Here is a 216501-nt window from a genome sequence, read left to right on the forward strand (position 1 = left end):
TGCACATGTATATGGAGAGCACTCTAGATTTTTCTCTAAAAATACCCTAGCAGCTCCATTCTACTTAATAATGTAATACTTGATATAGCTGAGCTAAATGGACTCTCAACCTAGCTATGAGAAAAATAAAAAAGGTTTACTAAATAAGAGTATACCTAAGCTTTCAGGGTTACTGGTTAAACTATTAAGGACTCTTTCAAAGTAACCTCAAACGCTTAGAAGTTTTCCATTTACATGCAAAACCAAGACTAAGGTAATTGCAAATTCCTTAAGGATCATGCTAGGTAATATGTGATTTATGTTTTTTTATATATACATATGGGCTTCCCTGGTGGCTCAGATGGTAAAGCGTCTGCCTGCAATGCGGGAGACTGGGGTTCCATCCCTGGGTCGGGAAGATCCCCTGGAGAAGAAATGGCAACCTACTCCAGTACTCTTGCCTGGAAAATTCCACAGACAGAGGAGCCTGGTAGGTTACAGTCCATGGGGTCGCAAAGAGTAATATAACATTGTTTGAAAATCACTGTATTTAAGATTTTAAGCTAGTTAGTTTAGTCTAGACTTCACTCTACTTCCTCAAATATTGCAAGTTAGTATGGATTTACTACACATGATGAAATTTAAGATATAAAGTAATCAAAATTCTAAGAGTTAAACAATGATGAAAAGTGGGAAATCAGCATAATGGAGATAATTAGTTGTCACAGCTTAAATTCTAAGATCATATACCACAATTTAAATATAAAATGTAGAAGTAATCCAAAAGAAATAATAAAAACAAATATCTATTTTAATCAGTGTCTTACTTTCTTCCATTAATTATTTCTATCCCATTTTAGCTAGGATTTCACAAGGGAGACAAAGTGATAAAAAGGGACCATTTTTGAAAAATTAGAAATATCCTAGGACCACAGTGAAAAACATAAAAATTTGGTCTATAGGGGTTCAGAACAAGCATTCCCCAAATGGGCTACTCTTACACAAGACTTATTTTGAACTAAATGCAATAGAGACTCAGTGGGTTCAGGAGAAATTCACTGCTTCTGTCTTAACTACCTAGAAGAATTTGAATTGGAGATTTTTCCTAGAAAAAGTATTTACCAGAGATAAAATTTATCTTAGTGGCCCCATCTTTATGACAGAACAAATATCTAGTTATTAAATATCTGCTGTTCTTAATCTCCTGAGAATGAACCCTCCTGTCCTTGGAAGACCTAGACCCCCTACCTCATTCCTTAGCTCAGGATGGCATAAGTACCTCCTTTCACCTTTCTGTCTCATGTATGTGGAGTCTCTGACCTCTTATGTGTGTGCATTCCCATATATATGAAGTTAAATTTGATTTTCTCCTGGTAATCTGTCTCCTTTAATTCTTAGACCAGCCAGATGAACCTGAAAGGGCAGAGGATAGTTTATTCCCAACAAGGCTCAGTCTTGAAAAGAGAGAGATCTCTTATTCTCCAACAGTAATGCAAATTCTCCATTTGGTTGGAGGACATGATAAAAATATGAGAAGGTACATTTCAGTGATTTTTTAAGTTCCACATCCTCAACAACCATTCAAAGTACTGCCCATTAAGGAGGGGACTAAGACACCCCCTCACACCTCACAAATCAAAAAGGGGGAGGGGCTCAAAATTACAGTAAAGATTGCTTCCCTGCATTATAAAACTCAGTATGAAGGGTCGGTGAGAAGTGCTCAAGATTGGGAATTTGGCTTATTTGTGCCTCACCCCCTTTACTGACCTAGTGCCCTGTCCACCTGAAAGCCCAATGGACTTGTAATGTAAGGGGCTGTGATGACTGTTATTATAAATGACACTGTTCCTACCATCACTAATTACCTTCAAAGAACCAGGCTTCCTGGAGTTTAACAAATGAATGAAGAGGACATTAAAAAAACACAAAAAACAAAACTGAAGTATCTTTAGTGTTTCATCTTCTTAGTGTAGTTAGCCATGACTCACTTCAAATAAGAACTCACATAAAACAAATATTTTTTCTTCCTTGGCATAACAGACAAACCGCAATTAAATTTTTTTTTTTTTTGCTTAAGTATCCTCAGAAAAAAAATAGAAGAGCAAAGAAGACCACAGCTAAGTTTTTAGTTAAAACAAAAGTTATGCGCTGACGGGAGTAGTTTTCTTCAGGATCTGTTCAAGATGACCACAAAGATAATGGAAGTTTCTCCCCTGCTCATCCCAAACATGTTGCCAGGGCTTCAGTGATGGTGGTTTGCTCATCTACATAGAAGTGACTCAGGGGAGAGCACTTGAAAAGTACTCCTGTTTACCTAATAAAACTCAATGTTCAGAATTAAAATTGGGCCTGTCTCATATCATCCCCTTTGAAAGGACTCATTCATAGGTGGCTCCTGGAGCAACTGAGGGGAAGACAGTCACAAGTCATTAAAGCCTCCCTCCCTGGAGAACAATCTCATTGATCAAAGCACCATCATGGTTTCCATGCTGTACTCAAGAATCTTGTCTCTAACTGTAGACAGAATGGTTACTTTCTGTTTTATGGTTACTCATGAGGTTTTTGGGTTAAGCTTAAAACTGCCTGAAAGATGCAAATAATTTTATGATGGAAGATAATTTCAGTCTATTCAAGCAACCTTGGTGAAGTCAGCAAAGAATGAGCTGAAATCACCAGATGCTCTAAGTTGGTTGCAGAACGTAGATCCTCCCTACAATTGTATGTCACATTGCGTGTGTGCATATGCACATTCTTCTGGGAAAAGTACCACAATTTTGATAGAATTCTCAGAACATGTAAACAAAACTTTTTAAAGGACTGCAGACATAGAGGTGTCCTTTGTGAGTGAATGAAAGCACTTTCATAGAATGTGTGTCATTAACTTTTGTTTGTGCTTTTGAACATCCACAGGTTTCCATCCAAAAGTATTAACACCACTAACCACAGTGAGAATTTGGGGGCCAATCTGTACAACCCTTTCCAATTTTCCAAATCAAGGAATCTAGTACACACAGTGGGTTCCTAACAACATGCCTCCAGAATGATCTGTAGCGATAGTTCAGGCCTTCACACTGAGGCCTCACAGAGAAGCTCATGTACTCTCATCTCTGAATCCTCTGGTCTTAGTCCCTCTGGAACCTCAGTGTCCTCTAATTTAGGGAAAATGATAATAATGGCACCAAACATTGCACATAATTCTTGGAAGTTGAACCAGTATTGAACCAAAGAAGCTAATGTTCCCAACAGACTGGGCCATCTTGATGCCAGTTTCAGCATAGCAGTTAATAACTCTGTCAATACTTGTCTCTGCAAAACAAACAGAACTTCAATCACAAACCCACAAACAATCCTAGCATTTTCTTCAAGGAGGATTCTTATAACAACTCAGGACACCAGTACCTAGAAATGCCCTTCCTCTAGCACTACTCCATGAGGTCCTACCTCTCTGAGATAGAACCATGGATGTCTTCCCCCAGTTCTACCCCAACTAACCTGCCTCGTACTCTCTCTGTCAACCTTTGTTCTCCTAGAGGAAATCACTCATCTCACTCCTTTATCCACCTCCTCTCCTGGTTCACTCACTGTGAACAAGAGCTGAGATCATTTCCTTGGGCAGAAGGAGGGAGAGATGGAAGATACTACCAGATACTAGTAATCTTTTATTTTTGTTTTTCACCAAGGCACAAGTATTTAGTAATGATCTTTGCAAACTTCTAAAGCATTATAAAACTACATTAAGGTGAATAATCACCATCAATTAACTCAGCAATTCTAAAAATGAATGGGCTTCCTTGACACTCTTCTTGTCACTAATGTAAAAATTTTTGCACCAAATAATCAGAACCTGTCTCAAATCTAATTTTCATCACATAACTTACATGCTTTAAGGACTTAGAGTAAAGATCCTTGTCATTTATCTGATATATACATCTTGCAGGTGACTATTTTCAAGCCTCTGCACTTTCTCAGTCACACTCATGCCCCATGCCCATCATTTTTTAGTGTTGTATTCAGCTCTGTTTCAGTCACACTTTTGCCATACTCGCCTTGCTCAGTCCCATCTAAGCACCCGTGCTGAAGCCTCCATTATCCCAAGAGGACCCCGTTCTTGACTATGACTTAGCACATGTCATGCACTGAGATGTTAGGATCCCCTTCCTCAAGGGATGCCTCTTCCTTCTCCCTTACATCTGGTGTAGGCGGCCTCAATTCATGTTGTAGAATAGTGAATAAACATTGTCTCCCCACCTCTGAGACACTGATTCACACCCATTACTCTTTCCCCAGACTTACTGCAGTTTCTCTGTTGGAGTGGCTCTACACCGACCCTTCTTCTGTTACCATCACACCAAGCAGTCCTTCCTAAGACAGATACTCACTGAGCCTTTATCAAAGCCAGGCACTGCTGTCCAGCTGGGAATAAAATAATGAGCCAAACAGATAAAAATCCCTGCCCTCATGGAGTGTGCATTCCAATAGGGGAGAAGTGGATGCCCTAGACGCTCACATTCAACTTGAAGTTCAGTATAATTCAGTTGTTTTGATTTTACATTGAGTCAAGCGACTGCCCGGACTCCTGTGGTAGATATTCTGCAAAGACAGGTACCACCAACTCCTCCTAAATCTGCAGACACAGGACTACTCCTCCCATCGAGAGGCAGAGTCTGTTTCCTTTCTACCTGAACCTGAGCTGCCCTCTCACTCGATCAACAGAAGCCTCAGAAGTTACCACTGTGCCAGTTCTGGATCTAAGAAGCCCAACAGCTTCCTCTGATTGGGAAACCAGGTACCACATAAAGAAGCTCAGCCTATCCTGCTAGAGAGAAGGCTATGCAGAGAGAAAGACCCCAAGGAGGAGAACCGTGGCACCCCGAGTGACAGCCAGGACAAAGGCCACAGACACGTGAGTGAGGCCACTTCCTACCTTCCAGCCACCAGGTGAATGCAGCCCCTTGAGTGAGCCCAGAAAACATCACTGGAGCAGAGACCACCACCTATGATGAATTTCTGATCTATAGTATCACAGTCAGTAAAGTGGTGGTGGTTTTAAGCCACTAAATTTGGGGGTGATTTTTAGGCAGCAGTACATAACAAAGATCCTGCCTTCGTGAGACAGAGTTCTTAGCCAGAGTCAGGGGTGGTGGCTTCTACATGTTTCTAGGCCTTCATTATATCCATTACAGTTAGGGCTTCCCTTGTGGCTCATTTGGCAAAGAATCCACCTGCAGTGCGGAAGACCAGGGTTCAATCCCTGGGTTGGGAAGATCCCCTGGAGAAGGGAAAGGCTATCCACTCCAATATTCTGGCCTGGAGAATTGCATGGACTGAACAGTCTATGGGGTCGCAAAGAGTCGGACATGACTGAGCAACTTTCACTTTTCACTTTAGGCAAAAAGGAAATTACCTAGCCAAGATCTGATGAGTGACTATTTTTTTGTTTGTTTTTTAAACACTTTATTGAGTTAAAAATTACATACTGTAAAGTTCGCCCACATAAAGTGTAGAGATGGTTACTTGAAGTAACCATCACAGAATCCAATTTTAAAATCTTTCCATCACCACCCCCCAAAAGAAACCCCACACCCACTACAGTCACTTCCTATTTTCTACTAACCCCCAGCGCAGCCCTAGGCAAACACTGATCTACATTCTTTCTGTCTCCATGGTTTTGCCTAGTCTAGACATTTTGTATAAATGGGATCATACACTATATGGTCTTTTATGACTGCTTTCTTTCACTTTGCACTCTGATTTCCAGAGTTATCACATTATTAAGCTCAAAAGTCCAGTGTTCACTAAAAAAAATCACAAGGCATACTAAGGAACAGCAAAGTATGGTGCACTCAAAGGAATAAAACAAATCAATAGAAACTGTCCCTGAGAAAGACCTAATGTCTGATATACTAGACAAAGACTTCAAAGTAACTGCCTTAAGGATGCCCAAAGGACTAAAGGGAGATATGGAAAAAGTCAAGAAAACTATGTGTGAACAAAATGGAAATATCAATAATAAGACAGAAAACTTAGAAAGAACCAAAAAGAAATTCTGGAGCTAAAAAATATAATTAAAATTAAAAATCCATTAGAGAGATTCAAAGGAGATTGAAGTAGACAAAAGACTCAGTGAACTTGAACATAGGACAATGGACAGATTCTGATATCCTGGTTTGCAAAAAGGATCCACTGAGGTAAGCTGTCATTGACTGAACATATTTCAGACAAGTTCTGATGATTTTCTATTAGTTTTCTATTGCTGCATAACAATATTACCACAAACATAGTGGCTTAAAACAACACATGTTTATTACCTTATCATGTCTGTGGGTCAGGAATCCAAAGACAGCTTTTCTGGGCCATGCAGGTTCTTAGAAGGCTGCAGTCAAGGTTGTGGCCAGGTTTTCATCTAGAAGCTTGACAGGGGAAGGATCTGCTTCTCCACCTGCCTGGTTGTTAGTACTATTCAGTTCCTTTTGGTTGTTTGACTGAGAGCCTAATTTTTTGCTGACTGTCAACTGGAACTAGATGATACTTACAGTTCTTTGCCGCATGGAGTTCTCCAATGGCCGCTTGCTTCCTCACAGCTCAAGAGGGAGAGACTCCAGCAAGATGAGACTTACAGTCTTATGTAATGCAATCACATAATCTCATACATGTAATCACATATCTCCCATCACCTATGCATATACGATTGTTTGGAAGCAGGTCACATGTCCTGCCCACAAGTAAGACAGGGAGATTACACAGGGCATGAACACTGGGAGAGAGGGATCATAGAAGCCAGCTGTCAGTGGCCAGTTTACTTACCACAGGTGGCTACTTGTTACCATGGCTATGAACAACTGATCTTTTCCCAAGTTTATGGCTGTGAAGCAACTGGAGTCTCCTGTACTGCTGTTGGGAATGCAGTGGTAAATAACTTTGGAAAATGGTTTGGCAGTTTTTTGAGAAGCTAAAGATTTACCATATGACCTAGCCATTTCATTCTCAGATATTACCCAAGATAAATGAAAATAAACTCACATAAAGACTTGTATGTGAATGTTTATAGCAACTGTATTCATCATAACCCCCCAAAGGAGACAGCCAAAATGTCCATCAACAGGTGAGTGGATCAACAAAATAGATCTATCGATACAATGGTCTATATCTCAGCAGTAAAAAAAGGAACAGACTAGTGATACACACAACTAAGTGAATAACTCTCAAAATTGTTATGCTGAAAGAAAGAAGCCAAAAAAAATATTTCCTGTATGATTCCATTTATATAAAATTCTAGAAACCCAAACTAACCTATAGTACTAGAAAGCAGATTTGCTGTTGCCTGGAGTGAGGGATAGATGGACTACAAAGGGGCACTTGGATACTTGTGGGAGTGATGAAAATGTTCTGTATCATAACAGTTGTAGTAATTCACAGGTGTACACATCCATCACACTCATCAAATTTTACATTAAAAAATTTTTTGGGGGGGGCCATGCTGTGTGGCCTGTGGGACCTTTGTTCACTGACTAGGGATCAACCTGCACCACCTGCACTGGAAGTTCAGAGTCTCAACCACTGAATCACCAGAGAAATGCCCAAATTGCTCACTTCAAAAGAATGTAGTTATTTGAACATAAATTATACCTTAATAATGTTGACTAAGATCAAGAATTAAATGAAAGAATCAGAGACATCTGAATATAGACACTTGGAAGATAAAGTAATGTTGATATTTAGTATAGGTGATTTTAAACAAAATTTGCCAATGCACCATTCTCTCTCTCTGGTGCGTTGGCCTGAAAAGAAACAGCTACATGAAACACTTTAGATATTAATTCTTTTCAAGGTGATAATCAGTTTGCTTTAATAGAACAAAGGGGTCATTTATCACTGAAAATTACTAGAGAGGTTAAGCATTTTTCATATCTATTGGCGATCTTATTTACTTTAATTGTCTGTTTTGTGAACTTTGCCAGTTTTTTCTGTTGGCTTTTTCCTCCTGGATTTTCTGTTTACTTGTCTCTTCAGCCTGGGAGTTTACTGGAGACAAGGGCTACATCTCATTTTTCTATCCTCAGTCCAACAGGGTTTGGCGTTTGGTTCATGAAATGTTTGTTAAAACTGAATTGAATGATCTTAATTCTCAGAACGCTTGGGAGATTTAATTTTATTTCTATTTTACAGATGAGGAACACAAGATGCAAACGCTGAAGAATTTGCAGTCACACAACTAGCCGGCAGAATTGGGACTGTAATCCATCACACTTTTTGATTTTAAGCCATAGGTTTACTGAAATTGTCCTCCATCCTCTTTGTTGATGTTTCCCTGAGCCGCGTCTTCTTCAGGATATCAACTGAGTATTTTAAAGTGAGCAAATTAGGGTGATGGTGGCCTCATAGAATGAGTTTGGAAGCTTACCTTGAAGTAAGCCAGAAAGATAAAGAACATTACAGCATACTAACACATATATATGGAATTTAGAAAGATGGTAACGATAACCCTATATGCAAAACAGAAAAAGAAACACAGAAATACAGAACAGACTTTTGAACTCTGTGGGAGAATGTGAGGGTGGGATATTTCAAAAGAACAGCATGTATACTATCTATGGTGAAACAGATCACCAGCCCAGGTGGGATGCATGAGACAAGTGCTCCGGCCTTGTGCACTGGGAGGACCCGGGGGAATCGGGTGGAGAGGGAGGTGGGAGCGGGGATCGGGATGGGGAATACGTGTAAATCCATGGCTGATTCATATCAATGTATGACAAAACCCACTGAAATGTTGTGAAGTGATTGGCCTCCAACTAGTAAAAAAAAAAAAAAATGTAAAAAAAAAAAATAAAGTGAGCAAAGCGCAACCTCCGCTAGGCGCATGCGTCCCTTCCTTTTCCCACGGTGGGAAAAAAAAGACACCACCTCTTTTCCTTCCGCTTTGTATATCTTTTGGCCCGGGCGACTCGCCATCGCCCTTGGGGAGGCGTTCACTGGCCGAAGTGATGGCGACCGGGACCCCAGATTCGCAAGCGCGATTCGGTCAGTCCGTGAAGGGGCTTCTGACGGAGAAAGTGAACACCTGTGGTACTGATGTGATCGCTCTAACCAAGCAGGTTCTGAAGGGCTCCCGGAGCTCCGAGGTAAACTAGGAGTGATCTCTCCGGGCCTAGTACCCTGGGAATCTCTTTTCTTCCTTGTCTGTGTGGAAGGAGGTGGGGGGTGGCCGCATTGCATCCTGGGAATTGTAGTCCGTGAACTGCGGAGAAGAGAGGAGAGCTCGTTCGCGGAGGGCGCGCTTTGCACTCTCGGGTTCGTCTCTGGACAGGACTACTGGTTCTTCGAGCCGAGGAGGGAGCGGAGGGGAATGGGGTGGGAAAGAAACCAAAGGATAAGAATCGGTGCTTTAAAGCATACATTGCGCTAGGAGGCGGATGAGATAGTGATCCTATCGAGTTCCTCATTTGTTTCTCAGAGTTGTCTCTAGTGAAGATCTGTCCCATTTGGCCCCCAAATTCCGCGTGGTTTTGCCCTAAACATCCCAGATTCCTTTCAGACTTTATTTGTGCTGTCTTCCTTGCTGCACTGGGGGCTTTCTCTAGTTGGGACGAGTGAGGGGCCTCTCTCCTTTTGCGGTTCGCAGGCTTCTCATTGCGGTGGCCTCTCCTGTTGCGCAGCACAGGCTCTAGGGCGCGTGGGCTCAGTAGCTGTGGCGCAGGGGCCTAGTTGTCCTGCAGCATGTGGGGTCCTCCCCGACCAGGGATCCAACTGGCCTCCCCTGCATTTCAAGGGGGATTCTTAACCACTGGACCACCAGGGAAGTCCTCTTCAAGACTTCTATATCGTGTGTCCACACATTCATTCTTTTCTGACTTGTCTTTCTGGTCACATTTTTGGTTTTCTGTTAGCTTTCTCCTTTGCCGTGATTTTCCTCTCATCCTCTGGCTAGTTCCATTAATGGGATTGTTTGATGGCTTTTCACACCAGCAAGCTTTGTATGTGTACGCTCTCTCCTAAAAAAGACCTATCCATTGTACCCTGAGAATTCAACCAAGTGAAATGAAAATACATGTCCACACAAAGACTTGTACGTGTTCATAGACATTTATCCAAAATAGCACCGAATTGGAAGCAATCCAAATGCCCATATGGCAGGTGATTGGACAAACAAAATAGGTCTAATGACCCAGCTTTTCAACTTCTAGGTTTTTACCCAGGAGAAAGGAAAACATGTCCATCGTTTTGTTACAGAGACCAACCATGCACATGGTGTATCATGTAAGATGTCCAGGTTTGGATTCTTTAAAATGGAAGATATCTTAAATATGCTTGCAGAATAATCTGGGGACAGAGTCTTTAGGTTTCTATAATTTCTCCTGTGAAAAAGTTGGCTTAAAGCTCAACATTCAGAAAACTAAAATCATGGCATCCGGTCCTACCACTTCATGGCAGATAGATGGGGAACCAGTGGAAACAGTGGCTGACTTTATTTTTCTGGGCTCCAAAATCACTGCAGATGGTGATAGCAGCAATGAAAAGACGCTTGCTCCTTGGCGGGAAAGTTATGACCAACCTAGATAGCACATTAAAAAGCAGAGACATTACTTTGCCAGCAAAAGTTCATCTAGTCAAGGCTATGGTTTTTCCAGTGGTCACATATAGATGTGAGAGTTGAACTATAAAGAAAGCTGAGTGCCAAAGAATTGATGCTTTTGAACTGTAGTGTTGGAGAAGACTTTTGAGAGTCCCTTGGACTGCAGGGTGATCCAACCAGTCCATCCTAAAGAAGATCAGTCCTGGGTGTTCATTGGAAGGACTGATGTTGAAGCTGAAACTCCAGTACTTTGGCCATCTGATGTGAAGAGCTGACCCATTTGAAAAGACCCTGATGCTGGGAGGGATTGAGGGCAGGAGGAGAAGGGATGACAGAGGATGAGATGGCTGGATGGCATCACTGACTCAATGGACATGGGTTTGAGTGGACTCCAGGAGTTGGTGATGGACTGGGAGGCCTGGCGTGCTGTGGTTCATGGGGTCGCAAAGAGTTGGACACAACTGAGCGACTGAACTGAACTGAATTGAATTTCTCCTGTAGACCATTGTCTTGCTCATAATTAATCCAATAGCAGTGTATCTTAGCTACTCATTTTCAACAAGTGTATTTGATTTTTGACTTAGTTTTATCGTAATATCAACTCTCTCTCCCCCACTCTTTTTTTCCTCATATTTCATCATTTTCTTATTATTCCATTAAGTTATATAGTTCCTTTAGCAAGCATGATATGTCTGCAAGTCTTCACCTTCATATATGAATGTTCAAAGTATTAGTTTAGGGTCTGGTAGAATGATCTTTACAAAATTAGCTTTTACCTTATGTCCTTAGTTTCTATTGATAGTGGCTATAAGAAACAACTGTATAAAAAATGTGTTTACCATAATACTATTGTTGAAGTAATTGATCTGGTGATGCCAGATATGCTTTGTATGAAGTTCCACGTGGTATACTCATTTTAGGATCCAGAGGGCTTCCCAGGTGATTCAGTGGTAAAGAATCCGCCTGCTAGTGCAGGAGCTGTGAGTTCGATACTTGGGTTAGGAAGATCCCCTGGAGAAGAAGATGGCAGCCCACTTCAATATTCTTACCTGGAAGAGCCCATGGACCAAGAAGCCTGACAGGCTATAGTCCACAGGATTGCAAAGAGCCAGATACAACTGAGCACACCCTCATGCATCAGAGGAAAATTTACCTGTTTTGAAGAATTGTTGTGTCGCCTTTTACCAAATAAGAATTATGAAACTTACTGTGCTTCATCTTTTACCTTGGTTGCAGTCAGTTTTAGTGGTAGACGTATCTACTTCTCCTTTTCATGATTTTTTAGATGCTTTTTCTGTTATTTGTTTTTTTTTTAAATGTGTGTGTTTTATGTAGCTTAATTCGTAAATCTTCATAATCACTGATAAAGGAAGTGCTTTTCTTACAGAGAGGAGTTTCACTTGTCCAAGTTCATGCAGTAGTTGGGAAGGGTTAGTACTAGGATTCAAACCTAGGCAGACTGGTTCTAAACCCACACTCTTGGATGCCACTTCTCGTGGCCTCTAGCTGGATTAAGTGGTCAAAAAGCCACGGTACCACGTTGACTCTCCTGATGTGGCTTGCTGCTTCCCGTTCCAGCTCCTTGTGTATTTTTCACAGGAGTTTCTTCTGTAGTAGATTTAGATAGGGTGCTCAGTAAGTGGTATTGGATTGAGTTAAGCTGAAACCAGTCCAGTTTTCTGGGACAGAGTTGATACACTTCTCAAGCCGGAACTTTGTCTTTATTTTAAAAATTGGTTAATATTTTATTTATTTATTTAAAAATTGGAATATAGTTGCTTTACGGTGGTGTATTAGTTTCTACTGTACAGCAAAAATGAATCAGCCACATGTATACATATATCCCCTCTTCCTTGGATTTCCTTCCATTTAAGTCACCACAGATCATTCAGTAAATGTTTCTGTTCTATACAGTCAGTTCTCATTTGTTACCTGTTTTATACATAGTAGTGTATATATGCCAATCCCAGTCTCCCAATTCATCCTACCTCCACCTTCCTCCCTTGGTATCTTCGTCTGTGTCTCTGTTTGCTTTGCAAATAAGTTCATCTATATGGACTTTGGGCTTCCCAGGTGGTGCCAGTTGTAAAGAACCTGTCTGCCAATGCAGGAGACATAATGAGAGACATAATGAGGGTTCGATCCCTGGGTTGAGAAGATCCCCTGGAGGAGGGCATGGCACCCCACTCCAGGATTCTTGCCTGGAGAATCCCACGGACAGAGGAGCCTGGCAGGCTATAGTCCACAGGGTCTCAAAGAATTGGACATGACTGAAGCGACTTAGCACACACGCACGCATGCACGCATACCAGCCTTGTCTTTTTACTAGAGCTCTTACCTGACACTTACCATGTACCATATTGCATTTTTCTGTAGTTACTTAGGACTTTCCTTGTAGCTCAGTTGGTCAAGAATCCACCTGCAATAAAGAAGACCCGTATTCGATCCCTGGGTTGGGAAGATCCCCTGGAGAAAGAAATGGCAACCCACTCTACTATTCTTGCCTGGGAAATCCCATGGACAGAGGAGCCTGGCAGGCTACCGGCTACCATGTATAGACTTGCAAGAGTCAGATACAACTTAGTGACTAAACCACCAACATAGTTACTTATGTATATTTTTGCCATTTCCTTTGCTAGGCCCTGAGGTTATGGGAGTATTACTGATTTTCAGTCCTTCTTAGCCCACACAGCATTGCTTCCCTCTTCATCAGTCTCCAACAAAGCTGTTTTGTGTGAATATAAGACAAACTGGTGTTAAGATAAGTATGAGCAAGCCTGGGGGAAAATTCATAGAAATGTACAAAGCTTCTGTACTCAGATTGTTTTACAGGTGTGTTTCAGATGTTCTACTTTAAAGAAACTGAAACTGGAGATCTTAGGTAATATGTTATGTGCCTGGCTGGTTTATGTAAACAAATAATGCATCAATGTCAATGATTATGTCTGTCATCATAGAAAAGGCCCTGGTCCTACATGCCAACAGCCCCTGCATTCCAGGCCATCACGAGTCCCATCAGGTCTATCTTCTGAATAACTCTCAAGTCCCTCACCCTGCCTTCTTAAACTGTCACTTCTGTGGTTCAGGTCACTCTCATTACTTTCCTAGAATACTGCTATGTTCTCCTAACCAATCTGTCTGCCTTCAGGCCTGCTCCCCCGACCCCCACCCCTTCTAATCCATCTTGCTCACCACATGCTAAAACAGTCAATCTAATCATGCCACTTTTTTGTAACATTATACTTCTGAATTCTAAGCACCAGCCTTTAGGTCTCAGCTTAGAAGTCACTTCTTTGGGCTTCCCTGGTGGCTCAGTGATAAAGAATCCACCTGCCAATGCAGGAGACACGGGTTTGATCTCTCGTCCAGGAAGATCCCACATGCCATGGAGCAACTAAGCCTGTGGCTACAACTATTGGCCTGAGCTCTAGAGCCTGGGAGATGCAACTGCTGAAGACTGCATGCTTAGAGCCTGTGCTCCGCAACAAGAGAAGCCACCACAGTGAGAAGCCCACGCACTGCAACTAGAGTAGTCCCTGCTTGCTGCAACTAGAGAAAAACCACATGTAGCAATGAAGATCCAGCACAGCCAAGAATAATAAATAAATAATGAAATCAGGAATTAAAAAAAAAAAAAGTCGCTTCTTTTAGGCAGCCTTCCCTGAGCGCCTACCCTGTGTTAGTCACCACTGCCCTCAAGCTCCCCTGGCATCTAGTGTATCCCCTCAGCACCTGCCCCAGGGTATCGTAGGACCTTTGTCCTCTGTGATCCCAGCCTGTGAGCCCTGGAAGGATGGGGGCTATGTCTCTTACTGGCTTATAAGTACTTAATAAATGTTTGTTGAATGAATGAGGAAGATACTATTAGAATCTTCAATTTGTTGGTCACCATCCCTTGTCTGTAGGAGTTTGGAGTTTGCCCTTTAAAAGTGGCCACAGGGAGGAAACAGGAACTCTCCTACTTGGTGGGAATGCAAAATGGTATAATCTTAACAGGGAGGGTGATTTGGCAATATGTAGCAAAATTAAAACCCTCTGATCCAGCAATCACAATTCAAGATTCTGAGTCTATCCAAAGATATGCCGGCAAAAAGATACAAAAAGATATGTAAGGTATTTTTTTTAGCACTACTTATTAATATAATAGCAAAAGACTGGAAACAGCCCCAGAGTCTTTAGGAGAAGACTGGTTAAATAATCTTATGAGACATCTATACAGTGGAGTGCTTGGCTGCTCTAAAAGAACAGGTGGAGATTCAATATTTATTGCTGTAGGCCTATCTCAGTATATATTATCGAGTGAACATGGCATGATGTGGAAGAGTGCATATGGTAGGTTACATTTTATGTAAGATGGGCAAAATATATACACATGTCCATTGTTTTATAAAGGAACAATGGAAAGATAAACCAAAAACTAACTTAAAAAATATGTATGCATAGAGAAGAGATACCAGGAGAGGAAGAGGCTGGATAGAAGGTCTTATTTTATTGTTTTGCCTTTAGAAGCCTGTAAAATTTTACTAACTTTTGAAGTTAAAAAGAAAAATAAAAGTTGCTATAGGGAGAGAAGTCGGGAGGCTGGATCAGTGCTGGTTTCTTGTTAATTTGAAGTCATCTGACCCAAGGGAACAGGGAAGATTGGTAGACACACGTAACAGGAGCTCCCTTTCATGGCTGGACTTCATGTCTGCCAGTAACAGAGTGCCTCAGGAAGTGGAACACCTCTGTTGATTTATTCTTGCCATTCCGTGCAGGCCACCCAGCTGAAACAGAGCTCACTCAGCCTCTCTTTCTCTCTTTCTCTCTCTCCACCATAGGGCCCAGCTATCAATGAATTCATTAAAATCCACTGCCACCTTCCTCCTTTCTTTTCTCTTCCCCAGCTCCATCTGGCCATTCTTCACATAGTGCTTTCCCACTTTGAATCCCAAACTTCTTCCCAGGTCTTTCCCGAGCACCCTCCTCCCTCCCCACCCCCCACATCTGTGTTTTTCATTCCACTTCTAAACAGCTACATCCCATTGTCCTTTAAAGCCCTATCCTAACTCTTGCCCTCTCCCTCCCCCCAAACAACTCCAAATCTCAAATTTGCCTTAGAGAGTCAGAAGTTAGGTTCTCACTGGGCTTGTGGAGCCAAAGTTTGTGTTCGCAGACTTCTCCTCCCAGCACTTGATGAAGAAGCTCAGCATTCTGGAGGACCTGATTTCTCAGGCAGTGGCCTTTGGAACAGATGTCGAGCCCATGCCAGCACTGCCACAGTGACAATGAAATGGGTTTTCAACATGAACAAATGGGAAATTATCTTCCTTTACATTTGGAGGGTTTGTATTTGTATGGGGTGGCAGAGTAGGGGGAGGAGAGAGGGCCCTGAGAGAACAGCTGCAGAGAGAAGATTACAGGAAGTTTGGAAATTTTGATTATTACCATTTTATTTTTGTCTTCCAGCTGCTAGGTCAGGCAGCTCGAAACATGGTACTACAGGAAGATGCCATTTTACACTCAGAAGATGTAAGAAACAATTTCTGTTACGATTTGAGTTTTATGTGCACAGTTTGTGTGGCTTCAGGGAAGTGGAATGCTCTATTTCTCTCTCTCTCTTTTTTTTAATGCAGAGTTTAAGAAAAATGGCAATAATAACAACTCATCTTCAGTATCAGTGAGTATGCGCTCTCCAGTGCCTGCTGCGCTTGCTACACAGTCACTCTCTGCAGGCTGCTTCTTGTGGCCTTTGTGCTTTTGCTTATTTTCCTGAAGGCGGGAGCCAGGAGTAAAGTGTCAGGAGGTTGGGGGGGGGTGCGGGGGGGATTAGTCAAGGATATGTTCCCCCTGGAATAGATGCCTGAGACTGCAGAAGAAGTTGGTGTACAGGGTGCGATCAGAGTGGGAATCACCTTTGTGAACCTCCCTCATATTTTGAGGGCTTCTTAGAAGGAGAGATGCAAACCCCTTAAGGCCAGGGCCCATCCAGGACCACACACATGAGTAGCCCTTGGCACTTGGTGGGCACTTAAGTGGTATTTGTCAAATGTCTGTGCCTGAGGGCTTTCCCAGAGTGGCTGCACCTTCCCTGGGGAATGGAGTACATCAGTGATCTTTATCTTACCTTCCCATGTGCGTGCCAGGTCACTTCAGTTGTGTTACCTCAGTTGTGTCTAACTCTTTGGGACGCTATGGACTGGAGCCCTCCAGGCTCCTCTGTCCTTGGGATTCTCCAGGCAAGAATACTGGAATGGATTGCCATGAGCCCTAATTGCATACAAATCATCCAGCAGATTCTGAAATATAGAGACTCCCTTTTTTGTTATAGTTTTGGACAAAATTACAATTTAATTAACTCTTCATCTTACTTCATTTTGCTTTTTATTTTATGCAGTTGATATTACACTTATGTACCTATTGGAAATATCTGATTTGGAATTTAACTCTTGATATTTAAACAGCTAAAACATTCATTTTTAGGTTATGTACCTATCAGGTATGTGACCCTTCAGCTCATGTACCCAAACTGAATTTGAGCCATCTTTATAGTCGGTTGGACTACATACCTCACTCTGATGGAGTATTATTACATCTTTAGGTGTAAAATCCATCTTTTCAGCAACTCTGCACTCAGATAGTGAAGAGGGATTCAATATTACACTCTTAGGATAGGATGGACAGAAATAGAAAATGTGACAAGCTGGAAATTTGTCCTTCCTATGTATATATCTGACCATAGATAACTTCTTCTAGGTTGCTACATTTTCTTATGTTTATTTTCCTCTTTCCTTTTCTGATTTAGGCAAGAAGCTATTCAGAAGAAGTAAGTAACCCCAAAGGTAGAGGAGTAGGGGGCCACCTAACTGTAGCAAGCCGGGGGGAATTACACTGCTGGGCCTAGGATTAGTACAAAACTCTGGTTGACATAGACCCTTAAATTGATTTATATTCTAGGATAGCTCATTGAAAATATAAAGAATATTTCAAAGGCATGCAGTAAGTCAATTCACTTCTAGCACAGGCTTTCTAAAAGCTATGGGGTATAGAGAACCAACCTTAAGGAGTAGGCAACTTTTTACATTGGTAATATTTGTTAAGTAGAGTAAATGTGCTGCAGTCATTGAACAGACTTGTGTGTTTGTGTGTGTGTATTTTTTTTAAGTGGAATATTTCAGTCCCTAGCAATATTGTTTATATAATAATTGGCTTTACAGATCTTTTCTTCATGTTTTAAACATGTATGGTCGCCGCCAGTGGACCAAAATAAATTTTTGATTTAGCTTCAACAGAACTATGCATATGTTTTGTGCAAATACTCTGTGCAGATCATTTGCACAATGAAATGTCTTCACAGTAGTTTTTTTTTTTTTTTCCAGTATCTAGTTCTCCATTTTTCTAGGGAGAACATATGATATTGTACTTTCAGGGATAGTAAACCATTACAAACAAACAATGTAGAGAAATATACCCCTATCTCTTCACCCAGTCATGAATCTGACCCCACTTATAGCCCCCACATTTAAAGCCTAAAGAAAATATGATTGCATAGAGGGGTTGTTATGACGACAAGATGCCCAGTGTAGATAAACTTTTTTCTCTATCCTAATTTATAGTGTTGAGCAGTCTTCAAATCTACAGGACCAGTTGAATCATCTATTGAAATAGAACGAGTTAGAAGAGGGCGAAAGCACTTCTTTGCCTGACCCTGAGGAGGAAGTATCTTACATAACCATGTGCCATGGGTTTGATTTTCCATTTTCTTTTCCAAAAGTTAAGTTAGAAAAGATCTGTGATGATGAACAGTTTCTCCTGAAAGGAAATTAGGTGACTAAATTTTAGAAGCACTTATTAAATCAAACCAACGCATGCTCTTAATTAATTTTTAAGTTGTTCTGTTAGTTTGATATTAAAGCAAAATTAAAAGATGTCTTAGTTTTTCCCACAGAATTTTAATACGTTAAAAGCCATGTTGTCTAAATGTGTTTCTTAAGCAAATACTGATTAGTGTTTTAAATTCTGACTTAGAGATTCTACTGTGAATTTATAAGAATGATTAATATTTTTTAAAGACTTTTTTTCTTTTAATCATACTTTCAGGAAATATTTTAATTTCATGGTCACAGAATGATGATTAGGTAATACTGGTTGTTTTCTTTTCTAGTAACTAAGAAGAGATACTTATTTTATTTGTTGGAGCAAATTCCTTCATGAAAATTAGGCAAATGGTATCATATCTGGCCAGCTGCAACCTCCTGCCTTGACCTTCATTCCTAGGGTTTCTTTGTTGTTGTGACTCTTGATTAAGTGGCCTTGGGTTCATTTTGTAATTTTGCTAGTCGTCAGCAAATTCACTTGTATGATATTATTGCCAAGTGAGAACGCAGCTAAATTACCAAGATTGCAGTATAAGGTTGTGCCATGTAGAAAACCTTATGTTTGTAGACATATACCTATGTTCACTGAATTTATCTTATTAAATGTTATTGCCTTTGTTCTCAAGTCTGAATGTCTATGCTTTGTTTGAATTTAAAATGGGACTACAACCTGGCTTAACTCCGTTCTTAATTCACTAAAATATTGGGAGAAAGCTGACATAAGAAAATCGTGTTTTTACTGAAAGAAGAAAAGCAAATGTGAGTCCAATTTAATTCATATTCTCTATCATCAAGTTGACTAATCATGTTAGATTATATATATATTCCTCATTTTATATATATGCACATTAACTTAAAGTAAAAAATAAGTATGAAGGAATTCACTTATGTATTCATTCTATAAACATTTATTATAGTTATTAAATGTAAACAGGCTCAATTTACCTTAAAAAGAATGGTTGCAAACTTACATCAATTGTCATATTAGGAGTAAAACATCTGAAATGTTATCAGAGGATGTTACTATCAGTTTCTATTCAGCATTTCGCTGGAAGCCACACCTGGTTCAGAAATTAAAATTAAATGTAACTATTAGCAATGAAGAGACAAAATTGTTATCATATGGTAGAATTATCTTAGAAAATCCAAGGACTGATTTTTTTTTTAAAGTCACCAGTTTAGAAAACAAAACAAAGTTTAACCATCCAGATATACACAAGGCAAAGAAATATTTAAGATGAAAAAAATTAACATATGCTGGAACAGATATTAAAGAAGCAGTAATTGCTTAGGCTTCCCAGGTGGCTCAAGTGGTAAAGAATCTGCCTGCCAATCCAGGAGACGCAGGTTGGATCCCTGGATGGGGAAGATCGCCTGGTGGAGGAAATGGCACTTACTCCCATATTCTTGCCTGGGAAATCCCATGGACAGAGGAGGCAGGCAGGTTATAGTCCATGGGGTCTCAAAGAGCGGGATACAACTTAGCAACTGAACACATGCACAATATTGCTTATGTTGTATCTGATAAGATAAATTTTACAACTTAATTTTCACAATTAAAATTAAAGATGAAATTTACATTAAATAATGAAAACCTAGTTTGTTGTTGTTGTTCAGTCATACAGTCATGCTGGACTCTTTGTGACCCCATGGACTGCAGTACGCCAGGCTTCCCTGTCCTTCACCATCTCCCGGAGCTTGCTCAAACTCATGTCCATTGAGTCAGTGATGCTATCCAACCATCTCCTACTCTGTCATCCCCTTCTCCTCCTGCCTTCAATCTTTCCCAGCATCAGAGTCTTTTCTAATGAATCAGCTCTTTGCATCAGGTGGCCCAAGTATTGGAGCTTCAGCATCAATCCTTCTAGTGAATATTCAGGATTGATTTCCTTTAGGATTGACTGGTTTGATCTCTTTGCAGTCCAAGGCACTCTCAAGAGTCTTCTTCAACAAAGAACATAATGCCAAAATACATGAAAGAAAAGTAGACAAATATGAGAATAGGCAGAAATGTATACATAATTTAATTATTTCTTATAGAAATAGACAGGTTATGTAGAATTAAATGGTGATCAAACATATGGAGACAAAAGATATTTCTATAAAATAACATCTGGGTTATAGAGGATATGTTGGAGGATAATTTCAAAATAATGAAAATTAAAATTTTATGCAAGTGAATCTATGTGGTGACACCCAAGCAGTACTATAAAAGAAAAAAGTCATACTTTAAAGTCATACTGACTCAATGGACATGAGTTTGAGCAAACTCCAGGAGAAAGTGAAGGACAGGGAAGCCCTCTATATTAGGGATAAAGTAGAAATAGATGCCCCTGCCCCCACCCCCTGCCCCGCACCCAAGGGATTTGTGGTTAGAATTTAGAAAGAGAACAAAAGAAATCAAAGTAGAATAAGAAAACCAAGCATGTGTTACAAAAGTGAAAAATATATGAAACCATTAATTGGTTCTTATAGATTAAACTGGTAAAATGTTGGCTCAATCATAAAAGTATAAATTAGTACATTTGTAATTTAATAGGAGATATACAAATCAGATTTGAAAAGAATGATCAGTTTGATTCCGTATAGACAAAAGGTATGTGTTTTCCAGTAGCCATGTGTGGATGTGAGAGTTGACCATAAAGAAGGCTGAGCACCAAAGAATTGATGCTTTCTAATTGCGGTGCTGGAGAAGACTCTTGAGACTCCCTTGGACTGCAAGGAGATCTAACCAGTCAATTCTAAAGGAAATCAACCCTGAGCTGAAGCTCCAGTACTTTGGCCACCTGATGCAAAAAGCTGATTCATTGGAAAAGACCCTGATGCTGGGAATGATTGAGGGCAGGAGGAAAACGGAGCAACAGAGAATGAGATGGTTGGATAGCCTCACCAACTCAATGGACATGAGTTTGAGCAAACTCTGGGAGAAAGTGAAGGACAGGGAAGCCTGGTGCATTGCAGGCCATGGGGTTGCAAAGAGTCAGACACGACTTAGTGACTGAACAACAACAAATCAGTTTGATGCTAAAAAATTAATTATTAGTATCAAAATGTCTGGCTCCTTATAAAGGCATAGTATTATAAAACCAACATTTAAAAAAGAATATGTCCCACCTGGTTATGAGAAATAATCTGTAACTTGTCAAAAATAACCAGTTAAAATGTCATCTGTTTGTAATGGCTATCCTGAGACTTTTCCAGAGTGTCAAAGAACAAATCATTTCCATGCTCCCAGAGTATAGAAAATGATAGCAGGATACCCAGTTCCTTTGCTGAAGTAAATGTAATTTTCATAAAAAAAAAATAAATCGAGATAACATAAAGCTATTTAGGAGATACTTATTTATGAATGTAGATGCAAAAATCCTAATAAAATCTCTAAAAAATCAAATAGAGAAATATTTAGAAGAGTTGCCAAAATAATTCCGGAATTACAAAGTTGATGTAACAACTGCAGAATACATTAGTTTACTAGGAAACAATAAAAATTATACATCACTGTAATAAACACCAAAAGGGGATTAGAAAAAATTCAACTTCTATTTCTAATTAAAACTTAAAAAAACTCTCTAAAAGTATGTTTTAGAGGAAAGTATCATAGGACTCCAGCATATTATAGCTGTATGGGGCCTAACAAGTGATTAAGTTCTGGCCCCATGTTTAACAGATGAAAACACATAGTCAGGGAGATAAAAGGACTTATCCAAAGTCTCTGAGCTTGGTAGTCTTGACTGCTAGTCTAGCTTGCTATTATCTGTTACTTTTCTTTTAAATTGAAACAAGGATATGTGTGTGTGTTCAGTAGTGGCTCTTTGTGGCTGCACTGACTGTAGCCCCCAGGCTCCTTTGTCCATGGAATTTTCCAGCAAGAATACTGGAGTGGGTTGCCGTTTCCTCCTCCAGGGGATCTTCTCAATCTGGGGATTGAACTCATGTTTCTTGTATCTCCTGCACTGGCAGGTGGATTCTTTACCACTGCACCACCTGGGAAGCCCCAGAAACAAGGGTGCTTCCTGTCATTTCTACTATTTAGCATCATACAAAGGAGAGGTTTTTGGAACTGAATCTTAACCCATTTACCCTTGCTGCTTCATCTCTGGTAGGTAAACAACCAGTTGGTATTCCTATTAATAGCTTCTGTTTAAATGCTTCTAATGTTTGGAGAATCTTTTACTTGGGGATGCTGGCCATTTTGGAAGCTCTACTTGAAAGATGGCTCTGTGTATTGAACCAAAATCTGCCTTTCTGGACCATGCTGGAATTGTCAGACCAGTAACTTACAAGGTTAGATGTGTGGAGTTCTACACAAGGCCATAGTTGGAGGTAAGGAAAGAAAACGTGAAAATAATTGTGTTTGTTTATGCTTTACTTTTAAAAGAGAAAATTAGGGACTTTCCTGGTGGTCCAGTGGCTAGGGCTCTGTGCTCCCAGTGTTGGGGGCCTGGGTTCGATCCCTGGTCAGGGAACTGGATCCCACATGTAGCAACTAAAAGGGTCCTGCACACCACAAGAAGGACCCACGTGCTGCAACTGGGATCCAGCTCAGCCAAATAAATAAATAAATAAATAAATATTAAAAAAGAGAAAATTAGCTTTTGCTAATATTTTAAATATGGCTTGATTTGAGAGCTCTACCTCAGTCTACATAGCATGTGTACCATTCAGCAGGAGTGATGGTGGTAGTGGCGGTGGTGGTGTGGTCACTAAGTCATATCGGACTCTTGTGACCCCATGGACTATAGCCTGCCAGGCTCCTCTGTCCGTGGTATCCTCTAGCTAAGAATACTGGAGTGGGTTGCCATTTCCTTCTCCAAGGAGTGATACTAAAAACAAAAAAATTCTGTGACTGAGGCCCTGACCAATCAGAATGAGTGATGTTCACAAGCCATCTGGTCCAAAACCAGCCCTGCACACTAGATACTTCAGGGAAAACTGGGAATAACCCAGTATAAGTTGATGGTGGTTTGTTTAATTGTAGCATATCTGTGTGTGGTTAAGTGGATTTAAGGCTTATCAAATGGTTCTTGTGAATAACCGCAAATTGAAGATAATATAATAAAACAAGCTCAAGTGAACAAGTAGAAAATGATACAGTTCTTTCCTTTCAAGATAAAGTTACCATTTTAACAATGAGTGAGAAAGTGACTACTTTTCTAAAGGAACTAATTTTAAATGGAGAGAGTGTTTTTAAAACTTATTATTTAGGAGTTCAGTTCAGTTTAGTCTCTCAGTCCTATCTGACTCTTTGTGAACCCATGGACTGCAGCATGCCAGGCTTCCCTGTCCATCACCAACTCCCGGAGCTTGCTCAGACTTATGTCCATCAAGTCGGTGATGCCATCCAACCATCTCATCCTCTATCGTTCCCTTCTCCTCCTGCCTTCAATCTTTCCCAGTATCAGGGTCTTTTCAAATGAGTCAGCTCTTTGCATCAGGTGGCCAGGCCAAAGTATTGGAGTTTCAGCTTCAGCATCAGTCCTTCTAATGAATATACAGGACTGATTTCCCTTAGGATTGACTGGTTTGATCTCCTTGCAGTCCAAGGACTTGCAGTCCAATATTCAGGAGTGTTTTCACCATTAAATGATTGCCAAAAAACAGGTATCTATAAAAATTTACTTTTTAAAAAACTTATTTTTACATACTTAATCGTTAGATATATTCTGGTCTATAAGACTATTCCAACGAGGATCATTTCCATGGGTTTAGTTTGTTAAAAATACAAAAACACAACAACTTCCTCTTAATATTTAAAAACTAACTGACATCTGGGAAAATTGTTATTATCAGATGAGATTGAAAAGTAAGTAAGATTTGGTAAATTTTCCATTCAGATATCCTTTTAATTGAAACCCCATATCTCCTTACTATCCTAATGAATAGGAATTCTTGTTGTTACCACAAAGTAAAATGTATTAGTGGAGGAAAAACTAAATTAAAAAAAATTTCTGCAAGATGAGATGATAATACTTAGAAAACAAGTGAATTGACCAAAAGATACTAGAGGTTAAAAAGAACCTATCAAAGTTGCTTCCCTAAATACACTTCAATATAGACTGTGAACAACTACATAATGTATGAGTCTGTTGCTGTGACATTCTGGGAAAGTTGGGAGAACAGATCTCTGGTTGTTTAAAAGCTGGAGGTGGAGAGATTTACTATACAAAGAGGAATGAAGAAACTGTTTTGGGTGAGAGAGTGTCGATTATAGTGATGTGTACCTTGTTAGAAGTCACAAAACTGTACACTTTATAAAGAAAGGTGAATTTTACTGAATGTAAATTATATCTCAATATACTTGACTTTAAAAACTAGATTTGAGAAAAGGTGATTTCATTCCCTAAAGGGGCAAAAATCAATGTATGTATGGGTGTTAATATGAGCGTTATAAAATGAAAATTACAGTCGAGCAATAAAGAAAGATACTAATTAACAGTAATAGCCTCTTCCTGGTTGGAAAGACCGAAAGCCAGGCTGACATTAGGCCCAGTAGGGCCAGAGTAGCACATGGGGACACGTGGTCCCTCCTAACTGCACAGGTGGGTTCCTGCCCCGGGGGCGGGGGCGGGGAATCAGGCCTGCCTGCCTGGGGGCGGGGCCTCGAGAGCGCTGCGGGGCGGGGCCTTTGAGAGCAGTCTGCGGGTACTCAAGTCCTGGAGTCCGGAGACGGTGGAGACAGTGAGTGCGGTCCCTCTCCTCTCCGCCCGCCCCCAGAGCAGGCCCCGTGCCCGAAACAATGCTCCCCCCACCCCCCACTGTCGCCACCACCTGGGAGCTCCGGCCCCAGGCCACCCCTCTGCCCCGGGGCTCCCCCGCCTCCACGCTGGGCTCAGCGCCCTGGCTTTTCAGCTGCCTTTTCTCCCTCCCGGCAGTGGCCACCCCGCGCGACGCTGAGATCCGGAAGGACGTGCAGGTGCCAGCAGTAGGGCCTGTGGTTGCGGTGGAGCCTCGGCTGAGTGGGGACATTAGGCCTTTGGAAGCCCGGCCTGGCCTGCCAGGATTCCTGGGGTGGGGGCAGGGCCACCTCCGGGCTTGGAGCTTTACAGGGAGCAAAGGCCTGTCAGGCCTCAGTGCGTTGGAGTGGGGTTGGTGGGGTGCAGGGGCCTTGCCCCAGTGGACACCAACTCTTCTTTCCCCATCCCTCACCCCACCTTTGGCCCCTGGGTCAGACCTACTATGGGCAGGTGCTGAAGAAGTCAGCAGACCTCCAGACCAATGCCTGTGTCACTGCAGCCAGGCCGGTCCCCCAGCACATCCGGGAAGCCCTGCAGAATGTACATGAGGAAGTATCCTTGAGGTAAAGTGCTCTGTGCTGCTTCCATGAAGACCCCAGACAGCAGCTTTCTCAAAAAATAGTGATGCCAGGTCACTAGAATTAACCTGCTTTCTCCAGTCCATGGGGCTTGCCTTGTCTGTCATAAAACCGGTGAAGCACAGCACTGATTATCTTACTGCTCTGTTGAAGAACATCCAGTGACACCCCCTCACATACCCGCTCAAAACCTCCCCCCCCCCCCCCCCCCCAATGCACTGCCCTTTACTCACAGGATACATTCATACTCCTTTGACCTGACATTCCAACCTGTTCAGTTTGGCCCTGCCTTCCTAACCAATCTTGGCTCCCTCTGATGCCCTGGACTACTCTAGGCTGACCTTTCCTTTCCTCTTACCATCAACGCAGCCAAGATGATTTCTGCCTGCCCAGCATGCTGTTATCAATCTGGAATGCTTTCTGAATCCCGCCCTTCTAACACCTCACTGATGTCCTACCTACTTTGTGAAGCAGTCTTCGATCCTTGAGCACTGCTTCCCCAAACCACTATAGCACTTACTTCCTGTGCCACTGTTTTTCAATAAATAGTAGAAAATGTTTTCTGTGTTTGTGTTTTACCTCCCCCATTAAACACACTTGTCTTACCTTTCTTCTTCAGTAATGCGCTTGTCCTGGACCTGCATTAGATGCTCAGTTAGTGCCTAACAAATATTTTAGTTGATTTATTGTCTTACTACCTGGAACGGAGCCCATCAATTCAATGGTAACAAAGCAGTGATAGTCAGCCTTCATGGAGTTTCCAGTGTATTGGGGGAGACTAAACACTGAAAGAGAAATTGAATGAATGATGGAAGGAAAGGAGGAAGGATTTATAAGATTTAGTGGTTCCATGTCTTATAGTTTCTAGAGGGAAAATAATAGACACATGTATATATTTTCTATTTTCCAGGTATTATGGCTGTGGTCTGGTCATCCCTGAGTGTCTGGAAAACTGCTGGATTTTGGACCTGGGTAGTGGAAGTGGCAGAGATTGCTATGCTCTCAGTCAGTTGGTTGGTGAGAAGGGACATGTCACTGGAATAGACATGACAGAAGGTCAGGTGAGGCAATTTCAGGGATAAGGAGGAAAAAATTCTGAAAAGCAGTCTTTTAGAGATGAAGTTGTTTCCTTGTTACATGTCAAGGATAATTTAAGAAAGATAAATGCAATGCTCATTTCTGCCATTATTGCTTCCTGACCTGAAAGCTGAGAACTTTGATGTTTAGGGGCCTCTCTGGGAGAAGGGAGTCAGAGGTTTGATCTGATATATGAGTCTCATGATGTCTGAATGGAGTTTGATCTTTTCCTTCTTTCTACCATTTATCATGAAAGATTTTCTTGAATGACGAGTTTATTCAAATAAAATCCATGTATCAAACAGTGGGTTTATGCTCCATTGAATTGTCCTATGCTGTAGTAAATTCTCCTTGCCCAGATGAACCTTGTTTACTTACCTAAAATAGTCTGGGGGGAGTATATTCAATTAGTAATAGGAAATTTTAGGAAAATATTAGTGCATTCAAAAATGTTGATTATCAAATCTATTTTTTTCCTTCCTGTAGGTGGAAGTAGCTAACAAGTACATTGAATATCACATGGAAAAATATGGGTTCCAGGCACCCAATGTGAATTTTATTCATGGCTACATAGAAAAGTTGGAAGAGGCTGGAATCAAGAATGAGATTTATGATATTGTTATGTAGGTCTGCATCCTGACTGTTGTGAATATAGTCCATTTATGATTGAACACACAAACATCACCACTTTTTGTTGAATGGATTCTCATTTAGGGGCTTAAAGTAAACTTAGCCTGGCTTAACAAAAGGATGGAGCTAGCCTGAGGCACTTGTAGTCCACTAGCTACCTAACATACTAGCCTAAGAGAGAACAGATTTTAAGCTGAACTGTGGTTTATGAATGCACCCAAAAGACCAGCAAGACTCCTGAGTCTGCTTGTATAACATACATTGATCTGTTATTTTTAGTATTATTTTCATGGCAAATGATAAGATTCTGTGTTTCTGTTTTTCCTCCGAGTTGTCAAATCATGCCCAAGTGACAGCCTTAATAAAGCTGCCTTTGAGGAACTCAACCTATTTACATGTGGTGTAAGAAATGCCTTGTGCAATAGGTATCTGGTCCCAGGTCATTTTGTTGCATGGCCAACATCATCCTCCGAATTTTTTCTGTACACTCAAACTTGCTAACAGTTTATCGAGATTCTAAACACTCTATCTCCCTTATCTTGGGACAAAGTTGAGTGTGGGGAGGAGAGGAGGGAGGTGGGAAAAATGGTGTAGCTTTGAGAAAATGGTGGGAACCACCATTAGGGACTAAAAGGATTTGAGGGTGTCTTAGTAGTCTGAAGCTGTGCTTGACATTCTCTCTGTTCTTTTTTAGATCCAATTGTGTCATTAACCTTGTACCTGATAAACAGCAAGTGCTGCAGGAGGTATATCGAGTGTTAAAGGTGAGGAGAAGAGGGAGATAGGCTGTCTTTGAACATCAGTGAGAACACATGAAATCTGTCCTGTCCTTGTCCCCTTGAGCTGAGAGCTCCAACTCTTAATTTATCCATTAAATTAGAAAGAGTGGCAGAAAGGGGGTGACTGGAATAACTGAGATATGAATTTGTTTTCCTCTCAGGTTGCAAAAGGTGATAAATCTGAGAGTCACGACTGTGATTGGATATGTTAAAATTTGCTTTTTTGACTGTTTTTCCTCCTGCTTGCTGCTGTAGAGGAGCCTAGAATAGCATTTGCAGAGCTGCGGGGACCTTGGGACTGACTCCTAAGGTTATTTTGAATATAGTCTCCTAGCATGGACAGTGTTTCTCAGGGCTCCTTATTTTGTACCCATCAGTATTCCATTATCTTTGGGAAGTTACAGAAGGTGAATCTTTTACACTACTCTCTTAAAGGAAAACTTGCAGGCGCTCCACACCCTCTGTATGTATCATGAGATGTATTTCTTCATGATAGAAGATTCTGAGATTCTTGGTTTATAAGACTGTTGCAGAGATCAAGGGCTTTTGTCTGCTCTTCAGGAGACCCAGGTTTAAATGATCCCTGGATTGGGAAGATCCCCTGGAGTAGGGAATGGCTACCCAATTCAATATTCCTGCCTGGAGAATTCCATGGACGGAGGAGTCTGGCAGGCTATAGTCCATGGGGTTGAAAAGAGTTGGACACTATGCAGGGATGATTTAACGGTGTCTTAATTAGTATGCCATTATATAGACCAGCTCATTACTTTCACCAGGGTGTACTTGTAGAAGGTAGAGACATTACTGTAGAATCTAGACCTCTGTGCTCTTGAAATTAGCTAAATAAAATCTTAAAATTCCTGATAACTCATATGCCTGAGATTTTAAGGACATTTTAAAAAGATAATGTGTTATTATAAAAATAAATAACAATGTTACAAAAGTTATATAATTTTTAAGGAAGGAGACTTTATGAGTACTGTTTACTTCTGTTTTGTGAAAGCCTGGTCTGCTTTGCTTCAGATTGATTAAGTTTGTAAAGTTATTTTATTAGCTATTGGCTGAGGCACTGAAAAAAAATCTTGGCAGTTGGCTATTGATTGTAACTAGAGAGAGAGCAAGTAGTTATTTGTTCAAAAAGGGTCAACTCAGGAACTTCTGTTGTTTTTTTAAAACTTGATTTTATCCCCTCATCCCTTTCTTTGCTATCAGGGACTAATGTAATCTTTAACCTTGTTTGGATTAATTCTGCTGTTTCAGCATGGTGGGGAGCTATATTTCAGTGACGTCTATGCTAGCCTTGAATTGCCAGAAGAAATCAGGACACACAAAGTTTTATGGGGTAGGTGTTTGTGTTTTGTTTTGTTTTGAGGCAGATACTCGTTCAAGTACAGCATTCCATCCTGCTGATGTCCAGGGTGAGGCTTTGTGATATGGGAACACATGGCGTTAGGTAGCAGGCTTAGGTTCTTCTCCTCTGACACTCAACTCTGATATGACCTTGGACAATTTAATTAATCTCTTTGAGTCATGACTTCCGAACTATAAAATGTAGGTAATAATTCAGTCTGCCTCATAGGGCTGTCATGAAGATTGAATGGGATAATGTGTGTGAAAAATTCTCTTAAAAGCTCTAGTGTGGAAATGACGCCAGTTGCTCCAGAGTTGATGTGTCCTTAATTCCCTGTATTTTCATCACTATTCTGTTGTTGATCCCTTGACTGTCATTTTCATGGAGTTTCTGGACATTGAGGAGATAAATGGCATGTGTTTGGTCAGTCTGGCTATGAAATCAAAAGTTCTTTTAAAATAAATTATGTTAAATAAATTATGTTAATTTTTTTCTTATTATACAGTAAGAAATAGATATTGTTGGGACTTCCCTGGAAATCCAGTGGTTAAGACTCTGTGCTGTCAATGCAATGGGTGCAGTGTTGATCCCCCATCAGGGAACTGAGATCCCAAAAGCTGAGTGGCGTGGCCAAAAAAAAAAAGTTGGAAAATACAAAAAGAAAAAATTACTACTAAACATGTAACTCTTTTAATAGTTTAGTATATACACTTTTAGGTTTGCTTTTTTTCCTGTGGGTGAGTATAAAAATATTGGGAATATGCTGCATATAGACTTTAGTATTCCAATTTTGTTTAGCATATTTCCTAAGCCTAAAATTTTTAAAAATAATTAAAAGTGTATTATACAATTATATTGTACAGCTGTACCATATTTTATTTGGCCATTTCTTTATTGGTAATGATTTAGGTTGTTTCTAATTTGTTGATGTAATGAACTTAAATACTATAAATGCCTTATGAACATTAATAGTAATTACTGTTCTAGTAGCAGATTGTTATAAGGTTAATCTGGAACTAAGAGGCAGTTTTGTAATTTTTCTTGTATTTTTTTTTACTCACATAACATAGTGCTTTTCAAAATGTGACCTAATATATGCATGAATATTATGATTGATAGAACCATTAGCTAGCATATCCAACCTTAACCTTGACTTTCTAGACCTTGGGGGACACTCAGGTCCTTCTTCTATTTTTCTAGGACCGGTGTTCTAAGTAAGACCATAGCCTAATCAATTATACCAGAAGAATAACTCCCTAATATCTAGTTGTATTTGTTGATCTGTGATTTTTCTTTTTTTAGGTGAGTGCCTGGGTGGTGCTTTGTACTGGAAGGACCTTTTTATCCTTGCCAAAAAAATTGGGTTCTGCCCTCCACGTTTGGTCACTGCCAGTTTCATTACAGTTCAAAACAAAGACCTAGAAAACGTGATCGGTAAGAAACAGTAGCAGGGACTGTTATAACTCCACCCTGAATGGTTCAGATTTGGTGATTAGCAAGTATCTCCTCAGTGAGTCTCACTGAAGGAGACTGTGTCATCTGGAAATCTCCATCTTATCTCCCCTTTAATGGCAGCTTCCCAAAGTTTGGTGTTTAATAAAGCACTTTGAAGTTATTCAGTAAATAGAGTCATGTGCCCAGAAAGATGATTGATGGCATGCAAAGAAGAAACCATCTTTATAATATTTAAGTCTTCATCTTTTGAGCAGACCAATAACCCCTGCAGTGCTGGAGACGAACCATGAGTATATTCTGTTTTTAGGCGACTGCTGTTTTGTTTCTGCAACATTTCGCCTCTTCAAACTCCCTAAGACAGGACCAACCAAAAAATGCCAAGTTATTTACAATGGAGGAATCACAGGACATGAAAAAGAACTGATATTTGATGCAAATTTCACATTTAAGGTAAATAAAGATTTCCATGGCTTCCAGCATTCTTCCTCTTCTTACCTTTGCTCCACAAACCTTTTCTTAATCTTGCATTGCTTCTTACTTTTCTGGTCTTGGTATATGTGTACGTGTCTGTGTGTCTATCTATATACACACAAGCAAACACACACACAAACTTGTGGGCTTCCCTGGTGACTAAGTGGTAAGAATCTGCCTGCATTGTAGGAGGCCCAGGTTCGAGCCCTGGGTCAAGAAGATCCCCTGGAGAAGAAAATGCCAACTGACTCCAGTATTCTTGCCTGGGAAATCCCATGGACAGAGGAGCCTGGCGGGCTACAGCCCATGGGGTCGAAAAAGAGTCAGACACAACTTAGTGACTAAACAACAACAAATATATACATACATATGTATGTATATAAATATATATTTGCTAGACCATTAAAATGTAAGTTGCAGATATCATGACATTTTACCTTTAAATATTTCAGCATACATCTCCTAAGAATAGAATGTTCTACATAACCAAATATCATGATGACCCTTTAAAAACTTTTCTATGAGAAACGTCATTCATACATCAGGTTAATGGTATTATAAAGATGGAAAACTGTGAGAGTACTGAGCAACTGTATTTCAGTTGTTTAATTGTATTTTGGGATTAAGGAATTGTTAGTATTTAATGATTGGAGAAGGAAATGGCAACCCACTCCAGTGTTCTTGCCTGGAGAATCCCAGGGACAGAGGAGCCTGGTGGGCTGCTGTCTATGGGGTCGCACAGAGTCGGACACGACTGAAGCGACTCAGCAGCAGCAGCAGCAGTATTTAATGATAACACTGATATTTCTATTACTCTTTTTAGAGTAGGCTTTGTTTTCTCAAAACAGGTAAGTACAGGCTTTGGAACTAGATAGCTGGTTTCAAATTCTAGCTCTGTTATTTACTTATTACTTGAGTAAACTTGAATATGCCACCAAAATTGTTTTGAGACACAGTTTGCTCCACTGTAAAAGTAGGGATAATAATAATACTATGTGGCAGAATTTCTATAAAGATTAGCAATAATGTAGTAAAACATTGATACTGGGAACTCAGTAAATAGAAGATACAGTCATTATTTGTTCCAAAGGTGGAAGAACTTAACTGTTTCCCTACTCTGATATTTTGGTCTAGATAGCATTTTCAGATTTCTTAAATACTCCTGGTGCCAGAGAGCCATTAATGCTTTTTCACTGATATACTGCCACTTGCCTGCTGAGTAGATTCACAGAATCAGTAAAATCATCACTCTGGTCTAGTGGCTTTCAAAAAAAAATTTCTAATGGCAGAATTATTTTTTATTGAGACATAGTTGGCACATAACATTATATTAACTTTAGGTATAAAACATAGTGATTTAATATTTGTATATATTGCAAAATGATCATCCAGTAAGTCTATAGTTAATATCCATTACCATACGTAGTTACAAATTTTTTTTTCTTATGATGAGAAATTTCGGTATCTTTCTCAGCTACTCTCAGATATATAAAACAGTATCATTAACTACAGTCACTATGCTATACATTACAGCCTCATCAGTTATTTATTTTATAACTGAGAGTTTGTATCTTTTGACCCCCATCAGCCAATCTGCCCACCCTCTACCTGCCCCCAGAATTATTATTATTATTATTATTTTTTTTTTTTCAAAAAAAGGCAGATTATTTACCAACTGAGCTATCAGGGAAGCCCAAAATTTTATTTAAAAGACCAATACTTACTATGTGTAGGTCCTTGTCTTATGTAACCCCAGTATCTGAAGGGATACAAGCAGAATTTATCGGACAGGAGCAGAGATTGGACAGCTTAGAATCTCCTGTGTTAACTCTTGGTTCCCAAGGCGTGGACCCTTTACGCACCTCCCAGGCACACTGGGACTCAAGGAAACACACCATAAAAGCCATTAGTCCAAAGACCTCATTTTAGCAGCAAATAAGGTGAAACTCAGAGAGCAGTGGTTTTCTACATTTGCTTTTGAGCAGAAACTAGATGCTGGAGTGATGAGTGTCCTTTTTTTTTTTTGGTGTTGCCACCAAAGGAAAACTGATAATGATACTGGTCAATTGCATGGAGAAATAAGCAGGAAGCTACTAGCAGCAGGGTCTGAACGTGAGAAAAGACTATGTCAAAAGGTGTAGTCTTTTATCTTGATAGTAGTAGATAGAAAAACCCTTCAGGGTATTTTTCTTCTATTGAGACAAAAGTGGCATCTCTAAGAATGTCTTTCATGCTTCCCTTCAGAAAGATGAAGCTGTTGAAGTAGATGAAGAAACAGCGTCTATCTTGAAGAATTCACGATTTGCCCAAGATTTTCTAATCGGACCAGATGGAGAGAAGTTGCCAACATGTGGAGGCTATACTGCTTTAGAAGTAAAGGTTGGCTTGGCTTTTAATTCTCTAAAGTCAAACAGAGAACCATTTAAAAAATTGTTATGATCACCACAGACTGCTAAAGAAACAAATCATTACTCTTGTAGTTGGCCACCATAACTTATTTCTAGTATTTTTGTACCTATAAAATGATTTAACTTCATAACTTCATTTTTCCAATGCTGACTTGGTACATCCATCAATGGACTTTAAAGCATCCATGAACCCCTTAAAATTGTATGTGTATTTTCTTGGGAAAGAGTCTGTTACTTTCATCAGGTTTCCAAAGAGGTACAGATACAAAAAAGATCAAGAGCTACCTTGGGAAAAATTATGCAAAGTATACATATATACATACACCTTTGAATGTGGGCTTCTGTGGTGGCTCAGCGGTAAAGAATCCACTGCCAATGCAGGAGATACAAGAGACGTGGGTTCGATCCCTTGGTCAGGAAGATCCCCTGGAGAAGGAAATGGCAACCCACTCCAGTATTCTTGCCTGGGGAATCCCACTGACAGAGGAGCCTGGAGGGCTACAGTCGATGGGGTCGCAAGGAATTGGACACAACTTAGTGATAAGACAGCAACAACAGACCTTTTAACATGAATAGTCAGAAAGATGGTACCAGCCTACATACCTACCTGCAATGTATGAGAATACCTTTTCCCTGTATTCTTACTAGTACGAGTATTACTTTTTAAAAAAGATGATGGTTGGATGGCATCATCGACTCAATGGACATGAGTTTGAGCAAACTCCAGGAGATAGTGAAGGACAGGGAAGCCTGGCATGCTGCAGTTCATGGGATCACAAGGAGTCAGACATGAATGAGTGACTGGACAACAACTTTTAAAAAATCTTTGTTTATCTGATAAGCAGAATATAATTTGTTTCTTTACATACACTGAACTTTTTGGTTATGTTTACTGACCATTTACATTTCATCTATTGTGAACCTCCTATGTAATCCCTTAACTTTTTTCTATTAGAGTGATTTTTTAAATTGTTCTGTAAGACTTTGTTTATTATTATGTTGCAAATTTTTTCTCATTTATCTTTTCATTTCCTTTTTTTTTTAATTGTGCCACATGGCATGTTGGACCTTCATTCCCTGGGCAGGGATTGAACCAATGCCCCTTGCAGTGGAAGCATAGAGTCTTAACAAATGGACCACAGGGGAATTCCCCTTTTTATTTGCTTTTTCTCCTGAATAGATGTTTTTAGTTTTTATGCAGTCTTTTCCTTTATGGTTTCTGGCTCTGGTGTTACCGTTAGAAAGATCTGCTCTGTGTGAACATTATAAATTTACTTGTTTTCTTTTAGTGCTTTTTAAAACTTGAGGTAAAATTTGTGTAACATAAAATTCACTATTTTAACCATTTTTAAAAACCATTTTAATCTATATAATTTAGAAGCTTTTAGTCTGTTTATAAAGTTGTGCAACCATTACCACTGTCTAGTGCCAGAAAGCTTTCATCATCCCCAAAATAAATCCTATTCCCATTAGGCACTAATCCCCAATCCTCCTCTCCCCCATTCCTGGCAGTAACTAATCTGTTTTCTTGTCTCTGGATATGCTTTTTTTGGACATTTCGTATAAGTGGAATCATACAATACTTTGTGACCTTTGTCTGGCTTCTTTTACTTAATATAATGTTTTCAGGGTTTATTCATATAGCAGTATTTCATTCCTTTTCATAGCTGAATAATAGTCATTTATATGGCTATACCACATTTTTTTCTTTTTAATCCATTCATCAGTTGATAGACGTTTAGGTTGTTTCCACTTTTTGGCTGTTGTGAGTAAAGTTGCTGTGACTGTGCATGTATATGTGCCTCACGTACTTGTTTGAGTGGTTGCTTTGAATCCTTTTGGGTCTGTATCTAGGAGTGGAATTGTTGGGCGATATGGTAATTCTCCACTTAACTTTTTGAAGTCACCAAACTGTGTCCTACAGTGGCTACACCATTTTACAATCCTACCAGCAATGTGCAAGGGTTCCCGTTTCTCTGCATCCTTGCCAACAGTTGTTATTTTCTCTTTTGATTGTAGCCATCTTCATTAGTGTGAAGTGTTTGAGCCAGTATTCCAGCATATTCTGAAATGAATATTTTCTAAAATATCTTAGATTCTTATTTTAAAATTATTCTATTGGTGTAGCATTTTTAAAAGCATTTTATCACAACTTATCTCCAGTCATCTCTCACAGCCTCCCTATGAAGAAGGTGGATAGGGAGTGATAACAGATAGTGGCATCTTTCTGTTATTTATTTTTACCTTTCCCCCATTCATGCTCTCATAATTATTAATCCATTTGTTAGTTTATAATTTTCTATTATTTAGAACAGGCTTAGTGATGGGTTTCAAGTCTTTTTTGTCTGACAGAACTTCTAACCTTCACTAAAGTCCTGCCCAGCAAGATAAACTACTGCTCTTTCTGGGTCAGGATGGTGGGGTGTATGTACACAGACAGACTAAGTACATATCTCGGCTCTGCCGCTTATTTTTGTGTAATCTTGGATTCCTTACCTGAACTCCTCAAACCCTCGGTTTCCTCATGTTTAATGGCAAGATAATAATCCCTTTTCCCCTCAGATTGTGAAAGTCAAATGGAATGATACATGTAAATGTTAGGCAATGCCTGGCAAGTAATAACATACTCAAGAAACAGAGGTGATTATGGATTTGTATTTGCTAAGATTCTTGGTCCAACTAAAGACTAAGATCCAACCAGTCCATCCTAAAGGAGATCAGTCCTGGGTGTTCATTGGAAGGACTGATATTGAAGCTGAAACTCCAGTACTTTGACCATCTGATGCGAAGAGCTGACTCATTGGAAAAGACCCTGATGCTGGGAGGGATTGGGGGCAGGAGGAGAAGGAGACGACAGAGGATGAGATGGCTGGATGGCATCACTGACTCAATGGACATGGGTTTGAGTGGACGCCGGGAGTTGGTGATGGACTGGGAGGCCTGGCGTGCTGTGGTTCATGGGGTGGCAAAGAGCTGGACACAACTGAGCGACTGAACTGAAGATTCTTGGTATCTTGGAACTGTGTTCTGTGTGTTTGAATTCTGACCCTCTTTGCAGGATTCTTTCATCATTCTCTCATGTACCCTTTCTCTTGGCTCAGAATTTCTATAATCTTCAAGAATTTTACTTTTCTGCTCTTTATATTTTGTAGAAATATTAGAGGCATGGAGCAAACATTGATACACAAGTAACTCTTGTGCCTTTTCCTCCACCTTTTGTTACCTCACAGTCTTTTTTTTTTTCTTCCCACAGTGCTTGTGGGATCTTAGTTCCCTAACCAGAAATTGAATCCCGGGCTCCAGCAGTGAGCACTGAGTCCTTACCGCTGGACTGCCAGGGAATTCCCAGGCAGTCTTTGTTTATCTGGCCACGCTGGGTCTTTGTTGCTCCGCACAGGCTTTCTCTAGTTGCGGCGAGGGGGGCTACTCTCTGGTTTGGTGCATGGTCTTCTCTTGTGGAGCACAGGCTGTGGGGTCCATGGGCGTCAGTAGTTGCAGCTCCCAGGCTCTAGGGTGTGGGCTGAGTAGTTGTGGTGCGTGGGCATACTTGCTCCGAGGCATGTGGGATCTTCCTGGATCAGGGATCAAACCCATGGCCCTGCAGTGGCAGGTGGACTTTTATCCACCAGGGAAGTCCCCAAGCAGTCTTTTAAGAGTGAAGCTTATTAGGGAATTCCCTGGTGGCATAGTCTGAGCTAAGTGCAGAAGCCATCTCTAGAGGTAAAAAGTGATTTTATTTATTTATTTATTTTGCTTTATTTGATTCTTGAGCGCTCTGCTTTTGAGGGAAAAGTAGAGAAATTTGAATTCTGACTTTTCAGTCCATTGCATTTCATGAATGTATTACTGGTCTTTTGAAATTCTTGGTCATTCACTGATAATGAAATCTTACTGGTCAAAATCAGTGTTTATCTGGAAATACTTTCATCATTCTATTCTCCTTTACCTGGTTTCCTGAATCCTGGTTCTGAAGGCTGTCAGAGGATTCAGTTCAGTTCAGTTCAGTCGCTCAGTCGTGTCCGACTCCTTGCGACCCCGTGAAGCGCAGCACGCCAGGCCTCCCTGTCCATCACCAACTCCCGGAGCTTACTCAAACTCATGTCCATTGAGTCGGTGATGCCATCCAGCCATCTCATCCTCTGTTGTCCCCTTCTCCTGCCCCCAATCCCTCCCAGCATCAGGGTCTTTTCCAATGAGTCAGCTCTTCGCATGAGGTGGCCAAAGTATTGGAGTTTCAGCCTCAGCATCAGTCCTTCCAATGAACACCCAGGACTGATCTCCTTTAGGATGGACTGGTCCTTGCAGTCCAAGGGACTCTCAAGAGTCTTCTCCAACACCACAATTCAAAAGCATCAATTCTTCGGTGCTCAGCTTTCTTCATAGTCCAGCTCTCACAACCATACATGACCACTGGAAAAACCATAGCCTTGACTAGATGGGCCTTTGTTGGCAAAGTAATGTCTCTGCTTTTTCTATGCTGTCTAGGTTGGTCATAACTTTCCTTCCAAGGAGTAAGTGTCTTTTAATTTCATGGCTGCAATCACCATCTGCAGTGATTTTGGAGCCCCCCAAAATAAAGTCTGACACTATTCCCACTGTTTCCCCATCTATTTCCCATGAAGTGATGGGACCAGATGCCGTGATCTTAGTTTTCTGAATGTTAAGCTTTAAGCCAACTTTTTCACTCTCCTCTTTCACTTTCATCAAGAGACTTTTTAATTCTTCACTTTCTGCCATAAGGGTTAGTTACAAGTAAACAGAATCTTTGCCCCAGCCCACTCTGGCTGGGAAACTGTAGTTAGATGTGTTTGCTTTTGCAGGAGATAATTTTCTGCCAGCAGAGCTCTCCAGTACCTCATGTGCAGGAGGATGCCTGACCTCTGGTAGGAATGCAACTTTCTACGTGTTTGAACTGGTTTATCAGAACCATCTCCCATCCCTCTCGCCTTACTTCTTTCAGCCTAAGGTTGTGCCATCAGTTCCATGTTTCTGAAATAGGACTAATTGACACTGAAGGAAGATTTGAAGAATGAAACAGCTGTGTGTCCTAGAAATACAACCTTGGGCTCTCGGAGGAGGACATTCTTATCTTTTTTATGGAAGACCTTTGTGATAGATTCCTGAGAACCACAAGCAGGAGGCATGTAGGGAATTGCTCGTATTTCTGTCATCCTATCAGTTGGTGCAGTAGAGGAATGAAAGTACTGCTTCTTACTGGGATTTGACTCCATAATGACTGTTTTTGAGAGTCCTCATTTTTCTTTTTTCTTCTCCTTTTTTAATCCTGACAAGCAAAGTGTATTTTGCTATTTAAAAGAATTATTAAAACCCTGCAGCATCTACAGTGATGCAGATAGGGTGTGTGCTATGTTCTGTCTTGCTGTAGTTAATAGTCGTGGGAGTAATCACATGACAACAGTTGTTGTTGTTGTTCAGTCACTGAGTTGTGTCCGACTCTTTGCCACCCCATGGACTGCAACACGCCAGGCTTCCGTGTCTTTCACTATCTCCCGGAGTTTGCTCAAACTCTTGTCCACTGAGTCAGTGATGCCATCCAGCCATCTCACCCTCTCTTGCCCCCTTCTCCTCCTGTCCTCAGTCTTTCCCAGCATCAGGGTCTTTCCCCATGAATTGGCTCTTCAAATCAGGTGGCCAAAGAATTGGAGCTTCAGCTTCCGCATCCATCCTTCCAATGAATATTCAGGGTTGACTTCTTTTAGGATTGACTTGTTTGATCTCCTTGCTGTCCTGGGAACTCTCAAGAGTCTTCTCCAGCACCACAATTTGAAAGCATCAATACTTCAGCGCTCAGCTTTCTTTATGGTCCGACTCTCACATCCATACATGACTACTGGAAAAACTATAACTTGGACTGTACGGACCATTGTCGGCAAAGTGCTGTCTCTGCTTTTTAATACACTGTCTAGGTTTGTCATAGCTTTTCTCCTAAGGAGCAAGCGTCTTCTAATTTCATGGCCGCAATCACCATCTACAGTGATTTTGGTTGTAGTCTAGAGGACCTAATCTTTATTGAACAGTTAGTATGTTGAAGGTACCTCATTATTTCGTCCTCATAATACTCCTTTTCTTCATTTTACAAATGAAGAAACAGGCTCAGAGAGATTAATTTGCTGATTCAAGGTCACACAGCTAGAAAGGAGTAAATCTGAGCCCACATCTATTTCTGGAGCTGACATGCTTAACCAGTATGCTGCACTAGCTCTCCACATCTATACTGTTCATAGAAGCACAGTTAGTACCTGAAAGGGCTGCTTGTCAGGGTGTCCCACCTCCTATTTCCTTCAAGTTTTGCGAGCTTTTCGGGCTGGTTGCAGACATTTGGAAGTGGTACTGATATTACTTGTACATCTTTCTGTTTGCAGTTACAAATAACTTGTTTGTAACTTGTAGGTTGCAGTCCACCAACAAATAATAAGAGTGTAAGATCATGTTTAATGAATTCATTTTCATTAATAAGGTGGCTTGTGCATATTCTTGATGTTCAGTCTTTGTGCCTGGTTTTGCTCTGACTCTGTTGGCAGTGCTGGTAGAGGTATCTCACTAGAAGGTGAAAGGAGGGAAAATAAAGACTGCTGTCTTATCTTTTGAACGTTCCACATACTCTGCCCTGAAATCTTACTGGTTATGGTTGGCAATCTCAACATCTGAGTATCGGTGATTGCTAATGAGGGCCCTGGTATCTGGGACTTCCCTTCTTCTCTTGCACACATGTTTCTAGAGATTAGAGTTAAGGGAAGGGAAGAAGATCCAGCATGTCAGTAGCTCAGTTCCAAAAAGGTAAAAGGCACAAACAAACGGGAATCCCATGGAATAAAGCAAAATCAACTCTTTTGGCCCAAAAAGGACCTTTCAGAAACTTTAAATGAAGTTTACCTTGAAAATAGCGATAACTTGATTAGAAACTTCAGGAAAAGACAGCCACCTTGATAAGTGAGTCACTGATGCTGCTCCCGGACCCCACAGAACTGTACAATTTTGTCCTCCTTGTAGGAAATAAGCGTTAAGTCCAGCTGAAATGTTAGTGTCTGTCAAAATGTCTTTAACTTATCCTTTCATCTTGGTTTGTCTTTTGACAGGATGTGATCACAGATCCATTTGAGCTTGCAGGGAGGTCTGACAGTGCGGAGTCCCGAAGTTCCCCCGCTGTTGGTGGCTGCTGCAGTACAAAGAAGTGCTCCTAGAACAACAGCTGAGCAGAAGACAGTGGGCAGGAGGTGAAAGAATGAGTTACACATGTCTTAACCCACCCTTTCCCATAGCCCATACCACAAGGAAGAACAAGTGGCAGAAGTCCACTGATTTCTAGGTAAAAATAAATGAGTTATCTTTACAAAGTATTAAAGGTTTGTATCAAAATCACATAAAGACCTGTTAAGCCGGGTTCCTCTTACCTGATTCTAGTGCCACCTGGTGGCCAGAAATGGAACTGAGCAGCAGTCTGAAAGCTTGGCCCATGCGCAAGGAAGGCTTTAGAAAAGAGAGTTGGCCGAGTCTCAGGGAAAACATCTTCCTTCTGACCTGCATGGAACCTTTTGGACTTTTCACCATGTGCGCTCATTAAACAAAGCTCCTACTGAAATCATTCAAATCATGCCAAAAGATTGCCAAATCAAATTTGGTAGGAGTGCTCTTGAGATAATGGTCTTATCAGTTTTTTTCCTCCAGTGTATAATTGAATAAAGAAAAACCCAAGTGTTAATTTTTTTGACTTCAGTTTACCCTAACGTAAGACAACATGGTGACCATATGCAGTAAATCTTAACCAGAACAGGAAAACAGTTTGATACTTTTTAAAAGACAAACTAGATGTAAAGATGGTGGGTTTTCTTTTCCTTTATAAAATGCCCTAGTTAAACCTGTAGGAAAGTATTAGGTTTAGTCCTAGTTTCCATAGTTAAAGAAGAAGATTGAGGGATTCTTCTCTCCTCGATCTTCAAGGATGGTTGAAGATTTCAAGGATGGTTGCATCATTAGAAATTAAAAACCTTAAGAGAAGTTTCAAGAATGTTTAGATCAATTGAAGACCAGTTGTACCTGAAGACTTTGTTAGGGGCAGAACGTGTAAGTCACATATAAGCCAAGGCCCTGGTCATCAGGAGCTGATGGTTCAGTTTTTAAATAACAACCTTCAAGCAATGAAGAATTTTAACAAGCAAATATCAACTAGTTGCTCTGAGTTCAGTGCAAAAAGAATAAGGGGGGAACATGCATGACTGAAGAGTTTTTTTCTTAGAGGCAGGAAAATTTTTAGGTCTTCTAAAACACTGGAATGAATTTATAGGACATGAACCCTCTTTTAATAGAGCTGTACAAAATGGAAAAACTCTCAGATTTCTGAATGGGTTCAGGTATAGACACTAACTACTACAAACTGAGGAAAGGACTGGTGGTATATTTCAAGGCCAATGCATCTGTGTGACCTTGATTCTAAACAGTGCTTTCTTGGTTGTAGAGTTCAATATCTATTCAATTATAACCTACTTCAGTGAAAGTATTACTTAGAATGGTACAGCTGGGATTAAGCCTACTTACGGTGGTCCTGCAATAGTAAATGATGAAAAGATATGGTGTTCTGATTATTTGGTTTATTCAGTTTAGTTCAGTCACTCAGTCGTGTCTGACTCTTTGCGACCCCATGAACCGCAGCATGCCAGGCCTCCCTGGCCATCACCAACTCCCAGAGTTTGCCCAAACCCATGTCCATTGAGTGGGTGATGCCATCCAGCCATCTCATCCTCTGTCATCCCCTTCTCCTCCTGCCCTTAATCTTTCCCAGCATCAGGGTCTTTTCAAATGAGTCAGCTGTCTGCATCAGGTGGCCACGACTGAGTGACTGAACAACAAAATATGATCCCACTATTTCACTCTTAGGTATCTATTCAAGAGAAATGAAAACATATGTCCACACAGATAATTATGCAAATGTACATAGGAGTATTATTCATAATAGTCCCAAACTTAGAAGCAATACAACTGCAATCAACTAGCAAATAAATGTAGTTTATCCACACAATAGAATAAAATTTATCTTTAAAAGGAACAAGTTGCTGACACATGAACAACACGGCTGAACAAAATACTATGCTAAATGAAAGAAACCAGACGTAGGACTACATACTATGCAGTATTCAGTACCCAATTTCAGTGCATGGGTTTCCCCCACATACACACCAAGCTATTCTTTGACACCAGTTTTTCTGTTCAGTCGCTCAGTCGTGTCCGACTCTTTGCAACCCCATGAACTGCAGCATGCCAGGCCTCCCTTTCCAACACCAACTCCTGGAGCCTGCCCAAACTCATGTCCATTGAGTTGGTGATGCCATCCAACCATCTCATTCTCTGTCATCCCCTTCTCCTCCTGCGCTCAATCTTTTCCAACATCAGGGTCTTTTCAAATGAGTCAGCTCTTCGCCTCAGGTGGCCAAAGTATTGGAATTTCAGCTTCAACATCAGTCCTTCCAACGAACACCCTGGACTGATCTCCTTTAGAATGGACTGGTTGGATCTCCCTGCAGTCCAAGGGACTCTCAAGAGTCTTCTCCAATGCCACAGTTCAAAAGCATCAATTCTTCGGCGCTCAGCTTTCTTTATAGTACAACTCTCACTTCCATACATGACTACTGGAAAAACCATAGCGTCGACTAGACGGACCTTTGTTGACAAAGTAATGTCTCTGCTTTTTACTATGCTATCTAGGTTGGTCATAACTTTCCTTCCAAGGAGTAAGTGTCTTTTAATTTCATGGCTGCAATCATCACCTGCAGTGATTTTGGAGCCCCCCAAAATAAAGTCAGTCACTGTTCCCACTATTTCCCCATCTATTTGCCATGAAGTGATGGGACCGGATGCCATGATCTTAGTTTTCTGAATGTTGAGCTGTCAGCCAACTTTTTCACTCTCCTCTTTCACTTTCATCAAAAGGCTCTTTAGTTCTTCTTCACTTTCTGCCATAAGGGTGGTGTCATCAGCATATCTGAGGTTATTGATATTTCTCCTGGCAATCTTGATTCCAGCTTGTGCTTCTCCCAGCCCAGCGTTTTTCTCATGATGTACTCTGCATATAAGTTACATAAGCAGGGTGACAATATACAGCCTTGACGTACTCCTTTTCCTATTTGGAACCAGTCTGTTGTTCCATGTCCAGTTCTAACTGTTGCTTCCTGACCTGCATACAGGTTTCTCAGGAGGCAGTTCAGGTGGTCTAGTATTCCCATCTCTTTCAGAATTTTCCACAGTTTATTGTGATCCACACAGTCAATTTGGTTTATTAGGCATTTCTAAATTTAGGACAGGCTTCCCCGGTGGCTCAGCAGTAAAGAATCTACCTGCCAATGCAGGAGACACGGGTTTGATCCCTGGGTTGGGAAGATCCCCTGGAGCAGAAAATGGCAACCCACTCCAGTATTCTTGCCTGGGAAATCCCACGAACAGAGGAACCTGGTGGGCTACAGTCTGTGGGGTCGCAAAAGAGTTGGACATGACTCAGCAACTAAATAACATCAACACAAATTTAGGAGGATGAAGTATTAACCTTTTGGTTGTCATTCTGAACCTCTTAGTTCCTCCAAAAGAGGTTGAGTAATGAGATTAGGCTAGAAATTCACATTGTTCTTTTCCAAAGAATAACATACTTTATGCATGTTAAGAATTATATTTGATCTAGAACCTAGAAGATATACATATTAGACAATGTAAAATTAGATGCGTTTTACCCAGAAAAATGCCATAAACAGTTATGTAAATATTAAAAAATAGGTGAAATAGACAAATAGGAATATTTGACCCTTATGAGAGTGAGAGGTAGTATGGAATGACAACTGAGGGCAAAAGTTGATGCCAGACGCTTTAGTTTTTTTCCCTCTCAACTTTGTCATTTAGCATTTTGGCCTTGAGAAAATCATTTAACATCTCCATACCTTTGTTTATTGATTTGTATGAAGTTCTTTGAGAGAGCACATGTTTAGATCCACATGGTTGCTGCGAGCATGTGATGTCAGGACAAGTGCTCCTTTTGCTGCCAGAACATGGTTTGTGAAGCTGCCGGCAGGTCTTTTGACTGTGGGCAGCTTTACTTCCAATATTTTATTGTAACCATTTTCAAACATACAGAATGGTTTAAAGAATTGTAGCAATGACCCATTTACCCACCCCCATTAAAAAAAAAAAAAAGACTTGTTAGCCATCTGCAATCATTCAATACATTTTAACATATTTACTGACAGTAGAGCCACAGAAACATTCTTCCCTCACTGCAAACCCTTTTCAAAAGATACTGGACTTAAAAATTTAAGGAGCAGATTTTTCCTTAATTGATTATTGTATCAAATACAGTATTTTCAGTCCTTCATTATCACAGAGGAGGATTTATTTACAAGTTATGGAAGTTTGCAGAGGCTTCCGTTTACCTACTGGAGGAGGCCCAGCCACAGCCAGAACTGGCCCCCTACTCCCACCCCGCCTTGATCCACACACAGTTTTAAAGGTCATGACTTTGTGCCAGGACAGCAGCAGAACCCTCTCCTCCTATTGATTCTTGGCCTTTCTTCGATGGCTCCCAAGAAACAGCCAACGTAGTGACTAGTTCTGTCCTACTAGGTTGAGAGGCCTATTACATGAGTCCAGCAAGAAATGTGAACCTGTCTTTTTTTTTCTTTTTGTAAGTCAAAGAATGTTGCTCGCTATCAGGTTCTGCAAGGATCAAGTCTTCAGCTACTTCAGTTACTGATGAAAGTACACCCTGGAAAGAATTAAGGATGCAAAACAGGATGAAGCACTCTATATTTTGGCAAAACAGTTCCCTTAGACAGTTACGTAGATCTCAAGAAAAATTATTATGAACCCAGATTCTTGTATCTTCACATACATAGAAAAGCACTAAAATCATTAACAGAGATATCTGTTCCTCTGGATTAACAGTAACCTTTTACAGAGATGCATGCTTTACTGCACCAATTCCCTAGTCAAAGTCATCTTTATACTGACCTCTCCCCCGTCTCTTTGGAGCAGTCCCCCCAGAGCTATGGAGAGGATGACTCCCAAGCTAGAGTCTTTAGTAAGACCCTGACTAAAACTCAGCTGAACTCTGCATTTTTCTTTCAGTCTACACTTTCGTTTGGCCACTAATATTAATTAAGTACCTGCTGTTTACCAGGCACCGTCCCAGGCTCCGATTCCTCACACTGGAATATTATGCACCTTGGGGGCCAACAGGACAAAACCAACTAGGCATAATTTCTAAACTTTGTTGGCATCTGTCCTCACTTCTCTGATTTGCCAAGTTTCTTCAACTGTACACACACCACCATTTGGATCTAAACCAGGGTTCTTTTGTAGACCCTGCCCTAAGAGTCAGCAGAGGGAGATCTCCCTAGATAGTGAACTCTTTTGTAAATAGGAAGCTGGAATTAGACAGTCCTAATAATGACCTGTGACTTGAGCTTTCCTGCTTCATTCCAGTTTCTATTCAACTGCTGATCCTGCAGTTCCCGTAAGCACAGCTCCCACTGAGGTTAGTGGGAGTGTTATGTGAACATAAGTTTTGTTCTTCATTTTCTCCTGCTGAGTGAGCCTTGCTTGTCTTGGACTGTCGACCATCCCAGTCCCCTTCCCCAACAGGCACGGGCGTGCTAGCCCGTCCTTTCATGACACTGAGCCCTACCATAGTGACAGGCTCCAGGTGAGGGGAAAATCAACTGGGGACAGAAGCATTCTACTTCTTGCCTCATATAACAGCAGAGAATGCTTCCTATACATTGTCCAGAAGTGTATATATACACTTACCCCAGAGAGAGTAAGTAGAATGGCAAATGGATGATGTACTGGGTGCTCTGTAAGCCAGACTTGGGTTTGCTCACTTTGCCTAAAGTCATTAACCTCATTCATGGGAGGAAAAGGGATGCAGGAGACAGAAAACAGGTATTCTTTCTAATTCTGGTTCTGCTGCTGAATTTGTCACTTTCCCCTTGGAAAATCATTTGTCCACTTTGGGATTCACTTTGCTCAGCTGTTAAATGAGGTTTTGAACTCTGCATAAGTTCCCTTCCATCTCAGAAACAGACTTAATGGGTCTAGATTCTGGGGAAGTCACAGAGTTTTAAACAATTGAACTAGTTGCCCACATTTATAAATCAGAAGGTTTTCCATAAAATATGAATTTCTGGCTTCTCTTGAAAAATTGGCAACCTGACCCTGCATTTCTGCACAGCTGCCATGGCCCCAGTGAATACTGGCTTCCCTGTTACACAAGGCATGTCCCTTTAGGCATCGTCCCTACCCAGTCAACTTTGCTGACCCCTGTAGGCAAAGGGCCCCATTTTAGGACTGGAATTTAGCACAGTTTCATCATAATTAAAAGTGAGGGTATGTCCCCCCATTATAATTCAAATGATGGCTGGCCTCTGGTTTAATCTATGGCTCTGACTTATATATTTAATTCATTACAAGCAGAAGCTAAGAAGGGCACGTGGAGCTGGGCAGGGGTGCTCACAGGAGGGAACCAAAGCGCGCTGGAGCTGCTTATGGTAATTTGACATATAACTCGGAGCCTGATTGTGTCAGGTGAGGTGACCTGGATGGTTTATTCTCTGTTCCGAGTTAACAGGCTTCCATCACATCAGTGTCTCTGTGAATATGAAATGAGCATCCCCAGGAAAGCAAAGCCTCAAAATGTCAAGTTGCTCAGGAGGAGAGGTTTTGCACAGTGCACACAGAATGATTTGTGTGGCTTCTAGGCTTAATAATTAATCTTTTATTAACTGTCTTTCTTTTCTTTTTCTTATTAACCTTATTATTCCTTTCAGTTGGATCTAACTAGGGAAATGTTGTAAAGAAGGTGTTCTTATTTCTGCTTTTCAATAATGTAACAGGACCCCACCGAGGCAGCCCTTCACAAATGGTGATTTTTCCTGGGGAGGAGGAAAATTCACTGCTTTGTGTGCATATAAAGCATGCCAGATATCTCAAGTTGTTTCTCTTCTGAAAAGAACTCCCTTACACCTCCCTCATAATGCTGATTTTTCTAGTTTTACAGAGGAGAAAACTGAGGCTGCAGGTATTTGAATGACTTTCTCTGTGGGAGTGCAGTCTAAGAAATGTTAGAATCAAGGCTACACTCGGCTCCTCTGACTCTGGCACCACTGCTTCAGAAGGTCTGTCCTTGCTCTCGTTTAGGTGATCCCAAAACTTTAAAATACAGAATTAAGACGGTAAATGATTAGTACAAAAGCAAGCATCACTATAGTAGTGCAGACTATAAGCAGTCTGCCTGCGTAAATGCTAAAGAATCTGGCTGCAATGCAGGAGACCCAGGTTCAATCCCTGGGTTGGGAAGATTCCCTTGGAGAAGGAAATGGCAACCCACTCCGGTATTCTTGCCTAGAGAATTCCATGGACAGACCGTGAGGTTGCAAAGAGTTGGAGACGACTAAGCGACTAATACACACACACAAGGATCACTATGTAGGGTAAAGAACATGTGTGATCCAGAAGGGATAGATAGGAGTTTTCTCAATGAGGGGGTGGTTCCTGTTACCATTATAAAAGATTACAAAGTCAACATAATCTTTGCCTGGGACTGTCCCAGTTAGCCTCAAACTAGGTTAGTTATTAATAGTACCTTTATTTTTTACTCTAAAACAGGTTCTGTTTTAAACAATAAATTATGTGGTCAGCTACTATACATTTATGCACCTTTATGATGTTTATTATGAGGCTTTCCAGGTGGTGCTAGTGGTAAAGAACCCACCTGCCAGTGCAGGAGATGTAAGAGACATGGGTTCGATCCCTGGGTCAGGAAGATCCCCTCGAGTAGGGCATGGGAACCTACTCCAGTATTCTTGCCTGGAGAATTCCATGGATAGAGGAGCATGGCAGGTTCCATGGGGTTGCTAAGAGTCGGACATGGACTGAGCGACTGACACATGAACTTCCTTGACTGACCGTGAAGCTCCCCTCAGTTCCTCCGTTTTATTTGTATTTCTTTTTAAGACATTCGATATTCTACCCTGCATTATGTAGTTATTTAGTACATGTTTCCTGATGTCCTTACCAGTAAGCTTTTTGGGGTAACCTCTAGGTCCAATGCCTAGTGCTTATTTAGAAATGCAATCTCTCTGAGTTGAATGAGGGAAAAAATCAATGAAAGAGAAAAAAAGAAACAGGGTGAGAAATAAGACATACACTTAAAGTTTAAAGAAGCAGAGAATTGAGATGTGGTATTAATAAATGGGAAGAAGTAAGTTAAATCTTCAGTGTAGTGGTGTTTCAAATAAAACAAGTATCTCAGAGGAACTAAAAATAGGAGCAGAATTTTTCCCCACTGATGCCTGGCATATTATTTGTCTATACGTGGAGATTTGACTAATTACTGGAGTAGAGTTTTTGCTGCAACTTCAAATGATTTGGAAAAAAGACCACACGAATGAACTCAGTTGATATGGGAAAACTAGTATTTTATGTCTAGAGGCATAATCAAAGATTAGAGCTTGGGTATCAGATCCAGGGCTAAGAATTGGACTCTTAGGATCTGTTCTTTTTCCTGTGGTCCTGTGGTCTCATTTCTAGTTACCTTCCTCCTGTTAGAGTCTGCCTTACCTCCCACATCTTCCTCACTCCCCAAGTGTGGTTTTTATGTTTAGATTTTTGAATGGGCAGTATTCACAGGGAGCAACATTTTAAAACCTAAAATTGCAACCTGGGTTGAATGTTTTGGTCACAATGATAAGAATAGTGGAGCACAGAACATCTCTTACAACTTTGTCCAAGACTAAGCTGGAGATTGGAACTGAGGTGATACAGAAGTCAGAAAGAACATGCTAGAAGATTCTAGAAAGTCCCACAGTTGTAGAGCCTGGCAGTCTGGAGGACAGGGGGCAGGGCAAATAGTGGATTTAGAGCAGAAGGATACCACGGGAGGTTTAGGAGGCACAAGCTCCCTGGGAGAAGGGTAGTAGGTGGGGTGCCGTCCAGTGCACCATGGGGGCGGGGCCAGGAGGAGGGCAGTGAGGGAGGGAGGAGGCAGCAGAATTTTAAGTGGCAGGGGTCCACCCACCATTGGCAGGGATTCTCTCCTGAGGAGCTTGGGTCCTTCTCAAAGGAGCAAGATTTTCTCACAACTCTATCAAAAAGTCATGTTTTCCCTTCTCTTTTACCCCAGTGACTATCTCCAGAAAGTATCTAGAAAAGGAGGGAAATAGGAAAGCCTGAAACAAAAAGCCTGAAAAGCCCTCTAGAGAAGGTAAACTGCATTGCTTATTTTATTTTGTTTGTCCTCTGTTGTGAAGAGTTCTCATTTGAGCTAAAAGAGTTCTGTGTCTTTAAACAAGTGGACAGCGTTGCTTCAGGGGGAGCGGATTTGATTGGAGGGAAAGTTTGGACAACACCAGCATCACCCAGTTCCTAATTTTCCTCAAAAGACCCAGTGCTTCGGTGAGATTAAAATGTCATTTTGAATATTTTTCTACAACTAGGCATTTTTTTCTGGGGGAAAAAGTTTCTCTATAAAACTGGAGCTTTATGTTGAGAAATCAAATGCACAGAGAGCCATTTGGTGTTCTACTTGCTATCTTTAAAATCAAACTTGAAAAGACTTCTAGGTCTGGATACAATGCCTTCCTGTCTCTGAACCTGCAGACAGGGGAGCATATTCCTGGCAGATGAGAGAACTGAACAGGCACCTTACCCCTGGAGGACCAAGTGATGGATTCTGGCAAGAGACGGTTAGTTAGGGAGGGTATCTGCTAGGAGGTTCTGCTTTACCTAAGGAGGTGTGGAAGGTCAGAGTCAGAGCCTTCCTAGGATTAGACATCCGTAGCAACCAGTAAGCAGTCTTGAGCCTTTTGTAGCTCTTTGTGGAGATGAAACATGTTCAGAATTCAGGGTTTTGTTTTATTTTTTTCTGCCAGATTTTTAAAAAAAGATCCTGAGAAGTAAGTGCTGCCCCTGCCCTCGATTCATCCAGATAGACAGACTGGGAAGCTCCTGAAGGTCAAGTTTGTATTAGCAGGCCCCTCACTAAAGAGAGGGTAGGCCAGCTGAAAAGCCTCCAAACTTGAAGCAGGATCCCACTTGCTATGGACAAATTACTTGGCTTGGGTGTCTAGATTGCTCTGTGACTTGGGTGTACATGGAGAATGTATTTTTGTTTGTTTGCTTTTTGGCCATACAGCACCTCCTGTGGGATCCTAGTTCCCTGACCAAGGATTGAACCTGGGCCCTCAGCAGTGAAGCACAGCAGAATCCGAACCACTGGACTGCCAGGGAACTCCTTCATGGAGAATATGATCCCCGCCACGTCCCCCGCATTCACATCCAGGATGAACATTAAATTCACACAGGGAATTTTTGAACTTGTGTGTAAATTTGAGCTTGCTTTGTTTCATATTGTAAATTGTCTTACGGGGTGCTTTCTGACATTTTGCTATGAACTTCTAACTTGCTTCTAAATTGCTGAATGCCACAGTTTCCTGACTATTCTAGTTTTCTCTGAAATGCACAGGAGATGTCTGTAGGTTTGGCAAGCCTCTCCTCAGCCTCTTCTCTGCACTCTTATTGCAAAAGTATGCGTTTAGCATTTAAGAGCCTGTAATCATCTTCCCTCTTAGCTCCCTTAAGCAGACTTGTGCTCACACTTTTAATGATGGTAAAACAGTTGTGTTTTTAATCAGCTCATTTAGAAGACCATATCTATCCTTAACCTTTGTCATATATTCCTCCAAAGCTCAACATTTCTTCCAAACTTTGATAATGTTATTTTTGTAAATGCATGCCAAGTCTGTGAATCAGGACTTTTTAAAAAAATCTAAACTTGTTTTTCAGAGGTACCAGTATGAGAATTGTGGGTGCGGGAAGCAGCGTAAGAAACTGAAGGGTTGGAAGGACTTTCCTGGTGGTCCAGTGGTTAAAACTGTGCTACCACTGCAGGAGGCCTGAGTTCGATTCCTGGTCAGGGAACTAAGATCCCACATGCCACACAGTTAACCCCCCCAAAAACAAACACCAAAATGAACCAAAAATACCTGATGACCAAGGAACCTTCATCAGTTCAGTATCAGTTTAGTCACTCAGTCGTGTCCGACTCTTTGCAACCCCACGAACCACAGCATGCCAGGCTTCCCTGTTCATCACCAACTCCCGGAGTTCATCCAGACTCATGTCCATTGAGTCGGTGATGCCATCCAACCGTCTCGTCCTCTGTTGTCCCCTTCTCCTCCTGACCTCAATCTTTCCCAGCATCAGGGTCTTTTCAAATGAGTCAGCTCTTTGCCTCAGGTGGCCAAAGTACTGGTGTTTCAGCATCAGTCCTTCCAATGAACATCCAGGACTGATCTCCTTTAGGATGGACTGGTTGGATCTCCTTGCAGTCCAAGGGACTCTCAAGAGTCTTCTCCAATACCACAGTTCAAAAGCATCAATTCTTCGGTGCTCAGCTTTCTTCATAGTCCAACTCTCACATCCATACATGACCACTGGAAAAACCATAGCCATGACTAGATGGACCTTTGTTGGCAAAGTAATGTCTCTGCTTTCTACTATGCTGTCTAGGTTGGTCACAACTTTCCTTCCAAGGAGTAAGCATCTTTTAATCTCATGGCTGCAATCACCTTCATAGCAGCTCTGAATGCAGGCCTTCAGTCCTCTTCCATATAAGAGAGAAGTCAACTTTATTAAAAAAAAAAAAAAGAGAGAGAGACTGAAGGACCAGAAACTAGAGTTGGGGACATTATTTGGAGCACTCAGAATAAAAATCCTTTCATTTTTAAAAATACAAGTACTGTTTTGAGCATCTACTATTCTTCTAGGCCCTGATGATACAGCAGTGAATAAAACAGACAAAATCGTTGCCCTTAGGAAGCTTAAGTTCTAGTAGGAGACAGATACACACCAAATTAAGGAAAATACAGTAAGGATGGAGAATAGGGAGTGTTTGGTCACTGGTTTATAAAGACAGACTTGAAACAGCCTTGAAGGAGGTAGTCTAGGGTTCTGTGCTGACACCTGGGGGAAAGAGAGTCCCAGGCACAGGCAACAGCAGCAGGTGTACAGGCTCCCCGAGGGAGCATCCCTAGAGAGAATGAATAACCAGGAGAATCTGGCTGGAGCACCAGATGATAGGGTTATAGAAAAAAGTGGGGCGGGGTGGGGGGGACGACAGTAGGTCTTTTAGACCCTTATCAATACTATAGCTGCCAGTGGCTTTTACTGTGATGAGTTGGAAAGCCAGAGTAGGGCTTCAAACAAAGAAGGGACAGTGGCTTATTTAACAAAACTACTCTGGCTGGAGGGTTGAGATGGGAAGGGGACAGGTGTAGAAGAGGATAGAACAGTGAGGAGGCCCTTGCAGTTATACCTATTAGAAATTAATAAAAATTTTACAGAAAGGAAAATGTGCTTGCAGCATAGAAAAAACGGAAATAATTATTTTTTGGATGTTTAAGTTGCAAGAAAAAAAACCAATTTGGCAACTCTGTTTCCTCCAGATACAGAGGGGGCTTGGGAGTCCTTGGTCTTCAGAATTTTTTTCTCCTGAGCCACCAAGGAACCTAGCAAGGTTTGATCAGTGTGTTTAAGAATGAGCCTTTATGGGTCTGCTTAGGATGTCCGCCCCCTCCCATTTCCCAGATTTTCCCGAATGCCTACTAGGAATAGATTCCTGAGTCCTACCCGTCCAGTAAGTATGGAATGGGGCCAGGGAATATATTTTTTTCAGTAAGAAAGTGAAGGGATTCACTGCCCCACCTCCAGAACACCTTTTTGGGTTTGCAGCGTACCTGGAAAGCATTGCAGGGAGCCAATGCTACCGGCAGGTGGCGCTCCCTGACCGTGAGCTGCAGAGGCTCTTAGGGATAAGCAAGCGGCTCCAGCGGAGCGCGTAGATGTGGTGTTGGGGCCCACCGGCCACCGCTCATCCCGAGCGGAGAGGCGCGCAGGAGTAAAGAAAAGGGGCGCAGCCGGTGACTCGGCTTCATTTTAGGCTCACGTGCGTCAGGAAAGCGCAGCCCTCTCTGCACGGTCACTGAGCACGCGGGAGCCAGCAGCGTGGCGCGGCGAGAACCGGCCGCCTCGGGCCACAGGACATTAGTCCAGCGTGCCAACCTAGGGACAGGGGTACTACTGAGTCCACCCCGGGACGTCAGACTCGCAGAAGGCCCCTGTGCATTGGCAGCCGGGACGGGGGGCTCCGCCCCTTTTCGTTCGGCTCTCATCTGTGACTGGCTCTTGAGCCGGGGCTGGCCACACCTCCTCCCCTCGCACATACACAAGAGTCACGCGCCTTTCAGTTGGAAACTTGGAGTGCAGAGGAGGACGCTGTCCCTGGTCTCCCCACCCACTTATCTTGCCATTGGCTCGCGGCGCCGCTCACGGCCACGCCCCCATTCCAGCCCCCTGGCTGGGAGGGCGGGCACCTGCTGGTGATTGGCTGGTCGGCCTGACTCTTGCTGCAGCCGCTGGCTCTCCCCCCACCCTCTCCCCCCTCCCGCTAGCCTCGAGGTCTCGGTGCTGGCCCAGGCCGAGTCAGTGTCAGTCAGGGAGGCGGGTTGCTGAGAAGTGGGTTCGAACACAGCGTTGCAATCTCGCTCCGGGGGCCGGTGCCTGCGCTCGCGCCGCCGGCTGAGAAGGATGAAGCCGCAGCTGGAGCAGCCACCCTGTGATTGGCTGTGGCTCTTGTGAACCCGAAGTAAAGATGGCGGGCGGGCAGGCAGCCGCCGCACTGCCCTCTTGGAAGATGGCGGCGCACCGCAGCTTCAGCGCCCGCGGCCGGGGGGTCCTGCAGGCGGCGGCGGCGAGGCTGCTGCCATTGCTACTGCTGAGCTGCTGCTGCGGCGCGGGCGGCTGCACGGCGGTGGGCGAGAACGAAGAGACGGTGATCATCGGGTTGCGGCTGGAGGACACGAACGACGTGTCGTTCATGGAAGGGGGGGCGCTGCGGGTGAGCGAGCGGACCCGGGTCAAGCTGCGGGTGTACGGGCAGAACATCAACAACGAGACATGGTCCCGCATTGCTTTCACAGAGCACGAGCGGCAGCGCCACAGCCCCGGCGAGCGCGGGCTGGGGGGACCCGCGCCGCCGGAGCCGGACAGCGGCCCCCAGCGCTGCGGCATCCGCACATCAGATATCATCATCTTGCCCCATATCATTCTCAACCGCCGTACATCGGGCATCATTGAGATAGAGATCAAACCGCTGCGCAAGATGGAGAAGAGCAAGTCCTATTACCTGTGCACGTCGCTCTCCACGCCAGCACTGGGCGCCGGCGGCTCGGGGTCCGCGGGTGGCGCCGTCGGGGGCAAGGGCGGCTCCGGGGTGGCCGGGCTCCCGCCGCCCCCGTGGGCCGAGACCACCTGGATTTATCACGATGGCGAGGACACCAAGATGATCGTGGGGGAGGAAAAGAAGTTCCTGCTGCCCTTCTGGCTGCAGGTGATCTTCATTTCGCTGCTTCTGTGCCTGTCGGGCATGTTCAGCGGCCTCAACCTTGGACTCATGGCCCTAGACCCGATGGAGCTGCGCATCGTGCAGAACTGCGGCACGGAGAAGGAGAAGAATTACGCCAAGCGCATCGAGCCCGTGCGCAGGCAGGGCAACTACCTGCTGTGCTCGCTGCTGCTGGGCAACGTGCTGGTCAACACCACGCTCACCATCCTGCTCGACGACATCGCTGGCTCAGGCCTCGTGGCGGTGGTGGTCTCCACCATCGGCATCGTCATCTTCGGGGAGATCGTGCCCCAGGCCATCTGCTCCCGCCACGGCCTGGCGGTGGGAGCCAACACCATCTTCCTCACCAAGTTTTTCATGATGATGACCTTTCCCGCTTCTTACCCGGTCAGCAAGCTGCTGGACTGCGTTCTGGGCCAGGAGATAGGCACCGTCTATAACCGGGAAAAGCTGCTGGAGATGCTCCGGGTCACAGACCCCTACAACGATCTCGTAAAGGAGGAGCTGAATATCATCCAAGGGGCGTTGGAGCTCCGCACCAAGACGGTGGAGGACGTGATGACTCCCCTCCGGGACTGTTTCATGATCACCGGGGAAGCCATTCTGGACTTCAACACCATGTCGGAGATCATGGAGAGCGGCTACACTCGGATTCCAGTATTTGAGGGGGAACGCTCCAACATCGTGGACCTCCTCTTCGTCAAAGACTTGGCCTTCGTGGATCCAGATGACTGTACTCCCCTGAAAACCATCACGAAATTTTATAACCACCCCTTGCACTTTGTTTTCAATGACACCAAGTTGGACGCTATGCTGGAAGAATTTAAGAAAGGTGGGAAAATTTTGGTATCCTTTCATTGGCTTGCTCTTTCTCACTCCATCCTCCTCCCTACTTGAGTCCTCTACCCTCAGACCAACCCCCCAAGGCGAGTTGACCGGAATTTCTCCTCTCTTTTAATTGTAAAGTTGAAAGGGTGGCATGGATTTGGGGGTGGATTGAACTAGTAAGCGCTTCTAGGTTCTTTGAAACAAGACTGCCCTGGCTTGCTTCCCCCTCTATCAAAGCAGGCTTCCTATTTTCTGCGCGTGGTACTCTTACCCTCTGCACTCTGGCCTTGAGAGATCTGCTGCATTCATTGCGGGATTCTGAGTGGGTAGATGAAAAAAGGGACCCGCTGATGCCATGCTGTGCCATTTGGTTGCCGTGTACTAATCTCAGGCATTTGGAGAACGTTTAAATGGCTTTTCTAAACCCAGAGCAATCAGTTGATATTTCCGAGATTGGAAGTGCATTTTCAGTTGTTTCAGTTCCTGGTTGTCTGGTGACCTGTGGGAGGGATTAGGGCTGCTTTTGAGAATAGGGTATGGGATAAGCCAGGTATCACTAAAGAAAATCACTCATTTGGTTGACTTGCCTTAGCTGGAAAAGAGGTGTTTTGTTGTTGTTTTTGTTGTTTTTATTTAAAACTAACGCTGTTAATATATAACTTGGAAAAACTAGAGCTAAGTTAACCTTTTATGAGGCTGTATATTGCTTAGCTTTCTTCACTGTTTGTTTACACTTACCTGACAACAAATAAAATTTCCCAAACCGAGTGTGGTTTTGGCAGAAAGCTTGGATCTTTAACAATGGGATTAATTCCTCTATCTGGTTTATCTATTTCTTGAGACTTTCTGGTTTAAAAGTGTTCTTTTTAACCTTGATCACCTGGTATGTTAAATGGAAGTATGTCTGCGAGTCATTGTTCACTGTTCCGGGGAGTTTTACCAGGAAAGAGAAGTACAGAGGGTGCTGTACTCACCTTTCTTGCATAGTGGTATTTTCTGTTTGTTTTACCATGTAATGAACGGGTAACACATACTGCTATCACTGAAATTCTGACTTGAAAAACGTTTCCATAAGTCGCTAGCTTTATTAGTTGACAGCCAAGTTTTTGATACTGAGTTTTTAAATTGTTATGGTGCGGGTGCATGTTCATGTATTAGAATGTGTATGTAACCTTTTAATGAACCGATAGTCCTCAAAACTAACTTTTCCTTCTTCCAATAGAATTTTGATCACTGAGAGTGGTCTCTCCACTAAAAAAGGCCATGTGTAAGTGGTGACAGCTCGATGGCTGTGATGATATGAACATAGGGTGTGCAGTTGTCCTAATTCCATTTTCCTCCCTGAATGCTGTCCTCTCTGGAACAGGATCACACTGCAGTAATTTTCAGATAGAGCAGAATGCGCTTCAGAGATGGGGTAATTTGCATTTAAAAGCAGAAGGAGATTCTTCTGGATTCTTAAACAGTAAAAAGAAAATGTCCATTATCTCTAGGTGACAGAGCTTCTTTGGAGATGGCATTATTCTTTCACTACTAAATTGTTAATTAGAGCATCTAACCAGTCTCTTTTTCCATTTTGCAATAGAATGTGGAATACAGAAAAATGTCTTCAAATGCTTGAAAATGGCTTTGAAATACTTTATTTTCCTTTTGTTGCTAAATTTCCCAATATTGATAGAGATAATATATTCTATTTTTTTTTATTATTCAGAATTTTTGCATATCTGCTGATGGATTGTTAGCACTGGTGTGTACTCCCTGCTGAAATCTTCTCTTCACTTCTGAATCTTTTATTTTCTTTCTTTGAGAATTTAGTTCTGCCCCTTGCAACTCATTAATCCTACCCATCTCTCAAAATCTCAAGATTTGCATTATTTTGAAATTTGGTTTTGATTGTCCTTGAACAGTTTTCCTCTGAATGATTTATTTTTACTAGGAACTTTTCCCTTTCCCCAAGTTACCTCTCACAGTACTTTCTTTGAAATGTATCCTTTAAATGGATTGAATTGATAATATTTTCCTGTGAATTCTAAAAAAAAAAAGATAATGCCCAAGATTTTATTTTTGTCTGTAATCAGAATAATATATTCAGTTAAGAAGACAGTATGAATTAAAAGTGCATTCATGCTAGTAGCTGAATGGAAGAGTGGGCAATGACAGTTGGTTGCAAATAGGAAATATAAGCCATGATCTTAAAAGGCTAGAATGGGTGCTTGTTGCTTAAACTGTCGAAATAATTGATTTTTCACCTTCCTTTCCTTGATTTTTTTTTTTGAATGAGTGTGGCCGTTTTAACCTTACTAATAGCTGCATTATTTCTTTTTTCTGTGTTAGTTAAAATATTTCACCTGATTTTCTTTTTTCCTTCTTCATTTTCCGATTCAGTTATGAAGTAATGTGAATAGTCAACCTGCCACTGTTTTTCTCCTTTGAATAATGCTTTGTGGGATGGTTTGAAGACTTTTACTTCTCTTTTCCTCTTTCTCCTAACAACACCAACTATAACTCACCCACACAGGTTAGACCCTTAATGCATATCTCATTGAAAATTATCCTTCCTAATTAAAAATGTCTGCATTGAAGCCTTTCCTGGATTTAGGTCTGCATCATTAGTCTCAGCTATTCATTACTAAGGAAGGGGAAAGTTTCTGTAATGTGGAAAGAAATGAAAAGCTACCTTTATGTAGTGGCTTCCCAGGTGGCTCAGTGGAGAAGAATCCACCTGCCAATGCAAGAGATGTGGGTTCAGTTCCCACATTACTGGGAAGAGCCCATGGAGAAGGAAATGGCAACCCACTCCAGTATTCTTGTTTGGGAAATCCTATGGACAGAGAAGCCTGGTGGGCTACAGTCCATGGGGTCGCAAAAGAGTCAGACACGACTGAGCGACTAAAACAACCACCACTTTCTGTGTTATGTACTGTATGTAAATAATCTTTCTAATGATTAGAAGTTTTTGCCTGGCTTCGGTGCTAGTGGTAAAGAACCCTCCTGCCAATGCAGGAGACATAAGAGACACAGGTTCGATCCGTGGTTGGAGAAGATTCCCTGGAGGAGGGCATGGCAACCCACTCTAGTATTCTTGCCTGGAGAATCCTATGGACAGAGGAACCTGGCAGGCTACACTCCATAGGGTTGCAAAGAGTCGGACAGGACTGAAGCAACTTAGCATGCATGCAGGCCTGGCTGCCAGGAAACTCATAGCTTTCCTTGAGGTTAGAGAACAGTAATTATGCTAATTTTTCAGTTAGCTCATTATTATTACTTATTTGCTCTCTGCAAGGTGCAGGGCTTAGTGCTTTACATGAATCATCTTGTTTAAATCTTCTGATAGCTGATTGAGGCATCGTCTCCATTTTACAGATGAGGAAATTGAGGCATAGGTGAAATGATGTGTTCAAGGTCATTGAGTAATTTGTTGTTTTGGGGTTGGTGTGACAGCCAGACCCATACTCTTAACCATTCTATTATGCTGATCCCTTGATCCCGATTTTACATTTCTACTTTAATTGTGAGGTTTGGTCAAAACATTGCCTCAGGGCTTGTTTAAAGCAACAGACACAGAAACATACTTAAACATTAAACATGGCCATAAACCAGAGCTTTTGTGATGTGGTACCTAACAGTTTGATTTAGGTCATACCTGAATGGTCTAGTGGTTTTCCCTACTTTCTTCAATTTAAGTCCAAATTTGGCAATAAGGAGTTCATGATCTGAGCCATAGTCAGCTCCTGGTCTTGTTTTTGCTGACTGTGTAGAGCTTCTCCATCTTTGGCTGCAAAGAATATAATCAATCTGATTTCGGTCTTGACCATCTGGTGATGTCCATGTGTAGAGTCTTCTCTTGTGTTGTTGGAAGAGGGTGTTTGCTATGACCAGTGCGTTCTCTTGGCAAAACTATATTAGCCTGTGCCCTGCTTCTTTCCGTACTCCAAGGCCGAATTTGCCTGTTACTCCAGGTGTTTCTTGACTTCCTACTTTTGCATTCCAGTCCCCTATAATGAAAAGGACATCTTTTTTGGGTGTTAGTTCTAAAAGATCTTGTAGGTCTTCATAGAACCGTTCAACTGCAGCTTCAGCATTACTGGTTGGGGCATAGGCTTGGATTACCGTGATATTGAATGGTTTGCCTTGGAAACGAACAGAGATCATTCTGTCTTTTTTGAGATTGCATCCAAGTACTGCATTTTGGACTCTTTTGTTGACCATGATGGCTACTCCATTTCTTCTAAGGGATTCCTGCACACAGTAGTAGATATAATGGTCATCTGAGTTAAATTCACCCATTCCAGTCCATTTTAGTTCGCTGATTTCTAGAATGTTGACGTTCACTCTTGCCGTCTCCTGTTTGACCACTTCCAGTTTATAATCCCTTATGATTATACAGTGGAAGTGAGAAATGGATTTAAGGGACTAGATCTGATAGACAGAGTGCCTGATGAACTATGGACGGAGGTTCGTGACATTGTACAGGAGACAGGGATCAAGACCATCCCCATGGAAAAGAAATGCAAAAAAGCAAATGGCTGTCTGTGGAAGCCTTACAAATAGCTGTGAAAAGAAGAGAAGCAAAAAGCAAAGGAGAAAAGGAAAGATATTCCCATCTGAATGCAGAGTTCCAAAGAATAGCAAGGAGAGATAAGAAAGCCTTTCTCAGCGATCAATGCAAAGAAATAGAGGAAAACAATAGAATGGGAAAGACTAGAGGTCTCTTCAAGAAAATTAGAGATACCAAGGGAACATTTCATGCAAAAATGGGTTCAATAAAGGACAGAAATGGTATGGACCTAACAAAAGCAGAAGATATTAAGAAGAGGTGGCAAGAATACACAGAAGAACTGTACAAAAAAGATCTTCACGCCCCAGATAATCACGATGGTGTGATCACTCACCTAGAGCCAGACATCCTGGAATGTGAAGTCAAGTGGGCCTTAGAAAACATCACTACGAACAAAGCTAGTGGAGGTGATGAAATTCCAGTTGAGCTATTTCAAATCCTGAAAGATGATGCTGTGAAAGTTGTGCACTCAATATGCCAGCAAATTTGGAAAACTCAGCAGTGGCCACAGGACTGGAAAAGGTCAGTTTTCATTCCAATCCCAAAGAAAGGCAATCCCAAAGAATGCTCAAACTACTGCACAGTTGCACTCATCTCACATGCTAGTAAAGTAATGCTCAAAATTCTCCAAGCCAAGCTTCAGCAATACGTGAACCATGAACCTCCAGATGTTCAAGCTGCTTTTAGAAAAGGCAGGGGAACCAGAGATCCAATTGCCAACATATGCTGGATCATCAAAAAAGCAAGAGAGTTCCAGAAAAACACCTGTTTCTGCTTTACTGACTATGCCAAAGCCTTTGATTGTGTGGATCACAATAAACTGCGGAAAATTCTGAAAGAGATGGGAATACCAGACCACCTGACCTGCCTCTTGAGAAACCTATATGCAGGTCAGGAAGCAACAGTTAGAATTGGACATGGAACAACAGACTGGTTCCAAATAGGAAAAGGAATACATCAAGGATGTATATTGTCACCCTGTTTATTTAACTTATATGCAGAGTACATCACGAGAAACACTGGGCTGGGAGAAGCACAAGCTGGAATCAAGATTGCCAGGAGAAATATCAATAACCTCAGATACGCAGATGACACCACCCTTATGGCAGAAAGTGAAGAGGAACTAAAGAACCTCTTGATGAAAGTGAAAGAGGAGAGTGAAAAAGTTGGCTGACAGCTCAACATTCAGAAAACTAAGATCATGGCATCCGGTCCCATCACTTCATGGCAAATAGATGGGGAAACAGTGGAAACAGTGTCGGACTTTATTTTTGGGGGCTCCAAAATCACTGCAGATGGTGACTGCAGCCATGAAATTAAAAGACGCTTACTCCTTGGAAGGAAAATTATGACCAACCTAGATAGCATAATAAAAAGCAGAGGCATTACTTTGCCGAGAAAGGTCCGTCTAGTCAAGGCTATGGTTTTTCCAGTGGTCATGTATGGATGTGAGAGTTGGACTGTGAAGAAAGCTGAGTGCCGAAGAATTGATGCTTTTGAACTGTGGTGTTGGAGAAGACTCTTGAGAGTCCCTTGGACTGCAAGGAGATCCAACCAGTCCATCCTAAAGGAAATCAGTCCTGGGTGTTCACTGGAAGGACTGATGCTGCAGCTGAAACTCCAATACTTTGGCCACCTCATGAGAAGAGTTGACTCATTGGAAAAGACCCTGATGCTGGGAGGGATTGGGGGCAGGAGGAGAAGGGGACGACAGAGGATGAGATGGCTGGATGGCATCACTGACTCAATGGACATGAGCTTGAGTAAACTCCGGGAGTTGGTGATGGACAGGGAGGCCTGGCGTGCTGTGGTTCATGGGGTCACAAAGAGTCGGACACGACTGAGCGACAGAACTGAACTGAACCTAACAGTTGGTGTCCCCACTTTTGCCGTTAAAATAAGTCAATATTTGATATGTATGATCCTAAATCTCAACAATTCTGTTTCCAGTATTGTAGGTCAGGCATCAAGATTCACTTTGATATTGTTTTGTGGTAACACTGTGTTGTAGTCAGCTGCCGCTGTAGTGGGTTACTCTCACCACTGACTACTAGCTAACATATGTGGTCCTGTTTCACTCAGTCTCACATCTGTTTGTGTTGCAGGGCTAGCTCAAACCCGGTTTTGAGTTTTAATCTTGATTGGATTTACATTTTTTGTAGCCACTTTTGTGATAATTGATTGCCATCGAGCCTCCTGTATAGCTCTGCCCTCCGCACCCCCCCCACCACCGCGGTGTGCCGCACCATCAGCCTTTCTCTTTGTAAGCGTTATAGTTACTTATAAATCTAAAAAAGAGAATAAAAGTAACTCCCACTGGTGGATCATGAGAATTTTAGAAAAATCACCTAAAGCAAAGTAGTGTAGAGCAAGGAAAAGTTAAATTAAAGGTTGCTGCCTTTGTGTGCAGAAAGTGCCCTGGAGGCTCTTACTGTACCTGCAAAACCTAACAAAAGTCTGTGGGCTCTGAGCCAGCATGTTTCTTTTGCTTCCTTTTGTTTCTTTGAGCTTTGTAACAACTGTCCTCCAGGATTGTGGAGCTCGCTGTTATAGCTGCTACAGACTCTGCCCGGCTCTTTTTTTAGTTTTTTTTAGAACTCGAAACAGGTAAACTCATCAGATAATGTTCTTTAAGGGAAGAATGCAGTGTGTAATTTTCACTTAAACATTAGGTGTACAAGTTCTCCCTTCCTGTAACACAAGTCTTTCCGCATTAATGTGCTGAGAGCTTAATGTTGAAAACTTTTTTTCCTCATCAAATACAGTGTTTCTTTTGCCTAGAATCTAGGAGGATGTTTTTATTGATGTTTAAAGGTGTGAATGGTGTCCGGGGTGAAGGGGTGGGGGTGGATATATTTGTTTTTTTTGATCTTGTAGGTTTCTTAATTTTTTGCAAATGTGCAAACATGTGATACTAGTATAATTTTGCACATTTTTAGAATATAATTTTGAAATATCCAGATAGTATAGAATCAGAGCTGGAAGACAGGCAACAGCTCATGGATCATGTGGTCCAGTGTTTGTGAAGCTTATCAAATGATGAGACTTACTTGGATCACTTATTAAGAATTACTTCCTAAGCCTCACTAAGAGATGCCCTTAACTAGGGTCTCTAGGGAAGGGGGTTTGGACTCTACACTGTTAACAATAACTGTGAGGTAGTTCTTGTGATGAGGTGAGTTTAGGAAACGTTGGTCTAGTCAACCTCTTAACCATTGGTCTAGTCAGCCTCTCTCGAGCAGGAGAGAATGAGAAAGCTAAGTGGCTTGTGTAGGGCTACCCACCTAACTAGTAGCATCAATAGCATTAGAACCTGACTCTCGCATGGAGGTCTTTCCATTCCAACAAGCAGGCCTTCTGGTTCCAAGTTCAGGGTACATTTAAACTCTGGTCAGAGTTAAAGGCAGCTGCATCATTGAGAAAACAAATATTCAGCTTTGCCATTGGTTTTTATTTGCCTTGAGATTTTGATATCAATATTTTTGATATCTGGCATTCAAGTCATCTTTGACAGGCATTTTGTTACATAGAAAATGAGTCTGAATGTGAATTCTTTTAGTTTTTTTTTTTTTTGAGTTTTTCTCCTCTGCTAAGATTAGACTATGAGCATGTTTTATGAAATGGGTGTTAATATCTAGATTGAAGCCTTAGGTAGTTAGGTGTAAACTATTTCTTTTTCTTTCGAGTTAACTAACTTGTGTTAGATATCCCTGAGTGATTTTGTTGATGTTATTTTTTCTTCTGTGAGAGTAGTGAAGATTGGATTTGGGACTATGGGATGAAACTTCTTTGATTCTTTTAATTTTTTTCAAGGTGCAGGTCTGTGACATTTCCATTGAAATAGTCATTAAAGCATTTGAAGCATGTGTCCCATTCTTGCATCTGTGTGTTCCCCTTTTCAGGTTTTTTATCATGTAAACAAAATTCTTATAGAGGATCCAGTCTGAATTTTGAAGGTTATTTGTGTTAGTATCACTGAAGCCTTTTAGGTCAAGACATGCTGTAGATGAATACCAGGTCTGACTTAGTATTACCTGGATGAAATAGGAAAGGATCTTGTTCTGCTTTTTCTCTTGGTTTTTATCATTCCAGACCAGTACCATACTATGAGGTAGTGGTTAATTTTGATTATTAGCAGCCCTAAATACAAGTTAAAATCTTATCAACCAGGAAAATGCACAAAATAGACTGAGCCAACATAATATTTTATGATTTTATTTGCTCTTGAACTACTTCAACTTTTAAGAGCAAACCTCTGGACTTGAATTAGATGTTTACAGTACTTTAGTTACATATAAAGTAGTATATTTCTTTCGAAGGAGCCCTTTCCTCTATACACATTTTATTGGTAGTAAGCATCAATTCCAGTAAGGTTTGCTTGGCACGTAAAGGACATTTATTTATTTTTATGTTATACATCATTTTATTTATTTTTTTTCATTTATTTTTATTAGTTGGAGGCTAATTACAATATTGTAGTGGTTTTTGCCATACATTGACATGAATCAGCCATGGATTTACATGTGTTCCCCATCCCGATCCCCCCTCCTGCCTCCCTCCCCATCCCATCCCTCTGGGTCTTCCCAGTGCACCAGCCCTGAGCACTTGTCTCATGCATCCAACCTGGGCTGGTGATCTGTTTCGTAAAGGACATTTATTAAACTAAATACATAGAGATGGATGACTGGGATTGAGTACAATTTCAGTATTGTCTTTTCATCTTTTTTTTCTCAGAACACAAACAAGAAACCCCAAATCCTACCAACACTGCAAAGGAGAGACAATAGGAAGCGTTCTTTCAACATCACATCACTGGCACCTCTAGGAGTCTGCATAGAGAGATGTTCAGGGAGGCGGGCTGCGGAAAGGGGAGAAAGGGGACTAAGAACAAGCACCCTCCGAAGATGATGTGTTTATTAGACTGGCCAAGGGCTTGATGGACATAATGGGGGTGCTGACTCTGCCCCGCTTTGACATCAGTGCGACCATTGATCATAAATATTGATGTAATGATGATGAGATCCTCATTTCTTCATACTTAACCTTTCTCTTGCTGTCAGACCTAGATGGGAATGTTTCTTTGTTTGAATTCACATCCTGTGGGGAGGCTACTGCCTGCTAAAGGTTAAAAAATATGTGCTCTTCCTGAATCTACTTTGGACAAGTAGCTTAGCCTCTTTAAGCTTCAGTTTTTTCATAGTAAAATGGGATATTTTCTAACTCATACTGTATTTAGTAAGGATTAACGTGATAATGAATGTGAAAATGCTTCTATACCAGTAGCAGTCACTTTGCCGTTTGTTGTTCAGTTGCTGGGTTGTGTCTGACTCTGGGATCCTGTGGATTCAGGCTCCCCTGTTCTTCACTGTGTCCAGGAGTTTGCTCAGATTCACGTCCTTTGAGTCGGTGATGCAGTCTAACCATCCGTCCTCTGCCGCCTCCTTCTCCTTTTGCCTTCAATCTTTTCCAGCATCACTGTCTTTTCCAGTGAGTTGGCTCTTTGCATCAGAGTATTGGAGCTTCAGCTTCCAGCATCAGTCCTTCCAATGAATATTCAGGGTTGATTTCCTTTAGGATTGACTGGCCGGATCTCCTTGCAATCCAAGGGACTCTCAAGAGTCCTCTCTAGCACCACAGTTCAAAAGCATCAATTCTTCAGTGCTCAGCCTTCTTTCTGGTCCAACTCACATCTGTACATGACTACAGGAGAAACCATAGCTTTAACTATACCAACCTTTGTAGAAAAACTGATGTCTCTGCTTTTTAATATGCTATCTAGGTTTGTCATAGCTTTCCTTCGAAGGAACAAGTGTCTTTTAATTTCATGGCTGTAGTCACTGTCTGCAGTGATTTTGGAGCCCAGGAAAATAAAATCTGTCACTGCTTCTACTTTTACCCCTTATATTTGCCATGGAGTGATGGGACTGAATGCCATGATCTTAGTTTTTTGAATGTTGGGTTTTAAGCCAGCTTTTTCACTCTCCTCTTTCACCTTCATCAAGAGGCTCTTTATTTCCTCTTCACTTTGTGCTGTTTGAATGGTATTATTTGCATTTCTGAGGTTGTTGATATTTCTCCTGGCAGTCTTGGTTCCAGCTTGCGATTTATCCAGCCCAGGATTTCGAATGATATACTTTGCATATATGTTAAATAAGCGGGGGAACAATATACAGCCTTGTTGTACTCCTTTCCCAATTGTGAACTCCTTTCCTAGTTGTTCCATGTCCGGTTCTAATTGTTGCTTCTTGACCTGTATACAGGTTTCTCAGGAGACAGGTAAGGTGGTCTGGTATTCTCATCTCTTTAAGAATTTTCCACAGAGCTCAGTTAACCATTATTTTTTTGTAATGATTCTGTAGACTCTTTGGTGGTGGTCTTGGTCTTTCTCTAGACTAATGATTGCAAGTCAGGAGAGACACCTTGGGTCATGTGTGCACCTAGTTGTTAATGGAAGTTGAAATTTTTTTTTTGGTGGGCCATGAGGCTTGCAGGATCTTAGTTCCCTGACCAGAGATTGAACTGGGGCCCCTGCAGGGAAGTGCTGAGTCTGAATTTCCCCTGGATGTTGAAATTTTGAAAAGTGGCTAATTGTAGTAGGTTTTGTTTTGTTTTGTTTTTTTGTGATTGAATTCTAGGCTTTTCTAGTCAATGCTGTTATTTATGAGATGGCCACATATGTATATGTTTTTAAGGAAAATAATACAATTGATTACATGTTTTATCCTCTTTAGAGTAAGAATGCTAAATTTAAAAAAAAACTTCATTCTTTTTAACTGTAAGTGATTTAAAAAGACAGCAAAGTTTATAAGAAATAGAACAAATTCTCATGGATTTTGGAAAGCCTTGAATAATCAAAGTTAGAAGATTAAAGGAAGATCTCAAATTATTCAGATAAAAGTTTTTAACATTGCCATTTTTTATGCTTTTGGCATAATCAGTGTCTAATATAGCAAGTTTTTGTTGCTAATAGCAAGTAACTTTGTAATACTTTTGGAAGGCAACCAGGAGTCATAAAAATGTCCTTCAAAGGGTTTAGTAATTTTTTTCCCCTGGAAATCTTAATTCAGTGATATAATTCAAGAGAAGAAAAGAGCTATGTTGGCTTTTCATGTTGCATATATATTGCAAAAATACCTACAGATAGTGAAAAATTAGAGATGACTTAAATATATCTAACACTTTAAGATAGGACATGGAAGAAAAGGAGTTAAGAAAATGATAGGTGTCAATTAATCACAACCATTTAATGATTGTATGGTCATTAAAGGCCAGGTAGCAATGTGGAAAATTTATACTGACTATTTTGTATAGATTATAGATATGTGAAAATATACATGTGTATAGACTGGAAGGGAACATGGACAAGTTAATAGTTGATGTGTTAGGATAGGGTGATCATAACCTTGCAGAATAACATACCTGGCAAAAATTCAAATCTGCTGAGAACATTATGAGTCCTATTGCTGGGAAAACTGACCTGTACTAATGGAGAACTCATATTATTCCATTTCTCCTTAGGAACATTTTGCTGCTGAGACAAATGGTTCCTTTAAATTTTTTAAAAATTGAGATATAATTAACATACCACAAAATTCACACTTTTTATGTGTACAACTTGGTTTATAGTGTATTTACAAGGTTGTATAGTCATCACTATTGTCTATTTCTAGAGTATTTTCTGCTCCAGAAAGAATCACATTGGTAGTCACTCTCCATTCCCCTCTCCCCTGGAGACCATTAATCTACTTTCTGTCTCTGTGGATTTGCTTGTTCTGGACAGTTCATGTAAATTAAATCATCCACTATGTGGCCTTTTGTGTCTGGCTTCTTTTACTTAGTGTAATGTTTTCAAGGTTCATGCATGTACATCCATGTAACATGTATCAATATTTCATCCATTCATTTTTATGGTCAAATAGTATTCCATGTTATGGATATACCACATTTTGTTTTTTCACCCATCAGTAGAGGGACATTCAGGCTGTTTCTAGTTTTTGGTTATTATAAATATTAGTATATGTGTTTTTGTGTGGATATAAGTTTTCAATTCTCATGGGTAGATACCTAGGAGTAGAATTGTTGGGTCTGTGGGAATTCTATATTTAACCCTGAGAAACTGCCAAACTGTTTTCCAAAATGGCTGCACCATTTTACATTCTCACTGAAAATGTATGAACATTCCAATTTTTCCATATCCTTGCCAACTCTTGTTGTTGTTGTTTGTTTGTTTGTTTAATTATAGCCATCCTAGTAGGTGTGAAGTGGTGTCTCATTGTGGTTTTGATTCGTATTTTCCTAGTGGCTAATGATGTTGAGCATCATTTCATCTTGTTGGCCATTTGTTTATCTTCTTTGGAGAAAAGTCTATTCCAATCTCTTTTGTCCATTCTTAAAATTGCATTGTCTTTTTATTATTGAATTGTAAGAGTTCTTTATGTATTCCATATACTAGTTTCTTACCGGGTATATAATTTGCAAATATTTTTTCCTATTCTGTCGACTGTCTTTTCACTTTCTTGGTAGTAACCTTTGAAACAGAAAAGTTTTAATTTTGATGAAGTCCAATTCCTGTTTTTTTTTTTTTTTTTTTTGCTTTGTCTTTATTGTCATTTCTAGGAAACCATTGTCCAGTCCTAGGTCACAAACTTTTTTGCCTATGTTATCTTCTAAGACTTTCATAGGTTATCTTCTACATTTAACTATTTAATCCATTTTGAGTTCATTTTTGTATATGGTGTGTGATGGCGGTCTAATTCTGTCCTCTTGCATGTGAATATCTCATTGTTTCAGCACGTGTTTGTTGAAAAGACTAGTCTTTCTTCATTGACTTGTCTTGGCATTCTTATCACAAGTCAATTAACCATAAACGTGAGGGTTTATTTCTGGACTGTAAATTCTGTTCCACTGATACATGTCTTTGTATGTCAGCACCATGCTCTTTTGGTTCCTGTAGCTTTTTAGTAAGTTTTGAAATTGGGACAAATGAATTATCCAACTTTGTTCTTTTTCATGATGATTTTGATAAAATTGATCCCTTGTATTTCCATATGAATTTTTCATGAATATTCTTGTTCATTTCTGCAAAGGCAGTTGAGAAATTTTGATAGAGATTGCATTGAATCTGTCAATTTGGGGAGTATTACAGTGTTAACAGTATTAAATCTTTCATCCATGAATATGGGATATCTTCCCATTTATTTAGGTCTTTTAAAATTTCAACAGTGTTTTGTATTTTTCAGTGCATTTGCAATCTTTCTGTTAAATAAAATATTTGGAATAAAAGTTTTTTGATGTGGTTGTAAATGGAATCACTTTATTAATTTCATAGGTAGTATATAGAATATAATTTATTTTTGTATATTGATCTTGTAGCCTGCAGCCTTGCTGAACTCATTTAAATGATAACGCATGGTAAAATAGGAAAGTGCGTTTCAAAAATATGTGAATTTGGAGGGGGTTATCCTATGTGTCATTTGATTTTAGTGGACTTAATTTTTTCTTTAAAAAATTTAGGCATTTTTACTTACCATTTTCATATATATAGAGTGAAGCTCTATCTATGACTGACATTGTCATTCTTCAGCAAAGATAATAGGAAAGAATAAAATTTCTTTCTCAGATTAGATGTAGGAAAAAAAGAAATAGGCTGTGTGAAACGTTTTATTAGAGAGACCAAAAATACAGCTGGCTGGAGCTTGGGAGTTTAAAAGTTAATTTGTTTGTATTTAATGTTTAGAGTGGCTTTCTTTTTTTCATTTATTTTTATTAGTTGGAGGCTAATTGCTTTACAATATTGTAGTGGTTTTTGCCATACATTGACATGAATCAGCCATGGATTTACATGTGTTCTCCATCCCGATCCCCACTCCCACCTCCCTCTCCATCCCATCCCTCTGGGTCTTCCCAGTGCACCAGCCCCGAGCACTTGTCTCATGCATCCAACCTGGGCTGGTGATCTGTTTTACCCTTGATAGTATACTTGTAAGACTTGGAATTTGGGCTAGGAGATGAGCACAGAAAAGCCTGTGTTTGCTTGCTATCTAAATGTGCCTTTCTTCTCCAGGCCATTTTACCAGAGGTTTTCTTTGGGTCATTTTTACAGAGACTGGAAAAAACCCTGACTTTCAGTCACTCTGCATTTCATGCTGCCATTGTCAGTGTAATCCTTAAGGTTTAGGTACCAGGTAACCCGAAGAGACAAAATGAAACTCTCGGCTCTTTTCTTTTTTCTTTTTTTGTGTGGGGGGTGGGGGGCTGGTAATCTGAGAGGGAGGATGTTTTCCCATACTAGCAAAGACAGATTGAGGGTATCGTCTGATCTTTATGGGAGTGTGCAAAGCCTCAGTTTTTCCATTTGCCCATCTGCAATCATAAAAACAATGTGCTGACTCAACTTGGAGCCTCTGCAGAATGGCATTTTGGGCTTAGGCAGTCGTGAAAACCATGCAAGAGATGGAAATATTTGAGCAGGTTTTTAGAGGTAACACTAAAAACAGCTAAAATGAGACTGTGTTCTCTCTCCTTCAAGTTTTGTTTCTTGAGTAGTCACTAGTAGTAGTAATGTCACTGGTAGTAGTAATAGTCACTAGTCTACATCTTTGATTTAAGGCATGGCAGAAATAATTTGGTCTCTGTGGAGCTGATTACTGAGCAGAGATTTTTCCTGTTCCAGTGCTTATACTTTAGGGGTATGGGATTGTTTGGTGTAGGGAGTGAGATTCTGCTGCAAGCAAATCACTTGTGTAAAATTCTATTACGATCATACTGGGTGGGCCATCTGCTAAGTTTTTTCTTTAAAATTTTTATTTCCTTGTTCCTGTGTATCTACATTTACCCACAAAGGCTGGAAGAACATTTACCAAAATACAATATAATGTAACCTTCAAGTGGACAGCACAGTGATTCAGTTATACTCTTTTTCAGATTATTTTCCTTGTGGGTTATTATATAATATTGAGTATAGTTCCCTGAGCTACATATCAACAGCTATCCTTGTTGGTTATCTATTTTATACATAGTAATGCGTATATGTTAATCTTATCAAGTTGTTTTTCTAAGCGTGTATTTTGTAATGTTTGGAGGGAAATGAAGTGTTAAAATGTTATTAAAGGTGTACATTTTATAACTTGAACCACTGATTTAGGTACTGAAGTGAAATTCAGTATACTTAGGTGAAATTTATCCTTTTTCCTTCAGAATATGGACTATTTTGTCATAATGCAACCATGTTGTTATTTGTGCCATTTTATCCTCTTCTTGGAATCCTTAGCGTTTGGAATGAAAGATACATTTTAAAACCCATAAGATATATGTGTATATGCATACATGTGTGTGAGTGCACATGAGCGTGTAAAACAGCAAAATTAATTTTGTATTTGAAAAAAAGGAATTTAGGTTTTTGTGTTTCATTTTCAAAGCATGTTATCATTTGACAAAATCAGGTTTAGATTTGTACCTGGACTACCTGGAATGAAGCGATTTGATACTTACTTGATGGCTGTTATTAAATAAAAGGTCGGTGAAGTAGTTGAGTTTCACGTAAGGTTTGTCCTTTTAGCATAAAGCTATAATACTGAGATACCTCTCATTTAGGGACATTGAGATTCTGGAAACTGATACTTCCTTTTATCTATAGAAATCAGCACTGTAAAACCAGTAATAATTAAAAGGGGACAAAAGAAATAAAGGAATATTTCGGAACCACACATACATGAAGCTCAGTAGTTTCCAGACTATCTTTATACATTTGCTACATAAAAAGACTTTTTAACTTTGATGAGGTCAGATATTTACTTGATTGTAGTTCTATAAAATTATATACCTGTTATATACATCTTTTATCTCAGATGAAAAGATGTGATTTTCTTTGTTTTTCTGAATGTATACAGAAACTTTATATTTCTTTGTAGGATAAGTTAGCTGTCATTTAGGCATCTTTCCTAAAGTGTGTTTTCTTTTTTTAAAAAAAATTATTTTTATTTTTGGCTATACCGGGTCTTTGTGCTACAGGGGGGCTTTCTCTAGTTGCCCCAAGTAAGGGGCTGCTCTCTAGTTACGGTGCTCAGGCTTCTCATTGTGGTGGCATCTCTGGCTTTGGAGCCTGGGCTCTGAAGCATGGGCTCAGTAGTTGTGGCTCATGGGCTTAGTTGCCTTACAGCATGTGGAATCTTCCCAGACCAGGGGTAGAACCCACGTCCCCTGCGTTGGCAGGTGGATTCTTAACCACTGGACCACCAGGGAAGTCCCTAAAGTGTTTTCAAATGAGGTAAAATTAGAACAGTGGATTTTTGCCTCTACTCTTTTATCTAACTTCCCAAGAAAACTAATCATTTTAGGAACTGAAATTGATGTTTGCTTTCTGACAGCCGGTAAAGAATCTGCCTGCAATGTGGGAGACCTGGGTTCGATTCTTGGGTTGGGAAGATCCCCTGAAGGAGGGAAAGGCTACCCACTCCAGTATTTTGGCCTGGAGAATTCCATGGAATCGCAAAAAGTCGGACACAACTGAGTGACTTTCACTTTCACTTCTGGCAAACAGTGGTGGTGGTGGTTTAGCCACTACCTCATGTCCAACTCTTGTGACCCCATGGACTGTGACAAACAGTAGTGTTCTTAAATAGTCCCATGCATATTAGGCAGTCAAATCTATTATTACTCAGTTCCTTGATACCTGAAAATGTATGATTGGTTTGGCATGCTTCCTCTACACTGAAACTCATCAGTTGACACAGAACCTTCAGCCAGCGTTTACGCATAAGCTTCTTCAATATGAATGGACAGCTAAACATCTCTGGATATTTGAGGAGAGCCTCCAATAGTCTCATAGTGAGGCTAAACAAACAGAAAAAAGAATTTTAATTGACTTAAGCCGGTTTAGCACACATTAACTAAAGTCCAACAAACCAAGTCACTTACAGGTATTACTTTCTTTGACCTCTTAAGGGCACTTATGAAACCAGCTGTTAGTAGCAACTGTGAAGATTTGCTGTCTCTTCATACATAAAATAGAATCTTTCATGTATTCATTCAGCCTGCCTGGTTGGTTGAGGCTCCCAACTAGGATGAATGTTGTTAAGTAAGTCCTTAAAGCTTCCTTAGCCTCACTGCATGTGCAGAGGCCAATGTAGGCATTTCTGGCAGTTATGTATGTTAAGGAATTGTTATCTATCTATTTTCCCTTTATCCTTTCACTATAAGATTAAAAACAAAGAATTCTTTCTGTGCTGGATCTTCGTTGTGGTACACAGGCTTTCTCTAGTTGTGGTGCCTGAGCTTCTCTAGCTGTGGCAAGTGGGCTTAGTTGCCCTGCTGCATGTGGGATCTTAGTTCCCTGGCCAGGGATCAAACCCGTGTCTCCTACATTGAAAGGCAAATTCTTAACCACTGGACCAGCTGGGAAGTCTCAAGATTTCTTAAGGAATAGGTAGTTGCTTCCTTTTCCTTGACTCCCTTCATCTTTAATCCTCTACAGTCTGGCTTCAAACTGTGATCAGGACTCCCTTTATTGCCAGACCTATGTCTTAGTTATTATCCTTCCTCACTCTCTTGACTCCTTAGCTGCTTGTCACATCCATCTTAGCTCTTCAGCACAGTCTTGTTTCTCCTCCTGTTTCTCTGACTCTTTCCTCTTTCCTTTTAAATTCCTGATTTCTTCCTTCCGTCCATAATTGAGCGTTCCCCAAGATTTTGTCTTTATCTTCCATGGTCTTTTTCCATGTTTAGAAAGTTTCCTTTGACTCACTTTTAATCCATAAGCATTTATTCAGTATCATAATAAAAAAGAACTGTGTAGGATGCAAAGATGATTTAGATATATTTCCTGTTCTTGAGTAACCTGTAAGACATAGGAACTTTACAGTCTTTTTGCCCCCTGTGTCTTGTTACCAAATTTAATTGACTTTTTTTGAAAATGCCTCTTATATTATTGTTTTCTTTCCATTCTTGCTTCTACTACTGCAGCATATAGCCATCTTTATTATAATTTATAAATATGTTAGAAACTGACATGGATCTCTTTAATAAGACATCTAGGTTCTCACAGCATCTGCTCTTTCATTGTTGCATAGTTAGAAAATCCACTTGAAAAGGGTTAAAAAAAAAAAAAAGGTCAAGTAATATGTTAGTGTCATTATGAAGTTTTCACCCCGTAGGAAATCTGGCAGGATCTCTGAGCCTCCCAGGTCAAAAGACAGACCTGCCCACACTCCAGTGTCTTCTGGAATTCCTTATAAATTTCAGTGGGCACTTAAGCTATAGAGCATTCTATTTACTGTACTGGTTTTAAGGTGCAATTCCAGAATTAAACATTGTGCCCAAACTTAACATTTTCAAACTGTCTAGCCTTATCTTCCAAATATAGTATATTACTCCATCAACTCTCCCTGCCCAACAAAGGACCTGAAGCATCAAGTGGTAACTGCAAAGAAGTTAGATGGGGCTCCTCTTCTCTCCCCAAGTCATTTGGAATCTGAGTGAATGCAAGTAACACAAACGCATGACAATAATCTGTCCCCCAAAGCAAGCAGGCATTTCTTTATTATTTAGGGGAAAATACAAAAAACTTCCAGAGTTCCCTGTATCTCCTGTATAAAATCCAAACCCTTCTAGAGTTTTCAGAACTCTTTATACTCTGACTGTAACCCATATTTGTATCTTCTGTCCAAAAGGGCATCTCGTAACTGCATATATGTAATATATGCATATACACATATGTCTATATGTTTACATGTGTATGTGTTTCTGCATACACATGCTGTGGCTTGCACACTTCTACTCATGTTCTCATCCCAATAGACACTTAGTTCTGCCCATCTAAGACTCTGCTGTGCCTTTAGTACCTTGTTAAAATGCTGGGGTTTTTTTTCCTGAAATCTCTGCTGATGTCTAACTCTTACACTACTTATATTTATGTCCTATATAATTAACACTATTTCTTAATTCTCTTCAGTCTTTAAATTGCTACTTTTGTATCTCTCATACTGCCTCTCTCCAGATTGACCTTATTCTTCTCTGCCTAGTTTTCACTCATCCTCTCCTTATACAACTTTTTATTTTGAAAAAAATTCCAGCACAGAAAAGTTTAAATAATAGTACAATGAATTCCTGTATACCTCTCATCTAGATTTATTAATTGTTAATATTTTGATACTGCTTTTATCTCTTTTTCCATATATATATTGTGTGTGTACATATATATGTAGGTTTTATTTCTAAACCATTGATCATTGGAATGTAGGTTGCAGATATCATGATATTTCACTCCTAAATACTTCAGCATGAATCTCTTAAGTATAATGATGTTCTCCCAAATAATCACAGTAACATTATTACACTCAAGAAATTTGATGTCAATACAAACATATTGTCTAATATTCAGTCCATATTCATTTGATTGTCTGATCTATTTGGTGTCCTTTATTTTTTATATGTATTTTATTATTTTTATACAAGTTATTACAGAATATTAACTCTGTTCTCCATGTTGTACAATATATCCTAGAGCCTGTGTTTCAGCAAATAGTTTATATCTCTCACTCCCCCACCTTTATATTGTACCTTTCCCTGGCTTCCTTGGTGGCTCAGTTGGTAAAGAATCCGCCTGCAATGCAGGAGACCCGGCTTTGATTCTTGGGTTGGAAAGATCCCCTGGACAAGGAAATGGTGACCCACTCTAGTATTCTTGCCTGGGAAATCCCATGGACAGAAGAGCCTGGCAGGCTACAGTCCATGGGGTCACAAAAGTCGGACACGGCTTAGTGACTAAACTACAACCACCACCACCACCACCCTCTTCCTACTGGTAAACACTAGTTTGTTCTCTGTATCTATGAATCTGCTTCTTTTTTGTTATATTCACTAGATTGTTGTATTTTTTAGATTCCACATATAAGTGATCTTATACAGTATTTGTTTTTCTCTGTCCAGCTTATTTCACTTTAGCACAGTGCCCTCCAAGTCCATTCATGTTACCACAAATGGCAAAATTTCATTCTTTTTATGGCTGAGTAGTATTCCATTTGTATGGGTGATATGCACACATGTATATGTATGTATAGTTATCCACTCTTTTGTTGATGTACACTTAGGTTGCTTCTGTACCCTGGCAATTATAAATAATGCCTCTATGAACATTGGGATGAATGTATCTTTTCTATTCAGTGTTTTTGTTTTCTTTTAAATATATAACCAGTAGTGGAATTGCTGGGTCATATGGTAGTTCTATTTTTATTTTTTTGAGAAAGCTGCCTACTGTTTTCCATGGTGACTGCACCAGTTTATATTCCCATGAACAGTGCACAAGGGTTTCCTTGTCTCCACATTCTTGCCAATATTTTTTAGTTGTGTTCTTTTTGATGATAATCATTCTGAAAGATGAGAGGTTATATCTCATTGTGGTTTTGATTTGCATTTCTTTGATGATTAGTGTCGTTGAGCATTCTTTTCATTTTCTTTAATCTGAAATAGTTCTCTTTCCTTTTTCTCTTTCATGACATTGACATTTTTGGAGTCCAGGCTAGTAGTTTTGTAGAATGTTCCACAATCTGGATTTGTCTGATTTTAATCTTTTTTTGTTTTTCTGGCAAGAATACTACATTGTAGACAACCTTTCTCCCTTGTAGTGAGTAAACTGTGGGGTGATATTTTGAGATTGTATATACCCTGGACTGTCCGGACACGTTTCATCCAGTGGTTTTGATATCTTACTCCTTTTAAAAATATCATTCTGCAAAGTCTCTCTCATCCATCTTTTCTATATTAATCTGGTCTTTCTTCCATTTGAGCATGAAAACAGACATTTGAGATAGGAAGAGATAGTAGTAAATCTATTTCAAACATCTTATTTTCTAGATGAGCATTTAATGTTTTGCCCAAGAGCAGTCATGTGCATGCATGTGGACCCCATGGACTGTAGCCCACCAGGCTCCTCTTGCCATGGGATGTTCTCCAGGCAAGAATACTGGAGTGGGTTGCCATTTTCTCCTCCAGGGGACCATCCCAACCCCAGAGCAGTCCTGCAGCTAGTAACAAAGTTACTGACCAGAACCTGGATTTCCTGGTTCTTTATCCAGTGTTACTTCCAGCTGTGTTCTATTGACTCTTAACCAATAATGCAAAACCCAAAGCATATATGTATTACCTCAAATAGAGTATAATTTTTTTGTAAGTAGAAAGCATATATTCATTTTCCTTCTGCATGCATTCCTTTATTCACTAATTCAAAAGAGCTCTTCTACCTGCCCCTCCCATATCCTTCATGGTGCAGCCCAGCTAAACCTGAGCTCCATGCTTTCCACCTCTCTTGTCTTCCTAGGTGCTGTTCCTTTGGCTTGTTACATTTATCTTTCCTTTCTCTTTTTTTAAATTAATTTTTATTTTATTTTTTAAAATAAAAAACATTTAATCATAATTATTTTAAAAATATTTACTTATTTACTTATCTGGCTTCATCAGGTCTTAGCTGCAGCATGTGGGCTCCAGAGGACATGGGCTCAGTAGTTGTGGTACATGGGCTTAGTTGCTCATCAGCATGGGGATCTTAGTTCCCCAGCTAGGAGTCAGACCTGTGTTTGATCAGATTCTTAGCCACTGGCCCAAGAGGGAAGTCCTTTAATTATTTTTAATGAATAAAAAGTGTATATGTTTAGGGTATACGTTAGTGTGATGTTTTGATATATGTATATATACATTGTGAAATGATTACCGTAATCAGGTTGATCACCTTATCCATCACCTCCCATAGTTATCTTTCTTGTGTATATGTGTTGAGAACACTTGAGATTTACTCTTAGCAGATTTCAATATGCAGTACATTGTTATTAGCTGTAATCACCATGTATTAGTTCTCCAGAACTTACTTATAAACTGAAAATTTGTACTCTTGGATCAACATCTCCCTTTTTGTCTCATGATAACCCCCCAGCCTCTGGTAACCACCATTTGACTTTGTGTTACTGTGAGTTCCAGTGTTCAGTTTTCATAATGAGATCATGCAATATTTGTCCTTCTGTATAATGTCCTCTAGGTTCATCCATGTTGTTGCAAATGGTAGGATTTTCTTATTTATTGAGGCTCTGTGGGATGTGTGTGTGTGTGTGCATGTGTGACATTAAAAAAAATTTATGTATTTATTTGGCTGTGCTGGGTCTCAGTTTTGGCACATGGGATCTTTAGTTGCCGCACGTGAACTCTTACTTATGACATGAGGGATCCTGTTCGCTGGCCAAGAATTGAAACCGGGCTCCCTGCATTGGGACCTCGAAATCTTAGCCACTGGACCATCAGGGAAGTCCCATGGTGTAACATTTTTAAAATCTATTTATCTGTTGATGGATACTTAGGTTATTTCCATATCTTGGTGACTGTGAAAAACGCTGCAGTGAACATGCAGATGACACCACCCTTACGGCAGAAAGTGAAGAAGAAATAAAGAGCCTCTTGATGAAATTGAAAGAAGAGAGTGAAAAAGTTGGCTTAAAGCTCAACATTCAGAAAACTAAGATCATGGCATCCAGTCCCATCACTTCATGGCAAATAGATGGGGAAACAGTGGAAATAGAGTCAGACTTTATTTTTCTGGGCTCCAAAATCACTGCAGATGGTGACTACAGCCATGAAATTAAATGATGCTTACTCCTTGGAAGGAAAGTTATGACCAACCTAGACAGCACAGTAAAAAGCAGAGACATTACTTTGTCAACAAAGATCTGTCTAGTCAAGGCTATGGTTTTTCCAGTGGTCATGTGTGGATGTGAAAGTTGGACTGTAGAGAAAGCGGAGCACTGAAGAATTGATGCTTTTGAACTGTGATGTTGGAGAAGACTCTTGAGAGTCCCTTGGACTGCAAGGAGATCCAACCAGTCCTTTCTAAAGGAGATCAGTCCTGGGTGTTCATTGAAAGGACTGATGTTGAAGCTGAAACTCCAGTACTTTGGCCACCTGATGCGAAGAGCTGACTCATTTGAAAAGACCCTGATTCTGGGGAAGATTGAGGGCATGAGAAGGGGACGACAGAGGATGAGATGGTTGGATGGCATCTCCGACTCAATGGACATGAGTTTGGATGAACTCTGGGAGTTGGTGAAGGACAGGGAGGCCTGGCGTGCTGCGGTTCGTGGGGTCGCAAAGAGTCGGACACGACTGAGCAACTGAACTGAACTGAACTGAACATGGGAGTGCACATATCTTTTCCAAGATCATGATTTTATTTCCTTTGGCTATATACTCAAAAGTGAGATGGCTGGTTCATATGGTAGTTCTATTTTCTAATTTTTAGAGGAATTTCTATACTGTTTTTCATAGTGGTTCTATCAATTTACATTCCCGCAGATTGTATACAAGGCTTCCCCTTTATCCACATTATCACCGGTACTTGTTGTCTTTGGACTTTTTGATAATAGCCATTCTAACAGGTGTAAGGTGATATCTTATTGTGGTTTTGATTTTCATTTCTCTGATGATTAGTGATGTTGAGTGTCTTTACATCTACCTATTGGCCATTTGTATGTCTTCTTAGAAAAATGTCTATTTAGGTCCTTTGCCCATTTTTAAAGTTGAGTTATTTGTGTTTTTGGTTTTTTTTGCTATCGAGTTGTATTAGTTCCTTATATATTTTGGACATTAACCCCTTATTAGATGCATGGTTTGCAGATCCATTTCCTGTCCATCGATTGCCTTTTCCTTTTGTTGATTGTTTACTGTGCAGAAGCTTTTCAGGTTGCTGTAGTCCTGCTTGTTTATTTTTGCTTTTGTTGCCTGTGCTTTTGGTGTCAATTCCAAAAAATCATTGCCAAGGCCAGCGTCAAGGAGCCTTTCACCTACTTCCCTTCACTCTTTAACTATTATTGAGCTGAGTTCTGCTGAGAAGGCCTCTGACTACCCACCTTCTGGCTGATTTAGGTGCCCTCCTTTGTTATTATAGGACCTTATTCACATCTCATGTATCACTGTGTGGATTTTTTTTCCTTTTGCTAATAGTTGTTTGCAGTTATCTTCTCTTTTATTGGACTGTGAGCTCATTGAGGTCAGGAATTTCTGTTTAGTTCATCTCTGGGAGTGCCACTTAGAGTGCTCAATCAATATGTGCTCTAATAGTGAAGCCATTTCAGCTCTGTGGTCATTGATTGCTTTCTCATAAAGACATGGTTGAGATTCAGAACTCCATGTCCCTCCAGTTCTGATAGCTTCCATAAATATTTGATCTAGAATGTGCAAGGCAGTATGGAAAATGGAAAGCTATTCTGTGTGTTATGCAAGTCCTTAAGGAATGTGGAGGGGAAGGTCTTGACCATAGTTATAAAAAAGACAGAATGAGTTAATTGGTGCTATAGGAAGTATTCTGTGTTGCTCCAGCACTGAGAAGGTAGAGTGTCCTCAGGACAGTCCCAAAGGAGGCCAGAGGCTGAGGGGAGAGGCAGAGCATTTCAGTTACAATTTGGGGAAGGCTTAGAATCAGAAAAGTTGTGTTTGGAAAAATTTGATCAGTTGAATTGACTGGTTTTTAGGCTTCTTTGCCTTATTAAAAATAGCATACACGTAGATGGTTCTTTATAAGAATTGATTGCTATCCTGAGTCTTTTCCATTTTGCTCTTAGAGAAAAGTAGGGTATGTTTTGGAGAAGGCAATGGCACCCCACTCCAGTACTCTTGCCTGGAGAATCCCATGGACGGAGGAGCCTGGTAGGCTGCAATCCATGGGGTCGCGCAGAGTCGGACACGACTGAAGCGACTTAGCAGCAGCAGCAGCAGGGTATGTTTACTGGTTCTGTTCATTGAACACCTGTATTGCTAGAAAAATCTTTTGTTGGGGTAGTTTCTACCATGGAGGACTTTTAAAGCAAGCATTGGGTAGCTGTTGTTCCAACCCAAGTATTTTTTTAAAGATCTGTTCACTGCCTGTGTAACACCTGTGAGCCCAGGTTCTTCACTCTTAGGTTAGATAGGTAAAGTTCATTAATGATTGAAAACCTTTGAAGCATTACTGCTTCAATTCTGAACTTTCAGTGTTTTCTGTTGCCTGAAAACTTTACTTAACCTAATTTACATCCAGAATATTGGATGTAAGCACATTGAGAAGGCCTGGAGCCTTCACCATGATACTTATTTTCTAGCTGTTTTCTTTTCAAATGAGGAGAAAACCCTGAAACTTACTAATATAAGGTACCGACTTGAAGAACGCAATGTTGTTTTCCGAGAAAGAACTAGACACGTGCCTTTTTAATACATTAGTGTCTGGTTTATTTTTTCCCTCTAAAATATACTTCTGCTTATATTTTAAATAACTCTTCACCAAATGCCAGAACTTTTTGCTTATAGTAAGTGTTGGTAAGATGGGAAGTGTGAACCATTAAAGAATGGACTTTTTTTTTCCTTATAAATACTGAGCTTACTCTAAATAGGCTTTTAGTTACTAACCTTGTTGCCATAAATTCCCCAGTCATATGTTCTGTAATCTCTTCTCTGGCATACATTTTAATTGTTTTCTTACTGCTTCATAGGTGCTGTAATCCTTTTATAGCTTCCTGGGTTTTAAAATAAACCTATAAAAGGTTCAGTTTTATATTTTAATAGCCATGCTTCACAGAGTTCTAAAGCTGTGAATAAGTTCAGGCAGGCAAAAGCTTTTGATGTGGAATGCCTTTGTTTCTATGTTTTAAAAAAATGTATTAGTCCTCCAGGGTTTCACATCATGATTTTAGATACTGACTGGGTTTTTTAAAATATTCAGAAATAGTTATAAAGAAGAAATGTAGAAGAACACTGAAATTCCACAGGTTAAAAACACTGGTTTCATAATTTTCTGTTACCAAGTTTCGGAAAAATCATTTCTTTTTTAAACGTATTGTATTTCTGTTGACGAGTAAGTGTCACTGTCCTCTTGGAGCTTACAGTTAAGTGCGGGATATAGACGTGGACTGGATAATCACACAGATACACTCACCATCATGGGACGTGCTCTGGAGAAAAAGTGCTCGGTGCCCTGAGAGAATATCAGCTGAGGAAGGAAGTGACTTGAGTGACTTGAGATCTGACAGTTAAGTCGGAGTCAACTAGGGGAAATTTGGTTGTGGAGAGAGACTATTATAAGGAGACACATTGAGGAGGTGGGAGCTAACATTGTATGTTCAAGGAGCTGAAAGGTTAGTGTGGTGATTTATCCAGACTTTATAGATACTGATTTCAGTACTTTTTAAAAAAAGTGTTAAATAAGGACCATTTCAGATAAGCCTATTGGGATTTATTAGTGGAGTGGAGTACGGGGTAACGTGAAGCTTGTTTCCTGAGGAGCCTCAGTGTTAGGGCAGCACGATATTCCCCGCCTCCTGGTAGAAGCCCATGAGACATGTTCTGTACATCTGTGAAATATTAATGTATCAGTGAAGCTGTAACTGAAAAGTAGTTTTCCCTTGTTACTTGAACAAAAGGCTTTGATGGTTCTATGCTGGAAAGCTGTAACCGAAAAGTAGTTTTCCCTCATTACTTGAACAAAAGGCCTTGATGGTTCTGTGCTGAAAACATAGAATGTCCTAATAGGGTTAGTTGGTAATCTCATTGTAAGATAAGTGGGTATATTACAGGGAAACTTTGAATTATTTCCTACTGATGAGTGTACAGAAGAAGAAAATATGACTTTGGTATGTATTGATTTAACTACTGAGTCAGATTAATAAACTTAAATAAGTTAGTATCCTACCAGTTATAAAGTATGGAATTTTATGGACAGTGACTTATGATTTCTCAGGGGAGACTTCTGTGAAATAAAGTTCTAAAAAGTAAAAATTGCTGGTTTCAGGTTTTATTCAGCTTGCTACTTAAAACTTACCTAGCAAAAAGGAAGAGTTTTCATGTAATAGTGACTGTAGCTCCACTTACTGAGCATTTACTATAAGCCAGGTACCGTGCGTGCTATTTAATTTTACCTGACAACAGTCCAATGAAATTGGTATTATTATTCCTAATTTACAAGTCAGGAAGCTGAAGCTCAGAAAGGCCAAGTAACTGTTCAAGATTTCTCCATGAGAAAGTGGCTGAGTGGGAGTGAATCTCAAACTGCTCAAAACACTTAGTTCAGTTCAGTTGCTCAGTTGTGTCCGACTCTTTGCGACCCCATGGACTGCAGCACGCCAGGCTTCCTTGTCTATCACCAACTCCTGGAGCTTGCTCAAATTCATGTCCATCAAGTTGGTGATGCCATCCAACCATCTCATCCTCTGTTGTCCCCTTCTGCTCCTGCCTTCAATCTTTCCCAGGTTCAGGGTCTTTTCCAATGAGTCGGTTCTTCACATCAGGTGGCCAAAGTATTGGAGCTTCAGCTTCAACATCAGTCCTTCCAATGAATATTCAGGACTGATCTCCTTTAGGATTGATTGGTTTGATCTCCTTGCAGCCCAAGGGACTCTTAAGAGTCTTCTCCAACACCACGGTTTGAAAGCATCAATTGTTTGGTGCTCAGCTTTCTTTATGGTCCAGCTCTCACATCCATACATGACTACTGGAAAAACCATAGCTTTAACTAGATGGACCTTTGTTGGCAAAGTAATGTCTCTGCTTTTTAATATGCTGTCTAGGTTGGTCATAACTTTCCTTCCAAGGAGCAAGCATCTTTTAATTTCATGGCTGCAGTCACCATCTGCAGTGATTTTGGAGCCCAAGAAGATAAAGTCTGTCACTGTTTCCATTGTTTCCCCATCTATTTGCCATGAAGTGATGGGACTGGATGCCATGATCTTCATTTTTTGAATGTTGAGTTTTAAGCCAGCTTTTTCACTCTCTTCTTTCAATTTCATCAAGAGGCTCTTTAGTTCCTCTTCACTTTCTGCTATAAGGATAGTGTCATCTGCATATCTGAGGTTATTGATATTTCTCGCAACAGTCTTGATTCCACCTTGTGCTTCATCCAGCTTTGGATTTTGCATGATGTCCTCTGCATATAAGTTAAATAAGCAGGGTGACAATACACAGCCTTGATGTACTCCTTTCCTAATTTGGAACCTGTCTGTTGTTCCATGTCTGGTTCTGACTGTTGCTTCTTGTCCATGCTATTCTGTATGTAAATTTTTTTAAAACAATTTAGTTTTTGTATGTTCATAAATCAGTTAATAATTACTTATAAGACAGTGAAGGCCCTGATATTGATCAACCTTTATTTTTTTTTTTCCATTTATTTTTATTAGTTGGAGGCTAATTACTTTACAATGTTGTAGTGGTTTTTGCCATACATTGTCATGAATCAACCATGGATTTACATGTGTTCCCCATCCCGATCCCCCCTCCCTCGATCAACCTTTAATATCTCCTCTTATTCCTGTTTCCCTGGTGGCTCAGATGGTAAAGCGTCTGCCTACAATGCGGGAGACTGGGGTTCGATCCATGGGTCGGGAAGATCTCCTGGAGAAGGGAATGGCAACCCACTCCAGTATTCTTTTTTTTTTTTTCTTTTTTTTTTTATTAGTTGGAGGCTAATTACTTCACAACATTTCAGTGGGTTTTGTCATACTGCAGTATTCTTACCTGGAAAATCCCATGGACGGAGGAGCCTGTAGGCTACAGTCCATGGGGTTGCAAAAAGTTGGACACAACTGAGTGGCCACTTTTCTTTCTTACACCAATTAAAATATTTATTGAGCCGACTGTGTAAGAGTCACAAAGCCGCTAGGCTTAGGTGGACCACGCAAAGATGTAGAAGTCTTAGCCCCCTGTGTGGTCCATGGCTTTGCAGCAGTGTCTTGGCAGAGAAGAAAGACATTGCTGGTAGTTATTGGATAACCTGGTGCTTTGAGACAGATGAGGGAATGTTGTTAACAACCTGTTGTGGGAGGGGAAGACTTCAAGTAGAAGTGGGCTTTTGAAGAAGGCCTTGAGAGATAAGTAGGATTTCCACTGGTAGAGAGAGGGGTAGGTCAGGAGGGTGGAAGGCAGACAAGGAAGAGAGAGTAGTGGGTGTGTGGACTGGAAAGGAAAACTGATCTGGAAAGAAAAATGTGTGAGTGCAAGGTTGAGTGATTTGAATTTTATGTACTAGTTGATTATATGTTCATTAACATTTATCAAGCATTTCTTATGCTCAGTCACTGCTTTCAATTTAGGAAATCAACAAACTGTTGCTTTTAAGGTTATATGGCTTTTCTTCTCACAAAGAAGGCTCTTTTGATAGCCTTTATTTAGGTCAGGATTTCTTTCATTCTTAAGGTCTTGACTTTTGTCCCTGGAATTAAGGACTAATGGAAGAAAAACATCTTTTAAAGACAGGGACTGATTTCTCTGTTTAATTCTGATACAGTTTCAGGTGCCATATAGTAATTAATCTGGCATTTTGAGGTGTATTAGACTGGAGGAGAACTGCTCACTTTGACATTACTCTTTGCTTCTCTGTAATAAGCGCCTACACCTACCACAATCTAGAAGACTGCAATACTAAGTAGCAATTGCTGTGGGAGAGAAAGTTGAATTGTGTGGTATTTTAGAAGATTCAATTTTCATTTTTTTCTTCCCATGTTGAACAGTTTGAGACTCTTCAATATACTTAGTTTCAAAAAGTAATATTGTATGGACAGCAAAGGAATTAAAGTGAATATAATTTGAAGTTGGATAGTTTTTGGCATGGCCTCGTCTTGACGCTATTCCCTTTTCCTGTATAGACTGTTGAGTCTAAATTGACTTGTTCTAAATTCTAGGAACTTGTGTTTGTTTTTTACAATTTGGACTTTGTGCTTTGGCTTGTGATGGCTATTTAAGATTGGTGCTTTGAAAAACCCCTTTTAAACGATAGCCAGAATTCAGTGTGTGCTTTCAGAGGCAGAGATGGTTATCCTGGTTTTGGAAGGTTTGAGTGAATTTATTTTATTGTTCCATATTTGCCAATATAACTACACATGAAAAACGAATTAAACATGTTCTTTAGGAGGGATTCTCCAGGTTTCTGTGGAAGATCTGAGTTGTGATTATAATCCAGGAAGCTATAAATCTGGATCTGGGGTGTTGGATGTGTGCTTATTAATGAAGAAATGCCAGCATCTCATTCTCAATAAAAGCATGAGCTTTGCCATTAAACATTTGTCTTTGAATCCTGGCTTCTCCACTTGATAGTATGACGTGGGCTAGTTATTTCAGCTTACCTGTAAGCCTCAGCACCTCAGCTTTAAAATGAAAATAGTGATAGTATTGTTTAGATTTGTGAGAGGGTTAAATGAACTAATCCATGTGAAGACTCAGCAACACGCCTGACACATTAAGTGCTCAATAATTTTTAAAAAGCATTTTGATCTTTAAAAAAAAATCATATATTATTTTTATTTGGCTTCGCTGGGTCTTAGAGCATGTGGGATCTAGTTCCCCGACCAGGGATGGAGCTCAAGGGCCCCCTGCATTGGGAGTGTGGTCCAATTTCAGCCATTGGACCACCAAGGAGGTCCCCACTTTATTATTCACGTTTCATCTAAAACTTGGCCAATGCTTTGTATAGTGTTGAGAGTTTAAGTACTGCCTTCCTGTTGTAATGATCATAATAGTGTGTACAAGTGTGTACATACTCTGCAGATCATGACTAAAGAGTTATTGAAGGGGCAGTAACTAAATAATTATGGGATCTTTTGTTGTTGTTACATGAATTGTTGTTCAGTCACTCAGTCATTTCTGACTCTTTGCAACCCCATGGACTGCAGCATGCTACCCTTCTGTCTTTCACTGTTTCCCAGAGTTTGCTCAAACTCATGTCCATTGAGTTGATGATGCCATCCAACCATCTCATCCTCTGTCGTCCCCTTCTCCTCCTGCCCTCAGTCTTTCCCAGCATCAGGATCTTTTCCACTGAGTTAGCTCTTCACATCAAGTGGCCAAAATATTGGAGCTTCAGCTTCAGCATTAGTCCTTCCAGTGAATATTCAGGACTGATTTCCTGTAGGATTGACTGGCTTGGTCTTCTTACAGTCCAAGAGACTCTCAAGAGTCTTCTCTAGCACCACAGTTCAAAAGCATCAGTTCTTTGTGGTCAGCCTTCTTTATGGTCCAACTCTCACATACATACATGACTACTGGAAAAACCATAGCTTTGACTAGGCGGATCTTTGTCAACAAAGGGATGTCTCTGCTTTTTAATATGCTGTTTAGGTTTGTCATAGCTTTTCTTCCAAGGAGCAAGTGTCTTTTAATTTCATGGCTGTAGTCACCATTGTGATTTTGGAGCCCAAGAAAATAAAGTCTGTCACTGTTACATCAATGCATAATGTGATTGCAATAAAACAACCAATACTCAACTATTGAAAGCAGTGTCTTAAAAATATATATTTTTTGTTTTGATGCACTGGGTCTTAGTTGCAGCATATAGAATCTTCAGTTGCAGCATGCAGGATCTAGTTCCTTGACCAGGGATCCAGCCTGGGTCCCCTGCATTGGGATCCTGGATATTTAACCACTGGACCACCAGGGGAGTCCTTGTCATTTGTTTTTCTTCATCATTTTGACATATCTTTTTTCTTCCCAGTGCATATTTATCTTTTATTTATTTATCTTTAACATAATTATAGTGGGATCATGTGCTATGATTTTAACATAATTACAAGGATTATGGTGTTGTATCTGTTCCCCTCAAATTGATGTTATGTTTTAAACTCAACACCATTTTAAATGGCTACACAGTAATATCCCACCAGATGGAGCAGGCCATTCTTAACCTTCATGTTGTTCTTTCTCCATCAAATACTGGAGCAGGCAATACCAGGCTGCCGAAATAGATCACTGAGTAATTTTATTCTGCAGTTTTAACTGATATTTAAATGTTCTTGATAAGTCAAGAAATTTCTCTCATTTATAAGAAGCTGAAATTATAAAAAGAAAGAACATTTACTTATACTGAAGGATTAATGGGGTTTTTTTTGCAATGCTTAGGCTATTTCTCTAGTAACTCATTTTGAGCATGTCTTATAAAAGGAAATATTTACATTTTTAGCAAAGGAAACATTCATGAAATGCTTTTCTTCCTGTAAAATGAGGAATTTTACATTGTTTTTAACTCCTTGATTTAATGCAGTATAACTACTTTAGCATTTTAATTATAAAATTCAATGGTAAAATTTTACAATTAAATTAGCTAAAGATATGATAGGAAATTTTGTTTTGAAGATATTATTCCTTTTTTAAATTTTGCAGTAGTTAATCTGTCTTAAGAATAGCTAAATCTGTTGTGGTGTAGAATAAAGCCTTTTAGAGCCAATTTTACGGAGTTTTAAAGAAGACTGTGTAATCATGCTAATGAAAAACAGAAATAAGCCACTTAAATTTTAAAAAGTGAAGATAATTTCCATTTTGGTGATAAAAGAAAATTGAAACAGTCAGATACTGGTTTTTGTCTAATTAGCAAAAAACATTCAGGGTAATGAGGGTATGAGGACATGAGGACATGGGCATCCTCACTGCTGGTAGGATTTGACACACCCTTCCCAGTGAACATTTTGTTTGGAATTCATGTGGTTATTCTTTCAGTCATTTTTCCTGAGGACGTGGTCTAACTCAGACATAGAAATGTGCACAGAGATGTTTATCAAAGTAGTATTCAGCCAGAAAAATACTGGAAACAGTTCAAATGTCCAACAAGATATATCCAAATGATGAAATATTATATAGCTATTAAAATAATGTGCTTAAAAAGCATAATTAATAACATGAGGAAATTCTCACAATGTGGTTGGTATACTTTCTATATTACAGTATTATGTCAGTTTTGTAAGAGTCAATTTATTTGCACAGAAAAATTTTTTAAGACTACATAGAAACAAAATTAAATATTTTAAAAATTTTCCAAATTTTTTTCATGAGCTTTTTATTCTGTAACCAGAAATAAGTGAATAAACATTAGTATAAAGTAATGATTTGGACAGATGGCCTTGTGTGATTCACTTTAGATGGCCAGAGTTTTATTATATAGATCACAGTACATTATCTTTAATGGAAAAACTATTTGGTAGCATTTAATAATTAATGTTTACTTTTATCTTGGGGCCATTTATTTAAAAAAATGGAAGACTTCACATTTAGATAAGCTTTAATCAGAAATCAAATGACAACTTGGTGTAAGGGAACCCTAAACTTCTTTGATGAGAAGTTTGGCAAAATTTCATCAGTTTTCTGAAAATACTTCTACATTGCTAAGGAAATGACATGAGCAAGTAAAATGGGAAGGGGACTAAGTATGTTGTTCCAAAAGGAGAAACGTTTTTAAAATAGGGGGGAAAAATCCCCCCGTCCTTAATTTTTTCCCCATTACCACCACCCCCTTTCTTTGGCCTTGCTGGAGTACATAGTAACATTAAGTGGTCCTTTTCCCTTGGACCAGCTCTCTTGGTTAAAGTTCAGATAGCCATCTAGTGGAAAGAAGACTCTTGAAGAATGACTTTCCTCTAGACATCCAATATCATGTTTGTTCAGTTGGCTTGTCCAAACAATTTTTCTGTGTTTTCACCAGAGAAGGATCAACTTAGCATGAAGATTAAAGCTGTTCTCCATCTGCTTTATCTGCCGTTCTTAATTAGAACCTGATGACAGAAATCAACTTGGACTCAAGACTGATTGTTCCAGGAGAATCTCATTTATTATTGTATAAATCTTTTTCTTTTAATAAAAAACATTGATTCTGAGCATCTATATGACAGAAATCTAGGGGAAAAAAGAGAAATAATTTCCTTTATTTAAACATTTATTCAGCATCTGCTATTCCAGGTGCTGTGGGGTATGTTAAAGTTGCTTACAGTCTGGCTGAGAAGGTAAAGAATGCATGGAAATAATTTTAATCCACACAGAAGATGATCAGGGCTCAAAGAGACAAATATGAAGTGTGTGGGAATTCAAATAAGGCAATTATATCTGGTCATGGAATCATATATTTTGAGTTTTATTTTAGAAATTAAGCAAATAGACCATTGTTTGTTGCTTTTCTTTACTTTAGGATGAATTAAGGGAAGGTGAAAATGTTTGGATGCTATTCTTTTAGGTAAGGAGCCTACGAGTGGCTTAATGATTTTTAAAAATATTCTACAAATATTTATTGAGCCTCTCCTCAAGGAGTTTGTAGTCTACCACCTGTAATGAAATGTAATTTTATGCATAAAGTAATATTGAAAGTTACTTATAGAAAATGGTCACTTGAGACTTCCCTTGTGGTCCAGTGGTTAAGACTCTGCCTTGTAATATAGGGGATATGGGTTAGATCCTTGGTTGGGGAACTAAAAATCCCACATGCTGCAGGGTGTTGCCAGAAAGAGAAAAAATGTTCACTTAATTGGCTAATTAAATGTTCTTAATATAGAAACAACAGACTGGTTCCAAATAGGAAAAGGAGTATGTCAAGGCTGTATATTGTCACCCTGCTTATTTAACTTATATGCAGAGTACATCATGAGAAACACTGGGCTGGAAGAAGCACAAGCTGGAATCAAGATTGCCGGGAGAAATATCAATAACCTCACATATGCAGATGACACCACCCTTATGGCAGAAAGTGAAGAGGAACTAAAGAGCCTCTTGATGAAAGTGAAAGAGGAGGGTGAAAAAGTTGGCTGACAGCTCAACATTCAGAAAACTAAGATCATGGTATCCAGTCCCATCACTTCATTGCAAATAGATGAGGAAACAGTGGAAACAGTGTCAGACTTTATTTTTCTGGGCTCCAAAATCACTGCAGATGGTGATTGCAGCCATGAAATTAAAAGACGCTTACTCCTTGGAAGGAAAGTTATGACCAACCTAGATAGCATATTAAAAAGCAGAGACATTACTTTGCCAGCAAAGGTCCAGCTAGTCAAGGCTATGGTTTTTCTAGTGGTCATGTATGGATGTGAGAGTTGGACTGTGAAGAAAGCTGAGTGCCAAAGAATTGATGGTTTTGAACTGTGGTGTTGGAGAAGACTCTTGAGAGTCCCTTGGACTGCAAGGAGATCCAACCAGTCCATCCTAAAGGAGATCAGTCCTGGGTGTTCATTGGAAGGACTGATGTTGAAGCTGAAACTCCAATACTTTGCCCACCTCATGTGAAGAGTTGACTCATTGGAAAAAACCCTGATGCTGGGAGGGATTGGGGGCAGGAGGAGAAGGGGACAACAGAAGATGAGATGGTTGGATGGTATCACCGACTCAATGGACATGAGTTTGGGTAAACTGGGACTTGGTGATGGACAGGGAGGCATGGCATGCTGCGATTCATGGTGTCTCAGAGAGTCGGACACAACTGAGCGACTGAACTGAATGTAGAAATCAAGAGAGTAGGATTGGTGTCAGGTGTCCTGTAATTAATTAACTGACAGTGAGAGCTAGTTAATTAGACAAACTATTCATCTCAGGGAGGCGATGTGAGATGTTAAGACAGAAACTTTGGTTCTGCTGTTTCCCAGTGCTGTTAAGTTTCACTTCACCTTTCTGTTCCTCAGTCTTCTCTTTAAAACTCTTTGTAGGAGTCTGGTGAGGATTACATGAGGTATTATATGTCATGCACCTGACACATGGCTGTCAATAACTGTGGTTCTTCCTCTCCCTGCCTGATCTTATTTGAAGCATCAGCCAGTAAAAGATGAAAAGTTAAAAATACTTTAAATATTTCTCCTCCCTCTTAGTCACATATTGGGATGGCTTGTGTTTATTTAATAAAAGCAGATATTTAATAGTAGAAGGTTTACACTTACTACAGTCACAGATGTTTAAAATAGGTGTCTAATTATTAGCAGGTCCGAGTGAAAAGACACGTGGCAAATCTTTTTCACTAGCTACAGTTGTGTGCCTCTGCCCCAGTGGTGTCTTCAGACGTCTTCATAGTTAATACTTGCTGTTTGACTGGAGATAGAAGTTCTTAGACTCTCAGACTCTTTCCTTGAAAATGACCAGTAGATGGTTTTTAATCCCTCATAGTGTCAGTTTCACTGTTTTAAAGCTTGTTTTTCTTAAATGTTGAGTCAGCATTTTATCCTTATCAGTGTTTGGCCTTTATGTCCTCTATCTCAGTGCATCATTTTTGGGAGAGTTAAATTCCATCTGACGCAAATTGTGATTTAAAAAAAAAACAACAACTTGCTTTGCCTTACCTTCTTTGAAAGTAAGAGCAAATAGTTTCCAGAAGTCACTTATATATGAAGTTTAAAAACCTAAGGCCAGCATTTGAGAAGCCACACAGCTGCTAGAACATTTCTAAGCTTTAGGGTCTCTGTATTGTCCGTTTCAGGCAAGAATGACCAGTGAAATCAGGTCCCCCTAAAACTGAGTTGCTCTGCCAAGTTTATGATTAACCTTTCTGTTCAAAACTGTATACCTATGGTTGATTCATGTTGAGGTTTGACAAAAAACAGAAAAATTCTGTAAAGCAATTATCCTTCAATTAAAAAATAAATTAATTAAAAAAACACTTTATTCTCTTTTCCCTTCCCTTCTGGATTGAAGAATATCAAAGAAAAGGAGAGATTGAAACCAAGCAGACCCAGTAGGGCCCTCCTGGGTGCAGAAGCCCCTCTGTGTCTCCCATTTCTTATAGAAAAAGACTTTAGTCTCTTTAGCCTTCCCTGAGTTCCAAAGAGCAGACTTTAGCAGTTACTAATTAGGGAAGGGAGTCCAGAAACAAAAAGAAAGCAGTCAAGAAATAATAGTGCAGCTGAAAATCAGTCCTAGCTCCCCCTCAAGGGATGTGCATAGCAATCTGACACTTATCTTTGAATTGTTCTGCTGGAACTAAGACCCCTACCCAGGTGGTGATGGTAACTACGCGATGGACAACAGCACTTAGACCTCAGATTGAAACCAGTTTAGGCTGATTCCTAAGAACTCCACCTGTTACCTTACCTCCAACCAGTCAGAAGAAAGTCATCCTGCCACTCTCACCCCTATCATTGCCTTTAAAAACCCTTTGCTGAAGCCCATCGGGTCTTTTGAACAGTGAGCTGCCAGATCTCCTTGCTGGGCACAGACGTTCCTTCTTTCACTACAACCCAATGTCAGTAAGTTGGCTTTGCTGCGAGGCTGGCAAGTATACCCACGTTCAGTTGGTAACACCAGTGCTAACACTTCTTATAATAAAAGGTAGCCTTTATCACAGCAGAAGAGCTTCATTTCAACCAGGCTTTTACCAGAAAGGTTTCTAAAGATGATGTTTTTACTAGCTTGGGAATATCTTATGGGTTGAAATTTGGCTTTGGTTGAAGGGTATGAAGCCATATTTTCTAGTCTCACTAAGTTTCCACTGACTTGCAAATTTAATAACTGGCTGTCAGGTTTGCTTGTGCTCAGCATTGAAATAGGATTTGTGATTCCTGTATTTGTGTGATTAAAATGGAAATGTCTGGAATGAGCGTACTGGAAATATTGAACAATTGGAAGGGATTTAGATAATGGTTTTTTGAGGAGCATGTGGAATGTAGGGTAGGATTAGTGAGTCTTCAAGGTTTAGATTTTTGCCACTTTTCATGCTGCAAGAGGGTTTTTAGACAGCACCTAATCCTGTCGATTTTGTTAACTATTACAAACAGTCACCGAGTGCCTGCTCTATGTAGAATGTAGTAATGACACACAGTTCTTTGCTCAAGGAATTTATCACAGGTAAGAGGTTAGCACTAAAGGTGATGAAGATAAAAGGTTCCAGCACAAGTGTTGGGATGGTTCAAAGAAGAAGCCAACTCCTCGGGAGTGAAGTGGGGGTGGAGCAAAGTTTCCAGAGGAGGTTCTTGGTGAAGGAGGCTTTCCAGGACCTTCCAGTGCAAAGACATAGAATCAGGAAAGTGCCTGGGGCATGCTGACTGTGAGCCACCGATGGGTCCACAGGGCTGCCTGGGATCTCGCTCCCACGTTTAAAACAGTCTCTTGAGGTATAGTTTGCATATCATAAAATCCACCCATTGTGAGTATAAAAGTCATATTTGTAAAGTCAGTTTGTAGAGTTGTGCAGCCATCACCCAGTCTAGTTGTGTTCACTTGCTTTCCTCCTACGGAGTACCCTCCTGATTTACTAGATCTCTGCTTTCACCTCTGAGGCAACCACTGATCTGCTTTCTGTCTGGATAGATTTGCCATTTCTAGAAATTGCATATAAATAGGAATCATATAATGTGACACTATGATGTATCATAGGAAATAAATAGATGATCTTTGTCCCTTGTTTCTGGCTCAGAACTCCTAAAACTCTTGGAATTTCCCAAGTGACAAGAGTGCTAAAGATGCCTGGATATTCCTAACAAATCCCTTTCAAACACACCTGGGTTTGTTAATGATGTGACTTCTGGAAGGCACTTAAGGATGGGGGCTGGTTGCCAGGGAGACCAACCACATGATCAGAGGGCTGGAATTTTCAGTTCGCCCCTCCCTCACCTTCCTCTGAAAATTGAATTGGTTGGAGAGTGAATGCAGTCACCAGCTGTCATGATTTAATCAATCATGCCTATGTAGTGAAGCCCCCCCCACAATCCAAAAGGATGGGGTTTGGAAAGCTCTCAGGTTGGTGAACCAGAACTCAGGCAACCCTGTGCTTCGCCTTGAACCCACAGGTACGGAGGCTCCTTTTCTTTTTATCTCTTATGTATCTCTTCATTGGGCTGCTGTTGTTCGTTTGTAACCCGTAATGTTGTTTGTGATAAACTGGTAAATCTAGTGAGCAAACTGCTTCTCAGAGTTCTCTGAATTGAACCCATGGGTGATGGGAACCTCTGATTCCCGTCAGTTGGTCAGAAACACAGGTAACAACCTGGACTTGTGATTGGCATCTGAAGTGGTGTGCTATCTGGTGGGACTGAGTCCTAAACCTGTGGAATCTGATACTATCTCTGGATAGTGTCAGAATTGATGAATTGTAAAGCACCCAACTGGTGTCAAAGAATAGCTTGGTGTGTAGGTGGGGAAAACCCATGCACTGAAATTGGGTACTGAATACCGTATATTATGGAGTCCTACGTCTGGCTTCTTTCACTTAGCATAGTATTTTGTTCAGCTATGTTCATGTGTCAGCAGCTTGTTCCTTTTAAAGATAAATTTTATTCTGTTGTGTGGATAAACTACATTTATTTGCTAGTTGATTGCAGTTATATTGCTTCTAAGTTTGGGGCTATTATGAATAATACTCCTATGTACATTTGCATAATTGTCTATGTGTGGACATATGTTTTCATTTCCCTTGAATAGATACCTAAGAGTGAAATAGCTGGATCATATTTTGTTGTTCAGTCACTCAGTCGTGTCCGGATCATATAGTAAGTATATGTTTAACTTTATAAGAAACCACCAAGTTGTTCTCCAAAGTGGCTGTACTATTTTACAAACCAGCAATGTTTGAGGATTCTGGTTTTTCCAGATCTTCAACATTTCTTGTTACCAGTCTTTTGCATTAAAATTACTCTAGTGGAAATGTAGTGATACCTTATTGTGGCTTTAATTTGCATTTCTCTGGTGACTAAGAGGGCTTCTGTGGTGGCTCAGATGGTAAAGCGTCTGCCTGCAATGCGGGAGACATGGGTGTGACCCCTGGGTTGGGAAAATCCCCTGGAGAAGGAAATGGCAACCCACTCCAGTACTCTGGCCTGGAAAATCCCATGGACAGAGGAGCCTGGTAGGCTACAGTCCATGGGATTGCAAAGAGTCGGAGACGACTGAGAGACTTCACTTTCACTAGTGACTAGGAACCCCTTTTTTAAAAAATATATTTGTTTTTATTTATTTGTCTGCGATGGGTCTCAGTTGCGGCATGCAGGATTTTTAGTTGTTGCATGTGGGATCTAATTCCCTGACCAGGGATCAAACCCAGGCCCCCAGCGTTGGGAGCACAGTGTCTTAGCCATTGGACTATGAGGGAAATCCCAGGAACTCCCTTTTAATATCATAAATTCTGTCAGTCATTTGAGAGAAAGCTCATTTTATAATAGTGATATTGGTACTGTGGTTCATTATATAATTTTAGACCTCTTGAAAGATATTTTCTATGTAAAGAATCCGGACAGTATTTTACTAGAGACTTCTTGTTTATTTGCTTGTTTTTACTCTGAGATTTGTAAGATTATCTTCTAATGCCAACTACTGCATGTGGCCTACCACCTGCCTTCATATGCCTGCAGAGTAATAAATTTTTTTTCCACTTTTAAATGGTTGAAAATCAGAAGAATAGAAAATCAAAAGAATAATATTTCATGACATGTGAAAACTATGTGAAGCTAAGATTTCAGTGTCAAGTTTTGATGGGAACATAATGAAGCTTACCCTTACATGTGATCTTTGTGATAACAGAAACTATGGCTTGTAAAGCCTAAAATATTTACTCTGGTCCTTCACAGAAAATGCTTACCAGCTTTTCTAATTTCTCGCTCACCTGTTCCATCTCTTGCCTAGTTTCAGAAAAGATTTTAGTCTGGCCTTTTTATTCAGTTCTTGCATTGGTTCTCCAGTTTCTCACTGAAAAACCCAAATCCATTTGCCGACTGGCGCCCTGGAAGAGAAGAGACTGGAACATTAAAAGACTCGTTTGCTAATGAGCTCTTTTCTGGCCGGTGGCTCTAGTTAGAAGGGTTAAGTTAGAAAAAGGTCTCAGAAAACAAAGGGGGAAAGGACAGGAGCTTTTGTAGAGGGAAGGTATCATGTTAACTGTTTGTATTAAGTTTGGGAAGTAATAATATGCAACTTTTTCATTAATTGGGAAACTAAAAAAAATTGCTTACTATAAAAAAATCAAGACAATAGAGAAGTATGTAAAGTAAGAGTTACCTCTCTCCATCATCCACCCCCTTACTATACTCTTACTGGTCATTACTCTTAGGAATTAAGTCTGTTTACTTTTAGACCTCTTTCTGCATTTTGTGATTTTTATAACAATGAAATTATAATATACATACTGTTTTAACATCAAAGTTTTTTTTTAACTTGGCACAGTCTGTAATGGCCATTTTTTCCACTTGCATACATTTAGAGTTGCCTGATTTTAGCAGCTGCATGCCATTTGTATGATTCTACTATAATGTACTGAACTGTTGATGAATTTTTGGTTCTTATATAGATAATGCTCGTATGTTTCAGGTAGCCTTATCAAAGACTGCCTGTTATTAATCTTTTAACATTTTTGCCTATTTGATAAGTGAAAAATAGCTCATTGTTATAATTTGTACTTCTTTAGTGAAACTGAACATATTTTTTTCTTGTAATTATTAGCCACTTGTACTTTGAATTGCCGATTGCTTTGCTTATTTTTCTTTTGGGTTTATCTTCTAATTAATAGGAAGAAGTCTTTATATATTTTGGCATCTGCAAGTATTTTCTCACAACTTATTTTTCTTTATGGTGCAGTTTTTCCTTACAGAAGTTTTATATTTTTTGTGTCAAATTTGCCAAGCAGTCATTGCTTTTAAGTTTGGAGTTAAGCTTAGAAAGAGTTTCTGTGCTTGAATATTTTAAGTGTAGTTATCTTTTAATTTAATGTTTCCTAATTAGAGAAGCATCAGAATAACTTAGGCGAGTTTTTCCAGTACATATGCTGTGATTTCCTGCTAAGATGTTCTTACTTGGTGGATCAGCTTTAGGGTCCAGTTCTGTGTTTTGTTTTATTTTGAAGGGAGAGGAAGAAGCTCTCCTTGTGATGTCAAACCCTGGTTATGAATCACAATATGTGTAAAGTAGATGTCTTTTCTTAAAATGGAGTGGTGCTGGTTGAAGTTGATGCAGGTTATTTTCACCTGCATCCACTGAATTCCTGTGACATGTCTGGAGAATTAGTAAGGAGAGACTTCATGTACTTGATAAAAAGAAAGACTGTTGTATACTGTATCCTGAAAATAATTAAATTTCTTGATCTTGAGCCAATTGTGTGCTAAAACAAACTCAAAACTGTAGGCTATATCTCATTGATTGTAAAGGTACTTTTTTTTTTTTCACATTTTAACATCTATGAAATTGGGATGATAGCATGTTGTAGTTTATTTATTTGGCAAAGCTTATTTCTTGCATGCTAAGTTGCTTTAGTCGTGCCCAACTCTGTGACCCCATGGACTGTAGCCTGCCAGGTTTCTCTGAATTCCAGGTGAAACTGTGTTTGAAATGATTTTTTGGCTTGAAATGGTGGGATTGGAAGGGATGTTCAGGTTAGTATGTGTAAGCCTGAAGCTAGGTCAGGCCCTTACTTTGAATGGAGAGGGAGAGAAAAACAAATGGATGTAAGATCTGAGGATGTGTACATGTCCAAACTGGAATTGTTGTATTTTTGTCAAACTAAGATGATGGAGGGTTGAATATAGATGGAGTTTAACTATTTTTGGTCCATGAAACCAACTGCATAAGTAAGCACTGGAGGATGTAGAGGAAAATGTGGATGACAGAGGCACTTTGGGACATTGGTCAGCAGCTGAGTGTGGGTCTGGGAGATGTGGCAACAAAAAAGCTAGTCTCGGATGCTTTATTTAAAAAGGAATTAAAAATCTAGAAATCTAGATTTGGGGGAGATGATGGTTGTATCCACTCTAGAACAGAATAAAATACAACCATTGAATCCAGGTCTATTCTTGAGTATGTTCAAAAGTGGTAGACAAGGTGATGAAGGGACTGGAAAGCCACATACGGAAGAATGATTGAAAGAATATTTGGTTTGGAGGGGAGAGAACTTGGGGCATGGGGAAGGAGGCTACAGTCAAATATTGTAAAGGAAGAAGGTTTGTACCTGTACTTCCAGGGAACAGAGCTAAGGCCAGTGGGTGAAAGCTATGACGAAAGACATAGTTCAATTTAAGGAATAATCTACAGTGAAAACTGGCTAATGACTGAGTAGAAGATAAATTTTCTATTGCTAGAGGCATGAGGGCATTGGTTGACCAAACATTAGGCAGCCATGTTTTAGGGGAATTTTAAGTTGAATTGTTAGCAGCTGCTCCCTTTTCCTCATGTAAATTGAAAAGGCAGTAAACATCCAAAGTTGATCATGCTCAAATTTTAATAGACTTCTTGATATAATGCTATCAAGTTTGATTATTTTGCAAGTGATAGTGATGCCTTTAGAGAGCATGAACCAGCAGAGGGACTTCGGCCTTCTCTGCTATTCTGCTCAGTTCAGCGTCAGTAATGGATGGACCTACCTAAGCAGGTTTACCTAGGTGAATTATGTGAGCTGGAATCTTTTTAAAACAGGTATAGCCTTTTCTCATTACTGACACAGTTATAAGAACCTTAAAATATATGTGAACTGAAGAGTCAAGCAGGGAGCTATATGCCAAGCTTCATAAAACTGAAGGAGTGAATTCTTCATGTTAAAATTTGAGTGTCTGTGTTGGCAGGGCCTGTGAAGTACTTCTCTGGAGCAGTCTGCAAAGCTTGGCACTAACTGATCTCTAAGGACTCCTTCCAGTTGTAAGATTCTTGGGTATATGATCTTGTAATAAATGTTAAGCAGCAGTTTAGGGTTGCAGAGTAATAGAACCATAGCCAGTTAAAATTGAAAATTTCAGGGGATTATAATTAGCCCCTCTGAAATTGGCCACAGCTTTGGGAATCACAGTTACAATGAAGTCAGCAGTTTGAAATATGTTCTTAACATAGGGGGAGAAGAAGGTGTCCTCGGGGTATAGAGCCACTTCCAATCTGAAGTGAAATTCTGCCCCCTTCTCGTGAAAGAACCTTACTGGGTCCTTTCTGTTGAGGAAACTTTGACATTCTTAGGAGAAGGGGAGAGAGATTTGGATGATTAACGAAAATAGCATTTGGTGAGTCTGAGCTCATTGAACTGACTGAAGGGTTTAGAAGCTAAGAAAGAGATCTTATAGCAGTCTGAGCCTCAAATAGTCTAAAACACACCTCTTTATGCTAATTTTCTTTCAAGTTCACAAAGTTTTTGGAAAGGTGATGGATTTAAAAAGGAAAGAAAAGACACAGTGCATGGAATCTTATGACAAGTTAAAGAAGAATGTAGTCGAGTGATACCGAATTGCTGCCCTCAGCAAATTTCTACTCATCCTTCACGCTATAGCCTCCCCCAGCCTTCAATTCTGGGGTAGGCACCCGCCTGGTACTTTACTTAGCCTGTTATAACATGTTTTACACTGCCTTGTTATTGGCTAGTGGTTTTCAGGCCCCCAAGACTGTACACATCAAGAAGACAAGGACCAGGTTTGTGTCTTTGGACTTTCAGGGTTGGTTGGATAAATGGTAAGGGTTTTATAAATGTTTGTTGACTGAATAAATAGGAGACCCTTTACCTTCTTGGGCTTCCCTTGTGGCTCAGCTGGTAAAGAATCTGCCTGCAGTGCAGGAGACCTGGGTTTGATCCCTGGGCTGGGAAGATCCCCTGGAGAAAGGGAAAGGCTACCAATTCCAGTATTCTGGCCTGGAGAATTCCATGGACTGTATAGTCGATGGGGTTGCAAAGAGTCGGACACAACTAAGTGACTTTCACTTCACTTCACTTACCTTCTCTTTCATTATACTACTTATTTGTCTTGGCACTTCTCTGAGATGTTGCTGATGTCCTCATCATGCACTTGTCTTGCTATTAAAACAACCTTTGCAGGCTGGTTATTGGTCACGCTGGGTATTGGGTACAGGGAGGCTCATTGTATTAATCTCTTCCTAATAAAAATATTAAGGAGAGATTAATCCTAAAGGAAATCCACCCTGAATATTCATTGGAAGGACTGATGCTGAAGCTCCAATAATTTGGCCATCTGATGTAAAGAACTGACTCATTGGAAAAAGATGCTGATACTGGGAAAGATTGAAGGCAGGAGGAGAAGGGGAGGACAGAGGATGAGATGATTGGATGGCATGACTGACTCAATGGACCTGAGTTTGAGTAAACTCTGAGAGATAGTAAAGGACAGGGAAACCTGGTGTGCTGCAGTCATTTGGGGTCTCAAAGAGTTGGACATAACTTAGTGATTGAACAACAACAGATAAAAATGTTAAAAAAAAAAAAAAAAGAACTTTGACCTCTGTGGAATTAATTTTCTGAAGAGCTGTTCTCATCTGACTGCAGAGATGAAAGCATCTGATAGCTAAACTATAACAAGCTCTTATTAGTTACTCTCTCATGGCTGTTGGCATTTTCAGTTGGGTATAGTTTCTTTCTCAAGCTAGAGTTCTTTGAGAATTTACTCTCAGAATCCTTGTTCTCCATAAAATTTTTAAAAATTGCCTTTATTTCAATAATCTTTCAAAACTAGCATAAATAAAGTCTGGATCTTCTGGATGATCAGATTATCGCTGAGCCCTGGCACTTCATTTTAGATCTATACCAGATTATGTTGCCGTGTAGTCGCTAAATCGTGTCCTCTTTGTGACCCCATGGAACTGTAGCCCACCAGGTTCCTCTGTCCATGGGATTTCCTAGTCAAGAATACTGGAGTGGGTTGCTGTTTCCTTCTCCAGTGGATCTTCGTGACCCAGGGATCAAACCTGCTTCTCCTGCATTGGCAGACATATTCTTTACTGCTGAGCCACCAGGGAAGCCCCCATACCAGATTATGCTGCCATAGTTATTGTATGTTCATGAGAGAAGGTCTTAATAGAATTGTCTTCCTGCCTAATAGCTGTAAAGACCCACTGTACAAATGAGGATTTTACAATTGTTTGACTAGAGGAAAGTGGCAAGAGTATGTGCTGTGTAAGCGGGTACCATACTCACATTGTGAATAGTGGTTTAGTTTTAGGAGGAGGATATTCCTTAACTCACTGAGTTGATATCATTAATCTGATATTATTTTTGTTTTATATTTGTAAAAGAGTGTTTTCTTTATTTTTGGTTTTATTTATTTTTAAAAATTTTATCCAAGTTTTACTTTTTTGTACCATAAACGTTTTGTATTGGGGTATAGCCAATTAACAATGTTGTGATAGTTTCAAGTGAACAGTGAAGGGACTCATCCATACATACATGTGTATCCATTCTCCCCAGACTCTCCTCCCATCCAGGCTGGCACATGACACTGAGGAGAGTTCCATGTGCTATACAATAGGTTTTTGTTGGTTATCCATTTTAAATATAGCAGTGTGTACATGACCTCCCCAAAGTCCTTAACTGTCCCTTCCCTCCGGCAACCATGAGTTTGTTTTCTAAGTCTGTGAGTCTCTAAAAGAGTTTTTTTCTTACATCTAGTTTATCATCAACACTTGGAGTCTTTTTTTTTCTTTGTTTTTTAAAAGAATTCACAGTTGAGAAATCTTTCCTTGAATTCATAGGCATCAATCTCTCAGTGATCTTTGAGGCCTAAGTTAACAGGCAGATTAGGGAGGGAGCTTGTTTGGCCCAGGAGGCTTCTGTCATTTTCCAGTCGTACTGTGTCGGTATAGAAAGATAGGAGCAAAGGCCAGTGAAATCTGGCTTCAGATGTTCTTTAAGGATTGTCTATGGCCAGGATAATCAAGTATGGAGAAGTATCAGGGTTTATAAAAGGTCAAGAAGAGAAAGGATCAAATAAGATATCGTGAACTCAGAGCTGTGCTGTCCAAATAGTAACTGGTAACCATGCGTGCCTATTTAGATTTAAATTAAAATTACATAAAACTAAACACTCAGTGCCTCAGTCACTATAGACACATTGCAAGTGCTCAGTAGCTAAATGTGCCTCGGGGCTACTGTATTAGTCAGCCAAGGTAGAGAACGTTTCTTTTCATGATCACATAAACTTCTGCTGGACAGTGCTGCCCTGGAGGGAGCAACAGAGTGGAAGCGAGGGCAGTGTGAAGGTGAGAAGCAGGAAGCGAGAGAACAGGTCATGGGAGGAACGATGCCCATAGAATCCCCAGTTCTCAGTGTCTCACGCTTCCCTTGTTTTTGAGGGTCTTGACAGTTTTAAGGAGTACTAGTCAGGTATTTTGTAGAAGGATTTGTTAGGAGTTAAGGGTTTGAGAAGGGAGCCACAAAGTGTCTCATCGTCTCGAGTCAGGGGTACATGACTTCATGAGTGTTGATATTAACCTTGATCACTTGGCAGAGATAGGCAGTCCCTTGATTTTAAAGCTGTGCTTTTGCACTCAACTCCCAGATTTATTTTGCAATCTAGATTTTCTTGCACTCCGGATTTATGCATCCAGCTATAGGTTTTAACAGTTCTATTTGGACCCCTCAGAAACATGAGGTTCTCAAAATTAGAAATTTCACCGCCCCCCCCCCCCCCCGCGCCATGCTCTCCAAATCTACATTGTCTATAGTCTTTTCCAGTTCAGCTAAGGCACTTTTCTATTTTCCAGTGTCAAGGCAAAAAAAAAACAAAACAAAAAACAAACCACTTCTTGTTATCCTTGTTGCTTTTACTATTTGGTGTGGTCTGTTGGGAAATCACGCTGACTTTAGCTTCAAAATATTCCAGGATGTGGCCATTCATCACAGTCTCTGCCTCTCCTGCTGGAGCCACTGTCGTCTTATTCTGAAGAATTACACTAGCTTCCTAACTGCTCTCTGTGTTGTTTTGCCTCCTTAGAATCCATTTTCCACACAGCAGATTCATCTTTTAAAAAGAACCTTACATTTATATACAGAAAATTGCACATATTATGGGTTTGTGGTGAATTTTCACAAGTTGATCACATCTATGTATGCCACACCCAGAGCAAAAATTGGCATGTGACTAGCTATTCCTCACGTTCACCTGTAGATACTGATCCCCCAAGGATGACCACTGTCTAAGAGCACAGGTTAGTCTAGTCTATTGTTAAACTTTATTTAAATGGAATCATACAATGTGTAAACTGAGTCTGTCTTCTTTTATGCAACAGTATGTGTGTGAGATCCATCCACAATAGTGCATGAAATTTGGTTTCTTCTCATTGCTGTGAACTATTCAGTTGTGTTCAGTCGCTCAGTTGTGTCTGACTCTTTGCAACCCCAGGGACTGCAGCATGCCAGGCTTCCCTGTCCATCACCAACTCCCGGAGCTTGCTCAAACGCATGTCCATCAAGTAGGTGATGCCATCCAACCATCTCATCTTCTGTCGTCCCCTTTGTGTTAATATACCACAATTTATTAGGGCTTCCCTGGTGGTGCAGACTGTAAAGAATCTGCCTGCAGTGCAGGAGACCCAGGTTTGAGCCCTGGGTTGGGAAGATCCCCTGGAGAAGGAAATGGCTACCCACTCTAGTATTCTTGCCTGGAGAATCCCATTGACAAAGAGGAGCCTGGTGGGTTACAGTCCACGGGCTTGCAGAGTCAGACACGACTAAGTGACTAACACACACACACCACAATTTATTGATCTGTTCTACTGTTGATGAACTTTCAGATAGTTCCCAGTGTTTGGCTATTATAAATCATGCTGCTATGACTGTTCTAGTACCTGGCTTTTGAGAAATACATGTATACATTTATGTATAAATTTATGTTGGGTATATACCTAGGAGTGAGATTTTTGGTTCATTATGTACTAGCCTCATGACATGTGCTCAGTCGTGTCCGGCTCTTCACGACCCCACGGACTGTAGCCCACCAGGCTCCTCTGTCCATGGGATTTCCCAGGCAAGAAGACTGGAGTGGGTTGCCATTTCCTTCTCCAGGGGATCTTCCCGACCCAGGGATTGAACCCGGGTCTCCTGCATTGCAGGCAGATTCTTTACCACTGTGCCACCTGAGAAGTCCAGCGTTAGCGTATATTGCCTCAGTCTTAACATATAGTGTGTATATATATATAAGCCTTAGCATATATTGCCAGTTTTTTTTTTTTTTTTTGCAAGTGATTGTACACCAGCAAGTGATCTTTTAAAGGGTAAAAGTTAACTCCTATTGCTGTAACTCATTTGAAGACTCATGGTTCATTAGCTCATGCAGAGTAATAGCAAAAGTACTTACAATGCACATAAGGCCCTAAATAGCTGGTTTTCCAACTTGCCTTTGAGCATGTTAAGTGCATGTACATCTTATGGCCTTTGCATTAGCTGCTTTCCCACCTCCTCTGTTCTTTTGCCACATATCTGCATGGATTGCTCCATTATTAACTCCAGATGTCTGCTTAAATGCCACCAACATATATAAATGCTGGAAAAGTTTCATGGACAGGAGCCTGGGGAGCTACAGTACATAGGGTTGCAAAGAGTCGGACACAACTGAGCATGCACATATGCATCTGTTTATTTTGCATTACTTTTCTTACCACTTACTTCTTGGCCTATCTGTATGTTTAATATATCTAAAATATTTAGTGTGTCCCCACTAGACTTAGTTTTTTGTTAATTGCTTATCAAAAACAGTGGACATTAGTGACTTCCCATTAGAAGTGAAGAGGAACTAAAGAGCCTCTTGATGAAAGAGGAGAGTGAAGAAGTTGGCTTAAGGCTCAACATTCAGAAAACTGAGATCATGGCATCCAGTCCCATCACTTCATGGCGAATAGATGGGGAAACAGTGAAAACAGTGGCTGACTTTATTTGTCTGGGCTCCAAAATCACTGCAGATGGTGATTGCAGCCATGAAATTAAAAGACGCTTACTCCTTGGAAGGAAAGTTATGACCAACCTAGACAGCATGTTAAAAAGCAGAGACATTACTTTGCCAACAAAGGGCCGTCTAGTCAAGGTTATGGTTTTTCCAGTGGTCATGTATGGATGGGAGAGCTGGACTATAAAGAAAGCTGAGCACCAAAGAATTGATGGTTTTGAATTGTGGTGTTGGAGAAGACTCTTGCAAGGAGATCCACCCAGTCCATCCTAAAGGAGATCAGTCTTGGGTGTTCATTGGAAGGACTGATGTTGAAGCTGAAACTCCAATACTTTGGCCACCTCATGTGAAGAGCTGACTCATTTGAAAAGACCCTGATGCGGGGAAAGATTGAGGGCAGGAGGAGAAGGGGACGACAGAGGATGAGATGGTTGGATGGAATCACCAACTCAATGGATATGGGTTTGGGTGGACTCTGGGAGTTGGTGATGGACAGGGAGGCCTGGCATGCTGTGGTTCATGGGGTTGCAAAGAGTTGGACACGACTGAGCAACTGAACTGAAGTAAATAGTTGAATGAATAAATGAATTCAGGAAATAGTTCTAGTTGTAATAGATGTAAGGTGTCTAGAAATAGAAATTTGGGGAGAATGGAAGTAAGGCAAATGAGGTTAAGAATCGGTGAAAATTTTAATGTTTATTAAAAATTTTAATTTTTATTAAAATAATAGCTTCAAAAGACACTGGGCTTATGGTTCAAAAATAGCAGCCTTCTGTCTCCTCCCAGCTCCCCAGATCTGACTACTTTCAGTGCTTAGCTGTTTCTTACGCTATTAAATTTGATATTTAAAAAACCTGTAGTTAAATTGCTGTCTTTTATATTTCAGTTTTAGGTCTTGTTTGAGGGCTTTCTACACTGGAAGATACGGATCTACTTTTCTTAAACTTCTTTCTCCCTTCAGCACACACACCCTTTTCCCCTATCCTCCCAGTATAATTGTCCAAAATTTAAAAACATGTTTTTAAGTTGTTAAAACATGCTTTCAGTTGTCTTCCAAATGTCACTTTCTCAGAGAATTGTTCTCTAGCTTCTCATGTCAAATGTTTAATGTATACTTTATTGTAAACATATGAAAGTTGTTCCATGTGAGCCAGGTTATATGTTATGATCACATCTTATAGTTTTTTTTTTCCCCTGGAATTTTCCATAATTCTCATTTTTTTGTTTGCTGCTGCTTCTTCACATAACTGACTTACTATCCTCATACTCCTTGCCAGGATTCTAACACACAAGGGGTTATATATTAGTTCTTCAGGTTGTTTTGGAGGCATTTGTCCTAGAATTGCCAACAGGAACTATAGAACTGTAGCAGCCTGTTGCTCTGAATCTTCCCTTCACAAATTAACCTAAAAATTATCTTTTTTCCTGTGTTTAAATCCTTCACTTCTGGATCCCAAATCAGAGTCTTTCTTGGTTTACTCATTTCTCTTGGGAGGACATATCCTTCAGTTGTTTCCAGAGAAAAGATACAGGAATAGTAATTTTTAAAGATCTTGTGTATCAGTTATCTGTTGCAATAGTAATGCTGCATGGCAGATGACTGAGAAATGTCAGTTGCTCACAATAAGTATTTGTTCAAAACATTTCTGGGGTGGTTGGTTTGGGGACTCTGCTGACTTTGGGAGTTTGACTATCTGCTGGTTTTGGCTGGGACAATTGATGTGATCTAGCTCTGTTTCAGGAGTCTCATCCTCCCTGGGGACTGGCAGTCTAGCCAAGGTGTGATATTTATCTGGTGATGGCAGAAGGCAATAGGTATGCTTACGTGCCTTTCTTGTATTTAAAATATACCAGCTGACTATAATTCCAAAATAGGATGTTTTTAAATATGTAACTTATTTGAACAAAAACAAATATCTGTGCAAATATGCAGAGAAAAAATTTAAGATAAGCAGCGTCCTTCAGATACCTGATTAAATGTTACTTTCTCAGAGGGTGGTGTTCTTTCCCTTCTTTTTTTTTTTTTTTTGTTCTTTCCCTTCTTATATTAGGTAAAATTCTCCTCTAAGTCTTTTAACATTGTTACTGTTCTTTCACAGTATTTATCACACTGGTTGTTTATTCATACTGGTCTATCTCTCTAGAACTTAACTTTCCTGGAAGACAGGGGCCATGTCTTTCAGAGGGTTAGCATACAGCCTGCCATAGTGAAGTATACAATGCATGTCAGCTAAATGAGTTTGGTCACATCTCAGGAATAGGAAATATTAGGATTCTTTTTATTGAATCTTTGCATGTGCAGTATGTTCCTTCTTCAAGGATTTGGCAGAAAAGAGAGGAAAAATATTGCCAATTTGTGGGAAAGATAAACTTGCTTCTCTTTGGGCTTTTTGGTGGGCGGCTACACTCCCCTGTGTAATCAAGACTGTAAAACTTTGATTAGTAGTGTATTGTTTGTGGCTTAAGGGCCTTTAGATTACAAGGAATTGTTTTCAACAGTGTGTTAGTTATGACTCTGGGACTTGTAAACAGCTGGAAACAAGAGTGTTTCTACTGGTATATATGAATGTTTATTATTCTGAATTAGATGACAGTACTTTGGTTGTTATTTCAGATGAGTGTTTGAAGAACATGTGTTTAAACTCAGCGACTGAGTTGCAGTACACTTCTGTGATTGGTATTGTATTCCGTAAACTTCTACTGTAGTATGAACTTTTGAATGTATAAAAAATTAACCTTAAACTAACCTAAGTTATAGAAGATCTTCTCTAAGTGAACTCAGAAACTAACTGTAAAAAACTGTTCCTCAAACATGAGCTTATGTAGGTTTAAATAACTATCCAATTTACAGTGTACTATTTAATCATTTCTCAGCTTTTTCATAATTTTCAAAGATATTCATATATCTGTGACCCATTGTTTGATCAACATGGACATTGACTTTGTTTGGACAGGAACTTGTGATAGAGCTAGAAATTTGCACCCAGGATTGAAACAGACCTTGCTTGGGTGTGGTCTAAATATTTCTATTTCTTATTAATGCCAAGTTTTTGTCTTCTGCTTTTTTGATCAATTAAAATGGTAAATGTAGATGATCTTTTATATAATGAAATTTTAGATCTTAAAGGGACAATAACATCTCAGTCTGACCTTCCCATTTTATATAGCACTTGGGTTGTAAGTTTTATGAGAGTGCTGTTGACTGGCAGTAGTTGTTCAGTATTTGTTGAATGAGTAAATAAACAAATGTACATTATAGGTAATGAAGACGAGATTTTAGAGATTCAGTTAAGTTGCTCAGTGGTGTCCGACTCTTGGCGACCCCATGGACTGCAGCACGCCAGGCCTCCCTGTCCATCAACGGTTCCCAGAGTCCACCCAAACTCATGTCCATTGAGTTGGTGATGCCATCCAACCATCTCATCCTCTGTCGTCCCCTTCTCCTCCTGCCTTCAATCTTTCCCAGTATCAGGGTCTCTTCAAATGAGTCAGCTCTTCACATGAGGTGGCCAAAGTATTGGAGTTTCAGCTTCAACATCAGTCTTTCCAGTGAACACCTAGGACTGATCTCCTTTAGGATGGACTGGTTGGATCTCCTTGTAGTCCAAGGGACTCTCAAGAGTCTTATCCAATGCCACAGTTCAAAAGCATCAGTTCTTCGGCACTCAGATTTCTTCACAGTCCAACTCTCACTTCCATACGTGACTACTGGAAAAACCATAGCTTTGACTAGACTGACCTTTGTTGGCAAAGTAATGTCTCTGCTTTTTAATATGCTGTCTAGGTTGGTCATAACTTTCCTTTCAAGGAGTAAGCGTCTTTTAATTTCATGGCTGCAGTCACCATCTGCAGTGATTTTGGAGCCCCAAAAAATAAAGTCAGGATTCGAAAAGCTTATATAATTAGTGGGATAGCCAAGGCTAAATGGGCCAATTTAGAAAGCTGAAGAGTAGCATGACTATAGATAGTGTTATAAATGAATAGAATTCAGAGAAACACTAATAAAAATAATTTCTATTATCATAGTTCCCAGTAACCATTAAGGGAATTCCAGTATTTTAAGCTATAGCAGTGGCTTCAAATATGTGTTCAAAATTTTTGCAGGGAAAAAAAAAATAATGTTATTAGTGATTTTAAAGAAGTATGTGTAAAAAGTTTAGGAAATATTCTTGATATTTCTTTGACAGTTCAAGTCCACAATATAACTTAAATGTAATTGTGTGATTACATTTTGGTCATTGTTAAAGACTGAAAGATTGAATTTTGCTAACATTTTCTAACATATAAGAGAAATGTAAAAGAGAAAGATCTTTCTTTTCTACAGCGAGTGGACAAAATTCTTGCTTTGTGTAGGAAACCTTGGCAGACCTTGAGAATTCTGAATTGCTCTAATTGTTTTGTCTTTTTTTCCCCCTCAGAAGAATTTTAATAGTTTTTTTTTTTTTTTCTTTCTACATGTTTTTCCTCTTCTCACCCTCATGTTTAACTTAGTTAGGACTCCTCTTCTGTATTTACATAGTTTGTCTGATACAGTCAATTCTTTTTAAAACATTATGGAGAGCACACAAGTTATTTTTCCTCCCAGTTCCTCATCATCAGAGCTAGATATCAGAAGTCTTTCTGGTCCCTTGCTTCTGTGTGAATGACCCAAGACAGGCCGGAAGACCAGTCTCATGTGTGTTTTCTTTGGTAGTCTCTGGCTGTATTCTTGGCAAATGTGCCACTCTGTACTACTTCAGATTCTTCCTTGGGTTCTCACTGACTACTGTTAGTCATATTCCTTCTAGTCATCAACTCCTCCAATGTTATGACCAAGTCATCAGTACCCAGAAGTGCCTAGTGTTTAAGTAAGCACTTGATGGCTTATTCCACAACAGAGTGTTTTTGTTTTGCTTTTAAATTACTAGATCAGGTTGATGAAAAAGCTTTTTAAACTACAGTGTAATCAGTTCACAACATGTCATCAAGGGACAGTCATAAAAGCAGAATTGGGAGCTTGGAGGACTTGCCTGGTTCTCTAAGCAGAGAATAAGCATGCCCCACCAACTGATGAGAGGCCTCAGACTTTGTATCATCCGTCACCTTGGAGACCCATAGTTTCTTATACCCGCTAAACTGGGTCTGAGTCCTGGACATTATTCTGCACTTGTCCTGATTCACTCACCTGAAGCATTCAGTGCCTGTTTTGGTTTATAGGACACAGATTAGCTGTGAGGTTCCAGTTGCCCTATTTTGCTTGAAAAAGGTCCTCATGTCTTGCCACTGAAACCTAAAGATGACAAAAATGGTGCATTTGGTTTAGATTTGAGTGTAGGTAGTCCCCGGTGGCTCAGTGGGTAAAGAATCTGCCTGCAGTGTCAGAGACACAGAAGACGCAGATTCGATCTCTGAGTCGGAACGATCCCCTGGAGGAGGAAATGACACCCATTCCAGTATTCTTGTCTGAAAAATCCCATGGACAGAGGAGCCTGGTGGGCTTTGGCCCATAGGGTTGCAAAGACACAACTGAGTGACTAAGCATGCATGCATGCAGTGATGGGGTATGTTGTGAGACCTCAGAAGCCCAAACTGGGCCCAATATGAAAGTTACAAGGAAGTCAGTTTTAGCCTAATTCCAGCAGAATTTCTAATAAGTAGAGCGTTAGAAAGTGTTTTGAATTGGCTCCAGATGTATAGTTACATTGGGTGATTCAGCAGAAGGTAGATAAGCAAATTGGGGGGTTTTGTTGGGCACTGGGAGAAGGCAATGGCACCCCACTCCAGTACTCTTGCCTGGAAAATCCCATGAATGGAGGAGCCTGGTGGGCTGCAGTCCGTCCGGGCGCTACAAGTCAGACATGACTGAGCTACTTCACTTTCACTTTTCACTTTCACACATTGGAGAAGGAAATAGCAACCCACTCCAGTGTTCTTGCCTGGAGAATCCCAGGGACGGGGGAGCCTGGTGGGCTGCTGTCTATGGGGTCGCACAGAGTCAGACAGGACTGAAGCGACTCAGCAGCAGCAGGGCATTGACAGTGTGGGTGAAGTGGGCTAGATGATACACTAGTGGTGAGATTTTTGACTCAGGTGTGAAAAGTTCAGTGGTTGCAGACTAATTCAGAGAGTAGACAAGTTGACAAAACTTCTGGTGATTTGTTAGTAAGATGAATTTGCCAAGGGAGGATGTACTTGAAAGAGCAGAAGGCCAGATACCAAAGCCCATATTTAAAAGGTGAAAGCAGGAAGTGGAACTGCTGAAGGAAAACATTGAGAGGAAGAAAACTGAAATAGTTCAGAGTACAAAGGCCAAGGGGGAGAGAGTTGGAAGAAGAAATTAGAGAATAACATAGAAGCTGGTTTACCCTTAAGCAGTTGTCCCCAAGGTGAGTTGTATGCATAGCTAACCAACAGATTGCAGTAGGACTCGCATGTTTATTCAAACATAAATATATAAACACTTATGCTTATTATTATTGAAGGTATTTCTTAATGTACATAATGCATTAATTTAGTAATATTTGTATATAATTAATAAAAATATAGAGGAGACATGGTCAACATTTAACTAACGGAATACACAGTCAAAAATGATTTTGAGTCCTCTGTCCAAAAAATAAAATGCTGTAGGTCTCTTCCATGCTTATAGACATCCAATTTAAGTTTAAAATTTTTTTTTGTTTTAAAACAATAAAAGTTACCATCTTGGCCATCTTTAAACACACAGTTCAGTGGTATTAAATATATTCACATTGTTGTGTAACCATGACCTCTTTCTAAGTCCATAATTCTTTTCATCTTATACTATTGCAACTCTATACCCATTAAACAGTGACTCTCATTTTCCCCCTACCTACATCCCCTGGTAACCACCATTCTACCTTCTTTCCTCATGATTTTTTTGACTACCTGAAGTACCTCATGTAAGTGGAATCAGACACTATTAGCCTTTTGGTATTTTGGCAAATACAAAAAGGCTTAATTAGCAGAATATCCTTAAGATTATTGCAGCATATTGTAGAATTTCCTTCCTTTTTAGGATATTCCATTATGTATATATACCACATTTTCTTTATCTAGTTTTCACTCCATGGACACTGGCTTGCTTCTATGTTTTGGTTATTGTGAATAACACTGCTATGAATATGGGAATGCAGCCAGCTCCCCCACACCCTCCTTTTGGTTTTTCTTTTTAGTACAGACCTGGAAGTGGAATTGCTGGATCATATTGCAATTCTACTGTTAATTTTTGGAGGGACTACCAGGCAGTTTTCTATAGCACTTGGACAGTTTTACATTCCCACCAATTTTACATTCTCCATATCCTTGTCTATATTTATTTTCTTGTTTTTCAATAGTAGCCATCCCAGTGGGTGTGAGGTAGCATATCATGGTAGTTTCGATTTGCTTTTCCCGAATGACTAGTGATGTTGAACATCTTTTTGTGTACTTCATGGCCATTTATAAATCTTTAAGAAATATTTGTTCAAGTCCTTTGCCCATTTTTAAATGGGCTGTTTTGTTGTTTGAGTTTTAGGAGTTACATATGCTTGATATAATTTGTAAATATTTTCTCGCATACTGTGCGTTGCTTTTTTGCTCTTACAGTATCTTTTGATGTACAACATTTAAAAATTTCCCAGCGACCTATTTGTCTATTTTTTTCCTTTTGTTTACTATGCCATTGGTGCATATCTAAGAAATCATTGCCCAATCCACTGTTGGGAGGCTTTTATCCTATATTTTCTTCTAAGAGTTTTATACTTTTAGGGCTTATATTTAGATCCTTGATCCATTTTTTGAGTTAATTTTTATATATGGTGTTAGTTAAAGATCCAACTTCATTCTCATGCATGTGGATACCCATTTTTTCCCAGAAATCTTTGTTGAAAAGAATATCCTTTCCCCACTGAAGGTTTGGCACCCTTGTCAAAAATTATTTGTCCCTATATGCAAGGATTTTATTTCTGGGCCCTCTAGTAGATTGCATTGTGTATATGTTTGTCTGTTTACTTAATACCACACTTGTTTGATTATTGTAACTTTGTGGTAAATTTTGAATTCAGGAAGTATGTCTTCCAGTTTTGTTCTTTTTCAAGATTGTTTTGGCTACTTGGAGTCATTTTGAGATTCCATATGAATTTTAGGATGGGTTTTTTTGTTTTGTTTTTCCTATTTCTGCAAAAATCATGATTGGGATTTTGGTAGGGATTGCATTGAATCCACAGAAGCTTTGGGTAGTATGGACATCTTAGTAAAAGATTTCCAATTAATTATCCTGGGATGTTTCTATTTATGGCCTTAATTTCTTTTTATCAATATTTGTAATTATCATTGTACAAATCTTTCTCTTGGTTGACTCCTAAGTATTTTATTCTTTTTGATACTATTGTGAGTAGAACTGTTTCTGTGAACAGAATTGTTTTTGTAATTTCCTTTTTAAATTGTTGGTTGTTATATACAGAGAAATGAAACTGAATTTTTTCTGTGTTGGCTTTTGTGTTTTGCCGCTTTAATGAATTTGTTAGTTTTAATAGTTTTTTTTTTATGTGTGGAATCTTTAAGATTTTTACATATAAGATCATATCATCTGCAAAGAGAATTTTACTTCTTCTTTTCCACTTTGGATACCTTTCTTTTTCTAGCCTAGTTGCTCTGAGTGAACTTCAAATACTGTGTTGAGCAGAAATGCCGAAAGTGGGTAACTTGGCTTGGTCCTGATATTAGAGGAAATGCTTTCAGCCTTGAACCATTGAAGATGATGATCTCTGTGGGTTTTCACATATAACTTATTATGTTGAAGTAGTTTCCTTCTGTTTCTAGTTTGAATGTTATCATGAAAGAGTGTTGAATTTCTGTCAAATTCTTTTTCTGCTCAATTGAGGTGATCATGCAGATATTCTTCCTTCATTCTGTTGATATGGTGTACTACTTTTTTGGTCTGTTGAACCATCCTTACATATCAGGAATAAATCCTACTTGTTCGTGGTATATAATCCTTTTAATATGCTGCTGAATCCTGTTTGCTGCATTTTGTTGAAGCTTTTGGCGTCAGTGTTCATAAGGAATATTGGTCTGTAGTTTTCTTGCCATGTCCTTATCCAGCTTTGGTATCAAAGTAATGCTGGCCTCTCAGATTGAGTCTGAAAATAACCCCTTCTCTTCAGTCTTCTGGTAAAGTTTGGGAACTTTTGGAGTTAGTTCTTTAAATGTTTAGTAGAATTCATCAGTCAAGCCATCAGGTCCAAGGCTTTTCTTTCTTTGGAGTTTTTCGATTATTGATGCAGTCTTCTTATTGGCTATAGGGATGACCAGATTTTCTAGTTCTTCATAATTTAATGTTTATAGCTTTTGTGGTTCTAGGAATTTGTCCGTTTCATCTAGATATGATTTGTTGGCATCCAGTTTTTTATCTGGATGTCTATCCAGGTAGGGACGTCTATCCCTTTTTTATCTGTAGAATCAGTTCTAATGTCCCTATTTTCATTTCTGATTTTAGTAATGTGAATCTTTAAAGCTTTGTCCCCACCTCTTTTGGTTGTTGATGTCACAAAACTAACATCTTTATACATACATAATACACTCTAAAATGAACTTATAATTCCTTAAAAATGCACTGATCTAAAATTATATAGAAAATAAGATTTGGAGTGAGAAACCCAAGTTACAGTAATACTAGCTTTTGTACTGTTATTTTTTTTCTTTAAATGTTTTAGTCTCTTAAATCATGTAGAAAAATGTAGTTGCAAACCACTGTTACAGTACTACTAGGTTTCTGTAATTGCTGATACACTCACCTTTATTGAGATTTGTATTTCTCTGTAGGCTTCAAAATACTGTCCAGTGTCCTTTCATTTCACCCTGTAGGACTGCTTGAGCATTTCTTGCAGTGTAGGTCTGGTGGTCACATACTTTCTCAACTTTTGTTTGGGAAAGTCTTGCTTTCTCCCTCATTCTTAAAGGACAGTTTTGCCAGAAACAGGGTTCTCATTTGATAATTTGTGTTCTTCACTTTGCAGTATCAGCCCATTGTCCACCATTATTTCTGAACTTTCTGACAAGAAGTCTGGTGATCTTACTGAGGATCCCTTTATGCGATGAGTCACTTCAAGATTCTCTTGTCTTTCGAAAGTTTGATTATAATGTGTCTTGGTGTGGGTTTCTTTGTGTTCTTCTTGGGAGTTTACAGAGCTCCTTGGATGTTTGTAGTCTGTATTTCATTAAATCTGGAACGTTTTCAGCCATTATTTCTTCAAGTATTCGCTCTCCCCTTTTCTCTCTTCTCCCTCTGTGACTTCCTCTGTACTCACGTTGATCTTAATGGTGGGTGTCCCACAGTTCCCTTAGGCCCTGTTGGCTTTTCTTCCATCTTTTTTCTTTAGACTCAGTAATTTCCATTGTCTTATCTTCAAGTTCACTGAGTCTTCTGTCTACTGAAATCTCCTTTTGAATCCGTCTAAGGAGTTTTTCATTTCTGCTATATACTTTTGAGCTCCAGAACTTCCTTTTGGTTCTGTCACTTTATTGATATTTATTTGTTTTCTTGGCTTTTTCCATATCTTCCTTTAGTCTGTTGGGTATCTTTAAGGCATTTCCTTTGAAGTCTTTGTCTAGTGTATTAGCCATTATGTCTTTTTCTGGGATAGCATTTTTTTTCTTCTCTGAATGAGCCATACTTTGCTGTTCCTTTGCATGCCTTATGATTTATTTTAGTGGACTCTTGAATATAATCATGTGGTAACTCTGGAAATCAGATTTCCCCCTTCCCTAGGGCTTGCTTGTTTTTCTTATTGTTTTTGATTTTAATTGTTGTACACAGTCCCTTTGCTGAGGATCAGCCTGAGATGGAAACCAAAGGTCTTCCCAGGTCTTTTCTGAGCCTTTCTCAGGGCACACACAGTCACCTTCTAATTTTTTTCCTATATGCAGTTGTTTTTAAATGGCCTAGTCTTTAATGTCTGGCTCCAAAGGGGGGAAAAAGTGAAAAATGAAGGGGGAGAAGGGACCTGGCCTTTTAAATCTTCTGGAAGTCATCTCAGCTAGAAGGGAAGGGGACTGCAACAGGGTGGATGAGGGAGGCACAGTGGTTGCTCTCCTCTGTGATCAGGAGCAGTTATTAGCAATCACAGCGGGGATCCTGGTGTTTGGAGCACGGGGTCCTTTATGCCCATCCTAGCTCCCACTGGCTGTGGGCAGTGGTTCCAGGAACACATGCGCAGTTGTCTGCCAAGGGTCTGGGGATGATGAATGGGTGGCTCCTACTGTGCTAAGAGTCAAAACTGACTGCAGTTCAGCACAGTTTATCATCTTACCTTCCCCTGGAAGGTGTAAGCATTCAAGGTTCCAAAATAGTTAAATAGATTCCACCAGTGCAGCTGTTGGTTAGGTGGGAAGACAGATTCTGGTGCTTTATACTTTGGCAACTTCTCCAGAATCCTCTCCCCCATTTAGTTTTATAAATATTGACTCATCCTTAGAGCAGCTATACCCCAATTTAAAAAAAAAATCATGCTAGGCAAAATAAGACAGTTATAAAAGACCATATAGTGTATGATCCCATTTATATAGAATGTCTGGAATAGGCAAATCCATGGAGACAGAGAATGTAGATCAGTGGTTGCCTAGGACTGAGCTGGGGGTTGGTGGAAAATAGGGAGTGACTGTTAGCGGTTGTGGGGTTTCTTTTTGGGGGGTGATGAAAAGATTTTAAAGTTAGATTCTGTGATGGTTTCTTGAAGCTCTTAAACTGTATGCTTTGCGTGGATGAACTTTAAGGTGTGTAATTTCTAACCCAATAAAGCTGTTTTAAAAAACAAACAAAAAGTCACTCATCAGATCTTGGCTGGGTATTTCCTTTTTGCCTAACTGTAATGGTTTATATGATGAAGGCCTAGAAAAATGTAGAAGATACCACCCGGACTCTGGCTAAGAGCTCTGTCTCATGAAGGCAGGATCTCCCTTATCTATTGCTGCTTAGCAACCATTCCCAAATTTAGTGGCTTAAAACCACCACCACGTTACTGATTGCGATGCTGTAGTTCAGAAATCATCATAGGTGGTGGTCTCTGCTCCAGTGATGTTTGCTGGGCTCACTCAAGGGGCTGCATTCACCTGGTGGCTGGAAGGTAGGAGGTGGCCTCACTCACATGTCTGTGGCCTTCGTCCTGGCTGTCACCCGGGGTGCCACGGGTCTCCTCCTTGGGGCCCTTCTCTCCAGCAGGATAGGCTGAGCTTCTGCACGTGGTGCCCGGTTTCCCGGACGGTGGAAACTGTCAGGTTTCTCAGGCCCAGAACTAACACAGTGGTCACTTCTGAGAATTCTGTTGATCGAGGCGCAGGGCAGCTCAGGTTCAGGTAGAGAGGAAACAGACTCTGCCTCTCGATGGGAGGAGTAGTCCCGTGTCTGCAGGTTTAGGAGGAGTTGGTGGTACCTGTCTTTGCAGAATATCTACCACAGGAGTCTGGGCAGTCACTTGACTCAATATAGAGTCAAAACAACTGAATTATACTGAAGTTCAGATTGAATGTGAGCTGTCCAGCGCATCCCTTCTCCCCTGTTAGAATGCATGCTCCATGCGGGCAGGGTTTTTTATGTTTGGTTCATTGCTTTATTCCCAGCTGGACAGCAGCGCCTGGCTTTGATAGAGGCTCAGTGAGTATCTGTTGCAGGAAGGACTGCTCGGTGTGACGGTAACAGAAGAAGGGTTGGTGTGGAGCCACTTCAATAGGGAAGCTGCAGCGAGTCTGGGGAAAGAGTAATGGGTGTGAATCGGTGTCTCAGAGGTGGGGAGACGTTTGTTCACTATTCTACAACATGAATTGAGGCCGCCTACGCCAGATGTGAAGGGGAAGGAAGAGCCCCTCCCTTAAGGAAGGGGATCCCACTATCTCAGTGTGTGACATGCGCTAAGTCATAGACAAGAGCGGCGTCCTCCGGAGGTGGTGGAGGCTTCAGCTTGGGTGCTTGGGTGGGACCGAGCAAGGTGAGTGTGATGGAAGTGTGACTGAAACAGAGCTGAAGACAACACTAAAAAATGATGGGCATGGGGTATGAGTTGACTGAGAAAGTCCAGAGGCTTGAAAATAGTCACCTGCAAGATGTATTTTTCAGATAAATGGTAAGAATCTCCTCCCCCTCTAAGTCCTTAAACATGTGTGTTATGTGATGGAAACTAGATTTGAGTTTCTGAATTTTGGTGCAAAAATTTTTTTGTATCGGTGATAAGGAGAGCGTCAAGGAAGGCAGGCCATTCATTATTAGGATTGGTGAATTAATTGATGGTGGTTATTCACCTTATGTAGTTTTATAATGCTTTAGGTGTTTGCAAAGAGCATTGCCAAATACATGTGCCTGGGTGAAAAGGAAAAATATAAAACTACTGGTATGTGGTAGTGTCTTGCTCCCCTTCTTCCTTCTGCCTGAGCAAGTGATCTCAGCTCCTGTTTGTGGTGAGCGAACCAGGAAAGAAGATGGATAAAGGAGAGAGATGAGCATTCCGAACATTGAGTTCCATTAGGTAAACAGAAGTATTTTTAAAGCCCTCTCCCTGAAACTCCTGTTGCTGAAGCCCTGGCAACATGTTCGGATGAACCGGGGAACTGTTCGTTATCTTTTTAGTCATCTTGAAAAACTCCTGAAGAAAAGTACTCTTCCTTCAGTGAGTAAGTTCTGTCTTATCTAAAAACTTAGCTGTGGTCTTTTTTCCTTGCCTTTTTCCCTGAGGCTGCTTCAGCAAATAATTTTTTTAAATTGAGGCTAGCCTGTTGTGCTAGGGAAGGAAAAACACTTGTTTTGTGCGAGTTCCTAGTTGAAGTGAGTGATGTCTAACTAAACTAAGAAGATGAAACACTTAAATGTACTTTGGGCTTTTTAAAATGTCCTCTTCACTCATTTGTTAAACTCTAGGGCTCCTGGTTGTTTGAAGGTAATTAGTATGGTAGGAAGAGTGTCTTTTTTTTTAAAAAAATTTTTATTTTTGGTCATGCTGCACAGCATGCTGGATCCTAGGATTCCCCAAACCAGGGATCGAACCTCTGTCTCCTGCAGTGAAAGCACAGTCTTAACCCCTGGATCACCAGGGAAGTCCCCCGTGTCATTGCAGTCCCTTACATTTCCAGTCCCTTGGGCTTTCAGGTGGACAGGGCATAAGGCCGGTGATAGGAGTGAGGAGAGAACAAGCCCAATTCCTAATCTAGAACACTCTTCACCAACCCTTCATACTGGGTTTCTTTTGTGTAATCTCTCTCTTTTTTTAGCCTGTTAGTTCATGTATTTTGTTAACCAGTGTAGAATTACTTGTTTTCTGGTTTCTTGAAACAGTAGATCAGACCACATAGGCCACAATAGCATCTGTCAAAGTGACTGGCCATAAAAACCAGCACCCATATTCATCTGAAGGGCACTCCCTCGGAAGGTGGCTGATTTTTACCCTTCTTATCTACCTTATGGTATTTTTGGGACAGTCAGTTTAACCTTCTTTCCCTCATTCTTTTTTGGAGTGGTGGAAGAGTCTCTTCTAGCACCACCGTGAAGTCTCCACACAAGATGAAGAGTGGTCTCCTTTGAATGTTGAAGTCAAAGTCCATCTTCCAGTTGCTCGCTAGCAAAGAGAAGTCTTTGATCAGAAGGAAATTCCTTATCCTGGATCCTGGTCTTCACATTTTCTGTTGTATCCGGGGGTTCAACCTCCAGAGTGATGGTCATCATGGTAAACTGCATCTTGGCTGCTGTTCCTCGGTGGATTTAGTGTAATCTCCATCCTCTTTCTGACCTGTCCACTTTTTGAATTGTGAGGTGTGAGAGGAGTGTCTTCATCCCTTCCTTAATGTGCAGTGCTTTGATTGGTTGGTTGAGGGGGGTGAACTTTTAAAGATCTTTGCAGTAATGTACTGTATTGTTTTTTTTGCCCCATCCTCCAGCCAAATGGAGAATTTGTATTATTGTTGGAGAGTGAGATGAGATCTTTAAGACTGAGACCTGTCAGGAATGAAGAAAACTCTCCTCTACCCTTCTAGGTTCTTCTGGCTAGCCTAAGAATTAAATTGACATGCGTCAGATCAACAGGAGAAACTAAAACTTTTTAAAATTTATTTTTAAAATTGAAGGATAATTGTTTTACAGAATTGTGTTGGTTTCTGCCAAACATCAACATGAATCAGCCATAAATATACATGTATGTATACCTACATATGTATGTATATGTATCCCCTCCTTCTTGAACCTCCCTCCCGCCTTCCTTCCCACCCCTCTAGGTTGTTACGGAGCCCCAGTTTGAGTTCCCTGAATTGTATAGCAAATTCCCACTAGCTATCTACTTTACACATGCTAATGTAAGTTTCCATGTTTGGAAAAACTAAAATTTAATTTTGGATTGCCAGATGGGTTGGGGATATGGAGGGGAGAGAAATAGGTAAGCGATATTAACAAGTACAAATTTCCAGTTGCAAAATAAATGAGTCACGGTCATGAAATGTACAATATGGGATATAATAAGTAATTATGTAGTATCTTTGTATGGTGATAGGTCATAATGACTTATTGTAGTAATCCTTTTGAAGTGTCTAGAATTACCAAATCACTGTTGTGTAATAGGAACTAACATATTTAATAATAGGTTAACTATATTTCAAAAATAAACCGTAGAAAAAGAGATCAGATTTGTGGTTACTGGAGGTGGAGGGGAGAGGGAAGAGGAATTGGATGAAGGCAATGAAAAAGTAGAAACTTCCACTTATCAGAAAAAAAAAGAGTCCTAGGGAACCTGATTAAACTTAAAAGCTTTTTGCACAGCATAGGAAGCTATAAGCAAGGTGAAAAGACAACCCTCAGAATGGGAGAAAATAATAGCAAATGAAACAACAGACAAAGGATTAATTTCCAAAATATACAGGCAGCTCATACAACTCAATACCAGAAAAACAAACAACTCAATCAAAAAGTGGGGAAGAGACCTAAAGAAGACATTTCTCCAAAGAAGACATACAGATGGCTAATGAGCACATGAAAAGATGCTCAACATCACTCATTATTAGAGAAATGCAAATCAAAACTACAATGAGATATCACCTTACACTGGTCAGAATGGCCATCATCTAAAGGTCTACAAATAATAAATGCTGGAGAGGGTGTGGAGAAAAGGGAATGCTCTTTCACTGTTGGTGGGAATGTAAATTGATACAGCCACTATGGAAGACGATATGGAGATTCCTTAAAAAAACGAGGAATAAAACCATCATATGACCCAGCAATCCCATTCCTAGGCATATACCCTGAGGAAACCAAAATCGAAAGAGACACATGTATCCCATTGTTCATTGCAGGACTATTTATAATAGCTAGAACATGGAAGCAACCTAGATGTCCACTGACAGATGAACGGATAAAGAAGTTGTGGTACATATTTCACAATGGAACCTTACTCAGCCATAAAAAGGAATGCGTTTGAGGCAGTTCTAATGAGGTGGATGAACCTAGAACCTATTACACAGAGTGAAGTAAGTCAAAGAGAAAGATAAATACATATTCTAATGCATATATATGGAATCTAGAAAAATGGTACTGAAGAATTTATTTACAGGGCAGCAGCAGTGGAGAAACAGACATAGAGAATAGACTTCTGGACGTGGAGGGGGGAGGAGAGGGTGAGACGTATGGAAAGAGTAACATGGAAACTACATGACCTTATGTAAAGTAGATAGCTAAGGGGAATGTGCTGTGTGGCTCAGGAAACTCAGACAGGGGCTCTGTATCAACCTAGAGGGGTGGGATGGGGAGGGAGAGGGAGGGAGGTTCAAAAGGGAGGGGATATATGCATACCTATGGCTGGTTCATGTTGAGGTTTGACAGAAAACAGCAAAATTCTGTAAAGCAATTATCCTTCAATTAAAAAAAGTCCTAGGGATGTGACAGTTAATACTGTGTTACATATGAAAGTTGTTAGGATTTACTACCAAGAATTTTCATCATAAGGAAAAACTTTTTGTATCTCTATGAGATGATAAATGTTTACTAATTATCACAAGATTAGTAAACATCCGTCATCTCATGGATATTTTGTGGTAATCATTTCATGATTTCAAATCATAATTCTATATATCTTAAACTTACACAATGCTGATGTATGTAAAGTATATATCAATAAAATTGGAAGAAAAGTATATGTTACATATGAAAATTGCATATACGTGAGGGGGTCAGAGCCCCCATATATGTGAGAGGTTGAGAGACAGAAATGTAAAATGAAATACACATGCCTTCCTGGACTAAGAAATGGAGTAAGGTGCTGGGATGGAGCCTCAATAATTGTGGTCCTAGGAAATTTGTAATTTTCAATGAGTGTGTTCTCTCTATTCTCTCTCATGAAATCCTTTCTAGCTAAAATGGGATAGAAATAATTGGAGGAAATAAGACATTGATTAAAATATATTTTTATTAATTATTTTGGATTGCCTTCTTTTTAAGTTGTGGTATATGATCTCAGGATTTGAACTGTGACGTCTAATTTTCTCCATTACGGTGATCTCCCACTTTTTATCATTGGTTTGCTTAGCTCTTAGAATTTTGATTACTTTGTTTCTTAGATTCCATCATGTGTTAAAAAGTCATACTAACTTTAAAAATATTGGAGGGAGTAGAGGGAAGGCCAGTCTAAACTAACTAGCTTAAAATTATAAACACAGTATTTTTATTTTTTTAACTGCTTTTTAAATGTTTACATACCCAGTATATTTTATTCTTTTAAGGTTCTCATTAGTTCTCTATTTTATACAGTGTCAATAGTGTATATATGTTAATCTCAGTCTCCCAATTTGCCTCTCCCCACCCTCCCCTTACCCTTTGGTATCCATATGTTCATTTTTTGTCTCTATTTCTGCTTTGTAAATTGTCTATACCTATTTTTTTCAGATTCCACATATATGCATGGGATAATGTATGATATTTGTTTTTCTCTTTCTGACTTCACTCTGTCATTTTCAACCATGTCGCTACAGATGACCCAATTTTGCTCCTTCTTCTGACTAATATTCCAATGTATATATGTACCACATCTTCTTTATCCATTCCTCTGTTGATGGACATTTAGATTGTTTCCATGTCCTGGCTATTGTAAATAGTGCTGCAATGAATGTTGGAGTGCATGTGTCTTTTTGAATTAGGCTTTTCTCTGGATTATATGCCCAGTAGTGGGATTGCTGGGTCACATGGTAGTTCCATTTTTAGTTTTTTGGGTTTTTTTTTTTTCCATTTTTAGTTTTATAAGGAACTTCTGCAGTGTTCTCCATAGTGGCTTTATCAGTTTACATTCCCACCAACAGTGTAGGAGGATTCCCTTTCCTCCACACCCTCTCCAACATTTACTGTGTGTGGATTTTGTGATGATGGCCATTCTGACCAGTGTGAGCTGATATTTCATTGTAGTTTTGATTTACATTTCTCTAATAATTAATGATGTTGAGTGTCTTTCCCTGTGTTTGGCTATCTGTATGTCTTCTTTGGAGAAATGTCTGTTTAGGTCTTCCACCCATTTTTTGATTAGGCTGTTTTTTTGATATGGAGATGCATGAGCTGTTTGTTTATTTGGAGATTAATCCTTTGTCAGTTGCTTTGCTAAAGAGTATTTTTCAAGGAATGTATATTATCATCTGTGTGTATATGTATATATCAGTTCGGTTTAGTTGCTCAGTTGTGTCCGACCCTTTGCAACCCCGTGGACTGTAGCACTCCAGTCTTCCCTGTCTATCACCAACTCCCAGAGTTTACTAAAACTCATGTCCATCGAATAGGTGATGCCATCCAACCATCTCATCCTCTGTTGTCCCCTTCTCCTCCTGCCTTCAATCCTTCCCAGCATCAGGGTCTTTTCAAATGAGTCAGCTCTTCGCATCAGGTGGCCATAATACTGGAGTTTCAGCTTTAGCATCAGTCCTTCCAATGAATATTCAGGACTGATCTCCTTTAGGATGGACTGGTTGGATCTCCTGCTGTCCAAGGGACTCTCAAGAGCCTTTTCCAACACCACAGTTCAAAAGCATCAATTCTTTGGTGGTCAGCTTTCTTTATAGTCCAACTCTCACATCCATACATGACTACTGGAAAAACCATAACTTTGACTAGATGGACCTTTGTTGGTATAGTAATGTCTCTGCTTTTTAATATTCTGTCTAGGTTGGTCATAGCTTTTCTTCCAAAGAGCAAGCGTCTTTCAATTTCATAATTTCATATAAATAATTACATATATATTTATATATGCATGTATAAAATGTAAACTACATGTTACCTTGCATGATCTTTAAGGAATTTGCAGTTGCCTGAGTCTTGATTTTGCATGTATATTGATATGTTTAAGTGCTTGAGGCTACTTTGAAAGAGTTCTTAGTAGTTTAACCCTTAGTAGTAGTAACCCTTAAAGTCTTGGATTTGCTCTTAGTAAACTTTTTTTTTTTTAATTCTCATAGCCAGGGTGAGAGTCCATTTAGCTCAGTTATATGAAGTATTACAATATTAATAAGTAGAGTGGCACTACTCGGACTTCAAGAGAATCTCTAGTGCTCTCCATATACATGCGCATTTACATGACTATTACATCTACTACACGCAATGATGTGTATGTGCACACGTATTACAGTCCCTGAGCACACCATGTATTTGTGGGCAATTTGAGGACATGATCTTTGGGTGTAAACTAGACCAAGCTTTCTGAGGGCAGGCAGCGTGGCCCTTGGCATTCTTCTTCTGTGTAAACGTATCTGCCAGAGACTTTGCTTGGTGCCCACCTTAGTTGGGGGCAGCCTTTATGAGAGGCAGCTCCAGTTCCTTTCTGCCTTTCCCTCTGGGTGCTAATGAATGGGAGGCGAGGCTGTGTTGGGGGAAGGCTGGGAGGCTGAGCTGTGCACCGTGTGCCTTCTTATGAGTGGGCGTGTGACTCCACGCCTGTTCCTGATTCTCTTGCTGCTGCACCATGAGCTCAGTAGTTAAGAGCACAGGCTTTGGTGTCAGCCCTGGGTTTGAACCTTGACACTCTCATTTTCCAGCTGTGGAATCTGTCTTGAACAGATCTAGTTAATCTCTCCAAGCTTCATTTTCCTGATCTAGAAAACGGGGATCATAATTACACCCCCACCAGGTATATTTACTCAAGGATGGATTTTCAGTAGTGGAAGCTGGTTAATCTGCATGTCCCCCATTCTTGTGTGCAGCCAACTGGTAGATACAAAGTATTCAAACAATTTCTGGAAAGTTCTGAAAACCAAAACTTGAATTTGCTGTATATGCCAGCAACTGTTTACATAGTATTTATATTGTATTTACATCTGTTTACATAGCATTTATATGTTGTATGTGTGTGTTTGTGTGAAAGCTGCTCAGTTGTGTCCAACTCTTTGCAACCCCATGGACTGTAACCTGTCAGGCTCCTCTGTCCATGGAATTCTTCAGGTAAGGATACTGGAGAGGGTAACCGTTGCCTTCTCCAGGGGATCTTCCCAACCCAGGAACTGAACTCAGGTCTCTGGCATTGCTGGCAGATTCTTTACCATCTGAGCCACCAATGTTATATAAGTAGTTATAAATAGAATGCAAATACTGTGTAAATAGTTGCCTATGAGGGAAATTGAAGTTTTGTTATTTTATTTTGCCATTTTTTCCCGTGAAATCTTTGATCACAGTTAGTTTAATTCAGATGTGGAACCCACAGATGGAGAGGGCAGGCTGTATTATATTGAGGAATTTTGAGTATATAGGTTTATTAGGAAGGGATATTGGTCTGTAGTTTTCCTTCAGTGTCTGTCTTTAGAATCAGATTAGTGCTGGTCTCATAGGATGGGAAATGTACCTTCCTCTTATATTTTCTGTAGTGAAAAGAGAAAGTGAAAGTCATTTAGTTGTGTCTGACTCTTTGTGACCCCATGGACTATACAGGAATTCTCCAGGCCAGAATACTGGAGTGGGTAGCCTTTCCCTTCTCCAGGGGATCTTCCCAACCCAGGGATCAAACCCAGGTCTCCCACATTGCAGGCGGATTCTTTACCAGTTGAGTCACAAGGGAAGCCCATTTTCTGTAGAGATTATATATATTTAGCATTACTTCTGTTTTAGATGTTTGGTAGAAGGAAATGGCAACCCACTCCAGTATTCTTGCCTAGAGAATCCCATAGACAGAGGAGCCTGGCAGGCTATAGTCCATGGGATTGCAAGAGTCGACACAACTTCATGACTAGAGAGAGAGAGAATTTACCAGTGAAATCATAGGGGCCTGGAGACTTTTTTCCCAGAAGATTTTTTTTTTTAAACTGAAGTATAGTTGCTCTACAATGTTTTATGAGTTACAGATGTATAACATAGTGATTCGCAGTTTTTAAAGGTTATACTCCATTTATAGTTACTGTAAAATACTGGCTCTAATCCTGTGTTGTACAGTATATCCTTGTAACTCAGTTAATAGTTCGTGCTCTTAATTCCCTACTCCATTATTGCCGCTTCTCTCCTATCCTCTCCCCACTGTTAACCACTGGTTTGTTCTCTTGTATCTGTGAGATGTAGACTAGTTAAATTTTGTTAAATGTTTGAGTTACCTATTTCATCTTGGATAAGTCTTGATAGCTTGGAGTTTTTAAGGAATTGGCCCATTTTACCTAAATTGTTGAATTTGTGTTGTAGCATTGTTTGCAGTATTCTCTTCTTTTAATGCCTGTATTGAAATTCCCTCCTTTCATTCCTGATAAAAATTTGTGTTGTCTGTTTTTTCCTTTGTTATTCTTGCTAGAGATTTATCAATTGTGTAGACTTAAAAAAAATAGAAGTTTGGTTTTACCTGTTTTAGTGGTTAGAACAGTAGTGCCTTTACCTTCTTTTCATCTTCCCTCTTATAATTCCAACTTGTGGTATCTTTTTACTTTTTGTTTTTAAAAGTAAAGGACTTCATCAAAGCTGGTGAGATTTTTATTTCATTCTGTAATGTAACTTCAATTAAGATGTCTTTGCTTTGTATATAGGTTGAATCTATAAATCACTTATGTTATTATGACTCTATAAATACTGTTCACTTCTCATCCTAGTACTGTATCCTGATTACATTTCCTTTCTTATGGGGTCTTTTTTCTAAAATGTCATTCTTTCTTGACATACTCCCTGATTATGGTGGAACATATCCTTAAGAACCACCTTATTGAAAAATGTGAAGGAAGTACACTTTCTGAGTCCTTTTATTCCCTCTGGACATATAATGGCTGTTTGGGTTGGGTGTTTTCCCTGAGAATTCAGATGGATTGCTATACTATCTGTCAGCATCCAGTCTCAATGATGAGGAGGCCAGTCCTATTGCAATTCTTGTTCCATTGTAGAGGTCTGATTTTATACGTGATCTTTGAGAGATTGCAATGATACATCTTGACATAAACCTTTTAAAATTTGTTGTATTGGCCATTGGTAGGCCATTTTAGTTTGAAGATGCATGTTCTTTGCAAATACTACTTCGCTAGTTTTTCCTGTTTTCTTTATTTTCTTTCTGAAATTCATAACTGCGGAGACTCTTACTGATTGTCATGTAGCAAACTACCCCAAATGTTAGTGGTTTAACATTTAAAAAGTCATTTTATCATATCCATTGATAGATTCTGTGGATTTCAGACAGGGCATAACAGGGATGGCTTGCTCTGTTTTCTGAAATCTAGGGTTTCAGCTGAGAAGCAGCAGCTGACGGGCAGAATCAACTGGAGACTTCTTCACTCCCGTGTCTAGTGCTCACACTTGAAGGCTCTGCCCAGCTGAAACTCCTGGCCAGAGCATTTCTGCATGGCCTCTCTATTGACTTGAATGTGTATGCATGATGGCTGTATTCTGAGAGGGAGAGTTTGCCCAGGGAACTTTTTGGAGATGACCTGTCCGGAGATGAAATATCCCAAGAGAACATGAGGACACTGCTGGGTTCCTTCTGACCTGGTTCCAGAAATTGCATCACTTCTGCTCATTTTTTGGTTTCTGATGAGTCAGAGCCAACCCAGACCCAAGGGGAAGGGAATTAGACCCCATATTACTCCACTACAAAAGAGATAAATAGCAAGTGCTGGATTTCTAGTCTAAATATATGGGAAAATAACACCTTTGTCTGAATATTGAAGCATTTAAATTTCAATAATACCTCCTGGTGAGTCCTTGTTCCTGAGGAGTATTTTCTAGTTGTCGAGCTCACTCGTTAAAAAAACAGATAGTTAAGTATAAAGAAACAGAATGACCAAATGATCTATTTAGAATAAGCATCGAAGTAAGGTAGTAGAGGACCTGGGTTTATTCCCTGGGTTGGAAGGATCCCCTGGAGAAGGGCATGGCAACTCACTCCAGTATTCTTGCCTGGAAAACCCCATGGACAGAGGAACCTGGCGGACTAGAGTCCACGGTGTTGCAAAATGTCGGACATGACTGAGCGACTAACATAATAATTGCTTAAAGAAAAGAGAAGTCTTTGTCACCTGCGTAAAAACCTCACTGAACATTGGGAAATGTAGATGCAATAAATCTTTTTCAAAGTAAGGAGAATGAGTGTATTCATGATAGTAAATAGTTTATCCAATCATATACAATTAATCCATTGATATTTTCTATATCCCCAAGTAGAAGGTAAAGATTTTTCTGTTTGAATTTGAAATACCATTGAAGAAATATGTGCAGACACTCTGAAATACATCAAGTGCATGACTTGAGTGCCGTGCGTGAACATTCCCGCCCTGTGCTGATGGCCCTTCCTCAGTTTTGTTATTTTCTTGCCGCATGGTCACAGTCATACCAGAAGGGTTAAAGAAGAAAAGTTGCATTCCTGAAGTTTCAACTTCCTTTCCTTTTTCCTGTGAAGGAAATATTATTTCTGTCTTTTCTCCAATTAACTGCTATTGTATTTCTTCTTTCTATATTTTTCTTTGCATTGACATTATAGACATTGAGAACCTTAAAGAATTAATTTAAATGACTGTGAAGGGGAACAAAAGTCACAGTATTTTTAAAAGACCTTGAAAAATGCCTTTGCTAAGTATTAAAAATGTTCTGTGTTATCGCAGTTAGGTAACTAAAATATCATAGTTTAGTTCACTTCAGTCGCTCGATGTGTCCAACTCTTTGTGACCCTGTGGACCACAGCATGCCAGGCCTCCTTGTCCATCACCAATTCCCGGAGTTTACCCAAACTCATGTCCATTGAGTCGGTGATGTCATCCAACCATCTCATTCTCTGTCGTCCCCTTCTCCTCCTGCCCCCAATCCCTCCCAGCATCAGGGTCTTTTCCAATGAATCAACTCTTCTCATGAGGTGGCCAAAGTATTGGAATTTCAGCTTCAGCATCAGTCCTTCCAGTGAACACCTAGGACTGATCTCCTTTAGGATGGACTGGTTGGATCTCCTTGCAGTCCAAGGGACTCTCATGAGCCTTCTCCAATACCACAGCTCAAAAGCATCAATCCTTTGGCACTCAGCTTTCTTTTTTTTTTTAATTTTTATTATTATTATTATTTTTTTCCAGTGGGTTTTGTCATACATTGATATGAATCAGCCATGGATTTACATGTATTCCCAATCCCGATCCCCCCTCCCACCTCCCTCTCCACCCGATTCCTCTGGGTCTTCCCAGTGCACCAGGTCGGAGCACTTGTCTCGTGCATCCCACCTGGGCTGGTGATCTGTTTCACCATAGATAGTATACATGCTGTTCTTTTGAAATATCCCACCCTCACATTCTCCCACAAAGTTCAAAAGTCTGTTCTGTATTTCTGTGTCTCTTTTTCTGTTCTGCATATAGGGTTATCATTATCTCCTTCCTAAATTCCATATACATGTGGCACTCAGCTTTTTTTACAGTCCAAGTCTCACATCCATACGTGACTACTGGAAAAACCATAGCTTTGATGAGATGGACCTTTGTTGGCAAAGTACTGTCTCTGCTTTTTAATATGCTATCTAGGTTGGTCATAACTTCCCTTCCAAGGAGTAAGCATCTTTTAATTTCATGGCTGCAGTCACCATCTGCAGTGATTTTGGAGCCCCAAAAAATAAAGTCAGCCACTGTTTCCCCATCTATTTGCCATGAAGTGATGGGACTGGATGCCATGATCTTAGTTTTCTGAATGTTGAGCTTTAAGCCAACTTTTTCACTCTCCTCTTTCACTTTCAAGAGGCTCTTTAGTTCATTTTTGCTTTCTGCCATAAGTATGGTGTCATCTGTATATCTGAGGTTATTGATATTTCTCCCGGCAATCTTGATTCCGGCTTGTGCTTCTTCCAGCCCAGTGTTTCTCATGCTGTACCCTGCATATAAGTTAAATAAGCAGGGTGACAATTCCTATTTGGAACCAGACTGTTGTTCCATGTCCAGTTCTAACTGTTGCTTCCTGACCTGCATACAGATTTCTCAAGAGGCAGGTCAGGTGGTCTGGTATTCCCATCTCTTGAAGAGTTTTCCACACAGTCAAAGGTTTTGGCATAGTCAGTAAAGCAGATATAGATGTTTTTCTGGAACTCTTCCTTTTTTGATGATCCAGTGGATATTGGCAGTTTGATCTCTGGTTCCTCTGCCTTTTCTAAAAGCAGCTTGAACATCTGGAAGTTCATGGTTCATGTATTGCTGAAGCCTGGCTTGGAGAATTTTGAGCATCACTTTACTAGCCTGTGAGATGAGTGCAATTGTGCAGTAGTTTGAACATTCTTTGGGATTGCCTTTCTTTGGGATTGGAATGAAAACTGACCTTTTCCAGTCCTGTGGCCACTGCTGAGTTTTCCAAATTTGCTGGCATATTGAGTGCAACACTTTAACAGCATCATCTTTCAGGATTTGAAATAGCTCAACAGGAATTCTATCACCTCCACTAGCTTTGTTCATAGTTATGCTTCCTAAGGCCCACTTGACTTCACATTCCATGATGTCTGGCCCTAGGTGAGTGATCACACCATCGTGGTTATTTGGGTCAGGAAAATCTTTTTTGTATAGTTCTTCTGTGTATTCTTGCCACCTCTTCTTAATATCTTCTGCTTCTGTCAGGTCCATACCAATTCTGTCCTTTATTGAGCCCATCATAGTTAGGTAACTAGAATAGTCCACAAAAGTTTGTTTATTGTATTATTGCTGAGTCCAATACTGTATTTAAATAGTAGATTTTAGCACCTCTAATAAACAGGTTTTTTTTTTATAAGGTTTTTGTCTTTTTTATTTTTAGTTTTTACAATTTATTTATTTATTTATTTTTGCCACATGACATGCGGATCTTAGCTCCCTGACCCAGGGATCTAACCTGTGCCCCCTACAGTAGGAGCACCGAGTTCTAACCACTGAACTACCAGGGAAGCCTCCCCCATAAACAGCATTTTATGAAAAAAATCTTATCACAACTTATGACCTTATTTCTATGGGAAATTTTATTTCTGATTTAGAAACTTAATACAACCTGCTATAATTTAGATACTGAGTTTTTGTATGTAAAAGTTTGTTTCAAATTCTGACGAATAAATATACTGGAAACACAGATGTAAAGTCTAGTGTTTTGGTTTTAATATTTATGTATGCAGCAGCATTCTAAAGTGTTAAGTTTCACAGGCTATAGACCAGCTATATTTAAGTTGTCTGTTTAAATATTTATAAAGTGTAATTTCTATGGAAAAGCAGTTCAGGAAAAAGACCCATAGAGTATAGGTTAAAAGTACTGTTATGTGATAGAGTGAATATGTGATAGAGTAATGTATTTTATTCAGAGATAAAGAAAACTGCAATATTAAGCCAGGATATGTCTACTTTTATGTTCTTGGCAGTCCCATTAGATTTCTAACGTGATTTCATTTCCTCCCTCTTAAAAAATGACCGAGTATGTAGTAATATATAGCAACTAAAGGAATGAAAACACTGAAAGGATAAAAGGATAAATTGATCTTATCCCTGGACTTCATGAAGGTTTAGAACAGATATCTCCTTGAGCATAAAAAGTCATATGTTTAGCATGACTTGCACTACACAGGACATATCCCATGTTTATAGCCTTATGTCAGCATTCAGGTTTTATTTCTTCCCCCTGTTTCTGGATATCTTTAAGTTAGAGTTTGTAAAATCTATTTTGATGCCGCATGAAATGGTACTTAACCTAGATGGCTTTTACAGAAACATTTTCATGAGTAATTATCTCCTGCTTCGTAAAAGCAGGATCAGTTCCTTATTTATACTGGCTTTCTTACAATGCAAATGTGACTTCAGGTGGGGTGGGAACTCATGAGATGCATATTTCTTGTATTTGCAGAGTAGATTTACCAGCATCTAGAGCTAGGAAGTCCCTCAGGACTCTATTTAGTGTAATAGCCAAGGAAGTTAGAATGGCCTGGCTAACCACATCAATATGCATAATTGACAAGCTACTCAATACTCCTGAAGATAAGTACTTTCCACTCTTTTTTTTTCGCTATCAAATGTAACCGTATGTTTTATTCCTAGGCTACTGTTTTGTTCTAGAAATTAACATGTATCCTTAATGTGTATATGCTAATTAAGAGTGAATAGCTTCATGGAACTTGAAAAATACTGTGGTGCCTCTAGGCAGGATGGTCTTTAAAATATTAGTGTGTTGGTGATAGGTGATGCATAATCTCCAGCCCCTACAAGGATAACGTAGTTGCCCAGGTTGGAAAGGAAGAAGTAAAACCATGCTTGCAGATGACTTGATCTTGTATATATTTATAGAAAATCCCAAGGTATCCAGTACAGAACTATAAGAATTAGTGAGTGAGTTCACCTGGATATCAGGGAGGGTACAAGAGCAATACTACAGGAAAGTCATTTGTATTTTTATGCATTCACAATGAACAATTCAACAATGAGATTAAGACATTTCTATGTACAGTCAGAATACTTAGGAATCTATTTACAAAACAATTGCAAAAAAAATTGCAAAACTTGTACTGTGCAAATTACACTACAAAAAGTTTTTGAATGTCCAGAATAGGCAAATCTGTAGAGATAGAAAGTGAATTAGTGCTTGCCTAATGGTGAGGGTAAGGGATTGGGAGACATGAGAGTGCTGATTGGAATGGGTTTCTTCTGGGAGTGATGAAAAAGTTCTGCAATTTTAGATATTGGTGCGCGTGTGCTGTCTCTTCAGTTGTGTCTGACTCTTTGTGATGCTATGGAATGTAGCTCACCAGGCTTCTCCGTCCATGGGATTCTCCAGGCAGGAACCCTGGAGCGGGCTGCCACGCTCTCTTCCAGGGGGCCTTCCTGAACCAGGAATCAAACCTGCGTCTCCTATGTCTGCTGCACTGGCAGGCAGGCTCTTTACCACGAGCACCACCTGAGATAGTGGTGATAGGCATACAACTCTTGAGTATACTGAAAACCATTGAATTGTATACTTTGGGTGAAAGATATGGCCTGTGAATTATATCTCATAGAAGTTTGTAAACAAAGGGGAGGGAGATAAAGTAAACTTTAAAATATTGACACGAAAAGGTATCTATAGCTTAACAATGTAAAAGTAACATATACTCCTAGTTAAAAATTTTTCCAACACTACAGAGCTTAACTTGAGGCATTGAAATTGTTCCTGTATTTATTTTCTCTGCTTAAACTAGCTGGATTCCTGTTTTCTTGAGGAACTTTTTGAAAACTGGAAAACATGGTAATTCACAGGATACATTTTTAGTTTGCCTTGTATGTAAGTGCCATAAATTAGCTTTTAGAACTACAATATTTTTATTCACTTATAGTAAGAATTATTTAATTTTTGAATGGTTTCTCAGAGTCACTGAAACCCTTGGGAAGTCATTGCTAGGAATAATCTCCCCATCTTCCTCCACAAAAATTTGTAAAATAATTTACTAAATTAGTGTCCTTAGTGGTAGAAAATAAGAAATGAGAAGCTCAGAAGAGCAAACAAAAGAATTCAACCATTGTAAACCTTCTCTCCCAGAGGAAAAAATTTTTTAGGTTTTGGTGTATTTCCTTTCAGAACTTAAAAAAAAAAAAAAGGCAGATTTATTGAGAGAGAATTCATTTTCTATATAGGTGACCCATTTAATCCTCTGGCACTTTTTAAAGAACTTTTTAAAAAGTACAATATATATACAGAAAGTATACAAAATGCAAGTATATGTACAGCTTGGTGGATTTTCCCATCCATGTAAGACTGCATCTCATGAAATAGTAACTAAGAGGGAGTAATGTTCCCAGGTCACCTAAAGGTAATAACCTCTGCCTTAACTTCAGAATGCATAGTTTTTCCTGTTTTTGTACATCATGTAAATGAAAACATATAGGCTGTATTCTTTTGGTCTGCTTTTTTTTATACAGCACTGTATTTGTGAATTATAGTTAGAGTGTTCCTTCTCATTTTTTGGTGATTATCCCACAACTGATTCTTTCCATTGTCCAGCATCGGGGTAGTTTTTGGTTTTGACTATTAATATTATTAATACTTTTGTAATGTCCCTTGGTGGACATCTGTCTGCATTTCTGATTAGTTCAGTTCAGTCGCTCAGTCATGTCTAACTCTTTGCGACCTCATGGACTGCAACACACCAGGCTTCCCTGTCCTTCACCATCTCCCAGAGCTTGCTCAAACTCATGTCCATCGAATAGATGATGCCATCCAACCATCTCATCCTCTGTTGTCCCCTTCTCCTCCCGCCTTCAATCTTTCCCAGCATCAGGGTCTTTTCAGTGAGTCAGCTCTTCACATTAGGTGGCCAAAGTATTGGAGTTTCAGCTTCAGCATCAGTCCTTCCAATGAATATTCGGGGTTGATTTCCTTTAGGATGCACTGATTTGATCTCCTTGCAGTCCGAGGGACTCTCAAGAGTCTCCTCCAACATCACAGTTCAAAGGCATCAATTCTTTGGCGCTCAGCTTTCTTTGTGGTCCAACTCTCACATCCATACATGACTACTGGAAAAACCATAGCTTTGACTAGTCAGACCTTTGTTGGCAAAGTAATGTCTCTGCTTTTTAATATTCTGTCTAGATTGGTCATAACTTTTCCTCCAAGGAGCAAGCATCTTTTAATTTCTGCTGCAGTCACCATCTTCAGTGATTTTGGAGCCCCCCAAAATAAAGTCTGTCACTGTTACCACTGTTTCCTCTTCTATTTGCCATGAAGTGATGGTACTGGATGCCGTGATCTTAGTTTTCTGAATGTTGAGTTTTAAGCCAACTTTTTCACTCTCCTCCTCCACTTTCAAGAGGCTCTTTAATTACTTCTTTGCTTTCTGTCATAAAGGTGGTGTCATCTGCATATCTGAAGTTATTGATAATTCTCCTGGCAATTTTGATTCCAGTTTGTGCTTCATGCAACCCAGCATTTCGCGCGATGTACTCTGCATATAAATTAAATAAGCAGGGTGACACTATACAGCCTTGACGTACTCCTTTCCCGATTTGGAACCAGTCTATTATTCCATGTCCAGTTCTAACTGTTGCTTCTTGACCTGCATACAGACTTCTCAGGAGGCAGGTAAGGTGGTCTGGTATTACCATCTCTTGAAGAGTTTTCCACAGTTTATTGTGATTCACACAGTCAAAGGCTTTGGTGTAGTCAATAAAGCAGAAGTAGATGTTTTTCTGGAATTCTCTTGCTTTTTTGATGATCCAGCAGATGTTGGCAATTTGATCTCTGGTTCCTCTGCCTTTTCTAAAATCAGCTTGAACATCTGGAAGTTCACAGTTCATATACTGTTGAAGTCTGGCTTGGAGAATTTTGAGCATTATTTTGCTAGCATGTGAGATGAGAGCAATTGTGTGGTAGTTTGACCATTCTTTGGCATTGCCTTTCTTTGGGATTGGAATGAAATCTGACCTTTTCCAGTCCTGTGGCCACTGCTGAGTTTTCCAAATTTGCTGGCATATTGAGTGTACAACTTTAATAGCATCACCTTTTAGGGTTTGAAATAGCTCAGCTGGAATTCCATCACTTCCACTAGCTTTGTTTGTAGTGATGCTTCCTAAGGCCCACTTGACTTTACACTCCAGGATGTCAGGCCCTAGCTGAGTGATCACACCATCGTGGTTACCTGGGTCATGAAGATCTTTTTTGTGTAGTTCTTCTGTGTATTCTTGCCACCTCTTCTTAATATCTTCTGCTTTTGTTAGGTCCATACCATTTTTATCCTTTATTGTGCCCATCTTTGTATGAAATGTTCCCTTGGTATCTCTAATTTTCTTGAAGAGACCTCTAGTCTTTCCCATTCTATTGTTTTCCTCTATTTCTTTGCACTGATCGCTGAGGAAGGCTTTCTTATCTCTCCTTGCTATTCTTTTGGAACTCTGCATTCAAATGGGTATATCTTTCCTTTTCTCCTTTGCCTTTCGCTTCTCTTCTTTTTCACAGCTATTTGTAAGGCCTCCTCAGAAAGCCATTTTGCCTTTTTGCATTTCTTGGGGATGGTCTTGATCACTGCCTCCTGTTTAAGGTCATGATCCTCCATCCATAGTTCTTTAGGCTACTTCTATCTACCTACTATCTATCTGTCTACTAATAAACTACTATCTGTCTCTTAAACTACTTCTATCAGATGTAGTCCCTTGAATCTATTTGTCACTTCCACTGTATTTGATTTAGGTCATACCTGAATGATCTAGTGGTTTTCCCTACTCTCTTCAATTTAAGTTGAATTTGGCAATAAGGAGTTCATGATCTGAGCCACAGTCAGCTCCTGGTCTTATTTTTGCTGACTGTATAGAGCTTCTCCATCTTTGGCTGCAAAGAATATAATCAGTCTGATTTTGGTATCAACCATCTGGATTTGTCCATGTGTAGAGTCTTCTCTTGTATTGTTGGTGAAGAGTTCTGACAGAATGTGGTCCACTGGAGAAGGGAATTGGAAACTACTTCAGTATTCTTGCCTTGAGAAGCCCATGAACAGTATGAAAGGCAAAAAGATAGGACACTGAAAGATGAACTCCCCAGGTCGGTAGGTGCCTGATATGCTACTGGAGAAGAGTAGAGAAATTACTCCAGAATGAGTGAAGAGACAGCCAAAGCAAAAACAACACCCAGTTGTGGATGTGACTGGTAATGGAAGTAAAGTCCGATTATGTAAAGAACAATATTGCATAGGAACCTGGAATATTAGGTCCATGCATCAAGTTAAATTGAAAGTGGTCAAACAGGAGATGGCAAGAGTGAACATCAACATTCTAGGAATCAGTGAACTAAAATGAACTGGAATGGGCGAATTTACCTCAGATGACCATTATATGTACAACTGTGGGCATGAATCTCTTAGAAGAAATGGGGTAGCCCTCATAGCAACAGAGTCCTAAATGCAGTTCTAGGATGCATTCTCAAAAACAACAGAATCATCTCTGTTGGTTTCCAAGGCAAACCATTCAGTATCACAGTAATCCAAGCCTATGCCCCAACCAGTAAAGCTGAAGAAGCTAAAGTTGAGTGGTTCTGTGAAGACCTGTAGAAGACCTTCTAGAACTAACACCGAACAAAGATGTCCTTTTTATTATAGGGGACTGGAATGTAAAAGTAGGAAGTTAAGAGATACCTTGAGTAACTGGCAGATTTGGCCTTGGAGTACAAAATGAAGCAGGGCGAAGGCTAGCAAGGGTTTCGCCAAAAGAACTCACTTCTGATGGGCGTATGTATACCAGGGAGTGAAATTACTGGATCCTAGGGCAGTGCCTCTCAAACTATCTTGTGCGTATCAGTCTCCTGGGGGTCTTATCAAAATGCACAGTCTACTTCAGCAGATCTGGGATAGGGCCTGAGAGTCTTCATTCCTAACAAGCTTAAAGGAATTCCAGATGTACTGGTTCTGGACTACACTTTGAGTTAGCACGGTTATAGTATCCTATGATACTTACGTATTTATTCATAACTGATATACTTATTTTCAGTTTTAGTACATAACACCAAGCAGTTTTCAGAGCAGTTGAGTCAGTTTACATTCTTATTGGCATTTTATAAGATTCCTTTGTTTACATTTATTTGTTCTGTTGCATTGATTAGTTTTTCTATTTGTGCCAGTACCACACTCCTGATTACTTCAGTTTTATGTGAGACTTGATATTTGCTAATGTAAGTCCTCGAACTCTGCATTTCTTTAAGATTGTCTCAGCTTTTCTTGAACCTTTGCATTTTTATCTACATATTATGATGAGGATCAGTTTCCATGTACATAAACCTGCTGGAATTTTGATTGGGATTGTATTGATTCTAGAGATCAGTTTGAGAAAGAATTGATGTCTTTCTCAACATTCAGATCTCTGAATATGGTATATCACCCTCCATTATTGATGTAGCCTTTCATTTGTTTCAACAACACTTAGAGCTTTCTGTGTCGAGGTTTTATTTTGTTAGTTTATTCTTAAGTATTTCATTTGTTAATGCTGTTGTAAATAGTTCTATTCTTAAATTATTTCATAATTGTCAAGGCTGATACATAGAACAGTTGACTTTCATTTGTTACTTTTAAGTATATTGGTAAATTCTCTTAATTTTAAGTGTTTATATATAGATTCTTATGGGGTTTTTTTGTGTGAACTCAATCATGTCATGCAAATAACAAGTGATATTTCTTTCCTTTTCAAACTGTATACCGTTGGTTTTTTCAACTAAATGCTCTGCTTAGGATCTCCAATTTAGTGTTGAATACTAAAAGAAATAGTGGGTATTCTTGTCATTTCCCATTTCAGGGGGAAACCTTTCAGTATTTCACCATTAAGGATGATGTTTGCTTTAGATTTTGTGTAGATACCCTTCATCAGATCAAAAAAGGTTCTGTATAATCCTAAGTTTGCCAAGAGTTTTGGGGGGTTTTTCATTTGTTTTTGAAGTCATGCTAGATACTGAATTTGGTCATACGCTATTTCTTCTTTTATTGAGTTGATTATATGTGATCTTTCTCCTCTCCTCTGATAATGTGATGAATTACATTGAGTTTTTTTAAATGTCAAAGCAACCTCTTTTCTTAGAGTTTGAAATGTATTGCTCCTTTTTTATATATGTTTGGATTGGCTGATACTTTGTTAAGAATTATTACATCTGTGTTAAAGAGGGAGATTAGCATATAATCTTTCTTGTTATGTTTGTCATATTTTCTGCTGGCCTCATAAAATGAATTGGGAAGTATTCCACTTTTTCTGTCTCTGGAAGAGTTCATTTAGTTGTTTCCTCTCTGAATGTTTTGAAGAATTTACTGGCAAAGCAACTGGGCCTCAAGTTGTCTTTCTAGGGAAGGTTTTTAGTTCTGGATTTAATACATTTTGTAGATTTAGAACTGTACACTATCTCTTAATTAATTTTGGTGTTTTACTAGTAATTTTTCTGTTTTTAGGATTTTACAAATATATTTTAAAAAATATTCTGATATGTGTACTTGAATTGTTCAAAACAAGAGCTTAAGTGTCTTTTTAATATCTTCGGGACCTTAGTTATGGCCCTTTTACTTTCCTGTCATTGATAATTTGCATTTTCTTTTTTTCCCCTTGACTTGCCAAATTCTTATCAATTACATTCTTTTCAGAGAACCAACTTTGTTGTTTTTTTTTTAAACTTTCTATTGCATATTGTCTATCTCATTTTTTGCTTTATTGTTTCCTTTCTTATTTCTTTGGGCTTAAACTTTTCTGATTTATTGAGATACATACTTGAATTACTGAATTTTTCAGCTTTCTTTTTTAGGATCCCTTTAAAGCACAGCTTTAGCTGCATTCTGCAACTTTTTATGCCTTATTTTTAATATTAGCTGAAAATACTTTCTAATTTCCTTATTTCTTATAGTTAATTCAGAATTATCTTTCTAGTTACCTTTTTGTTACTAGTTTGTAGGTTCACACTATTGTGATCAGAGAAAATTAAGTTTTAATCTTTTGAAAGTTATTGAAACCTATGGCATATCTTTATTAATTAATAGGTATTTCTATGATTTTGATTCTCAAGGCCTTAAACTCTGATAGCACAGTGACTCATCAGTGATAGGGATATATGAGGTGTGGATATTTTTACTCAGGAACAATTCATGGCTAGATATTATAACTTAACCTCTTTGTTTTTTCTCTCTCATCTTTAATGGGTTGCCTTTCCAGCTATGTTCATGAAGCTGGATATAATAGAGTTAAATTTCTTTTCACTAAAATAATACGTGCATTATTTCTCTCTTTTTCTAAGATTGTTCCTAGACCCTGCCAAGTGGAGATTTGTGTGTTACAGATCTTTTTCCAGATACATTTGCGCTTTCTTGTGTTAGAGAATTGCTAGTGTGTTTTTGGTATTTGTACCAGTTTTTGTGTTTAATTCAAGGGAGAAACCTTATTCATCTTGGCTTCAAATTATTGGGGGGGTTACCTCATTGTTTCTCAGGATCTGCTATATAATTTGTGAGGTGCAGGATGAGTGAAAATGTGAGGTATCTTGCTCAAAAATTAAGAATCTCAAGACAGCAGTAGCAGAACAATAAACCAAGTATGGGGTCCTCCTGACCAATGCTCACATGCTCATGACTAGCTCTGCTGTCACCACTGTGTATCGATTAGATTTAAACAGTTCTATTAAAACAGAAATAAGGAAAAAATAAGTAAATAAATAAAACAGAAATAAGAAATTTTCTTAAAATTTTTCAGATGTTCACACTGTATTTTCATAAATTTGAACTCTGAAATGCATATTCCCAAGCATTTGAAAAATCAGATTTTTCAAATATCCACTGTAATTATAAAATTATATAATATTAGCTAAAGGCCTGTCAGTTTAGACAACCTGATACAACTATGAGAACATTTTGTGTGTGCTTAAAATATGACGAGTTTATAAAAATAAGAGAAATTCTGTGTTAATTTATGACATTTTAGTAGACTTTAAAAAAACCAATTGAATCAGGAAAGTGTTGTTCAGTATTAGATTTTGGAGACAAAATTTAAAGGAAAAATATGCTTGAGGAAAGTCTAGGTATTGTTAGCCTCAAAAAAGGTGCACGACCTCATTAGGGGTGGGTGGGTGTATAAAATGTGTCTTTACACTAGTTGAGCAATTTTGAAATTTAGAGAAGTATGAAATTTGCTTCTAAGTTTTCTATGGAACTTGATTTTAGTGTTAATAATCATAACCTTTTATAAGAAATTATGATTTATGTTTAAAAGTTTTGGGACTCCCTCAAGGTCCCGTGGATAAGACCCCATGCTTCCATCACAGTGGATGGGGAACTAAGCTACCTCATGCTACACAGTGCAGTCAAAAAAAAAGTTGCCAAATAAACTGTCAAAAAACATCAGCTTATGAATATATACCCAACCATTTTATTTTGTTTTCAGAATATAATAGAAATATGCAAATGCATACTTATATATATGAATAATTTGTTGTATGACACTTAATGAGAACCAGACCTTCCAATAAAATCCAGTTTTGGGAAAAAGAATGAAAGAAAGTATGAACATTCAGAGATGATCATTTTTCTAATCAATTTTCAAAGCCTGTAAATCTTTTTGCAAGGTAGTTTGGCCTTAACAAGGTTCTTTTCACTCAGGAAGCTCCACTTCTAAGAATTTACCTTAAAGAAAAAACTGAACAAGTGTACAAGGTGCATATAAGATGTTTGTTGCAGCATTGTTTTTAAGAGTGAAAAATGGGAAACACATTATTCAGTAGAGGTTTCATCATGTAAATTATGGTGTATTCATACAATGAAAGGTAGTACAACCATTAGACTTGATAGTGGTTGCTCGATTGTACAAAAGAATAGACTTAGAATGGTACAAGTTGAGAGGGAAATGGAGGTGAAGAGAACTAAATAGAAAGAGTGCCAGCATCATTACCTTAAAAGTGGTAAGGCAGTGGCTACTTTCTTAAAATAGATAGAAAAGAAAATGAAGGTAATGACTATATCATCCAAGGTTATGAAGGTAGCGATAAAGAATGTATAACTAATAAAATTATATTGGGAGCACAGAAGACTTGATATGGGCAGTGATAAAAATGATGCACAGTGAGCTGATCTCCATAGACCATGACTAAAAGGGCTAAGTCAGGAAATAGAGAATAGAGCAGTTTGCCACTTTGGAAGCTTTACAGATATTCATCTTGAGATGTTTGTTGTGTCATTAATGCAGCACCCCCATATCAATCTGGATTTCATAGCTTTTGCATGCAGATAAAGGAGATGTAAGCCCCTCCCTCTTAAAGAACAGTTAGTTAAGACTTACAGGCACATTTTTTCATTCCTTAGCTGAAAGTGGAAGGAAGTTCTATGAAATGCCTTATTCAGTTGTATAGATTGCATAGCAAAATAATTAACTATGGATTTTGGAATCAACTAGAATTCACATTTATCTATCTTTTGTTCAATCATTCAATTGTGTCCAACTCTTTGCAACCCCATGGACTGCAGCATGCCAGGTTTCCCTGTCTTTCCCTGTCTCCTGGAATTTGCTTAAGCTCATTTACCATTGAGTCAATGACGCCATCCAACCCCTCAGTCATCCCCTTCTCCTCCTGCCTTCAATCTTTCCCAGCATCAGGGTCTTTTCCAATGAGTCAGTTCTTTGCATTAGGTGGCCAAAGTCTTGGAGCTTCAGCATCAGTCCTTCCAGTGAATATCAAGGGTTGATTTCCTTACTGTCCCAGGGACTCTCAAGAGTCTTCTCCAACACCACAGTTCAAAAGCATCAATTCAGCACTCAGCCTTCTTTATGGTCTGTCCAGCTCTCACATCTGTTTGTTTTGACTTTACAGACCTTTGTAAACAAAGTGATGTCTCTGCTTTTTAATACGCTGTCCAGGTTTGTCATTGCTTTTCTCCAAAGGAGTAAGCGTCTTTTAATTTCGTGGCTGCAGTCCCTGTCCACAGTGATTTTGGAGCCCAAGAAAATAAAGTCTGTCACTATTTCCATTGTTTCCCCACCTATTTGTCATGAAGTGATGGGACTGGATGCCTTGATCTTAGTTTTTTGAATATACTTTTTATATACTTCTTAGTTATAAGAGCTTTGATCTTCAGTTTCTTATAAAATGAGGACAGTAGTTCAGTGGGCCTGTCTGAGGAAACTGTTTTGAGTAATCTACTTGGAGTCCTTTGAAACAAGGACAGAAACCCAGGGAATGTTAGCCTTTTTAAGTCTCAGTTTTGTGATTTAAAAAATGGAGTTAATATCTTCTTTTTGGGGTTCCTGGATAATTAAATGAGATACACAGACCTAGTGCCTGGTGTACACAGGCCCTCAGTGATTGTGAGTCATCGTTACTAGTATTGCGGTCATGTGATGTCTGTTGATGGAGTTACAGCCTCTCTGGCCTTCATCAGTACTCTAAGGAAAGGTAAATCTGCAACTTGGTGGGTTAGATAAAGCATTTTGCTTTGAGAGGTCATTAGTAGAAGGCAAGCACAGGGTGTACTCAATGAAGTGTGACTGCTGGACGCCAAGAAAAATTGGGGTTTGCAGTAACAGCCCCCTTTATTCAAGCAGAAAACAGTCTGACGCAAGCAGTGCTTTCTAAATGGCTATGAATGGAACAATCCACTAGGAGAATTTTCCATCTAGAGTACTGGTAATTAACCCAAATGAGACTAAACTGCTGGAAAATCCGAGAGCAATGGAAAATCAAAAGGGTGCCCTGAATTGAATGGGTTAAGGCTATATTGTACTTTAATTCAGAAACAAGTTTTTATGGTTGGAAAAAGCTAAAGTAATTAATTCGACCGTGAACTCTTAGATTAAATTTATTGGGAGAGGAATCTCATTTTCTAGTGAATCTGTGTAATTCTAGACTGACGGTCTAGACTTTGATCAACTATTACTATCCGATCCCAATTGAACTCCCTTACTAATGAGTTGAACCTTGAGAAACCTGGAATAAATTTTTAAAAAACCCTGCTAAGAAACAGTATTTTTTGACCATATAAGATTTGGGGGTCTTGTTTTTATTGGCCCTTTAATCTTTGCTATTGCCATTTATCATGGTAGTTCCCTTATGTATTACTGATTGCAACCACAACCTAATAGATAGAATTTCAGATTAGTTGGTTAAATTCAGGCAGTATTTACTGTGTACCTGTTGGGTACCAGGTGGTGTGCTAAATGCTAGAAATATAGAGACAAATAAGACATTGTTCTTGTCCTCAAGGCATTTGTAGCCTTGTCAGGTTCTATCAATAATGATGACTATAGTAAGAATAGCTAACATTTGTAGAGGACTTAACAATTTTCTATGCAAGTGCTTTGTATGTGTTGACTCAATCCTCACAAGGACTTTGGTGCAGGTGCTTTTATTTTGTTTTACAAATGAAGACCTTGAGGCACAAAAATTCAAGTAGCTTGCCTAAAGTGGAGTAGAGAGCAGGAATTTGAATGTAGGCTGTCTGGTTCTACTATGGCAGGCAGCCACTGAGTACCTACTGCATGCTTTGGTCAGAGTTTAGCTTATTAAAATTTTAACCTTTTTTAATTTAAAAAAAATTTGGGTTTTTTTTCTTTTTTAATGTGGACCATTTTAAAAGTCTTTATTGAATTTGTTATAATACCGCTTCTGTTTCTGTTTTGGTTTTTTGGCCATGAGGCATGTGGGTTCTTAGTTTCCCAACCAGGGTTGGAACCTGCGCCCCTGCAATGGAAGGTGAAGTCTTAACCACTGGACCCCCAGGGAAGTCCTTAAATTTATGATTTTTTAAAACCTGTTTTCTTTAAACCTTTAAAACCCAACAAAAAATAGTAAATCCAGTAAAATAAAACTCTAATAAATCCATGAAACTTGTTAATAAAAACATATCTGGGGCTTCCCCGGTGGCTCAGTGGTAAAGAATCCACCTGCCAATTCAGGAGACATGGGTTCAGTCCCTGGGCCGGGAATATCCCACATGCTGAGGAGCAACTCAGCCACAGCTACTGAACCTGTGCTCTAGAGCCTGGGAGCTGCAACTCCTGAGCCCTAGAGCCTGTACTCCAAAAACAAGAGAAACCACCACAGTGAGATGTCTGCGCGCTGCAACCAAAGAGTAGCCCCTGCTTGCTCCAACTAGAGAAAAGCTTGTGCAGCAACGAAGACCCAGCACAGCCACAAATAATAAACAAGTAAAAACACATTTGCTAGTTTTTTGATGCTCAAATGCTTTTAACCATGAGATGAAATTCTCATATTAATACTATTTACAAACTTGGTTAGAGTTCCTTAAACATTTCAAACCATACTTACAAATTCAGTGTTTGATTTCCTCAAGTACTTCATACTTCCAGTAGAGACAGATAAGTCATCATCTCTTTTTTTTTTTTTTTTTTTAAGTCATCATCTCTTAAGAATTTTAAACATTTTAACCTTACAACCACTGATGGTTGTAATGGTAATAAAAGTTACTACTACACTGTATAAATACAACTTAAAATTTATCACTATTACTGTCTCTTCATTCAGAGACTACAAATGTACCCAACCAAAGTGGACAGAATTACCATTCTGAAGCTACTATAGCGTTCCAGGTTGGAGATGCATGTCTGGGTCAATATTCTAGGCTTGTTCTTCTTGGCCTAAACTGCCTTATAGTAATGGGACTGCCCAAGCCTTTGCCTCTTTCTGTATCTTGTACTTATCTAATTAAAAATAATTATTGGAGTATAGTTGATTTACAGTGTCATGTTAGTTTCTACTGTACTGTGAAGTGAATTGAATTCACTCTACTGTAAAGTGAATCAGTTATGTATATACATGTTAATCGCTTAGTCATGACTCTTTGCAACCTCATGGACTGTATCCTGCTAGGTTTTTCTGTCCGTGGATTTCTCTAGACAAGAATACTGAAGTTGGTAGCTATTCTCTTCTCCAAAGGATTTTCCTGACCCAGGGATCAAACCTGGGTCTCCTGCATTATAAGCAGATTATTTACCACCTGAACCACTAGGGAAGCCCATGCATATACATATATCCACTCTTTTTTAGATTCTTTCTCATACAGGTCATTATAGAGTATTGAGTAGAGTTTCCTGTGCTATACAGTAAGTTCTTATTAGTTGCCTATTTTTTATATAGTAGTGTGTATGTATCAATCCCAATTTCTCAATTTGTTCCCCCCCACCCCATATGTTTGTTTTCTATATCTGACTCTTTCTGTTATGTAACTAAGTTCATTTTGTACTTAGCTAATTTTTTAAAAACTATTTATTTGGCTGTGCATGGTCTTGGTTGCAGCATGTGGGATCTGATTCCCTGACCAGGGATTGAACCCAGGCCCCCTCTATTGGGAGCAAGGAGTGTTAGCCCACTGGACCACCAGGGGAGTCCCTGTATTTATCTAATTTTTGACCATAGTCTCTTAATCTGTGTTAGAGGTAACAGGATTCTGTAGACCCTGCCTAGATGGCATCTTTCCTGTTGAGTTTGCATCGACAGGACCTTGTCCAGTAGTCAGAGGTAGTCATTTCGGCAGATTGGCACATAACACTTTAAAATAAGTACTATTGGAAATTCACATACACCGTAATCCCATACCCAGGACGATCTCTAGCACAAACAGTACTTTCTGTGTGAATTAAAAGGTGCCAGTCTAGGTAGATAAAATAATTACAAAAGGCCTCAGGTCACGACTCAAGGTTCAGCTAGCTAAGCCTGGCTAGATTTTTACTCCGGCTTGCCCTGTTTGCCACAGGTACCCTATAGCTCAAAAACTCCCTTTTTAATTCATGAATTTTCACAGAATTAATGGTCAGTTTGTTATTTGATCTTTTAAACTGGCTCCTTTCTAGACTTTCTGGCAAAAACAAGATATTCTAGCCCCATCCTGATGTATCCCTTCCCCCACCCTTGCCCAAGACTAGAGTCAGATATTACTGCAGAGCCAGTAGCTTTTGTGGCAGAATCGTGTTAGATGCTGTTAGATATGTTTGAAATTTGATTTTGTATGAAATTGTTCTGTTGAATTACTGATACTGCTCTTTAGTGACAAAGATCTGAAAGATCTCTTTTTAATGGATCACGGAGATTCCGATTTAACTCTGTTAAATCCTTAACATATTCTTCTAATTAAAAAAGAAATTTCGATATCTCTTCACTTACTCTTTGAGCCACCAGCTTGTTTGCCCTCTCTATATACAGCGACATTCACTTACCAACTTCAGTACATGGTGTTGTGCCGAACTGTGATGCCCTTCGTGTTGTCTAAGCCTTCTGTGATATGTGCCTCCTTAGATCCTGGTGCTTAGCCGGGCTTCGTCTGTAATCATTCTGTAACCACATGTTCAGTAGCGAAGACACATGACCAGCACCTGGTTCCTGATGTTACCTTTCTGGCCTTGCTCCTCCTCGTGTTGCCATGAATACCCCACCAGCCCTCTGCTTCCTTCTGCTCACTTAACCTAGTATTTCTTCTCCTGTTTCTTTTGTTTTCTGCGTTCAAAACCCCCAGTCTCCCTGTGACATGGAGTTTTTTTCGTTTTTTTTTGGAGGTGGAGAAGGGGTACTTATAGTACTTTGTCAAATTTTGTGTTTTTTATCCCCCCATCTCCCAAACTCCTTTTATTGGAAAACTACTGGAGAATGTGTTAAATAGTTTTAAAATAGACGATTCAAAAAACACACTTCTCTCCTTTATTTTTCTTCAAATCTGATATTAAGCTGCCCTGGAGTGAGTTGGTATTCATGGGATTATATTTATGTTTTTTTCCTTAAACTGGGTAGTAGGTACATGGGTATTTGTTTCTTTATACTGTTTTTACATCTGAAATATTTTATAACAACACATGTTTTCTTTATTTAAAAATTTTGCCTGAATCTCTTGATTTTTGTAGGGATAGGAAAAGGTGCATCTTTAGCCCTGAATAGACAAATGCATGAAGATGTGTGGCTGAGGATATGTAGTCAGTATTGCTCAGATTTGGTGCCTGTAATGTGCCAGACAGTGTTCCAGGTACAGAGGCTATAGTGTCACTAGGAGAGTGTTCTGCCTTTCTGCATTCTATATCTAGGTGGGGAGCACACTAAGCAAATAAATATGGAATATAATATCAGCTACTAATAAGTGCTACACATAGCTTAGAAAGGAGGACCTTTGACTGGGTCGAGGGAAGCTAGTTTAGATGGATGGTCAGGGAAGACCACGTAAGGGGGGTGACATTTGAGCAGAGACATGAATGAAGTGGGGGAGTAAGAAACACGGGAGAATGGAGAGAAGAGTGGGCCACAACTGGGAATGGGCAGAGCAAAGATCCTTGGGCCAGAGAATGTTTGGCATATTTAAGGAAGAGCAGGTAGTGTCTAAAGAAAAGTAAGCCAGAAGTGATTGGGGGGGGGGGGGGGGGTGAAGCCACAAAGATCAGCGGGGATCAGTAAGGCCTTGCAGGTCATAGTGAGGGGTTTGTGTTTACTCTAAGTGTGGTGGAGGGTTGGTTGGTTGGTTGGTTTTAGCTGCACCATTCAGCATATGGGATCTTAGTTCCCCAACCAGTGATCGAACCCGTGCCCCTTGCCTTGGGAGCTTGGAGTCTTTACCACTGGGCCACCAGGGTAGTCCCACAATGGGGAGTTTTTGAACAAGAGAGTGACAGAATCTGAGTGAACTTTAAAAAATTACTTTGGTTATTGTGCAAAGAGTTTATTATAGAGAGCAAGAGTAAGGCAGAGAGGCCACAGTTAGTTAGCTGTTGGTGCAGTTCAGGTGAGAGGTGGTAGTGGCTTGGACTGGTGGGGGTGGTGAGAGAAGATCAAGTTCTAGATATTTTTCAGAGGATTAGAAGTGAGGAGAAAGTTAAGGGTGAGGCCTGGGGTTTTCGCCTGAGCCACTAATTTTGGTGAATGTTGATAACATCTTTCCCCTCACTAAAGGAAGAACAGATTTAGAGAAAGAAAGTTTCATATTCTTGGTACACAGTCTGATGGAGGTGTCAAGTGGGCAATTGGATATATGAATCTGGGATGGGGGAATGATGTGGATGGAAATATATGGAGGGATGATCAACTTATAGATGATATTTACAACTTTGAGATTAAATGAGATAATTACTCAAGTGAATAAGTGTCCGTGGAGAAGAGATTCAAGAATGAAGAGCAAGAGTACTCTGTCTTCTAGAGGTCAGGGGAATGAGAGGAACCAACAAGGGAGATTGAGATGGAGTGGCTGTCAAGGAAGGGAAAACGCAGAGAAGTGTGGTGTAAGCCAGGTGAAGAGATGGTTTCAGGAAAGGAGTGATTAAAAAATGGACTTAGATGAGGGCTAAGAATTGATCTTTGAATGTATCCAAATAAGAGTTTATTGGAGATCTCTACAAGAGTAGTTTCACTGGACAAGAGTGGTTTGCAGCATATTGAATAGAACGTGAAAGATGAGGAAATAGAGATAGTGAATAGAGACAGTTCTGTGAAGGGCTTTGCTATAAAGAGCAGTAGAGAATGGGAATGATAAGCAGGAAAGTGATAAAGAAGCTGGAGAGGTGTTTTGGTTTTAAAGATGGGAAATATTCTGGCCTTCGAATGTGCTGATGAAAATTATCCAGTAGAGAAGGAGAGCGAAGTGATAGAGGGGACAGTCTTCCCACATAAAACCCATGGGCCTTCTCTAAACCCGTGGAGGTGGCAGTCAGGGAAGGGCAGTTTTCCTGGGAGGAAGTATCAAATGTTATATGAAAGATGACAGATCAGAAACAATTGAAATGTCTAACCTAGAGGAAATGAAATACGTTGGCTATCTAACAATTACAGTGATACAATGCAGAACTACAGTTTACCCAGTAAAAATCATTATGAAGTTTTGTGTTGATTGATATAGAAAGATTTTCAGATTTAAGTGCAAAAAAGTATTTTTAATGAAAAATGATAAATACACATTTTAGTAGAGAAAATGTCAGTGATTTTATTGGTGATTTTTAATTTCTTCATTTGACTCTTTTCCAGACTATTTCCTCATGTTTTTTGTACACTGAGCGTATATTACCTGTATCTTTTAAAAAGTTATTCTGAGAATGTCAGTGAGCTGAACTGATTTATATCAATCATAAACTATTTTTTTTTATTTTTTTAAAGCTATGTTACTGCATGTTTTCTGTTTGCTTATTTTTGTTATCCTCTTTTCCTACTATCTATTGGCTAAATATAGTAGTCCTCGTGTTTGAAAGTTATTCATTCTGTTTATATTCTTTTGGCAGTTGTCCCTAACTCTTTTTTTTCTTTTTAATTAACTTATTTTTTATTGAAGGATAATTGCTTTACAGACTTTTGCTGTTTTCTGTCAAACCTCAACATGAATCAGCCATAGGTATGCATATATCCCCTCCCTTTTGAACCTCCCCCCATCTCCCTCCCCATCCCACCCCTCTAGGTTGATACAGAGCCCCCGTTTGAGTTTCCTGAGCCATACAGCAAATTCCCATTGGCTGTCTACTTTACATGTGGTAATGCAAATTTCCATGTTACTCCTTCCACCTTCTCACCCTCTCCTCCCCTCTCCCCATGTCCATAAGTCTATTCTCTATGTCTGTTTCTCCATTGCTGCCCTGTAAATAAATTCTTTAGTACCATTTTTCTAGATTCTGTATATATGTGTTAGAATATGATGTTTATCTTTCTCTTTCTGACTTACTTCACTCTATATAATAGGTTCTAGGTTCATCCACCTCATTAGAACTGACTTGAATGTGTTCCTTTTTATGACTGAGTAATATTCCATTGTGTATATGTACCACAGCTTCTTTATCCATTCATCTGTCGATGGACATCTAGATTGCTTCCATGTTCTAGCTATTGTAAATAGTCCTGCAATGAAAAATGGGATACTTGTGTCTTTTTCAATTTTGGTTTCCTCAAGGTATATGCCTAGGAGTGGGATTGCTGGGTCATATGGTAGTTTTATTCCTAGTTTTTTGAGGAATCTCCATATCGTCTTCCATGGTGGCTGTATCAATTTACATTTCCACCAACAGTGCTAAAGCATTCCCTTTTCTCCACACCCTCTCCAGAATTTGTCTGTAGACTTTTTGATGATGGCCATTCTGACTGGTATAAGGTGATATCTCATTGTAGTTTTTATTTGCATTTCTGTAGTAATGAGCGATATTGAACATGTTTTCATGTGTGTGTTAGCCATTCTGTATGTCTTTGGAGAAATGTCTGTTTAGGTCTTTTTCCTACTTTTTGACTGGGTGGTTTGTTTTTCTGGTACTGAGTTGTCCTTGCTGCTTGTATATTTTGGAAATTAATCCTTTGTAAGTTGTTTAATTTGCTATTTTCTCCCATTCTGAAGGTTGTCTTTTCACCTTGCTTATAGTTTCCTTTGCTGTGCTAAAGATTTTAAGTTTAATCAGGTCCCACTTGTTTAGTTTTGCTTTTATTTCCATTACTCTAGGAGGTGGGTCATAAAGGATCTTGCTCTGATTTATGTCATTGAGTGTTCTGCCTATGTTTTCCTCTAAGAGTTTTATAGTTTCTGGTTTTACATTTAGGTCTTCAATCCATTTTGAGTTTATCTTTGTGTATGATGTTAGGAAGTGTTCTAATTTCATTCTTTTACATGTAGCTGTCCAGTTTTCCCAGCACCATTTATTGAAGAGGTTGTCTTTGTCCCATTGTATATTCTTGCTCCCTTTGTCAAAAATAAAGTAGCCATAGGTGCATGGGTTTATTTCTGGGCTTTCTATCTTGTTCCATTGGTCTATATTTCTGTTTTTGTGCCAGTACCGTATTGTCCTGATGACTGTAGCTTTGTAGTATAAGCTGAAGTCAGGAAGGTTGATTCCTCCAGCTCCATTCTTCTTTCTCAAGACTGCTTTGGCTATTCAGGGTCTTTTGTGTTTCCATATGAATTATGAAATTTTTTGTTCTAGGTCTGTGAAAAATGCCATTGGTAATTTGATAGGGATCACATTGAATCTGTAGATTGCGTTTGGTAGTCATTTGGTAGATTATTTGGCAGAGAAAATAATCATTTTCACAATATTGATTCTTCCTACCCAGGAACATGGAATATCTCTCCATCTGTTTATGTCATCTTTGATTTCTTTCATTAGTGTCTTACAATTTTCTGCATACAAATCTTTTGTCTCCTTAGGTAAGTTTATTCCTAGATATTTAATTATTTTTGTTGCAGTGGTGAATGGAACTGATTCCTTAATTTCTCTTTCTGATTTTTCATTGTTAGTATATAGAAATGCAAGTGATTTCTGTGTATTGATTTTGTATCCTGCAACTTTGCTAAATTCACTGATTAGCTCTGGTAATTTTCTGATACCATCTTTAGGGTTTTCTATGTACAGTATCATGTCATCTGCAAATAGTGAGAGCTTTACTTCTTCTTTTCCAGTCTGGATTCCTTTTATTTCTTTTTCTTCTCTGATTGCTGTAGCTAGGACTTCCAGAATTATGTTGAATAATAGTGATGAAAGTGGACACCCTTGTCTTGTTCCTGATCTTAGGGCGAATGCTTTCTGTTTCTCACCATTAAGAATAATGTTTGCTGTCAGTTTATCATATATGGCCTTTACTATGTTGAGGTAGGTTCCTTTTGTGCCCATTTTTTGAAGAGTTTTAATCAGAAGTGCTTGCTGAATTTTGTCAAAGGCTTTTTCTACATCTATTGAGATGATCTTATGGTTTTTATCTTTCAGTTTGTTAATATGGTGTATCACTTTGATTGATTTGCATATAATGAAGAATCCTTGCATCCCTGGAATAAACCCAGCTTGATCATGGTGTATGAGCTTTTTGATGTGTTGCTGAATTCTGTTTGCTAAAATTTTGTTGAGGACTTTTGCATCTATGTTCATCAGTGATATTGGCCTGTAGTTTTCTTTTTTTGTGTTGTCTTTGTCTGGTTTTGGTATCAGGGTGATGGTGGCCTTGTAGAATGAGTTTGGAAGTGTTCCTTCCTCTGCAATTTTTTGAAAGAGTTTTAGAAGGATAGGCATTAGCTCTTCTCTGAATGTTTGATAGAATTCTCCTGTGAAGCTGTCTGGTCCTGGGCTTTTGGGTTTCTTTTGCTGTTGTTGTTTTATTTTTGTTTTTTTTTTTTTTTTGAGATTTTTGATCACAGCTTCAATTTCAAAAGTGATTGTAACTCTTACTCTTAATTTGATAATATATGTACTTATGTTTGTTCCTATTGAAAAAATTTATCTTATTTTAAACCTTTAAATGTATGTATTCCCCACACATACTTAAAAAAAGACTAGCATGTTAGAAGATTTCATCTTCCTCTCTACCCTCCAGCCATGCCCCACCTTTAAAAAAAAAATGTGCTTTGATTTTTAAAGAACACTAGTTCTGGAATTGCTATGGGTTTACTTTTTTGTTTTGTTTTGTACCTTGTTTAGACAATAGTTAACTTAATAAGTTATTTACTTATTACCCTTCCCATTTTTATAGTGTATTCCAGAATATGTCTTTATTTTTAAGTTTTGAGTTTTTTCTTTCACGCCTTTGCACCTGTCACTTCATTGACTTCTTAGAGCCGGTGTTGCCTTTGAGAATTATGGAGTCAATCTGATTCTTGTTTTTCCTTTATAAGCGATTTGCTTTTCCTCTAAACTTTAGGCATCTTTTTCTTTTTTCTTTCATTTCATTATACTGTGAAGTGAAAGTCGCTTGGTCATTTTTGACGCTTTGCAACCCCATGGACTATACAGTCCATGGAATTCTGCAGACCAGAATACTGGAGTGGGTAGCTTTTCCCTTCTCCAGGGGATCTTGCCAACGCAGGGATCGAACCCAGGTTTCCCGCATTGAAGGCGGATTCTTTACCAGCTGAGTCACAAGGAAAGCATTATAATGAGTTCCCACAAGGGAAGTCATTATACTGTGACTGGTGATAAATCCACCCCCTCCCCCCAAAATTTATCCTTTTTATGGTTTTTTTTTTTCCAGTCTGAGGTCTCACATCTTTTACCAGATCTGGGAACCCTGAGTTATTTCTTGTTCAAAATTTTCTCCTTGTGTTTTTCTAGGAGAAACAGCTTTCCTTTCCTCTGGGCCTCATTACATAGATATATTGACACTTCCACTTCCATCCTCTACCTCTTGCTATTTATTTTCCTCTTTTTTCCCCTTCCTAATATCTTCTAAGAGAGTTTTTTAACCTGATCTTTGGCTCTTTACCCCAGCTATTGGGTTCTTTATTATCCTGGCTCTTAAATTTTCACACCATTAACTTTAGTTGGTGTTTATTTTAAAACTTCTTGTTCTTACTTATGAGCTTCCCTGGTGGCTTAAACAGTAGAGAATCTGCCTGCAATGCGGGAGACCTGGCTTCAATCCCTGGGTTGGGTAGATTCCCTGGAGTAGGAAATGGTAACCCACTCCAGTATGCTTGTCTGGAGAATTCTGTGGACAGGGGAGCCTGGCGGGCTACAGTCCTTGGGGTTGCAGAGAGTCAGACAGAACTGAGCAACTAACACTTTCACTTTGTTTCTAGTTATGTCTTCCTGCTTGGAAGATATTGCCCCTTGAGATGAGCTCATCTGTCTTCTCTGTGAGTCCGTTTTTTCTGGCTCTCATTTCTTGATAGATCCCTGGACTGTGGAACAACACAAAGGCACTGGCTTATGCCTCTGAGAGTTTCCTTCGATGACAGTCCTTACCTCACTCTGGCTGGGAAGGAGGGTAAAAGAGGAAGATGCACATAAGGCTTTACAGCTGTTTGTACCTCTATTTAACCCAGCCTACTTGAGCGTACCACCCTGGTACTGCTGTCAGAGCCAGCTGGGTAAGAGTGTTGTGAGCAGTGGGGGCCAAGAAAGCATGAACAACATAGAGAAACACACATGGAGAAGCCTGTCCCCTTCCAGTGTTCTCTATGCCACCTTCTTAGGACCTAGCACGGACATCTCTTTCCAGCTGAAACCTAGCTGTTTTCTGTTGCCTGAGGTTTTTGTCACAGCTTTTGTGTTAGTGTGACAGTTTCATTAACCTGTCTGTGAGATCTCCAAATTTCTGTTGGGAGCCTACTGTAGTTTGCCATCTTATCAGAACCATGTATATAACATTACAAAAAAATCATTAAAGAGGTTATAAAAAAATAAGACTGGAAGTATATACACATTACCTGCTTTTTTTTAGTGATCTCTTTACAGCAGGAAGCAGTTAGATATTCTAGATATAGTATTGCTTTTCACTTTTGGTGTTTTCACTTGAATACTTACTTTGAACATTGGATTTTATTATTTAAACCAGTCAAGAAATAATTGAGTATCATCCATTTACTGGGGACTATTTTCAGCTCTGGGAATACAATAGTAGTAAAAAAAGCAAATGAGAGTCCCTGCCTTCATGGAGCTGTCCTTCTAGTGGAATAGAAGACAATAAATAAGATAAAAACAGAAAATGTGTACTATTCCTTAGATAATGAGTTGGATTTAAATCGGGTTGTTATAAGCATTGAAACAAGTATACTATCAAGGGTGAAACAGATCAGCCCAGGTTGGGTGCATGAGACAAGTGCTCAGGGCTGGTGCACTGGGAAGACCCAGAGGGATGGGGTGGGGAGGGAGGGGGGATCGGGATGGGGAACACATGTAAATCCATGGCTGATTCATGTCAATTAATGGCAAAAACCACTACAATATTGTAAAGTAATTAGCCTCCAACTAATAAAAATAAATGGAAAAAAAAATCGGGTTATTTAGCCAAGCAAATAAGATGAAGTGAGAGGGGCCAGGGAATTGAGGGTCTAGTTAAAATGATTGACAATGAAATGATGTAGAGCTCGATTAGGAGAAAGAGGATAAGTGAAAGTGGTAGAAACAGTGGATTGAAAGTGAGGCAAAGGATTGTTGGAACTGTCCTAGCAGGAGTGTCCTAAAAAAAAAGAGGTGGTGGTGGTTGGAGAGTAGATGTTTGGAATTGAGATAATGAGGGGTTGCAGTAATTGTAAATGACAAGGTCAAGGGAGTGACCGTGGAAGAAAGTGACTAAGTTAGGATGGAAAATATACAGAGAAGAGGCTTCCATTTGTGCCCCTGTGGTGACAGGGACCAGATTTACCCTCCTCCCTTAAATAAGGAGACGGTTATGCAACCTAGACAGCTAGACAGCAGAAAGCAGAGACATTACTTTGCCAACAAAGGTCCGTCTAGTCAAGGCTATGGTTTTTCCAGTGGTCATGTATGGATGTGAGAGTGGACCATAAAGAAAGCTGAGTGCCGAAGAATTGATGCTTTTGAACTGTGGTGTTGGAGAAGACTCTTGAGAGTCCCTTGGACTGCAAGGAGATCCAACCAGTCCATCCTAAAGGAGATCAGTCCTGGATGTTCATTGGAAGGACTGATGTTGAAGTTGAAACTCCAATACTTTGGCCACCTATTGCTAAGAGCTGACTCATTTGAAAAGACCCTGATACTGGGAAATATTGAAGGCAGGAGGAGAAGGGGGCAACAGAGGTTGAGACGATTGGATGGCATCACCGACTCAATGGACATGAGTTTGAGTGAACTCTGGGAGTTGGTGATGGACAGGGAGGCTTGGCATGCTGCCGTCTGTGGGGTCACAAAGAGTCAGACACGACTGAGCGACTGAACTGAACTGATACATATAGTGGTTTTCAAATGTTGGACAATAGGCAGTACCGGAAGACGATCTTGACAGAAGATGAGCCCTTATGATTGCACCATCTTTGTACCTAGATGGAGGTCACGATTCAAGAAGGGCCAACCTAAACAGAGCCTGTGGTCACCCTGGGTTGAGGAGACAATGTTGAGAATTAGAGGAGGTCAGAGAGCCTCAAATTCAGAGAATATGGAGAAGAGAGAGTTGCACAGATCTGTAAGAGGTTCTCCTGAGTCTTTAGCAGAGTACTATTGAATATATGCCTGTGAGGAAACCACTTGAGGCTGGCAAAAAATAAGGAATGGTGTTGCAGTCCTGGGCTTCTTGTGAATGATGTCAAAGGCATGATGAAATTAGTCCTGATTATCCCAAGGTAGACGTTGGCGGAGAGGCTATGGGTATTGAAGGGGAGACCTGGAGTGGTCTTGTCAGAATTACAGAGTTCTGGGGCTCCCACTTAATTTTGGCCTGCTGGGGGGTTATTTTACTTCAAGGACAGCAGTTCCCTTTTGACTTCTACTCCTTCACTTGGCTCCTGCCAGTGGAGGCATGGAGTCGTACAAGAGAGTTAGATTAAGTGGTTAAGTCCAGGAATCACATTAATGTACTCCTTTTCCTGTGCCCTTTTCCCCTGAGAAGAATACACCTCTAATTTATGGTTTAAAAACCAGGATTCATTTAACAAAATGTGATTTCTAGCAAATTTATGAGAAAATATTTGTTCCTCTAAGTAAGAATTGCTTCTGCTGTTCATAATTATAAATAGTAATTTCGGCCTAAAGATAGTTGCCTAAGATTAGATAAATTCCTCGCAGAGGAAATTTTCCAAAGCCAAATTAGAACTACTTAGAGTTGGAGAGAATTCTGTTCATGTATGTTCCCAGACCCAAAGACATAGAAAGTGCTCAGCGAATATTTGTTGAATGACTGTATTTTGGAGTGAAATGTGGCATTCTGAGTGACTGAAGGCTTTGTGTGAATCTTATCATGGATACTGAGGCAGCCAAGATCCTAACTTTTCCACATACGAATAAACTTGTTAAACTGCAACCTCTACCCTGTCAGCTGGGCATGATGATTTGGAACTTTTTTTTTTGGTACTAGTTTATTGTCACTGATTTCTTTATTTTTATTTTCTGGCCACGTTGTGCAGCATGTGGGATCTTACCTCCCTGACCAGGGATGAAACCCATGCCCTTTGCACTGGGTGCACCAAGGAGGTCCCTGTTGGCTGTTGATTTTTAAATTCTTGTATTAGGAATGATGGGAATAAATGCATGACTGCATAGATGTCAGATTAGGAGCTTATGGTGAGAGAAGAGCTCTTTCAAGAGACCCATGTCCTAAGATTTATACATTTCAATTTCATTTATATTTTGAATATTTATAATACATTCACATTTTTCAAAATTCAAAAGGCTCAGAGCAGTAAAGTGGCTTCTTCCCACTCCTGATGACAAGTTGCCCAGCCATTCAGTTCCCTTCCTTAGAAGCAATCGTCAATGCCGTCTTAAAAAGATAAGATGACCTTTTAGATTATGAATTGGGCTAGAAAATAATAATAGTTCAGTTGCTCAGTCGTGTCTGACTATTTGTGACTCCATGGAATGCAGCATGCCAGGCCTCCCTGTCTATCACCAACTCTTGGAGTTTACTCAAACTCATGTCCATTGAATCAGTGATGCCATTCAGCTACCTCATCCTCTGTTGTCCCCTTCTCCTCCTGCCTTCAATCTTTCCCAGCATCAGGGTCATTTCAAATGAGTCAGTTCTTCACATCAGGTGGCCAAAGTATTGGAGTTTCAGTTTCAACATCAGTCCTTCCAATGAATGTTCAGGACCGATTTCCTTTAGGATGGACTGGTTGGATCTCCTTGCAGTCCAAGGGACTCTCAAGAGTCTTCTCCAACACCACAGATCAAAAGCATCAATTCCTCAGCGCTCAGCTTTCTTTATGGTCCAATAGTAGGAGGTGCTTAGTAAGTTAGTGATTACCGTATACCAAGCACTGTGCTGAATATTTATAGATAATTTTTTTTCATTTATTTATTAGTTGGAGGCTAATTACTTTATAATATTGTAGTGGTTTTTGCCATTAATTGACATGAATCAGCCATGGATTTACATGTGTTCCCCATCCTGAACCCCCTCCCGACTCCCTCCCCATCCCATCCCTCTGGGTCTTCCCAGTGCACCAGCCCTGAGCACTTGTCTCATGCATCCAACCTGGGCTGGTGATCTGTTTCACCCTTGATAGTATACTTGTTTCAATGCTATTCTCTCAGAACATCCCACCCTCGCCTTCTCCCACAGAGTCCCAAAGTCTGTTCTGTACATCTGTGTCTCTTTTTCTGTTTTGCATATGGGGTTATCATTACCATCTTTTTAAATTCCATATATATGTGTTAGTATACTGTATTGGTCTTTATCTTTCTGGCTTACTTCACTCTGTGTAATGGGTTCCAGTTTCATCCATGAATATTTATAGATAATTTAATACTTTGTCTTCTGTGTTCAAACGCTTGTCCCCTGCCTCACACCTTGTCAGCTGATGACCTTGCTTATTTGTTTTCTGCAAACCATCTTTTCCCTCTCTTCTATTACAGCTGGTATCCTGTTATGATCTGGCTTCAGTGATGTGTTGGAACTGTGGCTTGAAAGACCAGTTGTACTCATCTCTTCCCAACTCTGTGTTCAGTGACATGTTAGTATTTTGAAATCAGACATGGTAGGGATATTCATACAATAAAAAGTGGTGAATGCTACAAACCAGGGCTGCTTTCCCCAGAGAACTTGTTAAATATATATCAGTGCCCCACAGTCTGGATCCTCTCCCCTCTTACCTTTCAGTTCACTAAAGAACAAAATTAACTGAAGTATGGAATTTAAAAAATTATGTATGTATCTTAAATATATTATTTTGAAAAAAACATTTGCAAGTGTTTGACAAACTGCTAAAACCTTATTATGAAAATGTTCAAAAATACAGAGAAGTTGAACAACTAGTATAATTAGTGTTCATATAGCTGTCTTCTTTCTAGATTTGATAGTTCTTAATGATTTTTCCTGAACCCTTTCAAAGTAAATTGCAGCTGTCATGAGCCTGACCCAGCATTACTTCTCGTACATCATCCTCATTCCATTATAACTAAGAAAATTTATTGTTCCCCAAATCATTTACTACCTGTCCGTATTCAGATTTTCTATCTTCCCAAAATGTCGTATATAGTTGTTTTTTTCTAACATGGGATTCAGTCAAGGTTTGTGCATTGCGTTTGGTTGTTATGTATCTTTTAAACCAGAATAATCCCCTCCTCAGTTTTTTCATGACATTGAATATTTTCTGTTTTTTTGTGTTTTGAACATACATACAAAAGTTGTGAAAATAGGCAATAAACCCCAATAGATCCATTGATTCAGTAATTGTCAACAGTTTGCCATATTTACCTTTCCTTATCTTTTTTCTTTGCTGGAATATTTTAAAAATAAATTCAAGGCATGGCATTCTATCCCTTTGAACTCTAAAAAATAACATTTTCTTAGGTTACCAAACAAAATTAATAATGGTATTGACTTTTTAAAGAAACCAAGCTAGTCCTTTCATGAAGTAGTCTATATTTTGGGTTTCTATGATTTTCTCATTATCATTTAACTAATTTCTCTGATTTCCTATGTTGCCTATATACTGCAAGTTAAATCCAAATTCTTAAACAACCTTTCACAAGAATATTTTAATGAGCTATATGTACTTCACAACACGTCACATCAGGGGGCACCCAGTCTGATTGTTCACTGTTACTGATGTTGAGTCACTTGATTAAGGTGGCAACTACCAGTTGTCTCCATTGTAAAGATACGCTCTCCCCCTTCCACGAATTACCACAGTAATTCATGGAGTGATACTTCAGCACCATGTGAAAATTATTTTCTCCGCCAACCTTTCCTCTAATGTTTAGCAGTCATTTATGTTCTTTGCTTGAATCGGTATGATTTCAATAGGCAATGGAAAATATTATTGCCATTCTTCGGGTTCAGAACCAAGGCCTTTTCTTTGAATGTAGGCTGATTTGTGTTCCCTGTAATAATTGAATGAACTCATCCAACATCTATATCCTCTCTCAGTTCTTTAAATTGGAGTTTTCTTTTTAAGTGGAACAAACAATACAAAGGATTTTTTTTTTTTTTTTTTTGCTGAATTATGGGTTTAAAGGGCTTCCCTCAGCTCAGTTACTAAAGAATCTGCCTGCAGTGCAGGAGACCTGGGTTCGATCCCTGGGTTGGGAAGATCCCCTGGAGAAGGGAAAGGCTACCCACTCCAGTATTCTGGCCTGGAGAATTCCATGGACTGTCCATGGGGTTGCAGAGAGTCAAACATGACTGAGTGACTTTTATTATATTATGTTATGGCTTAAAAAAAAAATTATTATTGACTGCTCTGGGTCTTCTTTGCTGTGTGTGGGCTTTTCTCTAGTTGCAGAGAGTGGGGGCTCCTCTCTAGTGGCGGTGGCTTCTCTTGTTGTGGAGCATGGGCCCTGGGGTATACGGGCTCAGCAGTTGTGGTGCATGGGCATGTGGGATCTTCCCAGATCACGCATCAAACGGGTGTCCTTTGCATTGCAAGGTGGCTTCTTAACCACTGGACCACCATAGAAGTCCCTACAAAGGATTTTTAAACAAACAGTACAAATTAAAGAGTTGTTAAGGATTTTTCCCCCTCACTTTTGTGATTCTCTTGCCCACGTGTGTGTGTTTAAGCAACTTGCTTTTGCTGATTCTTTCCAGAGGATTCATCATAATTTCCATAGAAACAGCAATTTCTCTTTACTATCGTCAGTTTCTATAACATTTAATTTGTAGCATCAAGCACAGATGGTGTAACTAGGTTTGGGAACAAAAGTAACCAATTCTTGGTAAACATTCTACTTAATATATGGGAGTAGATTATGCAGAGTACTGTTTGTAGTTTTACTAGCCAAAAGCTTTCAGTGTCCTATAGACCTCAGTCATGTGTTCCACAGGGAGAATGAACATATCAGTTAATCTGCACATTGTCACATGGAGGTCCCTTGAGAGAGTCTACCATTTTATAATCTTTACTTGTCTTTTACACTAGACTTCTAGTTCCTTAACAGTGAAGACTAGTCTTACTTGCATGTGTTTATTTTAACCCTAAAGCTTAGTACAGCAGGTAATGAGTGCTCAATAAAAATATTTGTTGAATGAATCCTTAACTAGCACCAGAGGAGACCATATTGACCTCAAGTCAATGCTGATCTTAAATATAGTAACCTTCACAGTGTTTTGCAAACTTCAGGGTTGGCATGGTCATTGTGTATAATTTATTCTTTCACTGGCTTTTCCTCTTCGCATTCCCTCAGTCTTTGAGTCTTTCTCTGCTCTGTGCCAGCTTCCATTTATGGTGTATGGCAGGCTACCTGTGTTCATTTTCATTCCAGTTTCCTGATCAAGATGCAAAAATGCGTAACAATTCTGCTTCTATGGCACTATACACAGAGATGAGAGTCATAGGAGAATACAAAGTAGTTCCTTAGTTCTCTGTTCTAGGGCTTAACCAATCCCAGGAACTGAAGTCTTCTGTTTCTTCACAGAGGAAATATGACAAAGGCAATGGCTGTACAACCTTCCTTCATGGGCCTCCCTCCCCACTGCCCCATCCAGTAAGCGGGAGCGACCACTTCTAGAGGTGAGAGGGGACGGCGGACAATCTCCACAACCCATGTGAAGCCACTCAGAGGCGAAGTTTGGGTTTTGTGAAACAGAATGAACAGTATGTGGAGTTGCTGTGCTGAAGAACTTCAAAACAAGGCTGCCTAGGACTGAATGCTCACGGGATGTTAATTATGCTTTTTCATAGAAGCCCATAGCCTCTATTTTAAAAGCAGCAGCTTGTAGCTGAATTTTCCCAATGATTCCAAGATCTTGCCTCTGTAGATATTAAACATGTTATACATATTCCTTTGAGATGATTATTAGGTTTCAGAACCAGGAGAAAGTTCATCAAGAATATACTCCTTGTCGTTTATTGCATTACTTGCTATGTGCCAAGCCCTGTGTTAAATTCTAAACTTCTTCAGTTTTCATAGGAAGCCTAAGATTTATCTCTGTTTCACAGATGATTAAAGTGAGAGGCCATGAGAGGGTAAATGACTTGTCTTTGGTCATACAACTAAGTGTGTAGCAGAACCAGAGTGTTCAAACCCAGACTTGTCTAATTTTAGTTTAAGCCCTTAGTCACCACTGACAGTATTCTCTGGGGTCCCAGCACACATATTTGAGCTCTAAAACTGACTTTTTTGGCAAGAGGTTAGTGGCGAAGGATGACCTAGATTTTCTGAATGTTGTCAGGAACCAAGGTGATGTTCTTTTTAGGCAGTTGTAGAACCTACTCCCGGAGAACTTAAGACAGGTTGTTGTCTTGACCGAGGGGCAGATACCTCAAAAGGTGTTTGAAGGATCTTTACGTAAATGAATGATCGTTGACCTCTTTTGAACATTCATTCATTCATTTGGTAAGCTAAGTGCCTTTCTCTCTCTCTCTTATTTGACAAACCATCATGTTTCAAAATTTGGAGTCTCAGTTTCCAGGCTGAATTCATGTTGTGTATTTAAGAAGACAATGAAAATTCTTTGAAGATATTCTCAAACTCAACAGGAAGGAGCACAGGGTTTGATTTTTACTTGTTTTTCAAGCTGGCTTCAACTGGGGGACAAACTCTATTGTAACTTTTCTCGAAGTTGGTGCCAATAGGAGCTGAAATAATAAAATCAGTACAATTAAATTAAATAGGAAAAAAAATTAAATAGGAAATGAGAGTCTTTTATGTCCCAGGCCTTAGATTAGGTAACAACAATTGGTCACTCTTCTGGGAAATCGTTGCTAAAATTACAATCAACTGGCAGTCACTGATTGGCTCCATTTACTGTATTGTATCCCAGGAAGAAAAACAATCTCTTACGACACAAGCTTGCAAAGATAGTACTGTTTTTCCCCCCAATCTTCATCTTCCTTCTTATTTTCTTATGATTAATTTGAGCCATGTCTTCAGCATTTATTGACAATGCTATGTACCTGGTACCGTGCTAGCCTCTGAGACTTTAGATATAAAAGAGAGCTGTTGCCTTCAAGAATCTCATAGTCTAGTAGAGAAGAGAGCAAATCATAATACAGGATAAGAAATCTCTGATGGAGCTAACGAAGGCTCTGTGGAAGCACAGAGACAGGACATCAAACCCAACTGGCATAGGTGACGTGACAAAGACTTCCAGGATGAGAGGATACTTGAATTGCATCCTTGAGGAGAATAAGAGTAAAGGGGAGGAGGGTGTTCTTGGCAGTTGTTGTTCAGTCACTAAGTTGTGTCCAACTCTTTGTGACCCCATGGACTGCAGCATATCATGCTCCCCTGTCCTTCACTATCTCCCAGAGTTTGCTCAAACTCATGTTTATTGAGTTGGTGATGCTGTCCAGCGATCTCATCCTCTGTTGTCTTCTTTTCTTCCTACCCTCAATCTTTCCCAGCATCAGGGTCTTTTCTAACGAGTCAGCTCTTCCCATCAGGTGGCCAAAGTATTGGAGCTTCAGCATCTGTCCTTCCAGTGAGTATTCAGGGTTGATTTCCTTTAGGATTGACTGGTTTGATCTCCTTGCTGTCCACGGGACTCTCAGGAGTCTTGTCCAACACCACAATTTGAAAGCGTCAATTTTTCAGCTCTCAGCCTTCTTTATGGGCCAGCTCTCTCATCCGTACATGACTACTGGAACAATTGTAACTTTGACCCTATGGACCTTTGTTGGCAAAGTGATGTCTCTGCTTTTTAATATGCTGTCTAGGTTCTTGGCAGAATGAACTATAAAATAGCATATCTAGTTTGGAGAGTGGCAGAATGTGTTCTAACATTGAATGACCAAAGAAGTAGGAGATGAAACTGAAGAAAGAGCTAGGGATCATGTCATTTTAGCTTTGTAGGTCATACTGAAGCATTTAGACTATCCCAAGTGTAATGGGAAGCTATTAGAGAGTTTTAAGCAGTAGTATAACATGTTCAGATTTGCTTTTTAGAAAGGTTACTATGGCATCAGGGAGATGGGGAGATTACAGTAAAGTTCAAAAGAGAAGTTAGACGGTTGTTACAGTTCAGAACAGAAATATTGAGGGCCTGTAACTAAAAGTGAGCTAGGGATGGAGAATATGGGAGAGATCCAATGGCTATTAGATCCAGTAGATATTTAGGAGGTGGTCTTCAGTTTACAACTTGACATAGTGTTTGGTGACCAGTTTGTCACAGCAGGGTGAAACTAGAGAAAAAGGAGGAATCTAAGATGACTCCCACAATTCCACACATGATACATACTGGTGCCATTAGTCAGCAAGAGGAGTAGAAAGTGGAGGAACAGGTTTGGTAGAGAAAAATGATAGTGTGGGGCGTGTTGAGCTTTGAGATGCTCATGGGACAAGTGAAGAGGACCAAGTCAGCAGTTAGGATATTTTTATACCTGAAGTTTAGGAGAGAAGATGAGACTGGGGATGGTGGTAGTACATAGATTTGATCCTCTTCAGTCTTTGTGTTCTGTCTGCTTTTCTTACACTTACTTGATTAGTACATAGTGAAAGGTAGATTTACCATAAAGCTAATTAACTTTAAATGTATATGCTTCTCATATGCACAGGCTTCAGGAAGGGCTCTAGCAAGTGTGTTTATGTCGTCATGTGTTTTTGTGAAATTTGAAAAATCCAGACATTACTGCAGTTGATCTAAAATCCTCTCTTGGCATTTTTAATTACCTTCTTTCACTCTTTCTGTCTCTGGTAATGTTGGAATGTCGCAGGTGTTTTTTGGACTCTAGCTGTGGAGAAGCTGAGCTGGGAGTGCATTTAATTTGGGTTTGCAATCACTTCAATGTGTAGTTATTGCTGGCCATCCCGATGTAGGAATGACTTTGAAAAGTACTCTTGCACTCTACCAGCTCGCCTGGTATTGTGATACAAAGCTGCATAACCAGCTTTGTAACTGTATTGAGATATGAATGTATCTTTACACCTTTGGCACTGGAATCATGGAAATAGAAGAGGATGAAATGTACAAACCCAGAAACTGATTAGTAGAAAAACTTCTGATGGAGTTATAGCCTGAACATCTGCCTGATACAAAGGCTTGCATGCTGGGAGGTGTATTTGGAATGGGATCCCAGGTTGCAGGAGTTCAGAACAAGGGAAGTGAAATGGGAAGAAAGGAAAGAAAATCAAGGATGTGATAGTATGTTGGCTTTTGACTACAGGTAACAGGTGTTGTGTCCTACCTGGGACTTATAAAGAAGCATTGTGAGATGCTCTCAGAACTGTGCTTCAGTACAGAGGGGGACATATTCTCCCATGGGCATTAATTCCTTCTCTGTTCAGGAGAAGTCCCAAAGCAGAAGTGAGAGACGCAATGAGCTATGCTGTGAGCTGTATATGAGGTGATGTCTGCTTGTACTGGGCTTCCCCGGTGGCTTAGTGGTAAAGAATCCCCCTGCCAATGCAGAGGCCACAGGTTCTATCCCTGGGTCAGAAAGATCCCCTGGAGAAGGAAATGGCAATCCACTCCAGTATTCTTGCCTGGGAAATCCCATGCACAGAGGACCCTTGGCAGGCTACAGTCCACGGGGTCACAGAAGAGTCCAACATGACCTCGCAACTGAAAACTGCTTGCACTGGTTACATGGGTGTGAAACCAGTCTGAGCCTGTGTGGAACTGGTCACTGTGGCAGTGGAAGGGATGGAAGGGGTAAGCAGTGGGCCAAGAGGATTTTGAAGTGATGCTTAAGAGCCATCTAATGTTGACAGAGGATTCTGTTCTCATTCATTCATGGTCAAACATTCTCTGTTGTTAGAATTACATATGCTAATACAGGGCATGTCGTTATAAATCTCCATTCTGTTTTACTTTTTGATGACAATCACACAAAATAGATTTTATCAGAATTTCTACTTGTAGAACACAACCTTGTCATGGCTATTAAAAATTTCAGTCAACATGCTACTGTGAACTAGTTCCCTTGCAGGACATTTGGTCCTGTCCAAAATGTCCTGAGCATTTTTCGTCCATGACACATGATTTGGGACAAGACTGAATTTCAAGGGAATCTCATAGACATTTTAGATAAGACCAAGTATCTGCTAACCAACCATTCTTTGCCAGGATTTTCCTATCCATATACAATTTATACAAATAAGATCATACTGCATAAAATATTCCTGTTTTTTTCCTGTTTTTATTTTCCTTTGTTTTGGGTAATTTTTCATTAACAGTTAAGTAGACCTAATTTAATCTTGTTTAACAGCTGCATAGTAGTCCATTATATGGATTTATGAGAGTTTATTTAATCAGAGTTCTCTGTTGGATATTTTTCCTTATAGAAATACAAAAACTTCTTTTATCTCTGACATATTTTTAAGAGATACTGGGGGCGGGGGGTGAAGATAATAGAAATGGTGAGAGGAATTGTGAAAGAATTTTAGAGAGAGAAGGTTTGGTTTTTAAAGTCGTCTGGTTTTCCCTCTTTTCTCTTCTGTGATGATGATGAAGTGCTTGAGGTTTCTGGGGAAAGGAAGCAGAAAAGTAAAATGCTAAGACTTCTATTTTCTCAGATCAGCAAGAAAAATACTCAGTATTTTTGCCCCCTTTTGTATTTTTTTAAGTTTATTGTTTGCACAAAATTTGCAGATGAGCTTAATGGCACTGGATGAGAATTTGAACTCGACTTTTCATTTTTCAATGTTGCAGACATCGGGACTCAGTGATACTTTGGCAGTTTTGCTAGCCCTTTTCCTTCATGTGATTACTAATGATATGATAAAACATAATTAGCAAATTTATAATAGCAATTCCATTTCCTCATTACAATTCGAGGTCATCAGAAAGCACTTCTGAAGAGAGGAGACTTGAATAAGAAAAGGGGATAAGGTTTTTCTGAACAAAACCAGCCTTTAGTTTTCTAAACCAGTTCCTTTAGAAAGGAACAAAACCTTTCCCTTTAGGCAGGTTTTAAAAGAAGTGATGACCTCACCTCTCTCCTTAAAATGCCTGCTTCTAAAGCAAATGTATGAGGTAGTTTGGTCTGTAGTATTTTTTAGCACATCATCTGGACTTAGGTAATTTTTATTCACTGTATCACAAAAGAGCCATGTGTTTATGTCTGTTTTGTATAACTACTGATCTTGCCTCCTTATGTTGTAAAAATCATCCAAGAAATTAGTTCAGTCAATATTGAGAGTTTTGCACTACAACACAAAGTTCTGAATGTTACTGATCCAAAGACTAAGACACAAGGAAGGAACAGAAGAATTAAAGCTTAGATAGTTGGTCTTACCTTAGCAACGGAAATATATTTCTGGTTTTTTAATCTCCTATTATTGGATATGCTGGGCAATTACTCATCTTTTGGGCTGTTAACTCACTAACACAGTCATTCCTCATTTATCATCCTTAGGAAAGCTACAAGTCTGAAGGAAAAGACAGAAATAGACTCATTGGTTCTAAAATAAGCCCCTTGGTTCTATAGAAGAACTGCTTATCTCTTGGGAAAGATGGGAAGGTTCCCATCATCTCATCCCAAAAGCCATCCTTTGTCTTAGCCACGTTTTCCATTGCTAATCACTTACTAGGAAAACATTCCAGCGAGTGTGCAGTGAGTGGTACAGACCACCAAAAAAGATGAAGTGGAAGATGCCCAGCATGCCTCACTATTTATAAGAAAATATTTCCCCTAAAGATGGGAAAGTCCAAGTCTTTAAATACTCTGGGAGAGGAGAATAATGGAAAAAACTCTTCAGTTTCTGTTCTGTTGGTTCATAAGATTTTTCTCACAAATCATTTGGACAGGCCTTTAAGCAAGTCACATAGTAACTGAAATCTTATATTAATTGCCCCACTTTGGGTTTCTAGCTAATGTATCTGGCAGCAAGACTGAAGAGCAGCAAAAGAGAGTGAACGGCTGGTGGTGGTGTGGGAACGCAAGGCGATCCATTATTTGTGGCCTGGAACCCTAAGTTAAGTGGGAGAACCACAGGGCTCTCCTTAATAGGGCAGTCCACGCGGATGGTTTGAAGCAAATGATTTGGCTTTTTTTTTTTTTTTTTTTTTAATGTATGTGTTTTTAATTGAAGGATAATTGTGTTACACTATTGGTTTCATAATGATTTGGTTTCTTGTCTTTTGACTACAACTTCAGCTTAGGTTAATATTTTGTTCCTAATGGTTACTTCGCTTGCTGTGTTCTACCAGAAAGTTCACTCAGCATTTAGTACATATAGAAGTACATATTATCTTCCTAGATAATCAGTCATCCATTGTCTTGGGTTTGGGAAATACAATTTAGCCCATAAGCCTAGTTTTCTTTTGGTATCTGCTTTCTAAATCTCTTTGTGGTGTGGGTCCTGAGTAGGTCGATCATGGTTCAACAGGTAGAACCCAGTAGAAGACAGACACACACATTCATTAAGGAATTTCTCATAAGGAGCAGGCTTATGGAATTGTGGAGGCTGTCTAAGAAAGTCTAGAGTTGGTAGGGCAGGCTGTCAGGAAGGGAAGATCCCAGCACGTGGAAACCCCACGGGCATGGTCTGCCCTGCTTTCAGCAGGTGGTAGGTCATCTCTCCCTCAGAAAGCCTTCGCCTTGCTTTTAAGGCTGTCAGCACACCGAGGATAGCAACCCTTAAAGTCGACCCATTAGAGACTTTGACTGCATCTGCAAAATGCCTTCACATCAGCACCTGAATTCATGTTTAAGTGGATTGTTGAGGGCAGTTACCTAGCCAAATGGACACATGAAAAATCCATCCCATTCAGAGAAGCTGCCTGAGAAATAACTGCCACAGAGTGCTTCTGCAGCATTCATGAAATCAGGGCTGGTGTCCGCTGCTCTCTGTGAGCAGTCCTCTCTGAGCACCCACGGTTGAAGCACTGCCTGCCAAGTACCTCCACCAGGGGAGCCTGGTTAGTTAATCTTGTCGGCACCAAACCCCACTCTTGAGTTTTCAAAAGTTGCACATAAAACCGGGTTTCGTTGACTGAGAAATGTTTCCCTACTGATTGCCATTTTGTGAGTTTTTAAATATTTGTTTAAACTTAAAAGCTAAAGCTCAAGAGCCAACTGCCAGTGGAAAACCAAGTACTTTATCAGAGAAGCTATTGAAATGATCTGTTCTGGGGAGTGGAAGAGTAGTGAATGAGGCTGTGAAAGGACAACAGGAGGGGTCCTGGTGCTGATGGAAATGTTCTGTATGTGTTTCAGGGTCAGTGTCCTGATTGTAATGTGGTGCTGCCATGCAGTTTGGTTTCACAAGATACTCTTGGTGGCAGAAACTTGACGGGCAAGAGTGTATGTGGTGTCCTGGGTGAAAACATATGAGATCTTTCACAGCTGTATAAGAATGCACAGTTATTTCAAACTAAAATTCTAATTAAAAAAATCATCCATTCTAGGGACTTCGCATGTGGTCTAGTGGCTAAGACCCCACATTCCTAATGCAGGGAACCCGGGTTTGATCCCTAGTCAGGAGAACTGGATCCTACATGCCACAACCAAGACTTAGCACAGCCAAAAATAAATTTTCAAAAAAAAAATTCATTTTATAAAGCATTCCTTTTATAATATGATTAACTATTTTCTAATCCATTTTCAAAAAATAGTCATGTTTTCTTCGGGAGGTAGACATCTATATATCTTATCCTATGCTTGAATAAACTGCATATGGCTCAGTGGTAAAGAATCTGCTTGGCAGTGCAGAAGTGGGTTTGATCCCTGGGTTGGGAAGATCTCCTGGAGAAGGAAATGGCAATCCACTCCAGTATTCTTTGCCTGAAAAACCCCATGGACAGAGGAGCCTGGTGGGCTACAGCCCATGGGGTTAAGAAGGAGTTGGACATGGCTTGGCTATTGAACAATAACAAACTTGAAGTGTATATCAAGAGGAAACCACTGGAAATGTGCAGGAGGCAGTTAGTTGTGGGACAAATACCATTTTAGCACAGAAAGTTGTATAGCTTGAAAATAAAACTATGTTTGAAGGATTTAGGTAAATGTGCAGATTCACTCATTTAGTGAATATTTGTGTGCCTCTCTGTCAGGCTATAGTTTTCATGTATTTCAGAAACTTTTCTAGATGTAGATATTGATGTCCTTGATGGCTGCCATGCCTTCCCCAAATCTCAGCTGATACAGCCATCAATATCTGAGAATCATGTGAATTGGATTTTCTCAGTGTATTTTTCTGATCTAGCTATATCAGATTTTTGTGGAGAAGTGAAATTCCATCAGTCAAAAGTAAGTAAATAGTAACATTATAAATGTAATTCATGGATTGTCTTAAAAGATATCTTCTACTTGCAGTGTCTTTCAGGTATTTCTATTTTAGGGATATAGAATAGGAAACTACAGTTAAGAATGGGAAGGTGGGGCCAATCTCAGTTTAAATGTAAAGAAACAGGTATTTATAGCAAATAGAAAGAAAGCTCGGACAATCAGGTAACCTCCAGGGACCAGCATTGGGGCGGTGGTTGTTCTTCAGTCACTAAGTCGTGTCCAACTCATGACTTTCGTGAGATTCACGACTCACGACTTATGTAGGACATGACTTACGTGTCCGACTCATGTAGCCCAGCAGACTCTTTTGTCCATGGGGATTTCTTAGGCAGGAATACTGGAGTGGGCTGCCATTTCCTTCTCCAGGGGATCTTCCCAACCCAAGGATGGAACTCACATCTCCTGCCTTGGCAGGCCGATTCTTTACCACTGAACCACCAAGAAAGCCCTTAGCACTGGGCCTGGGCCCTGGTAACAGGCCTAAGTGCTCTGCCCAGGACTCTGTGGTCACCTTTAGTGAAGATGCAGGCTTTGCTTTTTTTTTTTTTTTAATAAGTCCCTTAGAGGCTGAGCACCTCAGCAGGTGATTGCCATCTTTCTTTCAGAGTTTGGCCTATGAACAGCAGGATCTGTTCCCTGAAAGCTGTTATAATCTAAGTTAGTAGATAAATTTAGGGTTCTACCTAGGAAACAGCCCGATTAAGAAATACTGTCTGCATCAAATCAACTCCTGCCCTCACCCCCATAAATTAAAGTGTTTAGGAAGCCATGATTCCATATTTCACCCCAGTCACCTCCTGGCAGACATGACCTAACTGGGAGTGAGGTTGTCGGGGGTGGAGGGACCCCAACACACCTGCGGTGGAGAAGCTGTCCTGCTAGGGAGAGCTCAGCCAGACACTTAACTGGGTGGATATTGGAATTTTTAAAAGTAGTTGAACTTTTGGTGAAAGGGGGCTTTTGTCTCCTGGAATAGCAACAGTTATCATCACTTAAAACCAGTCATTTCTATATACAGCAAGTGCTTCTATATATATACTCCTGTATTGTTTATATAGGACTATTTTAAGATCTGTGTCACATTTTTTCTGGTGTATTTTATGGTGGGAAAATTCAGTTGGAAAAAATGTACTTAGCTCTGGTGGGGATGGTAAGGTAAAGTAAGACTTTAAAAAGAAATGAAGTTTTTGGGTTTTTTTCTTCATTTTGTCTTTAAACAGGACAGAAATAGCAAAGTAGTAACTCGTGAAATGAAATTGTGTTGCTTCTTTCTCCTTAAGCAAATCTTACCATTTTACTCATGTTATAATAACAGACCTGTCAGCGTATAAGTCAGTAGAAGACCTGCAAGGAATGTTTAAGAATTCATCCATGTATTCATTATGAAAATCTATAAGAAATTAGCTGTTTTGTACAAGATAGCTTGTAATTCAGGGTTTCTTTTGATTTTGCGCTTGTTGAGAGGGAAAGGGGTAGGATAAGGACGTATCTACTATTAAGAGTAATATGGAAAAAAAAAAAAAAAGAGTAATATGAGTATGTACAGCCACTATGGAGAACAGTGTGGAGATTCCTTAAAAAACTGGAAATGGAACTGCCATTTGACCCAGCAATCCCACTCTTGGGCATACACACCAAGGAAACCAGAACCGAAAAGAGACACGTGTACCCCAATGTTCATCGCAACACTGTTTATAATAGCCAGGACATGGAAGCAACCTAGATGCCCATCAGCAGACGAATGGATAAGAAAGCTATGGTATATATACACAATGGAATATTGCTCAGCCATTAAAGAATACATTTGAATCAGTTCTAATGAGATGGATAAAACTGGAGCCCGCTATACAGAGTGAAGTAAGCCATAAAGATAAACACCAATACAGTATACTAATGCATATATATGGAATTTAGAAAGATGGTAACGATTACCCTATATACAAGACAGAAAAAGAGACACAGATGTATAGAACATACTTTTGGACTCTATGGGAGAAGGCGAGGGTGGGATGATCTGAGAGAACAGCATTGAAACATGTATATGATCAAGTGTGAAACAGATCACCAATCCAGGTTGGATGCATGAGACAAGTGCTCAGGGCTGGTGCACTGGGAAGACCCAGAGGGATGGGACGGGGAGGGAGGTGGGAGGGGGGATCGGGATGGGGAACACATGTAAATCCATGGCTGATTCATGTCAATGTATGGCAAAACCACTACAATATTGTAAAGTAAGTAGCCTCCAACTAATAAAAATAAATGGAAAAAAAAAGAGTAATATGAGTGTGGCAGCCTGGATGGGAGGGGAATTTGGGGGAAAATGGATACATGTATATGTTTGGCTGAGTCACTTTGCTGTGTGCCTGAAACTACCATAGTATTGTTAATTGGCTATACTCCAATATAAAATAAAAAGTTAAACAAGTACTCTGGGTGTAGAGACACAGGCATTCCCAGAGCCCAGGTGTGGCTTTGGCAGGAGTTAGGTGTGGCTGTGATATGACACAGTATGGCTGAGGTGGGGGCAGTCCGCCTGAGGAGAGGTTCCTTCCTACTTGTTCTGTGGGGATGAATAAAACCATGGAGGTTACGGTTGGAGAAAATCAAGTCATTTGATTGGCTGGACAAGAAGAACGTAAGGGAAGTATGTGTGCTTAGTCACTCAGTCGTGTCCGACTCTGCAACCCCATGGACTGTAGCCTGCCAGGCTCTTCTGTCCACAGGATTCTCCAGGCAAGAATACTAGAATGGGTTGCTGTGCCTTCCTCAAGGGATCTTCCCAGGGATCGAATCCAGGTCTCCCACACTGCAGGTGGATTCTTTCCCATCTGAGCCACCAGGGAAACCCTAAGAGGAGTATGTTGGAGACCAAAAGATGGAAAGACAGGGCAGTTAAGGACCAGGTTCTTAATGGCCTTTGAACCCGACTCGAAGACATTTTCTTTTAAATTCAGTCATTGAAGGGAAATGAGCACTTTTGAGTTGTAGAATGATAGGGTTATGTTGTGGTTTAGTAAGTATTACCTTTGTGTCTGTGGGGGTGTTAGGTATTGTGCTAGACTTGGTAGGGCCTGCGGATGAAGAGTGATACAAAGATGAGTAACACAGAGGTCCCTGTTGTCCAGGCATTGTTGATGATCTCATAAGGGTCGATAACTTTGTGGTGAGTGAGCTATGAGTTGGTTGAGGAGATGGGCAGACGAGGAGGCACAGAACCAAAGGCTTGCTTTCCATTTCAGAGATTTGAAGGCCTCTGTCCCGCTAACCCCGGCCCAGGGTTCTCTTCTGGCTCGATGTCTCTAGCCTCCATTTCCTCCTCATGTGCCATAGTTTATACACCTTACAAGATCTTGGTAGTTGTCTTCTCAGTTTGCCTCATAAAATAAGAGACCCAGACCTGAACACAGTATTCCGCATAGACTAACTGTAGTAGGAACATTGCTTCCCTTGTTCTGAGATTGCATTGGCACTCAGTCACCAGGAAATAATATGTTCCTGGACCACCAGGTCATCTGTTCTGGGGAGACCTGCCATTAACAAAGAGAAGGGGTTCTGGGAAGGAGGTCCTAGTGAAGAGGCCACAAGTAGGCCTGTGTTCCCTCTTGGAACCTGCCTAAGTCTGCTCACCTTCCTTAGCGACTTCTCCTATCACCTCCTGTTCCCCATTCCTGCTTCCGCCTCCTGCCTCATACACCCCTGAGGTCCACTGTTCAGCCCTGGCCCCTTTAGTCCCTCGTGGGTGGTAGTTCTGTAACTACTTATTGAACTGTGTATCTTATACATGTTATTGTAGAGTTCAATTCAATCGCTCAGTCGTGTCTGACTCTTTGTGACCCCATGGACTGTGTGACCCCCATACCAGGCCTCCCTGTCCATCACCAACTCCTGAAGTGTACTCAAATTCATGTCCATTGAGTCGTTGATGCCATCCAACCATCTCATTCCCTGTTGTCCCCTCCTCCCACCTTCAGTCTTTCCCAGCATCAGGGTTTTTTCAAATAATTCAGTCCTTCTCATCAGGTGGCCAAAGTATTGGAGTTTCAGCTTCAGCATCAGCCCTTCCAGTGAATATTCAGGACTGATTTCCTTTAGGATTGACTGACTGGATCTCTGAAGAGTCTTCTCCAATACCACAGTTCAAAAGCATCAATTCTTCAGTGCTCAGCTTTCTTTATAGTCAAACTCTCACACCCTTACATGACTACTGTATTTATGTAGCTTTGACTAGACAAAACTTCATTGGCAAAGTAATGTCTCTGCTTTTTAATATGCTGTCTAGGTTGGTCATAACTTTTCTTCCAAGGAGCAAGCGTCTTTTAATTTCATGGCTGCAGTCTCCATCTTCAGTGATTTTGGAGCCCCCAAAAATAAAATCTGTCACTGTTTCCCCATCTGTTTGCCATGAAGTGATGGGACCAGATGCCATGATCTTAGTTTTCTGAATGTTGAGTTTTAAGCCAACTTTTTCGCTCTCCTTTCACTTTCGTCAAAGGTTCTTTAGTTCTTCATTTTCTACTATAAGGATGGTGTCAGCTTCATATCTGAGGTTATGGATATTTCTCCCGGCAGTCTTAATTCCAGCTTGTGCTTCATCCAGTCCACCATTTCTCATGATGTACTCTCCATAGAAGTTAAATAAACAGGGTGACAATATACAGCCTTGACTTACTCCTTTCCCTATTTGGAACCAGTCTGTTGTTCCATGTCCAGTTCTAACTGTTGCTTCTTGACCTGCATACAGTTTTCTCAGGAGGCAGGTAAGGTGGTCTGGTATTCCTGTCTCTTTCAGAATTTTCCACAGTTTGTTGTGATCCATACAGTCAAAGGCTTTGGAGTAGTCAATAAAGCAGAAGTAGATGTTTTTCTGGAACTCTTTTGCTTTTTCAGTGATCCAACGGATGTTGGCAATTTGATCTCTGATTCTTCCACCTTTTCTAAAACCAGCTAGACCTTCTGGAAGTTCTTGGTTCATGTACTGTTGATACCTGGCTTGGAGAATTTTGAGTGTTACTTTGCTAGCATGTGAGATGAGTGCAATTGTGCAGTAGTTTGAGCATTCTTTGGCATTGCCTTTCTTTGGGATTGGAATGAAAACTGACCTTTTGCAGTCCTGTGGCCACTGCTGAGTTTTCCAAATTTGCTGGCATATGACTGCAGCACTTTCACAGCATCATCTTTTAGGATTTGAAATAGCTCCACTGGAATTCCATCACCTCCACTAGCTTTGTTTGTAGCGATGCTTCCTAAGGCCCACTTGATTTCACATTCCAGAATGTCTGACTCTAGGTGAGTGATCACACCATCGTGATTATCTGGGTCATGAAGGTCTTTTTTGCATAGTTCTTCTGTGTAGTCTTGCCATCTTTTCTTAATATCTTCTGCTTCTTTTAGGTCCATACCATTTCTGTCCTTTATTGTGCCCATCTTTGCATGAAATATTCCCTTGGTATCTCTAATTTTCCTGAAGAGAGCTCTAGTCTTTCCCATTCTGTTGTTTTCCTCTATTTCTTTGCATTGATCGCTGAGGAAGGCTTTGTTATCTCTCCTTACTATTCTTCGGAACTCTGCATTCAAATGAGAGGGCTTCCCTGGTGGCTCAGAGGTTAAAGCGTCTGCCTGCAATGCAGGAGACCTGGGTTTGATCCCTGGGTCGGGAAGATCCCCTGGAGAAGGAAATGGCAACCCGCTCCAGTGTTCTTGCCTGGAGAATCTCATGGACAGAGGAGCCTGTTCGGCTATAGTCCATGGGGTCACGAAGAGTTGGACACGACTGAGCCACTTCACTTCACTTCACTTCCTTTTCTCTTTTGCCTTTCGCTTCTTTTCAGAGCTATTTGTAAGGCCTCCTCAGACAACCATTTTGCCTTTTTGCATTTCTTTTTCTTGTGGATGGTCATAATCACTGCCTTCTGTAAAATGTCACGAACCTCTGTCCATAGTTCTTCAGGCACTCTGTCTATCAGATCTAATTCTTTGAATCTGTTCCATCACTTCCACTGTATAATTGTAAGGGATTTAATTTAGGTCATACCTGAATGGTCTAGTGGTTTTCCCTACTTTCTTCAATTTAAGTCTGAATTTGGCAATAAGGAGTTCATGATCTGAGCCACAGTCAGTTCCCGGTCTTGTTTTTGCTGACTGTATAGAGCTTTTCCATCTTTGGCTGTGAAGAATATAATCGATCTAATTTCGGTATTGAACATCTGATGATGTCCATGTGTAGTCTTCTCTTGTGTTGTTGGAAGAGGGTGTTTACTTTGACCAGTGCGTTCTCTTGGCAAAACTCTATTAGCCTTTGCCCCTGCTTCATTTTGTACTCCAAGGCCAAATTTGCCTCTTACTCCAGGTATCTCTTGACTTCCTACTTTTGCATTCCAGTCCCCTGTAATGAAAAGGACATCTTTTTTGGGTGTTAGTTCTAGAAGGTCTTGTAGGTCTTCATAGAACCGTTCAACTTCAGCTTCTTCAGCATTACTGGTTGGGGCATAGACTTGGATTACTGTGATATTGAATGGTTTGCCTTAGAAACAAACAGATCATTCTGTCGTTTTTGAGATTGCACCCAAGTACTGCATTGTGGACTCTTATTGACTATGAGGGCTACTCCATTTCTTCTAAGGGATTCTTGCCCGCAGTAGTAGATATAATGGTCATCCGAGTTAAATTCACCCATTCCAGTCCATTTTAGTTCGCTGATTCCTAAAATGTCGATGTTCATTCTTGCCATCTCTTGTTTGACCACTTCCAATTTGCCTTGATTCATGGACCTAACATTCCAGGCTCCTATGCAATATTGCTCAATATAGCATCGGACTTTACTTCCATCACCAGTCATATCCACAACTGGGTGTTGTTTTTGCTTTGACTCCGTCTCTTCCTTTTTCCAGAGTTATTTCTCCACTGATCTCCAGTAGTGTATTGGGGAGTTCATCTTTCAGTGTCCTATCTTTTTGCCTTTTCATACTGTTCATGGGCTTCTCAAGGCAAGAATACTGAAGTGGTTTACCATTCCCTCCTCCAGTGGACCACGTTTTGTCAGAACTGTCCACCATGACCCATCCGTCTTGGGTAGCCCTACACGGCACGGCTCATAGTTTCTTTGAGTTAGACAAAGCTGTGGTCCATGTGATCAGATTGGTTAGTTTTCTGTGATTGTGGTTTTCAGTCTGTCTGCCCTCTGATGGAGAAGGATAAGAGGCTTATAGCAGCTTTCTGGATGCGAGAGACTGAGAGGGAAACTGGGTCTTGTTCTGATGGGCAGAGCCATGCTTAGTAAATCTTTAATCCAATTTTCTATTCTGTTATTTGACCTGAGGCCAAACAATGGTGGAGATAATGAAGATAATGGTGACCTCCTTCAAAGGTCCCATGCACACACTGCTGCACCCAGTGCCCCTACATGTTATTATAGATAGGTATATATTCATTCATTCACTCTTCATTCAAAAGGAAAGAGAAAAAGATCTGGTGAAAAGAGGCAAAGGTGATTCCAAGTTTTAAGGCTGGGTGATTATAGCTCCAATGGCACTATTTCCAGAGGTGCCAGAAGAGGGAGGTGTTACTGAGGAAGGACAAAGGCTCTGTCTAAAGACACAGGTCTTTGCTCTCAGGTGAAGGCGCCCTGGCAGAACCAGGCCAGTGTGTGTGTGTCCTTGTTAGAAGAAGGAAGGATGTTGTGGGAATCGCATGGATCGAACACTAAGATGGTGATCCTTGGATTCTTCATCCATGACCTTTCTTATCTGTGCCTCTTTTGTTCCCAAAGTTACCTTTCATGATCTTTTGGCCGCATTTGATCTGTTGGTAGTTTCTTGAAGTAGGTTTTTTTTTTTTTTAATTTGAAGTAGTTTTTAAAAAAAATTTGACTTCCAAACACCAATCTCTCTTTTCTCTGCTCACGCCACCAGCCCCTCCTTCTCAGTCTCCTTTTTGATTGTATCTCCACTTCCTGCTCTAGAGACGCTGGCCTGCCCTGGCTCAGGCTGCACACACCACCTTTCTTGGTGATCTCCTCTGGTGTCTGGCTTCACTAGCCTTTCTTCTCTCGGAGTGCTCACTCTTCATCTGTAACCCACATGGCTCACGCTCTGTTGAATTCTGCACTTAGATATGTAACTGCCTGTTTGATATTTCCACTGGGAAGTCTAGTAGGCATCTTGAACTTAACCTGTCTAACACTGAACTGATTTCTTCTTCTTTCCAGGTGGGTACCTTCCACAGTCCTCTTTGATAAATGGCAGCTCTATCCTTCCCACAGCTCAGGCCCCAAAATCCTAGAGTCAGCCCTGGCTTGTCTCCTCCTCTCCCGCCTACATTCAGTCGATCAGCAAAACCTGTTGGCTCTAATCTAAAATATACATCCAGATTCTAAGTACTTCCCACCCCCTCCATTGTTGCCATCTGGTCCAGGCCACCATCCTTGTCACTGAGATCACTGAAATAACTTCTGTTTTTTTAAAATTTTGATTGGAGTATAGTTGCTTTGCAATGTTGTGTTAGTTTCTGCTGTAAGCAAAGTGAATCAGCTATACATACACCAGTTCAGTTCAGTTCAGTTGCTCCGTCCTGTCTAACTCTTTGCAACCCCATGGACTGCAGCATGCCAGGCTTCCCTGTCCATCACCAACTCCCAGAACTTGCTCAAACTCATGTCCGTCGAGTCGGCGATGTCATCCAACCATCTTGTCTTCTGTCTCCTCCTCCTCCCTTCAGTCTTCCCCAGCATCAGAGTCTTTTCCAATGAGTCAGTTCTTTGTATCAAGTAGCCAGAGTATGAGAGCTTCAGCTTTAGCATCAGTCCTTCCAGTGAATATTCAGGACTGATTTCCTTTAGGATTGACTGGTTGGATCTCCTTGCAGTCCAATGGACTCTCAAGAATCTTCTCCAACACCACAGTTCAGAAGTGTCAATTCTTATGCGCTCAGCTTTCTTTATGATCCAACTCTCACATCCATACATGACTACTGGAAAAACCATAACTTTGACTATATGGAGCTTTGTTGACAAAGTAATGTCTCTGCTTTTTAATATGCTGTCAAGGTTAGTCATAGCTTCTCTTCCAAGGAGCAAGTGTCTTTTAATTTCATGACTGCAGTGATTTTGGAACCCAAGAAAATAAAGTCTGTCTGAAAATAATACTGTTTCCATTGTTACCCCACTATTTGCCATGAAGTGATGAGACCAGATGCTGTGATCTTAGTTTTTTGGATGTTGAGTTTTAGGCCAGCTTTTTCACTCTCCTCTTTCGTTTTCATCAAGAGGCTCTTTAATTCTTCTTCGCTTTCTGCCGTAAGGGTGGTGTCATCTGCATATCTGAGGTTATTATTGGTATTTCTCTCAGCAATCTTGATTAAAACTGCTTTTTGGATTTCCTTTCCATTTGGGTCACCATAGAGCACTGAGTAAAGTTCCCTGTGTTATACAGCAGGTTCTCATTAGTTTATTTTATACACACGATCCCTGGGTCAGAAAGATGCCCTGGAGTAGGAAATGGCAACCCACTCCAGTATTCTTGCCTGGAAAATCCATTGGCAGAAGAGCCTAGTGGGCTGCAGTCCATGGGGTCGCAGAGTCACATAGGACTGAGCAACTGCGCGTGTATGCGCGTGCACACACACACACTCTTCAATAAAAGCTGAAGTCTTGGTGATGGAGATGTGATCTGCACTACCCACCATCCCCAACTATCCCGGCCTCCCCCCCAGCCCCCATGTCATCTTTGCTTCTTTCTGTCCTGCTTACTCTGCTCCAGCCACACTGCTTGCTTTCCCTCAAGCACACCAGGCCTCTCCGCTCCAGGGCTCCATCGTTCCCTCCACCTGAAACATCTTCCCCAACCCCTTCCTTACTCCCAGCTCCTGAACACCTTCCAGCATTGTTCAGCTGTCTCCTTACTAGGGAGGCCCTTCCCTGGCCAGCCTAAGCTAAATAATTTGGCCTCTGATTTTTTGTTCTGCACAGCACATTTTATACAGTCTGATATGTGTTATACTGTTTCCCTGAGTGTCTGTCTCCCCTGCTAGAGTATTCCTTGAAAGCCAGAGCTTTGTTTTGTGTCTGAGGTATAAGCCTGGCATATATAGTAGACATCAGTCATATTTACTGAGTGAATGAATGAGTTTGTGACCATAGTTCATTGACACTTACGTAGCATTGTACCTTATGGATTATACATTATGTTCAAAAACATTAGATCATTGGTCAGTGTGTTCAATTTTTGTACATCAGACTAAATCTAACTCTAATGCTGTTTAAAGTGTATTGACTTCCTTGACGGCCTGTATGCAAACTGGTTTCCTTGGGACATCTTAAGTATGGCCTTCATATCTATCCTCCATCTCGTTTCTGTTTTAGTGATGGGGGACCTGAATTCTAACTTACAGAGCATTTCTTTATTTTATTACGAGTTCCGTTCTTAGGAACTTCATTGATTCCTACTTGTTGAATTATTATAATTCTTATGTTAGATAAACTGGGAAATGTTTAAAAACAGAGGCATATCAAATGCCTCCCTTGCCCTAATACCCTTGTTTAGTGAGGGGCTACAACACTGCATGGGCTTCCCTGGTGGCTTGTGGTAAAGAATTCCCCTGTGGTGTAAGAGGACACGGGAGATGGGGGTTCGATCCCTGGGTCAGGAAGACCCTATGGAGAAGGGCGTGGCAACCCACTCCAGTATTCCTGTGGGGAGCATCCCGTGGACAGAGGAGCTTGGTGGGCTACAGTCAGTGGGGTCGCAGAGTTGGACATGACTGGAGCAACTTAGCACGCACGCATGACACTGCACAACCTCCCGGGAACCGTCAGGTCTTGCACCCCTACAGTTGTGGGACACAGCAGCCACGGGAGACGTGAAGTGTTTGACTTTAGTTTCTCATTGTTGAATCTTCTGTTTGTTTTCTTCCTGCTGATCAAGTGCCTCTTTAGGACTCTGTCTGCTTTGCACTCACATTGTTCGGTCGTTTGGACTACTGCTTGTCGCCTGTTATTAGCTCAGCCGCGTCAAGTTTCTCCTGATTCCATTCTACTTCATCTGCTCACTTGGCTTTCTTCCTTAGGTGTTTCAGTTACTCTGCCTGCTGTTCCATGTCACTTGATTGACATCAAACTTGTATGAGAGCAAATGAGTCCATATTTTCATCAGGCAGTTAAGGTACCCTTTGTCAGCCTAATCATTGCCTAGTTAATTATCCCTATCAAAATACAAATGGTATCTGTCATTCAGAATCTGAGCCTAGCATTGTGGTAAGGTTAAAAGATTCGAGCGTGGCAACCTGCAACAATTCTGAGCTGATTCTCCAGAGAGATGATGCAGTACTTTGATTTGGGGAGCAGTGGAAGCAGGCGGAGGCAGAAATTTGATCCTAGTTTTATTGCATATAGATGATTTTACTTAGCCTACCTCACAGTGAAGACATGTTGTTATAATTTCATCTGTGCACGTACCCTGTTTTGAACACATAGCAGTTAAAATCTAGGTGATTATTTCATAGTAAACTTACAATTCTGAATTTGAATGGAAATGTGTTTATGGAGCCCTTTACTCTGAAGAGAGGCCTGCATAGATCCTCTTAGGTCTTAAGTATTCTGTTAGTCATTTAGGACCAGACTAGATGGAGAGAGGCTGTATGTAAGTATAAGTTTCAGGACAGTTTGAAATGACATGAATACTGCAAGGCCCCTTATAGCTAGCCACAAAGGGTGTCTCCAAGCCCTAATTGTGCCAGCAATGCTTGCTTTATTCTATATATAATTAATCCAGTTTGTATAATCTAGCTATATTAAAAAGCTTTAGTGCTATTTCATGCCTGTAATCGCAGATTGTGCTGATTGCTATGTTTTTATTCTTCTCTTTGGAAGTTAAGAATCCATCAGTTCATAATCTTTTCCAGTTTTTGGTTTATAAATATCTTTTATTAGTTTCCCCAAAATTGCTTTGCTGCTTTCAATCCTGGCTTAATCCCTCCAACGCTCAGGTTAAGAACGATGCTATTTGAGCTCAGTTTTTTAAATTTCTGTTTTGATAAGTTTATATTTTCCCTTTGATGGTTCCATTGATGAGGCCAAAGGCTGAACTCCTTGCAGTGAATGGTTAAGTAGGGGAAGAGGTACCTTATATTGCTGTCTTCCAAAAGCATGGTTAGAGAAGAGGGATATCTTTTTTTTTTTTTTTTTTTTGGTACAGCTTACTGGGAAGAAGGTTAGAAAACAAGACTTCTCACCAGGAATTCCAAAGCTAAAAATATGTGACTCTGGGGCAGATGAAGAAGTTTCAACATTGGAGGTGGGGGTGTGAAAGGGAACACTGAGCTAGCTAGGAAGAAAACTTAATTTTCCATCTAAGAAGCCTAGCTTACATGAATAATTTCTAGAGTAAGGCCTTTTCCAGTCAGATCTGTTGGTGCTATCGAGCTGGTATTTCAAGTATGTCCATCTGCATTTAAACGAATTGCTCCAAGACAATCTGATTATGCGGTAGTTACTTTGGTGAGAATAGCGCCTCAGTGGAATGGAAACTTCATTTTGAGTCTAATATTAGACCTTGCTTTGGAAAATTCCTTTTAAATGATCACAAGCTGGGAATAGCAAAAGAATTTAACTTTCGACAGACAGCATTCACCAAGAATTTTTAACTGCTTATGTTTGGGTCCTTGGGAAAGCAGATGGGAGAAACTGACCTAACCAAACTGACTAGACTAGAATTGACTTGACCTGATGCGGTGTTTATCTATCTGTTGCTGTTAAGTTTCCCTTGTAGTCTCATTTGCTCAAAATATTTTCATTCTTTGAGTGCGAGCACGCTAAGGATGCAGATTGTTAGGATGCCTAATTGTCTAACAATCTTAACTTCTCAGTCTCCAGACAACGTTGCCTGCAAAGGGGTCTGAGGCAGAGCAGAAAGGGCAGATGAACCCACCAACCCAAAGCCAGCCTCTGAGTAGGTGCTGGGAACTTCATCAGACCTGGCCTTCAGGATATTTTTAGTTTGGCTGGTTGTGTCTGAGCAAACTCACCCAGTTTGAGGTAAAGTTTATTTAAATGACGTGCCCTCACTCCCACCCCCTCCAAAAAACCTCACCCTGTCATTTAAAAAAATAACATGTTGGGTAGGGGGAGGCTCAAGAAGGGAAAGATATATGAATATGTATAGCTGATTATTCATGTTGTCCTGCAGCAGAAATTAACATTGTAAAACAATTACGCTCCAATTAAAGAAAATAATATAATGTTAAAATGATCATGAAGTTTCCAGATATAATGTCTCCTTGGCTTAGCTTGAGGATACGTTTCAGCTGCCCTCATGCCTTGGGTTAGGAAAACCAATTATTGGTGTATGAGATAAATTTAATATTTTTAAAAGATCTTTCTGAAATTGAAATGCATCCTGTTTAAACTTTTAAATTTTTAATTGGAGGATAATTGCTTTACAATATTGCGTTGGTTTCTGCCATACATCACCATGAATCAGCCATAGATATATCTATGTCTCCTCTCTCTCAACCTCCCTCCCACCTCCCACCCCTCTAGGTTGTCACAGAGCACCTGATTTGAGTTCTCTGCATCATAAAGCAAATTTTCGCTGGCTGTCTATTTTACATATGGCAATTTATGTTGCTATCACAGTGTACATTTAATGTAGTAGACTTTTTCCTTCTGACTGAGCTGGTCATAGTTGATAGTGCCTTAGAATTGAGGAAGAATATTGATAAATTAATATAAGCTACCATTTATTGATAGCCCAGTTGATCCCAGTCACTGCCTTTGCTAGGTACATTATCTCTGATACTGACGATAATCCTGCATGGCAGCAATTATCATGAGCCTGGGTTTAGAGAAGAGGAGACTGCGGCTCAGAAAAGTTACATAGGCCTTGGTCCTGATCACATAGCTGGTGGTGGCTCAAGTGGTGATACTAGAGTTCATATCCAGAAGTGGTCAGTTTCATAGCATGTGTTCTTGTAGGATATCTTTTTGATGTTTACTATATTTGAAATTAAACCTGAGGAATTTTAAACATTTACTTATTTTTAAGAGACAACCATGAATCCATTACATGTTAATGTAGCATTTTTATTAAAAATAACTTTTTCCAAAACTTGAATAGTAGAGAATAGTGTTTGCCTTTCTGTGTATTGTTTATTATCAAGCTAAATGGAGGGCAGCTAGATTCTCTTCTGCATTCAGTCTGTGCAATACACTGTTTTGATTGAGATATGTGAAGAAAATCTGTCCTCACACAGATATGTATTTGAAAAGGGAGAGGTATTTTAATAACCTTTATGAATATTTGGATGTTCTTTGACAATAACCCAAAACTCCCCAAGTGATAGTTTCTTTAAAGTTAGTTGCAGTGTAGCATCTGAAACTATGCCAGTGGATTTGTGGTGCCTGTTCCATTAAAATCTTTTGGTCTGGAATCTTCCTTACAAAAGAATTCTGAGTAATGTGTGTAGCTGCTCCCTGACTCTAAGACATAGGGCTTAATTCCTACCATTCACCCTCCCTGGGGGTGGGCTAGACCAAATGACTTGCTTCCCAAGAGTAAAATGAGTACAAGGGGAAAATTGGTAACTTTTGCAGTGGAGAAACCTGGGAAAGACTACCTTGGCCACATAGTGACCGTGAACGTCACCTGTGATGATGTGAGCCCTGATGTCATGTAACGAAAAAGCTCATAACCCCAGTCTAATTGTGAGAAAAACATCAGAAAAATATTGTCCAAATCAGAAGATATTCTGCAGAGTACCTGACCAGAACTACATGATTGTCAAGCTCATGAAAAACAAGGGCAGACTGGGAAACTGTCACAGACCAGAGGAATCTGGGAAGACACGACAGCTAAGTGTAGCGTGGTCCTCAAGATTGGATACGTGAACAGAAAGAGGACATTAATGGAAAAACTGGTGAAATCCAGATAAAATCTGGAATGTACTTACTGTTACCGTATCAGTGTCAACTTCTAGTTTTGATGAATATATCATGGTAAAGTAAGGTGTTAATAGTGGGAGGGGGAAATTGAGTAAAGGATATACAGGAACTCTGTCTTTGCCACTTTTCTGTAAATCTAAAATTACTGCAAAATAAAAAATTTTAAAAATCCACTGTTATGCATTGCATTCTGAATAAATCATTTATCCATGCATGATTTGGTAACATCATGACCATGGTCATTTGGAGAATACTGGTTCATAGAGATAAACAGATCTTTGAACTGTTGACACATTTTATTGTTCAGTACTTTACAAATCACATTTGTTAATAGCGCCACCTGTCTCATCAGGTAAGTCTTCACTGAGAAGCTCTCAAGTTTCACCGTGGTGGCTACAAGTTTCCCGAAATCCTAATTTTCCTTTGAAAGCTCAGATGTTACCTTTAGGAGTGAACACTGCTGTTGTTTTCCTGAATGTAATAGGGTCATCATGTTCATTTTCAAGAAAATGTCTGCCAAATATCCAAGTCTAAATAACCATAGCTTGGTAGTTATTCTTTTAAATAAAATGTTTGGTGAAAAAATTGATCCATCTTGCAACTCAGTTTGCATGAGTCCTTTTCCTCAAAACAACTATCATACTTCGGAATGCAACAGAAATGTTTTATGGTACTTCTCAATTTGTCATGTACAATATTGAAATACAGGTCCCAGGAATCAAGATTTAATGAAGCTGATTACTTCTACTGCATCATTAAGGATATTTTTCCCCCTCTGGAAAAGAATTATTTTACAATTTTTAATTGAAATACAGTTGATTTACAGTGTTCTGTTAGTTCCAAGTGTACAGCAAAGTGATTCAGTTTTATATACATTTTAAAATTCTCTTCCATTGTAGTTTCTCACAAGGTATTGAGTATAGTTCCCTGTGCTATACAGTAGGTCCTTGATGGCTATAGATTTTATGTATAGTAATGTGTATGTTTTAATCCCAAACTCCTAATTTAAAGGTTATTTGAACAGATCTTCCCCCTTTTACTCTGTGTGTGTGTGTGTGTGTGTGTGTGTGTGTGTGTGAGTGTGTGAGAAGACAGTGACCACTAGTATGACCTATTACTACCTCTGCCTTGACTTGTGCTGAGACACTTTTATACCATTGGTGCAAATACCAACACAGTAGAAAACTCCAGGAACATTTTAGTAATCTAAATGAAAAGGATTTGGCCTTTCTGACTTTCCTAAAGGGGTCCTGGGTACCCCTAGGGGTCCACAGACCACACTTTGAGAACTGCTGTCCTCAAGTAAAGCAGCAGTTGCTAAATGGTCACAAAGGAACAGCTGACATAACCAGACACCAACTCCATTTGGAAGCAGATGGCGCCATGGTGGTACCTGGTGTGTAGACGATGATGCCGTTTTGGCTTAACTGGTCTTACTTTTGATGGCCCATGAAGCTTTTCCATTTGCTTGTGGACAAACATTTCCAAACCATTTTTAAATGCTGAAAGGTAGACTTTGATAATCTGGTATCTGTGTTTGCTGCTGTTTTTAACATAATCGTTTATAAAACTTCATTCAGGAAATTCATAAAATCACCTCTGAAAATTACCTCTTTTCTTTCTTTTCTTTAAAGGTAAATCTCACCTGGCTATTGTGCAGCGAGTAAACAATGAGGGAGAGGGGGATCCATTTTATGAAGTTCTGGGAATTGTCACATTAGAGGATGTGATTGAAGAAATCATCAAATCTGAGATTCTAGATGAAACAGATTTATACAGTGAGTACCATTGCCTGAGTGTAATTTTCCAAAACCTTTGCTTTTATTTGCCATGTTTTTTGTGAGTCATCGGACATCTCTCCAGCTGTTGTCTATTTCTAATTATACACAGTGTGTGTAGGCTGGGTACCACCTACAAGTATATACCAGTCCTTCCACCACAGAGGAAGAAGAGGCAGGTCCTGTAATATCAACTGGCCATGTTTTTTTTTTTTTTTTTTTTTGAAAAGCCAACTTCTTCTGAGCTGGGCATTACTTGCCCTGAACAGAAAACTCCATTCTTGGCTTTCATTTTACACAGTTAGGCAAATTGTTTCAGTTAAGTTTCTGTCTCTACTTAAAGTCATAATTCAAATGCTTAAAAACCGAGCAGGGTTTCTGGATAGCAACTGTTGAAATTTCCTTGTTCTAGTACCCATGCGATAGAGGTGATAGAGGATAGAGGTGAAGTTTGCAGGCATAGTTTTGCTGGGGTAGTGTTCTCACTGCAGAGTATATAGCAAAAGCAGGACAGGTTAGAATACACAGTAAAAGTGTGTCTTTGTTGTTCTCTGTCTCTCTGCCTTTTGGGAGGTGGGCTTGGCTTGGGGAAGGTGGGTATCCACACCTGTTTGCTCAGGAGTAGGCTTGATCCTGGGGCTTCCCAGGTGGCGCTAGTGGTAAAGAACCTGCCTGCCAGTGTAGGAGACGTTTAAGAGATACGGGTTCGATCCCTGGATTGGGACGATCCTCTGGAGGAGGGCATGGCAATCCACTCCAGGATTCTCTTGCCTAGAGAATTCCATGGACTGGTGCATTGCAGTCCTTAGGGTCACACAGAGTCAAACACAACTGAAGTGACTTAGCACACACACACACACAGGCTCAATCCTGGGCTGGGCATTGAACCTGCATTCTGTCCTATTAAATCCACAACTGTTGGATTTCCTCAGCCTCACTCTTAGCAAAGTAATACTCTTTCAAGAGTTTCTTAATGCCAAAGATGGCCCAAGGCCTGAGATGTTAGGGGCTGTCAAAGGTGGTATGGAGAAAGAGAATTTGGGCTCTTTGTGCCCTGTTGGGCTTTTCAAGCTTGAATTGGAGGGGGAAAAGGGACCGTTCAGATGGCCTGGAGCACCAAGGACAAAGCCAGTCTTGCTCAAAGCAGAGTCATTTTACTCGGTCCTTCCATCCACCCTTAAAAAATTTTTTTTTTAATATTTAGCTCTTGACCTGCTTCCCAAATGGATCTCATTTTTTCCCTCACATCTGTATAGTGTTCTTTAAACAACACCAGTCCCTATGTGTTTTATCCTTTTGACTCTTGGAGAATAATCAGAGCTTTCATAATAGAGAATATTGTTAATTGTGTGTTTACATTCTTTTCATCCTTCCTCACAGAGACTGTTTAATACCAAGTGTGTCTCTGCATATTTATGTGTTTCCCCAGGGGTAATCCTCAATGTAAGAAAGATAATCTAGACATTTATGTGCTTTTATGTTTACCCTTCAGCTCACTTCTTTTAAACCTTGATGAGACTGATTTCATACATGGCTTCCTGAGATGAGATACTGAACTTGTGTTTCAAGGATAGTCTTGATTCAGTTCAGGAATGATGACGACCTTTGACATTAGACAATGATTCAGAATGCTTGCCTTGGTTTTTGCTGCCTGACTCTAAAGAGAATTTGGGACAGAGGAAAATTCCAGGTTGTGATTGCCTTCTCCCCAGGACAAGCCTGATTAGCCGTCACTGTTTTGCCTTAGGCATGAAATGGTAATGTAAAGACTCATGATTCTTGAGGGGGGAAAGCAAGCAATTAGGATCTCGTCTCTAACCTAGTTTTTTCTTGATCATTACTTTGTCCAGAAATACTCAGAAGTTTTGCGTTTGACACCTTCAAGATCAAGGATTGGCAAACTGCAGCTTACAAACTAAAAAAAATTTTTTTAACATTTTTTTCATTTGTTTAAAAGTCAAAAAATATTATTTTGTGACATGTAAAAATGATACAGAATTAAAATTTTCTATCTGTAGTAAAGTTTTACTGCAGCACAACCCTGCTAATTCATTTTCACATGGCTTCTTTTTGCTCAACAGCAGAGTTGTAGTTGCAACAGAACATACATGGCCCGCGAGCCTGAAATATTTACTGTCCAGCCCTTTGCAGAGGAAATGTGCTGACCTCTGTTCTGAATCACTTCCTTCGTATTTGCTTGACCTTGAGGGTCTCATGGTCTGGGGTATTATTACTAAAATCAACAGATGTTATTAAAAAGCAACAGATAATATTATTAAAATCAATCACAAATAATCACCGTTCTGTGAAAGTGTTCTTGTTTATTTCTCGAGGTTGTGTGTGTATATGTGTGTGTGTGCGCTCTTTCAGCAGAGGCAGGCACACGCCTTTCTGTCTTCCGTAGCACGATTGTTCTTCCTGCTGTGTGGCAGCCTGAGTAGTAGGAGCCTGTGTGTGCTCTGGGCTCATGTCCTATTGCCGTGTGGTTATGTAAAGGCTCTGCGAGGGGAGGATTTTTGTCCATAGCTGCCCAATAATAGTACTTAGAAGGGCCCTGCAGATCTTCCCAGCGTGTGTCCACAGTCATTCCTAATCACGTTACCTGTGATTGCGTACTGTGGATTGTGTCACAGCCACTGTGCCGCACTGATCCGATGAGGGTTCTCTGTCCACCCCCTCTCCACGTGCTGTTTGTATGTAGCGTGCCCACCATCTGGAGAGCGAGCTTAGCCTTTCCAATATATCATGTCATTTTTCATTCAAAAAGAGCCCTGATCTAATGGAATGTGTTTCCTTACTTTTTCCTTTTCTCATTCCTCCCTCAGCTGATAACAGAACGAAAAAGAAAGTGGCCCATCGAGAAAGAAAGCAAGATTTTTCTGCCTTTAAGCAGACAGACAGCGAGATGAAGGTTAAAATATCACCACAGCTTCTCCTGGCCATGCACCGTTTCCTAGCAACAGGCAAGTGCCGCTTATCACAGTTTGAAATCTCTGCCAACCCTGGAGCAAGTTTCTCACCCACCACTGACTGGGGTGGGCTGGGGGTGGAGCCTGGGAACTGGGGTGATAAGTAATGCCACTTTTGTGTTTTGTTTTTTGTTTTTTTGTTTTGTTTGTTTTGTTTTGTTTTCTTTTCTTTTTAAATTCTCTCCTCTCCTATGTTCAGTGTCGGCATGAACCCTCTGAGACATTTACCAGGGGTGGACCAGTAACTTAAAATTGGTCTGAAAGGTAAGGATGAATGTTAGTGCCACACTGCATGTGAACGGTAGGCCAGGCCATCCGCTTCAGCTCAGTCCAGGGGAGAGCCAGCTGGCGGAGCAGGCGGACAGTGCATACCAGACCCCATCTCGGTGTGTGTCAGACATTGAGTAGCTCTCTCTTCAGCTTGCCTCGGAAGAACAGTTGGACATCAGTGGTGACACAGGTGCTATGATTTGCAATGAAGAACAATAAATTCTCAAAATTAAATTTTTACCCTTTCTGGTTGTAATGAAATCAGAAATCCTCAGAACTCTGACATAGATTTCCTGATGGCCTCTTCAAATCAGATTGTTAACTCAGGCCCATTCCAGGAGGCCAGTGTTCACATTACTAAAACCACCCACCCAGCCAGCAGTGACTGCTCCAGGGAGGTCAAGGTCGAACGGACTTGGGAGACTGACTGACCCTGCTTACATCCCCAGATGGCTCTCTAGGCGAAGGGTGAGCTCTGTTGGCCAGGGGGAAGTGTGAGAAAATCTGAGAGTGCCCAGTGGCCTGTAGAAGACGTCTGTGTCCAAGATGGGCAGCCAGTGCCTTTCAACTGAATGCAGTGTACTTGAGATATTTTGAAAAGAAGGCTAACAGCAACCACGTGATGGAATGTTACACACTCTTTAAGATCATTTTTTCAGATACCTCGAAAGCCTCATCATATATTTATCACATGTGAAAATACTTAGTGTAAAGTAAGAAGAAACAGTATAAAACCATGTGTACACAAGATCATCCTTGTATTTTTTAGTGTATACACACATATGTACATGGCACTCATGCCTAGGTGTGGTATGGGAAAGAAATGCTCACCAATTGCTCAGAATGGTTATGAGTGGTTGGTTTATAGGTTTATTTTCTTCTTTCTCTTTTTCTATATTTTCCAAAACTTCTGCGATGTACTATCTTATTTTGTTATTACAAAAAAAGTCACTGAACTAATGCAGAATCTACAGGTCTCACATATAACATAATTAAAAACATTTTAAGACATGTGAACAATATCTTTATTTCTGATAATATTGTTCTTCATCATTTAAGAACCACAATTTAGATGTTATTCTACTCTGCCTCAGAGATACCATAATGTCCACTTTCAGTATAGCACCCTTAAGTCAGTAACTTGGGGTTTTATTATTTTAAATGAAATCACTATCTTTATCAATTCAGATCAACATTACTTTTTTTAATAGCAAGCTGGAGTGCATGTTGATGTGTGCACGTGCCTTGCTTTTATTCTGAATCTCTACCTTCCTCTGTTTCCAGACTTTCTCAGGGTAGTCGATGGGAGAGTGAGATGTGAGCACTGCGTCTGAGCACCTGGTACTAACCCACGCCTAGACGCTTCCTGACCTCTGCTTCTTCCTTTGGCTATTGTTGGACAGTCAGTCTTTTGTGGCCTGTTGCAGGGTGTCCTGGCAGTCATGGAGCCTGCTTCTGGTTGATTTTCCTTTGTGTCAGTCAGAAATTGAGGGTATTTTTTTTTTTTTTATAATACCTGAAACCAGTGACAGGTTGAAAAAGAAAAATTCTAAAGCAACAAACATGGGAATTCAGCATTTTCTAATTTCTCCCAGGTTATCTGCCCCCAGTGGATCACGAAACGGAAGTCTCATTAATCCATGCTGTATTGCTTCGATTCCAAGTATTCTTTAAACACTTTAATCACTAGCATCATTTTTTCCATCCATTTGAAGTGTAATATCAAGTTGTGTTTATATCTATAGAAGTAGAAGCATTTAGCCCATCCCAGATGTCAGAGAAGATCCTTCTAAGGCTGCTAAAGCACCCCAATGTCATCCAGGAACTGAAGTATGATGAGAAGAACAAGAAAGCTCCAGAATACTACCTCTACCAGCGAAACAAACCTGTAGACTACTTCGTTCTCATTTTGCAGGTCAGAAGTATTAATCAATAGTTGTTTGATCTCATTGAGTACCCACCCTTCCAGCTCTGAGGAAACTTGGTGTAGGTGAATGGGTGTCAAGGATTGCACACTTAACTTCTGGGGTGGCCTTACATGTGGGAGAATTTCATCTCCCTGTTTTCATATCTACAAAAGCAGTGTTGTTAGTTACTTTAATTTCCAATACTGATAGGTACTTGGTGATTGCTGAGGCATTGAGGCATTCCTTTGAAGAAGGGTGAATTCAGGTGTTTGCTTGTTTTTTTTTGGAAGAGTTTGGGGAATTAACTATGTATGTCTAAATCCTGGCTGGACATTTGAAATGTCAGTGTTGTGAGTTCCTTGGGTCTTCTTTTCATTGTCTTTTCTTTCTTCCACCCCTCGTTAAGACTTGACCTTACACAGCTTCTTAGAGATTCCTTATTATCTCTTCTCTTAATGTTGTCAAAATAATCCATTTATTGGGTTGGCCCAAAAGTTCATTTGGGTTTTTCCATAAGGTGTTATGGAAACACCGAATGTATTGTTTTTATTTCTGGTTACTAACCAGATTCTGTTTTAATGAGCAACTGATGGGTAATCACAGCCTCTCATGGCAATGGTTACTTACCTCCTTCTCTACTGTAACATAATCCATGATATAAGGTGAGAAGGTCCCTCCATTCTGAGCCCTCTTAGAGGGGCTTCTGTGCTTCAGTTGACAGGAGGCCCTTGTTATCTCACAGTTTCACTTGGTAGAGCACAGTTCTTGGCATGGAGATCAAGATGCATAGTACAAAGAACAGTGTGCTAGTTTTATTGATTTCTTATACCTCTTTAGTGAACAATTACTTTTATGGGAATTCTGAGTGTATTTCAGCACGAGAATACTAGCCCTTTTAGCATTCTCCTGTTTCTTGGTTACTTCCTAGTAAGAATTGAAAGGATCTTTCTAAGAGTATAATTAGCACTTGGTAGGCCCATCTACAGTTTGCATCTAAGCAAGTAAATGAACTAAAGTGCTTTTATTTGAAAGTAACTTTTATCAAATGTCTAGATGTTAGAAACTCTGGGAAGTGTTGTGTTCATGCCCCATGTTTGGCCTGTATAGTGAATTCTGGATGCAGAAGTGAGGAGCTGTAGAAAAGGCTGGATTAACTGGGTATATGCTGCTTTCATAGGGTGCTTCTTGGAAATTTCTGTTTGCAGGATTTCTACGTCAGTACCCTGATGCTTCTACTAAACTTAGTCTCATTCAATCCTGAGCTGTGATTTTTGTTTCTCAGGGGATAGACAAGCTTGAAACTCTGAGGGGGCTATTGGGAATTAATTTTATTTATTACAGTGAAGGAGTAAAGCATTCATGTTTCTCATAAAAGGTTGATATGAATATTCCTTAAACCTAGAGAAGCTAAATGACATTAAAGACAGTTTATTTCAGAGAACTCTGAGGATTGACATTGTGAATTTCAGTAATAGTAGAAACTCTATGGCTTTCAATTGTCGATTTTCATATAGTTAGCATTTATGAATTCTGATTCATTAATGCTCTATTGGTATGTAATAAAGCCATTTCCTGGCTGATGGATCTAAAAGTAGATTTTATGGAAGAGGGACTTCATAACCTTTGTCCCTTTATAAGTAAATCTTTAAAGATATTTTTCAGAAGGCTTTTATGTCTATGTAACTATATTTGAATACCTGTGTCATGTTAAATAATTTTGCAAATGTGACAAGTTCTTGGAACTGATGATGTCATGAGGGTTTTATAAAGATTTACAGGATTTATGGAGGTGTTCAAATTAGAGAGTTTGGTGAAAGTCATGTTCTTGTGAGCCAGCCAGTTACTTGAGGTACCCAGAGTATGACAAAATGAAATATAATACCCTGTCAGTCTAACATGTGCCCAGTCGCTCAGTCATGTCTGACTGTTTGTGACCCCATGGACTGTAGCCCTCCAGGCTCCTCTGTCCATGGGATTTCCCAGGCAAGAATCCTGGAGTGGGCTGCCATTTCCTCCTCCAGGGATTCTTTTGGACCCAGGTATCAAACCTGTGTCTCCTGCCTTGGCAGGCGGATTCTTTACCACTGAGCCACATGGGAAGCCCCATACAGAGTATAGTCCAAGCTAAAATATCACTAATCCATCATTGGAAATTCATGCCAGGTTATTGAATATGTTCCACTGTATTTTAAGAGCATTAAACTAGTAGAAAGCAGCAGTAGCTGCCTTCCCTTCCTGCCCTCTTCTGAAGACACTTGAAAACTATTATCAAATGATTGATGTCTGGAATATAATTATAAATAGAAACATCATTTTGAGTTTAAACCCTAGATGAAATAGTTTAATTTATTCAAAGGGCAAACCACTTAAGTAAGCTTAATTAAAGGAATACCCTTTAGGTTATGGGGCACATACCTCCCACTACAGATGAATAAAAAGGCACTTTCTAGTTTTATCTGAGAAAAGTTTTTTAACTAAAATATATTTTGATAAAAACACAGTAAATAGTGAAAGAAAACTTTATTGACTCTACATACCTTAAATAACTTAATAAAATAATGGAAATGGATAGGAACATAATTTTGATGGAAAAAATTTTTTCTACCATCATAAAAAAGGAGGAAAAAATATTACTTTTAAATTGTGTACATAATAAAACAAAATTAACGAAGTTGAAGAAGATTAAATATAAAGCCAGGGAAATACACTTTAAAAACATTTTATGTGACTTCATAAAAATTGGTCATTTGCTGTCACATGTAAATTCTAGTAAATTCAGAAAGAAATTTCATAAAAACAATCTGCACGGATCATAATGAAATAAAATTAAATAAAAATGCATAATTGAAAAGTACAGAGCTATTTTTAAATTGTGGTCAATTCTCTTACAAAGATGGGTGTATAAGGCATAGAACAGACAGCATAATATGTTTTCATTTGTGTTAAAGAAACCTACATTCTTTCTTTACACACACATAATAATCATTGCCTCTGAGGAGGAGGTTTGGAAGACTAGGAATAGGGTGGAAGGGAAACTTACTTCTCTTTTTGAATTTCCTTGTGTATGTACTACCTATTTAAATATGTTAAAAATTGTGAATTAATGGCAAACAAAAAACCCTAAGTAGCAACTGAATTAGGGAGAAAATATATAGATTATCATAAAATACATAAAATATCATAAGATTATTAAATAATATAAATACTGTATACATAATAAGTCAAAATTTAAAATTTTACTTCTCTAAGTATTTGCATAAGAAAAAAGATACCTATGATTTTCTGTAATAGAAAAAGAGCAAAGCAACAAACTCAAAAGAACAAATTAAATAATAGATTATCATTAAAATAACTTTTAAAATGAAAAAACTTTATATATCATAAACAAAATCAAGATTGGTTCTTCTAAAAGATGAACAAACTCAGTATTCTCATGCCATAATTAATGTGATACGAGAAAAAGCAAAACTAGAAGTTCTCCCTTGCCCCCCCAGAAAGCAGCTAGAATCAAAAGAATCGCTTGGGGGAAAAGTTGAGACTTTAAAGAACTCAATTTCTATATTACACAAATAGAAAAAAATGATTTGACAGTCAGATGCATTCTTTAGGACATGGCCTTATCTAATTAAGTCTGATACTACTTGGGCCAGTCTCACTTATCCACATTGATGGAGAATTCCTAAATAAAAAGATAGCAGTTAGAAACCAACAGTAGACCCAAAGAGTTATTCACTGTGCCCAAATTAGGATTATTTTAGAAATTCAGGGCCAGTTTAATAGAAGGACAACAAAACTAAAATATGCCATGTTAGTTAAGAAAGTAGTAAAAGAAAAAATCCTTATATTATCGATAGTTATCAAAAAGGCAACTGACAGAGGTAAACATCCATTCTTGATTTTAGAAAACAAACCCCTCTCCTCCCCCCAAAAAAATCTCTGTAAAAATCCATGATGAACAGTGAACAAAAAAGACAATACTTAATATCATTTCGCCTGTTATTTGGGAAAGGAATTTTAAGCCTTCAATATCAAACCTTCTCATGGAGTTTTGAGTTGCAGGATCTTATGTGTCTCAGTGGATAATGTTTCCTCACTCTTGACTCATGTACTGATAACACAGTCACGTTCAAGAAAAAAATTAGCTACCTAGCATCAACCCTACTTTAAAAAAAAAAAGTATGTATAAATACTGGGTTGGCTAAAGAGTTCATTTGAGTTTTTCTATAACACCTTATAGGAAAACCTCAACAAACTCTTTGGCCAACCCAATATAAAACCAATATAAGCTCCTTTTGAACCCTTTGAGCTGAGAACTCTTGTATAGAACAATAAAGAGAACAAGTTTGTAATTAGCACTTTAAATGTGTAAGTGGTGTTGTTTGGCTGACAGGAAAGTGCCAGTGGTCCCAGACTGTTGCTCTTGCATCCAGCGCACTCAGCTCCCCTCTGCCTGGCGAGGACGGCACCCTCCCGCCCTGTGCTCAGCTTGAGCTACTTAGTATGTTTGTACAGTATGTTGTGCTGTTAGTTGGCCTCTGCTGGGTGTGACCGGATTAGTTCTATGTTTAGTCCTCCTCTGCTGCTTTCTCTTTGGCTCAGTGTTTCTCACACTTCAGTGTGCTTGGGAATCTCTTGGGGGATTCATTACATCTAGGGTGGAGTCTTAACAAGCTCCCATTTGGATGAGAAGAAGGCTTAGCCGCAGTGATTCATGTAGTAAGAACAGCTTCCTAACAGAGAAGTTGAGCAGTAAAGGCAAGTGCTGGCACTGACATCTGGTGGTAGCATTTGGTTAGATGATGGTCAACCAGATAGCCTGAAATATGTGTACATTAATTTTTGACCATCAAAAAAAGTTTTTTTCAATTTAAGCATTCATGAACTTGCTGAGTCCCAGGACTACATCTGTGGACTCCAGATTGAAAAATATGGCTTTACAATGGATGGGTGGTGTTCCTCTTCCTATTGGGTAGGGCTGGTGAACACAGCCTGGCATTTGTGCTCCTGGCATTTAATGGTATCTCCCTGTAGGTGGCAAAGCCTACTTTGTGATGATGATTTGAAAAACAGAAAATAAAAAGAGAACTCAATTCCAGAGTGAGCAGGAGACCAAGTAACTGCTCGGCATATGGGATCTGAGGGTCTTCAGCCACAAGCCCATGGCCTCTACCGATCGCTTGACCTCGTTCGTGCCAGCGAGGACAGCTGAGGCTTCTCCCTTGAGGTCAGGTCCACATGACTGCTGAGCACTTTGTGGATGCTTGGAAACTTTGAAAGGAGTTACACCTTTTTCCAAGGAAAGGTGGGATCCTATGGGAGCCGCTTTACTCGAGGAACCAGCTTTGCTTGGGACAGTGAAGCCTTCTTCCTGTTTGTCAGTTTACCCATGTGATGCCCCTTCTTCCTTTGGGAGTCTGTCCTGCCCTGTCCCGATTTTTTTTTCTTTTTTTTGGTAACAGTCTAGAGCAAAGCCATGAATGTTTCAAAAGTAAAATTGATACGTAGCCCCTTCCCTATAAAGAAAGTCATTACCTGAGAAGTTCCCTGATTGAGTTTTGAGCCCAGCAAGATATTTATTTCCTCAAAGGGCAGCCCTGTTTTGTGTACTGGTTGGTTTACTTGAAAATGTTCACTTTTCTGAGTCATCGACACACACAGATGAATAAAAATGTGTTCACTGGATGTTTTTAAAACTTGCCAGTCAGGAAAGCCTCACTCTAGAGAAGGAGGGCTGGGTGGTTTTGGGGGGTTGTGGAATCACAGAATGTTAGAACTGAAAGAACCATAGGGTTTGTCTTCTCTGCTGCAGTTTTATAAATGAAGCAAGGTTAGCCTAGGGCAGCAGTTCCTAAATGCTGATACTTGACAAAGTTTTCTCCAGTTTGAGGCAAAATGAGGGGAAAACAGGACAGTGGCAATGAGTTCTTCATGAAGCTGTGTATATTCAGTTTGTTTCCCTGGTGGCTCAGTTGGTAAAAGTATCTGCCTGCAATTCGGGAGACCTGGGTTCGATCCCTGGGTTGGGAAGATCCCTTGGAGGAGGACATGGCAACCCACTCCAGTATTCTTGCCTGGCGAATCCCCATGAACAGAGGAGCCTAGTGGGCTACCGTCCGTGGGGTCACAGAGTTGGACACGACTGAGCAACTAAGCACACATTCTGAAATTATGTATTTTCTATATTGGGGATTAAAATATCTGGGCTTCTGTGAAATCATGGTCTTACACAGATAGCTGTGTGTTTAAAAAAAAAAATCTCTTATGAAGTAAAAATGTGGCAACCCTCTCTTTGTTCCTGAGGAGGAAGATGGATTTTCCTAGTTTTGGGGATCCAAGCTGGGAACCACTGAGCTAGTATACCTGCCTTTAATCTGATGGATCTAGACTCGGCAGACTCCACAAAGAAGATAGCTGATCCTCCTCTGCCTGTCAGCCTATCTTGGGGAGAAGGGAAAGATCAGCCGAGGGGACTGAGAATCTTTGAGCAGCTATCCTGGTCTAACTGACAGCTTTTGGGGACTCTCTCTAGAGGCCAGAATGCCCAGAGGTTCCAGAGCTGATACCCATTTGCAGGGACACAGAACACAGAAGGCCCTGTCACTTGTTCTTTAAAAAAAAAAAAAAAGATTAAAAGATCCAGATCAACAGGCGGTTCATAAAGATGGACATCATTATGAGTCTTTACGGCATTTGATCCTGCCTCCTGATTTTCTGCGTAGAAATGCAGGTTACGAGATGGTCTTGCAGCCCCTTTTGAGTTTACAATCACCAAGGCAGACATTTTCAAATAGTATTTATGTGCATCCTAGCTCCCTGATAGAAAATCAAGGATTAGTCCATGACGAAATGGATAAATAACTAAAGGTATCCACCAATGGACACTTACCATCTGTTGCTTACCATCTCTGAACATTGTCCTTCCCTACCTCTCTTAGGGACCCTGCCTCCCATTCTTTCCCACCAGCATCTTGGCTTTTGCTCCCTGAGTTCCCACCTCTTTTCCCTCCACTAACTGTCCTCCCTTTCTGCCTGGAAAAGGCAACAACCCACTCTAGTATTCTTGCCCGGGAAATCCCATGGACAGAGGAGCCTAGCGGGCTATGGTCCATCGTGTTACAGAGTCAGACAACTTAGCAACTAAACAACGCCGACAGAACAGCCCTCGTGAGCCCCACGGCGCCCTCCTCAGCCTGCTGCCGTCTCCCCGCTGTGGCTCTGCCTCCCGTGCTTTGTCCTGCCTTTCCATCCATTGTCTGGTTGCTTCCAGAAAAGACCCCCTCAGGCCGCAGTGCCGTCCTGGTGACTGTGACAGTCCTTCACTGAGGTTCTCCCCTCCTGCTCTCTGCGGTGATGCGGCCGTCTGGTCCTACCTGTGTCTGTGGTTTCTCTTTTTCCTCCTGCTCTCAGTCACCGTCTGCAGTTGCTCCTTTTCTCTTTCCACCCACTTTTCTCTCTCACATCACCATCTCCAGTTCTGACCTTTTCCCTGACCTTTGTTCTTCCATTTCAGCCTTTTTGATGGGCTCTTCGAGAGGTCTTGTTTTCTTGAAGGGCATTCGTCCTCTCTTCCCAGCTCCCATCACTGCCTTTCCTAGCGTTTCCACCTCCACGCATGGAGTCCCCGTTCTTCAAGTCACTCAGAGCAAACTTTGCTTGCGATTTTCGACACCCCGCTTTCTCTCCTTATGCTTTTCTCCCTTACGGTTTCACTACATTATGTTGATTCTTTATCCATGGCTCCTCTCATGATGATCTTTTTCCAGTCCTGTGGTTACTGCCTTTGTGTACATCTAGACTTGATCTTCCTGAAACCTGCTCAAGAACCTGACTGTGCTAGCCCATCCTTCAAGGAGCTCCACAGTCCGACCTGCTCACCAAACTCTCTTTTCAAACCCGTCTCCCCTTCCTCCCTGGTGAACCCACTGAGCCTGCTGTTGCCAACCTCTGACCTTGTCACCATTCCCCTCTCTTGGCTCAAATCCTCCTCCTTAGATTTTCCTTCCTGTGTAAAATTTGTCTTTATACAAGAACAGGAAGTGATTTTTTTTCTCTCTCATTGAACTCCTTATATTCTTCTTGTCTTTTTCCTCATGTGGAGTTTTTGCTCACTGCCTTGTATCATGGCATTTCCGGTGCTCTCCCTGAACTGTGTGTTCTTGGAGCACAAAGGCTGTCTTCTCACAAGGCTGCACAGCCTCGCCTATAGGACCCTGTGTGGTCAGGGTTTTAGCACCTTTTGGTTTGCAGGTTGATTTTGTATTATAGCAAGAGAATTGGTTAGAGATTGATAAAACTAGTATTTTCCATCGAGTGAAGGAAAACCTAAAAGAGAGACAACAGATGGTTTTCTGAGGAAGGGATTCGAGAAAAGACTTCCATAAATGGGAATTTAGTGTAGAATAAAAGGGAGTGATCACAGTGATAAGAGTTTGCATTCGTGGGTGACAGTGTAGCATACTGATTAAGAGCTTGTTCTTGGGTCACGTCATCTTTCTGAGTCCCATTCTCCTGATTTATATGAGGGTGATAATTGTGTCTGCTTCATAGAATTGTGAGCATTAAGTGAATTAATAAAGCAGTGTGAATTGTTGGCACAGTTCCTCTTCAATAAATGGTAGCTTAAGTTTTGTTTACCCGTGGTAAAGAATGCACCATAAAGGTACACTCTTATCAGAGAGGCAAGAATTACAGGTAAGATGAGCAAGAACTTTCCTGACCCTTGGCTTAGAAATCTAGAATACAACTTGCTTATGAGGATTTTCCAGTAGCCCAGAAAAATGCATGTTGATATCACCTACCATGAAAAATTATGGTGAACCCTAAGGCTGGGGGAATGAATAAAGCACAGCCTGTCCCAGAAGAAATGGTGAGAGTGAAGAAGTTGTGGTCAAGTTAGAGGAAGGAAAGAGAAGGGAGAACCTTAGAAGAGGTCTTGTCCTAACGGAAGGACATTTCTTAAGGTACTTTTCCAAGACAAGAGAAGTACCACAGTGTCACGGTGCCTCTTGGGTGTCTGGATGACCAGGGATTGGCCTGTGTGGTGTTTGCTCAATTGGTCACGACTATGATAGGGAGAGAAGAGTGAGTTCTGCCCTCAGGAGCTGGTTTAGTCCTCCCTGTTTCATGGTCACAAACCATGTTGGCCCTTGACCCTGACTCTGCTCCGACTCGGGCTCCCATGGGATTGCCTGGGTGACAGTCACAGAGCACTTTCTCAGTGTTTGTCCCATGGATGGGGCAAGAGCCCCATCCTTCTATCCCTGGGAGGGCTCTTGAATCCATGAACTGGGGTGCTGGGGACTACTAAGTGAACTCATGGAAATTAAACATCACACTGCCATCCCCAGTGCATCTCCAGCTAAGTCCAGTTTAGACCAAAATCTGAGGAAGGACTAAGTCTTGCATAGGATTTACAAAGGTTCATGCGAGTAGGCTGAAAATGCCCCCTTTTTCCTTTTCACAGGGGAAAGTGGAAGTAGAAGCTGGAAAAGAAGGTATGAAGTTTGAAGCCAGTGCTTTTTCATACTATGGTGTGATGGCCCTTACAGCCTCGCCAGGTGAGTGTCCTTGTCAGCCTCAGGGCAGGGCTAGGTGTCAGTAAATAATGCCCTGTCCTGTCCCTTTTATCTCTGTACCTACTGGCTAAACACAACACTTGTTTCTTTACTTTATGAACTTTTTATTGAAGTGGCATACAAAAAAACACTGCTCACCTCGTACATATATACCTCTGAGCATTTTCACAAACTCAGCTCTCCTGTGTAGACCAACTCCCAGATCAGGAGACAGAAAGGGCATCACCAACCCTCAGAGGAAACTGCACCCCGCACCCCACCCTGCCCTCCCCTTTAGTCACTGTCTCCACAAAGTGACCACTGTCTTGACTTCTGAGCCTTGACGAGTTTTGCCTCTTTTTGAACTTCAGGTCAGTGGAATTATTACACTGACTTCTCCCACCCAGTGTTGTCCTGGTCACCTTCATCTGTACTTCTGTGCGAGCTCACACACTTTCTTCTCGTTTCTGTATAGTGTTCCACAGTGTGAATATACACCAGTGCGTTTGTCCTTTTCGGTGCTGGTGGACACAGGGGTAGCTTCATGTTGGAGGTAATTGTGAATTGTGTGGCAGCAGCACTGCACACGTCCCTTGGTGAAGACACTTCTGTCAGGTCTATATGTAAGAGTGGAATGTTGGGGCCCGTGTTAATAGCTGTTGCCCCACAGTTTCCCGGAGTGGCTGAGGAGTTCCCATATGCCTGCCCCTGCTAATGAGGGTTCCAGTTGCTTCACGTCCACATGTCCGCCACTGGATACTCTTGAATCTTTTAGGTGTTAACTATTCTGGACTTTTAAAATTTTCATTTTTCTGAGGATAATTGAGGTTGTCGATATATATCTATTGCCCGTAGCCAGTTCTTCTTAAATAGAGAGCTGGCCAGTTAAGTCGGCCAAGTAAGGGTGGGTGTACCCTCAGGGTATCTATCCAGTGCTCTGACACACGATGCCAGAAAGCGGGGTCTGTGCTAGCGGGAATGTGGCTGCAGAGACTTGGCTCGCCTCTGGAATGGGATTTGAACGGTCTCTCTGTAGCTTCCTTTGCTTTAACTGGGCAGGCAGGTGGGCTTTCCTGGTAGCTCAGCTAGTACAGAATCCACCTGCAGTGCAGGAGACCCCAGTTCGATTCCTGGGTCGGGAAGATCCCCTGGAGAAGGGAGAGGCTCCCCACTCCAGTATTCTTGCCTGGAGAATCCCCATGGACAGAGGAGTCTGTCAGGCTCCAGTCCATGGGATCAAAGAGAGTTGAACAGGAGTCAGCACAGCGGGGCAGGCAGGTAAACAGGGCCTGGAGTGCCACCTTGTGGTCAGGCTGCCTAATGACATGCTGTGTGCTAGGAAATACCTTCCTTAAAACCTCAAGCTTAAAAGTCACCCATGAAGAGTGCTGTCACTTCTGAAAACCAGTCTCGAAAGGGGAGGGGACATCTCCAGACAAGTCTGTGTTGTGACCTTGGTCCTCATTTACTGCGCCACGCAGTGTCTCAGGCACCCAGAGATGTTACGGTTAGAAAGCAAGAGAAAGGGCAAGAATTCTGAGGTTCTAAGCCTCCCCTGCCCCCATCTTCTCACTGCCCTGGTGCAGGTTATTGAGTTCCATGGGCCAGCATCTCCAATGTCAAGTGCCGACTGACACCCAGTGTGAGCACAAGCCTGTCGAATCCCACGTAATTAGTAGGTGTCTGCTGTGAACCTGAAGGTGATCTGTTTTCCCTGCTAGTGAGAGGGCAGGGACCTTCTTTTTCTTTTTATTTATTTATTTATTTAAAAATCATAAACTGCATGTATTTAACTAAAATCATAGATATATCATGTATTTATTGTTCATAAACTTAGTTTAACATTATTATCTTTTATTTATTTTTTAAAAATTATTTATTTATTTTACTTTACAACATTGTATTGGTTTTGCCGTACATTGACTTGAATCCGCCATGGGTGTACATGTGTTCCCCATCCTGAACCCCCCTCCCAACTCCCTCCTCATCCCATCCCTCTGGGTCATCCCAGTGCACCAGCCCCGAGCATCCTGTATCATGCATCGAACCTGGACTGGCGATGCGTTTCACATATGATAATTTACATGTTTCAATGCCATTCTCCCAAATCATCCCACCCTCGCCCTCTCCCGCAGAGTCCAAAAGACTGTTTTATACATCTGTGTCTCACTTGCTGTCTCGCATAGAGGGTTATCGTTACCATCTTTCTAAATTCCATATATAAGCGTTAGTATACTGTATTGGTGTTTTTCTTTCTGACTTACTTCACTCTGTATAATAGGCTCTAGTTTCATCCATCTCATTAAAACTGATTCAAATGTATTCTTTTTAATGGCTGAGTAATATTCCATTGTGTGTATGTACCACAGCTTTCTTATCCATTTGTCTGCTGATGGGCATCTAGGTTGCTTCCAAAGGGACATTCTTATCTAGGTCAAGAAGACCTGGGTGACAGCCTGAGTTCCATCATTTATGGGTCTCCCAACTGAGAAAGGCCCTTGGCTTCCTCACTATTAAAAGGATATGAGCTAGTACAGCCGCTATGGAGAACAGTGTGGAGATTCCTTAAAAAACTGGAAATAGAACTGCCATACGACCCAACAATCCCACTCCTGGGCATACACACCGAGGAAACCAGATCTGAAAGAGACACGTGCACCCCAATGTTTAGCGCAGCACTGTTTATAAAAGCCAGGACATGGAAGCAACCTCTGAGATGCCCATCAGCAGACGAATGGATAAGGAAGCTGTGGTACATATATACCATGGAATATTACTCAGCCATTAAAAAGAATTCATTTGAATCAGTTCTAATGAGATGGATGAAACTGGAGCCCATTATACAGAGTAAAATAAGCCAGAAAGATAAAGAACATTACAGCATACTAACACATATATATGGAATTTAGAAAGATGGTAATGATAACCCTATATGCAAAACAGAAAAAGAGACACAGATGTACAGAACAGACTTTTGGACTCTGTGGGAGAAGGCGAGGGTGGGATGTTTCGAGAGAACAGCATCGAAACATGTATATTATCTATGGTGAAACAGATCACCAGCCCAGGTTGGGTGCATGAGACAAGTGCTTGGGCCTGGTGCACTGGGAAGACCCAGAGGGATTGGGTAGAGAGGGAGGTGGGAGGGGGGATCGGGATGGGGAATACATGTAAATCCATGGCTGATTCATGTCAATGTATGACAAAACCCACTACAATATTGTAAAGTAATTAGCCTCCAACTAATAAAAATAAATGAAAAAAAAAAAAAAAAGGATATGAGATCATCTCCTGTGATTGTTAGAATCTGATGATACTCATACAAGGGCTTTGTAACCTTTAAGGCACAAGAAGAAATGTTTATATTAACACAAGTAGGTGTTGAGGTTGCAACTCTTGCTTGGCAACCGTCCTCATGTTAGCCCCAGGTTAGCAGAATCAGTGTGTAAGATGGCTTTGAAGAGAAAGCTAGTCCTCTACGTAAAAATGTAAGTTGTACATTTTTATTGGTCACTAGTTCTTGAAACCTAAATATTAGCCCAGTTTATACTGAACTATGGATTCATATAGGGGTGAATCACATTCAGAAAAGGAAGAGCAGGCCTTCCATACAGAAAGCATGTGGGGCTGCAATAGCCTTACCTAGTATGCAAATACCCAGAAGGAAGAGAATTTCATTAATAGCATCCTGCTTACTACAAAAGCCCAGCATTTTGCTTCACTTTATAATTAGGATTCAAGGTTTTGTATATCCATTGAGAGATGCATTAGTATTGTAATCTCAAGATAATGTTTCTATTTGTTGTTGTTGATTGCCTAGAAAACCCTGTGGTAATCAGTTATCAAGTCCTGCCCAGTTATTTGTCAAATTATATCTCAATTAAAAAAAAAAAAAAAAAACCTGCCCAGAAAATATGGCCCCTGCCTGGTAGGGCGTATTGTTTGACTTTGGTTTGCCACTCCCAGGAAATCTGCATATGATGTTCTTTATTTATTGGGTTGCCCAAAAATTTGTTCGGGTAAGCGCTTATGGGAAACGAATGAACAAACTTTTGGCCAACCCAGTACCTTCCTCTGATACTTTGAATTGCTTTGGAATACTTGGCACTTTCAAACAATCCAGTCAAAGTTACAGTCAGACTAATTAAGAGTGTAAATGAATTGAATAACTAATTGCTTGGCAGAAACGGGGATGCTGTAGGCTGTGCACCGAATGAACATCGGGTGTTTTGGCAAAAGCGTCTTGGGTCATGCTCCTGGGGCAGATGACGGGTCGAGCTCCCAGTCTATGTGGCTAGCTGTGATTGAAGTCCTTAAGAGCACATTTTGAGCTATAAACTGCAATTGGGTATTAATGGCTTAAGAGGTTTCTAGGTTAGTAAAGAAGCATGAGAGTGGAATTTCTCCCAATTTCAGCCTCCCTATACTCGTCTTCCTGGAAAGCAGTGTGTGTTCTCTTGGTTTATATAATATCATATAGGCTTCTGCATATCTGGGACCGAACACTCATATGGGTAGAACAGGTATCCACTCCTGTCCCCTGATTACAGAGAGCTCCTGTCTTGCCTTTTGAAACGGTCTCACCCTGTTTTTCTCCATTTTTCAGTTCCTTTGTCCCTGTCTCGTACCTTTGTTGTCAGCAGAACAGAGTTGTTAGCAGCAGGTTCTCCAGGTAATTCTGCATGTTTCCTTTTCATAATTCTTCTGATTGCCTCCCTTGACCCCACCAAAGCCCGGCTGGCCAGGTCTGCTCCTTCTGTTCGGTTAAGGCCATTTTCAGTTTTTCTTTGAGCTCTTAAAGTCCATGGTTCTATGACCTAAGAGTGAGCTACCCAGGAAAGTGTTAGCCCTCAACAGACGGCAGAGAGGGTTTGGGAGCTGGGAAGGGAATCTTGAAACATGAACAGCGATGACACTGGGGAAAGGAGAGTGGTTCTAACGTGAGTCACCAGCATTCTCTCTAAGTCCCACCCACACCGCTGACCTTGGATTTTCATTGCTACCCTTTGGTTCTTTTGGTGACCTCAGCAGAGTCATGGTGGGTGGAACTGCAGAGGCCCCAAACCTGAGGATTCTTCTGCAGAACACATTTAGCCAAAAGGCTGGAGGACTGTGAACTTTCCTTGGTTCTCCATCCTCGGAGGCCCTAGCATTCCTGTTTCTTTGGTCCTTTTTTCGGATGTCCACGTGAACGAGGTGCACGTATTTCCACCCTCCGTCAGGCAGGTGGCCCCACTTCTCCTGTCTCGCTTTCTTCCTTTTGAAATTAGTACAGTGCACATTCTTAACAAGCTACTGGTTCTTGCCCCGCAGGAGAATGTGGTCATGCCTTCCTAATATGCCCAGCTGCTAAAGAGAACAGCAAAGGTTTAATCTCTCTTTAATTAAAATTGCTGGGCTTTCCTACTTGGTAGTCCAGTTTTTCTGTATTTTGTTCAATACAGCTTATATTTTAAAATCTGACTGAAATTTGTATCTCCTCATCCAGTTTCAGCAAAAGTCTAAAATGCCAATACTTGGTAAAGGAGGCAATATTTACTTGTCTTAGAAGGAACATAATATTTTTCAGGTCTTTGTTGTTAAGAGTTGAGGGTGTTTGGCCGTAAGATACTACTTATCAGGCTGCTTGACTCCAACTAGCTGACAGAACATACGTATGTACCTATGTATACACATACATGTGTATACATAAACATGTATTTATTTATATGTGTGTTGGTATTTTTTTCTCCCCTTTTTATTTGCTGGCATCTGCTACTGATTTAAAATGTCCTAGTTACTGAAGTAAAGTGACTTTTGGATGACGCTCCTGGAAATGTCGTTTGTGTTTCACTTTTTCTTAGAACTTAGCGATTTCATAGTTCAGCCTGTTCTATCTGATCTAGTCATAAGAAAACCCATTTTGAGGGTCCAGGCCTTCGGGCTGCTGTCATTACAATAATAAGATACCTGATGAATGGGGGTTGAACTACACCAGTGATTTGCAGCCAGTTCCACACAGGGCCTTGTGGCTCTAAGGGAGGAGGCTGGGATCTTTCTTTATTGTGTCTTTCTAGCTTACTAGCTAATAAAAGGATTCCTGGGTAGGATGAATAAAATAAGCCAAGACAAAAAAACAAAAAAAAAAACACCAAACAGAAAATTCTGAGAAGGCGTAAGAGCAATTAAAATTGATTTTTTTTTCATAATTATCATCATAAAACCTTGGCACATAAATTTGGCAATAAAACCTGCACTTGGGGGTGGCAACTTGAAGTCTTTGTTATCTTTGGGTGTGAAGACTTGCACATTTCACCACATGCTGATAAAAGGTGAGTGTGCCGGTTTCTATTGAGTTGCAGAAAAGGTCCTGGAAAACGGTCTGTTGCTCTGGACTGGCTGTGATGCCAGGCAGTGGTTCTCTGGCAAAGGCGAGGGTTTATCTCTCAAAAAACAGAGGTCGGTGGGCTGAGAGGAAGCTAACTGGGAGTCTCGATACCTTGGGAGACCAGAGAAATTACCCTGTAATCCTCCTCAGGAGAAAAGTAACAGGAGATTGAGAAGCAGAAAGCCTCATGACAGTGATCAGGCAATGCACAGGGTCTGATCAATAAGAAAAGTGCTCTTAAAAAGTTTTCATTTATTTATTTATTTAAATTTATTTTTTTGGCTGTGCCGCACGGCTTGCGGGATCTTAGTTCCCTGAACCTGGGCCCCCAGCAGTGAAAGCGCTGAGTCCTAACCACTGGACAGCCAGAAGATTCCCAAATGTCTTGTTTTCATAACATTAAATTGGAACTCAAAGAAGTAAACACCATTTCAGAAGTATCTGTAGATTTGGGGCTAAAGCCTGGGGATAGAGTGGGATCCCTTGTTTCACGGGTAGTTGTATCTGTCAGCCTGTGCAAAGTTACCGGGAGTGCAGAGAAGCTTGATCCTGAGGGTAGGAGAGTGGTGGAGAGGTCGGGGGTGGTGCTTCAGGGAAAGACTATAATAATGTTAATGAGGCTCATTCATGGTGTCAGACACCATGCTAAGTGCTTTACCTTATCTAGTGTTGACTCATCATCAGACCTTACAAGCCCGGGTGCTGTTACTATTTGCTTTTTATAGATCGGGAATCTGAGGCTTAGCAAAGTTGGGCCATCTGACCAAAGTTAGGTCACCTGCTAAATAGAAGATATCTGATAAATTATTAATTTGCCTTGTTCTCTTAAGTGGAAGCAACAAGAGGAAGTGCTGTTGAGTTTAATTTTGACCAACAATGGAAAATTGGCTCCTGACATGAAAACTGTAGAGAAAGTTGTGACATGAAAATTTTAGGAGACGGTGAACCCGTCATATGAGCTTCCTTGAGTTCTTGCCATGTTTTGTTCTGCTTGTCATATTTAAACAGGGACTTTTGCTCAACGGTCTCTCAGATCGTGGTCCAGATGGGCTAAGGAAAGATAAAATGCGAGGTGAATGGTTGAATTATTTGGCCCAGAGAAGAAGAGACTTCAGAGAACTATCTTCAGACTCCTCAGGGCTGTTCCAAGTAGCAGAGGAGTGGAAGTTACTCGATAGAGCTCGGTAGAGTGGAGAGGCTGTCATTGAAGTTGAGGAAGCAGATTTTGATGGCTCTGATGACAGACTTTGCAGTCGTTGAAGGGTGGGACCAGCCGAGAGCCAGTCAGAACCACATTGGAAAGAGGAGCCAGCCACCAGATGGGATAGTAGGGCCCCTTCTATCCTGTGACATTGTGCAATTCAGTGTGGGCACTCGGTTGATACTTGTGCAATAGGTTTGACTAGGAAAGCAAAAATGGATGAAGCCTTGGTGAGGGGAGGTGGGTTTTATCTTTAATGAAATGTGTTAGAAGCTATGGTGAATATGCCTTTAAAAGCAGCAACATTTAGACTCACCTGGATTTCCTTTCACTTTGTTTTAATGAAAGAGTTCATTGAAGACGGCCCCAGCACCTAAGCTAACCTAATCAAACCTTCTAAAGGGGTTTGGTGTCTCCCAGGGTGCTTAAAATCCTGAGATGTCCTCAGGCTGCCTTTCAGGGATTTTACTGGGGTCGGAGGCAAAGATAACAGGTTTGTCTGGGAAGCATGGACAGACAGACCTGTTTTGATCCTTTAAAAACATGTACTGACTTAGGAACATTCTCAAGCGTTTTTGTTCCTGGCAAACTGATGCTTTGCTGCCTTCTGGCAGCCCAGGCCTCTATCAAGTAGCTTCTGTGTCTGGGGCCCCACCTCCCCTGACATAGCGTGCAGCCACGGGTCTTTGCTTATTGGAGACTCGGTGTGTTCGTGTGGATGGGGCTGGGAATCTGTTGCAGGAGAAGCTGTGAGCACGCTGTCAGAGACCCTGAAGTTGAACTTGTTTATTACTTTACTTGGAAAATAAACAGCTGACTTTGAGTGACATCTGACTTCACTTAAAAGGCGGCTGGGGTTTTTTTTCTCCTTTTCCAGGTGAAAACAAGTCACCTCCTCGCCCGTGTGGCTTGAATCACTCGGACTCTCTCAGCCGCAGCGACCGAATTGATGCGGTAACGCCGACGCTGGGGAGCAGCAACAATCAGCTCAACTCTGCATTCCTCCAGGTCTACATCCCTGACTACTCAGTGCGAGCTCTCTCCGATCTCCAGTTTGTTAAGGTGAGAGGGAAGGGTGGCCCGGCTGGGCCTGGCAGGGGAAGGTCAGCTTCCCTCGTGAGCAGGTGGCTCCCCAGCCCCTGCATGGAGCCTTCCTTGGTGGTTTTGCAGGGGCCCTGCCTCCACCGGGGAAGACATTGATCTCCCTGACTCTGTCCAGTGAGCTGCCAAATCAGATGTAGCTTTTTCGGGCAATGAGAGCTGGAGATGGTAAAAAAAAAAAAAAGGAAACCTTTTCAGCCAGTCTTCACGGACTTCTGAGAAACTTGGAGGATTTGCTAGGGAGAACCCTCAGCTTACCTCCTCCCCCAAGCCAGGGCTTTCTTCTGTCTGGAATAAAGATGGCTTTGAGGGGACGAGCCAGCTTTAGCTGATGGAAGCCTATCTCCATTTTCTAGTCTGGCTGGGTGGGATTTTGAGACAAAATTTGGACATACCTTATACCAGAATAAACGGACCTGTTCATAGAGTCAACATGAACTCTAAAAAGTGAAGTGAAGGATGGTTTTCACCTAGGGCAACTACTCGGGGCACTTCAGGGGATGTAAGGTGTAATAAATACAATGCCATGTGGAGAAAAGATAGCCTGAAAATATTATTTTGGTTTGTTTTCTGTACCATCTCCTGGCCCCAGATCTCAAGACAGCAATACCAAAATGCCTTGATGGCATCCCGGATGGACAAGACTCCTCAGTCTTCAGACAGTGAAAACACTAAAATTGAATTGACTCTTACGGAGCTGCACGACGGGTTGCCGGATGAGACGGCCAACCTGCTCAACGAACAGAACTGTGTGACGCATACCAAGGCCAACCACAGCCTGCACAGCGAAGGCGCCATCTAGGGTGCCCGGCCCCCACACCAGGCCGCTGGCCTCCCGCCGTCCGACCGTGAATCCCACTAGTGTGAGCTTGTGTGCCATGCTGCATCCTGCAACATCCTGACACCAAAGACTCTGTCCCCTTCCTGGAAGCAGCAGAGGAGGCCAGGGAGGGCAGGCATGGAAACCGGAGACAGGAAGTCGACAGCCAGGGCGTGGCATTTCGAGATTATGGAGATGAACTTCTTCCGCCCAAATAGAATCATGTTTATTTTTTCAGCTGTACCTTTTATCATTATTCACTCTCCTCCTCCCTCGATTTGCATGAAGTTGAAAATTGTCGCGATTTATTTTTTTCCGAGAGATCATGTTTTTAAAAAGTGTCTTTTGCAGAGTTTTAAGTTGTCCTGTCTGAACTCTGCTGTGACCCCATGATGTGACCTTAAGAGGATGGACTTGTCCCTCCAGTGGCCTCCCTTGGGCCCTCCCTCCCCGCGGCCCCAGGGAGGGGCACTCTTCCTCTGTGCCCCAGCGGGTGTCGCTGTCGAACTTGAAGGATGAATGACACAGACCTGCCAGGGACCCGCAGTTGCCTCTCTGAGCTCAGTGTTAAGTTAATGTTTCACGGTGTCCCTTCCCCTCAGAAAGGTTTAACATTTGCTTGGAATGTGAATTTGCTTCCACTCTAAGGAATTTTTTTTTTTATCACCAAAATGAATGTTAATGAATTTTAAACTGATGGTTTATCTTTGCAAGAGGCCAGGGTGGGTCCCCCCCAACATTCCCCCAGCCTGGGACCTCTGGCTCAGCCAAGGCCTCTTCCCCGTCTGAACCTCCAGAGCGCCGTCATCCCACCCCACCCCCGGCCTTGCTCTTGTTAACCCAAGATGCTGCTACACAGATGCCAAATGGAAATCTTCCACGGGGCCCTCGAGTAAACTTGAGGTGTGTCGTCCACACTCCTGCCCTTCCTGCTGGAACGGTATGTGGTTGTTAGAAAAGGAGTCAGACCTTCCAGCTGTGCTCTGTGCGACCTGCCGAGAAGGCATGTCCAGACCCATGTGTCTCACGGAGGGAAGGCTGGGGACTGCCAGCCCCTGCCCCTCTGTCCAGGGAGCCAGCTGTCCCTCTTCCCCTCAGCCCTGGGCCCCCGGGGCCCAGCAGGGCCTGTGTGTCCCCACCTGAGGACGTCTGTGCCTCCGCCTCGGACTCGGCCCATGCCAGAGAGGCTGCCTGTACAGCCAGGGTCAGCTTGGCCCCAGACAGGGATTCTGAAACCAAATGTGTCTCATGGCCACTTCATGTGTGTCTCTGTCTTATTTTAATACCAGATTCATCACGTGTAGTGAGATTAATATCAGGAGGTATTTCTTGAATGACTGAATTCTTAACTCTTAGCTGTGTTTTAAGTGTTAACCCAAGGGATATGTGCATTTTGGGGGCAACATTCATACACTGAAGTGACTTCCTACTGACCACAGTTTTCATATAGACCCGTCAGTCTGCGCTGTATCCAGTCTCTAGGCAAGAAGATAGCATTTTCTCCATTGGGTCTCACTGCGCGAAGGGAAGCCCCAGGGCTAAGCGGCAGTTTCTTCTCCTTCCTCCAGGTAGGACTGTGCACCCCAGGCTGGGCGCTGGTGGATGGGAGCTGCGGTCGGGGAAGAACCAGAAACACGCTGGGCTTGCCTCCCAGGGAGCAGCTCGGTGGCTCTAGTGTCGTGTGCGCCCACGGTGCATGGCTTCCCCTGGTATGTCGGTCCTGGAGCATCTTCCCAGAAGGTGCCTTGTCCCTTGGTGAGGGAAGTACTGCCTCTCTTGGTAGAAGTCACTGGTGTGCCCCCTTAGGGGCTGAGTGGCCTGCTGCCAGCACCCAAGTTGCCACCAGTGGGATGGCGCTGCCATAAAGTATAAAAGGTCTTGCTTTCTTAAGATGCGTTAAGTTGAGCGCGGTGCCAGTGTGATGTGACTTGGGAACTGGGGTTGTCTGTGTAGGCGGGGCGCATAGAAATGAGAGTTCCCTGTAAGGAGGGAAACCTGGGCCTTGCTGGGGAAGGTTTCTGCCCCAGCCCCCGGGCCATGCTCTGGGCCGGGATGGCACTTGCCATCCCAGTGGTCTGGTGGAGCCAAGCTGCCAAGCCGTGGTACCTCTGGCCTCCAGGATCTCTGCCCATCAGCTTCTCCTGGCCGATCTGCTTCGATCTGCCTCCCCTACACAGTCCATCTCCAAGCGCGTTGCCCCTGGAAGGAGCCTCTGGACTCACTGTTAGTGTGTTGGATCTTTTTTGGAGTCCATCTGCTCCTCTGAGAATGCTAAAGCCCTGGTGAGAGGATTTCTGCTGCTGGCTCCTTGGCTTCGGGGAGAAATGGATGACTTTTCCACACTGCCGTACCTGCTCAGTGTGGCTCTTTGAAAAGTCCTCTCTAAAGGAGCTGGTGGCAGGAGGGCTTTGCCGTGGGGCTCCTGGAAGATGAAATTTTAGTCTCCCAAGTTTTTACTTATTTTCTATAAACTACTCTTTACCTTTTATTTTTCACACTGTTTTATAGCAACAGGGAATCCCAAGTAGGTCCTGTCTGGTCCTTGAAGGAATGAAAGCTAACAATTGGCGACAGTTAGATCTCCTTTGAGGAAAGCTTAGGACCCTTCAGATGGTAACACTCAATATCTGAGCGATAGATATCTCTTCCAGGTCCCACTTTCCTTCTGGAAACTAACTTCAGGCTGTTGAAGGAGAGATGCTGGCTCATTGCTTCTGTGAGGCAGGCGAGCAGGAGAATGACTTGGGCTTAGAAGGTCTGTGCAATTCGTGTCTGTAAAGTAAACGGGAGCAGGGCAGAGAACGACCCTCAGATAGTTGAGATCTTGATGTGTGGTGGCCAGTCCTCAGCACCACTGGTAGATTGTCCTCTCCTTGGGCTGCTGGCTTTGTAAGCATGGGTGAGGAAGTGGGTCAAGGAGCAGACACAGGGCCTGGGGTTCTGAAGTGTGTGGGAGCCCTGCTGTCTGGCCCAGGGCCTCGCTCTCCTCTTCAGTGTCCTCTGGGGCCCCTTCTGTGAGCCCTGGCTCTGAGGGACCAGACAGGGCCACCTCCTGCTCCTGAGCAGCCATTCCGGCATCCCGAAGGTTCCTCCTGGAACTAGATTCTGGTATCCAGGTGTTCCCAGGACAATCTGCTTTTTCTTCATAAGTGAGACTTCCTAGTGCTTTAGAGGTTACCTCTCTTTTTAATTCTCTGTTCATCTTGCCTGATCAGGCAAGTCCAAAATCAAGTGTTTAAACTTCTAGGAAAACAGAACCTTAAGATTTGTGCATGGAAATTGGGATGTTAGTCAACTTACAGTCAGCTTAAGCCTTGGTTCTTACATAATTTGAATTTGAAAGGGCACCCCATGTAACTTTCCTCCCATCGCTCCTCACCTCACTTCTGGAAGAGAGCTCAGTGCCCATGCTGACAGGATTGTCTTCCCTTGGTGGGAAGAATAGGGCATCTTGCCATTTCCTAATATTATTTCAAGGAACTTTTGTGCACGTGTTGAATGTAAAACTTCACACTATTATGGAACATTAACTGTGAATATACTGACCTGTGCTGTCCCCAGTACCATACAGTTAAAGGACCAGCTCTTCCATGTCTTGGAAAACAGTACTAGATACAAGAAGTGCATTTCCCTTAGGAAATGAAGCAACAGGAATTTGCGCTAGGCAGGGACCATGAACTTCTGTCCTCAAATTACCTCAAGTCGAGGAGCAGACCTAAGTAGGCCCTGGCCCACTGAGCCTGTGTC

The 216501-nt window shown here is 40.4% G+C and overlaps 3 protein-coding genes, 1 long non-coding RNA gene and 1 pseudogene across 10 annotated transcripts; 4 read left to right on the forward strand and 1 right to left on the reverse strand.

Moving 5' to 3' along the window:
* The first annotated feature begins 6525 nt into the window (after positions 1-6525).
* BORCS7 (BLOC-1 related complex subunit 7) lies at positions 6526-19030 on the forward strand. Its single transcript, XM_061161342.1, has 6 exons — positions 6526-6604; positions 8833-9098; positions 15998-16060; positions 16165-16208; positions 17334-17354; positions 18145-19030. The coding sequence occupies exons 1-6, from the start codon at positions 6526-6528 to the stop codon at positions 18194-18196; spliced, it is 525 nt and encodes a 174-aa protein (XP_061017325.1). The 3' UTR covers positions 18197-19030.
* Positions 19031-19062: 32 nt separating this feature from the next.
* AS3MT (arsenite methyltransferase) lies at positions 19063-41608 on the forward strand. Of its 6 annotated transcripts, none has more exons than XM_061162506.1 (12): positions 19063-19164; positions 21017-22728; positions 25278-25318; positions 25575-25702; positions 26628-26778; positions 27281-27417; positions 28119-28188; positions 29464-29545; positions 30857-30988; positions 31317-31459; positions 33725-33859; positions 40986-41608. In XM_061162506.1, the coding sequence occupies exons 2-12, from the start codon at positions 22695-22697 to the stop codon at positions 41088-41090; spliced, it is 1158 nt and encodes a 385-aa protein (XP_061018489.1). In that variant the 5' UTR covers positions 19063-19164; positions 21017-22694; the 3' UTR covers positions 41091-41608. The 6 variants fall into 6 exon arrangements, 5 of the variants coding, with proteins under 5 accessions (XP_061018489.1, XP_061018487.1, XP_061018488.1 ...); XM_061162504.1 differs by having other exon boundaries at positions 19073-19164; positions 22509-22728; XM_061162505.1 differs by lacking the exon at positions 19063-19164 and having other exon boundaries at positions 20290-22728.
* A 6772-nt stretch (positions 41609-48380) lies between these two features.
* Positions 48381-51929, forward strand: LOC133070386 (uncharacterized). Its single transcript, XR_009696140.1, has 3 exons — positions 48381-50143; positions 50232-50334; positions 51074-51929. It is a non-coding gene; the product is annotated as an uncharacterized LOC133070386 (long non-coding RNA).
* A 2508-nt stretch (positions 51930-54437) lies between these two features.
* CNNM2 (cyclin and CBS domain divalent metal cation transport mediator 2) lies at positions 54438-212988 on the forward strand. 2 transcript variants are annotated; one of them, XM_061162508.1, is made up of 8 exons: positions 54438-56174; positions 188422-188565; positions 191391-191528; positions 193550-193719; positions 203175-203268; positions 207872-207937; positions 211711-211895; positions 212527-212988. In XM_061162508.1, exons 1-8 carry the CDS (start codon positions 54590-54592, stop codon positions 212734-212736), a joined length of 2592 nt encoding a protein of 863 aa, XP_061018491.1. In that variant the 5' UTR covers positions 54438-54589; the 3' UTR covers positions 212737-212988. The 2 variants fall into 2 exon arrangements, with proteins under 2 accessions (XP_061018491.1, XP_061018492.1); XM_061162509.1 differs by lacking the exon at positions 207872-207937.
* Positions 120332-120965, reverse strand: LOC133070749 (ubiquitin-ribosomal protein eS31 fusion protein-like; annotated as a pseudogene).
* Positions 212989-216501: the final 3513 nt, after the last annotated feature.

Source organism: Dama dama, chromosome 15 (genome assembly GCF_033118175.1).
Source record: "Dama dama isolate Ldn47 chromosome 15, ASM3311817v1, whole genome shotgun sequence".
NCBI classification, from domain to species: Eukaryota; Metazoa; Chordata; class Mammalia; order Artiodactyla; family Cervidae; genus Dama; species Dama dama.

Coding starts and splice junctions, on each gene's coding strand:
- BORCS7 (XM_061161342.1), top strand. CDS start 6,526: ATGGAGTTCTCCAATGGCCGCTTGCTTCCTCACAGCTCAAGAGGGAGA. Junction 9,099..15,997: donor AGGGCTCCCGGAGCTCCGAG/GTAAACTAGGAG, acceptor TTTGTCTTCCAG/CTGCTAGGTCAGGCAGCTCG. Junction 16,061..16,164: donor CCATTTTACACTCAGAAGAT/GTAAGAAACAAT, acceptor TTTTTAATGCAG/AGTTTAAGAAAAATGGCAAT.
- AS3MT (XM_061162503.1), top strand. CDS start 25,142: ATGCTCCCCCCACCCCCCACTGTCGCCACCACCTGGGAGCTCCGGCCC. Junction 29,546..30,856: donor GACACACAAAGTTTTATGGG/GTAGGTGTTTGT, acceptor TTCTTTTTTTAG/GTGAGTGCCTGGGTGGTGCT. Junction 33,860..40,985: donor ATACTGCTTTAGAAGTAAAG/GTTGGCTTGGCT, acceptor GTCTTTTGACAG/GATGTGATCACAGATCCATT.
- CNNM2 (XM_061162508.1), top strand. CDS start 54,590: ATGGCGGGCGGGCAGGCAGCCGCCGCACTGCCCTCTTGGAAGATGGCG. Junction 193,720..203,174: donor ACTTCGTTCTCATTTTGCAG/GTCAGAAGTATT, acceptor TCCTTTTCACAG/GGGAAAGTGGAAGTAGAAGC. Junction 203,269..207,871: donor GGCCCTTACAGCCTCGCCAG/GTGAGTGTCCTT, acceptor TCCATTTTTCAG/TTCCTTTGTCCCTGTCTCGT.